The sequence below is a fragment of the Martes martes genome, assembly GCF_963455335.1.
Source record: "Martes martes genome assembly, chromosome: 15".
NCBI classification, from domain to species: domain Eukaryota; kingdom Metazoa; phylum Chordata; class Mammalia; order Carnivora; family Mustelidae; genus Martes; species Martes martes.
In genome coordinates this window covers 61806250-62043134 of record NC_137903.1, presented here as the reverse complement: position 1 = coordinate 62043134, position 236885 = coordinate 61806250, and the positions used below count along the sequence as shown (strand labels likewise).

General features: G+C 41.2%; 2 protein-coding genes across 2 annotated transcripts; both read left to right on the top strand.

Annotated features, from left to right (window-relative positions):
- Positions 1–4347: 4347 nt before the first annotated feature.
- On the top strand, positions 4348–148587 carry WDR64 (WD repeat domain 64; the record flags this gene model as incomplete). The annotated part of the gene is made up of 28 exons (XM_080825207.1): positions 4348–4492; positions 10176–10306; positions 30530–30632; positions 33496–33599; positions 37015–37044; positions 38283–38393; positions 41279–41493; positions 44787–44921; positions 66195–66274; positions 76676–76815; positions 91199–91325; positions 94302–94450; positions 96831–96954; positions 99313–99488; positions 107970–108143; positions 113618–113748; positions 116942–117043; positions 118076–118145; positions 119791–119827; positions 120595–120734; positions 122316–122421; positions 130845–130903; positions 135081–135190; positions 138043–138231; positions 140195–140300; positions 143375–143455; positions 144475–144588; positions 148504–148587. 28 exons carry the CDS (start codon positions 4348–4350, stop codon positions 148585–148587), a joined length of 3273 nt encoding a protein of 1090 aa, XP_080681333.1.
- Positions 148588–190815: 42228 nt separating this feature from the next.
- On the top strand, positions 190816–226330 carry EXO1 (exonuclease 1). The gene is made up of 15 exons (XM_080824002.1): positions 190816–190860; positions 191229–191450; positions 192775–192943; positions 195683–195802; positions 197948–198071; positions 199043–199180; positions 200330–200542; positions 201776–201963; positions 202670–202766; positions 207974–208199; positions 211874–212120; positions 216997–217558; positions 220327–220428; positions 222974–223167; positions 225210–226330. Exons 3-15 carry the CDS (start codon positions 192783–192785, stop codon positions 225349–225351), a joined length of 2514 nt encoding a protein of 837 aa, XP_080680128.1. The 5' UTR covers positions 190816–190860; positions 191229–191450; positions 192775–192782; the 3' UTR covers positions 225352–226330.
- The last annotated feature ends 10555 nt before the right edge of the window (positions 226331–236885 follow it).

Genomic DNA, 236885 nt, shown 5'->3' with positions numbered 1-236885 from the left:
TATGCTACATATATTTTACCACAACAAAAAAGTATGCACAAATTGTGCCTGCATCTAACAGAGAAGGAAAATAAAACAGATGTAACCAATTTGTTGAGCAAGATACTCAACATGTATAAGCTGAAAGTGACTTTATTCTAGCTCCCATTAGTCATTTCAAATGTCTTCTCTGCTCCTGTTCCTTAACTGTCTTTGGATGGCATTTTGTCAGGTCCCAAAGCCTTTCTGGTCACTTTCAATTAATATAAAGTCCTGAATATTGTAATACTGAAATGTTGAAACTCATGGAAAACTCACTTGTCAATCCTCCAAAACAGAGCCTGCTTCAGGCCTGGAGAACTTCAGGAGATAGGTGTGGAGGGGACAATAAATTCAGCTTCTCCCATTCCCTAAGTCTACTACCTTAGATGCTGCTCTGGGCCCCTCTGGGATTTCAAGCAAAAATCTTCCCTGATTGGTAAAGTTGTCACCTGATTTTGGTGCCCTCTGATTGTAGCAGATTTTAAGTGCTGTCATTTTCTCTTCTAGGGTGATTCATGGGTTCTTTTGAGGACCTGAGATCATGGAGATCTGTCTCTCACAAGTCCCTTGACAGGGCCAATGCCTTTGTCAGCTGGCTGCTTGCATCCCCCTCTGGGACCCTGGTTAGGGCCCCCAGACCCTGCAGGCAGCCTTCTCCAGTAGGGGGCCCTGATCATTTGGCATCCAGCCTTCTGGAAACGTATGCATCCTTGTCCCACCAAATTCTGAATGTGGACTGCGGTGGAGAACAGGCCAGGCCGTCTCTCCCCTCTGGTGCCCACTGGGTGGAAGGAAGTTGAGAAAAGTCAGGGCCCCTTGGCTACTCCCAAAATTCCAAGGAAGTGCTCATGAGTGCTCTCCTCAGTCTCCGAAGAAATTGCCTTCTTTTCAGTAGTTTGAACTACTACCTGCAGAACTGGTTTTTCCAGTGTCTCTGTACACCCTCCTGCATCAACTATGCAGCCCTGTCCTTTAGATTGGGGGAGTTCTTCAATTGTATTGTGGGGCCCCACCCAAGGCATCAGGGGATCCCTTTTAATATCCTCCTACATACACCAGAGCATTAAATCATCCCTCTCCCTGTATTCCAAGCAAGTCCTTTATAACGTACAAGGGGGTGGGGGTGAGGGGGAATGGAGATGGGTTTATCTGTCATTCTTGTGTGGGATCCCTGATAACCCCCAGCCTTCTGTGTAATTTGTGTGTAATCAGGCACATGTCACCTGACAGGGAACTTCCAGACCCTTGCTCAATGGAGTAAACTTCCAAGGACTGGGATGCTGGCTCTCTAACCTTGGTCCCTGGTGGGAAACCCTTACTGAAAAGTCTTGCCAAATATATCTGCACCTTTTCCTGCCTTCCAAAACATCTTTGAGGTGCCTGCGTGGCTCAGTGGGCTCAGCGTCTGCCTTTGGCTCAGGTCATGATCCCAGAGTCCTGGGATTGAGTCCTGCATAGGGCTTTTTGGTCCATGGAGAGCCTGTTTCTCCCTCTGCCCCTCCCCCTTCTGCTCCTCCTCCCACTCATGCTTGCACGCACTCTCTCTCTCTCTGACAAATAAGTGAAAGCTTTAAGAAATAAAATAAAGAATTTTAAATAAAGATTTAGTGAATGTAATTGAATTAAACAAAAAGAGAGAGAGAATCTGGCATGTCTAGTTCTGAACGTCAATTCTCCTAGTGCGTATAGCTCCTCGGATGTAGGACTCAGCTTTATCTATAAACTGTGTACCTGTCCACACTCCTCTTCCCCAAAATGCATACATTTCTTTAAAAATGAAACGTCATTTACAACCTCGCTCTTAAAAGCAGAGTGTGAGTGACCAAGGAGTTAGGACAGAGTGGACACTCGATTTCTTGAAAGAACTGTTTAGTGAAGTTATGATTTGTGTGTAATCAAGATAAATCAGAATTAATCAAAGAAGGGATGTTTGGGTGGGTCAGTCAGTTAAGCATCTGCCTTTGGCTCAGGCTGGGATCCAGTCCCAGGTCAGGCTCCTTGCTCAGCAGGGAACCTGCCTCTCCCCTGCCTCTGTCTGCTGCTCCCCCTCCTCATGTTCTCTCTCTTTCTCTGACAAATAAAATCTTAAAAAAAAAAAAAAAAGAACTAATCAATGAAGATATCACCCCTCTGGGGTGAAATGAGCATTCTCAGCTGATGCACGTAGCAGGGCACAAGAAGGGCATGACACCAGCTGACCAGCAAAGAATCTGGACCATGCTTACTCAGGCATTTTCAGGGTAAAAAGATGACACAAGAAAGGTGAAGACATAGATCGATTGATCAATAGATATAGATGGATAGATAACCACACCAACATCATTGTAGTGAAATTTTTATATGTTTTAGTGAAATTTTGGGACAAAAAGAACCTTTATAAGCTTCCTGAGTGTGTGCGTGTGTGTGTGGTGGCGGGGGGGGGGGGTGGGAGATAAAAACAAGTCATATACAAAGGATCAGGGGTAGAATAGTTTATGATTAGCAGCAGAAGCTGATTCAAAAAGACTTTATAACAACATGAGAAGAAAAAAGACAATGGAAGAATATCTTCATAATATTCAACAAAAGTGATTTCTAACCTAGAACTATAAACCCAACCAAATAGCACTCGAATGCAAGAGAAGATTAAGAATGTCTGCGAACCTGCAGGATATATCAAAAATTTATCTTCCAGGCACTCTTTCTGGATGTAAGCCACCAAAATGAGGGAATCACCCATGGGAAAGAAAGGCATAGGATATAAAAGTGAGGATAAGGGAATTCCCAAAATGATGGCAAAGGGGGTGGCACTGTGACAGGGGTGTCCTGTTGCACAGAAGTCATCTTTCCAGGCTGCAGCAATGTGACCCAAGAGACAGGAGTGCTATCAAGTTGCCTTCTTTTGCATCATCCTTTTATACCGGCTCAGGGAAACCATTTCACCTATTTTTTCATAGTTTTTTTTTTTAACTTTTATTTATTTTTTGTAACCTGTATGTCGGATATGGGGCTCAAACTCATGACCCAGAGATCAAGAGTCACATGCTCTTCCAACGGAGCCAGTAACATGCCCCATTAGAACAGTTTTAGAATTATAGAAAAACACAATATAGTGCAGGCGGTTCCCATATAATACCTTCTCACCCAGTTTCTCTTCTTATTAACATCTTACAGGAGTTTGGCTTATTTGTTACAACTCATGAGCCAATATTGATAATTTGCTATTGGTTTAAAGCCTATAGTTAATCATACTGCCTTATTCTCTACCTTATGTCTTTTTCTGTTCCAGCATCTCAACCAGGATATCACATTACATCGAGTCATTCAATCTCCTTAGGCTTTTCTTGGCTGTGATAGTTTCTCAAACATTCCTCATTTCTCATGGCTCTGATAGTTTGAGAAGTTCTGGTCAGTGGGTGGTTGTTGTTGTTTTTAGTTTTTATTATTGAAGTATATTTGACCTACAGTGTTATATTAGCTACAGGTGTACATCATGATGACTGGACAATTCTATACATCACTCAGGGCTCACCATAAATGTAGGACCATCGGTCACCATCTTACATCACGGCAATACCATTGACTATATTCCCTGTGCCGTATTCAACTAATGACATCTTGAAGAACTTTCTTCTCAATCAAAAACTACTCCTTGCCCATCTCCGCCTCACTTATTTTAACTGAACATCAATGGATAAAGGAAGAAGAAAAGTTTTTATTTCCTCCGACCTCTAAAAATATCTTTTTCAGGAATATAAATGACAAATGCTGAAGGACACTTTCATCTTTAGAAGTGTTTTTAGAATGAATGTCAAGTTGACTCTCCACAGCATCTTGAGGAAGGCAAATGGTTTGAGGTGGGAGGAGTTAGAGGGGAGAGAAAGTAATGCCCAATTTCCTTCCCTAGGGAAGGAAATCCATTCTACTTCCCTCCCAGGGGGTGCCCCCCCCCCACACATTCACTCAGTCACACACACATACACACTCATACACATACTCACACAGTTTGTGAGGAAAGAAAGCTCAGTGCCCTCCTTATAAAGGAAGGGGAGGTTACAGAGATATTATGATGCAATGAGGACCATATGAAAGACACTGGTAACATTATGAGGTCAGGATTTTTACTGAAATGCTTCCCTATAGGAAATGCATTAGACTGAGCCAGGCTAAGGTCCTAGTGGCGACTCTGGTTCCTACCCACAATATGAGATTTTAAGATCACAGGGATGCGACCCGGGACAAAACTTGAGACAGCAGGGAGGCACTGTGACAACTGGAAGTTGTTTCAAGTTGACAAATCTGTGCTCTTGCTTTCTGCACAGAAATAAAGAGATTCCCTGTGTCCCTATGGATACCAAGGAGCAAAAGCATTTAAACACTGAACTTCAGATTAGTAATTTTAGGACGGCCTTGAAGGGCTTTAAAAACTTGGTCGAGCAAGCAGCGGCCCAGAAAAGAGATGAAAGGGGAGGACTGCTCATCCAAAAAGAAGGTAAGGCCAGTGATTACGAGCAGTCGGGTCAGGTGTGTTGATGAGAACCGTGAAATGCTTTGAGCCATCCAAGAGAAGCACCATAGCTTAAGAGCCAAGACATCAAATGACTCTCTAAAGACCTAAGCAGTCCTGCGGAAAGCTTCGCTCACTTCTCTGAAACTTAGTTGGCTCAAATGTAAAATTAAGAGGTTGGATGAAGTGACCTCGAAGGGCTCTTCCATGGGATCTACACCCGATGGCTTGCGGGTTGACCTGGGACTCTCAGGAGTACACAGTGACCATTAGCAAGCCATGGAAACCACCCTGCTCTCTCTTTACTTAAGGGTATGGTGAGACCATAAAGAGTTTCATAAGCAGAGCAAAGTGTCTTTTCCGCAACTTTGCTTCACTGTCTCGGCCTCTCCCCGTATCTCTCGGCTGGAATGATTTCGAGCCTGCCGAGGTAAGCGGAATGAGGTAGGCAGTAGTCTGCCAAGAATATTAACAGCAGAAAAAATGACACAGAATGGTGCGTCAGCGCTCAAGGGGACAGCTTCAGGGTGTTGTGGATGGCACTGAGGACAGCAGTGACAAGTAAGGCTTACCAGCACAGTAAAAGACTAACAGAACAAAGCCTGCTGTTACAAGGACAAGAGCAGAGCCCCTATAACTGTGATGGGGTTCGCATAGCCAGTTTCTGACTGTCCCAGGCTGCACAGCCACAAAAGAATGGAATTGTTGACTTTGGATGATCAAACACAAGCTGGTATGATTTGAATAGTGGTCAGGAATTTATGAATCAGCTTTGAAAAAAAGAATTTATAAATCACCTTAATAAATATAATTTAATTGGTTCTCTTGACAATTCTAATAGGCAAATATTACTATTCATGCTATTACCCCCCCCCCATCCTATTTGTTAAAGGATGGCAGGTACAGGAAAATCATCTGCCCGAGTCACTCAAGCTCTATGTGTTAGAGCTAAGCCTCAGAGCTTCAAGATGGACTTTTTAGATGAGTGTGAACTTGGCTGGGCTTTCTAAACCACTACACAGAACTTTTATTTTTCCCCAGTCAGCCTGTTTACCCATCTCTGTAATTGATTTCCCAAACTTTACCACTTCTGTTGACGCCTCTCTGGATCTCAGCTCCTTTCAGCCATGGCTCCAGCATCATAAGGAAAAACAAGACCAAAAGACAAGAATTCCCTCAACCTCTCTTTCTTCCACTTCTGAATTTCCCCAAAGCAACACCTGTCATTTTGTCCATCTGTCCTCCTGTCCAAGGCTATCACTTTGCTGCAACAACTTCAAAATCTCCTTTTCACTGGCTTTGTTCTCTCAAACTAAAAATATTCCCAAACATCCTGACTTTGACTTTCTCTTCCCTGCAAGGTATCACTGCATGCCTTTCTTTGCTTCTCCACTTAATTTCCCCTCAGCATCAGCACTTAATTTTCAATCTACTCAAGTCTGACCTCTCTCATCACTTTGTTGAAAATGCTCCTACCGAGGTATCCCAGCACCTAATATGACTGCCAAGTTCAATTGTTTTCATTTTCCAGCATACCTGGCCCTTTCACTGCATTAGCTCACTCCTCTGCTTCCAGAAACTATCTCCTTCTGTGTCTCTCATCACACCTCTCTCTTATTCTTTTCTTTCTCATTCTTTCTTTGCCTCTTTTTTTTTTGAAGTCTTCCTGTGTTCTCTCTCAGCCTTAAAGCACTGATACCATCCACCTAGTCTCCTAAACTAGGTATCTTGTTATAACCTTTGACTATCTCGTGGAATCTTACTCCTGGGTTATTACAACAGGGGTTCAATATAATCATCTTCTTGCCAAGAGTTATTCCTTAATTTTTTTTAAATGCCACATCCCTGGCTTATTAACTCTGCTCTAAAGTCCATATATGTGAACTTGGCATTCGGGGCTATTCCCAGCCATGCCTCAATCTACCTTTCTCGTATCAGCTCCTGGAACTTTCCCTCCATGAACTTCCCGTCCTAAAATGAACTTTTCAGCATTTCCAAGCACCTCATACTCGTAATGACTCTGATTTTGTGTGTATCATTCCCTTAATGTAGAGTGTCTTTCCTCCTTTTGTTGTCCCCATAAATCTTGCTCATTTTTTTTAAAGATTTTATTTATTTATTTGACAGACAGAGATACAAGTAGGCAGCGAGGCAGGCAGAGAGAGGAGGAAGCAGGCTCCCCACTGAGCAGAGAGCCCGATGCGGGGCTTGATCCCAGGACCCTGGGATCATGACCTGAGCCGAAGGCAGAGGCCTTAACCCACTGAGCCACCCAGGCGCCCGTTCTTGCTCATTTTTTAAGACCAAATCAAATCTCACCTTTCTGTAAAACCTTTCCCCAAACAAAGCCACCCTTAGCACGGTTAATGCACTTTCTTGCCATCTTGAGAATTTCCCTTGACCTGCAGAAATTGATGTGTGTTCCTGCCCCTTCTCTCCACAGCACTTGCCCTGTGAGTGCTCTGAAGGTTTGTAACCCTGGGACTAGCCCAGTCTTGTGTCCAGGAAGTGCTCCTTAAATGTGCGCTAAGCAGGGGTGCCTGGGTGGCTCAGTTGTTTAAGCAGCCGACTCTTGATCTCAGGTCAGGTCTTGATCTCAGGGTCATGAATTCAACCTGGGCAAGGAGCCTATTTGAAAAAAAAAAAAGTGTGCTAAGCAAACAAGCTAATCTTGCTTTCACTTCAAGCTTGCAGTCACAAAGCCACATTGGAAAACTTCCCTCCTCTATAGTACATATGGGTATATATGTATATATGTGTATGAATAGGTATACATGTGTTGATACAGAACGAATATATTTCAATAGATATATAGTAATATATATTTTATAGAATATTATACTATAATATACTACAGCCCAATGTGTAGTAGGTATATTATATGTCTATTATATATAATATAGATTCAATAAGAACTAATTACTGCTAGATTTCCTTCTCTGACAGAGGGACTGATCTGAAAGACTGTGAAGGAGAAATATAATCTTAACTTTTCAGACTGTTAATGTTGGCATACCTTCATATTCGTTCTTAATACTGGAAAATAAGATCTGCTTCTCACTCTAGGCAGGAAGCTAAGAATCAGAATGTTTTGATGTCAAGGAATTCATCTGTGCTCTTTAATCTTTTTGTCAATGACCTGCTAGAATTAAAATCACCCCAGGAAAGAAAAGTTTCATCCTCCTCCTCTAACCACATTTACAATGAGATACATTTACATAGAGACACATTACACTCACCATGGTGTGAATTTAAAGAGGCTAATCTATTTAGATATCTCATAAGAATTTTAAATGTTGTGTAACCCAGAGGGAATGCTTTATTTTCCCCAAGAATCATGGTCCTTCCTCAGTTGTCTCTGCTTTGGTAAATAGCACCAGAATCTGCTGAGTTTGAAAACCAGAGACCTAATCGTGAATGTAGAACAGGATTTCTCAAGTTTGGCACTACTAACGTCTTTGTTCTGTGTATATGAATGTGGGCTGGGGGAGGGGTTATCCTGTGCATTGAAGGATGTTTAGGCATATCTCTGGTCTCTTCTAGGTGCTGTAGCATTCCCATCCCTAATTCTAACAAGCAAAATTGTCTGTAGACGATGTGCCAATGTCCCTGTAGGAGACAGAGGGGAAACCTCCCCTGGATGAGAACCACTGGTCTGGAATCCTGCCCGTCCTTCACTCATCACTCCTGCCCCCCAACAACTTCCAGTCCATTAGAAGTCTTTGCCATTCTACCTCCAACTGTATCTTTCCATCTCCAGTTCTACCTCTCAGTGCCTATATCACTTATCATCCAATGAAGGACATTTCCAGGAAAGAAAGGGGTTTTTATTAATAACTAAGTTTAGAAAATCAGCTCCATCATTCTGGCCACGCCTCCACTATCTGAAACCTGGACTAATGCACTAGCCTCTCTCTGGGTTCATAGCTGTCGCTCTTACCTCTTCCAGCAGCCACTATGCTTTGAGAAAAGGTTAAGGCAATACCTTACCAGCATGCTGAGAATAAAATACAAACTGCTGACTCCAGCCTGACCCTCCTTCTTGATAATCTCACGTGACAGTGATTTCCCTGTCCTCACTATACTCCCTACCCAGTGACCCTCCCAGAATATGCCAAACTCTGTCCAGACTCAGAGTCTTTTTGTTTGTTGGCTTCTGCCTGAAATGCTCTTGTCTAGCTTTACACATGGCTGACTCCTTTTTGTTTATCGGGTCTCAGCTTAATTTTTTTACCCATGTCCTTAGAGAGGCTTTCCTGAGGCCCATCGCTGCCCACCACCACTGATAGGTAATTCTATCACCTTGTCCTATTGGTTTCCTTCCTAGTATTTAGCTCGCTCTGTACCTTTGTACTTTATCCCTTTGTACTTTACACCTTTATACATTTACTTTGCTACTAAGGTGTGACATACAGGAGAGACTCCGGAACACGCCAATCTGAAGTATATAGCACAGTAGACGTGGATGTTGTAAACATATCTGCAGCTACCAGCCAGAGCCAGACAAAGAACCTTTCTAGCATCCCGGAGAGTCCCCTTACACACAGATAACCGCTCATCCAATGCCTAGCTCCAGTAATTAGTCTTGCCTGTCGCAATCGGTAAATATTTTGTTTCTTTACATGTGGATTTTATGTTCTCCCACTAGAATGTAAACTCCCTGAGGAAGGGAACTTGATTATTTAGTTTGTATCCCAGCGTCTAGTTTAGTTCTCACACTTAACAATAACGATGGCTTTTAGTGTCAAACTCCTTCTTATCCTTAGACTCAATAGTAGCTCCCAAGTGAATCACTAAATTTGGCAGAATCGAACTCAAGCATGGTGTATGTGTGTCCACATACTGTCAAAGAACCAATTAGGAATTGCTCTTTGCCTATCAACCGACAAATGAATTAACAAAATATGATCTATCCATTCAACGGAATATTGTTCAGCCATAAAAGAAATGAAGTTCTGATACCTGCTACAATGTGGATGAACCTTGAAAACATGCTAAGTGAAAAAAAGCAGATATAAAAGACCATATATTGTATGATTCCACTTATACAAATGTCTAGAATAGGCAAGTCCACAGAGACAGAGAGCAGATTGGTGGTTGTCAGGGGATGAGAAAAAGGTGGGGGAAAAGGGAGTGACTGCTTAGCAGATAAACGGTCTTCTTTGGGGATGATGAAAATGTTTTGTAACTAGATAAAGGTGATGGTTGCACAGAACTGTGAGTATACTAAATTTCATTGAACTGTTCATTTTAAAATGGTTAATTATGTTATGTGAATTTCACCTCAATAAAAGATTTTTTTAATCCTTCTAAAAAAAAAAATTTCTCTTTGCTCCCCTGTCTCTTCTATCTGAGATGAGCTCTTGCAGACACTCCTGATTGGTAAAACCTTTCATAATAGGAAAGAACTAATCCACTTTCTTCTCTTTGTATTCCTGAACAAAACTCCTCGTTGAAACGTAAACTGTGGAGGAAGGACTGAAGACCAAATTTTCTTCTAAGTAATATTTTAGTCAAGGACCGAGTTATGTTTCTAATGTAAAGAACCTTAAAATGAGGCATTATCTGGTTTTAATAGATTGAAATGAGGAAACTGATTAGAAGATAGGAAAAGGAGCTGAGTCCTTGGAGTTTGGTAACAATGTTCTTGCAATTTGTTACAATGCAGATGTAATCGATTATGACAAGTTTTATGAGGCTGTGCAGGAATTCTTCGGTCCAGAAGTGAAGAGTCAAGATGTGAAAAGCTTTTACAGGAAACTCTGCAACAACCCCGATGTACCTATCGACTGGTGTGAGGTAGCACTTTTCATGTTTATCCTAAGAAATCCAGGTATTGTTTCTCCTTGCTCAGAATAAATAATTTATCCAAGTGTGATTCCCACAGGAGTTAAGCCCACAGCGTGTATGTGGCATGTATGAATGCCATTAAAGACGTGACCACCGTCCCTAACTGAACGTGAGTGAGACAGAGGTTTAACTATATTATTAATGGCGAACTCTTGAATACTTTTAGACGGAGCTGCCAAGTGGAAGAAATACACATGCCATTAACAACAACCAATATGTTAAATGCCTTCATTACATTCTCAAGGAGAGATCTTCCTTTTCAATAGTTTCAAAGCATACAAATATCATGTAAGAGAAGAAAAAGACTATGGTTGACCACCTCTACCATTCCCTGTCTGTGCAGTTTTGTGTCCCTTCCACCATTGTCTGGTGTTCTTGGATGAACCATTGTCTGGTGTTCTTGGATGAACATAGAGAAGCATGTTTGGTTAAGTGATCTATGGAATATATATATATATGTCTACGGAAAAGGAGAAAGGAATGCCTCTGATCTTTGTTGAAATTCACAGAAGACTGCACTCTGTAGGTTTGTTTGTAAACCAGATTCTTCCTATTCTAAAAGGATTCGAGGTAACTTACAATTTAAAAAATTGCACACATGCTTATAAAGCAATGGAAGTAATATTAAAAATTTTCAGGCTCTTTCTCAAAAATCAGTAGATAGAGGGGCACCTGGGTGGCTCAGTCAGTTAATTGTCTGACTCTTGATTTCGGCTGAGGTCATGATCCTCCGGGTTGTGAGATCGAGCACTGTGTCGGGCTCTGCACTGAGCACAGAGCCCGCTTGAGATTCTCTTCCTTCCGCTCCCTCTGCCTCACCCCTGCTCAAAAAAAAATCAGTAGATACAGTAGACAAAATGAAAAGCAAAGATTGAAAGGATTTGCCTATCATTTTAAACAAGCTGGTAGATACGTATAAATAGAACTTTGGACCCAAATATGGGAAAGACACATCTTCCCAACTATATACACATCACAAAGCTGTGGTATAAAGGACATTTCAGTAAACTCCAATATAAGAGAACTAGGAATCAATAATAAAAGATTGCCCAAATCCCTGGGCGCCTGGGTGGCTCAGTGGGTTAAGCCGCTGCCTTCAGCTCAGGTCATGATCTCAGGGTCCTGGGATCGAGTCCCGCATCGGGCTCTCTGCTCAGCAGGGAGCCTGCTTCTCCCCCGCCGCCTTCTCTCTGCCTGCCTCTCTGCCTACTTGTGATCTCTCTCTGTCAAATAAATAAATAAAATCTAAAAAAAAAAAAAAAAAAAAAAAGATTGCCCAAATCCCTAAGAACTGACCAAATAAAAAAGGAGTTTTGGGGAAAAATTGTAAACAAAAAGCCTATTAAGCTTTTAAAGAATACATAATTCCTGCATTATATATAGTTTTGTACAACTTAAGAAAAGCCGATAAGTTATCCCACTCATTTTATGAGACTGTAATAACATGAACTGAACAGAGAAAAAATGCCAGGGAACGATAGGCCAGTATTGATGCTGAAATCCTAAGTAAAATTTTAACAAGTCAAATCCAGCAGTGCATTAAAAATCATTTCTGAGTAGAACTCATCCCAGAAAAGTAAGGGCAATGTAATATTAGAAAGTCCAGGAACATATTTCATTCAACATGTTAGAAGAGAAAAAAAAATAATACGATAATTTTAATTAGAAGTCAGCACGCTAAGGCCCACAGGCCAAACTGAACAGCCACGTGTTTTGCAAACAAGGTTTATCGGAACACAGAACACTCACCCATCTGTATACTCTGTGGCTGTGTCTGTGTTACAAGAACAGAAATGAATAATGTGACAGAGACTGAATGCTCTGTAAGTCAACAATATTTACTACCTGGCCCTTTTCAGGAAAAGTTTGCTGACTCCTGATCTTAAACTAACATAAAAATTTTTTTTGATAGAAATCCAGTAGCCATTCCCGTTTTTACAAAGAAAAAAAAAAATCTTAGCAGAATAAGAATGATGGACAATTTCCTGAATTTGGTAAAAGGTTGTGTTCTTTTTCTGGAGCTGCTGTAAAAAATGACCACTAATTCAGCAACTTTCTTCTCGGCTTTATTGACGTAGAACATTGTGTAAGTTTCGGTGTACAACCTATTAATTTGTACATTTCTCTATGTCAAAATGGCTACCTCCATAGGGTTAGCCGTCACCTCCATCGTGTCACATGATTACCGTTTCTTCTTTGTGGGGAGAACATTAAAGATCTACTCCATTGGCAACTTTGAAGTACATCATGAGGCATTCTTTTTTTCTTTTTTTTTTTTAACATTTTTTTAAAGAATCTTTATTTTTTTGTTAACATATAATGTATTATTAGCCCCAGGGGTACAGGTCTGTGAATCGTCACGTTTACACACTTCATAGCACATACCCTCCCAATGTCCATAACTCCACCACCCTCTCCCTACTCCCCTACACCCCAGCAACCCTCAGTTTGTTTTGTGAGATTAAGAGTCTCTTATGGTTTGTCGGGAGATCCCATCTTGTTTCATTTTTTTATTTATTCTTTCATCATGAGGCATTCTTTTTTTTTTTTTTAAAGATTTTGTTTATTTATTTGACAGAGAGAGATCACAAGTAGGCAGAGAGGCAGGCAGAGAGAGAGAGAGGGAAGCAGGCTCCCTGCTGAGCAGAGAGCCCGATGTGGGGCTCGATCCCAGGACCCTGAGATCATGACCTGAGCCGAAGGCAGCGGCTTAACCCACTGAGCCACCCAGGCGCCCCATCATCATGAGGCATTCTTAACCATAATTGCCATTCTGTACATTAGATCCCCAGAACACGTCCATCTTATAATTGGAAGTTTGAACTCTTTGAACAACATGTCCCCTTTTCCCTGATAACCACCATTCTAGTCTCTGTTCCTGTGAGTTCAGCTTCTTTTGATTCCTCATATAAGTGATATTATGTCTTTCTGTGTCTGACTTATTTTACTTAGCATAATGCTTACAAGGTCCACCTATGCTGTTGCAAACGGCAAGATTTCTTTCTAAACTTCGCAACTTCAGGAAACACATTTACTATCTCACCATTTCCATGGAGCAGGAGTCTAGACACAACTTAGCTGGGTCTTCTGCTCAAGGTCTCACAGGGCTGCAATCCTGTTATTCTCATTTGGAGACTCAACCAATGAAGAATCTTCTTCCAAGCTCATTCCAGGGGTTGGCAGAATGCATTTCCTTGTTGTGTATGACGAAGGGACTCAGCTTTTTACTGGCTGGAAGCTGGAGACTGGAAGGTGCCCTCATGTTCCCGAGGCGGTCTGCAGTTCTTTGCCTTATGAAACACTACACAGGCAGTTCACAACTTCGCTTCTTCAAGGCTTTCCCCACAGTCTCTGAAGACAGTCTTGTGTAATGTCATATAATCATGGGAGAAACAATCCAGCACATTTGCCTTATTCTTTTGATTAGAAGCAAGTCACAAGTTCTAGGCATACTCAAGGGATGAGGGTTCTGCAAAGGTGTCTCACTGTATGGGGAGGGAGGGGATTTACTTTAGGATGTGCTCTTCTAACCAGAAGTCTCTAGAAACCTCTTTAATCAAGGGTCATATTTAACGATAAAATACTAGAAACACTCTGGCGCCTGGGTGGCTCAGAGGGTTAAGCCTCTGCCTTCGGTTCAGGTCATGGTCCCAGGGTCCTGGGATCGAGTCCTGCATTGGGCTCTCTGCTCAGCGGGGAGCCTGCTTCCTCCTCTCTCTCTGCCTGCCTCTCTGCCTACTTGTGATCTCTGTCTGTCAAATACATAAATAAAATCTTTAAAAAAAATACTAGGAGCACTCTCATTAAAGTTAAGAGCAAGAAAAGGATGCCTATTATCTTTAGTACTCTTCAATACTTTACTGGAGATTGTAAGCAATGAAAAGACAAAAACAAACAAACAAATCAATAAGATTTATATATCAAAGACAATGAATCCTAAATGCCAAGCTTGCTTCTTTTTCTTTCCCTCCCTCCTTCTCTTCCTTCCTTCTTTCCTTTGTCCTTCTTTTCTTTTTTCTTTTCCATTCTTTTTTTAGAGCCTGTTTCGGTCGAGCTTGCCTTTAGAACCTTATATTCAATGGTCAACTTTCCAGTGTGTCTTGGGTTTTCAGCAGCAGATTTCTGAGAGTTGCAGTGCGGTTACCTGAATTCTATACAGTGATGACCTGTTTTTCTGGAACGATCATGAGTTAATGTTTGTGTTGCTAAAATTAGAAGGAATGTTAGTCATTTTGTCAGAATCCACTACATAGAATTTCAGAGTAACTAGTGGATATTACCAAAGGTAGAAACCCTGAGAAAAGGTTGGGCCGGGACCTGAAGAGGCCCCCTGATTAGAAGGCACGGGTAAAACGAGACAGCTGTATTGGTAAGACGGCCAGAGAATGACTGGGAAATGTTGGATTTATCCTTAATGAAGGTACAGCAGCATGAAATATCGAAGAAGCTTTGCTAGGAAAGCCCCTCATCGGAGATGGACCCCTTAGAAACTCTCGACTGCCGCACTGCCCGAAACATTTGCCCCTACCTACAGGAGGCTACTGAGGACTGGAAATGTAACTAGTCTCAATGGAGCTGTGCTATAATTATCAAACACACACTGGATTTCAAAAATGAAGGCGATGTAAAATGGCTCACTAGGAACCTTTTATATTGGTTACATACAGAAATTCTATTTTGGACATATCAGGTTAAAAATGTATTATTAAAGGGTGCCTGGGTGGCCCAGTCAGTTAAGCGTCTGCCTTCAGCTCAGGTCATGATCCCAGGGTCCTGGGATCCAGCCCAGCTTCGGGCTCTCTGCTCAATGGGGAGCCTGCTTCTCCCTCTGCCTGCTGCTCCCCCAGCTTGTGCTCTCTCTCTCTGACAAATAAATAAATAACATCTTTTTAATAAATACAATTAAATCAATTCACTCTTTCTACTTTTTGTTTTGTTTGTTTGTTTTTAAAGATTTTATTTATTTATTTGACAGATGGAGATCACAAGTAGGCAGAGAAGCAGGCAGAGAGAGAGGAGAAAGCAGGCTCCCTGCTGAGCAGAGAGCCCGATGTGGGGCTCAATCCCAGGACCCTGGGATCATGACCTGAGCCGAAGGCAGAGGCTTTAACCCACTCAGCCACCCAGGCGCCCCTCTTTTTACGTTTTTAATGTGGCTACTAGAAAAATTTAAAGTTATATATATGGCTCTCGTTATGTTTTTATTGGACAGCAGAGAAAATGTCAAAATAGACATAGAAGGAATTTGCCCTGATCAGCAAAGATGGAGTTTTGCTGGCAAACGACTGAAAGATGGACAGACCACGTCCCACAGAAAGAGTCCAACTTTGTTCTTTAGGAACAGTTCCAGAAAGAATAAGAAGACGTTTGGCATTGTTCTCTAAGAACACAAGCATAAGAGAAAAAAGTTTAATATAGTGTGTTTAAACATCAGAAGATCAAAGAAAATGATAACAATTAGCCACCATGATCAGAAATGCTCATTCTGAAGAATGTGATTTCAAATTCTTCACTCTCAACTAGTTCTACGAATAAGTCAGATGCACAAAATATCACTTTTTATTTGAGCACCATTATAAATAGAGGCCCGTACATCAAATATGTAAATGTTTTTAAATTAGAAGCTCAGTTAATTGTTAAATTAAGTCGGTTCTATCCTCCAGTTTAGACAAACATGCCTTAGTAATGCCTTGGGAGTCCAAGTGAGAATTTAAAATTCTAGTACTTTGTAGTTTCACATTGAAACAGGGAGACGAGGAGAGAGTTAGCCCCAGTCTGTGCTCCTAAAGAAGGAGTATGCACACACACACACACACACACACACACACACACATATGTATGTATATCAGATTATAGAAGATTCTCATCTTTTCAGGCAATTCTACTGCACAGTGCTGTTCTATGTGCATATATCCCAGGGCATGGATCTAAAAGCAAGTTAGAAGGGCAGAGGTGGCTGTTTTGTCTTTAACCCACTGATTCAATAAAATAGAAGACAAATACATATGATATCATCATATATGATATGTAGATATATAGATATATTAACAAAAGTCCTTAACCATCCAAAGATTAGCTTAAGAAACCCAATGAATAATAAGACAGTCAGAGTTTTGAGAAATCAAATGAATGATAAGACAGTGAGTAATTTTGTAGGAATACAGAAATAGCTGTCTTTTTCCCAAAGGTTGTAGGTGTACAAAATAAACATGTTTTTTCAAGGATCTAGGCTCAATCACACTGTGTAAATCCTTTGGATACTGTCCTATCTACTCATAACTTGAATTCTCTGTCACTAAACTTAGAGTAGCAATAATTTTGAGAATCACATATCCTCACTGTTCTCAATTTTTTAATGAACATTTCTCACATGCGATGGTTCATGTACTTGAATTTCTAATGTAATATTTCTGGATCACCAAAAATATGAAAATGAGTGTATAACAAGTGATTCATATCAACATCAAATAATTTATGCATTTCAAGAAATAACAGAAGTCTGTTGATGTTACATTACACACTTGGATTCAGAAAATCAATGCTCTAAAAATGTCCCAGGAGGCCAACAAGTGAGACATGGTCAATCCACTTACGTGAGAATCTGGGCTCCGTGTTCTCAGTTTTGAAGAGAGAGAATTATGTTACAAATGTTTTATTGTACGTAAACAGAACACTTCTTTGTCCATAAAATAAATGGATGAAGGAATGAGTAAAGAAAACCCAGATTATTTCATTATGCAGGTGAGGAATTAGAGCCCCATTCTTTTCCACATCAACTGCCTCTTTCTCCTTCTCCTTCCCTTTCTGGTTAGAACATCACAATTATCTTGCATTTGTCTTTTTTCGGACACCTCCTATGTTCTCATCTACTCTCCTCAACAGCCCCTCCCCACCATGTAGACTGAGGTGGGGGATGTTTTGCAATAACAAAGATGAGGGAAATGAAACACAGAAAGGTTAATTGACTTACCGAAAGCCACAGAGAAAATAGGTTTTGGTCCTGGAACTGAGACTTTCTCCTCTGTCTGCAGTAATTTCATATGACATTATTCTGTTATATCACCTGGGTTGTTCTCCTCATAAATCACATGCAAGTTTAATAGAAACACTTGTGAGCAGCCTCTGCACACTGTATATACATGAAGAAAAACGAGGTTTAAGAAAATATTGCAGGAAGCATCTCCTTCTATTGTTCTGTCATTTGCCTCACAAACTATCTGTGCCAACGCTCCTAAGAGGCATTTCTATTCCAAGCGCTGTGACCTAACCTTTCTAACCTTCATATCCATCACCTGTAAAATGGAAATTCAGGGCTGGGAGACTAACTTTGTTTCAGTATGGATTACCATTTAAAAAAAAAAATCAGCCATTGTTAACTGTATAGGTAAGAAGAACTGGGTTTATTCTTTTAAAGTCAGGCACGAATGTACAAAATTGATTCTTTTTTTAAAAGATTTTATTCATTAGAGAGAGAGAGCGAGCACAAGCAGAGTGGGGAGAGGGGCAGAGGGAGAAGGAGAAGCAGACTCCCCACTGAGCAGGGAGCCCAGTGTGGGGCTCAATCCCAGGATGCCAGGATCATGACCCAGAACACTTAAACAACTGAGCCACCCAGGTGCCCCAAAACTGATCTGATTACAAATCTCTTCATTTTAGCAATGCCATAAAAACTACTTTCTTTTTCTAGGTTTCAGATTCAAATGCACTTGGAAAAACGAACATTTATAGAATAATGAAACCTTGTAACTGAACTAAAACATCACCTAGACCTTCCTTTTTAATTTATAAGGAGAAGAATTAGATGTAAAGAGACCCAAGGAAATGTGATGGTATTAAATTTATAAAACTAGTCAGTGCTAATTTTGATACAGATACAATCCACTTTTCCTACAATACAATGTTAGTCTACATTTCCAGTGGGCAATTCATAAACACATTTTTTTCTAGGATCATACTCAAATTAATTTTTGAAAGAGGCACGCAACGCCACATGGGATGCCTGTAACTCTGTTCTCCCCAAAGTGATATTAAGTGAATTACTATAAATCTGAAACTATATCTGCTAACTTCAAAAGTATTTTTTTAAAGATTTTATTTATTCACTTGAGATAGAGAGAGAGCTAGACAGAGAGTGAGACACCATGAGCAGGGGGGAGAAGCAAGCTCCCCGCTGAGCAAGGAGCCTGATGCGGGGCTCGATCCCAGGACCCAGAGATCATGACCTGAGCCAAAGGCAGTCACTTAGCCAACTGAGCCACCCAGGCTCAAAAATATTTTTAAAATGCTCCAGGGTAGATTAAAAAATAGGTTGATACCTTGCAGGTTTTTATTTTCTTCTATCTGCTTTTTATTTCCTTTGAATGTTCTACATGTTCCTTATGTGATCTGGGAAAAAAAGTGTAGTTTAAAGATTTTATTTATTTATTTGTCATAGAGAGAGAAAGAGAGGGAGAACACAAGCAGGCAGAGCGGCAGGCAGAGGCAGAGAGAGAAGCAGGCTCCCACTGAGCAAGGAGCCTGATGTAGGACTTGATCCCAGGACCCTGGGATCCTGACCTGAGCCAAAGGCAGTGGCTTAACCAACTGAGCCACCCAGGCATCCCAAAAAGTGTAGTTTAATAAGTGAATCACTTAAAGCATGGAGCAAGTCCTTTAAATAACATAGTTAAAGAAAATTAATACTCTAATGCATTATTTATACTAGTTATAAAGTACTCCAGACATGTCACATGCACGACTCATCTGAAATTTAAATTGTTGAAAGAGAAATTTGACATCTTTGAGGCTATAGTTCATCATAGGAAATATGTTTTCTGCTCTTTAAAAACATTGATTGAAATATTTCCTTTCAAAACATAAAGCTTTAGCTGTCTTTCATGAAGGAGTTTATCTGGTATAAAGGCTCTCAAGTTTTTCCTCGGGAAATTAGTTTTTAGCATCCTTTGGAAATTATTTATGGTAAGCAGTGTAATATTGTGTTATTACAAATGAGAGTAGCAAAATTTGTCATTTCCATAAGAGCAGATGTCCTATGGGATGGCATGTGCCTGTAGATGTGACTATAAATTACATGTAGGACAGACTGCATGGAGAATGTGTTGTCTGGACAGGGAGCAGAGGACCCCAGTGGATAGCTTCGAACTAGCAAAAAGGATACCCGAGCCGTGCTTCCATACTGTCTCCTGCAAAACTGAGAATTATATTTACTCAAATGTTGACATCGATTGACTTCCTACCTAGTACTTGGAGCCATCTGGGTACTTTTTATTTATTTATTTATTTATTATATTAAAAAGTTAAAAAAATTTTATTATTAACATATAATGTATTATTTGTTTCAGGAGTATAGGTCTGTGATTCATCAGTCTTAAACAATTCACAGCACTCACCATAGCACACACCCTCCTCAATGTCCATCACCCAGACACCCTATCCCTATCCCCCCATCCCCCAGCAGCCATCATTTTGTTTCCTGGAGATGAAGAGTCTCTTATGGTTTGTCTCCCTCTCTGGTTTTTTTCTTGTTTCATTTTTCCCTCCCTTCCCCTATGATCCTCTGTCTTGTTTCTCAGATTCTTCCTATCAGTGAGATCATATAATTGTCCTTCTCTGATTGACTTATTTCACTTAGCATAATACCCTCTAGTTGCATCCATGTCATTGCAAATGGCAAGATTTAATTTTTTACGGCTGCATAATATTCCATTGTGTGTATACACATATATGTATATATATACACAGACATATATACATACACACATACATACACACATATATACATGTGTACATGTATATACATATATACACGTGTGTGTGTGTGTGTGTGTGTGTGTGTGTGTATACCCCACATCATCTTTATCCATTCATCTGTTGATGGACATCTAGGCTCTTTCCATAGTTTGGCTATTGTGGACATTGCTGCTACTAAGATTCTGGTGCACATGCCCCTTGAGATCACTACAGTTGTATCTTTAGGGTAAATCCAGTAGTACGATTGCTGGGTTGTAGGGTAGCTCTATTTTCAACTTTTTGAGGAACCTCCATACTGTTTTCCAGAGTGGATGTACCAGCTTGCCTTCTCACAAACAGTGTAGGGGTTCCCTTTCTATGCATCCTCACCAACATCTGTCATTTCATGACTGGTTAATTTTAACCATTCTGACTGGTGTGAGGTAGTACCTCACTGTGGTCTTGATATGTATTTCCCTGATGCCCAGTGATGCTGAGCACTTCTTCATGCGTCTGTGGGTCATTTGGATGTCTTCTTTGTGGACATGTCTGTTCATGTCTTCTGCCCATTTCTTTTTTGGATTATTTGTTCTTTGGGTGTTGAGTTTGATAAGTTCTTTATATATTTTGATTACTAGTCCTTTTATGATATGTTATTTGAAAATATCTTCTCCCATTCTTTCTGTTGTCTTTTGGTTTTGTTGACTGTTTCCTTTGTTGGGCAAACTATTTATCTTGATTAAGTCCCGGTAGTTCATTTTAACCCTTGCTTCCCTTGCCTTTGGTGATGTTTCTAGGAAGAAGTTGCTGCAGCTGAGTTCAAAGAGGTTGCTGCCTGTGTTCTCCCCTAGGATTTTGATGCATTCCTGTCTCACATTGAGGTCTTTCATCCATTTTGAGTCCATTTTTGTGTGTGGTGTAAGGAAATGGTCCAGTTTCATTTTTCTGCATGTGGCTGTCCAATTTTCCCAACACCATTTGTTGAAGAGGTTGTCTTTTTTCCATTGGCATTTTTTCCTGCTTTGTCAAAGATTAGTTGACTATAGAGTTGATGGTCCATTTCTGGGCTCTCTTATTCTGTTCCACTGATCTGTGTGTCTGTTTTTGTGCCAGTACCACGCTGTCTTGATGATTACAGCTTTGTAATAGAGCTTGAAGTCTGGAATTGTGATGCTGCCAGCATTGGTTTTCTTTTTCAACATTTCTCTGGCTGTTCCGGGTCTTTTCTGGTTCCATATAAATTTTAGGATTATTTGTTCCATTTCTTTGAAAAAAGTCATTGGTATTTTGATAGGGGTTGCATGAAATGTGTAGATTGCTCTAGGCAGCATAGAAATTTTCACAATATTGGGCGCCTGGGTGGCTCAGTTGGTTAAGCGACTGCCTTCAGCTCAGGTCATGATCCCAGAGTCCTGGGATCGAGTCCCACATCAGGCTCCCTGCTCCTTGGAGAGTCTGCTTCTCCCTCTGACTTTCTCCCCTCTCATGCTCTCTCTCACTGTCTCTCTCTCAAATAAATAAATAAAATCTTTAAAAAAAAAAAAAAAAAAAAAAAAAAAAGAAATTTTCACAATATTTGTTCTTCCAATCCATGAGCATGGAACATTTTTCCATTTCTTTGTGTCTTCCTCAATTTCTATCATGAGTATTCTATTTCTGAGTACAGAGTCTTTGCCTCTTTGATTAGATTTATTCCTAGGTATCTTATGGTTTTGGGTGCAATTGTAAATGGAATCAACTCCTTAATTTATCTTTCTTCTGTCTTATTGTTTCTGTATTGAGATGCAGCTGATTTCTGTGCATTGATTTTACATCCTGCCACTTTACTGAGTTCCTGTATGAGTTCTAGCAGTTTTGGAGTAGAGTCTTTGGGTTTCCCACATAAAGTACTATATGATCTGCAAAGAGTGAGAGTTTGACTTCTTCTTTGCTGATTCGGATGGCTTTTATTTCTTTTTGTTGTCTGATTGCTGAGCTAGGACTTCCAGTGCTATATTGAATAGGTGGTCATAGTGGACATCCCTGTCATGTTCCTGGCCTTAAGGGGAAAGCTCTTGGTTTTTCACCATTGAGAATGACATTCACTGTGGGTTTTTCATAGCTGGCTTTGATGATATTGAGGTATGTATCCTCTATCCCTCCACTGTGAAGTTTTGATCAAGGAAGCATGCTGTATTTTGTCAAATGCTTTTTCAGTGTACATTGAGAGTATCACATGGGTCATGTTCTTTCTTTTATTAATGTATTGTATCACATTGATTGATTTGCAAATATTGAACCAAACTTGCAGCCCAGGAATAAATCCCCTGGGTCATGGTGAATAATCCTTTTAATGTAGTGTTTGATCTTATTGGCTAGTATTTTGGTGAGAATTTTTGGATCCAAGCTCATCAGGGATATTGGTCTGTAATTCTCCTATTTGTAATTCTCCTTTGTCCAGTTTTGGGATCAAGGCAATGTTGGTCTCATAAAATGAGTTTGGCAGTTTTCCTTCTACTTCTGTCCTTTGGAACAGTTTCTGTACAATAGGTATTAATTCTTCTTTAAATGTTTGGAAGAATTCCCCCGGGAAGCCGGTCTTTTGGTACCAGTTGAGACCAGATTTGTGGCCCAGAATGTGATCTATTCTGGAGAATGTTCCATGTGCATTAGAGAAGAATGTGTATTCTGTTGCTTTGGAACAGAATATTCTGAATATATCTGTGATGTCCATCTGGATCCAGCATGTCATATAAAGCCTTTATTTCCTTGTTGATCTTTTGCTTAGATGATCTGTCCATTTCAGTGAGGGGAGTGTTAAATCCCCTACTATTATTATATTATTGTTGATATGTTTCCTTGATTTTGATTATTAATTGGTTTATATATTTGGTTACTCCAATGTTAGTGGCATAGATATTTAAAATTGTTAGATCTTCTTGTTGTACAGACCCTTTAAATATGATATAGTGTCCTTCCTCATCTCTTATGATAGTCTTTGGCTTAAAATCTAATTTGTCTGATATAAGGATAGTCAGCCCAGCTTTCTTTCGATGACTTAGCATGGTAAATGGTTTTCCACCCCCTCACTTTAAATCTGGAACTGTCTTTGGGTCTAAAATGAGTCTCTTGAAGACATCATACTGATGGGTCTTGTTTTTTTATCTGTTCTGATACCCTGTGTCTTTTGATTGGGGCATTTAGCCCTATTACATTCAGGATAATGACTGAAAGATATGAATTTAGTGTCATTGTATTGCCTGTAAGTTGACTGTTTCTGTATATTGTCTCTGTTCCTTCCTGGTATATGTTGCTTTTAGCCTCTCTCTTTTCTTGGAGGATCCCTTTCAATATTTTCCATAGGGCTGGTTTGGTGTTTGCAAATTCTTTTCATTTTTGTTTGTCCTGGAAGCTTTTTATTTCTCCTTCTATTTTCAATGACAACCTAGCTGGCTATAGTATTCTTGGCTGCATATTTTTCTCATTTAGTGCTCTGAATGTATCATGCCAGTCCTTTCTGGCCTGCCAGGTCTCTGTGGATAAGTCTGCTGCCAGACTAATATTTCTACTATTGTAGGTCACAGACATCTTGTCCTGAGCTGCTTTCAGGATTTTCTCTTTTTCTCTGAGACTTTTAAATTTTACTCTTAGATGACTGGGTGTTGACCTATTTTTATTGATTTTGAGGGTGGGTTCTCTGTGCCTCCTGGATTTTGATGCCTGTTTCCTTCCCCAAGTTAGGGAAGTTCTACACTATAATTTGCTCCAATATACCTTCTGCCTCCCTCTCTCTTTCTTCTTCTTCTGGGATCACAATTATTCTAATATTGTTTCATCTTATGGTATCACTTATTTCTTGAATTCTCCCCTTGTGATCCAGTAGTTGTTTGTCACTCTTTCTTTCAGCTTCTTTATTCTTCATCATTTAGTCTTCTATATCTCTCATTCTCTCTTCTGCCTCATTTATCCTAGCAGTAAGAGCCTCCATTTTTTATTGCACCTCCTTAATAGATTTTTTTATTTCAACTTGGTTAGATTTTAGTTCTCTAGTATCCAGAAGGGGATTCTCTAGTATCTTCCATGCTTTTTTCAAGCATGGCTAGTATCTTTATAATCATCATTTTGAACTCTAGTTCCAACATCCTACTAATGCCCATTATGTCCCTAGTGGTTGGTACTGCCTCTTGTTCTTTTTTCTGAGGTGAGCTTTTCCACTTTGTCATGTTGTCCAGAGAAGAACAGACGAATTTTTAGAACAAAATGCTAAAAGGGTAACAACAACTCCAGAAAAATATAAACATAAATATAAATGTAAGTGTAAATATATATATAGATCGATAGATACCTATATCTATATTTATCTATCTATCTATCTATATATCTCAAGGCAGGTGAATTTTAAGAGCCACACACTTGATTTGGGGTGTACTTTGGTCTGTTAGAAGAAACTGCCTCCCAAAATTTTAAAGAAAAATAAATATATATATACACAAAAATAAGGGTAAATATGATGGATGGAATATGCTATAAAGATGAAAAGTAAAAAGATTTTTAAAAAGGAATTGATAAGATAAGAGGTTGGGAAAAAGAAAAAATAAATAATTTTTTTAAAAGGAGAGAATATGATACTAGATTTAGGGTATATTTGGGTCTGTTAGAAGAAACTGTATCCCAAAACTTTAAGTAAAGAAATATATATATATATGTTAAATACAATGAAGGGATAGAATATGAGTATAAAATTAAAAAATTAGAAAAAAGATTTTTAAAAAGGTATTGTTAAAACAAGATTTGGTTAAAATAGGAAAGAGGAAAATTTTTTCAAAAATAAGAAAAAAAATGAAGAAAATTTTTAAAATTTGGCTTTGAAAGACTAAAGAATCATGGGGAGGGGGGAAGCCATGAATTCTATGACTGCCTTCCACTAGAACTGGAGTTCCGCAGTTCTCATTAATCAGTGAACTTGGTCTTGGCTGGACGTTCTTGCTCATCTTCTGCGGGAGGGGCCCGTTGCGTGATTCTCAAATGTCTTTGCCGGAGGTGGAACCGCACCGCCCTTGCCAGAGGCCGGGCCAAGCAATCTGCTCAGGTTCGCGCTCGGAGCTTTTGTTCCCTGAGCGCTTTCCATAGAGTTCCGGAGGAAGGGAATGAAAATGGCGGCCGCCCAGTCTCAGGCCGGAGGAGCAGAGAGCTCGGGGCCCCACTCCTCAGTGCCCCCTCAGAGAAAAGCAGTCAGTCCCTCCCATCTGCCTGATCTCTGGCCACGCTCCCAGCTCACCGGGCCTGTGACCGACCGTTTCTATCTCTGGAGTGTGGCCCCGTTTGGAGTCTCCCCAAACCCGGCAGATTCCTGCTGCGCTGTTTCTCCTGGAGCAGGAAGGTGAGTCTCCCTGGAGCTGCCACTTGCGGCATCCCTGCTCGAAGAGCTGTGGTTCGACTGCCTCAGATTACGATTTAAGGTAACCCCGAGCTGATAGCTCACTGCTCAGCTCCGTCTCTGCCTCCGGCTTCCCCGCTCCGACACCTGGGGGCTCTGCTACACTCAGACACCCCTGTTCTTCCTGTGACCCCACGGGACCTGAGACCACACTGTCCCTGCGAGGGCTCCACCCCTGCTTAGCCTCTGGAGCGACGTCCCTCCACGGAGCTGACTTCTAAACGTTCTGATTTCGTGTCCCGCTGCTCTGCGGCTTGCTGTTAAGTGGCTGATGGAGGCTCCCCCGCCTCCCCCACGGTCTCTCCCCATATACCGCCTCGGATTCACTTCTCCACAGGTCGTACCTTCCAGAAAGTGGTCACTTTTCTGTTCACAGAATTGCTACTGTTCTTTTCTTTGATCTCCTGTTGAGTTTGTAGGTGTTCAGAATGGTTTGGTAACTATCTTAGCTGAATTCCTTGGACCAGACGGAATTTAGGTCTCCTGCTCCGCCGCCATCTTGCTCCTCTGACCCATCCAGGTACTTTCTTATCTTCCTATTTACTAAGGAATCTAGTCATGATTTCCTCATTTGATTCTGACACCGAGGCGTGAGGTTGGGGTTATTATTTTTTACAGACACGGAAACTCAGACACAGAGAAATTAAGGAAGGGTCCTGAAGTCTTGTGACTAGTAGGTCTAGAACCTGGCTTTAGACCCAAGTGCCAGTCAAAAGAACCAATATAGCCTGTCAAAGGACCGGCTTCCACATCTGTTCTCAGACACTTAACAGATATGCTGTTCCTATGTCTGTAAGAATTACTGCAAAATTGCAGATTGAGTTAAATAACTATCTGTAAACTGCTTTCACAATATAAGTATTATAGATATGTAGAACATTATTTCACATTCAGTGATAATACATATGGTGTGCAGTTCTCTGACCCTGAGAAACCCTGGAATTCATTAGCACAGAAATTATCATCTTTAACATCACCATTTTACATTATTATATAAAAATGATGTCTCACTGTAGTCTGGAGTTAAATTGGTTGAAGTATTTGCCATGTTTTTGTTGTATTTTGTGCAAGGAATGTAAATCATACTGAACTGCACTTTAAAATGAGGATATGGGGACACCTGGGTGGCTCAGTTGGTTAAGCGGCTGCCTTCGGCTCAGGTCATGATCCCAGGGTCCTGGGATCGAGTCCCACATCGGGCTCCTTGCTCCGCAGGGAGCCTGCTTCTCCCTCTGCCACTCTGTCTGCCTATGCTTGCTCTCTCTCTCTCTCTCTCTCTCTGACAAATAAATAAATAAAATCTTAAAAAAAAAAAAGAGGATATGATAGGCGGAATTCTAAAGGTACCCCCTTCCAAGATGCCCATGCCCTGGTTATTCAATCACACACTAATTTAGCTACTGCTAAAAAAGGATTTTGTAGGTGCAATTAATGTTGCTAATCAGCTGAATTAAAGTAGGGATATTATCTGGGATTATCTGGGGGTGGCGGGGGGCAGTGTAATATTCGAAGGGCCATTGCTGATGTGAGACAGAGGACCCATGTCCTAAGACAGAAGAGAGACCTCTGGGCAGAGCCAGCAGGGAAACAGGGACGTCAGGCCAACAACCTGAATGAACTGAGAGTCAGTTCTTCCCCAAGTCTTCAATAAAGAACATGTCTCTGCTGACATCTGGATTCTAGCCCATCAAGACCCATGCTGGCCTTCTACAGACTGTGAGCTAATACATGGGTGCTGTTTTGAGTCACTATGTTTGCAGACCTTTGTTTCGGTAGCCACAGAGAACTAACATAGAGGGGAAATTGTCAAAGTTCAAGAAGAGTGTGTCTACTGTGACAACCACCAAAACCAAAATGTGGCTCTAAGAGGAATTCAAATTCCACAGGAGTGGGAGGAGTTACAACACTTGGAGCAGCAATGCTGAGACAGAAACGCAAGAAAGGGACTAAGGATTATTTTCTGTAATTGCTTTTGGCAGGTTTGTTGTATTTTTGTTTTTAAGATGTGCAAGATTTTTTTTTTTTTTAAAGTAGGCTCTATTCCCAGCATGGGGTTGAACTCACAACCCCAAGATCAAGAGTCATATGCTCCACCGACTGAACCAGCCAGGTGGCCCTAAAGATTTGAGCAGGCCAGAAGGAAGTCAAAAGAATGCTAGAGAGAGAGAAGTGATCATGGGGGGGTGGGGAGAAGAGGTGACAAGCTTGGAGGATGGCATCAAGGGGATGGGACTCAGAGAACAGGTGAAGAGATTAAGAAAGGAGAAACACATTTTCCTCTGCAAGGGAAATTTTCCTTCCTTCTGTAGGAAGAAAGGATGTTGGTTTTGTAACTAGGGTGACAAGAATGCCAAGGAGGCTCTTGTCTGGTGGCTTGCCCTGTCATCCGAAGAGGGAGGTGGGGTCAGCTGTTGAGAGTGACAAGGAGGTGGGTGCATGTATGGGACAGGAATGCCTCAGGTTTGACTCTATTGCTGGGCACCACCAACGGGATCGCCTAGGGAAGCATGGGTGGCGGGGGGCACCTGAATGATGGGGGGCCTCCAATGGGTGATTTTCTCAGAGGCTGATCAGCCACAGGGGCACAGGTATAAGACACACAGGTGGTCCTGTTACCCCGAGTGGGGGGTAGGGGGGCTGCTTGCCAGGACAGTGCAGCGGTGGGAAAGGAAGGACCATTGTGGGGATATGTGGCTGAGGCGACATGCCCCCAATTCTGAACTGGGTAAGAAAGGATGCACAGGCTACAGGGACCTGTTGGATTAGGAGGACAAGAAGCTGCATTTCCCTCCCAGTTCTGACTGGCTGGGTGGCCCTATAAACTTCTCTCAGCGACACTCCCCTACACCATCCACTCAGTGCAGCGCCTGCCCTACTAGCCTTTTTTTATGAGCAGAACCAGTTCCATCCCCAAGTGGACTGATGGTTTTAAAGCACTATCCCCAAAGAGAGGCCAGTTTTCTCATGAGTGATTGTGGTCTTGATATAATTTATTATTTTTTCCCTCTCTTCCATGCAGCCTTCTTAACCTAGGCTAATAATGATAGTCATAGCTAATATTTGTCTTAAACAATTCTTACGTGCCAAAGTGCAAAATGCTTTACACATGTCACCTCATTTAGACATCAGTTAGAAAAAAAAAAGAATCTTGTGCCTTTATTCTACTAATGAGGAAACTGAGGCATAAGGGGTTGAAGGTGTTATCCAAGTACTGAACGCCAAGTCATTGTAGAGCTGGAACTCAAACACTGGGCTGTCTGATTCCACAGTGCATGCTCTTTGCCAGAAGGCTACATCCGAGTTCAAATGACACAGTGCTAAGGTGCAGACCAGAGAGGCCTGGGAGGCTCAGCCGGTTAAGTGTCCAACTCTTGATCTCAGCTCAGGTCCTAATCTCGGGGTCATGAGTTGGAGCCCTGCATTGGGCTCCATGGAGCCTACTTAAAAAAGAAAAAAAAAAATCAAGTTGCAGACCAATTCATGACTATTAAAAGGATATTATACCAGTCAGTGAGGATGAGAAAACCACAGTGATGCAAAATTCCTGTCCATTCTAACAGAGGTCTACTGAAAGGCCTCTTTCTCTCTTCTCAATCCTTCCCCAAAGCACAAGATGCTAAATCCAGGTTTTGTGTGTATGGAAAAAGAGCCGTGATGTCTGAAAAGATAAAATTTGGCTGATGGAAAGAAGGAAAAACACAAGAAAGAATGTTTAGATAATCTCGGTCTTCCCACAGTGAAATCTAATTGTAGAAAGTGATTAGGGCAGTCCTTGTGAGGTCTGCATGTGAGGGAAAATAAAGGAGGAAGTAACACTATTTGTGACGCAGCTAATGAAGGGACATAGGTTAACATAAGTTGCTCAACTGCCAACTAGCATCAAAATAAGCCAATGTCATTTAAAAAAGCTAATACATGGCTGGTTTTGATTATTTTCCGTGGACTTGGTCTCTAGATCTTTTATACCAAAAGCGTGGCCCCTCATGAGAAGCTCATTAGAAATGCAGACTCTCTGGCCCCGCTCCAGACCAACTAAATCAGAATCTGCACTTTAAAAGGATTCCCAGTGGTTTGCACATAGGTTAATGTTCGATTCTCCACAGTTCATTCCTTCATTCACTGACAAGTGCTAACAAGTCTCACCTGTATGAGAAACAATTGTGTCCTTAATCTGTGAGAATTTTACTTCTGCTTATTCACAAGACAACTGAAGAACAGCTATCTTATTTTTCAAATTCCTTGGAATTACAGAATTTGACATTTATCTACAAATAAAGAATACTCTTCCTCCTTGGGATCCTCTCATAGAAATTAATTTTCATGCAGTGCCTAGAGAATAACATTTGGAACAGTTAAATAGAGAAACTACACTATCTCTTAAATGCCCAAACTCCCCTTAGTAGGGATAAAAAAAAAAACTTGCCCAGGAAGATTTATGGAAAATGGGTAGGAATGGCCAAATTCAATGTCAGGGTTTTCAGTGGGGACCCTGTCTGATGAAGGCTGATTTAATTGCCAAACAAAAATGTTAGCTCCTGGGGCACCTGGGTGGCTCAGTGGGTTAAAGCCTCTGCCTTCGGCTCAGGTCATGGTCTCAGGGTCCTGGGATTGAGCCCCGCATCGGGCTCTCTGCTCAAGCAGGGGGCCTGCTTCCTCCTCTCTCTCTGCCTGCCTCTCTGCCTACTTGTGATCTCTGTCTGTAAATGAATAAATAGAATCTTAAAAAAAAAAAATGTTAGCTCCTAAAAGAACTATGAGTCTGAGCAAAGACACCAGCCTGGTACACCGATTCATCCATCAGAAAGAAGAATCAGCAACTGTGAAGAAATCACGAGCCGTCAGCATAGGATGTGTTGAATATAATTAGCTGCCTTCTCTTGCTACGGGCAGTGCCCTGGCCTTCAGAAAGCAAGGTGTTGACCATTCATCCAAATTAAGCTTTAACTTCAACCAATATCAAACCTGTTACGTTACAACCAATTTTGAGATACTGCACATGTTTACATGCGTGTTGTTTGGCATTTTAGATCTTTGGATACTTCTCCTCTGAAGAAGATTCTCTTGCTTCCCAGATGGATGAAGAAAATTTGGTTTTCCTTATTTCCAGAAAACAGCGAGTTGTAATTTCAGGTGATATTTTTAATTTCCTTTCCAAATAAATACGGGTTTTAACATTTTCTCAAAAAAAATTGGGGAGCTGAAGACAAAAATTTTAACTGCAGTTGAGTTTGAAATACGATTTAGTGTCTCTTAAGGACACTAAATAAGGAATATGAGGGGAAACAATTCACATTTTTCTGGAGCGGTTCAGCGTTCTAGTTCAAGCTCTGTACAATGGCATCTCAATATTGCATGTCCAAGCACCAAATGGAATCACAATTCCTTTAAAATTTTCTTAAAATGAAATTTTCAAATTTTTAGTAATTAGAATTCCTTCCTACTCTTCCTTCCTTTGATTGTCATGTGGAAGTTTATCCCTGTATCTCTAAAACGGTGAACTTGGGCCAATCACAGAGGGAAGGGTTCAACGCAGGTCAAGAAGTCTCAAGAGCAAATAGCGTTTCTTTTTAAATTTGATCTGGGACCTCCTCCCTCTCCACTGTTCACTCTTCCAGGCTTCTTCCCTCCAGGGAAGAAGTCCGGGAGGAGGAAAGGCAAACCCCCAAATCGACCCCTGTCCCACATTTCATCCCAGATTCTGAGATGAAGCATGGAGTGTCGATCAGATCTGGTGTTCCTTAGAAAAGCCCCTAAACTTACTGCAGTCACTTGTAAACCAAGTCTACCCTTATGTTCCACCCTTCCTCAGCCCAACCCTTAGACCTCACCAGAGCCCAGCCTTAAGCCATGGGAATGATCGATCATCAAACAACAGAAGCTAGGGGTCTGTCCCTACTGCCACCATCCCTTAGCTGGGAAGGGGAGATGTGTTGCTGGCATCCTAAATTAGATGTTTGAAAGCATTTCCCTCAATGGCAGTTGGGTTCTGTAGTTCTATAAGGTCTGCTATGTGGGACAGGTACCTCTCTAAGTGCTGGGGACACAGCAGTGAGCAAAGGATCATAAATCTCTGACCTGGTGGAATTTACATTCTAATGGGGGGAGGCAGACAGAAAAAATCAAAGTAAAATATATAATGTGTCAGAATGGTGGTAGCGCTATAGAGAAAGCAGGTTGTGGAGAACAGTAAAGCAGGTGTGTGGGGAGAAGTTGGTTTGGAGATGGGAGCGTGGTGTTGGAATTTGAAGGGGGCGTGGGGGAGACCACCCCGAGCAGGGGCTGAGGGACCTGGGGGTGGGGGTGGGGGGGACGGGAGGGAGAAGGGCTGGGGGAGCAGGTGGGGGTGGGACAAGGATGCCGGAAAGCCCTGGAAGAGAGGGCAAGTGTGGGGTCAGGTGTATCGGCCTGAGGGTGGGGGAGCAAGGAGGGTAAGATACCTGCACAGAGGGGAGGCATGGTGTGAGGTACTCACAACGAAATTACGAGTACGATTACGGCTTCCGTGTTGAAAATAGCCCAGGTTGGGGGGAGCCAAAGGAGAGGGAGTGGTGGTAGCTTGGAACAGGACAGTGTTCTTAACTTTCCTTTCATTAGTTTTTCATTATATTATTTTCATGTTTGTTTCAGTATAAGGGTTCCTAAGGAGTCTTTTAGACATTTTTTCCCCTATTGCACCCTCTGCACCTCTCCCTGACTCCCTGACACTTTAATATGTCGGATGTACTATGTATCTGTTTATGTAAGTTTGTGTATCTGTGCTTTATACACAAAAAGAGCAAGACTCATTCACATCCCCCAAGAACCAGTCTGCACCCCCTTGAGGACCGTATTTTGTCTTTTGAGAACACATGAATTAGGCTGATAACCCTGGAGTATGAGATCCGTCCACTTGCTTTTCTGAAGAGCTTACAATTATGAAAACTGATCGTGCTGGAAAGAAGTCCCGTATAGGTAGTTTTATCAATTCAGCACATAGGCAAAAAACCAAGCAACCAAACAAACAAAAAACCATGAAGGAGTTGGGGGGGGGGGTGTGTTTCAAAACACACAAAAACAAACAAAAAATCTTTAATAACAATATTAACATGGTTTTATTCTCTTATGACCAAAAGCTCGAGATCATATTAGGCTTTTACTCTGTGTAAATTGTGATAGTGACTGTTCAAAGAAAGGATTCCTGAGAGATGTGGAAATCTCAAAATGGAATGATTCCAAAAGATGTTTGGAAAACATGTTCTCTGCAAACTATGTGGCAGGAGCATGAGTATATATACATTTCTCTAGGAATTCATGCACCACATTGATTTGGAAAGTGTCATAGATTCAGATTAGTATCCCCGGGGATGATGATAAAGCAATAAGATGTCCATCGACAGATGAATGGATAAAGAAGATGTGGTTCATATATACAATGGAATATTACTCAGCCATCAAAAAGGATGAATACTTACCATTGATATTGACTTGGATGGAACTGGAGGGTGTTTTGCTGAGTGAAATAAGTCAGTCAGAGAAAGACAATTATCATATGGTTTCACTCATATGTGGAATATAAAAAACAGCACAGAAGATCATAAGGGAAGGGCGGGAAAATGGGAAGGAAGAAACTCAAGGAGACAAACCATGAGAGACTCAACTCTAGGAAAAAAATTGAGGGTTGCTGGAGGGAAGGTGGGTGAGGGATGGGATAACTGGGTGATGGGCATGAAGGAGGGCACATGAGGTGATGGGCACCGGGTGTTATATGCAATTGATGAATTATTGAACTCTACATCTGAAACTGATGAGGTACTGTATGCTGGCTAATTGAGTTTAAATACAAAAATCAGTGCTAAGAAAAGCAACAGGTGCTGGGTTTTATGGTTTAATCTACTTTTTCAGCAAAAAAGCGAAAAGTTTCTTTGCTTACTCTTTTCTTTTAAAAACAAACCGAACAAATGAGTTTTAAGATCTTCACTGCTGGGAATTGAAATGCAGCTTATGTTGTTGGCAGGTAGTAGAAGACGGGATGTGATTAAATGCATTGTCAAGATCCCTCAGTTGGATTTACTAATCACAGCTTCTCAGAAAGGATTGATAACAGTCTTTAATAGCCAGGTAATCTGACAGTGTGGATTCCTCCCTCCTCCCTCTTCCCTTCCTCCTTTCGTTCATGTGTTCATTCGTTCTTTCCCTCCTCCGTCTCTGTCGTCTATGCGCTATGCATACTCATCAGCTGCAACAGCAAACGTAAACGTATTTCAGAGTTATTCCAAAAAATAAAGCCAGATGTTGCTAAAAAGAGGGGATTACTGAGCCCTGGAGCAGTTTTTGAGATTTTGGTAACTGCGTTTGGCAGTGTTCCTCAGGGAATCTTTTTTTTTTTTTTTTAAATATTTATTTATTTGCTCTAGAAAGAGAGCACGAATGGGAGGGACAGAGGGAAAGGGAGAGAAATCTCAAGCTGATTCTGTGCCGAGCATGAACCCAGACACAGGGCTTGATCCTACACCCCTGAGATCATGACCTGAGCTGAAACCAAGAGTTGGAAGCTTAACTGACTGAGCCACCCAAGCGTTCCTTAGGGAGTCTTACCAAACCATGTGGCATCAGCGTAATTATAGGATGATCCTGGATAACTTCTCGGAAAAAAATCAGAAAAACTCACAAGACAAGTGATTTTGTCAGAATCCTAACAAGTATAGAGGGTCCCATCAAGAACCTTGGACTTGGAGTTAAAAGGCGGCTCACATTCTGGCTCCTCTATTTTACCAGCTGGGCTGTTAAATAGGGAACTTAATGAGGCAACTTATCATGCCTCTTCTCACATTTATGAAACGACACCAGAACCAGTCCTTTCTCCCTCAGCGGGCTGTAGTGAAGGTAAATGACACAATGAACGTAGAAGTACTATATGAACGATAAATTCCCATGACCATGTAGGGCATAACTATTACTATCACTTGGTTCTAAATTTCTAAGTTTTGGGCTTCCACTTCCAAACCATGAGAGATTGTATTGGAAGGTGTAATGATATAGACCACACAGTATTTCACTAGGAAAATAAAAGGGAATATCAAAAAATAAATATCAAAGCAAATAATTCCAATGATGGGTTCATTTCAACTAGAGATAAGCTTTATACAAGTAAACTATATTTAAAATGATCATCAAATGATTATAATTTCAACAGGAATGTTTAACCCTTCAGGGATCAGGCTTCCTGGGCCCCGAGGAGGGGCGGTAGAAGGTTCCTGGTGTGGACACGGAGCCTGGCGTCCCTGCCCAGCTCGGACACTTGCCAGCTGTGTGTGTCTTACCTATGCATCTCCACGCCCTGGCTCCTTCATTCAGAACCGAGGCAGCTATGCTGCTGGAATTAATGCACACGAAGTGCTTACCTAGCATCACTGTGAGCACTCAGGAAATGCTGGTGGTTGCAATCACGGACAAACGGTGTGAAAACAGAACGCGTGGCCTCATCTAAACATGAAAACTTTCCTCGTTCTCCTTTCTCCTTGGAGCCTTACTTCCCTTCTCATTTTCTTACTTTCATTTCCTCAAAGATAGAACAAAGATGGAACATAAAGAAGAACACGAGAAGAAAAATAATGATCTTCATGATGAAATAGCTCAGGATTATGTGAAATAGGCGAGGTGGCATTTTCATATTCCACAGACCTCTCTCTCATGCATGCACGCACACACACTCATTCACCCATGCTTAGAGGTGTGTATGTGTATATTCACAAACACATCTGTGTCTTACAAAAACTACGCGGTTGGAGAGAAAAAAACGCTTAAAAATTACTTGAAGATTTGATACACCAGGGGCACCTGGGTGGCTCAGTGGGTTAAAGCTTCTGCCTTCGGCTCAGGTCACGATCTCAGGGTCCTGGGATCAAGCCCTGCATCGGGCTCTCTGCTCAGCGGGAAGCCTGCTTCCTCCTGTCTCTCTCTCTGCCTGCCTCTCTGCCTATTTGTGACCTGTCTGTCAAATAAATAAATAAAATCTTAAAAAAAAAAAGATTTGATACACCAGGAATAAATAGCATTTTGAATGTTGCGTGTCTTACATATAGGATGACACACTCTGTGAAAAGCTAATGTTAAGGTAGGTCACAGGAAAAATTTATTAAAAGGTAGTCATTAACAACACAAAATATAATAGGTTAATCCATAATTTAGGCTCTCTGTAAAGTACAGTACACACAATTAAGGATTTTCACGGTGTTCTCTAGAGGGCTTGGTGATAGACACTGTAAATGTCATTAACAAAAATTCTTGCAAAAAAGGCTAGGTTTTCAAAATTTAGAAGATATCCATAAGGATTATGTAACTTTTAAGGATGGTAAAAGAAACTGAAGCATGTGCTTTCCACTAAGGGTGGAAGTGGAGAAGTAGGAGAGGAAAACCACAGGAGTTCTGTTCTGGGCTCACCAATTTCCTGAGGGCACTTAATATTTCCCATCTGGAAAAACGTCCCTGGATGGAAAAGCATCTTTGAACTCTTCAGATGAGAGACAGTCTGAGATGACCATGACTAACAGTTTTAGGGATCTAATTTACGTTTCCCTCTTTTCACATAATTTATTCCTTCTGGACAGCCATTTTCTGTACTTTTCCCAAGACCACATGACCATGCAAAAGAAACTAGGTCATTCATAGACTTCAAATACTGACCTTGACCTTGGAAGCAATTAGCACACCCTAAGGGGAGAAGCGGCTGCTCAGGTACCTTACAACCCTGCGTGGAATAAATCTGCCTTCTCAACCTGCACGCTACCCAGGCGTGAGATTCATGCAGTAGATAACTTATCCAGTAAGAGAGGAAGCCCACTGGGTAGAATGTTCTCACGTCTCTCAGGATCCTGAGAGAGAACTTCCAAATGAAGCTGTATTTTTCCCCGCACAAGCTGTATTCATAGTGACCTAGTGAGCATCCTTTCAGACCACTCTTGCCGTTGCTGTTAGTATTATTTTGTATTCCCCCTTTTTGATATCCTATGTTGCTCTGAAAACTAAAGAATCTGAGGCAGTTTGCAAACAGGGAAAAAATCATTAGTACAGTGTACTCTAAGAGCACAGTTAACAGGCTTAAAGCAAGCCACAGAAGCACCAGCTGTGGGGCGCCTGGGTGGCTCCGTGGGTTAAGCATCTGCCTTCTGCTCAGGTCATGACCCCAGGGTCCTGGAATCGAGCCTTGGGTCTGGCTCCCCACTGAGTGGGGATCCTGCTTCTCCCTCTCCTCCCAGCTCCTGTTCTCTCTCACCATCTCTGTCTCTCTCTTTCAAATAAATAAAATCTTAAAAAAAGAAAAAAAAAAAAAAAGCACCGACCGTGTCCAAAGCCAGCAGGGAATCATTCCACAGAGCCAGGTTTTTGAGGGAAAGGAGAGAAGGAGGAAACTCACAGAAGGTGGAAATGACGAGTAAGATTAAACCGTGGAGATAATATGTTCTTTTAGAGCCAACCGTCTCAATTTTTATTAGAGTGCCAACTAGCTTTCATTCTTCTCCTCCTTTGTTTATAGATGAGAGTCCAGACCAGCACCAATGTTACGGTAAGTACAAGTTATAAACTTCTAATGAAGTCCGCTTTGGGACTGTGCTGACGGTTCCTCCATAACTAGTCACAATCTCAATGCAGGTCGAATAGGCTCTAAGAATAAGATGTCTTCATACTGTGAGTCTCTGACTTGGATCCACACTAAACCTTGAGCAGCCGCAGAGGACCCTCACCTCGCTTGCTGAAGTTAAATTTATTTCAGAGACGTGCTTGGAGACACGACTCCCTGGAAGCTTCCATTTAAAAGTCTCCCCAAGGTGTTCCTGAGCGCCCCCTATTGAGGAATTTTTTAAAAAAGCAAAAACAAAAAAACCCAACACTCTCCAAGTTGTGAGAACAAGGAAATGGCCGAGGGAAATAACTTGAAAACATCGTAAACTTGCAAATTGCAGAAAATATTTGAGTCCAATTTGGTAATTTACTTAATCCATATCGCTACTCGGAGAAGGGAACTTGCATTTGTAAAGCTGTGACGCGTTGCTCTCAGAGTCCCGCCATGGCTTTGTGAGAGGTGTGGGGACATGCTTGCCTTTCCGCCCCGCTTCCAGGCACTGAAGGCCCTGAACCACCCAGGAGGGCACCAGGCCACCTGGCAGACGAGTCTGCCTTCTCTCTAAGCCTCGGAGCCTTCGCTTCTAGGGCTGAAACAAAGGTTAGAATTCCTAACGTAGGCCTGAAATGCGTGCAGCAGTGTCGGGTGCACAGTGGGCCCTCGTAAACGGGGACTGTTGCCCTGGCCTCGTTGTGTGTCATTGACATGACCAATCCTACCCATGCCAGCTTGGTGACTTCAGGCAACGCAAAACAGACTCACCAGGCTCAACTCGGTTATTGACCGGATGGTCACTAAGGTCTTTTTTAGCTAAAAATTGTGTGCATGGGGACAGGGCCATAGAAGTGGCTTAATCTCAGTCTCCCCCACGGCCCCGTGGAGAGGTGTTCTCCCGACAGTGAAGAGTGCACAAAGATGCCTGCTCTGCTGGTGTCTCTTTGCCTCCAGGGAGCTGTAACGGGCATGTGCTCATTCCTCACTCTCCAGCTGACGGTGCTGAGAAACTCAAGGGAAGTGTCAAAGGGCGAAAGATGAGAGCCTCTTCTCCAGACATCAGAGAAGAGACATTGCAAGGCTCCCCTGCAAGGAGATGTAACTGACCTACTCTTTAGTAACCATGGCCTTGGGATAGACCAACACATATTACACCCGCCTCTCCCAATTCTGTATTTTCCCCTCAGGACACCTCCTGGATCACAGGATGTGATTACCTCTCGCAGCTGAAGAGAATCGTCGCCACTACTGAAAGGACCATCATTGTCTGGGATTATAAAGCTCAAGGCAGTGGCCAGGTACCGTGCCAAGAGGAACCCTCCAAGTCCTGAAGTTTTCTCTTCCACCCTGCGAGGATGTGAGCAGTCCGCTTCCTCTGCCCAGTGTCAGTTCCTCATCTGTAAAATGAGGGGGTTCAACTAATCCCGTCCATGATTAAACAAGTTCAGCATTAATATTCTGTGAGGCTCATTAAAAAGGAACCCTCTTTCCATTTAGTGCCTGTTTAATTAGGTGAAACTTGTTTTGTTTTTGAGAGAGAGAGAGAGAGAATTTCTTCCTTCTTTCATACCCTTCTCTGAATCCAGGTACTAACTTTTTGATTATGTTATCAAGTTCAGAGGCTTTTCCTTCCGTTTGGCTTCATTTAGTAAGAAAATTACTAAAAATCAAATGACTAATTCTGGCAAAATATCTAGTGGGGCAGATATCAGTGTTATTCCTTCAATAGCTGACATGTTACCACTAAAGTAATTTAGAATATTTAGTGAGCACTCGCAGACGTATAGAAGTCATGAACAGGTTCTCTGCACTCAAACAAAACTCAGTCTTGAAAAATGTCAGGAAAAGACATAAAATATAACATAATGGTACAGCAAACTATACAGTAAAAACAAACAAACAAACAAAAACAAGGGCACTAGGAGTTTATGGAGAGGCAAGATTGCACAAAAATGCCCTCAGGGGAGCACCTGGGTGGCTCAGTGGGTTAAAGCCTCTGCCTTCGGCTCAGGTCATGATCCCAGGGTCCTGGGATCGAGCCCCGCATCGGGCTCTCTGCTCAGCAGGGAGCCTGCTTCCCCCTCCCTCTCTGCCTGCCTCTCTGCCTACTTGTGATCTCTGTCAAGTAAATAAATAAATAAAATCTTAAAAATAAGTGCCCTCAGGAAGTGGCTGACTTTGAAGGGCGAGGAGGATTAAGAAGTAATTAGCCTTCCTCTGTGCCCTGCTTGTCCCTAGGCTCAGAGAAAAACCAAACTTATCATTCCTGTCCCCATTGTTGCAACCAGCCACTGAGGCCAGGATGACTTGAAAGAAGGCAGATTGTGGCCTCGTGTCCTTTATTACGTGATGTGTCACCGTCTCATGGTCTGCAGCCTCTTCTCTGTCCAGCTCTCTCCAGTTTTCACTCTCACTTTTCAGCCCCACGGAAGCCTCCAGTTCCTTGAGCCCGTCCTCTTCCACTCTCTGTCCCCTCCCTCCCCCTTCTTTGCCTTCCTGCCCGCACCAGCTGGCAGATCATCTGGGCTGAAGCCATCCCCACCTCCCACTCTCCCAAATCCTTTGAAACTCCAGTCCTGGTGAGATGTGACAGCCTGTCTCTGCGCCCTCATGGAGGCTCAGCCCTCCTGGAGAAAAAAAACCCGAAGCCACCACCGTTCAGCATCACTGTACATTCAGACTCATCTGAGGATTCACTGGTTTCTGTCAACGTCTTTCTTGTCCTTGCCAGATCACTTTCCCATCCCTGGCAATATTGCAAAAGGGCGTTATTGTCCTCAGGCCCTCTCCCTCTCAGCAGATGTACTTGTCCCTATTTTCCTGAGAAATTTGAGTCTAGGAGGCTTGTCCTCTTCCAAATTCGAGCTCTCCCACCCACAGCTTCAATGAGGACACCCTACCTCCTTTCTTCCTTCCTCTCTCTGGAGGCAAAATATCCTTGCATCCGCCATTCCCATTCCCTCCTGCCTCGTGCAGGGCCAAGCTCTTCCCATTTTACCTTTTTTGACATTCATCTGTCCTTCTGGGCTCCTCATGTCAGTTGCCTCTGAATCTTTTTCTGGACCAGTTCATGCCAGATCAAAGGTCACCGTCCCAGACCTGGGGACCTACAGTGGCCTCTCCAGTCACTCGTTATCATAGCACCCTTGTTTATTTCCCCAGAGCACTTCCCACGATCCGAATGAAATGCTTTTATACCTGCATTCCTGCACTGGAATGGTAGTTCCACCACGTCAGAAACTGCTCTTCTTTATCACCATATGCCCCATGCCTAGAACAGCTCTTGGCACATCGTAGGTGCTCTGTGATTATTTGTTGAATGACTGAATGATGCTCTAAATATGTTCAAATCTCACTCAATCTAGAGGAAACAAAACAAAAAAAAATTTTTTTAAAAAGATTTTATTTATGTATTTGAGAGAGAGAGAGAGAGAGAGAGAGCACAAGCAGGCAGAGAGGCAGGCAGAGGGAAACGGAAAAGCAGGCTTTCTGCTAAGCAGGGAGCCTGACATGGGGCTCGATCCCAGGACCCTGGGACCATGACCTGAGCTAAAGACAGACACTTAACCGACTGAGCCACCCAGGTGCCCCAAAACAAAAAAATTTTAAATACTTTTTTCTTCTATCTTAGGTAGAGACTGAATTCTGGGACAGCCAGCTTAGTACAGCTTAGTGACCCCAGCATAACAGCCCAGAACAGCTTGACAGATGCTTGCTGAATATTTCTGGACAAACTTGGATGTTAGGATATGTGTTTCCTGATAATTTCTTATGACATAATTGGGGTGTTAATACTTGATTTTCCTATTTTCCCATACAGTTTTACATCAGCGGTCTTATAACAGTCAAACCTCCTTATGCTTCCCATTAATATTGCTTTACAAATCCAAGAGAGGGACATTCATAGCAACCAAACAGAAAATCTCATTAATGTATTGAGCCTGAGGTACCTCACCTTTTTCCCCCAAAAGTACCCAAAGCACAATGTTGGGCTCACAGTGAATGTTCATTAACTTTTACTTGGTTAACTTTTTTTCTTTTTTCAAATTTCTTTAACACAATGCGAATATCTAAAATTAAAAATATCAGAAAGTAAGACTTTCATCAAATAATAGGGCAATGATTAATGTGTGGACATTTAGAGCAATGTAATAACTCACTGAAAGCATTCTTCTGCTTCTAGGAAAACTATTTTGTCATAAAGCCTATGGATCACTGCCTTCTTTGTGTGTGTGTCGTGTCTCTGCCCAACCAGCTCTGCAGAGACGACATCCTCTTGGGGGATGATGGTGGTTTTGTGAACAAATTCACAGTAAACAGTGATGACTTTGGACTAAAGCAGGCAAAATCCAAGAAAAAACTACAAAGCCAAGTCTTAGACTCAAAGAACTTTAAAAGGTAAGGGTATCACATGGGCAGTTCAATTTTTCTAATATAGACAGTGTTCAAGTATTTATATAGTGAACGGAATGTACCAGACCCTATGGCAGAGATCTGAAATACAAAGCCGAGCAAGAAACACTTCTTACCTCAAGGAACTTCCAGCATAACTGGGAAGAGAGAGAGGAAAATTAGCCACTGAAATTCCAATTGTAAGTGTTATTGACAATTAAAGTCTATAAGTACTTGAGCGAATTGAAGTGTGTAAGTTAAATGAAAAAAATCATGAAAAAACTGTAAAATATATATGACTATTTGCTAGCACTTGAATATGGAAAAAGATCCTCAGTGTAAAAGCAATGAATACAGAATTCAAAGAAAAAAATTGGGTAGATGTGAAAAAAATAAAAATTTCTGGACATTAGAAGATAACATTTTAAAAGTAAATAACAAACTGAAGGGGTGCCTGGGTGGCTCAGTCAGTTAAGCGTCTGACTTAATTTTGGCTCAGCTGATGATCTCACGGTCCTGATATCGAGCCCCACGTAAGGTTCCATGCCCAGCAATGGGTCTGCCTGAGGACTCTCTCTCTCCCTCTGCCCCTCTCCCCACTCACACTCTCTCTCTTTCTGTCTCTAAAATAAAGAAATCTTTAAAAAGTAAATAACAAACTGGGATAAATATACTAAATATGAGAAACAATGGGTTAATACTCTTAATAGTTTTGGCAGTTCAATTAGAAAATAATCATTCCCCAAGAAAAATGGGCAAAGACTGTGAACAGATAATTTATGCACAGGCACACATAGCGCAAAGAGTCAATAAACATTTCAAAGTGATCTTCAGGCAAAAATGCTAACAATTATCTCCAAATGATGGGATTCTAGGTGATTTTTTGTTGTCTTTATATTGGACCATCTTTTATATTTTTACAGTAAATACATATTGCTTTTATTAGCAGAGGAACAAAGAAGTACTCTTAATCAAAGAAGTACAACTTAAAATCAGATAAAATTTCTCATTTCCAACAATGAAAATGGGGTAAGGATTGAAAATGGGGTAGATTCTGTAAATGGGCAGTCTCACAGACTATCAGTGGTGGAAGTACGAGCTTGATCCCTCTCAGGAGAGCAGTCTGGGAGATGCATCGAGTGTCTTAATAAACCTTTCTACATTAGGACCCAAGATCCCCATGCATTTAAAAATATAAGTATGGTTATCACAGCATGTTTCTAATAGTAAAGTCTCTAGTGTCTGACAAAGGAGGAATAATTAATTTAAAAGATTAATCATTTAGATAAATAATTCAGATATTGTACACATGTATAACAAAATGTAATATAGTTTCCAAAAATATGTTTACATATTGTAAATATGTCCATATAAATATAATACATTTATATGTAAAATATATTTTTTTTGTCAGACACCTTTTTTGGTTGGATATTTAAAATACCAAGGGGCGCCTGGGTGGCTCAGTCATTAAGCATCTGCCTTTGGCTCAGGTCATGATCCCAGCCTCCTGGGATCGAGCCCCGCATCAGGCTTCCTGCTTGGCGGGAAGCCTGCTTCTCCCTCTCCACTCCCCCTGCTTCTGTTCCCTCTCTCTCTTGTCTCTATCAAATAAATAAAGTCTTTAAAAATAATAATAATAAAATAAAATAAAATAAAATAAAATACCAAGAGTGGGGGCACCTGGGTGGCTCAGTGGGTTAAGCCTCTGCCTTCCACTCAGGTCATGATCCCAGCGTCCTGGAGTCGAGCCCCACATCAGGCTCTCTGCTCAGTGGAAAGCCTGCTTCTCCCTCTCCCTCTGCCTGACGCTCCTCCTGCTTGTGCTCTCTTTCTGTCAAATAAAAAAAAAATAAAATAAAAAAGTTTTTAAGTACCAAAGGCATTCAGTAAATCATATTATAACCATATTAGGGAAAGCCATGCACTCCCATTTAATAATGTTTTGAAATATATTTAATGCATGGAAAATGTTCATGATATAATATTAAGTAAAAAATTTTAACTTTTCTATGTACCTAGTATACACTATTAAGTACTTCATTCCAATTACGACAGGCTCTTGAATAGAAGCTGAGCCATGAATTTTCTTTCTGAGATTTTTGTCACCCATCAGAAAATTCCATGGCCTCTTTCCCATCCCTGTTTCCATTAGCTGGATATATTCGAAATGAGATGGGGGATCTGAGGAATCTGGGTACAGCTAAATGAATGCTAATTTGCACTGGTTCTTTTGGGTGATTATTTACATGCAGATGATTTAATCATACAGAGATCTTCATGTACATGATTTAAATTATTCAAGACTGAAGTGTATAGATGGGCTGAGTGGTGAGGCGTGTTCTTATACCAATAGATTCTCAAACTAATAAAATGAAAAGTATTAAGGCCAAAGGGGTCATTAAACTCTGGAGCCATCATTAATGTTTTCCTGCAGTAGATATTCACATAATTCATTCATTTTAAATGGGTGGAGGCAAGGATCTGGGTAGAAAACACGGTACGCGAAATGTTGTACAAATTAAAGAAGGAAGTAGCCAGCACCAGAGTCCAAATTAAACACAGTCTGGCATAGAGGAAGAAATCTCTCTACTCTGTTTAGTCCCATATTGTCGAACATTCCTGCCTTGAGTTCTAAATACCTACTCCTCAACCCGAATCTCAGGAACTTGGGAACAAGAATTTTACCTTCGTCATCCTTATGTCCTTTTACCTGGGATACAGTAGGCACTCAATAAGTGTTGTGAATGAGGAAACAAATACACCATTAAACATGAGTAAAGATAACAACAGGAAGATGGTTTCCTCCAGGTTAAGACAAGAATTCTACCATGAATGTTCTGACCCCTAATGCTAAGCCTGTCACTGAAACGTCCTGTGCACTGATGGGCAAGGCTTTGCAGAGAGGGATACAACTGTCCCGGCCTCAGCTCCACCAGTGACCAAGGACTACAAATTTCCCCAGTTTTCTAGTTCTGAAAGTATTCATGGAAAATAATGAGCATGAATTGACTCATCCAAAACAAACTGAAACACAGTCCTTTTGGATGACCGGAATTTCTCAGTAAAGTGAGGATAATAGTGCCCGTATTAGACAGAGACACTTCTAGGTTATTCCTGTAATTCTGAATCTACAGCTCGCTATTTGATGTGATAAATACATTTTTATTTTTCCATTTTAAATATGCTAGATGTTAAATAGTTAAGCAGTTAAAAGTGGTGTCATGCACACGATGGCATTACATGTGCAAGCTTGTGTGTGTCTAACATAACCCCTCCCTCTTTTCTTCTCATTGCAGTGTTAAAAGGAAGCTGCATAATGACTGGGTGATGAAAATTAGATACATTACACCCCTAAGCTGCTTTGGATCCTGCTCCCTCGACAGTGTTCATTCACTGGTTTTGGAATCCTTGAAGAGACTTGAGGATAATTTGTAAGTACAATAGTTTGTATACATGAACTTTCTGCGACTTCAGACTTTTTACAACTACTAAGACCATGACAGCCCTGGAGCTTTCAAACTAGTTTTTAGAAATGTCAGGTGTTAATGATTCCATTTTTTGCCAAGATTAATTACCTTTTTAGGAAGTCATGGACGTTACTCATGCAAATTTGAATATGATGTGTCCTCCTAGCAAGAGTTTTGCTCATCTGTTGTTTATTGCCACAATCTATTGGAATAAATCAATACAGGTGCATCTATAACCATATTGTTATAGTTCTGTCGGTAAGACTCATTCTTACATGTCAGCCGGCTAACCTGTGAGTGTCTGTAGCACAAACATCAGGTTCCATGTGTAATAAAGACGTGAAATGGCTTTCTTATAGACAGGTACATTTGAAGAATATGTAGTCTTATTTTTAATATGGTTAAATATTTATTGATAACTATTAATATGTAATAATTATATAATATAACCATAACTATATAGTACCTATGTGTTAATAATTATATTTACATATGATAACTATAAAACAGATGCTATGCTTCAATTTTCAGTTTTAAAAATGCATTAAGTTATATACAACATGGATAGACCTCAAAACGTGATGCCAACTGACAGAAGCCAGACACAAAAGACTGTACATTCAGCGATCCCATTTATAGTGAATGTCCAGAAAAGGCAAATTTATAGAGATAGAAAGTAGATCAGTGGATGCCAGGAGGTGGTGGTAAGAGAAGGGATCTGAAGTAGAAACAGGGAAACTTTTGGGGATATTGAAATTGTTCCCAAACTTACTGTGGTGATTGTTATACAACCGTATAAATTTACTAAAAATAACTGAATTGTACATTTACAAGTCAGTGAATTTTGTGTTATATAAGTTATACCTCAACAAAACTGTGTTAAAAAATGCATAGAGACTTCTAGTTTCTAGTCTAGCATGTGGAGTTTGGAAGTCATCACTTGGCCCTAACAGCAGGTGAAAAAGATGAAACTAAAAAATCAACAGCTCTTCTTAAATCCTTTTTAAATCCTTAAAGAAGTGAAGTCACAGACCAAACTGCTGTCCTCAAATTGGAGAGACAGACAGGCATATACTAAGAATCACAACTTACCAGAGCAGAAATCCACAAACATATACCTCTGGGAAACCAATATACTGTGATAGGAAAACCTAAACTGTGATTGACAAATCACTGGGGGTTCAATATAGAAAAGTCTGGGGGTTAAAAACTCCAGGGACCTAGTTAAAGGGGTCCCCATACTTTTGTGAATATTACTTCCAGGAGCTCAACCAGTTTCCCACAGTGAATATTGGAAACTCCTCTCTTGCTTCTGATGGGGAAGAGGAAAATGCACCACATTCAAACACACCCAAACATTCTGTTCTTAACAAAGTCTGTCCTCAAGCAAAACCATCTTACCAGATCCTAAACTATTGGGGTTTTATCAAAGACTAAATGCCCTGGAAGAAGAAAATAACTCTAGCTTTCACATAGGAGAACTGAAATACCAAATCCAGTCCACTCTGGTCATCCTGACTCACCTAAGGGAAGGGAGGCTGCAAAACCATTGTGAAGTTCACAGTTCAGGGACATGGGCTCACCTAAAGACTGAGACCTAATCAAAGGACTGTAGACCACTTTCGTTTCATCCCACCCACCTTACAACCTCCTTATTAAACCTCTATTTGCCGCAGTTCCTTTTACACAATAGATTATGTCCTGCTATCAAAAAAAATGTGCAAGGCATACCAAAATGCAAAAACAGTTTGAAGATACAGAGCAAGCATCAAATTAAACTCAGATGTAGCAGAGATTTTGAAATCAGAAGACTAAGAAGGTAAAATTAACCATGAGTAATATGGTAAGGGCTCTAATGGATAAAGTAGACACCATGTCAAAACAAAACAAAAGAAAAAAAGATAGGTAATGTAAACAGAGGGTTAGAAATTTTAATAAAGAATCAAAAAGAAATGCTACAGATTAAAAAAAAAAAACCCAGAAATAAAGAATGCCTTTGCTTGGATCAAAAGTAGACTGACATGCATGTGGAAAGAATCTCTGGACTTCAGGATATGTCAATACTTGTTTCAAAAATGGTAAATAAAAAAAAAGGAGAAAGAAGACTGAAAAAAATAGAACAGAATATCCAAGAACTATGGAACAACTACAAGAGTTATATACATAATGGGAATAAAGAGAAAAAGGAAAAGAAGAAATATTTGAAGCAATGGTGACTGAGAATTTCCCCAAATTAATGTCAGATACAAAACCACATATTTATTAAGCTCAGAGGACACCACACAGGATAAATGCAAAAACAAAAATTATACTTGGGAATATCATATCCAAACTGTAGAAGATTAAAGATGAAGAAAAAATCTTGAAAGAAATCAGAGGGGAAAAAATTATATCCAACTTCTCTTTAGAAACCAAGCAAGGAAGACAAAAGTAAAATATTTAAAGTGTTGAGAGAAAAATTATGCCAAAACATTTTTTTCTGCAAAATTATCTTTTCAAAGTAAAGGATAGATAAAGACTTTTTCAGACGAAAAAATTTGAGTGAATTTGTTGTCAGTGGGCCTGCCATCCAAGAAATGTTAAAAGAAGTTCTTCAGAGAGAAGAAAAATAATGTAGCTCAGAAACTCAGATCCACATAAAAAAAGGAAGAGCATTACTGAAGAAATAAGTGAAAGCAAAATAAAAACATTTATTTTCTTACTCTTAATTGATCTAACAGAGAACAGTGTGTTCAAAATAATGCCAACAATGTGTTGAGATATATATGTGTATATATGATCAAGGAATATATAACAGTACTCACAGGGAAATTTATAACATTGGCTACATATACAGAAAAGAAGAAAGACATGGGGCCCCTTGGTGGCTTCAGTTGGTTAAGCATCTGCTTTCAGCTCAGGTCATGATCCCAGGGTTCTGGGATCGAGCCCTGTCTTGGGTTCCTTGCTCATCCCCCCAAGTTGGGCATGCTTGTTCTCTCCTCAAATAAGTAAATAAAATCTTTAAAAAGAAGAAGAAGGAGAAGGAGGAGAAGAAGAAGAAAAAGAAGAAGGGAGGAAGCTCTAAAATCAATAATCTAAGCTTCCATCTTTGGAAACAGAGAAAAAGAGAAATTGTACAAAATAAGCAGAGAAAAAATAATAAAAATTACAACAAAAATCAATAAAATTTTAAAAAGGAAATCAGTAGAGAAAATCGATAGAACCAAAAGCTGTTTCTTTGAAAAGATCAATAAAATCTATAAGCCTATAATACCCAGGCTAAGGAGAAAATAGAAGACACAAATTGTTACTAATTGTTACTATAAAGAAAGTAAAATCACCACAAACCCTATAGACATTAAAAAGATAAAGGAATATTAGGAGCAAGTGTATACCCACAAATTTTTTAAATGTATGAGTTATTTTCTCCTCTTACTTTTTTTTCCTTTTCTTTAAGTAGTCTCCATGCCCAGAGTGGAGCTCAACGCAGGGCTTGAACTCACAACCCTGAGATCAAGACCTGATCTGAGATCAAGAGTTAGATGCCTAACCAGCTGAACCACCCAGGTGTCCCTATGCCCACAAATTTGACAATCTAGGTGCAATGGACCAATTCCTTGAAAGATACAATTTGCCAAAACTCACACAAGAAGACAGGTAATCTAAGTAGGCCTATATTTGTTAATGAACTTGAATTAATAATAAAAAACCTTCTAAAACAAAAAGCATCAGGCCCAGATGGATTTAATGCTGAATTCTACCACACACTTAAGGAAGAAATGATACCAATTCTCTACAATCTGCTCCAGATAATAGAAGGAGAGGAAAACTTCCTTACCCATTCAATGAGGCCAGTATTACCCTAATACCAAACCAGATAAAGATATTATAAACAAAGAAAACTACAGACCAATATTTCTTTTGAGTATAGATGTAAAAATCCTCAACAAATAATAACAAATTAAATTTAATAAGATACAAAAAGAAGTATACACCATGACCAGATATGCAGAAAACTACAGACCAATATTTCTTTTGAATATAGATGCAAAAATCCTCAACACATTATAACAAATTGAATTTAATAAGAAATAAAAAGAAGTATATACCATGACCAGATATGCAGAAAACTATAGACCAATATTTCTTTTGAGTATAGATGCAAAAATTCTCAACAAATAATAACAAATTTCATAAGATATAAAAAGAAGTATACATCATGACCAGATACGCAAGACTGGTTCAACATTTGAAAATTATTTACTGTAATCCATCATATCAACAGCCCAAGAAGAAAAATCACATGATCACATGGTACAAAAAAGCATTTGACAAAATCTCTCTATTCATGATAAAAACTCTAAATCAAGACACAGACCTTATATTTTTCACACACACACATACACACACACACACACCTCAAAATGGATCATAGATGTAAATGTAAAACACAAAACTATAAAACTCCTAGAATAAAATCTAAATAGGAACTTTATAGATACAATACCAAAGCATAACCTATGAAAGGAATGGGTGATAAGCTAGACTTCGTTAACATTAAAAACTTAGGCTCTGCAAAGACACCGTCAAAAAAACAACAAAAGCCACAGACTAGGAGAAAATATTTGCAAAAGGCGTATCTGATAAAAGGACTCTTATCCAAAATATACCAAGAACTCTTAAAACTCAACAATAAGAAAACAAACAACCTAATTTTAAAAAACAGGTCAAAAGATCTGAAGAGACACCTCACCAAAGAAGGCATACAAATGTCAATAAGCACATGAAAAGACATTCCACATCATAAGACATTAGAAAAAGGCAAGCTGAAGCCACAAGAAATATGGCAAACCCATAGGTAACACCATACTCATTAAAAGCTAAAGCTTTTCCTCTAGGATCAGGAACAAGACAAAGATGTACACTTTTACCACTTTTATTTGACATCGTATTTGAAGTCCTATCCAAAGCAAGTAAGAAGAAAAAGAAATAAAAGGTATTCAAATTGGAGAGAAAGAAGTAAAACTGTCACTATTTCCAGATGACATGATATTACATATAGAAAGACCTGAAGACTCTAATAGAAAGCTGTTAAAACTATTAAATTAATTCAGTAAACTGCAGGACACAAAATCAAATACCCAAATATGCAAAATATATACAAACATACAGGAATTAGTTGTGTTCTACATAATGATAATGAACTATTGGAAAGAGAAATTAAGAAAATAATCCCATTTACAATTGCATCAAAAATAATACAAATTAGCTATGAATAAATTTCACCAAGGAGATGGAAGACTGAATACTGTAAGACATTAATGAAAGAAATTGAAGAAGATACATATAAATGGAAAAGATATTCCATGCTCATGGATTGGAGGAATTAATATTGTCACAATGTCCATACTACCCAAAGCAATGCACAGGTTCAATGCAATCCTTATCAAAATTCCAATGGTATTTTTTCACAGAAGTAGAAGAAACAATTCTAAAATTTGAACGGAACTGCAAACAGCCCCAAATAGGCAAAGCAGTCTTGAGAAAGAGTAACAAAGCTGGAGGCGTTATGCCGTCTGATTTCAAACTGTATTGCAAAATTATAGGAATCAAAATGGTATGGCATAGGTCTAAAAACAGACATATAGATCAATGGAACAGAATAGAAATCCCAGAAATAAACTCGCAATATACGATCCATTAATTACAACAAAGAAACCAAGAATACACAATGGGAAAGGACAGTGTCTTCAATAAATGGTGTTGGGAAAACCGGACAGCCACATGCAAATGAATAAAACTAGACCCCTATCTCACACCACACACAAAAATTAACTCAAAGTGGATTAAAGACTTGAACGTAAGAACTAAAGCTATAAAACTCCTAGTGTAAAACATAAGTGGGGAGATCCTTGACGTTGATCTTTGCTGTGGCGTTTTGAATCTGACATCAAAAGCAAAAGCAGCAAAGGTAAAAGTAAACAAGTGAGACTACATCAAAGTAGAAAGCTCTGTGGAGCAAAAGAAATCAGCAAAATGAAAAGACCACCTACTGAATGGGAGAAAATATTTGCAAACTATACATCTGATAAGGGGCTAATATCCAAGTGTGTGTGTGAGTGTGTGTGTGTGTGTGTGTGTAACTCATACTACTCCAAAGCAAAAAATTGAATTAAAAAATGGACAGAAGTTCTGAATAGAATTTTTTTTCAAAGAAAACATACAGATGGCCAAAAGATACATGAAAAGGTGTTCAACATCAGAGAAATGCAAATCAAAACCACAATGAGATGTCACCTCACACCTGTTGGAATGGCTAAAGTCATCAGCATTTTCATGGAACTGGAAGATATAATCCTAAAATTTGTATGGAACCAGAAAAGACCTCAAGTAGCCAAAGGAATGTTGAAAAAGAAAACCAGAGCTGCAGGCATCACAATTCTGGACTTCAAGTTCTATTACAAAGCTGTAATAATCAGACACTATGGTACTGGAACAAAAACAGACAAATAGATCAATGGAACAGAACAGAGACCCCAGAAATGGACCCTCAACTCTATGATCAGCTGATCTTCAGCAAAGCAGGAAAGAATTTAACCAATGGAAAAAAGACTGTGTCTTCAAAAATGATGTTGGGAAAATTGGACAATCACATGCAGAAGAATGAAACTGGACCATTTTCTTATACCATACACAAAAATAAACTCAAAATGGATGAAAAATCTCAGTATGAGACAGGAATGCATCAAAATCCTAGGGAAGAACAGGGGCAGCAACCTCCTTGACCTCGGCCACAGCAACTTCTTGCTACATATGTCTCCAAAGGCAAGGGAAACAAAAGCGAAAAGGTACTGTTGGGACTTCATGAAGACAAAAGCTTCTTTACAGTAAAGAAAATAGTCAACAAAACTAAAGGGCAATCTATGGGAATGGGAGAAGATATTTGAAAATGTCTTATCAGTTAAAGGGCTAGTATCCAAAGTCTATAAAGACTTATTGAACTCAACATCCATAAAACAAAAAATCCAATCAAGAAATGGGCAGAAAACATGAATAGACATTTCTCCCAAGAAGACATACAAATGGCCAACAGACACATGAAAAAATGTTCCACATCACTCAGCATCAGGGAAATACAAATCAAAACTGCAATGAGATACCACCTCACACCAGTCAGAATGGCTAAAATTAACAAGTCAGGAAACAACAAATGCTGGCAAGGATGCTGAGAAAGGGGAACCCTCTTGCACATTCTCACAAATGCAAACTGGTACAGCTTCTTTGGAAAACAGTATGAAGATTCCTCAAAGAGTTAAAAGTAGAGCTACCTTACAACCCAGCAATTGCACTACTAGGTATTTAACCAAAGGATAAAAACATAATGATTCAAAGGGGCCCATGCACCCCAATGTTTAAAGCAGCAATGTCCACAGTAACCAAATTGTGGAAAGAGCCCAGGTGTCCATCAACAGATGAATGGATAATGTGTCTACACACACACACACACACATATGCACGCATAAAGGAATATTACTCAACCATGAAAAAGAATGAAATCTTGCCATTTGAAATGACATGGAAGGAACTGGAGGGTATTATCTTAGCAAAATAAGTCAATGAAAGAAAGATAAATACCATACATTTTCACTCATATGTGGGATTTAAGAAACAGAACAGATGAACATAAGGGAAGGGAAGGAAAAATAAAACAAGATGAAAGTTGAAAGGAAGACAAACTATAAGAGACACTGAACTCTAGGAAGCAAACTGAGGGTTGATGGAAGGGAAGTGGGTGAGTGGAAGGAATAATTGGGTAATGGCCATTAGGAAAACAGTACAGAAGTTCCTCAAAAAATTAAAAATACAACCACCATATGATGCAGTGATTCCATTCCTGGGTATTTATCTGAAGAATATAAAACATGAATTCAAAAAGTTATATGGACCCCACGTTTATTACAGTATTATTTATAATAGCCAAAATATGGAAACAAAGTAAGTGTCCCTTGATGGATGAAAGGGTAAAGAAAATTGGTACATATGTAGAATGCCATATTATTCAGTCACAGAAAAAAGAATGAAATCTTGCCGTTTTTGACAACATGGATGAATCTGGAGGCTTATATCAAGTGAAATAAGCCAGACACAGAGAGACAAATCCTGAATGGTATCACTTACATGAGGGATCAAAAAAAATCAAGCTCACGAAAACTAAGAGTAGAAAAGTGGATGCCAGGTGTTTGGGTGTTGGGGAAATAGGGAAAAGTTGGAAAAATGTATAAACTTTCACTTATCTGAGGATCTAGTGTGTAACCTGGTGACTGTAGTAGATAACACTATATTGTACAACTGAAATTTACTAAGAGAGTAGAACTTAAATATTCTCAGAAGAAAGAAAGAAAGAAGGAAGGAAGGAGAAAGAGGAAATGGAAGGAAGGTAGGGAGGGAAGAAGGAAGGAAGGGAGGGAGGGAGGAAGGAAGGGAGGAAAAGAAGGGAAGGGAAAGAAGGAGGAAAGGAAAGAAAAAAAGAGGGGCATCTGAGTGGTTCAATCAGTTAAACGTTGGAGTCTTGATTTTGGCTCAGGTCATGATCTCAGGATCATGCTGAGATTTTCTCTCTCTCCCTCTACCCCTTCCCCACCCTCTCTCTCTCTCGAAATAAGAAAAAGAGAGGAAGAAAAAAAGAAAAAGGTAAATATGTGAGCTCGATGGAGGGGGAATCCTTTTCATGGTGTATTCATACACCAGATCCAAAAAACCGAAAAGATAATAACAGAACAAAACACTAAGGGTCAAACCTTAAAACTATAAAACCCCTCCTTGATGATTTAATTCCATTCTTTAAAATTCAATTTCCTTGATTGTAATTATTTTTTAATGAATTTCAGCCTTTCTATCTAAAGAGTTGGTGAGTTGCAATGACATTGCGGCTTGGCTGGAGGACTTGGGTTCAACTAAAAGGTGTCTGGGAAAAGTGATGAAGAGTCTGTTTGTCCTACTAACAACACACAAATGATAACTCCAAGATCCTTCCTATTGAGTTCTTCTTTTTTTTTAAGAGAGACAGAGGTGGAGAGAGTGTGTGCAAGCTGGGGGGGAGGGGCAGAAGGAGAGGGAGAGAAAGAATCCCAACCAGCAAGCAGGCTCCATGCCCAGTGTGGAGCCCCACACAGGGCTCGATCCCGACCCTGAGATCATGACCTGAGCCAAAAGCAAGAGGCAGTGGCTCAGCCGACTGAGCCACCCAGGCGCCCCTCTATTGAGTTTTTAAATGAAATTCACAAAAAGTGAGAGGAAAAGGGAGCCTCCACACATACAGAGCTAGAATTTCTTTAAATTCCAGGATTTTCAATTGAAGAAACAGACTATCAAAATAAGAAATTTTATGAAAGAAAAGAGTATCACATCTCTGAAATGACTGACTACCCTACATTTTCTTGAAAGTTGGAGTCTTCATGAAAGACACATATTTCCCCCTCATTTAGAAAAAGATAAAAATGTTTATCTTGATGTATAACATATTGCACTGAGAAAATGAAGTAAAAACTTTTCACAGCACATTGAAAACAGTTTCATTTCTTAACATCAGATCTGATTCCACAAACATCATTTCTATGGCATAATTAATTTTCATTTAGTTTCTATAACATAATTAACTACTAGTGATTATACTCTGGCATTTTAAAAGAGTGCATTTCTGAAACATTTAATTAAGAGATAGATGCAACTTAATTTCTAATTGATTTGTATTATGTTGGCAATTTATAATACATTCATACCTATAAGGAAGCTTTTGGGAAATGATATGAAATACGATATGCCCTGTGGCCCCTATGAAAGATGTATATTCTACTTCAACATCCAGAGAAAGGATTGTCATCTCCAAGATACACAAATCTACAGACATGATTTTACCAGCACAAATATTTCTGGTACATTCACCAGGGTAATTCTAACAGTCAATATGGTAACTGGAAAACTCTACATAGGTCATGTACTTCAGCCTTTAATCCAAAATTGTATCAGTAATTCAATGAACATTTTTAAAGATTTTTATTTATTTATTTGACAGAGGGAGACACAGAGAGAGAGAGGGAGCACAAGCAGGGGGAGTGGAAGAGGGAGAAGCAGGCTTCCCACAGAGCAGGGAGCCCAAGGTGGGGCTCAGTGCCAGGACCCTGGTTTCATGACCTGAGCCAAAGGCAGACGCTTAATGACTGAGCCACCCAGGTGCCCTGATTCAACAAATATTCACTGTCACTATGTGTTAAGCACCGTGGACAATACAATATATTTAAGGCTTAACCCCTGCCTTTAAGTACTTGAAATCTAAGTGGGAATACAAGAAATATAGCCATAATCCCAATGGCATGCTGGAGTCAGCTCATATCAGTTTATGAGAGCTGACTGCTAAGATTTCAAGAAATTTGACAAACTTATTGAATACTACCATGTAATTTTATGAACTCACAATTTCATTATATGAAAACCAAAAGCAATAAATACTCAAAACTCATCACTTTTTTTTTTTTTTACTACATTTTACTGTTAGGTATGTTCTTGAGGATTTTATGACCTTAGGGACATAGGACTATTACATAATGGTGTTCAACTGTGTAACTTTTCCCAGCCCCAAGTTCAGAGATGTCGTCTTGCTAGTTTGAAATTAGCCACCATAAGAATATTTATACCATGTAAAACAGCAAATGTTATAAACCAACGACCTCCCCCAGCCCCACTTCCCTGGCCCTTGCTCAATATTAAACATTTACTGGCACACAACTGGTCAGTAAGATAGGATAATTCACATTGCAAGCAGAGCGTGTTAAATTTCAGTTGAATGGCTTATGGTTATAAGCATCATAGGGGCTCAGATAAAGGAGTAATAAATGATAGTATTCTAGGAAGCCCTAGAGAGAAGAATAAGTCTTTTATAGAGGATTATGATAATAAATTTGGCAAGGATATTATTAAACAAGAAAGGTTACGGCAGCTAATAATGAGCATGTCAAGTCGGCTTCTGAATGAATTAAGTGGCTCATTTCTTCTTAAAGACTGTCTTCACATTGGTGTGTTTAGCTGTGTTTTGGCAATCTCAGATTGCAAAATAGAAGTCAACACATTGTTCTGAAGAAGACTGACAAGCATCTAGAAGTTTTGTCTTCAGGAAACCCACTATCCCTCTCTGGCCGCTGTGTCTTATATTTTTGGCTCTTAAAGGCTGTGACTCTCCCTCTGCCTTCTCAATGGCCTCAGTGAGGTCTCTAATCCTTCATCTCCCCCATTAGCTCCAATTTCATCGGCTCCCTCCTTGACTTCCTTCTCTCCCTCCCCACCTGGAGGCCAGACTCATCATCTGAGCCCATATCTCACCAACATTCTTCTGTGCTATGCATCCCCTCCTGCCATGCACCGATCAGCAGAATCCCAACCCTTCTGCTCAACAGAGCCCTTCGTCCCGCCTCCCAGACCTTTGTGTCCTCGTTTCTCCCTGTTTGGTCCCCTCAGACTATTCCCAGCTCCAGCTCTGCTTACTCTCCACAGATGTCCCGTCCTACGTGACCACAAAACCCTGAGGCCTTTAGAATAATTCCCAGCAGCCCAAATCTTTTGGAATCTTCTATATCCACACCTACCCTTGATCTTTTCTTTTTGTTTTAGAGGTTGAGACATCAAACATTTCATCATTGGCCTTGCATTTTTCTAAACTTCTTCTGCAGGATCTTGCTAATCTCTGTTTCTCCCACTCTCTCATTTCCACCTATAGTACCCAAGTCTCTCTTTTTTTTATTTTTTTATTTTATTTATTTTCAGCGTAACAGTATTCATTGTTTTTTCACCACACCCAGTGCTCCATGCAATTTGTGCCCTCCCTAATACCCACCACCTGGTTCCCCCAACCTCCCACCCCCCACCCCTTCAAAACCCTCAGGTTGTTTTTCAGAGTCCATAGTCTCTCATGGCTCTCTTCTAATGTGAATCATGTTTTGCTTAACATATAATCTCCTTTGAACTATTATACTATACCTCTTCCAGAAAAAGTACTCTTCATTCACTATCTCCACTACTTTGACATTACTTGTTCCCTCTATAATCCTCTCTCATATAACCTTTCCCCACCCTACTCTGTAGAAGAGACTCTCAAGTTGGCCAATGTCTGCATTGTATAACTGAGAGACACTGAACGTGTCAGATAGCTTCAGGACATTCAGCATTACTTATCTTACTCAGTAAAACTCTATTCTCTTATCTTTTGGGAAGCCAGAGTTTTCTCCTGGTATCTTACTATTCCTTTTCTTTATGACTCCTCTTTTTCATGTCTGCTGTTGAATGGGGTGTTCTCTAAAGTACTCTCCCTAGACGACTTTAATTCTCACTTTCTAGGCACTTGTTGGGTGATGTTCCTCTTCTCTAACCTACTAAGACCTATATGCTAATGAAACCAAGCTATTTTGGATTTTGGACTTAGTATACCTTCTCACCATCTCCACTTGGATATCTTATAGCCCCTCAGACTCATATGTTCATAACTGAACTTAACTCCCCCACTTCTCAATCTGTATATTTTATAGGATTTTTTATTTCTCTTGATCCATCAAATCATCCTAGGCAGAAATCTGGCAACCCCTCATGATTCCTTCCATAAACCACCAATCAACAAATTCGTCTGTATTCTCTTATGAACACTTGTTGAATCTGTCTTATCTTCTGTATCTCTATCCCCCTAGGCTATGATCTCCAACCAGTATCTTGCCTCAATTTTATTACTGCCAAAACTATTGTCTAGTAGTCTTCCAGTATTTTTATGAAGATGATATCCAACCATCTCAATAGCTTTCATGTTTCTCCATCCCCTACCATAGCACTTCCATAGTCTGGTCCTGCCAGCCTCTTCACGTTGTTCCCTTCACTGCCTTGTACTTAGGTTTCTTTAACTCCGAGCCTGTGGCTGCTCCCTGGATAACCCATGCTGGGAGTTTGTTAATGTTTGGTGCCTGAAATACTGTTCCCAATCTTCCTCTCCTTCTTTCCTTCAACCTCCATAATCTTTTTTTTTTTATTTTGGAAAAGAGGAAAAGTTTTTGTTTTTAATTTTTTTACAATTTCATTGAGGTGTAATTAACCCCATAATCCTTCAACGGTCAGATGATACCAACTCTAGGAAATTGTTCTAACTCTCTCTGAGTACCTCTTTTCCCAACTGGGTTAGGTATCTGTTTTGTGCCTCAGTCTCTTTATTTATCATTTTTTAATTATGCCTAAGGGTGTGTCTTTAGAAGACACCAAGCATGTTGAGAATTATTAATATACCCAACATTGTCTAACTAATTGTCTTAGGACTTGAGGAATTTGACCACTCTAGAAGAAGCTCTAGAGCCTGAGTATTTATTTGTTTAGCAAATACTTACTGATGAGTTGATACGTTTGAGACACTGTTCTATATGCTGGGAATTTAAAGATGAGTAAAACTAGGTCCTTGATCTTATGTCCCATAAGGGAGAAAACAAAGAGATTCCCACAGAGGATGATAAATGTCATGATATAGATATTAGAGAGGTATAAAGAGGAGCAGACGAGAGTTCTTAGAACATCTCACACAGGATTTTGAAGGGAGAAACATTGGAGACGGCTTCCTGAAGAAGGTGCCATGCGCGCTGAGTTTTGGAGATCCGGTAAGGGCCAGCCAGGCAAGCAATTCCATGAGAGTGGATAAAGAGCCACATGAAAGAGCTGGCATTTACAAAGGTATGGAAATGAAAAAGAAAAGAGTGAGTTCCAGAAACTCACTATAATTAGAGCACAGAAAGGGAGAAGGCTTGGGAAAGGTGAGGAGGGACAAGCCAAACATGAAAAAGTCTCCACAGCAGACTGAAGACCTGGAGTATTAACCTAAGAGCTACGTGAGCTGTTGAATTCTTTGGCCAGGAGAATGGTCAGTGAGGAGTTTTTCACAAACTGCCCTAGCAGTGAGAAGGAGAATGGGATGGGGAAGGAGGAGGCAGGTTGGGAAGGAGGAGATGACTGGGAAGATAGGGTAATAGTTCGGAAAGGAACTGACGAGAGCTGGAACTCAACTGGTAGAAGTGAGAATGGAGAGAGACCAGATCCATATATAATTTATAAGCATTGGCAACCTACTGGATGAGAGGAACAAAAAGAATCTAAGTTTCATTTTTTCGTTTGCAATGATATTTTTTGCATATGTATTATATACCAGAAACTGTTCCAAGAATTGATAAAATGGTACGCAAAAAAGACCAACTCTCTCCTCTCTTGGAGCACATATTCTAGTGGGAAAGACATAATCCAGTAAATGATACAAATTTAGGAAATGAAGTAGGGTTACAGGATAAAGTGATTGGAGGCATGTTTTTGATAGGATGGTCAAGAGAGAGTACTCTGGGGAGCTCACGTTTGAGCAAAGAGCCTTATGAGGTGAAGAGCCAAATCATGGAAGGTCCAGAGGAAGTCTGGGAGCCGCGGAAGGCTGCTGGGCTTCTGGCTGGGAGGGCTGTTTGCTTGGCTGTGCTGTTTACTAGGAGAGAATGTAAGTGAAGGAGTATGTTGACAAGGAAGCAAATGAATTCTAATGTCACTTCTGCCACTTGTTGGTTGAATGGTCTTGGGGATGTTACTTACCTGAACCTCAGTAACCTCGTTAATGAATGGGGATCATACTTTTTTTTTTTTTTTATCTCCCAGGACTTTTGCGTTGCTCAAACAAGCTGAGATGAGTGAAGGTCTCTTGAAAACTGTAAAATACCGTAACAGTTAAAAGGGTTATTATGTGCTTGTGGACATTTATGATCTTTCACAAAGAATTGATTTTTAAAGAACACTTTGATTTCTGTATGTTGTCAAAATCCAGAATAATGATGGTACTAGGGAAAAAGAAAGGAACTAATCTTTTCCTTGGGGAAAAGTTATGACAGGGCCCATATTCCCTTTTTTCCAAGCGTTAAGATCTTTTGATCGAGTGGTAGTTTTTGTGTTAGGTTTTAAATAAGATAGTAATCTTTTTGCTCTCATTTAGATTGCATACCTTCTTTTTGTGAGGGAAAATTTGTCCTTCAACTAGCAGGATCTAAGGCAAATCTAATTCCCTTTTTTCACCCCAGTGGAGTAACCTCAAGAGCAGGACTTAGTTGTTCACACTCTCCTTATTTTATTCCTTCTTTATGCTATATCCCAATCCATTTTCCTGTGCGCACACACACACACACACACACATACATACACATATTCACATGCACACACAAAGGCAACCATTCTGTTGGGTTTAATATACCTTTACTTATACATTTCCTTAAAAATATATATTTGTATGTATTTTTAGTTTATGTAATGGTATTACAGGGAATTTAAATTCCTACTCTGCCCCAGTGTTCCGCAGACTTGGTACTTAGTAGCTGTAAACACTTAGATTCGCTGGAAGGTTTTATTTTTCAGACTAGCCAGTACTTTCTCATCCATGCTCTGGAAAGTGTCTATTTTGCAAGAGTCAGGAGTTTGTCTCTGAGCCCAATTCTGAGCTTCCTAGTATTTACCATAACGCCTGGGACGTGGCTGATGATACATTCAGCCTGAGAGAGTCAGGATACGGAGGTAAAAATACTCAAGACAGCCTCAGCAAATGGTGATCATCGATCTATTCAGTCAGATTCTGGCTGAGCTTTTCAGCAGTTTCCTTGGGCCACTCTCGTAAATCTAGAAGCTATAGAGATTTCTCAAGTGATGCAGTATAATAACATTTTCCCGAAATGCCAGTACCGTTGGAGAGTCATCTCAAGAGAAGGACAGTCAGGTCCTCTTCATCTCTAGATTCAACATATCCCTATTTCTGCAATTTCCTATAATGAGTCTTAAGTTGAGCCAGATGAAACTGCAATTACACTAATACATGATTGGCCAGCTGTTAAAATGGGAGCCAGCACGGCTCCCAAAAAGGCAGGGAAAAAACTCCTCTCGAAAAAATTTCCATTTCAAACATGATTACCATTTTGGTTATAATTTTGTATGGTAATTTCACAAATGGAGTTTTGTACCAGCAAGAAAATGAACATCTGCAATTAATTATGCTGTGTAAAGGAGGCTGGCCTGTTGCAAGACAGACGTTGAACCTTTAACCCTTGGATAGCTCGACAGTTCCCCAGAGAGGAGCAGCTAACTACTCAGCATCACTTTCCTCAGTTACCCAATTCGGTAGCAGGTCATTATACGGGAAAGTGGATAGTGCCCCCCCCAGTCGGGTTGCAACAGGGCCAGGCAGAACTGGTCTCTGTCCTAGCACTCACGAGCTTTGGGACCACCAAACACCATGTGCACAATACCATTAGCTCTTCTCCATCTGTTTTCCCATCTTTAGATGGGAAGGAAGATACCTACCTTATGGTCTTATAAAAGGCACCTAAGTTACCTCGTGGAAAGTGCTGACTTAACGCCTGGCGCGTAGGACTCAGTAACTGTAAGTTCCTTTCTTTGTTCCCATCAGAGAGATACTGAAATGCATCAAAAAAAAAAAAAAAAAAAAGAATTTGAATCCTGAGAACAGGCGGAGTGACTGTAGAGCTGTCCTGGTTTGGGCTTCATGCTCCCGCATCTGGAGTAAGGGTCATAAAACCCCGTGGGCCAGCTCCAGCTGGCCACCTGTTTTTGTAACATCTGCACACCAAGAATGATTTTTCCATTTCCAAATTGCTGAACAAATCAGAAGAATAATACTTCATGCCCCCTGAAAATTATATGAAATTCAAATTTCTTTGCTTATAAAGTTGTATGGGAACAGGGCCACGCTTGCTCATTTATGTATTATTTATGGCTGTTTTCATGCTACAGTGGCAGAGTTGAGTGGCTGGGACAACAGAGCCTGTATGGCAAAGTCTGAAATATTCACTATTTGGCTCCTTAAAAAAAAGAGGCTGCCAACTGCTGATCTAGAGTTTTCTGTTGGACTCTCCCTTGTCCCTTGGGATTGGGCACAGTATGGCTCAGTGGCAGGTAATACTCAGAGTGTGGACCACTTAAAAAAATACCTCAGCGTGAGGCAATCTTACTTCACATCTCCTAGGAGAAAATAAAAATGCCTTCTTCCTCACTCCTTGCCTTGACTTTCACTAACTACCCCCACCTCCAAGGAGAGAAAAGATACTGGCTCAATAGCTACTCTTTATCAGTCAATGAATCCCCCCCAACCCCCGGTGCCTTCCTATCTGAGTACCATTTTACATTCAATGAACAACACCCCAGTTACCCCTCTAATTTCCATCTGACTAACTTCTTCCCTCCCTGATTTGCATTTATATGACAAGAGCAGGGAAGCTGAGGTGAAGGACAGGGTCATTCAGTTAGGGCCTTTTGATGGGAGACTGAGTTTTTATTTTTTTGAAAGAAATTGTCAGGAAATGTTTCCCTTTCCAAAGTGCTATTGTCTCAAGAGGACCAGGGAAAACTTCAGAGGGAACTTCCCAGAATCAGTACATTTCTATTCTCTGTGATTCTGGAAAGGGGCACTGTCAACCAGGTGTTCATTTCTTAAGGATATTCAAACAAATATTTGTTGGGAGCCTTCTATGCTCAAAGTACCATGGTGTCTACATTTTATTTTCTATGAAATGGACCATGTGGGCCTACCTTGTACATGAGACTGAGCCTGGTGCCATCCTGCCGTGTGTGGTGTTTACAGGGCTCACTGAGACACCCTGGCCAAGCGGGCAGCCCTACCCTCCCTCTCACCCACCACCTAATCCTTGAGGAGAGATGGTGTGGAAGACCTGGGCTCAAGTCTAGACATGAAATCAAATATTTCCCTGCATTTTGATATGAGTAGAAACATTCTTCACTCTTTAGATGTAGAATGCTTTAGAAATACCATAATAGATTTCTTACAAAGCATTTGATTTCTTAGAACACTCTGGTGTGTTTTGGTTAGAGTAAGATATACCTAGTAACAGAATAAAAAAGCAGCCATCCAAAGAAATGAAATCTTGCCATTTGCAACAACGTAGATGGAACTAGAAGGTATTATGCTGACTGAAATAGGTCAATCAGAGAAAGACAATTATCATATGATCTCCCTGATGTGGAGAGCTTAGGGGGTAGGGAAGGAAAAAATGAGACAAGATGGGATAGGGAGGGAGACAAACCATAAGAGACTCTTAATCTCACGAAACAAACTGAGGGTTGCTGCGGGAAGGGTATGGAGAGGGTGACTAGGTTATGGACATGGGGGAGGGCATGTGTTATGGTGAGTGCTGTGAAGTGTGTAAGCCTGACAATTCACAGACCTGTACCCCTGGGGCAAATAATACATTATATGTTAATAAAAATAATTAATTAAAAAATTATTAAAGAGATGTCAACACACAAAAAAAGCAATCTGTTCAAAAATATACAGTTGAATATGTATATAAAATAACTTTTTTGAGTTTTTTCATCAGTTGACATCAATTATAGCTTTAAAAGCTGAAATAGTTAAAAGTACAGTTCATTCATTTGTAATCCATCTAACTTTGTGGGCCAGAAAAATAAAGAGTATAATTCTATTGGGCAGGTATTTAAAACAACAACAACAACAAATTTAAATTCTAAGTATGTATAAGTTCCATTGCAGATGCTGAGAAATTGAGAAAATGATAGATTTTTTTTTTCATGATCAACTAACAGGATATTAAATAGTTCTTTTCCTGCTGTCTTGGGATTTCAGCTAATGCCCCATTTTCAAGAGAAGTCTGCTAAAACATCCTCAGAATTATTACAAGGTGGTCAGACCAGTCCCGTGACCCTTCTGCCATTGTCCATCCCCAGCAAAGAGGGGACAACTAGCAATTCCAAAATAATTGAAGAGAAGGTTCAAGGAACACAGCTGTGGGATTAATTGGGGAATGTTGGGGTGATTCATCTGTCTTCTCCGGGTGGAAAGTGGAGGTTGGAGAGAGAACTCCCCCTACCCCAAGCCAAGTGAGGACAGCTTCAGGAGAACCCATTCCATGAGCACCTGCTCCCGAAGAGCCACAAGGGGTGGGGGGAGAAGGCTGCTGGCTGGGCTACATTGTGACTTATGCAGCCCTGGGTCCTTAGCCTCCCACCATAATACTATTCAATATTCCACATGATTTTTTATATAACTTTAAATACTTCCATATTTTTTTCTGTTTTAGAAAAAAGTCAGTAGATTTTCGTGGTTTCTGGAAATTTTATTTTTTTTCTGATGTGAGAAAAAATGAAAACATTTATCATGACCTCAAACTTACATTTTCTTTCCTTCTGATTTTAAGAACAATTAGAGCATTTTTGTAGGACCCTGAAAGTACCATGAGCCCGAGGCACTGTGCCTTCTGTGTCTAATGGACACTTTCCTCCCTTGGACCAATGACAGTGGGAGGGGCTGCAGTCACAATGACACTGCTCCACGTGGCGAGCCGTGTGAGCTGTGTCCCGTGAGACACAGTAGGTATCTTAATAGAAGCTGTGCTAATGGGAGCTGGCCCAAGAGGCCTTGTTGTCGGTGCAAGGGGACACGGGAAGAGGCCATGTTTAGAGACAGAGGTAGAAGAAAATGGTGCCATTCCTGGTTTGTAGCCCCATTAAGCTCAGCTCAGTCCATGTACCCGTGACAGTTACAGAGTGTGTCATTGGCAAAACTCGAAACGAGTCCCCAGTCAGAACTGTCTACTTCTTCTCTAGGACATTTAAACATTTTCACAATTCTAAATTCTGACTTTAGATTTATGTTACTACATTGAGGCTTCTTTTCATGAGCTTTGAAAAAGAAAGAAAAGAATGAGGAAGTATTTTATGTACTGATTTGGAAAGATCTTCAAGATATAATATTAAGTGAAAAAACAAAGAATGGAAGGATATACACGGCCATGTGTGTTTAAAAGGAAAGGAAAGAACACGCAAGCCTCCGAGGCAAGAGGAGATGAAGGCCACTTGCTTTCCTTCCCTCCCACTCCCCCTGCCCCGTCCTGGCTTCAGGGTCTGCTTACCTCCTGGTCTGGGGCTCCTTCCAGGTGCCCCTTTCATAGAAGCATGTCTCCTCCTTTTCCCCATCTGGTCAGATGCAGTAACAGCTCTCAACTATTGCTAGCACCTGAGGGCAGTAGTAGTATTATTATCCCATTTAATAAGTTAGGATGCTGAGGCACTGGACAAAGCCAGGATTTAAACCTACACATTTTCACTCAAGCTCAGCTCTTCTAAGCCCAGCACAGAACTACTCACGGATACTAAGTTAACACCCAAAACCTATATACCAAAATTATATAATAGATGCTCTGGTTGTAGGGAAGATAACATGGTATCAGGAGATAGAAGACTCTACTCCATTAGTGAGGGCAGGACTATGGAGTCAAGGCAAGGCCCCTGTGAAAGGGAAGCGTTTGAGCTGACGCTCACAGGAGGACACTTGCTAGAGGGGCTGGCGTCTGGGGCCAGCACATCTTGGGCTAGTGTAGAATCTCCTGAGGAGAGAGAGAGCTCAGTGCAGCCAGAAGGGGGGCTGGCTCGAGCAGGACGGCTGGAGCACAGCATGAGGGGAGAGAGGAAGGCATGGGGCCGCCCAGGGCCACGCAGGCCAGGCAGGCCAGATGAAGGAGCTCGGCTCCTCTTGGAGCCTCAGGAAGCCCCTGGAGAGACATGCTGTGCTCTAACTCAGGTTTTAGGAAGACCACCATGGCTGAAGCATGACAGCAAGATTTGAGGTGGGAATGTAGACAGAAAGACGGACAACGGTGGAAGCTGAGAAGTTAGCACTTTGTTGCAGAAGGTCTGGTGGGAGGGGTCGGAGGCTTGAACCTAGACACTGTAATAAGAACCGGAAGAAGCGGTCAGATTTCAGGTATATTTTAGAAGTCCAATCAACAGGACTGGACAGCAGGTGGGATGTGGTTGGTGGGAGAAGAGGACATGTCCAAAGCTGTCCTGGCCTTGTGTACACCAAACGGACCCAACTTGCCATCCATTATCCTTTCTGGATTAAGAAGGATCGGTCTCTGGTCCCAGCCCCAGCGGGGAGGACCGGATTTCCTGTTAAGCAGAAACAGTACAGAGTACTGTGCTAATATCACCACACCATGGAATAAGTAGACTCTATCGGTCAGTGTGGATTTCATCATTTACTTATAATAGTTTCTGTGGTTACATAGATTTACAACCAGCTTAGAAATAAGCCTATTGAACACAACCTACATGTACATTAGAATTAGCTGGATATAGGGAATCGTAGAGGCTTTACATCTAATTTGTGTTTCCCAGGCCTGTCAGAGAGTTCTCCATGCCAAGAGGAGCCAACACTTTCTGTTACTGCACAAAAGCAAACGTGATTGTCACTGGAGGTAAGGGTTCGTGTTGTACAGAGATTCTCTACTTTGCCAACCGTGCTCTCCTTGATTAATATAATGACAGAGTGCTTCTCTTAGAATGACAGAGTTTTGCTCCTAGGGAGCCTTTTAGAGAGTTAAAAATTTTGCATAAATTTAAATCTGTCATTCTTTTTCTTTGTGCCTTCTGGATTGATGGCACACTTAGAAGTTTCTTCCCCGGCACTGGGATATGGGTTATAAATTCTTCTGTATCTTACTCTAACTTTTTTATTGCTTTATATTTTATGTTTGGATCTTTACTCTCTCTAGAAGTTATTTCAGCATGTGAGAGCATGAGATCCCAGCCTGGGGCCCCTGTGTGGGCTTTAGAGGAATTCTGGGGTCCCCTGTGGCCTAATGAAACTTGTGTGTCTATGTGCATTTTTCTGCAGAGATAGTCCAAAATGTTATCAAGTCCTCAATGGGGTTCATGTCCAAAAGGGTCAAGGGCCAATGTTTTAGAGTTAGCAGAGAAGAGGCCAAGGAGAGAGCCCTGAAGCATTCTAATGTTTAAGGGTCAAGGAGGATGGAACATAGGACACACGGTGGTCTGTGGAGAGTATGATATATGAAGCTCAGAGGGGAAGGTGGACGATGGAAACGTTCCTCAAGCCTCAGACTTGTCACCTATAACCCTGGGGTCCTAATACAGTAGGATGGCTTCGAGCCTGGGCTCTAGAGTCAGACCATCGGGGTGCAAATCTTGGTTGTCTTTCTAGCAAGTTGTGTGGCCTTGGGCAGGTCATTTAATCCATTTAAGTTTCAGTCTACTCTAAAGTGGGACTAGATAATAGTACCTACTCATAAGATTATTATAAGAATTAAGCAAATTTGAATGAAGTACTTAATGTATAATAAGTGCTCAATATATATTTGCTAATAATAATACTAACAATAACAAAAACACACATACTTCATATGGTGGTGCTTAAGATTCGTTGAGATAATGTATGCCTGGCACATAGTAGATTTTCAATAAATATTAATTCAATCCATCTACAACACATAGGCAAAGTCATGTTGACAAAAGTGTGGAGGTTTTGTTGGAATAAAATGAAACGGGAGGTTCCAGTCAGGAAGCTGTTGCAGGAGTCACAAGTGAAATGGTGAGGGTCTGATTATTGTTAGTGAAATGGAGTAAGAAAGGACAGAGCTAATCCCATGGGAAAGAAATCAGTCATAAAACCTGAAGCCGGAATGACATTGGGATTAATAAGAGGGATCAATCAGCTCCGAGTTTGTAAGGTGGGGAAAATGGAAGAGTAGCAACTGTATTGTTACCAGAGATCAGGAAGAGGGTGCTCATGTGGGAAAGAGAGCAAACACATCTCAAGTTTGAGCTTGAATGTCAAGTGGGATTAGACACCTGGGAGGACGCACCTTCTGGTGATGAAAAAAGACCCAGTTGGATATAAGGATCTAAGGCTGCTGGAATGAATAAGAAGAACTCCCAGGGACACGTCAAGATCAAAGTCACCTTCATCAAGGAGCATGTGGACTTGAAAGATATAAATGAGCAACGCAGAAACTCCAAGTAAACATCAAGAAATGGCCTATACTGGAGATCGAACATTAGAAAGGGAAAGAGCAAACACAATTTTTAAGAAAGCTCTGCCATCCAAAAGATCAACACATGTACCATTTGGAAAATGCTTTGAGCAAGAATATTTATTAACAAAAATGTTCGATGAGTAAGTGCTCCCGGCTCTTTCTATGTGACATTTCTTCAAATTCCTTCCCCCAGAACACACACAGCCACAACGTTTGGTTTTCTACCAAGACTAGCCTGCCTCGACCCTGAAATGCCAATATTGATAAGTACCATTGACCCTTGAACAACACAGTGGTCCAGAGTGCCAATCACTCCCCTCCTCCCCCACCACCACCACCAACAGTAGGAAGTCCACACGTAACTTTGAACTCCCACAAAACTTAACTACTAGTAGCCTACTGTTGACTGGAAACCTTACAGATAATGTAAACTTTGCATTCACACGTATTTTGTATGTTCTTTGTATTATATGTTGTATTCTTACAATAAAGTAACTAGAGAGCAGAAAATGTTAAGAAAGTCATAAGACAGGAAAATATGAATTTATAGTTCTGTAGTGTATTTATTTAAAAAAAAATCTGTGTATGAGTGGGTACGCACAGTTCAAACCCATGTTGTTCAAGGGCCAACTGTGTGAAGATAGCCACACTCTCACTTCACACCTGGCAATCTCCCCTGAGGACATAAATCTAAAACTTTTTTTTAGCAAATGCACAGTACTCATATTGTAATTTGTGCTCCACTTTGGCCCTTTGACAACACTTAATTAAAACTACCTTACGGTTCAAATATTATTTTTAACAAATTACATAGCAATCTACTGGAAAGCAAAACAAGTAAAAACAATGCTCTGAAAGTTAGAAGAGGTGGTTTTAGTCGTAGCCCGGTCTCTAACCAGCCGTATAATTTCAGCTCTCACGTAATCTCCTGTTGCTCACGTTCCGTATCTGGTAAAATGCGGAAGTTCGACTACAAGAATTCCAAGATCCCATGGAGCTTAAAGAAGCCTGATTCTGTTGTTTAAAGAAATTCCTGTTCATAGGGAGATAAATTAAAATGTCCTTTGGAAAATTTGGAACCCTCTCTGCCAATCAGGTATATTGTAACTTACTGGTACTCAGTGTATAGTCAGAGCTCTGTGCGCTCAGAAAAATGAGGCATTGATGGGCCACAGACTTCTAAATTTCAAGTAAGGACATCAAGGAAGGAAAGCAAAGCATATGGGTAAGAAGTCTGCAGAGTAGAATGTGGGGGTTATGGCTTGGACTGGGAGCAAGTTTCATGGCGCCTGGTAGTGATGATTCTAAGAATGAACATGGATCCAAGCCTTTGAGCTGTGCTAATTGAGGTTATCCTTTGAAGAGCTCAATGCCAAAGTCTAGAACTCATAAGGGAACAAATACTAAAATTACATGTTTAAAAAAAAAAAAGAAGTGGCATGCTTGTATTACACTTTCTGGATCCCTGCTGCCCTTTGCTGAGTTGATGACTGTCTTGGCTTCTTCCTTGTGAGGGAAACGGCCCTGACCACTCGAGAGGAAGAGGTGGGGTGCTCCAGGGATGAGAGGGAAAGAGCCCAGTGGTCCTCAGAGAGGAAACAGCAAAATCGCCCCAGAATCGAAGTGCGATGGATACTGCCCTCAGCGGGGCAGATCTTCAGTTCCATGACAGTCGTGGCCTTCTGTCCTCCTTCAACTCAAACCCTCCACAGGAATCCTCTGAGAAAGTAAAATGGTGCAGTTGAAGTGAAATCCCATTTCTAAAATCTGATTGTTCTGAAAAGACAAGCTGTCACATCAATCTTAACCAACTCCTTTGACCAGCCCTTTGTTCTCACACAAAATACTTCAAAATGTTAAGAATTGACCAGCTTTCATATAGTTTGTCATCTTAAGCATTTTAATCATTTCTGAGGGGAAAAAATGTGTTTGGTCCAGTTCTGGGACTCAAATCATTTTCGTGTTTACGGATTAAGATATTTGACCCTCATGAACCTCAACATTCATTATATTGTGAGATGGCCAGCTACAGCCTTGGAATCTTATTTTTCTAGCTCCTTTACCAAAACGAAACATTTAGCAGCGTGACTGACAAGCAACTGATACTTCTTGCCGTGCAAAAATTATTAAATGGTCACAGTTACGGAGCCTCTGTTGGTAGAAGATGCAATTCCTCAGTGACTAGAGACACATTTTCCTCAGGAGAATACTTTTGTTGATGAGTGACTCAGCCGAGCACGTTGCTAAATGTACCGTGTGGCCCAGCTGATGACTCAACACATACTATGAAAGCCACTTCGTGAGGCATAGCTGAATGTGTGAAATTTGCAGGGACGTTTGATGAGCTGGAGAAAACAAAGCCAAACCAGGACAAAGTACTTAACCCAAACAAAAACAAAACCAAATAAAATCGCAAACTTCCTGAGCATTTCTTTTTAGCTCATGGTTGTCTCTATCGGCCATTTTAAGAGTTAAACTCCTACTTTGGGCGGTTTGATGTAGACAAATGATTCTCTGCCATCCAAGATAATCTGGGGGCTCTGCATGCATCTGTTAATGTTTCATTCAATCAGCGTGTCTTGCACAACTGCTACAGACTAGGCGTCATGAATCATAGAGATCAGGTTGCATTTTAACCTTCAAGAATTCAAAATTTAGTGGTATGAATAGGGCATGTTAATACACAGCTGTGATAGCACGTGGTGCATGAGCAGATTCGTGGAACTGAATTCATGGGACACGTGGAACAGATTCATAATCATAATAACAACAACATGAATTAAACACGGTAGGCATTCAGAGCTTAGTATCACCTCCATTTCTGGTCATTCTGGCTCTAAAAAACCACCGCACAGATAACATGAGGATTCCACTGCTATCATCAGAAAGCAAGCCGAGCTGGAGGACCTCTGGTAGCCGACCGGAGGAGACCCCCGTGAGACGGGGCTTCCTTCCTAATGCACACTGGACAAGGCTCTTTGTTCGCCGCATTTCCCACACAGCAGTCTTCCGTTGTATCCTTCTTCCTGTGACGGGCAAGTTACAGATTTCCTTCTAAGGGTAGCCTGACCTCATCTTCCAGGAGTGATAAAGTCCAGTTCAGGGGCAGCCTGGCCCACTGCTTGGGGGCCCGAGGCTCACGCTCTGAACATACTGCAGCAAGGACGAGACTTCTTAGCCATTGCCAGCAAAAAGTCAACGCAAGCAAGATACTGCTTTAAGGGAATTATCTCATGACCTTTACAATTCCAGATTGCTCTGTATTCTCACTGTAGTAACCTCTCCCTCCACAGCACACGATCATAAAACTTCAGAGTGGGAAGGAATCTTGGGAGATCAAAACTATACAGATAAGAAAACTGAGGCCCCAGAAAAGAGAATAATTTGCCTCAACTCATCACCTGACATGTGACTAGGCAGCTGGGAGCTCCAGTCTGTTCTCTTTGCTCCCAGCCCCTGCTCCTCCCCCCTGGACCACCGGGACCGCTGTAACCTGGTTTCCACAGTCCCTCCCTCCCTTCCTTTTCTCTGTGCACTGAGCCAGCTCATGTCCTCCAGACTGAGACATTTGGATCCACTGACTCACCAGCTGAGATAAGAACTTGCTAAAGGAAAGAAAATCCTATCTTTATATGTGGTTTTATCGGAATCCTGGTTAACAAAAAGAAAGAGAGAAACGAAAATAAATGGAAAATAACAAAGGAACAAGGAATTAACCCCTAATGAACCATAATGTATTGTTTATAGTATTAAGTCCTACCTTCATATTTTTATTTTCTGTGACTACTTCCTTTCCCTCTATATCTGTTATGCTTGCCCTAGTGCTACCACTAGATTTCAAACTCTCCAGAGCAGGGCCCATGTTTCATACATCAGTGTATCAGTTCCTTGCTCTCTCCCCCCAAACATATAAAACATGTTGCAAATGGCAGGGACTTAGAAGAAGAACAGAGTAGAATTAGCTCATACTCCAGGAACCGCTCAGATTATCCATGGATGACCCCATTTAGTCTTACAGTGAGGTTATGACATAAGTTCTGGTCATCCCCATTATATATACAGGTAAAGAAACCCAGACACAGGAGGTGAGGTCACTTCTTTGAGCCATAAGGCTCGTGAGCTATAGAGTCCTGTTTCAAATCAAGGTAGACTTTCCCCAAATCAGCATTTTTTAAGCACTTCATGAGTCACTCTATTAGCCAACTCACTTACTTAGCAAACATGTATTATGTACTTGCTATTTGTCAAACACTACAGATGAGAAATATGAGCCTCACCAGATAATGGGTAAACAGACCTTTACACAAACCTCGATGGCTGGATAGAGCTCATGCCATAAACAAAATCTGAAGCAAACACCCTCAGAATGGGAAGAAGCAGCCTTAATGCCATCTGAGGCTGGGGACGGTGATCAGGAAGGAAGGGTTGGAACTAAGTCTGAAAGGGCATGTTTCGGTCTTCTGAAGAAAAAAAAAAGACTTTTAGTAGGGTCAGTATCTAGAATTTTTTTGTATCTTCAACATTAGCAAAATGTCAAGTGTACGGTAATTTCTCAAGATATTTTTCTTCTTGTTAATAAGGATAACGTGGAAGTTTTAAATTAAAAAATATCCTACTTAAAGAAAGAAACAAAGAAACAAGGAAATGAAACAAAGAAACAAAGAAAGAAAATATCCCACTTACTCATTGACAATAGTCCTTAAAATATCTTGGGTGCTGTCTTGGTCAGCTTAGGTTGCCGTAACAAAATACCATAGGCTGGGTGGTTTAAACAGCAGGAATTTATTTCTCACAGTTTTAGAGGTTGGAAGTCCAAGGTCAACGTGCCAGGATGTGGTCAATGTCTAGTGAGAGCCCTCTAGATGGCCTGCACATGGCTGTTTTCTTGCTCTCGGACAGAGAGTAAGCGAGCTCCCTGGTCTCTTCTTACAGGGACACTAATCCCATCATTAGGGCCCAACTCTCATAACTTCATTAAGTCTAATTATCTCCCAAAGGCCCCATTTCCAAATACCATCACATTAGGAGTCAAGGTTTCATCATTTGAATTTTGGAGAAGTAATTCTATCCACACCCGTTGCTGGAGAAATGGAAAGTAAGAGTGTGCTGTGCCCTGAGATTTTTCAGCCTACCTCTAGTAAGACTCCGGTCCCCAGGGACCTCTGGAATGAAACAGGAGTCAGGCGAACATTCAACGGAGGCTTATTTTTGTTTGGATACATGTTTTCCTTCTCTTGTGCCACTAGAGAGTTAAACCTCTGGGCCAGGATTCAGCATCCCAAGATTGAAGTTATGGGAGCTCAGTAAATATGTGAACTCCTACTGTGGGATACACGCTCGAGATGGTATAATAAGAAATAAGTTCTGCTTTTAAGTGGATGGTCCAGAAAATTGGGTCATTAATTATAAAAGATGCCAGGGGCAAGGGGCACGTAGGGAGGGGCTCTTGGTTTTAAAGACTATGAAGACATTCTGAAATAGTCTTGGAAGTACAGTCAGGCTACGATTTGAAGAATGGTTTGGGATACTCAAAGGGGAGAAAGAAAAAGGTTAAGAAAATACTCTCTTCCCTTTTTCCATGGAGCCGGACAACATGATCATGGAATTATGAAAATATCTGTGTCTATCACATTTCCCTGGGTTATGAATATCCAACTGGCAAGTCACCTAATTCTCCCACGTAACTGACTGGTTCTTTCAGTGTATGCAAGTATATTTTCATAAAAAGTCCAGTATATATCAGCAAGTCCATTATATGGGCTACAAAATATATGTTACCTGATTAACTAACACGACCACTTTGAATTTTAGATTTTGTTATACGTAAATTGTGAGTTTATAACTTAGGTTACCTATAAATGGTAACTTAGGCTGTAACGTTATTATTTAATCTTTTTTTCCTAGTGCCCTGAAAGTCCTGGGAAATAAATAAGATGCTCAAGAATGCACCAAATATTCCTACTGTGATACCATTTTCTGATACGTGATTCTGGACAAATCATATTTAAATCATTAAATTAAAAAATTAAATTAGTCATTTAATTAAAAAATTATTAAAATCATTTAATTAAAAAAAATTGGGGCACCTGGGTGGCTCAGTGGGTTAAGCCTCTGCCTTCAGCTTAGGTCATGATCTCAGGGTCCTGGGATCGAGCCCCACATCAGGCTCTCTGCTCAGCGGGGAGCCTGCTTCCCCCTCTCTCTCTGCCTGCCTCTCTGCCTACTTGTGATCTCTGTCAAATAAATAAATAAAATCTTTTAAAAATAAATAAATAATTAAAAAAAAAAACAATTAGACTATGACTATGCATTAGTTCAGGTAATGCTAGATGCTGTAACAAATAAACCCCAAGATGTGTAATGACTCAGACAAAATGGAAATGTATTTCTTGCTAGTCATGTAAAATCGAAATCAATTCTCTTAGTTTACTGGCTGAAAATCAATAATCTGAGCACATCTAACTATAAGGGAGCCTGGGAAATGTAGTCTAGCTATGTGCCCAACAAGAGACAGTTACAGGTGTGGTGAACAACTAGCCTGTCTTTACCATAAAGCTGGATGTGTGTGTGCATAAGCTAATAAAATTTTATTAAATTTTAATTTTACTACCACCAGAATTCTAATGGACCATGGGTATAGGATATGATAAAAAAAAAATCCACAGGAGGAGATACAATTAGCAGATATACACGGGAGAAAATACTCAGCAGCATCTGTCATATAAATTAAATAAAAACCAAGTTTCATTTTAGACATTAAAATAGCAAATATTTTAAAACATGATAATATCCATGTGCTGGCCAGAATCTGATGAAACTGGTATAATCATACATAGTTGATGGCCTTGGCATTTCGTACGATCATTTTGGAAAGCAACTTAACAATATGAGATTTTATCCCTGGTGTATATGCCCAGAAGGAAAAAAAACCCACATGAATAACTATTTATTGCAGTGTTGTTGAGTAAAGTGAAAAACTAGAATAAGCAGGAACATTTATTGATAGACAAATGGCAGGAAATTTAGATGTAGCAATTATGAAGGTATGGTCCTATGGTCTTCCATAAATGCAAAAAAAAAAAAAAAAGATGGGTGAGTATATTTTATTATTTTAATTATATTGGATATATAAAATTTGTATTCTAAAAAAGAGTACAAATTTCCAGTTAGAAGATGAGTGAGTTTTCGGGACATAATATACACGTAGGACTACAGTTAACAGTATTGTGTTTATAATTGAAAGTTATGAAGAGAGCAAATCTTACAAGTTCTCATGATAAGAAAAAATGGTAACCCTGAGGTGAGGCCCGTGTTAACTAACCTCACTTTGCAAGACATACTCATTCCATCCTTGTGCAGGGACAATGCTAATCTCTGCACCGTTCCAATTTTAGTATATGTGCTACCGAAATGAGCACTACACTTTTTCTTTAAGATTTTATTTATTTATTCATGGGGTGGGGGTAGGGCAGAAGCAAGCTCCCTGCGGAGCAAGGAGCCCAATGCAGGACTCTGTCCCAGGACCCTGGGATCACGACCTGCTTAACCAACTGAGCCCCCCCAGGTGCCCGCAAGCCCTATACATATACCAAATAATCATGTTGCACACCTTAAACTCACACAATGTTTTATATCAGTTATATTCCATAAACTGGGAAGAAAACAAAAGCGACCAGTCCTGCCAATGTCATATATAATAACAAAGTGACAAATCCATTCTACACAACTTTGATTTGGTCTGTCTCTCTCTCTCTGCTCAAAATAGGATGCTGTGATTTCTGGGTAAAAATAAGTTTTACGAAACAGCGATTTTTTTTTTTTTAGTATTTTGACAACATTGATATTATTAACGGGTATATCAAAGAGAAAAGTTAGTGATCTTTTTGTTGTTGAGACGTGGTGATTGAAATACCTGCTGAAAATAATTCAAAGTATTTAAATATGAATGGAAAAGTGCTTTTCTTTCCTCTGAAAATAAAAACTTATTTGTAAGAAAGAGGGGGAAGAATGAACAGTGATTAACTATAGGGAGTGGAAGTAGGGATTCAGAGGGAAAAGAAGACTTTTCTTTTTAAAGATTTTATTTATTTCTTTGACAGACAGAGATCACAAGGAGGCAGAGAGGCAGGCAGAGAGAGAGGAGGAAGCGGGCTCCCCGCCGAGCAGAGAGCCCGATGCGAGGCTCGATCCCAGGACCCTGAGATCATGATCTGAGCCAAAGGCAGAGGCTTTAACCCACTGAGCCACCCAGGCGCCCCAAAAAGAAGACATTTTTGGCAAAAATTATACCCTACCATATTGTGTTAATCTTTTACCGTGTATCCATATGATTTTAACAATTAAAAAAATAGTATGTATGCTATGGATGTAACTACAGGCAAATTATATATGCTTATGGATATGTGCTAGAAGGGAAGATGGAGACATTTGATTTGTTATAATGGTAGAGATTATGTGCAATTTTCCTCTTCCTCTGAATGTGAAAACAAAAGAACAGCTGTCTAAAATACTTAGGGAAGTAAATAAAGCATAAATAATACATTAATCCATGAATGAGTGGGAAAGTACTGAATCAAGAAAAGGACTCATAAAATATTTATAAGAATTCACATTTGTGTGTGTAAATACAATTATTCCCAAACAGCCTTGACAGGAGGAAGGGGTTCCAAAACAAGTCAATCCTAGAGGGCGTCCTGGAAGAAGCAGACTGTAATTTGATATTAGAAGGACGATAAGGTTATGACTGAGTGAGAGGGACTCTTTAAACTTTGACCAGCTGTGTCCCGGAGAAAACTAATAATCCCCCCATGTCGCCCTTTCCAGGAGATGACAAGGTGCTCCGTTTGTGGCACCCCAACATCAGCACCAAGCCGGTGGGGAAGCTCGTGGGGCACATGTTCAGCATCATGGAGATCGTAACAAATGAGAAAGATCAACACATCATCAGCCTCTCCTCAGCAAAGGTAACAGAAAACAACATAAACGAAATCAGCCGCATTTCCCCCTAAAATCAACTACTGGAAAAACTAGAACACATAGAGTTTTTGACTGAAATAGCTGCTATCACTGAGAAGAATATTGTCAGGAAGGAGACGGAAATGATGAGCCACCATTCGTGCCGGGTTTCTGCTGACGAGGGCGCAGGGAAGAACACATCTGAAGACACGCGTTCAGGAAGGAGGCGCTGGGAAGGAGCCAGTATGGCCCTCCCGTTGCAGACGGGACATTTTGGGCCAAGACAGAAAGCGCGAGGCTTCTGTCATAGTGGCTTTCATTAAACTGAGTTTAACATGTTCTAACCAATGTGCTCAAATAAGGGAAAAAAAAAAAAAAAACGTGTTACGAATATGTGATATGAGGAGACGGAATCATTGTATTTGCAAATAATGCGATTGTCTCCATGAAAAATTCAAAAAGATCGCCTTAAATTTTTAAATTTGAAGTACAGTTGACACACAAAATCAGCTTGAAATTTCAAGAGCAGATAAGTTAGTAACGTGGCTTGTGACAATAGCAATTTCTAAAAAATAAATTTCTGTGTAAGAGCAGTAACCATAGTGGTCAAAGAGCTAGCATTCACAAGAGCAAAAAAAGTGTGAAATACCTAGAAATAACCTTAACAAGCAATATTCACTATAATATTAAGATAACTCTGAAGTTTTTCTGATGTACTTTTATTTAAGAACATGAACAGAGGGACATGCTGTTTCCGCATCGGACTATGGTACCGTAAAAGGTATTCTCCATAAAATTAAGTTATTTTTAAAGCTGTATTTTTTATTTATTTTTATTTATTTGCTTTTAAAGATTTTGTTTATTTATTTGACAGAGAGATCACAAGTAGGCAGAGGCAGGTAGGGGGGCGGAAAGCAGGCTCTCCACTGAACAGAGAGCCTGATGCAGGGCTTGATCCCAGAACCCTGAGATCATGACCCGAGCCGAAGGCAGACGCTTAACCCACTGAGCCACCCAGGTGTCCCTAATGCTGTTACTTTTTAACGCTATTCATGATTATTTAAGTATCAGATTGCCAAGTTCAGTGTTAATGTAAAAATACTGACATGCAAGAATATCTTAGAAACTTTGGAAAATAGCATTATAAGCTGGCGTTTTTCTTTCCCTGTCAGATACTAACAGATATCCTAAAGCCGCAATAAATGAAACAGAGCAGTAATCAATGCAAAACTAGTTAAGACACATCCCTGAGGAAAGAGAAAAGGCAAGAATGAGTTCACATGTGTATGGGAGTTTTTACATAATAAAAGTAGCACTCCAAATATGTGGGCAATGATAGTTTGTTCATTAAATGTTGGGAAACATACAAGGAAAAAGTATGTAATCAGATGATCACTTCATAACAAACCACAAAATACATCCCATGTATATTAAAGATCTTAAATGTAAAATATAAAAACATAGAAGTTCTGGAATGTTCCAGAGAAAATATTCATATAGGTGAATATTCGTATAGCCTTAGAGTAATTCCTAAGCATAACACCTGTGGCTAAAGGAAAAATAAATATGACCTCATAGACATCCAAACTTTCTATGAATTATAATAATAATTAACATTTATTGGGGGCGCCTGGGTGGCTCAGTCCGTTAAACAACTGACTCTTGGTTTTGCTTCAGGTTATGATCTCAGGGTCCTGGATCCCTCTGCTTAGCTGGGTCCCAAGTCTGCTTGGGATTATCCCCTCTTCCCTCTCCCCCACTCACGCACACACATGCATGTTCTCTTTCTCTCTCTAAAATAAATCAGTAAAATCTTAAAAAAATAATTACCATTTATCAAATGTTCACCAAGTGCCACACACTGTGGCCCATATCTTACATACTCAAGCTCACTTGCTGCTAATAACAACCCTATAATTATCACAGTTTTGCATATGTAAAGGCAAATGAGACCTAAGTAACCTGCAGAAGGTCACATAGCTACCTGGTGGCTAAATGTAGCATCCATCATCAAAGAAAGAAAGAAAGAGAACAGAAGAAAAGAAAGAAAGAGAGAGAGGGAGGGAGGGAGGAAGCAGGAGAGAAAAGAGAAAGGGGAAAGAAAAGGGAGGAAGGAAGGAAAGAAAGAAAGAAAGGGAAAGGAGAAGAGGGGAGGGGAGAGGAGAGGAGAGCAGAGGAGGGGAGGAAGGGAAAGGAAGGGAAGGGAAGGGGAGGGGAGGGAGAAAAAAAAGAGTTTCTTCTTGTGATAAGGACTCTTAGGATCTACTCTCTTCTCACCTTCCCAGCACACCACACAGCCGGGTCAGCTGCAGTCACCGTGCTGTAGGTGACATCCCCAGGACTTGCTTATCTTGCACCTGGAAGTTTGTACCCTGTGAGTTCCTTCCTCTAATTCCCCCTCCCCTCCATTCCACAAGTTACGATGTATCCTTTCATGTAATCGAAATATGACTTTCAACATTATATAGATAAACAATAATGTGAAAATATCTAAACAATATATTATTTGAAATATCGTGAAACAGTATGTAAGAAACTAAGCCATTTTATTTTTTCTAAGATTTTTTTGGGGGGGGAGGGGCAGAGGAAGAGGGAAAGAAAGAATGTCAAGCAGACTCCCTGCTGAGAGCAGAGCCCGACGTGGGGCTCGATCTCACCACCTGGAGATCATGACCTGAGCCAAAATCAAGACTGGATGCTTGACCGGCTGAGCACTTCACTGCCCCCAGATTAACCCATTTTAAAATGTATCTTTGGGATCCTGTATTACCAGGGGAGATTAACAAGATGCTACTGATTACCCGAGTGCAAGATTGTGAATGGATTAATTTTTTTTTCTTTTTTGTGTTTTTTTTTCTTTTCTTTCTTTTCTTATCAATTTTTTGTAGTAAATAAGCATTGCTTTTATAACAAGGAAACGATTTTTAATTTTAATTAAACTACAAAGGAATTTTAATGGTACTGAAAAGACACTGAAGGTTTTGAGGCGCTTAAATTAAACCACATTATGAATTGAGACCTGGAGTCCCCTCTAGAGAAATGAAAGAAAACAAAGATATCTTTCTAGCAAACATTTAGGCCGCTCATGCCCAGAGGTGAACAGACACAGGACATCAGCTTTCCAATTTCTCGTAAACAGAGCGAGTTGTCTTAGCTTGGTGCTCATCCAAGCATCCCAGCAGCTCCACTTGGCAAATTACTTAATATCTTCCACACGGAAATGTATAAAATGTAGTTTTGCCTCCAGGGTTGTTATAAAGATTAAATGAGATCATTCATGACTTATTCAGAAAGCATTTATTTCTTGAGCATCTATTACATGACAGGGACTAATGGGCTCCAGAGGGGGAACACGGGATGAGGCAGAGAGAGAAGAATGAGGCAGAAGGCAGACACTTCACAGGAAGTTTCCATTCTAGGGGAAGAGAGAGATAAACAAAGCAGCAAATAAAGTGGAAGACAGCAAGGAAAGTATTAAAATGAACAGAAAACACAACCATGTGCGGTGACTGCAAATCACCTCCGAGGGCATGACAAGACCGCGGAAACCGGAATGACCAGAGGCACCAGTCCCACAAAGACCCAGGAAACAAGTCCGGGAGGCAGAAAGAACGGCAAAGGAGGCATGTGCATGTTTCGGCTGAAGCTGTCATCACTATTAGTATCATTAATTACAGCAAAATTAACAGATGTTTTTACACATCTAACATTTGTTCAGATTTCTTCATAAACAAGTTTTCATCATGTCAAGCTTTACTAAATCGCCAGCCGGTTACATGACTACTGTGCCCTTGGGTGAAGCCCTTAGAGCAAATTCCATCCTTCCTCCTGGTTCTGCAGACCCTCAGACCGGATATTTCTTACCTCTGCAGCTGCTACCCTTGTTTCTAGTCAAGAGCTCAGGTATTTCACCACCGTACCCCATCTCCTGCTCCCAGAGAGCTGACCAACGCCGACAGGTGCTGGGAGAAATAAAGACTTCCTTCCCCCTCCTTGACAAAAACCAATGGGAACCATGGCTGGCAACTTTCTCAAGCACAAGTCTAGATAGCAAAGATGATTTTTTCGTCTTTCTGCTGAGGAGAAACATATGCTTGCTTTGATGACTTCTAACAGATGGCAAATGGGTTAACAGTTGCTTTTTTGTTTTTTAATTTTCACTCTGGAAGTCAGCTTCACTAGGCTGGGAGTGTCCTCTAGAACAAGAAGCAATGTCCTGAAATCAGGAGCCAGGTGAATATTGTTGGAGCAAGCCACAGGGTTTGGCGACCTAGCCTGCAGACTGGCTGGACGCCATCGTATGGAAGACCATGTTGAAGACACTGTCCCAAGTGAAGATGATGCTATTGTCTCGCTCCCAGGAAGTATGGTTAAGAGAATGGCCTCGAAAGGTGGGCAGACCTAAGTTGCATTCTGACTCTGACTGTTACGGGCCATGACCTTGGATGAGTTATTTGAGATCACTGAGGAGGCTAACAGAACATCTTCCTCACAGGATTGATGTGAAGATGAAATGAGATTAGCAAGCGAGCACGCAACACAGTGCCTGGTGTGTAACGGGGCCTCGGTAAACATCAGCGGTTACCAGAAAGACAGGTGCTGTCCACTCTATAATCGGGGACGGGACTTACGTTGATCTGTCTGTGTTGGTATTGGACCTCCTTTGTGACCACACAGGTGTAGATTATGGGTGTGGTCTATGGCATGGGATGGGGGGAGGCTTTCCAAAGACCCATGCTTCCGACGATGCTACTCGTTTATTTATTTATTTCTCTCTATATATTTTTATTTAAATTCAAGTTAGCTAACATAGAGCATAGTACTGGTTTCAGGTGTAGAATTTAGTGACTCGTCATTTACATATAACACCGCATGCTCATCCCAACAAGTGCCCTCCTTCATCCCCATCACCCAGTTAGCCCATCCCCCATCCGCCTCCCCTCCAACAACCCTGTTTGTTCTCTGTATTCAAGAGTCTCTTAGAGGTGCCACTCAGTCATTTATATTCATCTCCTGCTGAGTACCTGTCCAGTCTACATGACAATTAAACACCATCTCTACTCTCTCAGAGCCCTCTTCACAAACTACCTTATCTTCTGCTGAGCTGAGAATGTCAATGTCGCTTCATTAATTTCCATCTTTTCCACCTCAAAATTTTTCTGTGTTTTTTTGTATTTTTTGCTACTTTCTCTTCTTTTCCTCCCGCCCAAGGACAAGCATTTCTCTTGCTTTCTGAATCAAATCCCTGCTCTCATTCTCCTAGTCAAATACTGCCCCATCCAGAACCTTCTTTCAACAGCCAGCATCTGTCTTCTTGTTATGCTCAACATCCCTATCTTCAAGGTTCCTTGAAAAGGACCATTTGGTTTTTACTTACCCTTTACAAAATTCCTGCTTATCTATATCTGAATTGGTTTTCCTCTTAGAATCCCCTTTTCCTGACTTCTGGTCTTCCTCCAGCTGTTAATGATATCAACTGTTTCCCACTGAACCTTGACCAGCTTCAAAGTTAACTTTAAAACTTCTGCTTCCCTAACGCCATTCACTGGCCAGTCTCCAAGTCTCTAAAACATCTCTCATATCTGGCACCTCATTCTTGTTCCCACACTATGATCTTAGTTTACACCCGCTGACGGGCTCCAAGTTGAAAGAGAAAGAGAGACTAGAAGGCACTCGTGGTCCTCCTACTTCAGTTTCTCTCATCTCCCCACCACCCAAATATTACACTGTCTCATGTCAATCACTCCCTTATCCACTTACAACCTTGTCAGTACCTTCTTACATATCTTCAGAGGCACCCCTTGTCTTGTAAATAAAATTCAAATTATCTTTTCTAGTGTTTAAGGTTCTCTATGGTCCTTCTAGTTTTGTTGCTACTTATTTGTCTTTGGATAGTCTAAACATCACCCAGCTCTTCCCCAAAGTCTTCATGCTTTCCTGCCTTTGTCTGCAATCACTTTCATCCCATACCGACCTAGCCATCCTTTAAATCTCAGTGAAATATCCCATCTCCAAGAAGACTTCACCAAGAGAAAAATGGAGTTCTTCTCTCTTTGGTGAATAAAAAATGTGGGTATTTGAAATAGACCAAGGGATAGGAAGAAAAACTGACCCTTTAAAATATATTTCCTTTAAGTTGTAAAAATCAGAACTATTTTCTGGCTTTGGCTCTTTATGCTTTCTTTCCCTATGGGATTATTGAAACCAAATTCCAGCTGTTTTTTTTTTTTTTCCTTACTTTTTGGATAACTGGAAGCATCCATGATTGAGAGCCTGATTTTACTACTCCCAGCATTTGCCACCTTCTGTCCTTGCATTGCTCTTGGGACGTTCCATTTTGGATAAACTGTGATTTGAAACATCCTCAAGAGGTAAAAGTTACTAGTCTCAGATCTTTCCTAAGAGTGACTATTAGAATTTTCTGGGGAAGGTCACTATATGATACGAACCTTCAGCTAATAAGTGACCAACTGTGGAGAGAACGTGCAAGCTAAGAGAAAGGGAGCGAGGGCACATGCTTTGGGATTCACACCCAACCTGAAGAATCTGAAACAAAAAAGTTAGCTTCTTGCTTATGTACAGGCCTTGTCCTCCTTCGGTCTGTAACCCCAGGACAGCTCACTGACCCTCTTCAAAAGAAGACCCTGTTGGTGGTTCTGAGCCACGGGAGCGGATATGCCTACAAAGACACTGGGGAGCCAGCCCGTACATGACGCTTCCTTCCGTCCGTGCCTGTCACTCTCTAGTTATATGATCTGGGACACTTTGCTGTCATTGCACATTTGCTTAAGGTGGGCCATGCTGTTTCTGGGTTTCGTCCTGTACGACTGTTTCCCCTTGGCCCCACCCCCACTCCCGTCAGCTTTCAGGACCCTCAGACCCCTTGAACAAATACACATACACCTTTGCACACACACATACATGTTCACTACAGTCTACCTAAAGTAATTATGCTTACTGGGTATGTTGTTGACATTAACTTTCATGTCTCAGTAAGTAGAACTCTTGAGGAAGCCTGACATGGTTCTTTGGGTGGAAATCTGGCTGTCTCTGAGCGATCCTACCAGGAATTTTGACTTCCTGCCCTCTTTTTTTTTTTTTTTTTAACACATTCTTCTCTTGTTTCTTTTTTTAAAGATTTTATTTATTTGACAGAGATCACAAGTAGGCAGAGAGGCAGGCAGAGAGAGAGGAAGGGAAGCAGGTTCCCCGCTGAGCAGAGAGCCCGATGCGGGGCTCGATCCCAGGACCCTGAGATCATGACCTGAGCCGAAGGCAGAGGCTTAACCCACTGAGCCACCCAGGCGCCCCGACTTCCTGCCCTCTTAATATGAATCAGTCCATACATGAGCCCCTGCTCAGTGCCTCACATTGGATCCTGCCCAGTGCCTGGACATCGTTTCATGTAATCTCTGCCCGAAAGGAGTTAAAAACCTCGTTGAGTAAATAAAGCAGAACTGCCAAAAATCTTTGATGGCAAAACCTAGTAATGACAAAAACATCAGGTTCAGCTCTCCTCGAGAACTGGAGCTAATTATGCAAGCTGGTTTTGCAACTCGGAATCAAGAAGGCATGAAATTGTAATCGCAGAAGGCAAGCTAGCAAAACTTAAAATGCTCACACCCTTTGACACAAAAATGCCACTTCTAGGAATTTATCAAATGGTTATGTTTAGACTACTGTACAAAAATTACATATAATTTTTGCATCACTATTACTTTGCTAAAAGAAAATAAAAAAAATAAGCCTACCTCCATCAGTTGGGGACTAATTAAAATAAATTATGGAGGATTCGTACAACAGAATACTATGCAGCCATTAGAAAGAATGAAGTAAATTTAAGTAGTTAAATGTGCCCTCATGTAGATGTAAGCTCTTTCTCTATGTGACCTCATTTAATATTTGTGACAACTGCATGAGATAGGTTCTGGTATAATCTCCCCTACAAATGTAAAAACTAAGGCTCAGAGATGTTTAGTAATTTGCCCAAGGTCACACAGCTGGTGAGTGGTGAAGGAGGATTCAGCTGAGCTTGTTGGTCTCCAGAGGCAGTATTAGCAACAGAGATTAATCTAGACGTAGAACTGGAGAGCCCAGAAGGAGAGGGGAGGTGGGAAAGGGGACTTTGGTTTTTGTATGGCTTGAAATTTCCTACTAAACACATCTAATAACTTGGTCGTTAAAAAGTTAATTTTTCAAAGGCATGCTGGCTGGCTTCCCTTCATTTCTGTTTGCCAGTTACCACACAGGAGAAATGTGAGAACCAGATAACCAAATTAACAGTTTTCATTCCACGTAGCAAAAAACTTTTTTCTTCTTGTTATTTGTAAGAGCTTAAAAAACACGTTTTTGCATTGAATTCCTACACAAGTAATGTTGAATGCCTACCATCTGTACCACTGTTATACATATCTATTTTCAAATTCTGAATGTGTCTATAATACTGTCTCGCCCTCAAAAGAGTCATAATCGCAGCTATCTTCAGGCTCTTCAACGCAAAGTCATCTAGCCTTAATCTGATTCATTTGGGGTCTAAAATCTAATTAACCTCTTGTAGTCATTGGGTAAAATTAGGAAGGCCAGCAAAATCCCAGCTTCCCTTGACAGATCAGAAATGCTGAATTCCCCATGCCCTTTCCACTATCTAAATGATACTGCAAATCTAAAGATTTCTGCCAATACAAGTTTTAGCACAGTGTTCAAACTTCTGCTCAAATAGCTCTTACAGTGCATGATAATTCCTTGTGTTGTATCCACGCTCCTGAGCAGACGAAGGTCTGTTCGAGAACAGCTGTAATAGTGCTTCTGCTGATCTGCTTCTGTAGCACCTAGCTCGGTGTTCCAGAATTACTTGCTGTATAAGGAATTGTGCATGCCATGTCAGTTTTGCACCTTTTTACAATCCTTTTTTATGTATCTCAGGCTAACTCCTGCTCATCAGATACTTTGCTCTAGGTCACTCTATAATAAAAAGCCCCCAAGATTTTAAAAAAAGAGTCCTTTATTTTTTTAAGGTTTTATTTATTTGAGAGAATACAGGAGCAGTGGGGAGCAGAGGGAGAGTGAGAAGCGGACTTCCCACTGAGCAGGGAGCCCGACATGGGACTCCATCCCAGGACCCTGAGATCATGACCCAAGCCAAAGAAAGGCAAATGCTTAACCAACTGAGCCACCCATGAGCCCCAAAAAGAGCACTTTATTAATGCATTTGGACAATAGTGATTGGTACTGAGTTTGCAAGAAAAGCCAGGAAACCTGGTTGAATCAAAACAGTCCTCTTACTCCTGGCGCAGATACACATAGAGTTTTCAAACTTTTTTGCTTCATCATTGTTTATTATCCCTCACAAAAAATCTTCAGGGGAGGGCTTTCTATTGTCCTTCTCTTTGATATTTAGTTTGGATAACTATCCTCAAAGCCTTACAGTGTTTCAGTTGAATTTTTCCCAATGTTAAAAAAAAATCCTTCCTCCTAACTCCTGTATTCCCAATTTATTTTGAAATCATTAGTTTTCTGCCACTAGGAGGTGACTATCTTTTGTAATTTCCATTTTACACATACATAATATTTAATTTATCATTTACAAATACTCCATTGTGCACACAGAGCTTCCTTAGCGGAAGTCACCTGTCCTTTCAGATTTTCTTTCTACAGCAACGCCATCTGTCTCACAAACGTCCCGCCCTTCCTAATCCCCGCCAGGCCTGACCTGGCTCCCCTCTGTCTCTCAGGCTTTGAAGCACCAACACGGACCACAGGAACACTGTCAACCCCTGAGGAAAATGAGTAGGGAGGAGGACTAGAATCAGCACAGCCTAATTCCTATCCCTACTCCCCTTTCCTCCAAAGTAGCTAACGTCTGAAGACCACCTAAAAACAAACAGAAAAAATTGTTTGCTGATGTCATCCCATTTATTAATTGATTTATCCAGTTACAGTGTGAGTTCTGACTGTCTATGCCGTGCTCCTCCGTAAGTTTGTACAAGGTCCTGGACCAAGACAGGGAATAAGCAAGCGAGCAGACCCAAATCCAGTTAAATAACCTATCGAACTAAAGAGAACACATAGATACTGGGGAAACAAGTAGCATATGGTTCCTCCCTCAAGGGAGTACAGTTTAGTGGAGAAGCCCCCCTAGCAAATCATCATATGACAATTGCTAATTGCTATTCGTGTAGACGGGTAGTATGGGCATCTGCAGGGGGGACATCTGAGTGAGAAGGATGACCAATGGAAGGTGTCCAAAGGAGAGGAGTTTTTGGATTTTTCAACTTAGAACGAGCACTATGTTTTTTTTTTTTTTTTTTTTTTTTTTCCCTTGTAAAAGTCTTTTTTTTTTATTTAAATTCAATTTGCCAACATATAGTACGTCATTGGTTTCAATGTAGTGTTCAATCATTTATCAGTTGTGAATAACACCCAGTACTCATCACATCACGTGCCCTCTTAATGCCCATTACCCAGTTACACCAGCTCCCCACCCACCTCCTGCAAATGTCTCTTTTTTTTTTTTTTTTTTTTTTTTTTTTTTTTTTTTAATTTTTTATTTATTTTCAGCGTAACAGTATTCATTGTTTTTTCACCACACCCAGTGCTCCATGCAATCTGTGCCCTCCCTAATACCCACCACCTGGTTCCCCCACCCTCCCACCTCGCCCCTTCAAAACCCTCAGGTTGTTTTTCAGAGTCCATAGTCTCTCATGGTTCACCTCCCCTTCCAATTTCCCTCAACTCCCTTCTCCTCTCCATCTACCCTTGTCCTCTATATTATTTGATATGCTCCACCAATAAGTGAAACCATATGATACTTGACTTTCTCTGTTTGACTTATTGCCATCAGTACATGTATAGATGTCCTTCAACTGTGGATAGTCTTATTTTGCATGTTTCAGTGTTCTCTGTGAATAAATCCTACTGATATTTCCTTCCTCCCCCTCAGCACCGTATTTTGAGATTAATCCACGTTTTTACATATAGGTCTAGTTCACTTGTTTTAACTGCTGCATGGGATTCTGTTGTAAGCACATGAAATATGTATCCAACTTGGCCAATGAACATTGGACTTGTCTCTACCCCTTGTGGCTTTGTGATTGTGGCTTTGCTTAAACAGAGATTTTTAATTCTAATTCAGTTAAATGAATCTATGTTTTATGGTTCATGCCTTTTGTGCTTATTGAAGACATCTTTTTCAGCTCAAGTTCATGAAGATAGCCTCCTCCCAGTTTTTGTGAAAATTAGTTTCTTTTACACATGTCTTTATGCTCCGTCTTCCATATCAGTAACCCTCCCCGACCTGGTCCCCTTGGGCAGCAGTCTAGAAACAGGTCTAATTCCTGAGTCAGAAGTAGTTTTGGTTTAGTTCCTGGTCAAAGGCAGTGTCCTTCTTGCTCACGGGACTCACAGCTTTCTGAGCACTGTAGCTCCAGATGGAAGTAAAGCCTTAGCTCCTCAGTCTCGCTGCCCTGAACTGGGGAGCTGCTCCAGGTTCTTCCATGGAGCTCTAGGAGCCTCTGGTCCCCTCTGCCTGGGACTGCTCTCTGCTGCCCCAGCCCGGTCACTTCCAGGGCACAGCCCCCTGAGGCAACCCCTCCTTCACTTCCTGTGTCTCTCTTGCTCGGATCTATTTATAGAGATATGTGTCTCGCTTTAAAGGCTGGCTCTTTCTTTTTGATTTCTCTTTTTTATATATTCTTCACTATTTCTCTGTGTCTGGAGAAGAAATGGCACATCAAGGTACAAAATTTTTGAGTCGTGACTCCTTAGTTCTCCTTATAACAGATTCTTGGAAAGGGTAGCAGTTCACTACACAGTGAGCGATGCTGAAAGGCAATTGTAGATGATAGGAAGAGTAGGTGGCATGCCCGGAGACCAGAATGAGAAGGGTTTGGGAAATGGGGAGCAGGTTGGTATGACTAGTAACAGAGATGACACGTGGGACCCAAGGACAGGTGCGGCAGATCTGCTAATCCATCAGTCACCCCTAAAAATCACATAAAACACCTAAAGCACCAAACACTGAAGAAGAGAGAAATAGGGAAAACGAAGTCAGTGCTACTCTACAGAAAACATTACAGATTTTAAAACCTGCTCCCATCAGTTCAGCGAAGAACAGAGTGCTGGTGTTGTATGTCTGCTCCAGAAATAAGAAACCTGAGGCTCCAGGAATCTAAGTGATGTGTAGAACTGACCCCTCTTCTGCCCTGTCCCTTGTTCTTTCCAGCAACCACCATTCCGAGCATAAACATACAGCAAAAAGCCTGCCAACCCTGAATGCATCTTAGCCAAAGCAATGCAATCAGAAACAGTTGGAGTTGAGGCAAATTTCCTTGGCGCTCCTCGATTCTACGTTCAGGTTTTTCTCCTGTTTGTCTCTCATCTGGACTCAAAACCTAAATTTATAAATAGTCCATACTGCTTACTTACCCTATGGCACAAAAGACGGATAAGTTTCAATAGCTACTACCCCAAATTTGCATTTTGATTAGAACAAAGGAAGTAACTCCCAACCGTACAGGTTCTGAGTAATACTGGCCCTCCAAGGATCCGCATTTGAGGCCAAACTCCTCACCAGTGCTCCCTAAATCACGTGACTTAGACATCGCTATGCGTCTACACAGAAGAATCAAACTGCCTTTGCAGCAGTGAGGTGTGAACTCATTTAACTCGATTACAAGGGTCTCAAACAAAAAGTTAGTATCTCCCTGTTAACAAAAGTACTCTTTTATGTTTAGTTCTACAATGGTCACTCATTTACTCAACAAATATTCCAATTTAATGGGTTAATGATGACTATTATAAAGTGAAAATATTATTTAAGGATGCATGCTAGAAAACATCACCTTGATCAAATCATGCTTCTTTCTGAAATTCAATCATGCTACAACTTGCTTACAAAAACCGAATAATGGAGAAGACTAAGATCGACCAGATATTTCAAGTGACCAAGGGTCAACTTGACTTACTTTTGCTGAATTTGTGTTTTATTGTTTTTCCTAGTCTAATAACCCAAGCTCTCTTTAAGTAATTAGAGAGTTTAAATAATCTCTTTCCCGACACTCTTACTATATCTAAGCCATGCCTAAAAACTACTTTCTGAATTTCTTAAATCCCTGGGCAGGAGGAGGGGGAAGCTCTTAGAAACCCCATTCAGTAAGATGTTCCATCATTTTTTTTTTTAAAGATTTTATTTATTTATTTATTTATTTTACTTATTTATGGAAAGAACACAATTGGGGGGAGGGACGGGGGAGAGGGAGATAGAATATCTCAAGCAGGCTCCAGTGTGAGTGCAGAGCCTGACACAGGGCTTGATCTCAGGACCCTGAGATCATGACCTGAGCCAAAATTAAGAGTCCAGTGCTCAACCAACTGAGCCACCCAGGTGCCCCAATGTTCCATCTTCTTATGTCGTAATAGAGCAATTTGAAACCCTCCACTTAAAATATGTCTTCTCTCTAATTTCCAATCTCTAGTGTAGAGAGAAGGGTGGCTTCATTTGAACTCTAAGTCATCAATCCTCCAAATTCTTAAAGAATAATAAATACCGGATTTCTCTGTAAGATAAAAAAAAATAATCCAGTTCCTTTAAGCAAATTTTTAATCACTGCTCTATTTTTCTTTGCTATTAACAATCATTGAACCAAGAACCAAATTGGAGTTTAGCAAAGGTGTGCTCATCAGATAAATCATAGTTGCTGCAAGTTTTTTTTTAACATCTTAATTTTATTTTATTTTTTTCAGTGTTCCAAGATTCCTTGTTTATGCACCACGCCCAGTGTTCCATGCAATACGTGCCCTCCTTAATACCCACCACCACGCTCACCCAACCCCCCACTCCCCTCCCCTCCAAAACTATCAGTTTGTTTCTCAGAGTCCACAGTGTCTCATGGTTCGTCTCCCCCTCTGATTTCCCCCAAATCACTTTTACTTTCCTTCTCCTAATGTCCTCCATGTTATTCCTTATGTTCCACAAGTAAGTGAAACCATGATAATTGATTTTCTCTGCTTGACTTATTTCATTCAGCATAATCTCCTCCAGTCCCATCCATATTGATAAAAAGTTGGGTATTCATCCTTTCAGATGGAGACATAATATTTCATTGTACATTTGGACCACATCTTTATCCATTCGTCTGTTGAAGGACATCTCATTTCTTTTCACAGTTTGGCTATTGTGGCCATTGCTGCTATGAACATTGGGGTGGAGATGGGCCTTCTTTTCACTACATCTGTATCTTTGGGGTAAACACCCAGTAGTGCAATTGCAGGGTCACAGGGTTTGCTGTAAGTTTTTAAGTGCATACTGTAGGCTTTGGAAATGCTTCACCTAAATAGCTTTGAGTGGGGAACATACGGTGTGAAAGTGGTGAACTGTGTTCTTTGTTCTCCCAGGTTTTCAGGGTGTGGGATGTACAGACTCTTTCGCTATTACAAGTGTTCCATGACAGCCACGGGGGACCAGGAGACATGCAGATTTATTCCATGGTATACGATTCCAATCATGGTATGCTTATCACAGGTGAGTGTGCCCAATTAACAGCAGGCAAAACTCCCATCTTGACTTCAAGCATTTTTTTAACTAACACTTGAGCACTAACTAGAAGAAAAATAGAAGCAGACGGGGAATGTGTTAACTGTGATTCATCACAGTAGATATTTCATTCAGTTCCACTCCTTCCTGTCTTTCCATGGCCGGGTAGATAAAATGTGCACCTGCGCTTCCTTGGTAAAACTAGGTCAGCGCTCTAAGTTCTTGAGCCTCCGAAGATGGCCTCGGGCAGAGCAAGAAGTGGGATGTGATGTGTTGCTGCATAAAAGGCAAAGCCAGCTGCATTCCAGCTCTTGGGAGCTGGAATATGAGCCGTCTCTGAGGGACTGCACCAGCATCCATGTCCCCTTTCTTCAGTGAGGCAGTTTGGCCCCATGCATTCTGGTACTGAGACAGTTAGAAGGTGCTGCCGTCCCCACCTGCCTTTGCATCTAGACCATAAAATGGAGAGAAAACAGAGTCCCAAATGACAGTTCCGCAGCGTGATGCCAACAGATTTGTTGCCTCCTTTATTTGTTGTCTCTTAAAAACACGCTTCCTAAAGACACAAAACGTTCTGCTAGGCATTTACATTAAACGCTGCTCACATGCATGCCTTCAGGCCTTAGAAGAAAAATGAATGCTATTACCAATACTTCCTCCTTCTGGAACACCAGCCCAGAATGCATTTCCTAAGCACTTTCCCACTGACCACCTGTTCTGAGTTCCTGTGGGATTAATTAGGGCGGGGAGCCATGTAGGAGACATGCATTTGAAATGGTTGGTGCTATCTCTGCTAGTGGAGAATATAATTATTTTTAACTCTGGGTTTGTTTGGGTTTTTTTCTGGATTAGGAGTGAACTAGCACTTCATGCTTGATAGATAATTTTACATCTTGTAAAACAGAACTTAATTCTAGGTGTAAGCACTCCTCTTCTATATTAGCTCTTCCAAAAATAACATGCTAATAACTGCAAGCAAATTTTCTCCTAGTATCCTTACTTGCATGTTTGATTAGTGGGCTCAGCATCTCCAACCCATTTATCACCAGAATAACTAAGGACTCAAGTATCAAGACAAAAGAAGAAGAAAAAGGAGGAGGAGGAAATCAAGATTGCTTCCCGGTTTTATGTAATTTTGCTAGTACTTTGCTTATAAAAATACACAGCTCTGTGTGTCACTTACATTGACTGCTGCCATCAACTTGACATCAGAATTACATGAAGCTTATCTCCCAGACTTGACTTCATGCTTTGATTCCAAAGAAGCCACTATAGTAACCTAAACCCCGATGACAGCAGCATCACATTCTGGAAATGCTTTGTAGAATATACCATTGTTACTGTCACTGTCCTTTGTATTATTCCTCTGTTACAACAACTCCTTTTTGGAAAGTTCTTTTACAAAGTGCTTTCATGTGCTTTGTTTCATTTGACCTGCACAACCCCCACAGAAAGTAGGAATTATTACTTATCCTAGTTTATAACTGACACACTGAATATTAAGCAGTTCAGATGACCAGTAGAAAAACACCAGGACTGGTGCACCTGGGTGGCTCAGTCAGTTAAGCATCCAACCCCTGATTTCGTCTCAAGTCATGATCTCGGGTGGTGAGGTCAAGTCCCAGGTCGAGTTCCATGCTCAGTGTGGACTCTACTTGAGAGTCTCTCTCTCTCCCTACCACTTCCCCTCCTTCTCCCCACCCCACCCGCCACAGGCTCGATCTCCTTCTAATAAATAAAACAACAACAAAAACCCACCAGGTTAAAAGGTAGAGCTGGGATTCAATCCCAAAGCATCCGGCTTCTGAAACCACATTCTTTCTCTGTAACTGCATTGTTTCCACAGCAGTGGTGAAAACATAGAGGATTACCACTAGTTCATAAGCATATCTAGCTGTGTTGGTGTGGGTTCTGAATAAAGCGAGTCACAATATAATGTTAAAAGCTCTACCAGGAAGCTCTGAGTGTTGGTCATCTGGCTACCATATTCCTCTCGTATTTCCATATTAGAATATTTGAACTGAGAAATATTACCAAAAAAAAACTTTTTAAGTCCTTCTCTACACACGAACAGATTTTAATCTTAAAATTTAAGCAGCTTTAGGAAAGGGCTTCGTTAACTCCTGGGGCGCCTTTTCCTACAGATAAGATTGGAAAATGGTGAGAAACCCAATACAAAGTGACCTTTGATAATTTAATCTCCACAACAATAAAACAGAGAAGTTTCATTTTGTCTGATCTTTAAAATGCTTTGGGATTCTTACTTACATTTCGAGACATTACACCAACACAGAATACATAGTTGGTTTTGAGAGTTAAATCACATTTGCCATTTGTAGTGTCTCTGTAAAACCAAACCAGCACCCTTAGGAAACCGCAAATGAGGTATATTTGCTCTCCACCTACTTCCCCACGTTGATTTGGAAATTGATCTTATTGAACATTGATGTTGCAAGCACTGGCCTGTAACCGTTCTCATTCATTATATTTAATAAGACTGTGTTTACAGAGTGCTTTATCAGTTGTTGGTCGGAAAAGGCTAACAATAAATTCCAATCACTAGAAGGAAGCTTACCTTCAGCAGAAAGCTGACCATTGCCGTGACTACTGGACACCAGATGGAGAGGCATGCGGCAGGCACTCTCAAGAAGGAAAAATATAGACTATAAAAAAAATAGAAAATTAGGGATCACTGAAAAGAGGATATCGATAAATCCAATGGCCTGCACTTGAAAATTAATGATGGCCTCAACAAATGCTTTTCTCTTGCTGAATAACATTTGCTTTTTTTGTCAAAAATGTTTTAGAGAAAATAAGTGTATCTTCACTTCATTAGATATCCTAGGAATCAATATTACTAACCTCGCCGATGGGTTGTTTCTAAACACGACTGTTTGGGTAAAATCCTTTGTGCTTCAGAACTTCTAATGTTGGGTGTTTGTGACAATCTTCTTTCTGTTCCAGGATCTAGTGTTATGGACATGTACCCTCTAACCAGGATGGTACAAGATACAAAACAGATCCCTCACACTCATGAACGAGAAATCAATGTCATGCTTTACAACAGATATTTTCACCAAGTACTTACTGTCTGTTCTGAATCCATCATTAAGGTGAGTGTATATTGGCTCTTCAGAAAGAAAAAGGCAAAGCAGAACGTTCTCTTTTGACAGGTAAGGCTTTGCGTGATTAAGTAAATGTAGTGGCCTGTGTGATGAGATCGACAGTATAGCTATTTTTAAACACTCACGAACACAAGAAAAACAAGTATTTTAAGCCAGCTCAGACTGCTTGCTATTAAGCTGCAGCCTCAATGAAATAAATAAAGCTAGTTTTTTACTATTGGAATAGGAATTTTAAAGGAAATATACCAAGGAAGGAGTACTAGGATGGATGATGGATGGATGGATGGATGGTGGATGGATGATGGATGGATGGTGGATGGATGGATGATGGATGGATGGCGGATGGATGGATGATGGATGGATGGTGGATGGATGGATGATGGATGGATGGCGGATGGATGGATGGTGGATGGATGGCGGATGGATGGATGATGGATGGTGGATGGATGATGGATGGATGGTGGATGGATGGATGATGGATGGATGGTGGATGGATGGATGATGGATGGCGGATGGATGGATGATGGATGGTGGATGAATAGATTAGATAGATATAGGTAGATTAGATAGATTGATAGATTTTTAAATCTGAGTTATAGGCAGAGGATAGGATAAAAAGGAAGGGAGAGGAATTTATAATGTTTACTATAACCCCTATAGATGCAGGATATGTGCCATGTGCCTTAAATCCATGATCTTATTTAATCATATTTAATCATACTGGTTCCATGTGGACAGATAAAGGGTTCCATTTAAAGATAAGGAAACAGGGACTCATGGAGGTCAAGCAACTCACCCCAGATTGCATAACTAGTAAGCATCATAGCTGGGGTGTGTACCCAGGTTGGCCTGATGTAGCTCCCTGTGTCTATTCCTGTGCATTCCACCTCCTGACACTACCGTGCTCCCCAGAGGCCGGGGTATGCAGCCATCCTAAGTGCGTCAGTAATTACAACCACTGAAGCCATCTAGCGGTGATGACCGGCAGTGTTTGCTTCAAAGGGCCATCCCTTTATTTCATGCTTGCCCTCCGAAAGGAGACATCTGGAGCAGTAGAGAGTGTCCTCTAGAGACCCCTTAAGTCTCTTCTCAATCCCGGACCCTCTGTGCTCATCTGCTGGAGATTTTCTCAGGCCAAAATCTGGGAGTTCAGTTCACGGTCACCTAGTTCTGATAAGCCTACAGAATAAAACCTACTCCGTTTTCATGAAATACTGACCTCTAGCAGGGACATGGTTTCCCTGTGAGGGGAGAAGCAGGAAACTCACATCTAGGTGAGTTTTCATACCCGATGGCTTGCTTGAAGAGAGATTATACTTCAGGCCAGAACATAGGTGACCTCTGAGACCCATTCATGCAGTGTCATTCATTTCTCTTCTCCTTTAAGGACCTTGTCTGCACTTGGATCACTCATAGGTTGAGAATGTGGGCTCTTGAGTCAGACTGGCCTCAGTCAGGTCAGTCAGGGGCCCTCGGTTGGCCTCCAGATGATTCCACAAGCTCCCTCTGGTCTTGCTCTCCCTCCCTGATCCCAGCTGCGATGACTATCTTTCAGCTCCCTGGAGGGGCAACGTGCCTTCTCATCTCTGGCCCTCTGCTTATGCTGCCTCGGCCCCACAGACCCGGAGGGTGAAGGTCTGTCCTGCCAGTGCAGTTTCATTACTCACGGACAGTCTGGTTTACATGTGAGCACAGCAGATCCACGAAGAAGGAGAGATTTAGACCGAAAGGCTAAAGGTCTAGAGCCTCGACTGTGTTTCCAAAGAGAGAGAATGATGTATCTTGACATGTTTCTCGATTTTATGATTATACCCAGCCTGATTATACAGACAGTCTTCTCTGAAGTCTCTCTCTCTCCCCGCCTCCCTCTAAGAGCGAGGCCCATGCCCCTCATCAGAACACTTCTTGAAAAGGTCAGTGAGCCCCCTCCTCAGGGTTCTCTCATTCTGCCCTGGGACTCCTGGCTAATTCGGATGAGTGTCAACAGGGAATAAATCCAGTTTGATTTTTGTTGTTGTTGTTGTTGGCTGTACTTGTAATGGTCACGTTGCTCTCTGGCTGCTAATCTTGCTTCATGCTCACAGCAGCAAAACTGGCGACTTCCTCCCCAGAAGGCTGCCCGGAATAGTCAGTCTGTCTCCATCGCCGAGGTACGCAGCAGACACGCTCGGGCATCCCAGGAACCACTCGACAGCACTGCATCTGTTAGAACTTTCTTCGGTCAAACCGGCAGTCAGGCCAGGATGTTGGAAAAGACTTTAGAAGAGCACAGCACCGATCTGGAGGCTGTTGTGAATACTGTAAAATTTTTGGAAGAGCCGAAGGGTATATGGATGACTTGATTTTTTGTTGTTGTTCTTTCCTACAGGTTTGGGAACTCGAGACTGGCCTCCAAATATACCAGATTTTAGACCCTCATGGCTTCAGTGTTGAGCTGACTTCGGCAGCTATTGATGAGACTGGATTTCTTTTTGCCACAGGGGCATACAACGGTCAGATCCCTAACCCAAATAGGGCCTCCCTGCTTTAGTGCCCGAGAATTTGTGCTAGGAGCTCATCTGCTGCGTGGGTTGGAGACAGAGAGAACACGAAGCAGGCTGGCATGTGTCAGCATGCCACAGAGACAGCTCTGCCTGGCTGAACAGCAGCAGACTCTGCTGTAATGGGCATCAAGGCCCGGCTGTCCATGCCTCCCGCTGCATTTATATCATGGCTTTAACGTTCACGGAAGTCTTTCACGCATATCTCATCCCATCCTTGGCAGGAATGGTGTTGCACGGACGCCTTTTGTCCTTTTAGTTTTGGGGACCGTCAGCTAAGGGATGGACGTTTACATTTAGGAGATTTGGGGACCAGACAAAACTCCAGCCAGCTTTGTTGTACAACACCCAGATTTCTACACGGGACTTAGGAGTCTCAGCTCCTTGGGGGCATGTCGGGCTCAGTGGTGTTATGTCACTTGCTGCTTCTCAAGCTATAGAGAACTGCGTAGAACTTTCTAGAACTAAGCACTCCGGCCTGCCTCCCTTTTCACCTCACCTTGCTCTGACCTCCCACGAAAGAACTACTTTACCTAGACGATATGACCCACTTGTATGCACTACTCATAGTTTATTTATTCTAGAGATGTATTTACTAAGAAATTCTTGCTTGGAAGCCAGTGGGTGGGATAAGTGAACATCCTGATGTGAAAGTCTGATTTTTCCAAGTGTGACAGATAACAGTACACACGAAATGAAATCATGAATGCTAAGTTGATGAGGTGTGAGTAAACGCAACTGTCGTGCATGCGGGACAGTTCTCCAGAAGGCAGTCTCAACTGCTCTATGAGCATGCTCGCCATACATATGAAAATCAGTTGTAATAGAAAGTCTGAGCAAAGTACACAGCTGTTATCAGGCATAAGCCTTAGCGATTCATCCAGATGACTAAGATAGTACTGTTTGCAGGCAAGAAAGTCCTAGTTCATTGTTAGTGTTAGGGTCTAGAATCTCTTCAAACATGCCCAGTTTGTTCTCCTCAGAGGTCATTGACAAAGATGCTGTGACATCCTAGAGCAGCCTGGAAAGTAGGATTCTCTGGCTCTCAGAGCACAAGCCAGCAGTGCCCCTCATTCCTCTCCACCTCCCACCCCCCACCTAAGCTAAGCAATAGCCCTCTGCCCTGTTAAATTTGACTGCCAAAGTCCTGAGGCAACGAGAAATCCGTGCTGTGACCCTGTGGTCCACATAATCAGGAATGAACGAGTACATTCCTTCTTTCCATTGTTTGTATGACTATGTTCCTCCAGACCATTAAGTCCTTGAGGGCGGGAACCACACCTGCTCATTTGGCATTTGTAGCTCCTCACAAAGTGCTGAGGACATAGGGAGAGTTTAGTCAGTGTTTAATGATGTTGGGAACAAACAAATGGTAGGAGTTGTGAGTGTTGCTGATAGAGAGAACCTGGCAGAAGGAAATAAAAACAACATAGTGAGAACATTATGGATGTCCAGCAGGAGTAGAGCTGGGGATAAGACATGGGGGCGGGGGTTGGGATTAGGGTCAAGCAAAGGGAAGAAAGTGCTGTGACGAGCAGTCCCCTAGATCCTAAACCTGAGGTGACCCCTGGAAAAGCCCATGTGAAGAGACTTCCTACATGGAGTGATGATCTAGAAATAGCCATTCAATAACCACGCCATTTATCACGCCTCCTGGCCTCTTCATCGAGCTCCCTGAAATCAAACGACCCAAGTTAAGTGCCAAGAAAGTAGGATTTCACATGTAAGAAGAAACTTAACACCCGTGTTGTATTTTCTTCCCATGTAACCGATAAAACAACTCAAAGCTTGATAGATTCCTACCTGCTAGAATTCTCTTAAAAGTTTTATCACCCAATAAGAACAACAGTCATCAAACACGTCAGCGCCTTAGGAAAAGTGATGTCACTGGATTGCGCTTTCACTATGAATGGCAATTATGGCTTGATATTAGACAAATGGAAAGATATTGGGGAGTGTTCAGCAACCTGGAGCGTTTGGGAGACTAAGGACAGAAAAGATGCCCTTCAGCCAGAAAGCTCAGGAGAGTCTGAGTGTGTCCAGAAAAATGCCACAGATTTCAACATATTGCTGTCCTGTTCATTTTTATCAGCCTGTGACAAATGAAGGCATACAGAAATGTATTTTGTGCACAGCGATGCTGAGGAGACTCACCGGTCACTCTGAGTCGGAAATAAATATACGATAAATTGTTGGCAGAACTCTTTCAATTAGATCGATTTTGTCTGAGATTAAAAAACAAAAACAAAACAAAAAACAAGCTTTCTATACATTATTTGTATCTACATAGTCTTTTTCCTGTGTGCTCAGGAACGATTAAGATCTGGGACTTCGGCAGCGGGCAGGAGATGAAAATGTTGCCGGAAGGGAAGGACTGGAAGGAGGAAGAGCACTGGCTGCGGCACCTGGTTTTCCTGAAAGCCCAGGAGAAACACCAGTACTTGATCCTCACCTTGGAGCGCGATGGGAAGATCAAAATGGTCCAGGTGAGCGGTGCCGGCTTTGTGTTTGGGCTCGACGCGCTCTTCCGTGAGAATCGGTGGAGTTACGGGAGGAGTCCCATCTCACTCTTCTCCAGCCAGTCAGCTGAGAATAGCAGCTCTCCACCGGTCTTCCTAGGAGGCTCTTAGTTAAGAGCATCCTTGCTCAGGTCCAAGCCAAGAGTGAAAAAGGACTAGCAGCTCAGGGGCAGCATCTCAGCTGCCCAGAGTTTGCTGAAGCAGAGTCAGGAACCTCTGCAGCAGGTACCAGAAAGGTGAAACTTACCCGCAGCTTTTGCCCCTGACATGGCTTCTCCCCTCATCTAGGGAGAATTCACGGGCAGAGCTGCCCCCCAGCAGGCTCCGTGCAAGGGGGCAGGGATTCCTCTCTGTCCTTAGAACCCATCATGCATTCAGGGACGCTCAAGCCAATTTTTCAGTTTGTCACCAAAATTGCTTTGTTTACTTTAAGGTTAATGATGCAATCTGCTCAGGGCCATTTCGGGAGGATTGAGGTAGGCTAATTTATTTTTTTTTCTGTGAGTCTGTTACCACCGAAGAATGCTAATGCCTACTTCATATTTAAGATGAAGGCCAGATCATTTATCCTGGCTACCGAGTGGATCTCTCTGCCTGGAGCTCAAGGACTCATTGACTTTATTATTCTCCTTCTGAAAGCTGAGAACAGAAAAAAAGAAAATCTTAAATTAGGTTAGCAATCATGAAATTTCAGCATTGATTAAGGTGACTGATGGTGCTACTGCTGGAAAAAAGGAGTGAAAAACATCCCTGATTCAACATACTCTCCCCGTGTTGTCTGAGCCACCCAAACAGCACCAGAGAAAGGAATTTCCCAGGAAAACTCTATAACACAACAATGGATTGACTTCCCTTCTTCAAGGGAGTACAACTGACCATCAGCATGCTTTTCCCAAGAGACCATGTCTATTACAAACACTCCCTTTTTTAACGACTGCAAAAAACAGCCTGGTGCTGCTCCCACATCAGAATTGGTTTTGGTTTTACTGCAGCATTTGTCACTTTGATTATTCTGGTTCTCCATGTCTCCGAAATCCATAGACGGAGCTTGATGAAGATGGAAAATCTCTCTTATTCATACTTCCATTCTTGCTCTGCCTGAGCAGGTACTCGTCAAGGATTGAGAGAATGAAGCAATTCTGGAAACCTTTTATAAAATATACAATAGTAAATGTTTGGGGAGGGTTTTTGTTGTTTTCTTTTTTAAGATTGTATTTATTTATTTGAGAGCAAGCAAGTGGGTGAGAGAGCACAGAGAGAGAGGGAGAAGCAGGCTCCCCGCTGAGCAGGGAACCCGATGCAGGGCTCGATCCCAGGACTCCAAGATCATGACCTGAGCCAAAGGCAGACGCTTAACCAACTGAGTCAGGCAGGTGCCCCAATGTTTGGAAAGTTTTAGGGAATTTTTGTTAATGTTAGAGGGAAGAGCTTTACAATAAGCGTAATGTTGAATGCACATTTACTTATCATTTATGGTTAATGTCTTATTATTATTACTTATTATTATTATTTGCCTATTAAAAATAAGATATGGTTTGGGGCACCTGGGTGGCTCACTGGGTTAAGCCTCTGCCTTCAGTTCAGATCATGATCTCAGGGTCCTGGGATTGAGCCCTGCATCAGGCTCTCTGCTCGGTGGGGAACCTGCTTCCCCCGCCTCTCTCTGCCTGCCTCTCTGCCTACTTGTGATCTCTCTCTCTCTCTCTCTCTCTCTGTCAAATAAATAAATAAATAATCCTAATAAGAAAATAAGATATGATTTGATTCACATACTTACTTTCTAGAGTACTGTTGACCCTTGAACAACATGGGTTTGAATGGCGTGGGTCTACTTATATGTAGATTTTTTACGGTACTATAAATGTACTTTTTCTTCCTTATGATTTTCCTAAAAACATTTTCTTTTCTCTAGTCTGCTTTGTTGTAAGAATACAGCTTGTAATACATATAACATACAAAATATGTGTCAGTCATCTGTTTATGGAGTCGGTAAGGCTTCCAGTCAACAGTTGGCTATTAATCGTTAAGTTTTGCGAGAGTCAAGATTTGTATGTGGATTTTCAACTAAGTGAGGCTTATCACTCCTAACATGTTGTTCAGTGAATTTACTTTCATTCATTCATTTTTTTTTTCAATGAGCATCTAGTAAGTTTGTCTCATGGACCAGAAAGATATCTTCCCTTTCACCATGGAACTTACAATTTAATATGAAGGACTGATATTGATCTACCTGTAACAAGTGTTATGAATACTTACACAAGTGCCACATGAATTTACTATGCTGGGCGGGACCCGGCCAAAACGGGAGTCGGGGAAGATTTCTTTTTCCACTGATTTTCAGTGAAATTCAACACCTCAAGAAACACTTTGTGTGCTTCACATTGCTAGAAGTTCTTCCAAATCCCAAGATTCAATGGAAAATAAGGTTTTTAGGAACTAGATTATTCAGACCCACCCTCCACTGGCAACAATGAAAAGTTCTGAGTAAAATATTCGCTGAATCTCTTAACGAGCACTAAAGAGTTGACAAGATTGGTGACTAAAGAGCAGACCAAAAATTTAGCATAAGTGGAGAATGAGAGAGGTAAGTGAGGAGCTAAAACACCATGGCTGTTTTTGTCCCGAGGGCATTTTCCAAAGCCAGAGAGGATTCAGTTTTGGAGACTCCTGCCTGATTGGGGGGGACAAGGATGTCCAGGCCCAGGGCCAGCCTAAGGCAAATAATTTAGTACCACATCCATAATATGCTGGGACCCAAAAGTTATACTTTCAGCATAAAAGTAAACCAGAAAGAAAGGAACCAGCCTCCAAAGGGCAAGGCAGGAAAAGCTGCCCTTACACAGAGCCAAACAGGAAAGAAGGGAGAAGAGTGGGAAAACAAAGCAAGATGAGACAAAGCCCTGTTCCTCAAACTGTGGCCACAAGTAGGAACTCATACATTTGCAGTCTAGATTGGCCGTGCTTAGGAGGTCAAAGAAATCTCAGCTATGAACTTGATTTAAGGTGGTCTAAAACTGGTAGTTTTGGCATGCACCTGGCAGAAACAAATATAAATCCATTCCGAAGAAAGGCACATTCCCTCAGACCAGTGTCAGGATAATTAAGTGCACAAGAAAACTAGACAAGAAGGTTTGGGCACAGAGATAAGTAAGTAGAACAACAGAACAAAAACAGGCCCATATACAATAGAAGTGTCATAGCAGATTTGTGTGGCGAGAATTTATTTTTCAATAAGAGGTTTTGGAGTAACTGGACATCCATATGGAAAAAACTGTAATTTTTTTTTCCTGTCTAAGACCATTCCTTGTGGATTAATGACTTCAAAATATCAATGGAAAGACAAAACAATACAGGGTTTAGCAGTCAATATAGGACATTGTCTTTATGAACTCAGGAGGAAAAGATATTGTAAATAAGACTCAAAAACCACTAATTATTTAAAAAATTGATATATTTGATTACACAAAACTAATAAATTTTCTTCATCAGAAGTCATCAGAATTAAAGTTACAAGACAAGAGTAGAGTTAAAGAAGAGATTTGCAACACATAATAACCAACCAGATTAGTATCCTGAGTTCTTGGGTAATAAATAAGGTGATTAGTTAAATAGAAAGTGAAAAAAGATAGGTGCTTCATAAAACAGCAAACCCAAATATCCAATAAACATATGCAAAGATACTAAACTTCATTAGTAATCAGAGAAATTCAAACTGGAATTACAAAAGATATACTACTCACAATGTTGCCGGTGAGCAGTCCAATGCTGATCTGATTATTTTTCCTCTATAACTTATTTCCTTTCTCTGCAAACTTCGCTGTTATCTTTGTCCCAGAAGCTTAAAGGCTCTGCCTGTGTGCATATGTTTTCTCATCAGTTCCACAGGAGACTTTTAATCTACAGTCTTGGACATTTCTTCCAGCTTAGGAACTGTTTTTGTATTATTATTTTTATTATTATATAATGTATTATATATATTTTTTGTATTATATTCTGTATTATTTGTTTATTAAGTATCCTTTCCACATCTGCTTTTTCAAATTCAGGAGCCCACACTCGTTGGATATTGGGTCTTCTGACTCTATCCTCTCAATTTCTTATATTTTTCTTTATGTTTTTCTTTTTAGTCATGCTATTTTGAAATATTTTTCTCTATTTCTAAGCTATTTGTGCCAATCTCGAAGAGAAATTAATTCTCCTTCACTTCACCAACCAAATTCGGATGTTTGAAGGCCACGTTCTGTTGTTTTGTTTCAATTTTGAACTTCCTTAAGGATGCTTCCGTTTTGCTCGAGTTAACACGCCACCAGCCATCCACGTCAGGGACCTGTTCTGCGTGTTTTGTCTGTAGTTCTTCTCTCCGGATACGAGCCCCTCTTAGCTACGTTTCTTGTTCTGCTCACTAGGATGTGGCTGCTAGAAAAACACAGGGGTGGCGATCCTGAGAGGGTGAGGTGTGCAGCCATGCTGTTCCTGAGAGGGGGTTTAAAGATGTTATTTATTTATTTATTGGACAGACAGAGATCACAAGTAGGCAGAGAGGCAGGCAGAGAGAGAGAGGGGGAAGCAGCTCCCCGCTGAGCAGAGAGCCCGATGCGGGACTCGATCCCAGGACCCTGGGATCATGACCTGAGCCAAAGGCAGAGGCTTAACCCACTGAGCCACCCACGTGTCCCAATGGGTGGTTTAGTTTAGAGTCCCCACAGCACCTCCGGCGGAGACCACAGGAGAAGCCTTCCTGCTTCCCATTGTCTCTCCCAATTTCAGTACAGAAGGCTCAGTCCAGCTGTTCAGCTACTCCTCAACTCCTTGGTGGCAAGGAGCACTAGGTCTGTGTCATACTTCCCATTGTCCCCTGGACCCACCTCCTTCCGGGTATTTAAGCATATTTACGGAATAATCACCACGTTCAGAGCTTACCCTCGGACTCTCTCCCACCCTGGTCCCCAGGCTTTTGTTCAGCCCGGAGGGTAACAATACCATAATAACTTTCTTTCCCCAAACTCCAACCCTCATTCTCTGTTTGCCTCCAGAGGCTGTTCCCAGAGGCAGAGCCGGGAGTGGAGTGCAGGAAAGATGAACCCAACCTCCATCGTCCCAGACTCGCATGGAACAAACAAATAAGCCAGAACTGCTTCAGTAGTCGCATTCTGTTACTGAGGAAACTGTTAATGTGTGATGAGTAAGGGGAAGTCCCCGTACGATTTACGTATTTCTTCTTAGTGTCTTCAGACCAGTCCGTAATGGCTTGAGCTATAATGTCTCTCTTGTACTTACATGCTTGGTTTTATTTTCCCAAGTCTTGGAAAGATGCTTGGGTCACTGTCAGGTCCTGTCACAAACGTCATGGCATGAACCTCTTCAGGCCTGACCTTCTGGCCACGTCAAGGGGAGGCAGATGATCAACTGCCTGGCCTGTCGGTGCAACGTCCTGACCAAAGAAAAGGACAATAATCGTCTCACAATCTCAGTTTTAAGGAGACAGAATTATATCCTGCCTGTATAAAAAATTTTTAGAAATTTGCCCCCAAACCCTTCTTAATAAAAACCATAGACTGGGGTGCTGGGGCTCTGTTAGGTGAACATCGGACTCATGATTTCGGCTCAGGTCATGATCTAGGGGTTATGAGATCAAGACCCACGATGGGCTCTGCCCTCAGCTGGGAGTCTGCTTGAGATTCTCTCTGCCCCTCCCCCCACTTAGGAGCACACAATCTCTCTCTCTCTAAAATAAATAAAAATCTTCCCAAAAAAGGCATAGATTGGTGAGATACTACTGTTGTAACATCATGAACAGAGTGGTGTGGGAGTTCAGAGATTTTGAGTAATCAACCCCAAAATAGTTCAAATTCTGAAGATCCACTTACTTCCTTTTAACTGCCCTTCCATCCACGTAACTTTATGTGTTTACTCCTGTAGCCCTATTTTGAGTCCCTTAAAGCAAAAGATCTTCCCTTCAAGGCAACTAATGTCATCCATGTTCATAGCATCATGCCAACTGCTATTTTCCTGGAGCACGAATTCCTGAAGGCCTGCCTGCCAATACCAACCTGAGATAAAAAGTTTCGCCACTTAGGGCTGAAATGAAAAAAATAAGGGCAATTTTTCATAAAGCTAATTTTACTTTTTAAATTTTAAAGTTTGTATCTGTGCTACTTGTTGGTATTAAATTATAGCCTTTCTTTTCATAAAAGGATGATAACGGAGTTTCCAGTTCCCTTCTCCCCCATGTCCTCTCTTGGTGAAATTAAATATTAGTAACTCCAAGTCAATAATTCAAAGTTTGTTTGTTTGTTTGTTTACTTTTACTGTCCCGTGGATTCAGAAAGATTGACGGCCATAGTGGCCATCAAGGAGGCACGTGAGCTTAACTGAGCTGTTACTCAGTATGTCAGTGTCTGACCACTTCCTGGACATTGCTGAACTTCCTTCTCTCCCAAAGTGGCACAAACTAACCCAAAAGGTAGGAGGACCATTGGCCAGTACTTTTCAATTAACATAGATATGAGATAACAGAGACCTTAGATCACCTAGGACCATTGGCCAGTACTTTTCAATTAACATAGATATGAGATAACAGAGACCTTAGATCACCTAGGACCATTGGCCAGTACTTTTCAATTAACATAGATATGAGATAACAGAGACCTTAGATCACCTAGATCACCTTAGATAACAGAGACCTTAGATCACCTCGAAAAATGAAAGAACTTTAATCCATCCACTCACTGAAGTCCTCATTCCACAGATAAGGAACCTTAATAAATAAGGAACCAAAAGCCCAAAGGGAAAGAAACGTTTTGCCCAGGCTCTCACTAGAACTGAGACTGGAAATGTGTTGTCTTCATGTAGAGACCAATATTCTCTCCACTTTACCCAGCTGCTCTCAACCTAAAAGACCTGTGCTCTACTAGCAATATCATAACCTTAAAATTTTGACTTTTATTCCCACACAAAAATTAAAAGTTTGAAAATTAATAGCATCTCGACAATAATAACCGGTTGGAAAACAGAATGATCACATTATGAGAGCAAACAAAAATATGCCTAAAATAAATTTAACAAAAATATGCAAAAATTTTGTGGAAAGAATTCCTAGAGAACATAAACAATCATCTGAAATTATGGGGAGATACACTATATTCACAAGACGAGATATTACAAAGATCTCTTTATTACATTTGATAAAATGCCTTAGAAAAACAACCAAAAGGTAAGTCACACACTGTGGAAAGAGGTAACGTACTGTGTCCCGGGTAAATGAGAAAGTATTAGAAAACAGAATTGCTAAAGAAATCCCTCAAATCCAGAAGAAACAACCCAAGAGGGAAATGGACAAAGGACAGGTAAGAAAACCCCAATGGCTCACAAACACATAAAAAATGTTCAACTCACTAACTTAGGAAAATGTGACTAATATAATCAATACATTTAAAATTTTATGTTTAAATATCTCATTTTGAACCCATCATAAGCAAAAACATCATCATTATCATCAGTTTAAACCAAGTGTTGGCAAGAATGTGAAGAAAGGAAAACTTACCTAGATCTCATGGGGGTGGAAATGGGTAACGCTACTTTGAAGAACCACGCGTAACATCTAGTCAAGCCAATAATCGCATATCTTACAACTTAATAACCCTGCTCCGGGCACATGCTGCAGAAGCTGTGGCACCTGTCCATAGAAAGAAGCAGTGAAAATTGGCAGCAACCTGAACACCGTAGTAGTAGAGGACTGGATGAGTAAATTGTACAGTGTATTTGTACAATCCTATAAAGGAGCTAAAAATAAATGAACTAGAGTTCCATGTAATAATTTGTATAAATCTCAAAAATATAATGTTAAGTGAAACGAGGGAGTTAAAGAAGAATTCATACAGTTTGATAACATTTATAAAAAGGTAAGAATCCTAAAAGCAGGGCGCCTGGGTGGCTCAGTTGGTTAAGCATCCGACTACTAATTTTGGCTCAGGTCAGGATCTCAGGGTTGTAGGATCGAGCCCCGTGTCAGGCTCTGTGCTGGGCATGGAACCTGCTTGAGATTCTCTCTCTCCCTGTCCTCTGCCCCTCCCCTCCTAAAAGAAAAAGGCTGAAAGCAATATCATTACATAGGTACCATGTACATGTATATACATATAATAATATATGATATATGCATATGTAGAATACATATGTAGAATATGTTTATGTAGAAATACTAAGATTTTCATAACTAACACTATATTCAGGTGGCCTCTGGGAAGGGATAAGAGACAGAAACTATATTAAAGAGGGCTAAACGGGGCTTAAGATTTGATCATGATAATTTGGTAATGATCTGTCCACCACCTTGATACCCAGGTGGTCAGTACATCATTATATTTTCTGTGTTTCTCTGTATCTTTAAAACAGCTCAAGATAAAATAATTAACTGATTTTTTTCATGTACTCACTGTATTTCTATTGAAGGGTAAGGAAGAGGATTTGTATCTCGTGGTGATCTGGGAGCTGCCCAATGTGGTGCCTTTGCTACAAGATGGGACTCACACTGTGCATCTGAAGCCATTTCCTAAACACAGGAGCATGCGTATTCCTTTCCCAGACGTCCAGCTGGTAGAGAAAAGCATCTCTCAACGTGTAAATGTAAGTTTCATTTCCTGATTTTTTTTTCCTTTCTATTATGGGAAATTACACAAAAGTAGAGAAAATAATGCATTGAACGTCTACGTACCAGCACTCAGCTTCAGAAATTAGGTGTGCGTGGCCAACTGTACTCCTTTTTATTCCTGCCACTTCCCATGACCACCACAAAAGAATTGTTTTGAAGCAAATCCCACACACTGTGCCATTTCATCCCTGAGTATTTCAGTATGTATCTCTACATGGTAATGACTCAAAAAAAGGCATGACACCATTACTTTTAAAGATTTTTTTTCTAAAATAATTTTTAAGACGTCCTTGATATCATCCCACCTGTTCAGATTTCCTAGATTGCCTCGTATTTTTTTAGAGTTTACAAGGGTCAAAACAAGGTCCATTCGTGGCATTTAGTGGAAAGTGTCTTAAATCTCCTTTAATCTATAAATATCTTTCCATTTCTCTCTTTCCCTTTATTTTATTTATTTATTCCCTTTATTGTTATTTATTGAAGATACTGGAGAGTTGGTGCCATAGTTTCACATTTCCTGTACTTTGCTGACTGCGTGCCCCTGGTGTAATTTAAGGAATTCTGTGTGTACTTCCTCTAACCTGACTTCATTGCATGAGCTTTGATTTTAGTTTAATGAGACTCTGTGGATGGTGTCATATAGTTCCACCAGGATTCACAAAATGACTGGTTATCTTTCTTTCAAAAAATAGGTAAATTAATTTAAAATCTGTAAGACTTTTTGTGAGGTATTTATATCCACTCAGTATGGCTGGAGCACGTCTTCACACCTGAGGGGTAAAGTGTGGGGCATGAAGAACAGAGAAATAAGGAAGCTGCCCTCTTTGTTCTCATAAAAATTAAAGTCGAGGGGTGTCTGGGTGGCCCAGTCATTAAGTGTCTGCCTTTCGGCTCAGGTCATGATCCCAGGGTCCTAGGATGGAACCCCGAGTCGGGCTCCCTGCTTAGCGGGAAGCCCTGCTTCTCCCTCTCCCACTCCCCCTGCTTGTGTTCCCTCTCTCACTGTGTCTCTCTCTGTCAGAGAAATAAAATCTTAAAAAAAAAAATTTACGTCGACTGATTTTTTTTTTGAGACTTTATCCACCATTTGCTGACTCTAATATGAGCTCATCCTTCTCATTTTTTACTAGATTAAGTGGTCAGAAATCAAAGAATGCACGAAACCACGAATTATAGAGGGAGCAATCAAAAAGTCTGGTTTTTTGCCCCTTTCATTAGCGAAACAAACGTACTTTAAGAGAGAATAATATAACTTGTTTCAAAGACTCTGCAACTATTTTTAAAAGATTTATATATTTCTTTTGGCCGGGGTGGGGGGCGGGGAGAGCAGGAGTGAGGGAAGGGGCAGAGGGAAAGAATCGAAAGCAGGCTCCCCGCTGAGCACCGAGCCCCCTGCGGGGCTTGATCTCTCAGCCCTGAGATCGTGACCTGAACTGAAACCAAGAGTCAGTCGCTTAACCAACTGAGCCACCCAGGCGACCCTGGAAACTATTATTTTATCATACTGTGGAGAGATAATGTATTATTTCCCCTCAAATTTAAACGTCAGTTTAGCACTGCAATTCCAACTCCATTCACAGTTAGTTTAAATCATAAGTAGGTTTCATTGTTTGCTAAAGGATTTGAAGTCAAAATATACAGTGACTGTGTCATGATAACATCATCTCATAATCGGGCCAGAGCTGGAAGAACAGAATGCATCTCCTTGAACCGTCATTCTAGCCCATTTCTTCCAAGTCTACACAACTGGAAACACTAGATTTGGTTCTATGTTCCTTGTTAAGAGCTAATAAGAACAGGACAATGATGAATGCACAGGGAGCCAGATCTGATACAGTTGGCAAGTTATTACATGGGTAATGCAAAATGCTTGCTTTGGGGCGGGCAGGGGGGATGGATCTGTAATAAATTACTGAAGTAATAAATGAAAAAATTGCCTTTAGGATTATAATAAAAATGTAAATTGTCTTGGAGCTTTGAGCCCTTATGTTTTGTATGTATCATAATTAGCATTTCTAGCAGTTCCTTTTTTGCAATGTATTTTTAAAATTACTATAAAATGGAAAGTCTGCAAGAAGTCACATAGTGGGAAAAAAATTGGGTTGTGCATGGAAATTCTCTTTCTCGAAAACTCTCTTGGATTTAGGAAGCACTGTGTTGTGAACACCGCTATGCAGCTTGCCTTGTTCTTAGCACCGGGAATGCAGAGATTACTGAGTTATGGGACCTGTTCTACTCCACTGGGGCACCCCAACAGAGAACTTGGGAGGATTAGGCCAGATAAGGGTCCCAAAAATCATTGCTGATTAGGTCGGAAAGAATTACCAAGGCTTAGCTCGGCCCAGATAGGAGGTTTCGTGGGGGAGCCGAGAAGACAAAGTGAATGCCAAGTGGAGGAGATAAAATGAAAAATGTCACAAAGGTGAGAAAGGGCCTGGCTGGTGGGGGGATAAGCAGAAGCATCTTGGTGTGGCTGAAGGAAGACAGGGAGTGAGGGAAAAGGGAGATGGACAGATAGGCTGGATCGTGCTCACGGTGTTAAAGCACTTGAGTCTCGTATAAGAAAGGAAAAGCCAGTGAGGGGCTGTAGATGGGAAATGGCACGATCAGGTTGGTGTTGTGGATACCGACTATGCCAGCGCTTGATGACAGTTTTGAAGGGGACAAGATGGCAGGAAGAAGATTCAGGCAATAATCCACTGTTGTAGTTGAAGGACACAAGGCCATAACAGTGAGGAGGGTGGAAGGAGAGGTTTCGAGCAATGTTTAGGGGGCAAAAGTAGTAGAACTCGGGCTTCGTTAGGGATTGATGTCATGCAGCTGAGAGAGGAGGGTCCTGAGAGAAAGGAGGGAGTCAGGACGGTGTGGAGCTAACTTGAGTGACTGGATTGGGACATGGGGCTACCAGGGAGCTATAGAATGGAATGAGATAATGTGCTTGAAGGAGGCAAGAAGTTACACATGCTAACTTTGAGATACCTGTGAAAGATTTCTGAGTAAGTATACAACCCTGAAGCTTATGGGAGGGGACTGACTAGATTATCAGGGCATCGAGATTGGGATGATGATTAAAACACAGGGGCCAAGATTGCCCAAAAAGAGTTGGAAAAAAGAAAAACAAATGGGATAGAGGTAAACCCTCAGCATATTCATATCTAACAGATTGGCAGAGTAAGAGGCTATCAAGCAGGAACAGAAAAGGAAAGGTCATACGGACACAAGCAAAATTAGGGTCTGGTGTCAAAAAAGGATGTCAAGAGAGTAAGAAGCTTCAGGAAGCAGAGAGCAATTGAAAGTGACAAGAATAATACACTTGGATCTTTTTTTAAAAATTTGAGTATAGGGGCGTCTGGGTGGCTCAGTGGGTTAAGCCTCTGCCTTCAGCTCAGGTCATGATCTCGGGGTCCTGGGATCGAGCCTCGCATCAGGCTCTCTGCTCAGCAGGGAGCCTGCTTCCCCCTCTGCCTCTGCCTGCCTCTCTGCCTACTTGTGATCTCTCTCTGTCAAATAAATAAAATCTTTAAAAAAAATAAAAAACAAATTTGAGTATAGCTGACACACAATGTTACATTAGTTTCAGTTGTACAACTTAGTAATTTTTTTTAAAGATTTTATTTATTTATTTATTTGAGGGAGACAGAGATAGTGACAGAGAGCACGATGGGGAGGAGAGGGAGAAGCAGGCTTCCCGCCGAGGAGGAAGCCCGACATGGGACTCCATCCCGGGACCCCAAGATCATGACCTGAGCCGAAGGCAGATGCCCAAACGACTGAGCCACCCAGGCACCCACAACTTAGTAATTTTAAGAGTTTATACATTATTCTCTGTTCACTGCAAGTGTAAATACCATCCGTCCTGATATGTCGCTATTACATCGACTCTATTCCTTGTACTGTGCCTTTTATGCCCATGACTTACTCCTTCTGTACCTGGAAGCCTGTGTCTCCCTCTTCCCAGCTCCCATTTTGCCCAGCTTCTCACCCCCTACCCCCTCTGGCAACCCTCAACTTGTTCTTTGTATTTATAGGATCAATTCCACTTCTGGTTTATTTGTTTTTTAGATTCTACTTCTAAGTGGAATCATACAGTATTTGTCTTTCTTGGTCTGACTTATTTCACTTAGCATAATACCCTCTAGATTCATGCATGTTTTTCTCAAATGGCACGATCTCGTCCTTTTTCAAATTTTAATTCCAGTAGAGTTCCAGTAGAGTTAACATACACTGTATTAGTTTCAGGTGTGCAATACAGTGAGTGGGTCAACACTTCCCTATGTCACCCCGTGTTCATCACGACAAGTGCACTCCTTAATCCCCACCACCTGTTTCATCCATCCCCCCACCCACCTGCCCTCTAGCAACCAGCAGTTTGTTCTCTAAGTTCAGAGTTTGTTGGGGCACCTGGGTGGCTCCGTCAGTTAAAAATCTGCCTTCAGGGGGTGCCTGGGTGGCTCAGTGGGTTAAAGCCTCTGCCTTCGGCTCAGGTCATGATCTCAGGGTCCTGAGATCGAGCCCTACATCAGGCTAACTGCTCCGCAGGGAGCCTGCTTCCTCCTCTCTCTCTCTGCCTAGTTGTGATTTCTCTCTGTCAAATAAATAAAATGAAAAAAAAAAGAATTTTAAAAAATCTGCCTTCAGTTCAGGTCATGATCCCAGGGTCCTGGAATCAAGCCCCGAGTCTGGCTCCCTGCTCAGTGGGAAGTCTGCATCTCCCTCCCACTCCCTCTCTGTGCTCTCTCTCGAATAAATCAATAGGATCTTTAATGGAAGGAAGGAAGGAAGGAAGGAAGGGAGGGAGGGAGGAAGGAGAAAAAAAGGAAAGAAAGAAAGAAAAAAGAAAGTGCTTAGTGATAAATAGAAAGTTTTCACAGGGACACTGTACTCTTGATCTCAGCTGAGGATCCTGGGATCGAGCCCTGCATTCAGGCTCTACACGCAACGGGGAGTCTGCTTGAGGATTCTCTCTGTCCCTCTCCCTCTGCCCCTCCCTCTGCTTGCGTGCTCCCTCTCTCTTTCTCTTAAATAAGTAACTGAATCTTAAAAGGTTTTCATTGTATACTATGGAGCAGAAGCCAAACAGTGAGTGAAAAGGAGGTTAATGAGGAGAATCATCCAATGCAGAAGATTTTCAAGAAGTCTGAAGGGAAGAGAAGGATGGCACGGTGATCTCGCCATCGGTTGGTCAAAGAAGAATAAGTCAAGGCTGAGAGGAAGGAGTCAGTAGATGGAAGAGAATATTTTGTTATTTTAATGAATTCAGCAAGTTAAAAAAATTTTAATGCAAAACATGCAATTTTACTAAATTTCATAGTAATTTATAGTAGTAACTTTAAGTAACTTAAAAAAATCGTAAGATATTTTGTTTTAATGGTAGAATAGCAAGGTGTACACATAACATTTGTACTGTGGTTAGATACTGGTCCACGTGTCTGTTTCCTTCCTTCTTCAGAGTCCTGACATCAGTACGGAAGTGAACTGCATTGATTTATTACAAGTAGAAGGATATAATTTGATTGCTGCTGGAACCTTAAATGGTGTGATTATCTTGTGGGATTTTATCAACTTTACTGTCAAAGAACTGTGAGTTGCTTTTTTTTCTTAAACAATATAAAAGTTGTACTGCAATAGAACCAAAGTAACATTCAATAACATTCAATACTTTTTTTAAAAAAAAAGCAATAAATAACAGTGGCAGACCAGTAATGATAACTCAAGAGAGGCTTTTCTGGAAGTTGCACTCACGAGATTTGCTCTGGATGTCCAAATCCCAGAATTATAGGAATAAGATGAACCTTAAGTATTCATAATACTCCCGAATGCCTTGACTTTTACTCTTCTCCCTCTAGTACACACTTTCATGTGGAATCTTGTCCAAATTTATAGCCTCAACAAAAAAAGTTAAAATATGTGTCTTAAACACTAATCTCCCTAGAGCTTTAAACACACATATCTGGCAATTACTATCTGGGTCACCGACAACACCCTTAAAACCCAAAACTTTGTCCCAGTCTACCCCTCCCCGGTGTATCTCCTCTTCCTGTATTCCCAGCGACATCACCATCTACTCAGTCACCAAAGTCAAATGGTAAGTGGCATTCTAGATGGGTTTTCAGTGCTAACAAGGGTGTGGCATATGCAATTAAATAAATCAATACCGGGGTGCCTGGGTGGCTAAGTGGGTTAAAGCCTCTGCCTTCGGCTCAGGTCATGATCCCAGGGTCCTGGGATCAAGCCCTGCATCAGGCTCTCTGCTCAGCGGGGAGCCTGCTTCCTCCTCTCTCTCTCCGCCTGCCTCTCTGCCTACTTGTGGTCTCTGCCTGTCAAATAAAATGAATAAAATCTTAAAAAAAAAAAAAAAACCAGTATCAATTAGATTTTCCCTGTACCCATGGCCAAAAGCTTTATCCACTCCCTGATATCCATTTCTTTTTATTTTCTTTCTGTCTGTCTTTCTTTCTTTTATTTTTTAGAGAGAGAGAGCATACACACATGAAATGGGGGAGGGGCAGAGAGAGAGGAGAGAGAAAATCTCAAGTCGACTCCCCACTGAGCTTGGCACTGGCCTTAGGGCTTCATCTCACAACCTCGAGATCATGATCTGAGATGAAATCAAGAGTCTGATGCTTAACTGAGCTCTTCAAGCACCCTCCCCAACCTCCACTATCCATTCCTAAATGTTCTGACCATCAGCTGTAAAGGAAATAACATAACATGGTATTTTTTTGCTATGGATGGGTCATAAATAATCAGCTCTCCCCAGTTGTCTAACTGTGCTGTAAGCAGCGACCATGCGTGACATTCCCTATGTCAAGGGAATTTGTAATATTGTACTTTGAAGCATAAGATGGTCAAGAACCTTAATGAATGAATAAAAACAAAACCAAGTCTATCTAAGTATTCAGAGGAAGAGAAGAGGCATAAGAGGGTGAAGAGCCTAAAAAAAGACAGGGAAAAGAGGAAAATGCAGAAGACACGTCTGCCCCTTGACTTACAATGTCTTATATACTCCTGATCCACTTGGACGCCACGCCTCTTTCCAGTCGAAGTCCGAGTCATTACTTTTGACCAACTTTTGAAGGGACATACTCCTTTCCTCTTTGGACCCTGGATGGATTCTCCGTTCAACCTTCCGTTGAATTAGCTCTTCCAGTAGACCCCTCCCTCTGTACCTCAGCCCCACCCGCACGAGGCCCCACCCTGGAATTCTTATCATCCTTCCATTCCTCCCTTTCACCAAACCTTGCTCTTCCTCACGATGGTGTACTTGGCCCTTGACACCCACACCAATATGCACTGTGCCGTTCTTTACCCTCTTAGTAAAGCAGTTCTACTACCACAGCATTAGGAGGGAAGCCCCCCGAGAATGTTCACACCTTGAAGGATGAGATGCTCCTTGTTGAAGGGGTAGGCATGTTGCCAAGAAAGGCACCCAAACCCAACACCCAGTCAGAGAAAAGTAACAGTACAGTGAGCCGTACATCATATTCCCTTCCCATGATAAGATGATCATACAAAAATAACTGATTTAGAATCACTTTAGTATTTTGCAGAACATCCAATTTAGTACAGAACTGTTGAATGTAGCTGGAGCCCAGCGTACAAAAGGCTCTAAAGTTGAAGGTGGTTTCCATATTGGTGGTGGAAGCCGTCTCTACCTCTACCTCCAATTTGCCTAAGATCCCTTCACCAGTCAGGAAAAATAGCCTTTCTCTTCCTGTTCAAAGGCTCATGCATTTTGGGGTTCAAACTGGAAATTGTTCTTGCTGATTACTAACCGTTCGGCTCACCCACACAACAGAAGAATCCAAAAAGTTCAAGCTCCACACATTATCAAGCTCACAGGCCTTTCTTCAGAGTTTGATTCACTCCCTAGGACCTTCCTCCATCACTCTTCAGTGCAAAGTGGCAGAGGTAATTCCCACTAAAGGAAAAGGAATGTTTTGCTGCAAGATATATTTTCAGTAAAGAAGGTTAAGGGTGACTTTAGGAGCCGATCATGAAGTACCACTCTAGGCAGCTGAGAGACCATCACTGTGCTCCCAGGAACCAGCCCAGAAAGGTGTATGGTTCGTGGGCAGCTGGGTCGGTGGGAAGTGAGCCATTAGAATAGGATTGTCCCTGAATTACCTGCTTGTCCCCTTCACTCAATTCTGTGCTCCCTGAGGTTAGTCGCCCTATTTTATTCAAATTTGTCCTTCCATTTACTCAAAGAGTAGAATTCTATTCTTAAAATTTTCTGACATTTTGAGGAGCTTATATATAAGCCCACTCTGACCTACAATTAGGGTGACTAGACCAGCTAACTGGGCTAACAAACATTTATTTCTTTGTTTTAAGATTTTTTATTTATTTACTTGACACAGAGAGATCACAAGTAGGCAGAGAGGCAGGCAGAGAGAGAGGGGGAAGCAGGCTCCTTGCTGAACAGAGAGCCCGATGTGGGGCTCAATCCCAGGACCCTGAGATCATGACCAGAGCTGAAGGCAGAGGCTTAACCTACTGAGCCACCCCGGCGCTCCTGTTTGTTTCTTTATTTATTTTTATTTTATTTCATTTTGGATTAAAAGACTTTTAAACAGCAAATGGTCATGGTGTTACACAGGGCCTCATTCAGGAAGACAGCTTCCAGCTCTATACCTTTGGGGTTTTCTCTCATGTTCCATGACAGCAACACTGTGGGAATTAATCAACTCATCATGGCATGTATCAAACGAGTGATGTGAGTTGCCTTAACTTGTAAGTGTTTATTTTGTGAATGTGTGTTTACTTCCAGGTACAGACCTGAAGATTGCTTCATTGTGGACCCTGATTTGGATCCCAAACGCTTTAGGATTAACAACATCCTGTTCCTCTTTCGAAACCCCGAATGTGCAAGGTAACTCGGTACCTACTGATGAAGAAATACTGCTCAGATGTATGTAGCGATGTCCAAAGAGTTCTGCTTATCCCAGCACGAGGAAGGTGCAACTGAGGGAGGACAAGTTGGGTGCCCTGCTTGGCTTAATCTTTCTTCCCCGTTGCTGTCTTTTGTAGGCGGGGGGTCCCCAGGGATCCGCTTTGCGGTGCGTTGTTCTAATCTCCCTTACCACGTCAGCCTCACACCAATCTCTGACACCAGTAGAGGAGACAGAAAATGCTCACCTGACCACACTGTGGCCAAAATCGAGTTCTACGAGCATGACGTGAGGCAGAAGGAAGCACTTGCCGGGCAAGTGACAGCCCCTGACAGCTGGTGTCACGGGACAGCTACTAAAACTGAGCCGTGTCCACCCCTTTCTGAGGGAACAGGGCCTTGTTTTCTCGTCTGTATATATGCTTGAGAGCTCTGATTTTCAGGCAACACGTAATAGTAAACATACCTCCTGGGAAGAAACGAAAAGCAGCAGTGAGCCCATGTATAGAAACTTCCCTGCCCCTGACTTGAAATTGCCTTATTCTGAGACTATTTTTGAAGATTTGTTCCATATCGACCCCAGGCCAGAACAGAGGCCCCTTTCCAGCCCATTCTAGCAGAGCACCGCCGAGAAGACCAGGCCAGGACTGAGTACCACGGAGCGGAAGTTAGCCAGGCTTCCCAGGCGCCTGCCTCCAGCCTACTTCCTGCCATTTCAGGGTCAGCTTCTGGGACTGAATCTAGCCTGAGCTTTGGGACAGGGCAGATTTTTATTCCCCAGACTTGAGCAACAATCAGTCTTAATTACCAAGGCTCCCCAACAGTGTCTAGCCACCAGACAAATGAACATTGTAACACAAGGTATCAGGTGTGACTTGTGTCTTAAGGAAGTGGCTCAGGACCCACAGATGATGAGAGAAGCAACCCACGGAAGTTAAAGCAGAGACGAGCACACTTTGCGTGTGATGGATTATCTTCACCTTCCCTCCTTGGGTTTCCTCCCTCTCTTTGTAGGAGATCGAGTCAGGATTCTGTGTGCTCTTCGTCCCAATGTGATTCTAGTAAAGGTCCACAGAGTAGCAAGGTAAGCAAGAAATAGAGTATATCTTCCTGTTACACTCAGCGTTGGTTCAGAAATGGTGATTGGTCCCATGTGAACCCCTCCTTTAACAGAAGGTCAAGGTGGGGAAATTCTGTGTGCACATGTGTGTGTAAAAACTCGTTTTCCTAAAAAACAATGTCTAAACTGTGCTCATCATTCATTCCCATGTTTGCAAGGCTTTCATATCTGCAAATCATCGTGTACTTCTAAATAAAATAAATTTTAAAAATAACTAAATAAAATAAATTACAGATGCTTTTACATTTCTTAAATCATAAAGCAATTCTAGGCAATCTCTTTTGCTAAAAAGTAAAACACATTTCACAGCACAACTTGTAACACGCTGGATTTCAAACTCTGTTCTCAGTCCCAGTTTTATAGCTTTTACACATTACATCTCTAGGAGGATTTTGTCTAAAGGAAACTTTTTACTGCAAAACTTGTTTTAGAACCATTAGTTTCGTGGAAAGAATAAACTTTCAAGGAAGTAAGAGTCAGACAGACGGAACACTTCAATCCAAGGGCTCCTTTTATTTTCTGACTAGTTTTAGAGACATCATCTAATCTGAGTTTCTGTTTCTTATCAGTAAAAAAGGAATAACAAAGCCTAACTCACCGGGTTGCCAACAGAACTGGAGATCACATACACCAAGAACTTGGCAGTGCATTACAGATGTGATTACTCCTATCATTATGCTCTACCTGAGCCATGAGAATGTTGTTACAGTTACCCTACTTGTGAACATGATGATCTCTGTGATACATTTTTTCAGAATTAATTCAAAACTAACTTTGAAATTAATGCTTAGAGCCATCAAAAGAAATCTTGCCATTTGCAACGAGGTGGATGGAACTAGAGGGTATTATGCTGAGCGAAATAAGTCAGTCAGAGAAAGACAATTATATGATCTTCCTGATATGAGGAATTTGAGAGGCAAGGCGGAGGGCTTGGGGGGTTGGGAAGGAACAAATTAAACAAGATGGGATCAGGAGGGAGATAAACCATAAGAGACCCTTAATCTCACAAAACAAACTGAGGGTTGCTGGGGGTTCTAGGGGGAGGGATAGGGTGGTTGGGTTATGGACATGGGGGAGGATATGTGCTATGGTGTGTGCTGTGAAGTGTAAACCTGGCGATTCACAGACCTCTACCCCTGCGGCTAATAATACATTTTATGTTAATAAAAATAATTTAAAAAAAAACTTTAACCCTAATGCTTAGAAATGTAAATTTAACAGAGAACAAACATGCTTGCCAGAAGGGAGGGGTGGGGAGATAGACAAAATGGGTGAAGGGGAGGAGGAGGCAGAGGGTTTCAGCTGTGGAATGAATAAGTCACAGGAAAAAAAAAGATACAGCATACAGAATAGAGTCAAATGGTATTAGAATGGCATTGTATGGGGACAGATGTGAGCATAGCGTAAGGTAAAGACTTGTCTAGTTGGGAGTTGTACACCTAAAACTGAAGCAACAATGTGACATAGTGTGTCAACTATACTCCAATTTTTAAAAACGAAAAAAAAAAAAAAAAGGAATGTGAATTCCCCTGAAAAATCTACTCACCCAATGTATCTCATTTCCTTACAATATCATGGAAATATTTTCTTGTTTTCTCCCCTAATTCAGGGAAGCAAACAGAGCATACATGACAATGAGGTTAAAGGTCAGTATGAAATCACCCCTCTTGTTTGTAACAATTCCTTTGCAACAGGGAGTTTAGGTTATAGAATACTCTTAATGAAGGTACAGTATATTCTTTTTTTTTTAAAACAGATTTTGCTAATTCATTTTAGAGGGAGAGAGAGCATGAGTTGGGGGAGAAGCAGAGGGAGAGGGACAAGCAGACTCCATGTTGAGCACAGAGCCCAACACGGGGCTCGATCCCAGAACCCTTGAGATCATGACCTGAGCCAAAGTCAAGAGTTGGACACTTAACCTACTGAGCCACACAGACACTCCTACAATGTATTCTTTTTGTGACTAAATGTTGAGGTGTAAGATTCTGTAGTCTAAGAGGTAGAATTTCCATTTTTAAATACTAATTCTAGATTTTTAAAAACCCAGTGCATTAACTGAACCTCTTAATCTTCAGCCCATTTCCTCAAACTTATACTTGATTCATAAGCCATTTTGGATGTGTAAGTCTTACCCTGGATGTATATTGACTTTTAGCTGTTATATACAGGGCAGAGGCTTTTGTAATAGGGTCAAAATAAACTTTTCAGGCTTTTCCAGTGATCCAGGATTCTGTTTATTAATGCTTTTTTGTCCTCTGCCCTGAGTGAAGTTTGCTGGGGTTGAGAAACATGTTCTAAGAAAAAAGAATCTGGTGGTTTACTATTTTCCTACCTGTCTCCTCTTTTATAGTCTATAAAATTTGCAATTCTAAGTATTGCAAACACCCACGGTAGCTCATTAACTTTTCTATAGGTGAGCAACCTGATGTCACAGCGGGACTGCAAAAGCCAGTGGACAAAAAACATCCTGCAGGCACCAATGTCATCGATACTCAGCCCCCTGTCATTGTCACCGCTCATGAGGATGGACACCTTCGCTTTTGGAAGCTGGAGGTGATGGGGCCCATTGCTTACCTTGAGCAGCAGAGAATGAGAGAGATAAGAAGTAGTACTCAACTAGAACTCTAAGGTTCTAGAGCACATCCACTTCTAGTATTTTTCAAGGTTCTAGAGCACATCCACTTCTAGTATTTTTCAACCTATTTTTCAAGGCTCTAGAGCACATCCACTTCTAGTATTTTTCAGCCAAATTGCTGGCTTTGCAGTCTGCTCCCTGAAAGTGCTATCCAAACTTTACAGTAGGCCATTTTGTAACTCAAGAGGTCAAAACTACTAAGTTAACTATTTCAAATCTTTCTTTTCTTTTTTTTTTTAAGGTTTTATTTTTAGGTCATCTTTACACCCAATGTGGGGCTCGAATTTATAACCCCAAAATCAAGAGTCACATCCTCTACGGACTGAACTGTCCAGGCACCCCTAATCTCTCTTTTCTTTAAATCGAGCTATGATTACACACCATTCAATATTTCATTGGACATGTAAATAATACTAGAGGATATTAATGATATAGTAAAAGAATATAAGAACACTCAAGTGTTTGAATATCTATAAATTTTTAGTTATCCAAGCTATTGGAAGAAGTTATTACATCGTACTCTGTGTCCTTAAGTATTTTACCATGAAAAAATAACTTTTATTTACCAGAAGGTTTTAAATGACTTGGAGCAGAGTGTCATGGAGTTTAAAGTTTGGAATATCAATAAAGACATAATGGAAGGAAGGATCTTGAGTAGACTTGGTGACAAGGAAATCATTAGAGAGGCTTGGGAAACCCAAGAAAGAGCAACTGTTTGGTATGGCGGAGGGTGGGACCCAGCATCACAGAACAGCACAGCTGTCTGCTGGGCAAAACTTCCAAGTCTATCAGTAGCTCGTAGCTTCTCAGTGGGAAACCCTTGGTTTGAAAATACGAACTATTAACAGCTTTCCCTGAGAGTATTGAAGTATTGGAGCAATGCCAAAATAAAAGAGAGAAACAGAAGAAAGATTAGATCCAAGTAAATCTCAGGAAATGAGTGGCAGGTGCAACTTCTTTCTTCCGAAGCATGGATGTTTATTCTCTAATATGGTGTCTGTGGAAGTCCTTCCTGGTGTTGACTTATCCTAAGAGCTGAAAAACAATCTCCTGAATTTGAATCTCTTACAATCCCGTTACCTTGTGCCAACATTCAACAATAGATATTTCTGGAAAGGCAAATGTAATAACATTACTGCTTGAAACAAGTGAAGTACACTTAAACCTGAAAAGAATGTTTGTTTAGAAGGAGAACGTGTACCCAGAAAAGAGGTCTGAGGAAGTGCATGGAAACAGTTTTAGGAAGCATAAGAATCACCCCCAAGTACAGCAGGGGTCTTTAATGATCAGAGTCTGTTGCTCTCAATTCATAGTTGTTACATCTTCATGAATATTTCATTTCAAGGAAGTAAGTCCCTACAGATAGTCTCAGTTAGTTTTTAATCACAAAGAAGAGAATCCTATTCCAGTAGTAGAGATAATTTTTAGATGGATTTTTTGTAGAGAAATTTAACTCCAATATTAACATTTTATAGAATTTATTATCCTACTTTATTCAGGGAAAACTGCTGAAAAATATGCTGCCTTTCACAAAACATTCTGCCATTTCTCTGACATCGCTGTGTACGGATTTGTGCAGTAGGATACTTCTGACCGCGAATGTGGGTAAGTCATACTCAGGGAGTCGGCACCAGGAAGCTCCCCAACCTGCATGACCAAGAGGTGGGGATAGGATAATGCATAGCTTTTATTGAGACAAAAGACTAAGAAGGATGCTTGAGACAAAAGACTAAGAAGGATGCTTCAGCATCCTTCAGTGAGAGAGTGTTAGGAATGGCTTGCTGGATAAATGGAACAATGAATGAGTGTCGTGACAGCCTAGTCCATTCCCAGCTGTTTATTTAAAGCAAGACATCCTATTTTTTTTTCCATCTTTAAATGGGGTACCTTTTTTTCCATCTTTAAATAGGACTAGACTACCTATTCCCTCACCTTCTACATGAGAAAAGTATAAAGTTTTCATTTTGAATCTTGGAAGAGTTATATTGCATTCATCCTCATTATTAGAGACAGTAATGGCATTAATGAGGAAAGGGATTATTTGTTCTCGATAGGGGACTTTTATATTGATTGTTACAACTCATAGAGTTGGTCTTGATCCTTTCATGTAACACAATTCTCTCTTTTTAAAAAAAGATTTTATTTATTTATTTAGAGAGAGTGTATGACAGCAGGAGAGAACAAGAGAGAATCTTTTTTTTTTTTAAGATTTTATTTATTTTTTGAAAGAGAGAGAGTGAGAGAGAGCATGAGAGGGGAGAAGGTCAGAGGGAGAAGCAGACTCCCCACGGAGCTTGGAGCCTGATGTGGGACTCGATCCTGGAACTCCAGGATCATGACCTGAGCCGAAAGCAGTCATCGAACCAACTGAACCACCCAGGTGCCACTATGATAGAGAATCTTAAGCACGCTCCACACTCAGTGCAGAGCCCACGCAGGGCACAGGACTCAATATCACAACCCTAAGATCATGACCTGAGAAGAAACCAAAAGTTGGACACTTAACCGACTGAGCTACCCTGGTGCCCCAACAATTCTCTTTTTCAATGCTGTATTTTCTTTCTTTAATTTTTTAAAATAAATCCTGAATTTTCTTTCTTTTCATCTCTCCCAACTTTGAAAGATTATGTGTGTGTGCATGCATTTTTAAATTTTACTAGTGTTTAATTTTAAGTTCTTTTAAAAAAAAAACAACCAACCAAACAAAAAAAAACCTATCCAGTTTGTTAGAGTTTGTACTGAAACAGCATCTTTTCAGTTAAACAAAAGCTTGGCCCACTTTCCCTTTCCCTTTGTTCTACACCCACTCCTTCATTTATCATTTGCCAATTTAGTAATCTTGAGATTTGCATACAAGATACTGCTGTTACATTAATATTTAAATTTTACATCTTCTCCTTAAAGAACATTGTTCTCATTTCAAAACCTATTTTACAAAAGTCTCAACAAACCAGTTTGTGGCACCAATTAGTTCAGTCTTCTGGAAATTACAGAGAATTTTTTTTTATATTTATATTCAGTATAACCAGTAACTTTACAATGTATGTTTAAAGTTATCTTTATTTTATCTGGTTTTATTGCTCACCATCTGTCCTATTATACTCCAATATCCTTATTCTTGAACTCTTTTATATATCCATCTCTATGGTTTCTATCATCATTTCTGTTTACAGCCACCCAGAAGAAAAATCTAAGGTCAAGCAAATTTATTCCTTTTAAAAAATATTTGCCTGCCTATTTTTGTACTAACCGTACCTACTACGGCATAAGTTTTTTCTACCAAAATACATAGAACTAAAATTTGACATTATCTACAGAATTCTCAGACCGCATCTCTGTCAGAGTTACTAATAGGGAACCCTTCATTATCACAAAGTCCTTCTACTTCTTGAGGTTTGTGTTTTTTGTTGTGATCTAGAAAACTACAGTGGGGTGGGTTTGGGATCCAATCAAGCTTCAGCTTTATTATAATTAAAGAAGACTTGTAGGTTATGACCTTAGGGTTCCTTTTTCTGTGCTACTGTAGATGTTAACAGAGATATGTAGTTTGCTGTCTAGTCACTGTTTTAAATCAGGAATCCTCGGACATTATTAGTTGTTGTTTTTTTGTTGTTAAATGGGCTATTTTTAAAATTTCAGCTTCAAGTTCACAGAAAAATTCAGTAGAAATTACAGAGAGTTCTCATACACATCCTGCCCTCACCCTCCCTAATACAGTCCCCCACCACTTTTTTTTTTTTAAGATTTATTTGTTTATTTATTTATTTGAAAGAGAGCTTGCATGCAGGGTCTAGGGGGGAAGGGGCAGAAAGAGAGGGGGAAAACGTCTCAAGCAGACTCCCTGATGAGCGTGGAGCCCAACCGAAGAGCTCAGTCGCAGCACCCTGAGATCAGACCTGAGCCGAAAGTAAGAGTGGGGCGCTCAATGGACTGCACCCCCAGGAGCCCCTGGCCGCCCCTACTTTCAATATCCTGCACGAGAGTGGTACGTTCGTTACGACTGCAGCATCTACAATGACATGTCAGTATCATCCAAAATGCATGGTTCACGCTGGGGTTCACTCTCGGCCATGTGTATTCTACGGGTTTTGACAAATGTCTGGTGACAAGCATCCACCATTCTAATACCTTAGAGCGTCGTTCAGCAAAAATCCCCTGCGTCCTTCCTTCCCTCCTCCCCAACTTCCGACAGTTATTGATCTTTTTATTGCCTCCACAGTTTTGCTTTTCACAGAAAATCATAGGGGAAATCACATAGTACACAGCCTTTTCAGACTTCTTTCATAGAAATAACCCATTTAGGTTTGCTCCATGTGTCCTCATGGCTTGACATCTCATTTAATTTTAGTGCCGACTAAGATTCCACTGTCTGGATGGACACAGTTGATTCATCCATTCACCCGCTGAAGGACATCTTGGTTACTTCTACATTTTGGCAATAATATACAAAGCTGCTATAGACATCTGTGGGTGTTTGTGTGGAAAACAGTTTTCAATGCCTTTGGGTATATACCAGGGAATACAGTGTTGGATCGTATAGTAAGAGCGTGTTTAATTTTGTGAGAAACTTCTGAACTCTCTTCCGAAACAGCCATGCCGTGTGGCTTTCCCACCAGAGATGAATGAGTGTTCCTGTCGCTTCACGTCCGTTTCAACATTTGGTGTCCTTGATGTTTTGGATTTGGCCATTTTAAAAGCCTTGTAACGGTATCTCCTTGTGGTTTTAACTTGCATTTCTCTACTGACATACAGTGGGGATTATCTTTTCATATATATTTTGCCATCTGTCTATTTTCTTGGTGAGGGGTCTGTGCAGATCTTTGGCAAATTTTTAAAATCAGGTTGTTTATTTTCTTACTGTTGACTTCTAAGAGTTTTGGTATATTTGGGATAAGAGTCCTTTATCAAATATGCCTTTCACAAATATTTTCCCCCAGTCTGTGGCTTGTCTTTCTGTTCTCTCAATAGCATCTTTTGCAGAGCAGAACTTTTCAATTTTTTAAAGATTTATTTATTTGAGAGACAGAGAGCACAGAAAAGGGGGTCAGACAGAGAGAATCTCCAGCAGACTCCCCACTGAGTGGGGAGACTGACTCGGGGTTTGATCCCAGGACCCTGAGATCATGACCTGAGCCAAAATCAAGAGTTGAACACTTAACGGACAGAGCTACCCAAGTGCCCCTGGAAGTTTTCAGTTTTAAAGAAGTCCAGCTTGTCAATGCTTTCGTTCATGGGCTGTGACTTTGCTGTTGTATCTAAAAAGTCATTGCCAAACCTAAGGTCATTTAGACTTTCTTCTAGTTCTATACTTATACATGTTACCCTTAGAGTTATTTTGAACTGGTTTGTTTATTTATGTGTGTGTTTGTGTGGGAAAGGTATAAGGTTTATATCTAAACTGAGACTTTATATCATGAATTGGTGTTGAATTTCATCAACTGCTTTGTCTGTATCTATTGATGTGATCATATGATTTTTCTTCGTTAGCCTGTTGATGTGGTGGATTACATTAGTTGATTTTTAAATGTTGCCCATTGTGTATAATTTTTTTTCTTTTTTTTTTTTTAGAGAGAGAGAGCCCAAGAAGGAATGGGGGGGGGAGGAGCAGAGGGAGAGAGAGAACCTCAAGCAGGCTGCATGCTCACCCAGTATGAAGCCCAACTCAGGGCTTGATCCCAGCATCATGACCTGAGCTAATACATCTTGGATTCAACTTGCTAATATTTTGTTGGGGTTTTTGCAACTATGTTCATAGGAACCATTAGTTTATAGTTTTCTTATGATATCTTGTCTTATTTTGGTATAAGTGCGTGCTGGCCACATTGAAGAAGTTAAGAAGTATTCCCTTTTGCTTCTATATTCTGGAAGGATTTGTAGAGAATTGTTAAGATTTCTTCCATAAATGTGTGCTGGATTCACCATTAAATCCATTTTGACCTAATGGGTTCTGCTTGGGAATGTTATTAATTACTTTAATTTCTTTAATAATATGGGCCTATTAAGATTATTTATTTCTTCTTGTGTAAGCTTTGGCAGGTTGTGTCTCTCAAATAATTGTTCTGTTTCATTTGGGTTATTAAGTCTGTAGGCATAGAATTCATAGTTTCCTTTATTATCCTCTTAATTCCCCTGAGATTTTTTTTCTTAGTCAGCCTGGCTGGAAGTTTATCAATTTTATTGATCTTTTTAAAGAACCAGCTTTTGGGGGGCACCTGGGTGTCTCAGGCATTAAGCATCTGCCTTTGGCTCAGATCATGATCCCAGGGTCCTGCCCCTCTCCTGCTGCTCTCTCACATGCTGTCCCTCTCTCTCTCTGTCAAATAAATAAATAAAATCTTTGGGGGGAAAAAAACAGCTTTTGGTTTCATTGTTTTTTTCTATTGGGCTCATCTTTTCAGTTTCATTGATATCTGCTCAGATTTTTATTATTTCTCTCCTTCTGCTTACTTTGGATTAATTTACTCTTTTTTAACCTACTCCTAAAATGGAAGCATGGATTATAGCTCTTTCTTTTTTTCTAACATGTGCATATAAATTGCCCTGTAAGCCCTGTTTCTGCTACTTGACTCAAATTTTGATGTCATATTTTCATTTTTATTTAGTTCAAAATATTTAAAGATTTCTCTTGAGTCTTTTTTTTTCTATGATCTATAATTTAGAAGTATGTTGTTTCATCTCTACTTATTCAGGGATTTTCCAGCTCTCTTTTTCTTATTGATTTCCAATTTATTCTATTGTAAACTGAGGGCATTCACTGTATGATTTCTATTATTTCAAATTTGTTAAGATGTAATTTATGGTCCAGAATGTGGTCTGTCTTGGTGAATGTTCCATGAGAGCTTGAGATTAATACATGTTGGATGCAGCAGTCTACAGGTATTAATTATATCTATTTGACTGACGGTGGTTTTTTTTTTTAAGATTTTATTTATTTATTTGACAGACAGAGATCATAAGTAGGCAGAGAGGCAGGCAGAGAGAGAGGGGGAAGCAGGCTCCCTGCTGAGCAGAGAGCCCGACGTGGGGCTCGATCCCAGGACCCTGAGATCATGACCTGAGCCGAAGGCAGAGGCTTTAACCCACTGAGCCGCCAAGGTGCCCACTGATGGATGGTGTTTTTGAGTTCAACTATGTCTTTACTGATTTTCTGCCTGCTGGATCTGTCCATTTCTCATGTCCTTTTCTCATAGAGGGGTGCTGAAGCTTCCAACAGTAAAAGGGCATTATCTGTTTCTCCTCTCAATTCTGTCAGTTTTCACCCCACCTGTCTTCAAACTGTAATGATAGGCATGTGCATGTTAAGGATTGAGGTCTTCTTGGAGAACTGACCGCTTTATCATTACATAATGCACCTGATCATTCCTGATAATTTCTCTTTCTCTGAAGCCTTCTCTGTTTGAAACGTAGTTGCTCTTGCTTTTTTTTGATTAGCATTAACATGGCAAACCCTTCTCTATCCCTTTACTTTTAATCTATAATGTGTCCTTACATATAAAGTGGATTTCCTGTAGACAACGTATAATTGGGTATTGTCTTGTAATCCATTCTGATAATCTCAGTCTAAGTGGCTTACTTAGACTGTTGACATCTAAAGTGATTATTGATATAGTGAATTAGTATCTATCATATTTCTTACTGTTTTCTATTTGTTACCCTTGTTTTTTTGTTCTTAGTTTTGTCTTTCACTCTCTTTCTGCCTTTCATGGGTTTAAAAAAAAAATTTGTATCTATTTTTTAGATAAAAATTTTTGTATCTAAATTTTTATTTCTTTTCAGTGTTCCAGAGTTCATTGTTCATGCACCACATCCAGTGCTCCATACAATACGTGCCCTCTACAATACCCAACACCAGGCTCACTCAACCCCCCACCCCTTTCCCCTCCAAAATCCTCAGTTAGTTCCTCAGAGTCCACAGTCTCTCATGGTTGGTCTCCCCCTCTGATTTCCCCCAACTCCCTTCTCCTCTCCATCTCCCCATATCCTCTGTGTTATTCCTGGTATAAACCATATGATGATTGACTCTCTTTGCTTGACTTATTTCATTCAGCATAATCTCCTCCAGTCCTGTCCATGTTGATACAAAAGTTGGGTATTCATCCTTTCTGATGGAGGCATAATACTCCATAGTATATATGGCCCATATCTTCCTTATCCATTTGTCCATTGAAGGGCATCTTGGTTCTTTCCACATTTTGGCGGCTGTGGCCATTGCTGCTATGAACATTGGGGTACAGATGACCTGTCTTTTCACTACATCTGTATCTTTGGGGCAAATACCCGGTAGTGCAATTGCATGGTCATAGGGTAGCTCTATTTTTAATTTCTTAAGGAATCTCCACACTGTTTTCCAAAGTGGCTGCACCAACTTGCATTCCCACCACCAGTGTAAGAGGGTTCCCCTATCTCCACATCCTCTCCAACACTTGTTATTTACTGTCTTGTTAATTTTGGCCATTCTAACTGGTGTAAGGTGGTATCTCAGTGTGGTTTTGATTTGAATCTCCCTGATGGCTAATGATGGGGAACATTTTTTCATGTGTGTTAGCCATTTGTATGTCTCCATTAAGTGAACATTTTATATCATCCCACTTTCTCTTAGCATAGCTTTTCTTCGCATATCAACTATAGATCTTTTTAAAAATTTCTGAGTGGTTTCCCTAGAGTTTGAAATAGACATTTACAACTAATGCATGTCTACTTTCAAACAACACTACACCACCTCAGTGGTAGTACAAGTACCTTATAATAACAAAGTATTCCTAGGTTCTCCTTCCCATCCCTTATGCCATAGCTGTTATTCAAGTATCTATACTTGTATTGTATCTATAAGATACAATCATCAAATATATTATTGCTGTTACTGCTTTAAGTACACTGCTGTTAGTTTTTAATTTATCTTCACTTATTCCTTTTATTATGCTCTCCTTTTCTTTATATAAATCTGAATTTCTTACCTATATCATTTTCCTTCTCTTTTAAGAACTTCAGGATTGCCTGGGTGGCTGAGTTGGTTAAGCTTCAGCCTTCGGCTCAGGTCATGATCCTAGGGTCCTGGGATGGAGTCCGGCATCAGGCTTCTTGCTCAGTGAGGACGCTGCTTCTCCCTCTGTTTGCTGTTCCCCCTGCTTGTGCTCTCTCTCTCTCTCTGACAAATAAATAAATAAAATCCTTAAAAAAGAACTCATAGTATTTTTAAAAAGAGTTATTTATTTATTTGAGAAAGACCATGCATGAGTTGGGGAGAGGGGCAGAAGGAAAGGGAGAAGCAGGCTCTCCCCTGAGCAGGGAGCCCATTATGGGACTTGATCCCAGGACCCTGGGATCACGACCCGAGCTAAAGGCAGACGCTTAACCGACTGAACCACCCAGGCATCCCAAGTACTTCTTTAGATATTTCTTGCAAGGCACGTCTACTAGCAACAAATTCTCTCAAGTTCTGTTTGTCTGGGAAAGTCTGTATTTCCCCTTCATTTTTAAAGGACAATTTCACAAGGTACAGAATTCTAGGGTGATGGTTTTTTCTCAACCCTTAAAAATTTCATTCCACTCTTCTTGCTTGCACACTTTCTGAGAAGTTAGATGTAATTCTTATATTGCTCCTTCATAAACAAGGTATTTTTTCCCTCTAGTTTCTTTCAAGACTTTTTTTCTTTCTGCAGTTTGAATATGCCTAGATGTCGTCCTTGTTGCTTTTTTAAATCTAGTTTTGTAACTATCATTTGGACTGTAGGATGATTCTCTTTAATGGTGCATTTATTTCTGTTTCGTCTACCCTGACATCTAGAAGAACTCTGAGTATCCACAGCAATAATACGTCATAATGAAGGTGCCGTGTATACTCAACAAAACAGGATTCCTACATATAAATATTGATATCAGTTTTTTCTTTCATTTCATTTCTGGTTTTTCAGATTGTGTTTTATTTACTGTTATAAATGCCTAAGTCAAATTAGTTTGGTGGTCTGGGTAGTATCTGCTTAGATAACATGATATCTAACTAACGATTCCAATGTTTACATTTCATACAGAAGGACATGTTATCCTTTGCAGTATTAGTTCCTTCCTGGATCCACCTCATGAAGAAAAGGTAAGAACTTTAGTCTTAGTTTAATTCATGAACCAGCACATACTAATGAACCATTTCTCTGTGCTAGATATGACAAAAGACAGAACAAGACATGACTCCCTATTCTTGAGTCATATATAATACTATCGAATCTTTTTTTTTTAAGATTTTACTTGTTTATTTGAGAGAGAGAGAATAAGAGAGAGCAAGCATGGGAGGGGGAAGGTCAGAGGGAGAAACAGACTCCCCGGTGAGCAGGGAGCCCCATGCGGGACTCGATCTCTGGACTCCTGGATCATGACCTGAGCTGAAGGCAGTCACTCAACCAACTGAGCCACCCAGGCACCCAATACTACTGGATCTTAAGGGTACTCTTATCTTGATGGGCACCAAGAAATGTACAGAATTGTTGAATCATTAAATGGCATACTTTAAACTAATATAACATTGTATGCTGATTATACTTAAAATAAAAACAGGACTGGAAGAGATTATGCTGAGTGAAATAAGTCAAACAGAGAAAGTCAAGTATCATATGGTTTCACTTATTGGTGGAGCATAACAAATAATATAGAGGACAAGGGTAGATGGAGAGGAGAAGGGAGTTGAGGGAAATTGGAAGGGGAGGTGAACCATGAGAGACTATGGACTCTGAAAAACAACCTGAGGGTTTTGAAGGGGCGGGGTGGGAGGGTGGGGGAACCAGGTGGTGGGTATTAGGGAGGGCACAGATTGCATGGAGCACTGGGTGTGGTGAAAAAACTATGAATACTGTTACGCTGAAAATAAATAAAAAATTGGAAAAAAAATAAAAAAAATAAAAATAAAAAATAAAAACAGAAACAAGAAACAAGCTCTGTGCCAAATAACAGTGGTTTAGTGGTGAAAAGAGAGGATGAATGAGTGAGGGAGCCCGCGTCACTGCTTTAGGTCACCTTCATGTTTTCACTTACTTGAGAGAATCGATGCAGAATCCCAGAGCTTAAAAGAGTTCACACATCGTCCAGTCCTCCATAGTCAGTTTCTATAGTTTACATATCTTCACAGAAGGAGATCCTGTAACTTTTCCTTACAAGTCTCGTCTAGTGTCCAACCATTATAAATAAGTCATGGGGATGAAAAGTACAGCATAGGGAATACAGTCAACAACGCTGTAATGACTTTTGAGGGTGACAGATGGTAGCCATGATTATCATGGTGAGGACTGTGTGATGTACAGAATTATCTAATCAGTGTGTTGTACACTTGTAACTAACATAACATTGTGTGTCAACTATACCTCAATTTCAGAGAAAGAAACTCTTCCTCACATCTAGGCTAAATCCTCCTTGTAATTCAAACATGTTTTATGCTCTTTTTAGTGTTAATGCAATGTAAATGTCACCAATCTTATTCATAACCATTTAAAGATGCATTTTTGTGCGAATGTGGCTATACAAATATAGCTACATATGTTATAAAGACTCAACACTAATTAAAGGTTGCAGCAATGAAACACTGTTTTACCCTAGGCTTATTTCCCTTTACGTTCGTATTTCAAATCCAAAAAGCAAGCAAATAGCAATTTTTTTGCTTTTGGATTATAGGCAGTGACATATGGTTACGTAGATGAGGATTGGATTCCTTGCAGAGTGTCACAGAATGGTTACTGTTTCAAACATTATTGCATTTGATCCATAGAATTTTCTTTTTGTTTCCAGGAATGAATTAGAGTTTTATAATGTTCAGATGTTTAGCTTTAGTATGATTATCTCCACTTGCCCAGGGGAAATCAGAGACTGGCTTGCCTAAGAGCACACAGACAGGTAGTGACTAAGCTGGGGCTAGAACCAGCCTTCTGATCCTCAAATCCAACATTCTTTCCTTATATATAACCCTCACTGCCATCAAATAGAAAACAATGTTCAAACTCACGAAGCACAGAGTTTTATTTATCAACAGCTATAAATGGCCTACAGTCAAGGCATGTTGTGAGAGGAACGAAAACAAATAACATTCTTGAGCCATGTATAGGTGGAAAGTTATCTGTTTTCTCTGAATTGCGATGATTATCATATTCCATAATTAATTTTAAGACATAAAAATATGACCCAAAGTCTATAGTTTTGTAAATGGACTTTCCATAAACTGGCAAACAAGACCTTTACATTTAGAGGAAAATCTTAAAAACAAAGCTGTAGCATAATATTGAATTACACTTCAAGCATTTTTAACCAACTTAAAAGCAAAGACTTTAATCACTTATTTGAAATTCTTCTATATTCAATCTTATTTCAACGTTTTCTGGATGTGGACAATGTATTTTTCCACTTCGTACATGACTGCCTATTTACAAATATACAACAGAGGGGCGCCTGGGTGGCTCAGTGGGTTAGGCTTCTGCCTTCCGCTCAGGTCATGATCTCAGGGTTCTGGGATCGAGCCCTGCATCAGGCTTTCTGCTCAGCAGAGATCTTCCTCCTTCCAGCCTGCTTCCTCCTCTCTCTCTGCCTGCCTCTCTGCCTACTTGTGATCTCTGTCAAATGAATAAATAAAATCTTTAAAACAAAACAAAACAAATATACAACAGAGTCTGGTTGTAGGAGGCCTCGCCTCTGCACAGACCAGTATGTACCATGAATGAAGCCAATTGCAGTTATAGATTACAACTACAACCAAAATCTAATAGGTCACTCTATACATAAAGTGTTAATTATTTTCTTTATCAATCATTCATAAATAATTAATAATTAATTAGAAATATATCTATATTTCTAATTAATAAATATATCTATATTTCTAATTAATTAATTTCTAATTATTATATTTCTAATTAATATATTTCTAATATATAGAAATATATCTATATTTCTAATTAATTAATCTAGAAATATATCTATATTTCTAATTAATAATTAACAATTAATTATTTAAAAGATGCTCCATGTAATATAAGTATTCTAAGAGATAGGATAGTCAAAATCTGCCCACCAAAAGAGAGATCATTCATATGATAATATACACAGGTCTACAGAAAAAAAAGTCTTTGAGCAGTGTTTTTCTAAGTACAGGTCGTAACCCACTTTAGGGTCATAAAGTCAATTTAAGAGTGGTGACTGTATTTTCATTAAAAAAAGGGAATGGAGTGGAATGAAATGCAGCAGAACAGACTAGACAACAGCCGTGTGCAGAGCACCGAGTTAGGTTAAGTATCTGTGTGTGAATGATACCGAAACGCGTTCAGAATGCACGTGCGAGTAATTTATCTGTTTACTGGATCATGAAGTAAATGTATTTCTTACTGTAGCTATGGCACATAGTAGAGAAAGACTCGCCTTAGAGACAAATCCCATCCCAAGGCCAAGAAAGAGCTCTTAGATGCCAAGATGTTCTTGACCAGCTATGAGATAAGAAGAAGTAGGAGATGGCAGATTTCCCCCTGGTTTTCTAAGAACAACTTGGGGGAGCTGAGTCAGAAAGCCAAGAAATGTAGGAGGAATTGTGTCTGGCCTTGGTGAGAATTTAAATGGGTAGGAGACTCGTAGGATAACTCCCAAGCTGCCAGAATTCTAGCCACACATCTAGGTAGATGACCAGAAAGAAGTCGTCTTGATCTGGGTTCATCGGAGAAAGAAAGGGAACATGCTCGAAGGAGACACTGCTGCAGAGACAGCTCCCCACTTGGCAAATCTAGTTCCCACAATCCGGGCCTGTTTAAGGGTTCTACACTTGAGGATAACACACAGCTTGAAGGAACATACCAATCAAAGAACTGAATAGCCAGGGCTATCTCTGGATAAAACTTGAGACTGGCAAGTTTTGCCAGCCTCCCCTTTGGTCCTTACCTTTCATCCCTGCTGGTTCCTGATTCCACTCTGCCTTGGCCTCCCCAACACCCCTCCTCCTAAGGCTTTTCCTTCATCTGCTCATCTTGTAATCCTCAACTGAAGGCACTGTTAATCCTCACTTGAATGAGAAATTGCTAAAGACATAAGATCTTTCCTCTCCCAGGGATATGTGCAGATGAGCAGACACCTAACCGTGGAGTCTCGGCATCTGAGCCAAGAAGAGCTCACAGGGAGAGGGACGACATCTTGTACAGACGTCCCCACCGTTCACTCATACGCTTAGCTCTTTAGTGGGTAATGGTTTTGCTCCAGATTGGATTTTGATCAGCGTATACTTATTGCAAGGGATATGTTTTATTGTTGCTCTCTAGAAACTGAAGCAGCTGCTTGTCTGGCGTGCTCATTCTTTAGAAATTATTCAAGTAATCTATATAGAAGACAAGCAATTGGTGCTTACGGCCTCCATCGATGGCTCAGTAAGGTATGGACCTTCATATTGTGAACTTAGGGTTTTGAGCATGAGAAGTCAAAATTTGGGTCTAAAGTTCAAGTATATATCGTGAATACACTCTTGACTGGGTAATTAAAATAAATAAATCCATGAACAAACAGTCGCACGCACAAAGGGCTTTGAAAAGATGGCCATGGTTTGGAATTCTTTTCCATGCCCAAGGAGATGAGATGCCCTGCTCATCAACACTAGAAGTATAACAAATACTTAATTAAAAGTGTTTTTTGGTGGACTCGTTTGGAAGAGTTAAGCAAGATGAGTATCTCAGAGAGATAGACCCACACCCAGGGAAGGCCACGGGAGACACAGGATCAAAAGTCACAAAGAAAATAGTAGCAAAGTGCAACTTGATGCTGAGAAAAATGGGAGGGAGCTAATGTTTTCACAGACAATGGGATTGATTTTGTAAAGTCTACTTGTTTTTCATCGCCTGGATAATGCTAAGGTTACACACACAAAATGCTGAACACACACACACACACACTCATTGACAAAGAGAAAGGAAACGTCACGACACTTTGTGAGACCAACTGCTGCATATCAGAATGCCTCCAAATCATGGTAATGAATTATCCTCTTGGGAGAATAAAGTCAGGAATGATCGAGAGAGGTAGAGAGACTTCAAAGTGTATTGGAGAGCTCAAACATAGTGAAGACAAAAGGAAGGAGTATCTGGCATTGTATAAAAGACCCTGTGTGAACCTGAGACTGATCTGGATCTTCCCCTTGAAAGAAATCAGCCACCAGCGGATTGTAAGTGAAGGACTGACATCATCTGATTTACATTTTTTAAAAAAAATAACATGTAGGGAATGGATTTCAGAGCAGCAAGGTGAGAGCGGAGAGAACAGTTTGAAGTCTGTGCTGACGGCAGTGGTCTGGACTGGGGCAGTCCCAACCGTGCCGCAGGGCAACAGTCTGGGTCCGAGAACTGTCTAGGAGGTAAAATGTGGGAGACAGAAACTTTAACTGAAAGGGGAGGTAAGCGACAGATGTCAAGAATATCTCCTGGCTTGTCCAACTCAGTGAATGTTGGTACCATTTGGGAAGAGAGGGGGCGCCCAAAGAGGAAGATATTTTGAGTGTGGAAGGGTGAAGTTCAACTTGTAGAAATGTTGAGTTAGAGGTGGGTCTGTGGGGTCAGGTCAGCCTGGGGCCCCATAGAGCTTTTCCTCAGCCAGAAAGGGAATCTGTTGTTTTATTCATAGGAAAAGTTAAGGACATGACATTTCATTATTATAGATGGTTTTCACGACTCTGTCCCTTGGGTCTCTGTTCCAGCTTATTTTCAGCTACCTGTCAGCAGAAGTGCTAATTAGGGATGGTAGCACAAGCACATACACACACACACACACACACACCCCACATGTCACATGTGCGCACAGTCCCGTTGTTAAAAAGCAGTCCCTGCTCAGACCAGTCACCCTTGGCACGGAGAAATCACTTTCAAGATTCCTTCAAGTGAAGATCTCCCTGGATACACAGTTCAGAAAAAGTATCTCTATGAATAGCTCTCTCGGAGATGGTTCTCTTTATAACTAAGCTCCGTCCTTTCGCAAACACTAGCTGCCGCTTTCTAGCAGGGTAGGCAATTTTAACACTAAATCTTTCTCGTCAAAGAGATGATGATTTTATACTTGGAAAAACTGTAATAAAGGCTTAGCTCTTGGACAGAGGCTAGAAGGGGTGAAGGTGTATCTGAGGCACAGGAAATCAGGCTGCGAGGCGGGACCGGTCATCTAGGAGAAGTCCACATGCAGGAGCAAATGCCACAAAACCAAGGAGAGCAGAAGCTGCTTCAGGTCTGGCCAAGAACACAGGGAGTTTAGAGTTGTCCTGAAGGTAGTCCTTACCCTCTAACTTCCATGCTGGAAGGGCTACTCCATTTCATTTCGGTCAAGGCTCTAGCAAGGGTACAGTGTTGATAGAGTGTTGGGGAATTCAAATATGTAGGGGATATCAAGTGTTTATGCTACATTCTTAGGATGCTGTCAGATGTGAGCAGTGCTGGCTGGATCCCTCTGCTGTCTTCTCCTCAATGGCTGCCCCCTTGACCTGGGAAACCACTTGGACTTTGTGGAATTACCCCTTAGCTCATTTAGCTTGTCCTTCTCATGGGTCATGATGACTGTGTCCATTGTTTGCTACTCTGAGGTTGAAATCAAGATATAAAGATCTTCCACATAGCATTTTGTTTTTCTTTGAGACCTGGAACATATACTCCTGCAAACGACCTTCTGTAGTACTTTAAAGCAAGTGGCCTTCTAGAGGGACCTCATGCACTGAACCAATGGAAAAATAATGCACACAGATGGGAGCCATTTCTTCGGCCATTTAAGAGCTCAGTCCTAAGAAATTAGTATAGTGTTTCCCTAATAGTAGGAGTTATGGACAGAGGTTGAGAGGATGTTGGTGAGAGGAAAAGAGTCCGTATGAAACCCATCCCACAAGTTCTCCTGATGTAGATACGGAGGTAAACAGCTGAGATGTAGCCCACTCAAAGGCCTAACTCAGCAAATACCCAGCCAGCATGGGTTCTGATCACCTTGAATGAGGAGGGTTATTCTAGGAAATATCTGTTCCTTGAATGGGTTTCATAAGTACAGACTCAAGTTGACGGTTCCTAAAATTGTTGTAGGTTAGAATTCTAACAAAAAATGGATGTGCTCTGCTTAGTTTCAGGTATGTAATAGGAAGAGTCCTAGAATCAAGCTCCGAATCCCTAATGCATCAGTGAAAAATCCATATAAATGACGCAATAAACAGAATAACTTCCACTGAATCCCAGTCACTTTCTCCTCTCTACCTTTGCCTCTCCTCAGGCTCTGGCATGCCTTCAGTGGTCATTACTGTGGGTATTTTGGACAGCGACGCATGTTCGAACTATCACAATCAAGTGATTTCATTTTGCCGTGTGATGTTAACGAATACCCGGTAGAAATAAAAGAAGAAAACAAGTTCACAGAGAAGAAGCAAAAATATGAATATCCTCTAGTATTTGACCGGCAAAAGTAAGACCATTGTTTTTGCTTTTTGTTTTGTGTTGTATTGTTTTTATTTATTTTTTTTAATATTTTATTTATTTATTTGACAGAGAGAGAGAGAGAGAGAGAGATCACAAGTAGGCAGAGAGGCAGGCAGAGGGGGAGGGAGAAGCAGGCTCCCTGCTGAGCAGAGAGCCTGATGCGGGGCTCGATCCCAGGACCCTGGGATCATGACCTGAGCCGAAGGCAGAGGTTTAACCCACTGAGCCACCCAGGCACCCCATGTTGTGTTGTTTTTAGATGAACAGACAAGAATTAAACTCTTATGCTACTGTGACACTGGGCTAGATGTAGAGAATTCAAAGGTGAACAGTCCGGGGCTTTTCAGTAATGTCACAGTCCAGGGGAGGGGAGAAATATGGAAACAAAAAACTACAATTCAATATAATGGTACTTCTAAGAAAATTTAATTCTTAAGATAATCACAGAGGAATAAGGGGATGTAACCAAACAAAGAGAATCAAAGAGGCAATTTTGGTATTCTTTGCTTAGTGGAATCCTATTTAAGGAAAAGCACTAATTAATGAAACACTATGATACATCATCAAGTTTTTCAAGACTTAGTAGTTCAGTGAGCCGACAAAGAAGACTTGGTGGGAAATAGAGCAAGGAAAGATTTTAGAGGTAAAATCACAATGGGCTCTTGGTATGGGCCAACATAAGGATTTTAAACTTTAGAGAAATCACAAAAGAATACACAAGAGAAAAAATCTGAAGAAAAGGATAGTGAGTTTGGTTTTGGACGGGTTTAAGTTTAAATGCTTGTGGGACATCCAAGTGGAGATATTTAATGAGCATGAAGACAGACCCACCTGGATGCCAAAAAGAAAGCCACAAGCAAGTTCTTGAGAAAAAAATAGGAGACATGAGGTGACAATCGTATAGATTACTTTGTAAGGAAGTCAGATAGCTCTAAATTTGAACAAGAGTTTGATTCATGGGCTTGATTGTGTCTCAGGGACGCAAGCATTACTTAAAGGCTTGGAGGAAGAGAACAATCCCCCAGGAGGAAATAGGGAGTTGGTGGAAGGTGTTTTGTGCTTTTGTAATATTCAGTTCTGGTTTTGAGTGATTGGATCTTTGTCATAACGGAAGAGATCAGTGCTCATTTGAGTTCTACATCAGCAAAGCCTGGTGGATAACCTCAGGGGACCAGACCTACCTGGACTGGCAACATGGAATAGATCAGCACTGGGAAAACTGACTAGATGAGCCCAAAGTGGGAAGAATCAGAGGAGATTATCTAAAATAAAGTCCTTTAGGAAAATCCCAAGTGGGTCAAAGCTGGAGAGACTCAGTGCCATCATCTAGTCCAACAGCTGGTAGAATAAAAAGGAAGTGAAACTAAGAGTCACAGTCCACATAGAATTTGGATTAAGACAGGACTGGATTAAGAAAAATCAGCAAGGACTCCAAGTGACTGCCAAACCCCGCTGAAGTTCTCAAGGCTAGCCAGCAAGAGCCCTGGAGAAGAAGTCTTGCCAAAATGTGAGAGGTGGTGTCATAGAGCCAAGACTCATCAAGATGTGGTAAAGTTCACCAAGCAAAGTTGGTCAATCTCCCTTGGGTAATTGCTGAGCCTTGACCACAACCATCTGTTTTAGTACTCAAAATTGTATATTTTAATTTGGTCATATACATCTCCTTCACTAACTCTGTGAGTTCCCTGAAGATTAAGACCATATTCTGCACATTTTTCTATACCTAGGTCTTAGCTTAATGCTTCGCACACTGTAGGCACGCCCAAGGTATTCGAGTGAGCAATAGGGAGTGGCTTAAGTGCAGTCATAGCATCATCAGGACCGGTGCCATGGGAGCCAGAGAACCGGGGACCCAAAGAAAGAAAGATGTAATGGATACTTGTTTAGTAGGCAGAGAATAAAAGATGTGGGTATGTGCTAAACAGTTTTCTTTGTATCTTTTTATGCAGATGGAAAAAAATGAGCTCAATGTCTTTGCTTTTCAAACGTATGCCTCCCAAGGCCTTTGAAGTGGATCATGACTTTAAGTTTTTCAAGTCTCTTTCTTCTCCCAAGGTAGCCATGAAACAAATGAACAAAAACATCCCAAACAAGAGAAAGCTCTTGGCTTTTGTTTTCCTGAATTTAGATCTCCCCAGTGTATTAGCTTTCTATTGCTGCTCTTACAAATCACTATGTGCCTGGTGGTTTAAACAACACAGACTAATTATCTTACAGTTCTGTGTGTCAAAGGTCTGACCTCGGTGTGCCTGGGCTAAAATTTAGAAGTTGCCGGAGCTCTGTTCCTTTTCTGGAGGCTCTAAGGGGAGAATCTCATTACTTTAGTTTGTGGCCCTCTTCCTTCGTCCTCAAGCCAAAAATATGGTTTCTCCCTGGCGGAGAAACCCTGGGGTCACAAGTCTCCAACGCAGTGGGAAATGTTCTCTGCTTTTAGGGATGCCTATGATTAGATTGGGCCCCCCTGGAAAATCCATCTCCAGGTTCCTGACCTTAATCACATCTGCAAAGTCCCTTTTCCCAAGTGAGGCCTTGTCGTCATCACAGGCTGGGGGCGGATGGGGTGTGGGCATCTTTGGTCGCCATGATTCTGCCTATCGCAGACTGACACGCATCAGTGCAGAATTAGGAGAGAAATGGGTCCTGTTATTCATTCTATTTCTGACATTCCTGAAGAGTGTATATAGCACGAGCTGATTTCTTCAAGACCTTCCACACAATAACCCAAACTTAACCTTTCTAAACATATCTCCCATTATTAACCTACTGTTGCCCTACCCTCTACAAATCAGGCTAGTTATTTCCTGAGCATTCCTGTCTTCTGTCCCTTAGTTCGCCTGAGCTGTCCTTGCCACATCCAAGCCTTTCTCTGCCTGTCATGTCCATCCGACGTTTGTAACTGACGAAGGATTGGTATCTAGAATACAAAAGAACTCCTAAGAAATCAATAAGAAAAAAAGACAGTCCAATTTAAAAAATGGTCAAATACTTGAATAGATCACAAAAGGAAAAAAAAAAAAACTGCCAGTAAGCACATGATGAAATGCTCAGCCTCATTGGTAAAAGGTGGAAATTCACATCAATAACATTAGGAGGTACCATTTTACACCCAGCAGATTGGCAAATATCAGGAAGTCTGAGTCTACCAAGGGCCAGTGTGCATTTGACACAATCAGAACACTAATCTGGTGGTGGAAGTTGTGTAAATTGCTCAAAGCACTTGGGAAAACAATTTAACATTAACCAGTAAAGTCGAAAATAGGTATAGCCTACTAGAGATATCTCCTAAAGAAACTCTCTTTTTTTTTTAATCTTTTTTTTTTTTTTTTTTAGAGAAAGAAATCACAAGTAGGCAGAGGGGCAGGCAGAGAGAGAGAGAGAAGCAGGATCCCCTCTGAGCAGCTGAGCAGAGAGCCTGATACGGGGCTCGATCCCAGGACCCTGAGATCATGACCTGAGCCGAAGGCAGAGGCTCAACCCACTGAGCCACCCAGGCGCCCCCTCTAAAGAAACTCTTAAACACGGGCTTAGGAGATGGGTACAAAGATGCTCAGAGCAGTATTCTGTAATAGCAAAAACCTGAAAGCAGCCTAAGTGCTCATGAACGGTGTAATCGGTACATAATTATAACACATTTGTAGATTAAGATACTATGGAGCGGTGAACATAAATGGACCAAATAACACTCTCCTATTTGGATAATAGTCTGACACATGCTACTGAATGAAACAGTGTGCTTAAGAACGTGTATGTAACAGTGGGGAGGGTATGTGCTATGGTGAGCGCTGTGAATGGTGTAAGACTGATGACTCACAGACCTGTGTCCCTGAAACCAATAATACACCATATGTTAATTTAAAATATACCTATGCGTAATTATCATTTATATAAAAGTCAAAAGAGGCAAAACTAAAAATATTGCTAAAAATCATAAAAGATAAAAGTATACAAATAAAAGCAAGACAATTAAAAATACAAAATTCAAGACAGTCATTACATTTAAGGGCAGATGAAAAGGACTGAGAACCTCAAAGCTGACGGTATTGTTTCAACATGTAAAACGGAGCAGTGGATCCATGGGTGTTCGTTCTATCATTATTCTTTTACACTATCAACTTCATATTTGATAAATACTTACTTTTTTCCAAATGAAACAATTTCCACAACCCCCACCTTTCTGTCCAGATGGCACTGGGCTGCTCCCAGAGGGCAGGAGCACGGACGGGAGAGGGACCAGGATGTGGAGTGTGACAGACTTAGGTTTAATCTTAGATAAATTATTGTATCTCTTTCCTCATTGGAAAGCCCTTCAAAGTGTTGTTGTGAGGATTAATTGAGAAAAAGATACACCTGTTACATCCCAGATACTCAACAAATGTTAATACCACATTCCCCGACAACCCTCATCTCTCCTGCTTTGTGTTTTCCAGCATATTCATTTCCCGTGTTCTCTAGTGAACCAGAATATTTGTCTACTTACTTTACTGCCTACCACTGAGTCCTAAGTTCTTTATGGCCAAAGACATAGGCATAGCACATAACAGATACAAAATTTTGTTGAATAGGATTGAAATAGCACAACCTAAAAATAAAGATTGGCATATACTTTTAATATCCTCTTCCAACTTGAAAATAAGAAACAATCTTCTAAAGTAATTTAACTGAAGCATTAAATACACTCGGGGAAATCTGGAGCAAAGTTTTAAAACTCTTTTAACAAGTGCCCCAAGGATCTCCTCCTTTGGACACCTTTGTCTTCTCAAATGGTTGGTAAAATAGCAAAACTTTAATGCTAAAGTTGAGTTAAAACACCTTTCTCTTAGGAATCTCTGATTTTTACCAGAATCTTGTTTTGCCCATTCATTTTCTTTTTCAATTGTATAAAATGTATTCATTTCCTTCTTTTTGATGTACCATTATCAGCAATAATAATACACCGATACTAAACCTTACATATGAGTAACACCGCGCTACGTATGTTGTTTCATTTGATCTTCATAAATAGTCAATAGAGGAAGAACTTGCCCAAGATCATTCAGTTAATAAGGAGCAGAGTCAGGATTTGAACCCAGGAATTTTGCTGCTGATGGAGTGTGCCCTCTGCATTAAACGTTCACTCCTGTGTTTTGCAGATTCGAAGACGTGCCTTGGAAGGATTCCTGACAGAAAACTGGGAGGCAGGGGTTGTTTTTGGTTCTCTGCCTATATACAGGGTAAGTTGGAGGTTTCGAGGACTAGGGTAGTTTAGAAAACAGTGGGGAATCTGACGTCTCATCCCTGACCCTGGGCTACCAAACAAGGCTGAAAAAAATCACATCGCCAAGCCAGCTGCTGCTCCTATGAGCATGCTGGGTCGGATCCCAAGGAAGTCTCTAGTTCTGTGTGTCCGTGGCCTTGATCCCTTGTCTCTGCCATTCCACACTGAACACCACAGGAAACTAGTTCAGACTCTATCCTGGTTCTTCATCACCTACGGCATAAAATTCAAACACTTTTAGCCCAGCCTACAAACCTTCCATAATCTGGCCTCTGCCTTTACTGTCTAACCTCCTTTTCTACCATTTCCCCCCACGTACCTCACTCTACAGCCAGGACACCCTACCGGCCTTTCCTGAAGCATCGTCGCTCTTCCCTCTTCTGTGACTTTGCCTGTGCCGTCTCCCTGCCCGGAATTTCTTCCTCCTTACTCACCCTTCCAGTTTCCACTCCAGATAATCTCTGTTAAATTAAAGAACTAATTCGATTGGGGCGCCTGGTTGGCTCAGTGGGTTAAAGCCTCTACCTTTAGCTCAGGTCATGATCTCAGGGTCCTGGGATCGAGCCCCGCATCGGGCTCTCTGCTTGGTGGGGAGCCTGCTTCCCCTCCTCTCCCTCTGCCTGCTTCTCTGCCTACTTGTGATCTCTGTCTGTCAAAAAATAAATCAATAAAAAAGAACTGATTTGACCAGGAATAATAAACTGAAGATAAAATCGTAATTAATTAATCTTAATTTATTATTTCTTAAAATGTTCTTTCTCCTTCCCAAGAGCGTGTTCATTATAACAGGAGCTAACACTTAAGCTATAGGTGATGATAAGGACAAATTGTCGGGAAGGACTAGTGGGCATCTGGGAAGGAGGGCATGTTTTAAAGCAGTTGGAACTTTTCCCCCCTATTCTCCACCCCTGAACTCACATTATAGAAGTAATTGCCTGAATTATGTCCTACTAACTCTTTACTTATGGCTTCTAGATACCAAGCCCCACCAGTCTGAGATTCCTTCCACTCATTGGTTCAGAAGCACAAAAGGAATCTGCAAACGGCGTTCCAGGGAAAAAGAAGGGAGGTCATGTTCAACATGATAAAGTGAGTACCCAGAATTCCAGAGTGCATCCCGTTTCTCTCTGGATTGTGAATTAATTGCTTTGTTCCCAGAGACACGCTGGGCCTAAAATTATCTCAGTTCATACCCTTGTCATGAATATTCCAGGATGCATGCATTTTAGCTTAGTGAGATGGAAATCATGAGTTTGCTGAATGGAGAGAAAAATCAAGTAGGACCTCTGAACCGGACGAGTGAAACATCTCCAGAGGTAATTTAAGACGTGGACTCACGGCCTACTTTTAAAAGCTAGGCCATGTGACATCACATCTCTGCGGGCTGTTTAACATCCTTGTACCCGCAGGATAGAGCCATGGTATCAGCAAGAGTCTGACTCGCCGGCCAAGTCAAGTTTTTTCATGTATTAAGAAGAGTAGCTAACATACAATGCTTTAGAGTTTACAGAGCATTTTTACAAGTGATTGCCTTCATGTTCACAATAATTGCAAAGGAAAAAACTGGGAAAGAGTGGAGCCTAACCAGAGGGTAAGTGACTTGCCAAGGAACCCACAAGAATGAAGTGGTAAGCTGAGATAGACTGTGACTCTCGATTTCCTGCTCATCCTATTAAACCGTGCAGCCTAGAAGGTTCAAATGTTGTCACTCTTCTAGTCATTCTAGGAAGCTGGTATGGGCCCAGCCGAACCTGCGGCCATTCATCCCATCGTTAAAATAGATCGAACCTTAAGAGGAGAAGATCTAACATATGGTACTTTTTAGAAGCCTCCGTCCCACGAAATCGGTTCTTACTGCCTATGTCTAACAGAATAACAGATAACAATCACAGCTACCACAACAAAAAGCTGCTTTATTTAATTATATAGAAAACTTGACCGTCATTCTGTCCTCAAGCACTTAATGACAGTATGAATGATTCCTCTTAATCCTCAACTCTATTAAGAATTTTTGGCAAAAGAACAGCTTTCTATAAAATAATATAATTTATTTTTAATTGTTTAAGTGATGGATGAAACACAGTAGTATAAATAATTCAAAACTAACAGATTGTCAAAAAAGTGTTTTGGGTTTTCTTTCTTTTTTTTTTTTTTTTGCCTGTATTTGCATTCTTATTTGTTTTGCCTCATTGGGTATTAAGTATACTTTACATTCTCTAAGTACAAACCAAGTGACAGAAAGAAGATGGCCATGTTTGTCTTAAATGCCAGGGGGAAGACAAAAATGGAATTAAAAATGAATCGTGGTTAATGTACATAATGAACAATGTGCACTGAGATAATCAGGAATTGATTGCAGTATGATTAGTTTTATCAAAGCATGAAATATAATAAATTATTTGCCCAAAAGCAAAGGAATTTTTTGTAGAGCTGTTGTTTTAATAGATGCTTAAACTCTGGGAACTCATTAACCACACAAGAAAGGCAAAGGAAGTAGACGTCTCCATTTGCTGACAGAAAAGGGACCACAAAACCATAATTAAAAATTCTCCTTCTGGTTTAATGAAGAGTTAAATGTAGTCAGGGATTAAAATCTCTCCATTAAAATGCTTCCAAAATAAAAACTAGGTCATATTCAGGAAAATTATGCACTTCGAAAGATAACAATAAATTCTGGAAACTGGTGTACATTAAAGGATCACTATGTCGACTGTCTGCAGTTGTAGGAACCTGTCCAGCCTAAGTGGGGAAATCGTGGGGCAAGCCAAATCTAGAAATATACATTAAATGCCTATTTTCATAAAAAGCACCTCCAGGAACCTGGGCATAAATTTACCTCAGAAAGTTTAGTGTTCAAATTCCAATTTTGTGAAGCACACATGTACAGAATACCTTGAAATCCCTACTCTGTGCCCTATACTGTGCTAGGCACCAAGAAGCCACTCATAAATCAAGGTGCTCACAGTATTCCTCTATACTCTATGCTTGGGAAAGCTCTCCAAGCAAGGAGTCCCAAAACAGGTCACTTAATCTTTGACATTATTTTTAAATAATAGAAATGCTGATTCCAACTGTTAATGTCTTTAAGGGGTTTGTGAATCGCTTTAGAATTAAACAAGTTACAAGGTATTAACCATAGTACAGGAAAATATACATACAGTTGACCCTTGGACAACACAGGTTTAAACTGTGAGGATCCCCTTATATGCAGATTTTTTCAAGAAATACAGCACAGTTCTTAGGTGTATTTTCCTGATGATTTTCTGAATAACATTTTCCTTTCTCCAGCTTACTTTATTGTAAGAATATGGCATCTATACTAATCAACTGTGCGTTACTGGTAAGGCTTTCAGTCAGCAGTAGGCTGTTGGTAGTGAAGTATGGGGGAGTCAAAAGTGATACATGGCCTTCCTGCTGTATGGGGGATTGCTTAAGGGTCAACTGTAGTTCCGTTTCAGTTTAAACGTGGGAAGAGAATGGAAGAACATGAACTTTGTGACGTGCTCCATTTACAAAACTGTGGAAACATAGCCGATAATAGAAAAATGATTATGTGAAAGGTGGTTTACAGGATAGCATATTCTAGTTTTTCGAAGAATAACAGAAAAACTCTCACAATTTTATTTCAGGTGCAAGGGGATATAAACTGTAACATTGACATTGCTGGTGAAAATGGCTAACATTTGTTTTTAAATTAGCGTCATGGGTACAAAACCAAACGTTCCGTATATACTCTCTCAATCAATCTTCATAACGTGGAGGTAGTTATGATTACCTCCCCATTTTATATTCAAGAACAATGAAGCATAAAAGATAAGTAATTTAAGATCCCCAGAGAAGTTAATCACAGAGCTGGGATCTGAGCACACCAGGTTGACTTCAGAGCCCAGACAGAGTCTACAAATAACACTGAAGGACTCTCTCTTCCCACCACTCTCTGTCCTCCCACCCAAGTTCATTTTTCTTCATCTCTACTGTTACTACCTGGCATTACGTTCTAGAAAAGCTCATTTATTTGTAATGATTCTTTCCCACTAGAAGGTAAGATCCACCAAGGCAGGTACTTTGACTTATTCTCGGCTGGAATTCCAGCGTTTAGAACAGACTGACACAGAGACGACACACACTCAAAACATCTGCTGAATGGAAGAATGAATGAGACCAAAGAAGGGGAGGAGGGTGCAGGAGGAAGTGAGGGAGAGTGAGCACAGAGAACTGATGAGAGAGACATGAGTGCATTTGGGAAATTGCATCAGTTGGTGGCAGGCTGATGTGGGGGCTGAGTTTCCCACCTTGTGTCTCAGAGGGAAAGAGCGGTCGGGTTACCTGTAAGTGATCAAGCCAAAGAGACCTTTAAGTGGTGGACTTTGGACCTTGGGGCTCATTCTCTCTTTTTCTTTACCTTGAACTCTCTGTATTTCTTCTCCCCTTTTTCATCTTTTCTTCTTCCCCATAATAGGCCATAAAATCAAATCCATGTATGCTATAAATTCTAGTTGAATATCATGGACAAAATTTCTGAATTTTTAGACTAAAGGAGCTTAACTTTTTATAGTTCTGTGTTCCAAAAATAACCAATTCAAAACTCATTTTCAGGTCTCATTTGTGGGATGATCAACATTATTGGCATTATCTTAATTTTATTTTCCTGTAAGTCAATGGATTCTGAAGATATTAACATAAAACATCTCTGTGCCTTACAACAACATAGCAAACTTCTCTAATTTGCTTTGTTTTAATCAAACTTTTATAGACTGGGCAGTTGAGTCCCAGCATCGATAACTGCCCAGTCAAGTAGTTCGCCTAAGGCTTCTGCTCTTCTATCACATCCTTCTGGAACTCCACATTTTTATCCTGGAGGCACACAGGATAGTTAAGTAAATAATGATACTTTCTTACTCAGAAGATTAAAATCCCTACAAAAATTGTGGTGCAACTTGACCCTGAAAAATTGTATTTGTCATATAATGCCAGTTACTAACTGCCATGCCCTTTATTTCACAGGTATCACGGAGGAAAAGTCTGAAAAGACATTTAGTCCCACAAATAAATCTGGCTTCTTCCTTCTTCCCATCCATCCCCAAGTGAAGAGAGGAAAGCTGGAAGTGGTTGCTGTGTCCAGAGCTGCACAAAGAATGGCAAGGTCTGAATGATACTCCAGTCTTTATTTCAGGATGAACGTGAGGGTCCACCAGACACAGTCACCCGTAGCTGTATCTTCGTGCCATCTTATCCGTGGAGAAGGTTACTCAAGGAACTCAGCTCTGAACAAGCAAGCCGCAAGCAGCCAGGTGTGCAGTTTCTTTCCTACATGGAAATCCACTTAACAGATAGGCAATGTTTCTTATTTACTATCAGTAAAATGACACACAGGGAAACAAAGAAAATTAGTAGCATTCGTAGGTCTAAAATTATACAGTTATCAATGACCAGCTTTTTGCCTCCCCTATCCCCAACCCTTGTTCACCCTAATTCATCACCAGAATTCTTATCCAAATATGTGCAGTTAAGAGGCAAGATGCTATGCATTATGCAGAGAAAATTATTAAAAAGAAAAATGTGCCAAGCAAGCCTCTAGCTCTTTTGTCTCCTTCATTTAGGGAAATGTCATGTGCAAGAAAATGTTCAGAGTTTCTTAGATAAAGTTAGAAGTTATTTACATATCCTCTAGGAATGACTCCAGATAAAAAGAATTTGAATGGCTATATGAGCTTTCTTTTATTAACTCTTTTATTAATTGATTTCAGTGATTTGGCCAAATGATTCATTTTACCAACGGGTATTCATGTATTTTTACTTTTTTTTTTTTTTTGGATTTTTGTATTTGTATGAAAGCATCTAAATTTGATCCACAGAAAATGAGCTTTTTGAAAGATAGATTAATTGATTGATCTGAGAGAGAGTAAGTAAGTGGGGCGGGGGGCAGAGGGAGAGACTCCTCAAGCAGACTCCCTGCTGAACCCCACACCAGGGGCGGGGTTCCATCTCGCCACCCTGAGATCATGACCTGAGGGAAACTAAAAGTAAGATGCTTAACAGACTGAGCCACCAGGTGCCCCAATAAATGAGATTTTTAAATAAGTCAAAGGCATGAGGAAAGTATCAGAATTGAAGCCTGCAGATTCACTGACCCAAGCCTCTTTGGGAAATGATTCAAATGATGAAAGTGATTCCCCATGTCAAGGGTTATATGCACCCAAAGCACCAGGACTCGGTAAGAAAAAAACAGGGGTCTCTTAGTGTTTGACTCTGCCTTTCCATTCAGAAAGGGTTCTATAATTCTTCAAATCCCAACAACTTTGGAAAAATAAATTTTTTATTCTCATAAACTTCATTTACATGTATTTTTACTTTTTTTCTAGGCAGGCGCTAATTTTTGGTGCTTGTAGGAACATGATCATTTCTCCTACTAATTTTCTTTTTCTTTTAACTTTCTACTTCATTTTTTTTTAAGATTTTATTTATTTATTTATTTGACAGATTGAGAGAGAGAAAGAGAGGGAACACAAGCAGGGGAGAAAGGTGGAGGGAGAAGTAAACTCCCCACTGAGCAGGGAGCCTGATATGGGACTCGATCCCAGGACCCCGAGATCATGACCTAAGCTGAAGGCAGACGCTTCACTGACTGAGCCACCCAGGCGCCCCTTCTTCATGTATTTTAATTACATAAGAAACTAAAGTTCCAAGAGAAAATATTGAACATTATGGTTTTTAATTGTTAAAAATAATTTGAATCGTTTACTCAAATGAAAGAAAAGACTCTAGAAAAACAGTATAGTTATAGAAAATTAGCACCTATCAATACCTAAGCAAACCAAAAGATCCCTTTTTAAAAATTGAGGTATAAATGACATATGTATGACATTTTATCAGTTTCAGGTGTACGATGTAATGATCTGATATTAATATTTACTGCAAAATGGTCACCATGATAAGTCTGGTTAACATCTGTCAACATACATAGTTATAAAATTTCTTTGTGTGTGTGTGTGTGATGGGGACATGTAAGATCTACTCTCTTAGCAACCTTCAAATATGCAATACAGTGTTATTAACTACAGTTGCCATGCTGTCCATTACATTAACAGGACTTACTTCTCTTACAACTAACCAGAGGTTTGTACCTTTCGACCCTACTTTATCCACCTTGCCCCGAAGATTTTTTTAAAGAATTCTAAAAGCAAGAAAGAAAACTTCCAAGTTTATGAAAATGATTCCATTTCCCTCCTTGTAATCTCATCGTAAAAAAAGGTCATTGTATCCCTAGGATTTCCTAAAATAAGACCATTCTGAATAGCCTGCCACATACTCAATCCCCTTAACATGGCACTCAAGACCGAAAATTTGCATTCCCTTCCTTTTTTGACTGAGGAATTATCTCAAACCTCTTTTAATACACATACATTTTCTTGAACTTAAGATTTAAAAAATATATTTCAACATTTCTGCACATTATATAATAAGTGATTTCATTTTAGTATGTTGCTGAAATGGCACTATAATTATAACAATATAATTTTTGTGACACATATATTTAAAAATTTTATCTCCCTTTTCATTTATCCAATGATGGGTTGATTAAGTTAATCATTTAAGAAAAGGTTACACTTGTTAATAAATTGAGAATATTTCATTACACCATGTTTGGTGTGGAACGCTTAAAATGTTTACTAAAATATAGGTAATGATTTCTGCTTCCCATAATGGTAGACAAGGTAATTTGGGCCAGTCACTCCCACTGAGGTTGACTAGAAAACGTGGACAAGTTATAAAAAGAAATGTTAATGAAGGCATCCGAATGCAAATAAGGTGGTAAAGCATGAACATGCCAGGTGCCCCTGGGAGACTGAGGCTCCGGTCGGTGGGCCCAGCTTTTGAGGACAATTTTCCCACATGCAAGCATGTGCTGCTTCCAGAACGGAAGAGTAGGAAGCTGAGAAGCTGAAGTGGTAATTAGGGCCAAGGGGACAGGGGATGGAATCCAGGCCTCATTGAGGGGTAAAGCCCTGTCAGTTCAGTTGAGACCCCAAAGAACTACATCCTAGAAATATGGGTGACACAAAGGTAGACAGATCTTTCCGGAGGACTGCAGTTCGCCGTCCAACTATTCCAACTCCTGAGATTGGACTGAGGTAGCTCTAATTTGGTAGATTCCCCCAGGAGCCTGCAGAAGCAAGAGTTAAATACTATGGGAAAAGATGACATCATTTCAGGCCTTCAATTATATCTTCATTATTCCAAATATATGTCTGACACACTATGAAAAAATGACTAGTTACACAAGACAAAACAAGAAAGAGAACTGACAGAAAAAGCAGGTAATAGAACAAACACACTTTACTATTTTTTTAATCTTTTTTTTTTTAAGATTTTATCTATTTATTTGACAGACAGAGATCACAAGTAGGCAGAGAGGCAGGCAGAGAGAGAGGGGGAAGCAGGCTTCCCGCTGAGCAGAGAGCCCAAGGTGGGGCTCGATCCCAGGACCCTGGGATCACGACCCAAGCCGAAGGCAGAGGCTTTAACCCACTGAGCCACCCAAGTGCCCCGAAACAAACACACTTTAAAATAATTGTGCTTGCTCTATTGGAGATAGAACATAAGGTTTAGAATTTCAGCAGAGAATTAGAATTTGTTGATAAGAATCAAATTGAAAATTCTAGACCCCCAAAATAGTTACCAATATTAAAAATTCAGTCAAAGGTTATAATGACAAAATAGGTCAACTGAAGAGAACATCGGTGAGTTGTAAAATAGGTGGTAGGTATATAGGTATTTGTTATGGAATTCTTTCAAATTCTCTGAAGATTTTCAAAAAATTTTTAAAGATTTTATTTATTTTTAGAGAGAGCACACACAAGCAGGGGGAGGGAGAAGTAGCCTCCCTGCTGAGCAAGGAGCCAGATGGGACACTCGATCCCAGGACCCTGTGATTGTGACCTGAGCCAAAGGTAGACACTTAACTGACTGAGCCACCCAGGCGCCCCTGAATGTGGCTAAAACAACTATTTAAAACAACTCTTGAGGGGCTCCTGGATGGCTCAGTGGGTTAAGCCTCTTGCCTTCAGATCAGGTCATGATCTCAGTGTCCTGAGCAGAGAGCCTGCTTCCTCCTCTCTCTCTGCCTGCCTCTCTGCCTACTTGTGATCTCTCTCTGTCAAATAAATAAATAAAACCTTAAAAAAAAAAAAAACTATTGAGTGGATTAAAACAACTATTTTATCCGCTCATGATTCTGTGGGTCAGTCATTTGGGCTGGACCCAGTTGAGAACTTCTGATCTCCTGGCTGGTGTCAGTCACTGCCAGTGAGTTGGCTGGATGGTCTAAGATGGCCTCCTCACACATCTCATGGTGAACCTCTCTCTGTATGTGGTCTCTCATTCCTGCTGAAGTTAGGCCAGAATTCTTCACCAGATAGTTTTAGGGTTTCAAGAGGATGAGAACAAAAGCTACAAGACATCTGGAAGCCTAGGTTGAAGATTCACAGAATGTCATTTCTGCTGCTTTTTATTAGCCAAATTCAGTTACAAGGCAAACCCAATTCCAGTGGAGGAGGGGGGAAGTGGTGATGAAGAAATACTACAAAGAGGCATGCATACAAAAGTGGGAAAAATTTGTGCCTATAATTTTTGTGATCTACTGCACCCACCAAATTGATCTTTAAATGTAACACCATCTTAATCCAAGTCTCTGCATTTAAATTAAAAAGTTTTAAATTGACAAGCTCTTCAAAACTTTAATTAAGAATATAAAGAGTCCAAAATGATATTGAAAAGGTCAAGAATAACCAATACTGTAAAGAATAATTCCTCTTGAAAGATCAGAGTACAGAATTGCTTGACTATATATTAAGACTTACTATAAAGCTATAGTAATTAAGACTGAGTGGTATTGGCACAAGAATAGACCAATAGATTGGAGGAAAGGGCACAGAAAGCAACCCTCACCTATCTAGATATTTGATTTATGTCATAGACCGCACAGTATTTAAATGTCTTTTCAATAAATGATCCTGGGAGACTTAGGAGAATTAGAATATTTCAAACATATGAGAAATGAACTCTACTTCATGCTATGCATAGAAATCAGTATCATGTGACAATCCTAAGAATGAAAAGCAAAATATAAAGTGATTTTAAAATTAAACAAAGGATAATTTGTTCACAAGCTGGGAACAGGGAAACTTTTTTTTTTTTTTAAGTAGGTCCCATGCCCAGATATTAGCCCAGCATGGCTCTTGAACCCATGACCCTGAGATCAAGACCTGAGCTGAGATCAAGAGTTGGATGCCTAACTGACAGAACCACCCAGGTGTCCCAATAATTCTTAAATAGTACACAAAGAAGTACCTGAATACAAAGAAAAAGTCTGGCGGATTGACCTATATCAAAATTTACAATTCCTGTTCACCAAAAACACTTTTAAGACAGTAAAACAGCAAGCCACAGAATGGCTGAGATTAGTATCACGTATAAGAAAAGACTTTCATCAAGAATATATGACGAGCACCAACAAATCAATAACAAAAACACAGATACTCCAGTAGAATAGGCAAGAGACACAAGCTGACATTTCGTAAAAGAGGATATCCAGATAGTCAATACATGTGTGAAAGGGTACTTGATCTCCCTAGTAATTAAGGTGATGCTAACCAAAACCACCTTCGATATCTCTATGCAAACCCCAGAAGGGCAAAAATTAAAAGAACTAACAATGCCAAGTATTGGCAAAGACAGGCAACATCAAGAACTCTTCCAAACTTCTAGTGGAAGCAGTGGAAGTCTAAATTGGTTCAGTCACTTTGGAAAACTTGGCATCTATTATCGTTGAACAAATGCACATTCCATGACTCAGAAATTCTACTCTCAGGTCTATATTCCCCACAGAAATATGCGTGCAAGTACCCCCAAAAGACATGTAAATGAGTGTCCAAAGCCCTGTTACTTACAATATCCCCATACTGGAAACAATCCAAATGTTTTTCATAGTGGAATGGATAAATAAATTTTTCATATGTACTCATATAATAGAACACAATAAAAATGAATAAACTATAGCTATACACAAAACAGGGATGAATCTCACAAATAATAATGTTGAGCAGAAGCCACACACAAATTTACATAAGGTATAGAAGTCCACTTGAATAAATCTAAAGACCAAAAACAAGAAAGAACTATATTGTTTTAGGTATGAATTATAGTTTGTAAATTAAAAAGAAAAAAAAATGCAAGGAAGTGGCTGCTATAAGAATCAAGATAGTTGGTTACCTTTTAGGCAGAGGGAAAGTGTAGTTATCGGGAGAGTATGGAGGGAATTTGTATTGGGTCAACTTAGCTTATCTGCACTACTTTTTCCAGAATTATCATTCTAAGTTAGCGTAGGCTGTCTGAACTCGAGCACAATATAGAAGGCAAAAGTGAAGCAGTAACCATATTTTTTTTTTTACGCACAAAAGGTGGTTCAGAGTACCAGGTGTGGTTGCGTTTAGTTCATATTGTCCCTGATTTCCTGGTTCACCTTGGTCCTACTGACAGAGGTGCACATGGGGCAGTCCTGCACTCCTACCACTACCCCAAACCTCCTTCAGCTTCTCCAACTCCTGGGCCAGACTGTCTGCTCTGCTGACTTCAGAACCAGAGGCAACAGCTGTATATAAACTCTTCACCCAGTGTCCACAGTTGTGTAAGGATAAATCCTATATTCTAGAGCAATCTTCATAATTTTCTGTAATGGAACCTCGATTGATTCCATAAGGTCATGAGAGAGGCTTCCTGGGTGCTGGGAACATTTTATTTTTTGACTTGTGGTGATAATGTGAGCTTTCCATCTATCTTTAGACCAATTTTCTATAGTTATGCTATATTTCACAAGAAAAGTTTAAAAAATAATTAAATTATATATTACAGCCAAAATAGACCAAAAATGCTGTCAGGACTTGTTTAGAATTATTGCACTTTACACATTAAAAAAATGGTTTCTTTTAATAATTGTTTCATTTCTAAATAATGAGCTATGAGAAAAGGGCTTGGGATGCTAATTACAGGTTCTCCTCTGAAAATAACACATTATCATAGGTGTGTATGGTCTTCTTTCTAACAAGAAGGAAGCCAAAATATTTATAATCACCACTAAGTTTTTTCTCCTTTAATTCCACTTTGAAATGCTGGAGGCATATTGATGTGCTATTTAAGAATGTTGATAAATGGACGTAATATGTGAATTTAGTTATGACCTTGAGGACATTTACTGAATTAAATGTTATTGTCCTCATTGCCTCATTGCATTTCAACATCAACATTTGTTATAATTCCTGCCTTCAACTGATATCCATTATGAGTATAAATTCAACAAAATATGAAAATGTTAAAAGCTTGTGAGATCCTTGCCAAACCAATATGACCTCCACAAAACATTACATGTCTATACTACATACACTCAGAAGCTCTTAAATCATCCTATTTTAAAGAAGAGAAATATATAAAGTATTAAACTGTTAACCTTTAAAAATAGGACACTGAGGGGGCCTGGGTGATTCAGTCGGTTGAGCGCCTGACTCTTGGTTTTGGCTCAGGTCACCATCTTGGGGTGGTGAGACCGAGCCCCACATCGGGCTCCCCACTCAGCATAGAGTCTGCTTGAGATTCTCTCTCCCTCTCTCCCTCTGTCCCTCCCACTTTTGTACTCTCTCTCTCAAATAAATAAATCTTTTTTAAAAATGGAAATTGAAATATAAAGTACTATTACTTTAATGACAGAACTCTCCAAGACACCGTTCACAACTCATGGGCATTCATTAACAACTTGAGAAATACCACACTGCCGGGTCAAGCCCCAAACTAAATATTCAGACTTATCTATGTACTACATTTTAGGCAATCCAAGCTACTCACCACTCCCCAGTGGGCTCTAAACTTTCCCTTATTTTCCTTTTCTCTTTCTCCTGGCCACCAAATACCTCCAGTTATTAAAACAGTACCATATTTCAAGGTTTAGGTAATTTTACCTCCTTCATAAATCCTTTCCCTGTGCTTGACCTCACCAGAAATGATATGCCTTCTCTCTGGCTTGCATAGTACTTTTTTCTCCCTGAACCTGCCTTGTAGTGTTAAACACATTCTAATTTGAATTCATTAACTGGGGTGCATATATGTATTTCCAGAATTTCATGATTTGGTAGAGTTCTGGGTCAGAGAGAGAGATTTGGGAATCAGGAACTTTAGTGTTAAGCACATCAGTAAGTGCTGAGAAGGTCAACCAGAGAAACTGTGTAAGATGAAAAGACAAGAGAACCAAAAACAGAATTCTAAAGAATATCAGTATTTTTTTTTAAAGATTTTATTTATTTATTTGAATCACTTCTTGGCCTTTTGGCTAAGATCAAGTGTAGTATTTATTTATTTGACAGGCAGAGATCACAAGTAGGCAGAGAGGCAGGCAGGTGGGGAGGAGGGGAAACAGGCTGTCCACTGAGCAGAGAGCCTAACATGGGACTCAATCCCAGGACCCTGAGATCATGACCTGAGCTGAAGGCAGAGGCTTAACTGACTGAGCCACACAGGTGCCCAGGAATATCAGTATTAAGAGGCAAAGAAAGACTTACTTAGAGAAGAAGTGTCGGAGGAGAATCAGAAGAGAACTGAACACACAGCAGCCAAGACTTTCAAGGAAGAAGTTATCAATGGTGTGAAATTTGGCAATGACTTCAAGGAAAATGATGGGAAGCCCTTTGTGTCAGCTGGTGATGTTTTTACTCAACTTCCTTGTGGTTCTGAGAATTTTGAAATATCTAGTCTATATCACTCTTCCAAAAACAATATATTTTTGGCTGTGAAAGTAGGGTGGCCAGATATAGAATTGTAGGAGGGAAGGGGCTTAAACATGTATAAAGACTTGAGTCAAAACATTTAAGAGAAAAACTGAAGATATCTGTGAAGATATCTGATCTGTGATCAGAGGTATCTGTGATATTTGTTGAAGGAAAATTTGCCTTAGACCAGAGGCGGTACTTATCCTCTGCTGTGATGGGAAACAATGAGTAGGTACAGAGATGAAACAGTAGTTGTCATGGGAGAAAAGTTAAGGAAGTTCCTGCCCATTTATCTCAGCTTCCCCCAAGAATAATGATAAAAACTAACATACATTTAATATTTATTATCTATCAGTCCCATGTTAAGCATTAGACATATATTTTCTCATTGAGTTCTTGTAATACAACAATGCTATTAGCATCTAAATTTACATAGGAGTAACATACAGATTCTAAGGGATACATGCACCCCGATGTTTACAGCTTTATCAACAATAGCCAAACAATGGAGAGAGCCCAAATGTCCATCAACTGATGAATGGATAAAGAAGATGTGGTGTATATATACACACATATATGTATACTACAGAATATTACTTAGCCATCAAAAAGAATGAAGTCTTGGCATTTGCAATGACATAAATGGAGCTCGAGTATATTATGCTAAGCAAAACAAGTCAGTCAGAGAAAGACAACTATCATATGACCTCACTCATGTGACCATATGAGGAGGGGAAAGGGAAAAAAAGGAGAGAGGCAAACAAGCTGTAAGAGACTCGAGGATAGAGAACAAACTTAGGGTTGATGGAGGGCTAGATGGGTGATGGGTATTAAGGAAGGAGCCTGCTATGATGAGCACTGCAAGTGATGAATCCCTGAATTCTACTCCAGAAATCAATATTGTACAGTATGTTTATTACCTAAAATTTAAATTAAAATAAATAGATTTTTTAAAAAGTAAGTTTATGTAGGAGAACACAGAGGCTTAGAGAAATTAATTTGCCCAAAGTCACATCTTCAGAAATGGAGGAGAATCAAATTTTGATTCCCAGGCCCAAATCATTAGCCAGTCAGAACCAGTAATGAAACTGAAGCAGGGGCCCTAGTGGGCGGTTGAAAAAGAATAAGAAAACTTGGATATTGATGAAGAACAGAAGAGAATGCCAGGTAGCATTGAAGGTCTAACTGAGTTGTCCAAAATATGAAATGGCAATGGTTCCAAACTACAGAGTCATGGGATCTTCTCTAAAGCTCTTGCAGAGATGGGAAGCTCTGTGGTCTGACGGGGGATTTAGAGAATGAACACAAAGCAAGGACAAGGGTCAAACGATTCAGTGAAATGGCAAGGTGGTATTTTATGGTGAACCACGGTATGGAGAGAACCACAGCTGGTCAAGAAGATGGTGAAGCTAGCAGAGTACCGATAACCCAGGGACAGCTTGTGGCCACGGACCACTTAATACCTTTAAAGCATATTGAAAAGTAGGAGTAACTAAGTTCATTGTAGGTTGTGGTCTGGTCAGGGTGGGTTAATGAAATTTTAGATTGTAGAAGCAGAACAAATCCAGATGCTGAAGTCTAGTGAAGTCTAGTGAAGAAAGTGGAGGAAAAGTTCATTAAAACTGAGATCAGGAAATTCAAACATTGTGCATTGAATACATTTCCAAGATATAAAAGACACCCAGGAAGATGGTGGAACTGAATTTGAATGAAAGGAGCTTGGGCCAGAAGTTCATTTTGTATGAAGGTAAAGGAAGAATGATTTTGAAAAAGAAAAGGGGTGTGGGGAGGGGCTAGAATGTGTCCTTGTCACCATCTGACCTTGGGCTGTACTAAGAGAATGGAGTTGTTTGCAACTGAATGGAGAAGCTGGCTGGCATGGTGGAAAGGACTAGCAAGTAGGGCAGGAGTATGGGGACAAGCCAGGAGAGAGGAAGCCCAAAACAGAACTAGGATAAAGGATAAATGAGGATAGGTGACCAGAATGGCAGGGATTTGGGGGGTGAAGATCAGCGGGAATGAGAGATAAGTAATATTGGTCAGTCTTGGGAGTCACACTGTAATACCTGTATGAAGATATTTCCATGATAGCTAAGTTTGGGGCAAGCCAAAAATTGTAGCTCCTGATGAACTCCCAATTTCTCTAAAGCTTAGATAGAGGAAATCAGGATAGTGAGAACCATTTTTCACATTACACATCTCTTCTTCGGATCTGGAGCAAATTCTACCCTTCTTTCCACTTTTCTGAATCTTAGCCACCCTTAAGACCTACACAACAACCAGCTCTCCCTGAAGTCTGTCTGTCTTCCTTGAACGAGGAACTCCTATTGTGTTTTCTATCATTCTTACACATCAGCCTCGATGACTCCAACACTAAACTCACTTTTCAGTAGTTATGGCCTCTTGGGACAATGAGATAGCTTTTTCAGTGAAACAAAGAGGAATGTGACAGCCAAAGATCTTATAAATTCATGCCCAACCAGACACCATGGGAGTGAAGGCATGGACCCAATTCCAGAATTCCGAACAGAGGTGACCTAAGAATGAGGGGCGGTCCCTCCCCCACCTTGCCACTTGCCCATTATCTAAAGATAAAATCGTCCCCAGTCTTCTCCTTGTTGACTCCGAGTTGTCACGTCACCCATTTCAAGATTCGATCAGTACCTGCTTCAGAGGGTTTGTGAGGATTAAGGGGGTTGATATTCGGGAAAGGCTCAGAGCCCCACCCACAGGAAGCATTATTTAAGTGTTTTCTATTATCATTATTCTTACTATTGCTTTTGTTATTATCACTATTATGCTCTCTCCCATCGTTGGTTAGAAAAACATAAAAACTGTATAGATCCTGCAAATAAACGAGGGCTGTTGTTCTCATGGACTCACTAGGGGAGCTTTTACAATACAAGACTGTGGGGGGAGAGGAAGAGTAGGAGAGACAGAACAATTCCCCCCAAGTGTGTCCACATTCCGACCCCCAGAATCTGTGACTATGTCACCTTCATGGCAAAAGGGACTTTGCAGACATGGTTATTTAGGGATTCTAGGATGGGGAGTTTACCCTAGATTATCTAGGTGAGCACGAAGTAACCACGAAAGTCCTTACACAAAGGAGGCAAGAGGGTGAAAATCAAATGAGATTTGACCACAAAAGATGAGGTTGCAATGATGTGCTTTGGCGATGGAGGCCCAGGAAGGCAGGCTGCTTCGGAAGCTGGAAAAGGCAGGAAAACAGACTCTCCCTGAAGCTTCTAGAACACAGTCCTGCTGACTCCTTTGATGTTAGCCTTGTGAGATCCACCTCAGGCGTTCGGGCTGCAGAACAGTAAGATAATGGATTTGTGTTGCTTTAAACCATTACAGCAGCAGAAAACAAGCCAATGAGGGAAAGGGGTTAAGAGCGAACACTTCAATCTGCTCGAGGGACCCAGGCCTTGTTCTTGCTGTGGTTGGCTTGGTCTTGGCTTCATCTCCCTCATGACTTCCCCTCACCTGCAGCCAGAGCTGAGAAGTACTGAACTGGGAGGTGGAGGACAAGGGGAAGGTTTCTGAGACTAAAGGAAGTGACTTTATCACAGACTTGATCCATCTAATGGCACCATGCAAGGTTACAGAATAAGGGCTATGACGCTCCGATGTCGGGCAAAATGAGAACGAAATATGAACCTGAGCAGTTCCAGACGTCGGGTGCTTCACTGTGCCCAAGAGTCTCCCAATTCCCACTGAAGCCCGCCTCAGCTCTCTGCCAATCACTATTATTTAATTAACTTATGCATTGTGTGTTTCAGTGGCTTTGTTCGTTCGCTTGTTTTCAGCCAAATTCAGCTGCAAACTTCCTGAGATTAGGGAAGTTTTGTACTTTTTAAAATCCAATTGAAATGGATCCTTGGACTCATTCATTGTGGAAGATACAATCTTGGCCATAAAATTCTGGCTATCTTTGCTCCGTAATATCTTGACACTCCATCTGCTCTCCGATTCAGCCCGGTTTTGACGCTGCGTGTGGCCAGGATATTTTGGGCAATGTCTTACCGCATTTAAGGATGACATAATTAGATTTATTTCAGTCTAGCAGATTTTACTGCCACCAAGCTGGGAACACCTCATAATAATTACCAATGTGATCATAATCACCAATGGCAATTTTTACATGAGGCAAAAAAAAAAAAAAAGTCTAAAATATATATACCCGAGTATCAAAAAGCAGGGTTGTATACCTTAGCTACCGTATCTGACGTAATAGGAAAATATTTTCCTCTCAAGGCCCTTCACTTCCTTCAGGTCTCTGCTCAAATGTCACCTTTAAAAAGTCCTTTTCGGAGGATTCTCATTGGCCACGGCACCTTCCCTCCTCGCGTCCTCCCCTCTGCTCTGGCTGTCTGTCTTCCTTCTGTTCTCTATAGCGCTTGGCACCCCATTGATAATATCCATTTGCTTGTTATTTTAGTATCTGTTACTCCTCCCCCTCCAACAATAGGGACTCCGGTAACATGACTTACTGTGTCCCCAAGCTCTAGAACAGTGCCAGCCTAGAGCAGGTACCCTGTAAGCACTTGTTGAATGTAGTGCGGAAAGCACAGGGCTTGGAATCAGGAGGTCACTGTTCTGAGTGCAGCTTGTGGGGACGCCTGGGTGGCTCAGTCGGTTAAGCGTCTGCCTTCCACTCAGGTCATGATCCCAGAGTCCTGGGATCCAGCCCTGCCTGAGCTCCCTGCTCAGTGCATAACCTGCTTCTTCCTCTTCCTCTGCCCTCCCCCCAGCTGGTGATCTCTCTCTCAAGTAAAGAAATAAAATCTTAAAAAAAAAAAAAAGAGGGTCCCGCTTGTGCCAATTCACAAGCTGTGTGACATCAGATAAATTAACCTCCCCGATCCTAGATCGTCTTCACTGGAAAGTAAGAGCGTTTGCTGTCCTGCTTACCTCTCCGTGTCTTAAGAACTATGGAATGATGGTCAGACCTCCTGTGCTTACTGTGCCTGGTGCTGGGGGGCCTCCCAGCAAGAGTCCACCCGTCCATATATGTGAAAGGCAATTCAAATACACATTTTGTCCCCCGTATCCTATCATTCTGTTTGAAAGCTGCCTACTTGGGTTACCTTATTTGTCAGTTCATTGAATTGCTTGTACTGAATGGTGCTTTGGCTTTCTTGGACCGAAATGGAGGGACACTGTGCTAAACAGCCAAATGGAAGTCTCTGTTGTACTCATCGCAGCCACACAGAGATGACACCAGCATCCCAGCTCACGCGGGGCCCTTCACCGAGACTCAGAGAGAGCGCTCTCTCGGGTCTCAGGATGAGGGAAGGCTGTGCTTTGTCCAGAGAACTCATCGGCCTTGATCTCAGAACACCAGAGTTCAGTAAGCGGACATCGTTTCTTCTCTGATGGCTTAGAACGTTTACAGCCAGATCTGTATCCTTCCCTAGCAACTCTTTTAGAACATGACTACGTCTTATTTACGTTCTTGCGCAGGGAGTCCTCTGGCCCAGATTGCCTAAGTAATTTATGGTAACCTTTTGTATGGTATGTATTTTTATAAATTAATTTAGCCCTTTCGTGAGATGAGGTCGAGAACAGATGAATTACATACACATATACACGCATTTTATAATTAAATGTTTAGAGAATTAAAAAAGCACGAAATTTGTTTCCAAATGTCTTTCTCAGACTCTAGCTCTCTTTTATGAATTGATTTTGTCCGTCTCTGTGATGTTCTGCTGGTGAGTAGTAAGTTCCTTCTCCCAAAGCTGACCGGTGGTTCATGAAGCACAACCAGAATAAAGCAGTCTACTTGCAAATCCAATGTCAGTGTTCAACGCTTGTGCAAATGAGGGTGCCTCCTCCCGAAATGGGACTCCCGAAACCTCTAGAACTGCAGAGAATACCTGAGATCCTGCCACATAAATAGGTATCCAGGGGAAAGAGAAAAGAAGTAAGAATTAAAACCCTTTCCTTTTTTCTTACTAAAATCATGACAAGCCAAAAACCAAAACCCAAAGCAAAGCCCACCAAAAACAGAACTTGGGGCATGAATGACATTTGTTGTAATTGATGAAGCCCTCTTTTTTGTTAACATGCTCCTCTTGGGCGCCTGGGTAGCTCAGTCAGTTAAGAGTCTGGCTTCGGCTCAGGTCATGTTCCCAGGATCCTGGGATTGAGCCCCTGTCTGGATCCCCGCTCAACGTAGAGCAATCTTTCTAGTTCTAGAAAGTCAGCCTACCATGCCATGTGGATTCCAAATGTAATTGTCTTCTACCTTCCTTTAAAGACTTCTTCCCCATTTCCCTGCACACTTGACTTCTACCGAAAGCAACCTCATTCACTACTTTGCTTTCTCTTCCCCTACCCCACATCTCTGCCAAAGGAGTAATTCAGTTCCTGCTTCTAAGTCACTTTTCATGGGTCAGGATACCTCTCACACTTTCCTCCAACTCCCATTCCACCCTCTATATTCTTTCAGCTGTCTTAAAAATTAGTAAATTGACCTTCCTAAGCATGGGAAATTAAAGAATATCCACCCTGCTAAATGTATGCGACCTGAGAAGATCCTGGAATTCCATTTTGATGTATATTAAAGATATGAAATGAATAACACCAGCATCGATGGCATTAGCTCTAACCCTACAGGATTCAATTTAATTTGCCTTGATTGACTCAGAAGCGTTATTATAATAATCCCTCTGGTATTATGCTACTCCTTAGTAATCACTGTTACTTAGTATGTTCCCACAGTCTGCCTTTACTTAGTAGCTCATGGCATCTATTTTTAAGATATTTCAAGAGTGATCTGTGATTTGTACGCTCTGCCTGGCACATAGCTGGCACTTGCTAATATTTGTTGTTTGATTTGAATTTCATGATTGCCATAACTAATTCCATTCCAATATGCCAGATGCTCTTCTTATTAGTACTGATTAGCAAAGCTGAATCATGAACCATTCCAGCATGACAAGTAAATTATATAGAAGTCACATAAGAGAAAAATGCAGACATTTCACTTGGGAAAAAAAAATGGACTTATATTTTTCCTTTCTCTGAGCTTTCACTTTACAACCTTATAAAGCTAAAAATTTGCCTGAGTTTCTGAAAATTGTGTCACTAAAAATGAAGAGATCAATTAACATGGTTCTTCCAGTTATATTCTCATGCAGACATTTCAATGGAGTTTTACTTAGGTGAAAGATGGGCCAGTGGTTTCTCAAACCTAGCCCACTGGCTGCATTACAATCCGCTGATAAATTAAAAAAAAAAAAAAAATACAGGTGTGCCCGGCTGGCTCAGTCCGAAGAACATGCGACTCTTTTTTTGTTTTTTTTTTTTTAAGATTTTATTTATTTATTTGAAGGACAGAGATCACAAGTAGGCAGAGAGGCAGGCAGAGAGAGAGGAGGAAGCAGGCTCCCTGTTGAGCAGAGAGCTCGACGCAAGGCTCGATCCCAGGACCCTGCGAACATGACCTGAGCTGAAGGCAAAGGCTTTAACCCACCGAGCCACCCAGGCGCCCTGAACATGTGACTCTTGATCTCGGGGTTGTGAGTTCGAGACCTATAAGCCCCACGTTATGTGAAGAGAATACTGAAAAATAAAATCTTTAAAGAACAAAGCAAAAACCAATACAGATTTCGGGCTTAATCCCCTAAAAACATTGACTTGGTTGTGTCTAATGTGGACTCAAGGCATTCTTATTATTTTAAGTATAACAAAGTGATTGTGATGTACAGACAGGTTTAGGTTGTTAAGACTAACTCAGAACATTACATAACTGATGATCACTTTCTAAATGAGTCAGCATACAGACAGCTTTAAAAACAGGAGGCATATGTCTTCTTCATTTTATTACCCACTGTGCCTAATGCAATGCCCTGCTCACTCTAGGAGCATCATTATTGCTTATAGACGGACTACAGTCAGAAATAACTGCTCAATCAGACCCTGTCCAATTCAGTTTTATTCTGTGTGAGACTGAGAAAAACATCTCTTTAGTAGTTTTAGACTTGTTTGAAATACAAGGTCAAGAAATATTCAGTCGACATAACTTCTCGTGGATACACCTAAAACCTCAAGAACTTTCTAACTTACCAGAAGGATGCTGAGGCAAACCTGCTGTGCATAGTTATAAGCATGGACTGAGTGTTGAGAAAGAAAAGGAAGGTGACCTGGAGGGCAAAGCTGGAGGGTGTTTCTGCAATGAAGCCTCATGGTCAGGACATCCGGGCACTAGGATGGAACCGATGGATCTGAGAATGTTCTACTGTGTTCTGGGGGGCTTCCGTATGAAGTCATCACAGTCAAAGCTAAGATTACGTAACTCTTTATGATGGGGTGAGATACTAAAACCAACTCTCGCCAAGAACTGGGGAGTGTTCTTCAGAGACATGCTTAGAATATTCAACAAAAGTGGTCTGCATTTTAATCTCAGGAATTCGGGTTATCTGTATAGATCACAGAAAACAAGAGGCAATCTTGTGCTTCCAGATTTTTTGCAGAATGATTCAGTTGAGTCTGTAAAGGCATATCTGCTGTTTCAGTCCTTTATTCAACAAAATGTTTCCTGAGCCCCTACTTTTGGCCAGAAAGTGTGCTAAAAATGGAAGAAACTATTCTAAGCATTGAAGATAAGCTCTTTCATTGCTAATCAACCACAGAAGGAACAGATGCATAAATAAATAATTATAATACATCAAGTGATAAAAGAGGAATCTAAAGGTATTACATTGTCACCAAGTACAGAGCAACCAACTGTCTGAGGGCCAGGGATCTACTGACTAAGGCAATGGGGACAGAGGGGAGAGAAGCCTGTAGTGTCTTGAGACACACCGTGGGAGATACCCAGTGTGTACTTTACAAGGGAAGTCTGGGAATGAAGACATGTATTTGAGAGCTGAGGCCATGGCATCAATAAGACTTATCACGGAGGTGGGGGGGGGCACCAAATGCAAAGAGAAAGGGGAAGTAGGTAAAGCAAAAAGGCAGAGACCACCAAGCATCTCCCCCATGAAAGGAGCAAGTGAGCCAAGAGGAAGTGAAAGAGCCTGGCGGTGAGCGGAGGCAGGAGTAGACGTCAAGGGGAGGAGAACCAGAAGGCAAAACGGCTCTACTGTTTGTCTACGAGGAAGGAGAGGGTTTCAGGAAGGAACGACCAGTCAACACCGTACATTTTCAAAGGTCAGAGAATTTAAGAGCTGAAAGTTGTGCTGTACGTTCTGAGAACTAAGATGAATTTGTAGACCTTCTAACGTGGAGAGGTGCAGGCAGAAGCAAGGTGTGTGTGGAGCAAGGTGGGGTGGGGAAGGCAGCAGAGAGAGCAGAGCGAGGGCCACCCCTTCCAGCTGCTTTCCTGGAAAGGGAGAGAAAGCAAGGGGACCACAGAGTGAGGGGCAAACAAGGTGGACAGAGTGGGTTCTTTTTCTCTTGTTTTTGTTTCGGTGGGGGAGGGGGATCAAGGTAGGTAGAGCTGCCATTCACATCACCGAAGGAACTGCTGGACAGAGATTATCCCAGAAACTCTGAGCACAGTGGGGAGACTACATGGGAACAAAGCAACCGGAAAGGAAGCCCCAGGTAGGACAGCCAGCAGAGAATCGGGTAGAGCTGGTTTCAATTGCTGATTGGCTCTTTTCCCAGCTGTGTGACAGGGCCCATTGTTCCACCTTTGCAGGATTTGGTTTTCTCACGTATTTCTTCAACCAGAATCCCCCGCAGAAGCTGGAGTGGAAGGTGCCCAGCATGGTAACAACCAGGTACAGGCATTCCCTCCCCTTCCTTTTGTCCTAAGCAAAAATCAAAAAAGGAGCATATACATGTATTTACATATACATATACATATACATATACATATACACGTATTTACATAACATGTATTTACTCTCCTTGAAATAAATATGTGCATGGCAACTGAAATTTACATAGGTACCTACCCAGAACCAGTAACTGTATTCAAACCAGTAATTCTAGATTTGAAAGTGTAATAATGGAAAACATAAACATTTCATATTTGGAAAACACAGGATACAGCAGAAATATATAATAGGCATTTTTAAGTTTGATGAGCAAATGAAATAATGTAACCATAACTACTACTACTTCTTCTTCTTCTTCTTTCTCCTTCTTCTTCCTTCCTCTTCCTTCCTCTTCTTCTCCCCTTCCTCCCCTTCCTCCCCCTTCCTCCCCCTTCCTCCTCCCCCCTCCCCCTCCCCCTCCCCCTTCCTCCTCCCCCCTCCCCCTCCCCCTCCCCCTCCTCCTCCTCCTCCTCCCCCTCCTTCTTCTTCTTCTTCTTCTTTTGTAACCATAACTTCTATACGGGCACAAGACAGAACCTGGAAAAGACAATTTGTTAATGCTTATCCTGGCCAGGAGAGCAGGATGCTGACTGACAGCCACAAATTCTATCCAAAAGAGAAAAGGTTGATTCATTTGGCTCTACTCGCCTGGGATTAAATAATTCTTGCTGATACATCCCAGCCTTTGCTTGGCAGAATGGTGTTCAAGGAGAGGTGTTGCTGGGGGTCGCCCTGAGTGGATTGTGGGTTTGCTCATGTAATCTGGAAAGTGGGTTCTGAGCCTAAGGACTATGACACGCAGACTTTGGGGTCTGGAATTTGAACCCCCATCAGTTTCCCCTACCCCAAAAGGAAGGACAGACATCTCATAACAACTGAGAATGCTCTCTTGGTCTGCAAAATCAACTGTTGAAATGATTCCCTGCCGGATGCTTCAGTCCAAGACAGGAAGGTCTCAGTCAAGTTACATGTTAATGGTGCAGGCAGTGAGCAGTTTCATCCCTCAAATCAATCCTTTCTGTAAACGTGTGCAGTGTTTGTCAACGCTGGTCTTCCAGTATCCAATCAAGCATAGCATTCCCGAATCCAGATCTCCAACCCTACCTACAGCTTGAGAAAACAACTGGCTCTATAGAGGCATTTGAGGGGCGCCCCGCTGGGTCATCCAATAAAAACATTGTTTCTGGGGGGCGCCTGGGTGGCTCAGTGGGTTTAGCCTCTGCCTTCGGCTCAGGTCATGATCTCGGGGTCCTGGGATCGAGCCCAGATCGGGCTCTCTGCTCGGCAGGGGGCCTGCTTCCTCCTCTCTCTCTCTGCCTGCCTCTCTGCCTACTTGTGATCTCTGTCTGTCAAATAAATAGATAAAATCTTAAAAAAAAAATAACCATTGTTTCTGGATGCTGAAATGTTCAAGCGGACCTGGGCCCTGACCGCCTTTCATCCTTCTCCATGAATACCTCCGGCAAGACGAGGTTGTCTGATAATCTGATACTTCAAAAGGCTGTAAAGGAAAGACACCGCACAAAAAGGTAGGTAGGGGAGGTAGGCAGGAGGCGTGCGCGCGCGTACACGTGAATGCTCTGTGTGCGTGTGCACGCGCGCGTGCGTGACGGCAGTACGTGCCTGCGGGCGCGCGCACGTGTGAGCGCCGCGGGTGCGCGTGCTGCGGCACGCGGAGGCAAGAGGCGACGAAAACCCGGGCGGAGCCTGGCCGCGCGGTGACAAGCCCTCAGGAGTGCGGGTTCGGAGGACAGGTCTGGAACCTTCCGGTCGACGCTCTCCCGACCGAGCCAGCCAGGCACCCCTGTGCCCCCCCCCTTTTAATTTACCTATTTATGAGCTTGCCTACCTGTATATTGCTCTTTGAGATACCAGGTTTTTTTAAAGATTTTATTTATTGTGTGACGGAGGGAGGGGTCAGGAGTCGGCACAGCGGCGGGCAGCGCGAGAGGGAGAGGGGGAAGCGGCGCCCCCCGAGCAGGGAGCGGGTCCGGCCGGCCCAGGCCGCGGGCATCGTCCCCCGAGCGGAAGGCGGGCGCTCAACCGACTGAGCCAGCCGGCGCCCGAGACACCCGTGCTTACGTGGACGTACGATGTGAGGTGAGGGACGGACGGGACGGAGTCTGCTCGACCGGTATCATGTGAAATCACCAGAGACGCCTGGGAAAATAGGAGATGAGCTCCAGGGGACTCACTGCCCCGCGGAGGCCGCAGACGGACTCGGACATGGGCACCACGTGCCCGCGGGATTAGGACGGCAGTCAGGACGGTACCCGAGGGGCACGGGAAACCTGCCGGTTCTGACGAACGGACGCCTGTACTTGGGGTGACAGCCATCATCTGGGCGGGGGGTGGGGTCAGACCGGAAGAAATACTTATTTTTAAGCTGAATGAAAGCCATTATCCAGTTTTTTTAAAAAGATTTTATTTATTTATTTGACAGACAGAGATCACAAGTAGGCGGAGAGGCAGGCAGAGAGAGAGAGGGGGGGAAACAGGCTCCCTGCTGAGCAGAGAGCCCAGTGTGGGGCTCGATCCCAGGACCCTGAGACCATGGACCTGAGCCGAAGGCAGAGGCTTAACCCACTGAGCCACCCAGGTGCCCCCATTATCCAATTTTTATAGGAAATGCACACCACGTTAAAGGCAGGTAGAGACCAATACATGCAGCGGTCACCAATATTTGGAAATAACAGAGGAAGGGACGTAAAAGGGGCCAACAAAAAGGATTCTTATTTATACAGCTAGTCCCCGTTTTATATTGTCGAAAGAGAGATGATTGCATGTGGCATCTAAGTCAAAATAAGTTTTAGTTTACAGCCCTATACCATCTGCACTACTTACTATTTTTATTATGGCAATATGTTTGAAAAAGCATTTGATTTTAAAAGAAATGTCATATCTACTTTTAGAATTATTTTCCTACATAAAAGGCTGTAGACTGCAAGAAAAGCTCAGAGGCATAGGTGGCTAAATAAGATTTTTCAATGAATAGAAATAAACTAAAAGTCCCTAACATTTCCTTAAAATGTCTTATGCTATCAGGACAAGTGGAACAAGTTAAGGCATTGCTCAGGCATACACACAATTTATTTATAGTATAATGACTCAGATTTGGTGCTTGGCTAGTAAATTCAATTTCTGCTTTTCTGTTCACTGCCTGGATATATTATTTTCCTGTCATACTGACTTAATCATTCATGAATAAAAGGAGATTAACATGTTGGGGAGAACAAAAATAAAGTTTCTGCTACAAGGATTTTTATTAGAACAATCTTAGGCAAAAATTATATGCTGAACCAATAGTTAAGGGGATTTCATTAATTTTGCTATTTATGTTCTTCTGAATATAATAGCAAAATGGTAGAAATGTTGTATACAATATTTGCAAAACCGGATCAGAAGTCAGAACAATAGAAAAAATATATATGCCTCCAGTTCACCTGTACAGGCGATAATCATGTGATTGTTCATCAAACATTACAGTAAATAGAATTCCTCTTCTTTTCAAAATGCCAGGCCAGTTCAGCCCAGACCCAGAATATGTTTTTGACCTGGGGTTCCAGGACTGTGTCTGGAGGTGAGTCACTGTCTGGATCTACTCCCATCTAAAGATCACACTCGCCACCCACACTTATCTTGAGTGGCACTGTATCCTCAAAGAAACTGTAAGTGCCTGCTCTTCCTAATTCACAGAACTAACTCGGACTTATTTCGTGGTAAAGAACTTAAGTTCTGAAATTAGCCCCCCACGTGTTAAGATCCAGGCTCCACACAAACATGCTTTGGGCCAAGTTCTTTGAAATCTCTATGTGAGAGTCCACCTGTCTCTAAAATGAATTTACAATAGTACAAACTTCACAGCGTTTTTATGCATATCAAATTACATGGTGCCTGTGAAACTGCTTACAAAATTTATATTACACATATATAGTGACTTAATGTATAAATTCTATGGATAGAGATGATGGATATAGATACGTGTGTGTGCATTTATGTGTTTTTCAGTTTCATTTCTCTTAGCATTCACCCCGCTTTGTTCTTATCTTGCCAGCCTTATATACAAAATGGCTTCTGATACTTCCCCATCCTTGTTCTCCTTCCGTGCTGCCCTTCGCCAAAATAAACACAAGCAATCTAACCAGAAGGAAAACAAACAAACAAAGCTCCCATCCTAGAAACTGTCTTGTTTTTTATCCATGCCCATCCTTCTGACATTTCCCCCATTGCTTGAAATAGGAAAAAGATAAATAAAAACAGCTCGGGTAATCGATAATGTGCTTGTCCTTCACCAATTCGAGTTCTGAGACTCTAGATCCTGGGATAGGAGCAGCTTCCGCTGATGGGAGCTCTTCAGAAGAGCATCTAAACCTGGGACTGAAGGGGCGCGGGGAGAGACAGGCAAATAGTCTTACGCGGGAAGTTTATTCCTGCCTGTGTTCTAATACCTTCCTGGGGCTTAATCACTGCTAGCGTGTCAGAAGTGAAGAAATGAAAAGAACAAGCAGAATGGATTAGGACCAACTGAATGGAAAGGGAGAGTTGGAGCTCAACCTACAGGCCTCCCAATTTTGTGTTCAGGCTACCCGGGCTCCGCGGAGCCACACCCTGCATGGTCACAGACCCCCTAGCAGAACAGGACCTACCACGAGCTGTTTTAAGCGGGGGGGGGGGGGGGGGGGGGGGGGGGGGGGGGGGCCTTCCGGCCGTTTTGTTTGCCTGTGGGCCTAAGCTCCGCAAGGAATCTAGGACTGAACGGTCTTTGGGCTAATGGTTGGTTCCAAAGTGAAAACAGCCCCACCGGTGCAGCTGGAAATAGGATCCTTCCTTCCCTCCAGCATCATTTACTACATCCGGAGGTCACTCACGCACGTGGGAGAGGATCCACAGACAGAGAAGCTGGGTGTCCTTGAGGGGCCTTTCTGAACGCTGCATGCCCAGCATTATCCAACTTCTCTTCCAGCCTTGCTGCTGGGGATGTGCTCCCTGGGTTCCTTCTCAGCCTCGCCAAGGAAAGACAGCTGCACGGATTCTGAAATCCATGGTATTGTGATACAATAACAAGTACTTACTTGGTTTTTATCCCTGTTCCAGCACCCAGTTTCCAAAATTCTTGCAATTTCCCAAGAGACCAGCCCTTTGGAAGTGCTTTTGTTATGCTAATTTGGAAGTTTCCAAGGCCACCTAAGGGTGGGGGGAGGGGCTGGTTACCAGTGGAACCTACCACGTGACTGAAAGTTGCCGCGTTCCGTCCCACCCCTGACTTTCAGTTGGAGACTGAGTTCAGTCACAGCGGCCGGTGATTTCATCAGTCACGCCTGTGTACTGCGGCTTCCATCAAGACCCTGAAGTCTGGGTTTCTGAGTGCTTCCAGGCTGGAAAACATGAGATCTGGGGAGAACGATTTGCTCAGAGAGGACGTGGGAGCGCCACGCCCCTTCCCCTCACCTTGCCTTGCGCATCTTTTGCACCTGGCTGTTTCTGAATTACATCCTATATCCTGAATCATGTCCTGGATTATACATTCAACAAACTGATTTTCTAGTAAACAAAACGTTTCCGAGTTCTGTGAGCCACTTTAGCAAATTAATGGAACCTGTTAAAAAAGAAAAAGTACAGGCCCAAAATGGTGTTGTTTAAGTCAGTAAATTAAGACTTAATATATAACTTAACTGGGGTTTCAACTCCTCCCTCCCTCCACCCTCCCACCCCCCACCCCCCACCCCCACTCCAGGAAGATAACCTTTAACCAGCCAAACTGGAATTTCCTAGTCAACACTAGTAGGTAATTTGACCCCTTCTAGTCTAGTCTAGGAAGGGGCATGCTTGCCTAAAACTACATTCCTTGCTAATAAATTCCTTTTTCTTGCCCCTCTCCGTCTTTGGAAAACGTCCATTTTGTACAGCTTCTTGGAACTTTCCTTTGCTTGTTAGATGGGATCCTGCCCAATTCATGAGTCACTGAATAAAGCCAATTTGATCTTCAAATCTACTTGGTTGAATTTCATTTTTTAACAAAACCAAGGAGGGGCTCATGGGAGCCACTGGTTTATAGTTGGTCAGAAGCACGGAATCTGGACCTGCAATTTGGCACCTGAAGTGGGGACATCTGAAGTCTTGGGCTGAGCCATCAGTCTGTGGGATTGGACACTCTCCAGGTAGCTAGTGTCAGAATAGAGTTGAATTATAGGACACCCACCTGGTGTTGGAGTATGGCTTGGTGTGGAATCAGAATCAGAACGGTTCAAATCAAGAGAAAGCGCTGCTGACCTAAAAGGGGTGCGGTAGAAAACTGGGAGGATCATAAAGCCAAAAACAAGATGGTGGCCTAATGACAGCATTTAACCCAAAATGGGATACTTACCATCTTCTTCGTAGTTTTTATGATTAAACCATGGAAATTAGGACTGGCCAATTCTTCCTGGAAGAGCTCCATCAGAGGATACTTTAAGGAACCAGGTGAAGGAGAAGCACCACCCCAACATGCGAGAAAGCTGTCACATGTTATCCGTGTCCTTTTCTCACCTTACTGGAGCTGGCAGGGAACCAGTGCTGCCAGGGATGGGACTTGGGCTAGAACTAGGTGAGAACTGCCTGAGGAAGCCAAAGACAGGAAAGCTTGGAAGAGTAAATAACCAACTGCCCCTGAGGGGTGGTGAGAACCCAGCTCAGTGGCAACAAATACCAACTAGGGACTTGAAGGCTGAGTGAACCAGAATTCAAAGATGGGGAGAGAGAGCCGGAACAAGGAAGGACCAAAGACAGCACAGGATGATTGCCAGGAAGGAGCCAAGCTCCCTTTCCAAGCAAACAACCTGCCAAAGGCTTTCAAGCCCAATGAAGCTTCAAGACCAGCTCAGCCACAGGAGGTAAGGCCGACAGATATGCAAGAATCAAAAACGGTTCCAATCAAACATCAAATTCAAAGGTTCTGTAAATATGCTATCTGAGGTTCACTTTAAATTGGGAGACGATCCTGCATGTACAGACAAAACAAATCTGGCCCTCCAAACAGAACGGTATAAAAAACTCTTTTTTCATTCAGGATACATCATTCTGAATGGAGATAACAATAGCTAAAAATTACACATATTCATGAAAAGTACCAGCTAATCTTGTTAGTGAGGAAGGAAACTTATCCTGTAATGCAAAATTTCCTCTCAGTTTACATCTACATAAAAATAAGAGAACATTGAAGAAAGGAGTCAGCTTCACGCAGCTTGAGAGCAAAATCGTACCATGTTGTTTCTTTTCCAACTTAAAATTTTGAAATAAAGGACGATTCTATCCTTAGAGCCTTAGGTCTTATTTTTACGGTTTTTGTTCCCAGTATCATCTGTTCTGTCACAGCAGCCCTGTGGAAGAGGAAGAGCAGAGTTACTGTGCATGTTGTACTGATGAAGAAAGTTAAGGCCCAGTGGGATGAAGGAACTTGTCCAAAACCCAACAACTTCAATAAGAGTCCCAGCATGGAGCCTCAGTCTGTTGGCTCCAAATTCAGGCCCCCTTTGCTGTACGGTGTTAACTTCACCCAGTTCCAGGGGTTGGTTCTAACTGTTGGTTTGGTGTCCCATCCTGGTATTTTGCCTCCTTGTTCAGTCTTTCCAGCCTTGACCATTAGGATCATTCCAAATGATGGAGTTGAGTTGGCCCTTGAGCAACACGAGTTTGAACTCTGTAGGTCCCACCTATACACAGAATTTGTTTTTTTGCTAAACGTAGTACCATTCTGTAAATGTATTTTCTCTTCCTTATGATTTTAATAACATTTTCTTCCCTCTAACTTAATTTATTGTAAGAATACAGCATATAACATATAGAACATACAAAATTAGTGTTGATTAACTGTTGATGTGATCAGTAAGGCTTCTGGTCAACTGTAGGCTGTTAGTAGTTCAGTTTTAGGAGAGTCAAAAGTTTTACATGAATTTTAAACTTCATGGAGGTTGGCACTCCCCATATTGTTCAGTGGTCAAGTGTATTCTGCACTTGATCTTAGCCAAAAGGCCAAGAAGCGATGGTCAAGTGTATTCTGGTATGCCGGAATATCATGCTATTTTTGAAAATCCAAGTATTTTCTGGTATTTTTCCAAGCATAGCATCATTATTTCAGTATTTCAAAAACCTAAATTCTGAATTATGTACATTATGAGATATATCCAGAGAGTTCTATACTGCATTTACATTTTATATTAAATAGAGATGACTTGGGGGCGCCCAGGTGGTTCAGTCAGTTAAGTGTCTGCCTTTGGCTCAGGTCATGATCCCAGGGTCCTGGGATGGAGCTCCTCGTCCAGCTCCCTGCTCAGTGGGGAGCCTCCTTCTACCTCTCCCTCTGCCCCCCGCCCTTGCTCTCAAATAAATAAAATCTTGTAAACAATAAACAGATTAAATAAGTAAATAAATAAATAGAGGTGACTTGCTAGAAAGCTTTCTTACTACATCACTTCGCTTCTAAAGCCTGTTCAAAGTACCCTTTGGTTGTATTAATTCCAATTTTCTAAATTACTAGTGAAGTGAGCATTTTTTGTTCTCAGAGCCTTTTATTTCCCAGAGCTAGTTTGGGCTGTTTCCAGAAGTCCCTGATGGAATTTGAACAGGGGTGAGGGGGAGCATCAGGACTTAGGAAGGGGCTGTGTGGAAAATGGAGTGGGAGGGAAGGCGTAGGGCGAGGAGGGGAAGAAAAGATGAGGAAGCTGTAGGTTAGTGCTCTTCCCTTTCTTTCCTGAGAGGACCGAACCCATTTTCTGAGAAACAGCTGATTCTCTTGTGGGATAATTTATTTTAACTTCTTCCCAGTTTACCTTTTCTAGAATATTTAGGCTGGAAGGACACAGGAACAAACAGTCCTTGGCTCTCTCTCACGTTCATCAGTTTCTGATGACAAAGTGTGGAAGATGATGGCATCATATAATTCTTTTTTTTATATATAAAATACTGTCAGTAAGACCAGCATTAGTGCCACCATTTTGGGATTATGGGATTATGAAAATGTCATTGTCATTTCTGTCCAATGCTGCAGTTACTAAGCCAGAGTACTGGAACATACCAGGCCAACTTCTGTGGCTCCTCTCGTGGCCTTGCCTCATGCCAGGGCACCCACCAATGCCATCATATCCAAACATCGGTGGCCCTAATCACAGCTCCCAATGCTTGGCAACTCTCATTTGGCTCCAGTGCTACAGAGCGAACACTGGTCCACTAGGAAGTCCTTCTACTGTGGGCAAAGCCAGGATTCTGGTATATCTGTCCTCATTCTCATTCAGGCTACCATCGGTTAAAGACTGGTGTATAAAATGCAATGAATTTTTGCCAGAACCACCCAAATTACCACTGATAAAGAATTGGTCCATTCACTTGTAGTACCTGCATACAGTGCATGATTATAAGTCATTAAAAGAGTGAGTTACCTCAAACTGGACTGTTAATGTGAAAAGCACAAGTCTGAGCAGATGAGCCCATTTGTGTCATGAAACATATAATCTCATTCATGTAATGGAAACTCCATAATCAGGTCTGTCTTCTGTTTCTCAGTCAAGTTGGTTATGTCTTTATAAAAAGAGGTCTGTAGAATTTACTGGACTGTCTGAGAATACTTAAATGCACATAAAATTTATTTAGCACACAAATAGAGTATCCAATTCCTTTAAAGTGTAAAAAAAAAAAAAAAAAAGGAGGCAAACCATGAATCGAATCCAAAATAATTTTTTGGCAGGGAGGAAGCAGGCTGCTAGCCAGGGCAGAGACACCAGCTTAAAGGAAGCCAACAAAGTCAGGAAGAGCCTGCAAAAGAGTGAGTAACTGCCCCATCCGAAAGCGGACTCTTCTCACAAGGGATGAGACGCTCAGTGTTCCCCTTCTGATAACAGCAAGAGGGCTGTCATCTTTTGCTAACAGTCCATTACGGAGTCTGAATCCGATGGTGCTCTCGCATCCTTTCTCTCCCCCTTCCTTTGATTAGGAGTCAGTGGGAATTCTTTTATCTCTGGCTGGGGAAAAGGAAGAAGCAGGTCAGGGTGATCACTGTCCATTAGTTTCAACTTTGTCACCAGAAAAGGAGACAGAGTTCCCCACTTTTCGGTAGCTATTGCTGTTGCGGGCTGAAGGACATGCCACGCAACCTGACTATGTTACTCACAGTATTAAGGAGAATTTGGCCTTAAAGTTCAAAGTAGGTGCCATAATATAACAGATTTGACAGATACTAATGTCCATTACTGTTCATGTTTATTATACATATTTGCTATTAGGTAGGCTTTCTAATTTTCTTAATCACTGCCAAGAGCTTACTCATTTTTTTTCCTGGGTAAATTCTCTCCCTCTCTCCCTCTCTCTCTCTCCACACCGCCTCCGCACCAATTATTTTAAGATAGACCTAACTTCTACTCTATATCCCAGATGTTTATTCCATCAGTAATGGTTCTATGTACAACAAAAAGTTACATAGTTTTACTTTTTTTTGTAGATTTTTACTTTGTTCTTTGGAAATGAAGACAATAAAATTGAAATGTATTGTTCTCACATGTTGTGTCTGTATACCTAGAAAACCCAAGAGGGTTAACTTAAAAGCCATTATAAACAAGAAGAAAATTCGGTAAGTTGTCTTAGGTACAAAATTATTGCAAAAAAATCAATAGTTTTCCAGTGAACAAACAACAACTAATAGATACCAGAAATATACAACAACAATTAAAATATTAACTTCTTAGGGATACATTTAAGAATAAACATGCAAGATCTATATTAAAATTTTTAACCCTATTTTAAAATGTCAATGAAAAATTTTCAGCCATGAGGTAGTTCAGTTCTTTGGGATATATTCCCAAAAGTAGGATTGCTAGATCATATAGAAGTTCTATCCTTAATTTTTTGAGGAAACTCCATACTGTTTTCCACAGTGGCTGCACTATTCTATGGAAAAGCATATAAGGTTCCAGTTTTTTCACACCCTTGCCAACATTTGTCCTTTTTTTGTTTTTTTTGGCAGTAGCCATCCAAACAGTGATGGTCTCATGATGGTTTAGATCTGCATTTCCCTGAAGATCAGTGATGTTGAGCCCCTTTTCATACACCTGCTGGCCATTTGTATGTCTTGATGGAGAAATGTCTATTTGAGTCCTTTGGCCATATTTTAATCAGGTTATTTGTTTTTTTCCTATTGAGTTATAAGAGATTCTTACATATTTGTTTATTAACCTCTTATCAGATAGATGGTTCACAAATATTTTCTCTCATCCCGTAGGACATATCTCGCTCTGTTGATTGTTTCCTTTGCTGTGAAGAAGCTTTTTAGTTTGTAGTCTCCATTGTTTATTTTGGTATTATTGCCTGTGCCTTTGGTGTCAACCAGAAAATAATTGTCAAGAAATCTTCCCTTTGTGTTTTCTTTAAGGAATTATATGGTATCAGGTCTTACATTTAAGTCTTTAATCCATTTTGAATTGATTTGGTGTATGGACCGCTTTGATTTTTTGCTTATAGAAATCCAATCTTACCAACACTATTTGTTGAGAGACTATCTTCTCACCATTGTGTGGTCTGACCTTCTTGTAGAAGATCCGTTGACTGTATATATGAGCATTTACCTCTGCACTCCCTATTCAGTTCCATTGATCTACATGTCTGTCTTCACCTCAGCACCATACTGTTTGAGTTACCATAGCTTTGTACTATATTTTCCAAATCAGAAAGTGTGAGACTTCCAGCTTTGTTCTTTTGTCTCAAAATTATTTTGGCTATTCAGTGTCTTACGGTTCCATATGAATTTTAGGGTTGTTCTTAATCCACATCTGTGAAAAGTACCATTGGGATTTTGATAGATTGCAATGAATCTGTAGATTTCTTTGGGTAGTTTGGACCTTTTAAGTATTAATTTTTCTAACACATGAACATGGGAAGTCTTTCCATGTATTTGTCTGCTTTAATTTCTTTCATCAGTGTTTTATATTTCTTCTTTTTTTTTTTTTAGTATAGTTGACACGCAAAGTTACATTAGTTTCAAGTGCACAAAGCAGTGATTCAACAAGCTTATACACTATGCTGCGTTCACCACAAGGTAGCTACCACCTGTCTCAGTACACCACTTTTACAATATCATTGACTGTAAAAGGCCTGTGTACTGTGCCTTTTATTCCCATGACTTACTCCTTCTGTAAGTGGAAGCCTCTCTCTCCTCCTTCCGTTCATGCATTTTGCCCAAACTCTCACCATCAGATTGTTCTCCATGTTTATAGGTTTGATTCTGCCTTTTCTTTGTTTATTCATTTGGTTTTTTCATCAGTGTGTTCTACTTAGTGTATCTCACCTCCTTGTTTATTCCTAAGTTTTTTGTTCTTTTTTATGCTATTGTAAATGGGACTGTGTTCTTAATTTCCCTTTGGAATAGTTTGTTGTTAGTGTGTATAAATGCAACCAACTTCTTCCGCCTTCTCTTCCTCCATTCCTCCGTTTGTGGATTTGTCTACTTCTGTGTCATAAACATGATTTAAGAATTTTAATGGGGCTCAGAGAGGAAGCAATTTTCAATGACTGCTTTAAGGTCAGCACGGATCTTTTGTACAGATTGCCTCACTTGAATTAAGACAACTGATTTATTTAGTTTGAGAATAGTTTTCCACTCGGTTATTTGTGTAGGAGCCTAGAGAATATGGAGGGCGGGAGAGCCCCACCTCCTGGCCTTTCAGAGCAAAGAGGGGGAGAAAAGTAGAAAAAGTCATTACCGCTGTTTCTTGTTACCTACCTCTTATTTACTAACAATTAATGTAGACTTTGAATAGAAGCTGGACCATTTTTATTTTTATTTTAAAACTAAAATTTTCTTCTGAGTTAATTTGTTAAAAAATTTAACTGCTTTATTTGTATTTTTTGGGTTTGGGGTTGGTTTGTTTGTTTCCAGTTAAAAAACCTCAGAATTCTTTTTATCTCTTTGGTAGCCTTTTCATTTTACTTAGACTCTTTTATATAATTTCCAGTCATTTAATTTAAGTGGAAATTACTTATTTTTACATAAGGCTTATTTTAACTACTCCCCCCCGCCCCAGAGAGAAAAGGATGAGTTTTAGGAAGGGACATCAGTTTCTTTCAAGTAAGTGTTGGCCCCTAGTGGATCAAAAGTGACAACACACGTTTTGAAACAACTGGCTGACGTTTTGGGAAGAAAGCAGTAGAACAGGTTGCTAGTGTGGAAGAGAAACAATTACTTTGCCAAATATCACAAATATATTAGATGAAATCACATAATACCATTAATAGAGCTGACTATCCACTAAATTTAAGACGAGTGTATAAAATAGCACGAACAAAATTAAACTGAAGGGAACACTGCTAACAAACATGATGTACAAGTGGAGTGAAACATGCAAGAGGCTCAGATAATATATATCTTTATATATCTATAAAGAACCCAAGTAAACCTGAAAACATTTAAAAACTACATAAAGTCTGTGATTAGTCAAGAGAAAACCCAGACCGAGATACTCAAATTCATTAGCAATCAGAGAAATGCACAGTAAAATAATAACTACTCTTTTTTTAAAAAGATTTTATTTATTTATTTGACAGACAGAGATCACAAGTGGGCAGAGAGGCAGGCAGAGAGAGGAGGGGAAGCAGGCTCCCTGCTGAGCAGAGAGCCCGACGTGGGGATCGATCCCAGTACCCTGGGTTGATGACCTGAGCCAAAGGCAGAGTCTTTAACCCACTGAGCCACCCAGGCGCCCCAATAATACCTACTCTTACCTGTTAAAGTGACCAGTAAGTATGGGAAGAACGTAGGGGTTTAGGAGTTTCTATGCACTGCTGGTGGGAATTGGAATAGCCGTCTGAGGAGCAGCGGGTGGTTAGTCACGTCCGGTAGCACCGAGCAGTTCCCCTCCTGCTGAGTATACCCATATCCACCCGTCATGTAGTACTCTGCAGCAGCTAGAAGTAAAGTACTAGATACACACAGAGCAACACAGGTGATCCTTAAAATTGTGCTAAGTAAATGTAATATTAATACCACTTGATTTATATCGATCTGAAATACATGCCTCCAATAGTACATATTTCACAACACATATGAATGAATACACCAGGAAGCTTGCCTCTGTCGGGTGTGGGGAGAGGCAATGAGATGGGATGAAAGGGAGCAATGTGCGTGAAAAAAGGAATATCATTACCTCAACTCTCTACATTTGAGGTCCAGCATCAATAAAAGAAAGACAAGAAAAAGAAAAGAAAACTTGAATAGTCTAGTAGGAAAAATAAGCAGAGGGCATCGTGAGTGAGCATACAAAATAAATGCAAAAAAAGGAAAAAGCACATAAGACTTGATGCTCAACTTCTTAGCAGTCAAATAAATAAAATGGAAAGGAAGAGTGTGATAACATCTTTCACCTCGCGCGCGGTAGAAATGTCTCTTAATGAAAATATCCTACATCGCTGGGGAAACATTAGAAGAGGCCCTTTAAAGAACTGGTGGTTTAAATTGCTAATCATTTGCAGAAGGGCAGTCCATACACATCAAGGACAATAAGATCAAGATAATCAAGTTCTGCAGTTCCTCTCCAAGGAATTTATTCCAAGGAGGTCGTGGGGTAAGAGGATAAAGATGTAACTACGTCCACCATCTACAAGGAAAGATAAAACCAAGCTAAATATCCAACAATAGGTAAACAATTCAATCATAAGGACTCATCCATGATGAAGAAATATATAATATGATATTTTCAAAAATACCGCACAGGAAAATGCTCATGAGATAATAAAATATGAGAAGAACTTGAGACTATATATACACATACATATATATATACAGTGCCAAAAAGACAGACTGTTAACAGTGGTTACCTCTGAATAGTCGGATTTCAGTCTTCCTGGGGACTTTTGTTGCCTTCTCCATCATTTCTGTGTTTACCTGGGGTCACTACAAAATATGCAGTACAATAATATGTATTTCTATTATAATGAGAAAATACACATTTATTTAAGAGGTACAAGGACATCTTGACTTGTCACGAACAGGTAATCTGAGGAAGGACGGGACATCTGGTCTAAGCAGAAATTCTACCCAAGGATGACAAAGTAATTGCCAGGAGCATTTCCGTAGCTGTTAATCTTTAGGAGCCAGATCGAAATACGAAATATACAGTTTGAGGGGGAGGGGGATGAGCAGGACTTGAGGTGCATTAGGACCCCTGCCGTTAACCACCAGCTCATCTAGAGGAGACGGGATGTGCCAAGTAAAACAGAGGGAGCAGATGGTCTGCGGTCCACTCACGGTCATGATCAAAAGGTCACCCAACCCGAGAAGATATGATGGATAAAGTCAGTGTCCTTTGACACTGGTGCTTTGAATCATTACAGTTTCCACTGAAAAGGGGTTTCTCGGGTGGTCTGATAACTTCTAGAAAGCTACTAGCAGCATTTCACCAGTATCACTTACAGAGAGACCTGAAAACTCGAAGTTTCAGAGAAAGTATTTATATCACTTGAAGAACTAATGAAGACAGGCGGATAAAGATACAATGGCATGGAGATCAGGGTATGATACCTGGGTTATGCCAACCCAGAAATGCTTTTGCCAAAAATATTTGTAGACTCTACACTGCTTTATAGGAATTTTGAAGCAGAAAACGTTAGTCCACGTCTAATGGAGACAGACTCCCAGTGGAATGAGCTGGGTTCACTATGACTGACACACTTCTTGAGCCAAGCCTCTGTAGCGGAGGATCTAGTCCCCAGTGGGCAGAAATACCTCAGCCTGGAGACCAGCTGTAGGTGGTGTGCATAGAAAAGGAACCCAACCCCTAAAGAATCACTGAGAGTCAATGAATTCAAATTTCCTTCTGCAGAGGTCATTGGGATCATCAGCTGTGGTGGTGGGCATGGTCCTACTGGAGCCTTCTCAGTAGCTTCTTCTCATGAAGGTACGAGGGCAGTGAGTACCTACCTCAGTGGGAAAGAGTGATCCCCGAAGGTAGGGCAGGAAAAAGCAAGGAGGCTGGGAGGGCACCAGTGTGGGGACAAGTCAGATACCCTTCTTTGTGTCTTTGTGGAAATTTGATCATCGAGAATCAGCAGAACAGAAATGAAAAATATATATCACCTAGACAGATACCCAAAGATTTATGAAGGCCTACATATTTTATAAAGTCACCACATTTTTTACTCCTGAAAACTAATCAAGCAGAGCAGTGGGGAGCTATAGCGTGTTCTGCTGAGGTGCTTTTGAAAGCTAAATAAAGCAAATGTTTGGAAAACAATGTTCTAGGAGAGACGATTCATTATACAGTAGGTAAAAAGAACTGAGGAAAGTTGTTCAAAACTCAGAGGAAAGGACAGTGCAAACTTCAGAGCTTTGAGTCCTCTGTTTGCAGAATGAATGGAAGTGAGCAGGAAGGAGAGCTTGGATGTAATGAACAAGTGATCCTGGAAATGTACACAGAGGTGAAGACTCAGAACTGATAAAGCAAGACCAGGGCTTAATGACATTTAGCTTCTTCAAATAAGACCCACTTCATTCTTCCCATCCCTCATTCCATAAATACCTAATAAATACTCTCCAGGCACCAGGCTCTACAAGGTTTAATAATATCATTGCCTCCCAGTGCTCTGACAGATTAACCTGGCACAAGTGTAGTAAGACCTTTTTGACAAGTGTGAGTAGGACCTTTCCCAACCCACCTGCTATACTGGACCCCCCTCCCTCTCCCCGCCTGGGCAGATTTAATGATTTTCACAGTACTCTGTTCCTACTGCCTATTGATTCTGTTCCTCTTGTGGCTCCCTTTTATTTTACAGAAAGATGTTCAGTGTTTTGGTCTATCTCCCCACTGGTCTCTAAGCACCGTGGGCACAGGGACAATACGTGTCCTTGCATTCGTACTCCTTAGCTAAGAGCGTGTCTTACACATCGTAAACACTCTGCAACTATCTGACAATATTCAGCTCTGCCAACAGGTCTTGATGCCTTGAACCTCAGTTTCTTAACTAGTGCCATGGATAGGACAGTTAGGCAAGAGTGCCGCAACAGTGCTTGACACAAGCAGGTGCGTGTGGTGACACAGGCCTCCTGAGCGCTCTAGCTCTCCTTCTCCTGGTAACATCAATTAATTTCTCTTTTGGAAGTCACCTTTTACCGCTCTAAGGTCATGTGATTTCAGTGATGCCGAGACGGCCTGCCTCTTCTCCCAACCCGGCTTTCTAGGCTTGGGCCTAACCGAAGCTGGGTAGATTAGAGCCAGTAAACCCTTGTCCTGGGCCTTTTGCTGAAGCAGTTGAGAAAAGGCTCCCTCGTCTCATGGAAGTTGCTAAGTGATTAGATACTAACTTTTAAGCTGCCAAGATTGCCCACACACGCAGCCTGCCTACAAACACTTCATGTCAAGTGTTGGTGATATCATTTGTTCTCTTAGTCCACCCCTGCTTAAATCCTACCCCTGAACTTTCCAGGTATAAGAGGGTGTACCACTTTGCCAGGGCTCCTGCAACAAAGAACCACATACCAAGTGGCTTAAACAATAGAAATCTATTTTCTCACAGTTCCGGAAGATAGAAGTCCAAGATCAAGGTGTTGGCAGGCTGGTTCCTTCTGAGGGCTGTGGGGGAGGGATGTGTCCAGGGCTCTCCCCCTGACTTGTAGACGGCCAGCTTCTCCAGTGTCTCTGACATTGTCTTCCCTCTATACACATCTCTGTATCCACACTCCCCTTTCCATGAGGACCTCAGTCACAGTGGTGAGACCCACTCTAATGACCTCATTTTAACTTAATTATCCCTGTAATAATCCCATCTCCAAATATGGTCACATTCTGAGGTACTGGGAGTTAGAGCTTCAATATCATCTTTTTCGAGGGGGATAGAATTCAACCCATAACAGAGGGAATAATATCCCCTTTTATAAGAGCTAGTTTAAGTTGGGTCTCTGTCATTTGTACCTAAAAGACTTCTGCACAGTGAATTTCAATTTCCATTCCTTGCCTAACTAAGTAGTCTTTTAGGTCTCAGCAGGTTTTCAGAAATGGGTGATAATATGCACAGGCACGATTTTTATTTCACCAATTCAGTTCCTTCTGAGGAGTTCTTGAGGGAAGGCTGAGGTTCAGATGAGTTGTGCAGGAGGGGACCTGGGCTCTCATTTTGATTCTTCCGTGATGAATGAAGTTGGCCAAATCAACTACGAAGAGAACAGCAATTCCGTTTTAAAGGGAAGTAGCATAATGCTGTAAAAAGCCATTAAGTTAAGGAGGAAAACGTCTTCTTAGATAAAATATTCTGACTCTACCATTTGTTCTATGCTATTATGTGAGCCCTTGAACGGAGCTAAAAACCTTCCTTTTTATGAAAATGACAAACCTGAACTCTGACTAAGTGACAGTGAAGACCAAATAAAAAATATGTGTGAAAGTTCTCGGCCCGGTATAGATCACTACACACTATTAAATGTTGTGGGCTTCTTTTTTTTCACTTAACCAATATTGAGACATTGTATTTGCTTTACATACAACATTTCACTTAATCTTCACAATCCTGTTAGATCTATTACCCACCCCAGCTTCAGATAAACTGAAAAATAAGGAGACGAGGACATTTTCCCTAAGGCAGCTGATTAATAGCTCACCGGAGGCGCAGACCAGTTGGGAATCCAGGTAATATAGGTCCCGAGCCTAAGCTCTTAACCAAGCGAGGCGTTACATAAGGAACAGCAGACGACAGCTACGGAGATAAAATATGCTTGTAGATGTACAAACGAACAATGGGAAAATTGGCCACAGATGTTTGGTAAAAATATTTATTAGATTTTAAATGGTGAGATTAAAGCCTGTGTTTATCCTCTGCTTCTGAAAATAGAATTGCTGGCTGAGTAAGTGCCCCGGAGGCTGAAAGACCAGTAAGTGGACACGAATTCATTATTCTTTCATTCTGAGAGCAGCTGCTTCGTGCACAGTCTGGCTCTCTCAACACAAGGACCACTCGTCCCCTCGTAATCAGCGTGACTCCTTTGTTCAAGCCCAGCCTCTCCCTCTTGCATTTCTCCTCACTAAGCAGGCTGGTACTGGTTGTTCTCCTCACTCCATTGATGTATTGACATCTGCTTCGTGTTTCAGGTTGAATTTCACTGAGTTTTTCAATGGCAGTGTCCCTTCGAGCTGTCTGGGGAAAGGGTGTCCTCCGTCAGCTCACCACCTTGGAACTATCATCCTGCCATCTTATTGTGAGCCGCAACTTCCCACTCAAGTCAAAAAAAGCCACATCTATTTTTACCTATGGTAGGGCTGATCCCGAGCTCACCAGGAAAGGGGATTGCATCTTCTCAACGTTGGTTTTTCTAATTAAAACAAAACAAAAACAAAAACTAGAAGCTTTGAGATGAGTGAATAACCTGGGGCGGTGAAGGTCTTCTGGGAGGGCTAGGTGGGGGTAACATATTATGTTTATTTTGGGATAATTGGCTTAGCATTTGTGCATCTTTCTGTGTATATTATACATTAATTAAAAAATACATAATAATGAATGGAAGAATTTGAGAAAGCAAAAACAAACGATTCTTCCCCATCCCCCCCCCCTCCGCCCCAGACAGTTCTGTCAAGACATTTTACCATAAGGGAAGCAGAGAGATAGGACAAAAGCTGAAGGGGTATTTTAAAGATGGGAGAAAATGACTGTTTGGGAAACTCCATTTACTCATATTTGCCACAAAGGAGAAACACCTGTCCTGTTATTTACTTAATAGGTTTTCTTTAAATTGACTCATTTTTTAACTTATTTTTTTAAAGCAAATTTCATAAGTATCACTTGCCATAACAGAAGTAACTAAAAATGCAATGAAAACAAATCATTCAATTAAAATAATTTAAAACAATTAAATAGAAGTAAAAATAAGTCAGATTGGGCTATAAAAACGGACACCTAAAAATAAATTCCTCAGTCAGAAAACTAGAGCCCTTGATGACCATTCTCTTCTGTTGCAGGACAGCAAGCTTCTTGTCTCGCAGAGTCAAAGAATGAACCTCACAGACACAAGAGTGAAGTGAAGTGAAAGTTCAGTAAGTGAAGGTAAGAACCGAAAGGAAAGAAAAAGCTCTGTAGCGTGAGAAGGGCCCCAAATGGGCTGCCACTGAGGGCTTTTAGTGGCATCTTACTGAGAACTGACTGGGAAGCTTGCGGCCTTGAGACTCTTCCGCCATCTTGGTTTGTTTCTTTAGCTCTTGTTTAGCTCTGTCTCAGCCTCTCCGGGAATAGTTTCCCAGTCCAGTCAGGGGAGTCAGGGGCCTCCTATCTCTCCTGTCTATCCCTTCACGTCTTGCCTACTCACGGGCAGGACCTGTAGGCAGAAAGTGTTATCAAGGAATGAGGAGTGACTCACTGCATACTTTTTAATTCGTGGGGGTTAGGGATGGGCAAGTCTCCACGGAAGCAAGGCTTTCAGGACCTTGAGGGGCCAGCTGCTACCAAGATAAGGTTCCTTTTAAACATGAAGGCCCTCAGGCACCCACGAGTTCCTTGAGGAAGGTCATACTCCAAGTGTTTCAAGATCTGTCTGTGGGCTGCAAGCTGGAAGGAGATTTTAATTTAAGTGACTTTTTTTTTTTTTTTTGCCTTTGTTTCCCGCATCAGTTCCATGTCTATATAACAACCACACTGTTGCTCATCCTCTTCACCCTTACACGGTAAGCATCCTGCTTCTCGCACATTCGTGTTGAGCTCAACAGAGAAGCGAAATGAAAACGCGGTTCCAACTTTATGGCAAAGAATGATGACCTTCCCAGCACCTCAGGCCAGGTCTCCATGGCATGGAAGGAAATTTGGTGCTGAGCAAAAGCCTCCCATCCTGCCAAGAAAAAGAACCCATTTCCACCTCTTTTCTTGGAAAATGCTCATTTTTGTCTAAGTGTGCCGGGGGGGGGGGGGACACATGCTCTTCAACTGTTGCTCTAACACCCTGCTTGAAACCAGACGAAGGTGGAGGGGCATCCCAGAGGGGCCCTGAATGATCACCCCTGTTCTGCATTTTAGAAAACTTGACTCCATAACCACAGAGGTAGTATTTTCCAAATTAAAAGTGGGAGTACATGACCTTTCAACAAATTAAAAATCAGAGCTGCCCAGAAAAATCTAGAATGCATGGTGCTGTACCTAAGACATTCATTTATTAGTCCACAAATTCTGACTTTTTTTTATCAGCACCAGAGCTAAACACCAGGAATATGAAAATTAGGATACTTAATCCTTGCCCCCAAGGTAAGGTTTCCAGATAAAAATACGGAATACCAAGTCAAATTTGAATTTCAGATAAACATGGATTTTTTTTTAGTATATGTCCCAAATATTGCCTAGACATACTAAAAATGTCTTTGGCTTGTTTGAAATTCTAATTTAACTGGGTCTGTATTTGCTAAATCTAGGGACAAAATCAATTAAAATAGAACATGAGATATGTCAGGGTGAAGGGGTCATTGTAGGGTGTTTGGGTGCGTTTAGGGAAAACTTCAAAAAACAGTGTTCAGCTAAGAACTTCGGGGCTGTACCACTCATTGCAGAATTTAACAACATACCACCATGATTTGTTCTTTGGCTTTTTAAAGGATACATGTTTTACCTGTATAATCAGAGCCTGAGTTGCTTGAGGACAGGGACCATTTCTTTGTGTTCCCCATACCACCTCATATGACAGGGACACCTAACACATGTCACTGCCTGATTTCACTCAAATTGTTCTATCCTCCCCAAAAGTCGAAAGATTCTGTTCAGTGAAATGTAACTGGTGTTTTCTAAAAGTTCCAGGCTTCAAATGCTGCAGCCGAGAATCCAGTCTGACACTTGGGAGTCAAATTAGCAGTAAAGGTATGGGCTGTTCGTAGCACAGCAACCTCCTGTGTTCACTTCATGATGGATTCCATGGAGCTGGGCATCTTTCCAAGGTCTGGGTTTCTTCCTAAGAACCCCAAGTGTGGCAGATTCTTGGTTGGACCACAGCTGGGCAGTCCAATGAGTATAAGAACAATTTTCTACAAACACGCCCCACCCACACTTAAGCTCCTCTTTCCCCTCCTGCGGTTCGGAACTGTCCCCCATTGAACCCTGTGGTCAGTTCCAAGCTGGCCCAGGGTGAGGTCTACCCATCGCCGTTGGAAGCACAAGGGAAGATAGCTCCACTAGCCTCAGCTCTAATGACCTGACCTGGGGAGGAGGCAGCCCTGTACCCACTGAGCACAGAACCCAAGATTGGCACCGTTCCAACAATTTCTAAGGTAAAATGGGTTTTGATAGATGTTAAACTAATCATGAAAAGACTTTAAAAGAAGCATGAGAGAAACGTACAGATCGTGAAATGGGGAGCATTTTTTTTTTTTTTTTTTAAACAACCTTCTTTCCCTTAGGCTCTTTAAGTTGAGTAGGAGTTACTAACATTCCTGCTCAACCCTGGGCCCAGAACACACTCCCTGGTCTGGTCTGAGGTTCTTCCCCAAATTTTTTATCACAATATCCTTAAGGGAAGAGGACAGATAGAAGGTCTAGAGCATCATGAGGACAGGAAGCCTCACCCCCGGGACCACCAGAGTCTGAAACGTCTTTCAAGTCTGTGCACCATAGGGCTCATTCTCATTATTTGGCTACAAAGCCTGCCCCCTCCGACCCCATTTAGGTCAAAGATGAATGAAGCTGGACGCTAGGTAAAGCGGTAAGGACAGTTTTAATCAGTGGTAACACTATTGCAACAGGGAACACCGGTCCTGCTCTTAACTGGTTTGTACTGAGGTGGGGCAGGGGGAGGGTTGTTTTAAAGAGGGAATGGCGGAGTGGCAGGAGCGGAATGAAGGCTCAGCAGATTCAAGGAGGTGAAAATGACAAAAAGAAGGGAGTGTCACCTGGGAGCGTGAACCATTGATTGTAGAAGACAGGCTCCTACCCTCCTGCAGACCCTGGGAGACGAGACCCTGCCATCGGGTGTTGGCTGGGACAAAGTAACTTCTGACGCAGCCTTGAGGTTCATCAGGCAGGCACGTTAAAGGTGGCCAAGGGCATCCTGGGGATGTGGCCTTGAGCTGTTGGGAACTACTTTAGTGTTTTTGTTCAAGCCTTTCTGGGCCAAAGATGAGGCCCCGCAGAGAGGAGGGCTCACGGCCCTGTGGGCAGAGTGGGGTCCAGGAGACTCTGTCACTTCCTAGCTGAATTCCTTACTAACCGCCCCTCTCTCCCCTCCCAAAGTCTCCGGGAAGGGTCCATAGAATATTGTAACTCAAGCCGTACCTTCTGTTTCCCTGCAGCCCGCCGCGCAGGGGTCTCTGGAGACCCTTGGGGTCAAGTGCACACCGCAGTGACTAAGGGACTAATTTGGGGCAGTGATCTTTCAGGTTGTTTTAAAAACCCACACAAACGCGCGATGGCGCTCCTTAAACCACCGCAGCCCTGACTTGAGGCCGCCTTCAGCGGAGAACTACAACTCCCAGCAGCCCCGGCGAGAGCGAAAATGACCAACTTCCGGGCGCCGTTTCCCGTGGGCCCGCTGCTCCAGCTCCGCCGGCGCCTTCCGAAGGCCGCGCGGTATCCAGGCAGGCGCGGCGGCGGGGGTCGCAGGGCCGCGGCCACCATGGCGTCCGGCGAGGAGCGGGGCTCGGGTCCCGGAAGCGGAGGTCGCGAGAAGCGGAGCCGGCGTCGCGGAGGGCGCTCTGGAGTCACTTCCGCTGGGGCGGGACCTCGGGCTCTCCCGCGCAAATTGAAAAGCCCTCGGTGCGCGGTTGCCAGCCGGCTCCCGGTGTGCCGCGCCGCCTGCCTCGGGCGCTCTGGCGCAGGTGAGCTGGGGGCGTCGGGAGCAGGTTTCGGACCCTGTGCTCACCTGCGCTGCAGCGGACGGGGAGAACCGTTCCCGGGAAGGGAGCGGAGCGGGCTGCGCGTGGTCCAGGGTGGCGTCCCCTCGGGACTCTGGTCGCCCGGGACCGGGAGGAGAGGGTCCGGCGGCGTCTTCCCGCCCTGGCCGCAGGATCCCGAGTCGCGCTGCAGGCCCGGCCAAGGCTGCCCCGGGCGCGGGGACGGTCCGCGGGCGCAGGCTCCCGCCCGCCGGACTCCTGCAGGGCAGCTGCCCAAGCTGGCAGCCCCGCTCTCACGTGCAGCGCCGACTCTTAAATGAGGAAAAGGGAATTTTCTTCTTGATGTCTTGCAGGCGAAAGGAAACCTGTCTCCTGGAATGGCCTTGCGGGCCCCTCGTGCACGGCCGGTGGACAGGAGTGAAGCGGGGAGGTCGCCGGTGTGGTGGTACCTAGCGTGCGGCGGGCGGGCGCCCTGAGATGAGGCCCGCCGTGTGGCCCCCGGTCGTTCCCACTCCGCTGAAGAGGAGACGTTTAGGCGAGCGTATTTACCTAGCTTAGAAGAGACGTTTCCCAAGGTGTGTACTACGTCAGTTTCCCTCCAAGGGGAAGGAAACTCTTTTTAGAGGCATTATCTGAGAGGTAGGAGGCTAATTGCCTTTGTCCGGCTGTGGCTTGAGAACACCTGCATCCGAATGACCTGCGGTATTTAAGAGTCAGAATCCCCCACCTGGCTCCACAACCTGGCGAATGCGCTGCTGTCCTAGAGCTAAGAGCTTTGATACAGTCTCCAGGTGAGGCTGACTTCTTACCCCGTTCTTTCTTGTCTCCGCCGCCCCCCCCCCCGCCCCGACTTAATGTTTGCTGGGAGGGGTTTACGTTACGAAATGCTAAGCAGCTGTTCAGCCCCATTGCTTTTTTTTTTTTTTTTTAAAGATTTTATTTATTTGTTTGACAGACAGAGATCACAAGTAGGCAGAGAGGCAGGCAGAGAGAGAGGAGAAAGCAGGCTCTCCACGGAGCATAGAGCCTGATGCGGGGTTCGATCCCAGGGTCCTGGGATCGTGACCTGAGCCGAAGGCAGAGGCTTTAACCCACTGAGCCACCCAGGGTCCCCCAGCCCCATTGCTTTTACTTTTTATCTTGAGGAGTGGGGCTGACCCTTGAACCACAGGGGTTAGAACTGTGAGGGTCTCCGGATTCGTGGATTTTTTTTCGACTAATGCAGTACAGTACTGTAAATGTATTTTCCTTGTGATTTTCTTAATGCCATTTTCTTCTTTCTCTGGCTTACTTTAAGAATACAGTGTATAATGCGCAAAACGTACAAAATATGTGTTAACCGAGTTTATGAAATTGGTAAGCTTCTGGCTATTAGTAGTTAAGTTTTGGGGGAGTCACAAATCATATGTGGATTTTCTGCTGGGTGGGGGTGGATGCATACAACCCCCCTCCTTGTTCAAAGGGTCAACAGTAGTGCTTCAGAAAGGTCTAAGCCAGCTCCAGAATTTCTTTAAAGAAGGGACTTCCGGGCTTCTTCCTGGCTAGAAGGAGGTAGATCTCAACAATGCCTTTCTGGAGAGACAGAGATTCCTGCGCTTTTAGCACTTGCTGTGTGCCTAGGCTTGGAATGCATGTCCCGATTCCAAGGGGGAAAGCACTTTGGAAAGAATAAACCTTTGTGGAACTGTCAAGTGACCTTAGCATAAGTACCGTGGACTGGAACTTCCAGGCAGAGAGGAGCCAAGTTAATGTATTGAAGAGCAGTGGTTCTCAAATATCAAGCAGAAACAGTTGCTGTATCCGTTTCTGAGCTCTTTTTCTTATTTTTCTAAAACTTTTGAGTAAATGTATTTTGCTCTAAATATTGCTGTTTTTCCTTTCTCGTCTCACATCACATAGTGGGCACTATGGGGATACACGGACTACTGCAGTTTATCAAAGAAGCTTCTGAACCCATCCACGTGAGGAAGTATAAAGGACAGGTAGTAGCTGTGGATACGTATTGCTGGCTTCACAAAGGAGCTATTGCTTGTGCTGAGAAACTAGCCAAAGGTGAACCTACTGATAAGTAAGTTGGGACCTTGTATTAATTCTTTGCCAACTAAGAATCAGACTTATATTGGGATCATTTTCATTCGATGCCTGGTTTATCAAGAAGTGAAACTGATAACATTGCCAAATCAGGAGTGACTTCATTCTGTGATGTAGTATCAAGACACCAAGAGACAAAAACCAAGAACTGTGTCTTTTATTTTTTTATTTTTTTAAGATTTTATTTATTCATTTGACAGATCACAAGTAGGCAGAGAGGCAGGCAGAGAGAGAGGAGGAAGCAGGCTTCCCACTGAGCAGAGAGCCCGATGCGGGGCTCGATCCTAGGACTCTGGGATCATGACCTGAGCTGAAGGCAGAGGCTTTAACCCACTGAGCCACCCAGGCGCCCCTGTGTCTTTTATTTTTTACCTAAGAAACTGAGCCCTGTTTGCAAAACAAAACAGTTGCTTCAAAGGGACAAGGTGTTCTGACTCCCCTTTACAGTACTTGGGGCCCAGAGTGGTGGGCCTTGCTGATATCCAGTCATAACTGCGACCTCATTTGAGGCTTGTTCCATGGACTAATATCTTCTCTATTTTTTTACATAGAAACATTAGAAAAAGAAGCAAGTATAATTTCAGAGCAGAGATTTCCCAGAGCTATGTGATCACTATTATGAATTTTCTTTTTTGCAATATGTAATTTATCTCCTAGAGGAAAGGTTCCCCGATCCTTAATGTGACTTACTTAATCACAATGCAAAATAGGTAAAATGTATTAATGCTGTTTGTTTCCTGGAGGAAAGAGGGAAAGGCTTTATTGAATGGTGAATGTTTTGGGCTTTCATTCTTCTCCAATTAATTTCACCAAAAGTGACCTGGACCAGACAGTACATGTGGGATCTGAAGGAGCCCGGGCCCTGCCGCCACTGCATCTGCTGGCTTCTTTTTTTTTTTTTTTTTTAAAGGCCATTTCTTTTCTGCCACTGAATTTGAGTAACTGCAGATAGCTGAAGACTGCAAGTTTTTCATTCTACCTGTAGTGTTTCTTTGAATAGCTCTTCACAGGGGAAGAACTTTCTCTAGTTTTTTGTAATCTTGAGTCTGAGATTTTTTACTAATTGGAAGAATTGTTCAAAATACAGAAAACATCCTTTATTAGAGATGTCATTGATGCATTCCCCAGACCTGCCCTGTAGTAATTTATTGAACTAAAAAGCTTCAGGACTTCCTACAAAGTACTGTGGACTTTAATTTTTTTTTTCCCTCACAGCAACTAATAAGTCACATTTGATACAGTTTACTTTTTCTTTCTTATCCACCTTTGGATGGGGATATTAACCAGAAAAGGTGAGAAAATTTTGGATAAGTGTATGATAAGCCATTATGACCATTATAAGGAACGAGGTAGACCTAATACGCTGACCTGGAAAGATTTCGGCAACAGGGGTCTGATGTTTGGATTCTGTCTGGTGAAAAAAATATGTGAATTTCCTTTGAGATTTATTATGGTTTTGTATTGGCTTTCCCCTGTTTTTTACATGATAGTAGGCCCAGAATTAGTACAAAGTCACTGTTCTATAGACCAGTTCGTGTCTGTTGCCACAGGTTTACAATAAAAAGAAGGACCACGTAATGAGTCTTGCATTAAGATGAGTGTATGTGCTTTAAAAGATTATCTTTTAATATTATGTCTATTTCTGTTCGTTAAAGTATCCTTTTCTTTATAAATGATGGAAGTTGTAATGTGGCTCTTTTTGTTAATTGCATTGCTGGAATAAAACGCGATACGGATCCTTGTTTGGATCCTAGACTGTTGGGGTGGTGGAGTGATGGAGCAATGTTGTGCTGGAGCCGGCTCATACGACTTTGCTGTATAACACCTTCTCTCAGCTCAGCATTTGGTGACCCCACGTTGGTGGTTTATTCACCATTGTAACATATTCGTGTCAAGGAAATTGACAAATGCTAGGGAACAGGCATCCCTTCCCCCAGAACTGGCTGTTAAACCTTTATCAGGACACTGCTGGTTATAAGAAATACCAGGACAATTGGACAAAGTTTAATATACACTGTACATTGGATGATATTTTATTGCTTTTAAGTACCTCAGGTGCGATAATGTATTGTTGGAAGAATCCGATATTTATTGTACCATTCTTTCAACTTTTCAGTAGACTGGAAATTTTTTGAAGCAAAAAAAAAAAAAAATATATATATATATATATACACACACATATATATATATATGGGGAAAAAGGCAAGATTTGGAAACACAAAATATCAGAACTGGAAGGGATGTCAAAGCCTTTTCATCTGCAGATAAGAAAAGTAGGATTTACAGTGTCAAAAAACTCACCAGCTGTCACAGACCATAGGATCCAAGGCAGGATTTGAACCCAAGTCTAAATTAGAGTTTTCATTTCCTGTGAAAGCATTTGCTTAAAAAAAAAAAAATAGTAAAAACCTTCTCTTTTCATAATCTGTCTCATCTGGTTTTAAAAAGAGCAAGAGTAGGGGTGCCTGGGGGGCTCAGTTGGTTAAGCGACTGCCTTAGGCTCAGGTCATGATCCCAGAGTTCTGGGATCCGAGTCCTGCATCGGGCTCCCAGCTCCATGGAGAGTCTGCTTCTCCCTCTGACCTCCCCTCTCATGCTCTCTCTCACTGTCTCTCAAATAAATAAATAAAAACTTTAACAAAAAAAGAAAAAGCAAGAGTATTACCTTACAAGATGCCATGCATGCACCTAAATGCATTTTTCTTTATTTTCATAGGTATGTAGGATTTTGTATGAAATTTGTAAATATGTTACTCTCTCATGGGATCAAGCCTATTCTTGTGTTTGATGGATGTACTTTACCTTCTAAAAAGGAAGTAGAAAACTCTAGAAGAGAGTAAGTTGATTCTCTATTCACTCTCTAATTGCGTTAAGGTATGATGCTGTAGTATGTATACCAATTGTTTTAAGTTTTAATTTGTTGAGGCTGCTTTATAGCCTAGTACTTGAACAAATTTCTTTAAATGTTTCATGTGTGCTGGAAAGGAATGTGTATTCTCCAGTTATTAAGAGGAAGATTGTATATCGTCCAGTCAGTCAAGCTTATTGATTATCGTGCTCAAATCTGTATCTTTCTGTTTTGTGTCATAAATTACCAAGAAAAGTATGTTAAAATTTGGTACTGGATTTGTCATTTACCTTATAGTTCTGTCCACTTTTTGTTTTGTTTATTTTGAAGCGATTTTATTGGTTGCATTCAAGTTTAGAATTAGTTACATTTTTGTGGTAACTGAAACAAAAAAGAGTAGTGACTCTTTTAATCTCTAGTTATGTTTTTTTTTCTCTAAAGTCTATTCTGTCTGATATTAGCATACCCGTAAGTTTTCTGTTTCTACTTTTTTTTTCTTTATTCACCTTTACTACATTCATACTACACTACTGTATTTTTATTTATTCAGCTTTACTGCATCATTGGTTTTTTAGGTTTGCCACTTAAAAAGAGCACATTACTCTGTGTGTGTGTGTGTGTGTGTGTGTGTGTGTGTGTGTGTGTGTGTGTTTTAAGATTTATTTGAGAGAACATGTGTACTTGAGTGGGGGGAGAGAAGCAGAGGGAGGCACAGCGAGAGAGGGAACACAAGCCGGGGGAGTGGGAGAGGGAGCAGCAGTCTTCCCGCTGAGCAGGAAGCCTTATAGTAGGCTTGATCCTAGGACCCTGGGATCATGACCTGAGCCAAAGGCAGACACTTAACCGAGCCACCCAGGCGCCCCTGGAGGCTCTGATTCTTAAAGCCAGAACTTTAAAAATTTCATTTACAAAGGTGTATCTGAAATTGTCTGAGCCCACATTCTATTACAAATATACAGTTCACTAAATATACTCTTAATAAAAAGTTAGTAGGTTTTAGGTTAGTTCTAAAAGGATGGGTGAGAGTCTCAAGCTAGTATAGCTAAGGGACTAACCCAAACCAGATCCCTTCTGGGTATCCCACACCACGTTCTTAATTCTAATTGCAGATTACTATTTTCTCTTGCTAAGCTCAAAAACAACAAAACAAAAAAACCCCAGTTACAACTGTATATCTCTGACCCATGAACTCTTTTTGTCTGTGTAGAATCAGCTTTCCCTGTGCCATTGAGAGAGGCACTTAAAGTCCTTTTCTCCAGGTCTCTTCCCGTCTGTGGAGCCCAGTCTAAAAGTGGAACTAGAGAATGTGCGTGTTTGTGTGTACACACACTTACTTAAAGATCAAAACCTCGTGGGTTCTGACTGATTCTTCTGGTTCAGACCCACGGCTGTGGTGCATCTTTATCTCCTTTCTTCCATACTGAGAACCTTATTTTCAAGGGCACAGGGGGGATGAAGTTACAGTATCTAATAATGACTCATTTGTCTTATCCCAAAATAAGTATTTTGTTACACTCAACAGTAGATTCAGAATAAAATACTGATACTACCATTACCAATACGATTATTGAAAACAGTTAAAATGTCTTTCTTCCTCTCTCTTTTCCTACTTTAAAATTTGTACTATATTGTCAGAATGTGTGCTGTCACTGTCTCCCTGTTTAACCGTATTTAGTATTGGTTCTACAGATTACCACATTCTTGATTGTTATAGACAGTTCTTATGCAGATGTTACTTTGGGTTTTTCTGAAATTAGTTCTAGTAGATCCCACAAGCTCACAGGAAGTATTTCTCAAGTTCTTCGTATGTTGATAACTGGACATCTTTATGCTTGAAAGTTCGTTTTGATGGTGTGAAAGCCTTGAGTCACATTTTCTTAAGTGTCTTAGTTACTCCATTTTCTTTTGACATAAAGCATTTCTGTGGAAGTCTGAGGATAAGCTTGTGTACGTGTGTATTATAAATCCCTTGTGTTCCTTTTACCTGTATGCCCAGAAGATGTGGGTTCATGTTCTCTGGGACCTGGTAAAGACTATCAGATGAATCACACTCCCGCCCAGGAAAATTTCTTGAATTACCCTTTTATTATGGTTTCTTGAGTCAGCCTCTTGATTTTTTTTTTCCCCTTGCAGAAGACGACAAGCCAATCTTCTTAAGGGAAAGCAGCTTCTTCGTGAGGGCAAAGTCTCAGAAGCCAGAGAATGTTTTACCCGTTCTGTCAATATCACACATGTGATGGCCCACAAAGTTATTAAAGTAAGCCAAATGAGAAAGCCAAAGTAGCATGGCTAAGTTCATCAAAACTAATTATGAGTCGTTTACTGATGGGGGAGCAAGAAAGCGAAGGGAGGGAGATTATTCTAGGCCTAACTTCAAGGAAGTGCCGATCTCAGGAGGAAGAGAGCAGCGTCTTTCCACAGAGCGGAGGAGTCCAACCGTCTCCAAGGGAGAGATCCTAAGGACTAAGGGATGCCCTCCCTTTTAGGTATTTGGGCTCGGTGGGCACCTTCTTCTGCAGAGATGGAAGGGATGGTTCTTGGAGGGCCAGTCTCACCCCGCTGCTGTGTAGTCGTCAACACTTACCACGTCCACTCCTGATGGCCATGGGATCTGTCAGACCAGCCTCAGTGGCTCAGGACCTCTCAGACCCCTCGTCTCCTCAGCCTTCTTCTGCGTGGAAGCTTCTTACCACCGTAGATCTTTGCGTGGCCGGCAGCCCCGGCCCTCAGGTCCCCTGTTTTAGGCCTCTGTTCAAATGGCTTAGTAAACATGGGGAAATAAATACAGTGATGTGTAGTTTTATCAAAACAGTGTAGTATAGACTTTTGTAGTCTGAAAAGAAAATGTTGTTTTTATGGGGAAAATATATTCAGAGCTCCAAACAAATGTCCTGTAAGCTTTCGGAGCATAGGCATCTTAAGATGCAAGCTTTCTACTGTTTGAAAGAATTAACTTTCTGGCTTGTAATTGTTTTTCTCCCTCTGAATATATAGCAGTATTTTCTCCTATTAATTGATTTTTTTTAAAAAGACGGCTATATGATTGTGGCATTGTGGCTGTATGATTAGTTCAATATATACTAGGCCTAGGAGTAGAAAAACTTAGGCCGAAGGAAATGATTTCTGAAAATAACACGAGCAAGTACATGTGGGCTGGTGACGAGATGGGAAGTTGTCGAGTGCTTTCTAGACGCTGTGCTGGAGATTGACTCCGACCTTCTCTGGCAGGCTGCTCGGTCCCAGGGAGTAGACTGTCTCGTGGCTCCGTACGAAGCAGATGCGCAGCTGGCCTATCTTAACAAAGCTGGTATTGTACAAGCTATAATCACAGAGGACTCTGACCTCCTCGCTTTCGGCTGTAAAAAGGTACTTGACTCCCAGCTACTATTTGCTGCTTTTCTGTGCAGTTGGCAGTGGTGTAAAGTGAGGAAATAAGGTTTTTCCTCTCCAGGAATCACTATTTTATTTAATACTTGCCGTTAATGTCTACTTACAATGCTAATAATTATTTTATTTAAAATGAAGGTTTTGCTGCTTGACATTTGTGTAATATGGACACTTTTTCAGAATAAGCCCTTAAGGTTAGAAGGTTTTGTTGTTGTTTTATCCAAGTTCTTCAGTAAAGAGTAGACTTTTTTTTCTTAAGATTTTTATTTATTTGCTTGACAGAGATCACAAGTAAGGCAGAGAGGCAGGCGGGGGGGTGGGGGGGGAAGCAGGCTCCCTGATGAGCAGAGAGCCTGAGGCAGGGCTTGATCCCAGGATCCTGAGATCATGACCTGAGCCGAAGGCAGAGGCTCAACCCACTGAGCCACCCAGGCACCCCAGGCTTATTCTTATTTTTGGTATAACTTATATGCTTTACATTTTTCAATTAGGTGAGTTAAATAACTTATCCAAACAGATGCTTTGCAGTTAGAATTATGTATAAAACTCTTTAATGGAAAATGTTATCGTGATATTGTAACGGGGAAATTAAGATACAAAACCACAAAATGATCTCATTTTTGTTACTGCCAATGTTGTTTATGTCATCTGTATATTTCATAGACGACTAGAAGGATCTGTCAAAGGGTTAATGCTGGGTGACAGAGAGAGATGAGAGATGTCAGGCAACTTCTGTTTTCTTCTTCCTGAATCTCCGTGTTCTCCGAATTTTCTACGATGAACATGTATTACTTTAAGGATAAGGAAAAGGGATTTTTGTATGAGTTGCTGTTTGATTGCCATGACAACCCTGGGTGTCAGTCGGAGGTACGAGCTGCAGAAAGGGCATTCTTTCTCCCAGAGTCAGAACAAGGGAGTCCCGGCAGGCGACCTTCTCTGTCGTCCTCTGTGCTTCAGTTTAGTTTATTTTCAGATTTCACACTAATTATCTGGCTTGCCTATCTCTCTTCTCTCCCTCAGTGCGATGATAAAGAACAGAAAAAAATTCTTATGAATATCACAGTGGATTAGATAATGAAACATTAAAATGAGCCTTATAGGTGTTAAAAATTTCCCTTCCTTTTGAAGGTGATTTTAAAAATGGATCAGTTTGGAAATGGACTAGAGATTGACCAGGCACGGCTAGGCATGTGCAAACAGCTTGGGGACGTGTTCACGGAGGAGAAATTCCGCTATATGTGCATTCTCTCCGGCTGTGACTACCTCTCCTCGCTGCGTGGGATCGGCTTAGCAAAGGCCTGCAAAGTGCTAAGACTAGCCAATAATCCAGACATCGTGAAGGTAAGAGTGAGTCACCCACTGTCCTGTTGAATTTCTGGAGCATTTTTTACATCAGAGGTGAACCCTTCAGAATATAAATTTTAAATATTTTCTCCTGTCAATAACCCATATTGTGTCATCAAAAGGACAAAATGACTAAAACACTAGAATTTTGTTTTTGGCAACTTTTTAAAATGAAGACCAATATCAAGAGATTTAAGAGCAAAATGTCCTACGTAGAATTAATGTTAAAATGTGTAGTCTTCTCATTTTTGTGCTATTCTCTGCAGTAGTGGTTCTCAAATTTTTTGGTATCGGGATCCCTTTGCACTCGAAGCTCTTGGTGGCAAAATTTTTGTTAAATGGGTTATAGCTGTTGATATTTACTGAATCAAATTCAAACATAAAATGTTGGCTATTTTAAAGCTAATAATAAATTCGTTACATGTTAGCATATGTAGTATATTTTAATGAAAAGTAGCCCTGTCTTCTGAAAAGGTGAAAATTATGACAGGAATTGCACATTTATGTGAATCTCTTTCACATGGCTCGATAGAAGACCGCTGGGTTTCTTCTCTACTTCCTCTGACGCAGTAGCACGTGTCCCATGTCCTCCGGAAAACTGAGGCTCCTGCGTCACCGCGCTGTCGCTTCTCTGATATCTTTACCTTCGAAAAGAAAAAAAAAACTAGCATATGTTGAAGAAGCTCATTTTGCCACGGAGCCGCTCTCTGCCCGGGTAATCCTCAGGAGAGGTGGCGGCAGAGCCTGGAAGGGAGCCGCGTGCACTGACCAGCGGTGGCTCCAGGGCCAGACTTCTGCTCTCCGGCTCTCCGCTTGAGTGTGTGAGGAAGTGTTTAAACCACTACCAGCTTTAATCATCCGTGACTCTAACCGAAGTTAGAATGTTGGCTTCATTTTTAATTCTCAGGTTTTGTATGTTTGTATTTTGCTTTTTGGATGAACGGGACTTTGAGGGATAGGAATGTGTCTTAATTTCACATCTGGGAATATAAACTGGGTGTGTAACTGACAGGTTCATCCTTTGGGTTAATTATAGAAAAATCAAGGAAAATGCTGTTACAGAGATAGTTTTTAGGGATATGAAATGGTAGAGGCTTTCAGTACAGATGTAATCAATAGATTTTGTGTCTCCTCAGCCTCCTCTAATGTGAACGACTTGATCTTGGTGACGCTGCATTCCCAATTCTGTATTTGCAGATAACTAGTAAATATTTTTACGTCCATTATTAGGTCATCAGGAAAATCGGACACTATCTTAAGATGAATATAATAGTACCAGAAGATTACATCAAAGGATTTATTCGAGCCAACAATACCTTCCTTTATCAGCTAGTTTTTGATCCCATCAAAAGGAAACTCCTCCCTCTGAATGCTTACGAAGACGACATTGATCCTGAAACACTAAGCTACGCTGGGCAGTATCCTTTCTGAACCAGAATAGTAGAATTGCACTTCCATATTTTTATGGTGATATTTTTAGTGAGGCATTCAATAAAAAGCCTACAAATTGTTATTGCCTTTTTTTTTAATATAGTGAAGCTTATGTTTTGTTCATTTTAGTTACCGTGCTGGTGAAAATTCAGAGCACCCTTTTTTTTATAAACCTGTGGCTCATCCATTATAATGTGCTCATTTCTTAGGATGCCTTGACAGAAACACACACGGAGTCAGTCGCTGAAGACACACATTCCAAAGGTGGCACTTCTTGGCCAGCAAGCTCCACTTCCCAGGAGGGCACTGCGGATGTGTGAGCACGCCAGTTGAGGATTCCCTAACTGTCTCCCTTGGAAGGAAGTCTGTGACTTGGGGCTTTGCTTCCAAAAATAGCCAGTCCCCGCAGTGACAATAGAATACACTTTTTTTTTTTTTTAATTTATTTATTTGACAGAGACACAGCAAGAGAGGGAACACAAGCAGGGAGAGTGGGAGAGGGAGAAGCAGGCTTCCCATTGAGCAGGGAGCCCAATGCAGGGCTCGATCCCAGACCCTGGGGCTATGACCTGAGCTGAAGGCAGTCGCTTAACCAACTGAGCCACACAGGCATCCCTAGAATACACTTTTCGATCTTATATGTTACTGTTCAGTTGTTAATAAAGGCATTTTTCCTTAATCTCACCAACCTAGGTATTTTGATGATTCCATAGCTCTTCAAATAGCCCTTGGAAATAAAGATATAAACACTTTTGAACAGATTGATGACTACAATCCAGACACTGCTATGGTAACATCTTAAGGACTGTTTTTTCTTTAAATGACTTCACCTTTATTTTATTTATTTTTATTTATTTATTTTGAAAGATTTTATTTATTTATTTGCCGGAGAGAGAGAGATCACGAATAGGCCAAGAGGCAGGCAGAGAGGGAGAAGCAGGCTCCCCGCTGAGCAGAGAGCCCGATGGCTGGGTCCCAGGACCCTGAGATCATGACCTGAGCCAGAGGCCACCCAGTGAGCCCACTGAGCCACCCAGGCACCCCATGACTTCACTTTTAAAGAGCACATTTTAGTTATGTCTCGGGAACTGTGACTGAAAGATTTTTAGTTAATTAGAGAGCATGAGCAGGGGGAGGAGCAGAGGGAGAGGGAAAAGCAGACTCCCTGCTGAGCAGGGAGCCTGATGCGGGGCTCGATCTTGGGACTCTTGAGATCATGACCCGAAGCTGAAGGCAGGTGCTTAACCAACTGAGCCTCTCTAGTGCCCAAGGAACTATGACTAAAGGCAAATCTTCATTTAGTATAAAGTAAGCATTTCTGTGTCCCAGAATGTGGAGTGTGTGTTTAAAACAACCTGATGCTAGAGAAATTATCTTTCTAAGAACATAGGTATATTGGTCAATTTCCTTAAATTAAGCAACCACATGGTCTATCACCAGGCCTTTAGACATGAACATTTTGTCTGAATCTACAAGCATTTGATGCCTTTCTTCTTGTCCCCCCCTTTCACCTCTGACATTTGGCGTAGTTGAAGGTTCAAACCTAGAAACACGGGACGTAAACGCTGTTTTCTTGCTCACTCACGAGCACTGCACAAATATTAGTGCACCGGCCCTGAGCTGTGTCTCTGAGCCCTTTCCTGTTCTGCTTTTTCCCAGGTGCATCTATCCCTCCTGACGCGCTCCCCCACCATTCTTTCCTTCCTCGGACTCTGCTCTTTTCTGCTCCTATGTATTCCTTAAGGAACTGCTGATGACTTTACCTTATTTATGCAGAGAACTTGCACCTCTTTAACCTGATCTCTAGTAACAGCCACATAGTTCTGAATGTTTCTTGGATCTGTACATAAGCGATTTCCTATAACTTTAAATCTGTCCACGGTCCAATCATTCCTGATCAGCTTTCCTTAGTGACGTTTCTCCTTTTCAGCACTTACTACTGCCTGAGTTGTGTTTCTGTAGTTTACTCTGAGATCCTTCCCAGCAGAATACAATTTTTATAAAGGCAAGGGCTTTGTGAACTTCACTGCTTTATTATGTTTGGCACGTCTATTTCTTGAAGGAGTGAATAGCAGTTACATGACCTCTGATTCTCCGACTAGAAAACTTGGAAACAAACTTGGGCTTCTCATTCCTTGCTAAGTCCTTTCGCTTCTTTTAGTTCTTCTGAGTGATGGTTTCTTCTTTCTCGTCACTCGAATTGGGTCATTTCTCCCTTTGCTCACTAGTTCAGTTCTTGACTGAGCATTTGTTAAGCACTATAACAAGCATAGGTTAGCTATTGCTCTGGAATAGAAAGAAAAATAAAATATAATTCTTTCTCAGGTGCTCATTGCCTAGGGGAGGGAGATGTGGTTATTTATATAGAAATGGAAATTTCTGTCATAGAGATGTATTCTAGGCTCCATGAAAAAAAGTGGGGATGGGGGGCATGTACATAACTTCACCTAAGGGAAGAATGCTTCATAGTAATAATAGCAAACATTTATTGGGCACTTACTACATTATAAATGCTGTTTTTTTTTTAAAGATTTTATTTATTTGAGAGAGAACATGCACAGGGCAAGGGGCAGAGGGACAAGCAGACTCCCCACTGAGTAGGGAGCACAATGCAGGGCTTCGTCCCAGGACCCTGAGGTCATGACCTGAGTCCAAGTCAGATACTCAACTGAGTGAGTCACCCAGGCGCCCCCATTCTCAGTGCTGTTCTCGGCAGCTTGCACACAGTCACTCATTTACTACTCAACAAGCCTGTGAGGTCAGCGCTATTATTTCCATTTTACAGAGGAGGAAATGAGAGAGGTTAGGTAACATGCCCAGATCACACATTTAATAAATAGGGGAGCTGTGATCCCAGGCCAAGCTCTCTCTCTGTCCTTGTAGGGAACCTGGTATCCTGGGTTTGCAAAGATCAGTGGGGATTTTCAGGATGAGATAGATGAGTGATTCCAGGCTGAAGCGATCAACGTGCACGGAGTAACGAGTAGCTGATTATGGCTGGCCCAAGAATGTCCCCGTGTTCACTATGTGAAGGAAGCAGAGTTCCTTGAGAAAGAAGACGAGGTGAGCCTGGAGAAGCTGGCCAGTGAGAAAGCAGTACCAGTTGAACGTTGAAAAGAAATCATTACCGTCATCTGAAACAAACCAGGCTAGCAAGAGAGCACAAATCCCTAAAGATCCTCGGAAAGAACCTTCTGTTCATCAGCTCAGATCATGGAAACCTTACACTCAGGTTGCTTTTTTCTCTTTTGTTTTCTCTTTCTAGCACTTCTCTCTTAATTAGGCGTTAGATTTCCTAGTCTTTGACTTTTTCTGTCTTATTCATGTCTGTCTGGTGTTTTCTCTGGGAAGTGTTTGCCTTCCACCTTTATACTCTCCAGCATAGTAGCCAGTAGCTACATGTGGCTATTTAAAATAATTCACATTGAATAATATTTAAATTTTATTTCTTCTGTTGCATTGGCCACCTTACGAGGGGCTAACCATATTGGGCAGTTCAGGACATTTCTGTCTTGCTGAAAATTCTGTTGAATTTTTTTCTACTATCATCTTCTTATCTAAGGTGCTTTCTTTAATTGTACTTTATAAAAGATTCTGTGTCATGGATTTCTCTGAGAATATCAATTACAATTTCCTGCACATGTTCTGTCTTTTGTATTCTCTGTTTGCTTTGAATTGGCTTTTTTTCAACTTGTTTTGGCCTTTTCTCTTTCGTGGTGAAGACTCTTCAACGTCTGAAGCTTCTTGTCTGGCTGTTCCTACTTGAGAGACGCTCCGAGCCACTGGAGATTTGTGTGAACAAGCCGGGCTTATAATCGTGGGCTTTACTCTTGGGTGATCTGGTTGCCAACAAGCTGGCTTGATTTTGTTTTCTCTGCACGGTTCCATTTTTCCAGAAAGGGGTCCTCCAGTTTCTACTTAGCACGGGTATACGCGGCAGTTTGCATTTTGAGAGGAGGTTCGCGAATGCGGGTTGGGGTGGGCCTTTTATTTGCTCTCTGTCTTTTTAGACAAATGGATTTTCCCATCTTCTGAGCTGCCTACTGTTTCTGGGTAGGTCAGGTGGAAGATAAGGGCCCAGAGGTCAAATAATCCTTGTCTTAGCCTCTCCCCCATGTGGGGCTTTCCTGGTACCCGGTGCCTTAAATCCCTGAACTTTTCTCACGATTGTGTAGGAGAGATTGATTCCCCTTTGGGACTCTTTTCTGCAGACACTTGGGCTTGACTCCCTGCTAAGTTCTTAAAATTTCTCTCTGTACCCTGTCTTTGCATGGTTTGGACCATACAGATACCTAATTTTACTGCAGATGGAATTTGTCTGCTTATTGTTTTTGGGAGATGGTAATCAAAGGAAGGGGACTGAAAAGTGTTTACTCTGCAATCTTCTTTACACATTTGACTTACTGCTATGATTATAATTTCATCAGGAATGATTCTTAAGTTAGCCCCTTTGCCTCAGAAACTCTGAAATAGTTGGTTGTGTTGAATATGTCTAGATATTAAGGAGAAAGTTATGGCTCACTAAGATGGCCATCCTTTTACAGAGAAATTTTTGTAGGAACCATTAATTGTACCAAACTAATTCTTTTTGTTTATCTAAAATTTAGTCTTCCCAGGCTGGTTTTCTACTTGCCTATTTTTTTTTTCCAGTAAAACCATCAGTGGAATCTAATGCCATGAGTTATTATGCTTAAGCTCTTTTTTATAAACTTTCACTCAAATATTCTAAATTACCTTCCTTGTTAATTCTCAGAGTATATCCTGAATAATATCACCTTGTTTTAATTTTTTTTTTTAATCCGTTCTTTAAGTGAGAGGCTTCGATTAAGATTCCAAGTGTAGGTGGGATTTTTGTTGAGTAGAATCATGCCCTAAGTACCAACATTTTTTATACCTTTGCTAATTTTTCCCATTGCCTCTCTGCCCTACTAGAATATCATTGATATCCTCTTAAGAGATCATTGTCATCCAAAATATGTTGTAATTTTGAATAACTTATATGAGCATTAAGAATGATTGCTTACCAGTGCTTACTGGCAATAACTAATTCTCAGAGAAGGTCTTATGCAAGACTCAGTGTCGATCCAACTAGTCTTCTGTTTGTTCATGTTGTCCACTAAAGATGGCACCAAATATGGGTCAAATAGAAACTAGAGTTTTAAATTAGATCATTTTAGGAGCGCCTGAGTGGCTTAGTCAGTCTGCCTTCCGCTCAGGTCACGCTTGGGTGTGTGCACTCACTCTGTCTCTCTCTCAAATAAGTAAAAAATCTTTAAGGGGCGCCTGGGTGGCTCAGTGGTTTAGGCCGCTGCCTTCGGCTCGGGTCATGATCTCGGGGTCCTGGGATCAAGTCCCGCGTCGGGCTCTCTGCTCGGCAGGGAGCCTGCTTCCCTCTCACTCTCTGTGCCTGCCTCTCTGTCTACTTGTGATCTCTCTCTGTCAAATAAATAAATAAAATCTTTAAAAAAAAATCTTTAAAAAATAAAAATAAATTAGATTGCTTTGGTTTAAATTCAATAAAGTTTTAGAGTTGGGATGGTTGCTTTTGCTTTAAATAAAATGTTTATGGTTTTGACCTTCAGGTGCTTTGTAAAGGGTGAGTGACTGTTTTGAGGCTTATTGCCAGATCCCTATTAAACTGGTGGCTATTGTGTCTTGAAATAATACTCACATTTTAAAAGTACTTTGTTCTGGCCATTTTTCTCCAAGTGTATTTTCATTTCTTGCACTGTTCATCTTTAGAACATTCACCTTTTATTTCTTAGAAATAAGCTAACAATTCACTTGACCTTCATTAGAAAAGAGACCCAGGAGTACAAGACACATTCAGTGGAAAAGTGTGTACCATCAAAGTAGAAAATGTTATTAGAGAAAAGACATTTCATCAGAAATTGCTCAAAAAAGTAAATTATTTACTTACAATTTATGTTGATAGAGAGGGAAGTGATTTGGCTGTATTCCTTCTTCAAGTAATCCCTTCCGTTTTTACTATTTTAGCCTGCCCAATCAAGAAGTCAGAGTTGGAATGACAAAACAGGTCAAAAGTCGTCTAATTTTAATAGCATTTGGCATAGGAATTATTGCCCTAGACTGGAGCTGGATGTTGTTTCAAATGCTACAAGATTGAAGGAGAATCCAAGTACTGTGGGCATTGAACAAGTGATCAGTATTAAAGGGTTAAATCTTCCAAGGAAGTCATCCATTGTGAAGAGACCAAGAAATGGTATGTATTTCTGCTTGCTGTACATATTTTGAAATATTAGTGAGTGTTGCTCACATTTAAGAAATCTTTGCCAAACCCAAGATCACTGAGGTGTTTTTTTTTTTTTTTTTCCTATAACTTCTGTAGTTTTAGCTCTTAGATTTAGGCCTTTGATTCATTTTAGATTAATTTCTTTTATATGGTGTGAGGTAAGGATCAAGGTTCACTTTTTTTGTATATGACAATCCAATTGTTCCACCATTTGTTAAAAGATTGTCCTCTCCCCTTTGAATAGCTTTGGCACGTTTGGTGACAATCAGTTGATCTTGACCACATATATGTGTGAGTCTGTTTTGGACTCTGTCATTCTGTATCATGGATCTCTTGCTATCTTTATTTTGCCAGAGCACGGTCTTAATTATCGTAGCTTTATAGTAAATCTTGGAATTAAATAAAATAAGTCTAAGTGTACTCTAAGTATGAGTTTGTTCTTTTTTTGCAAAGCTGTTTTGGCTACTCTCTGTTTTTCACGATTCCATACAAATTTTAGAATCAGCTTGTCAATTGAAAAAAAATAGTTTTTTGAGTTGTTGATGGGAATTTAGTTGAATCCATAGATAGTTTGGGAGAATTGACTTCTAAGATTGAGTTTGCTGATGTAAGTCTTCTCTCATTTTGTTCAGCAGTTCTGTGCAGTTTTTAGTGTTTACACACATGTAATGTCAAATTTATCCCCGTGTGTCAGATTTTTGCTGCTACTGCAAATGATATTTTAAGTTTTGATTTCTAATTATTCATTGCTAGAAACCCAGTTGACTCTTGAACAACAAGGCAGGTCCTCTTATATGAAATTTTTTTCGTAAATACATTTTCTCTTTATGATTTTCTTAATGATTTCTTTTCTCTAGATCACTTTGTTATAAGAATATGGTGTATGACTCATATAACATACAGAATATGTGTTCCTTGGCTGTCTCTGTTGTCAGTAAGTCTTGCGGTCGGCAGTAGGCCCTTAGTAGTTAAGTTTTTAGAGAGTCAAAAGTTACAGACACAGACTTCTAACTCTGAGGGGGTCAGCCCTGAACTCTCCTGTTGTTCAAAGGTCAACTGTGGGATTGATTTTTGTATTTTTAATGTCCTGTTTGGCAGCCTTGTAAATCCATGTGTTAGTTCATAGTGTTTCTTTCACAGACTCCACAGGATTTTGCAGTCAAGTCACCTGCAGATAGAGACAATTGTGCCTCCCCTTGTCCAGTCTAGATGCCACTTATTTGCTCGTTCTTTGTGTATTTGTTCATTTCCTCCCCTCCTCTTATTTCTTCTTCTTGTCTTCTGGAACCTCCAGTACAATGTTGAACAGAAGCTCTGCGTGTGGAATGCCAAGTGTTGGGGGAAGGTGTTTTATTTTTATCGCAGAAGATGTGTAGAAGTAGAAAGACTGGGGCGCCTGGGTGGCTCAGTTGTTAGGCGTCTGCCTTCAGCTCGGGTTGTGATCCCAGGGTCCTGGGCTAGAGCCCCATGCAGGGCTGACTGCTCCGCAGGAAGCCAGCTTCTCCCTCCCCCTCCCCCTGCTTGTGCTCCCTCTCTCGCTGTGTCTCTCTCTGTCAAATAGACAAAATCCTTTAAAAAAAAAAAAAAAGAAGAAGAAGTAAAGAGACTGTAATCTGGTTCCTTCTCTCTTCTTTCCCTCAGACATGAATGAATGAAAGTCTAACAACAAAACAAGCCCTTTGCAGATCTTCTAGTTTGTGCTTTTGTGTTTCAAATTTAGGTGTAGATTATTCATGTTTTGTCAAAATGTATTGATTCCTTATGAGCGTAAATCTTTCCCTGGTAATATCTCTGGATCTTTGTTTCATCTTCCGCAATGGGAACTGTACTGCCTATTCACAAACATTCGTATACACTGTGTGCAGTAACGTACCAAAGCGCCTGGTGCACAGCAAGTACACTGGCATGTTTGTTTCATCCCTTCTGTTCCCACGAGGATAAGCTGTTCATTTTACGTAGAGAGCTCATTATCTCTCAGTTCTTTATGTCACAGCCTGCTTTGTTATAACTGCCACCTATCAATGGCTTTTGTGCCCTGAGCTCACACGCAAACACAAAATAAAGCAGTAAGCTTTTTCCCTCTTTTATTTGACAGCCCTTCGTGGATTTAGAGATTGCCATTATGACTGTCCTGAATTTCTTTTCCAAGCTAAAAGTTGCTTACCTACCCTGGTTGTGGTTTGGGTACAATACAAGTTTTCGTAATGGTTTGACTGTTACAATGAGTGGTTGTTGAAATGCAGTCTTCTTCCCACAGAGCACAGTAAATATTTTAGGATTGGGTCACTATTTCAGCCTGCACCCCGAGACTATGCTGGTATTATTGCAAACTATGATAACTGTTGTTAACGGTCCTGTTATTTTGCTGGCATTAATGAGTTTATGATCAAAATCCACTAGTTGTTGTTGAGGCAGGTACGGTTATATTTTTAAACTTAAATGTAGATTAAATTATCTCTACTAATGTCATCAGTTCATTATAATCCATTGTTCTACCCTTCTTGAAAAAATCTTTGTGTTGTCTACTAATAGATGGCCATTATCTGTATCACCTGGAAATGAGAGAAGTATGGCTTCTGGTGTCTCAGAGCTATGACTAAAACGTGTTTGCTTATGTCACGTTTAAGATGCAGACGTCGAGCACACCTAGGCTAGATTCCAGACCGTTCGCACTGCAAGTCTCCTATGGTCGTTCTGGCGCTTTAGTTTGCTGCAATTCCACGAAACTAATATCCTGTTACTTTGCTCTGCCTTGTCCACTAGGATAATATAAGAGACACCAAAGTGTCCTGCTCCACATGGAAACCCACGGAATTCCCCCAGATAACTAGTCTGACAGCCTTACCACAGAAGGAAAATGCGGTTAGCGTGGTGGGGCTGCTTCTTGGAGAAACCTAGCTGAGGATCCCGCAATGTTTATGTTTTCTTCTTCCCTAAGGGCTCGCAATTCTCTGCATAATAAACAAATAAGACTTTTATAAACAAAATCAAATTTGTGTCTTCTTAAAAATCTGTATTTTTAAATTGAAGGGATCTTCTTCTTGTCTGTAGTATTTGGTATCCCAGCCATTTTACTGATCTCCTAGGGCAGTGAGCACTCACGCCCGCATGAGGAGGAGCTGGTCAGGCTGAAAATTAGTTGTAGTGGGACTGATTTCAAGCTGGGTAATGAGGGTCCGAACTGGAGCACAGACTACTTCACCACGTGACAGTCACATACACTTCCAAGGCCGTAATGTAGCAGTTGTGTCTATAAGTGGCTGCTGGTTGTATTGGAGCTTTTGAAAATTCAAACAGGAAATCATACATCGACATATAAATTGCCTTAAATTTTTTTTTAATCAAAATGAAGCCATTAGTATCAGAAGTGTATAGGCTTACAGAATTGATTGTATCCTGAAATTTTGGTTTCAATAATTTCACATTAAATCATACAAAGGATTGACATTAAATATTAACTAATCTGTGAAATTGTAAAACACAGCTAAGGGATTTGTTTTGTTCTTTTTGACTCATTCTCGTATCTCCTTTGGGCTGCATCATTAGTAAGACTTCGTCCTTGGGACAGTGAGGTGTGGACTATAACGTCAAGGCTGCATCTCCCCACGGAACAAGGATTTACAGACCATTTTGTTTTTATTTAGAAGGGCTGTCAGAAGACGACCTGTTGAGTCAGTATTCCCTTTCCTTGGCGAAGAAGACCAAGAGAAATAATTGTGAAGATCCTAAATCCTTGAACCCTTCGGAAATGCTCCTGCCCGACCTGACAAATGGAAGTACCGTTAGAAAAAACGGGAGCGCGGCACCTGCAACGAGGAATAAATTCGCGGCATTTTTACGGAGGAAAAATGAAGACAGTGGAGCCGTTGTGGTCCCAGGGACCAGAAGCAGGTGCGGTTCATCTACATGGTGTTGTGTCTGTTGGGTCACCTACTCTGTCGGTCCTCATTCCGGTTGTCTTACCGAAACGCCGAATCTGGGTTGTGTGTGTGGAGGCCGGCTTCAGCCGTGTCCTGTTTGTGTCACATGTCGTCCGAGTCCAGACCGAAATGCACCTCTGGTCTCTTGAACATCTCTTCATACTAAAGCGAAATAAGAATTGTAACTTCTAGTTCGCATGAGAAAAACTCTGTGGTTTCCAGGGTCCTCTGCTTTTTTGTTTCTACTGTTTTTTTTTTTTTTCTTTAAAGCTAAAAACAATTTGCCAGAATAGTTTTTTGGGTTTTTTTTTTTAAGCTTTATTTATTTTAGAGAGAGAGGGAGAAAATGTGAGTTGGGGGGAAGGGCAGAGGGAGGGGAAACGAGACTCCCAGGCAGACCCCCACTGAGCAGGGAGCCTGAGATCATGACCTGAGCTGACAACCAAGAGTCAAGAGGCTCCACCGATCGAGCCGCCCGGGCGCCCCCAGCATAGTCCTACAAATACACTCAAATACAGACGCTGAAGTTCTCATGTTAATTGAGAACCTAATACCATACTGGGCATTGGAAAGGTCAGGGGGACGGGACAGGTGTCAGGTGCCATTACAAAGATCGGAGCCTCGACCTTCCGTGTGGGCAGAGGCATGGAGCGTGGGGGCCGCTCCTGTTTCTACTCGGGCCGGAATGGACGTCTGCCAAAGGGCGCTGACGGACCAGAAATGGGCGGCCAGTTCGTGGAAGGTTTGTAAGCCAGGCCAAAGAACTTGTAGACTTTCGAGGTGAGAGGAGCTTTTTGGGGGGGTTTTAATCCGGGGAGGGGTGTGATTTGATTCCTGTCTGTGACAGACCGTTCCAAGTGTGCCGTGAAGGATGGCTTCTAGAAGGCCTAAAGGGGAGCAGGAAGATCAGTCCGGCTGTTCTGTAGTTCCTGTGAGTGGCGATGAGATTTCAGAGTCAGTGTAATGCAGGGCTCAGGAGTTGGGACCCTGGGGTCGGACCACCTGGATTTGAGTCCTGTCCTGTTCACTCATGAGATGTTTGACTCAGGCAGGGTAATTTGCGGGTGCTTCAGTTTCCTCTTTTTGAAAAATGGGGCCAACAGTTAGGACAACGTCCGGGCCATCGAAAGGATTACATTTTGACTACATAGATGTGCCTAAAACAGTACCTGACGGCTGGTCAACACGCAGGGAATAACTCTTCCTCTGTGGCCGGGATGGTGGGACCACACCGAGCGGCAGGAAGTTGCAGTGTCAGAAGTTACTTGGGCCTGACTTAGTGGCCCTAAGAGAAAGCTGATCAGCCCCCGCATTCCTCTGAAAGACTGAGAATGGGTGTGTTTTTCAACCAGGCTGTGGCCTGTCTAACTGTGACGGTGGGAGACGGTCGTGAAGGAACCAACCGTGGGTCATCCCGGCACCTCACTGTAGGTGGCGTTTCAGACCCGTCTCCCATCGGGCCTTAGCAAGGAAGCTCTCCCGTCCCGGTTAAATGATCATTCTGATTTGGCCTTTTCTAGTCCCTCTCGTCGAAGGTGCTTATTACCGGTGGAATGTTGAAAAAGGAGGCTGCAGTGATGGAGAAGAAGGCATGATACCTGATACGTGCCAGTTACTGCATTCTGGAAAGTTGGCTTTCCTCACTTGCAGAAATCCCTGGAACTTGCGTTTCATTTTTCCATGTGGATGAAAATAAAATTTCCCTTTTCTGTCCTCCGATGTCCAGCTCTTCTCTGAGGACAACTGATGAGGGCCATGTTTGCTTATGTCCACATGACTGGCCTGGTCACCACACAAGCTTGCTCTGGGATATCCGTGCAAAGCGGCTTGTGTCCACTCTCTATATTTTAGGTAGATGGGTCACTGATAAATTGTGAAGAGATCCTTGGAGAAATGCATTTTTTTCCTCCATCAGTTTCCTGTGAAATAATAATTCTAAGTTTTTGATGTAGAATTTTTATTTATTTTTTAAGATTAATTTTTTTATTTATTTTAAAGATTTTATTTATTTATTTGACAGAGAGACACAGTGACAGAGGGTATACGAGCAGGGGGTACTAGGAGAGGGAAAGCAGGCCTCCTGCCGAGCAGGGAGCCCGATGTGGGGCTCAGTCCCAGGATTCTGGGATCATGACCTGAGCCGAAGGCAGATGCCCAACAACTGAGCCACCCAGGTGCCCCAAAGACTTTTTATTTATTTACTTGACAGACACAGCAAGAGAGGGAACAGTGGCAGGGGGAGTGGAAGGGAGAAGCAGGCTTCCTGCTGAGCAGGGAGCCCGATGCCGGCCTGGATCTCAGGATCCTGGGATGATGACCCGAGCCGAAGGCAGCTGCTTAATGACTGAGCCACCCAGGCGCCCCCTGATGTAGAAGTTTCTGACCTGGTGGTATAGCAACATCTAGTAACTAGATATGATTAAATAAGTTTTTTAGCTAATTTATGAAGTTGTTTAATACACTCTCTTATTCCTCACGGCAAAATTATGAGATATTCAGGGTCACTATTATTTTCTCTATTTTGGGTTATGACCTTGAGTCTCTGAGAGATTAAACCACTTTCCCGGGGGGTGTGGTTAGTACCGGCAGCAGAGAGTTTCCTAGTCTTCCTCAGCGAGTTGGGTCGAAAGGAGCGAACGGTCTCGTCGGCCTGGATGTGAATTCTCACTGTGTTGCTGAATTAGTTGAGGGATCTTTACACCCCACTGAATTACCCTGAGCTTCTTTATAAAATATGAACGATCAGGTACCGGAGGCTCTTCTGGAGACTAGCGGAGATGTATCAAGCACCTGACACAGTGCCCCGTCCCTAATATATATATATGCGCGAATTTATCATCACCCGCTCTGTGACGTGATTTACATTTACTATTACCTGCCTCATTAATGTAAGGCAACAGGAGCTATTAAATACGCCCAAGGTTGTCTCCGTCCCATCTGCTTTTTTGGAAGTCTGCTTTAACTCTTCTTTAGCAAGTAGATACTTATCCTAGAACCATGCCGTTTTATCTTTTGAGACCTAGAAATAGAAATATCCATTAAGCAACACTGTCGGCTAATTGGGAATAAGTAGCCATGATGTGGGAAGGGGTTCTGGCTTTTTTAATTCTTTAATTTCTAGCTGAGTAATTTTATAACATTGGAAACTGTCACTATAACTTCTCTTACCCATGAAATCCTACTTGGAAAACTATTTGGATATCACGGGGCTTCTGATTTACTTAAAAATGAATTATGTGCTCGGATCTGGAAGCTTCTGTTTTGTGCTTAATGTGACTAGCCGTGGACCGCTTCCTTCCGGCCTGTACCCACACCTCAGCTGGGGATTTGATAAAGGATAGAGAGGATTTTTTTCTCTCCAGCATGTAGTAAATATTCTCTTTATCATTTTGGATTTGAACTAATGCTTATAAGGCGGTAAATTCTCTTTAGGTTTCATATTTATCTGATCATATATTCTGGGAATTTGCTTTTTTTTTTTTTTAAGATTTTATTTATTTGTCAGAAAGAGAGAGGGGGGCTGAGCACAAGTGGGGAGTGGCAGGCTCCCTTCTGAGCAAGGAGCCAATGCAAGACTCAATCCCAGGACTGTGGGATCATGACCTGATCTCAAGGCAGTCGATTAACTGACTGAGCCACTCAGGCGTCCCTGAAAATGTCTTTTTTTTTTTTTTTTTAAGATTTTATTTATTTGTCTGAAAGAGAGAGGGGGCCTGAGCACAAGCAGGGGGAGAGGCAGGCTCCCTTCTGAGCAAGGAGCCCAGTGCAAGACTCAATCCCAGGACCGTGGGATCATGACCTGAGCCGAAGGCAGACTCTTAACTGACTGAGCCACCCAGGCGCCCCTGAGAATTTCCTTTTTTTTTTTTTTTTAATTTTATTTATTTATTTGACAGACAAAGATCACAAGTAGGCAGAGAGGCAGACAGAGAGAGGAGGAAGCAGGCCCCCCGCTGAGCAGAGAGCCCGACGTGGGGCTCGATCCCAGGACCCCGGGATCATGACCCGAGCCGAAGGCAGAGGCCTTAACCCACTGAGCCACCCAGGTGCCCCGAGAATTTCCTTTTTAACCTCAAAATTCTCCAAGTACATCTTCTCCATAATGATTTGTTTTTTCTTTTATATTGGAGTGTTTATAAGTGATTTTTTAAAACTGCCACACTAAGTAATACCTCTTATTAATACAGAATTATAGATGTGAAAGTCATAACTCAGTATTTACACTAGTGTAAATTTACGAAGTATTTATTTTAAAAGCTGGTAGAGTACGTACCACTACAAGTTCCCAGATGATTTGCTACTAGGAAATAAGCTAAGATAAAGAATAAGTAGCTAATTTCTTTCATTTTGCTTTTACAAAGTAAGAGACGGTAGTTGTAAATTGTTCCCTCCTAAATTGTTCCCTCCGTTGCATATTTCTGTAACTCTTCAAATACTTGATTGTCAGCCATGTGTCAGCCACTAGTGTAGATGCTGTGGATGGTACCTGTCCTTGGGGAGCTTCTAGTCTGTCTGGAAGTTTATTAAATAAAGGTTAGAGGGGAAAGACCTATGTGACAATTAGGTATAGAAGAAATACGCAAGTTCCAAGTACACATATGTAGAGAGGACTGCTTTTAGGAAATCCTATCTACAAATTCATTGTGTAAATAAATTCCTAAATGTGTGAATGTTGGTATAACCGAAATTTAAGCTTTCAAGATCTGTTTTGTCTTTATTTATGAAATTATGTGTTTATGAGATTTTTCCTAAAGAATCTAGGCCAGTTTTCATTTTCTGAATCTTAATCACCTTTGTGAGGAAGCTCTAAAATATTTATAGGTTCTTTCTGTTGTTTTTTCTGGTAGGTTTTTTTGCAGTTCTCCGGATTCTGTCGACTGCGTATCGGTGGAAGCAAGCAGCGAGTGCCTGGAGGAAAGCGCCGTCCCGGAGGAGGAGGCGGCGGGAAGTGAGTCAGAGAGTGTAGACGGCCGGGCCCTGGCTGGCTCGGACGGAGCCCTTAGCTCGGGTGATCCGACGGCAGACAGTGGAGCTGGGACCACTGACAGGGAGTCGCAGTCTCCTGACACCAGCAGGTTCACCAGGACCATTTCACCACCCACTCTGGGGACACTGAGAAATTGTTTCAGTTGGTCTGGAAGTCTTAGGGACTTTTCACGAACTGCGAGTCCCTCTCCCAGCGCAGCGTTGCAGCAGTTCCGGAGGAGGACCGATCCCCCCACCGCTGCGCCTGGCCAGAGGGAAGTGTCCCCTGGGTCGCAGTTACAGTGCGATGGGTCGGGTGATGAAGCCCTTCCCTTACGGCCCGCGGGGTGCTCTCCGCAGTCTCGGGAAAGCGCAGAATCATCGCCACATGGTGTAAATGCGGCAAAACTTTCTCAGCCTTCTAGGAAGGATTCAGATTCAGAGGTAAGCCACGTTATAAAGCCTTCGTTTTCAAATCCGTGTGTAAGAGAAAGTAGGGTGTTAATCACATCATTGGAGAAGTGTTGCCTATGTTTTAGAAATAATTGGCTGTCTGAATTTTAGATTAGATCTTGCTGGTAGAAAGTTCACATTTTGTCCATCTTAAGGCCTTCTCTGGATGTTCCTATTTTAAACTCTTGCACGTTTACCCTCACCCTGTATTTCCGGAGTCACTCCGTGCTCCATGGATAGGTTATCTCAAGCTGTGTGCAGTTAAGACGTAAGCAGAATGACACACTGTAATAAATTTGGTATTTATTTAATTCCTTAATATACTGTCAAATTCAGATAACATTTGAAACCTTATAAGGAAATGGCCTTCTTAATGTGCTGGCGTTCATCTGAAGCTTTGGTATCAGAGATGTGTTTTCATTTACTCGTATTCTTGCTACACTTCCCCTTCTAACAAGACAAAATAATAATACATGTGACTTTGTTTCTTAAGTTAATAAAAGCGTCCTAGCCACGTTTTTTCTTATTTAAAAAATATCAAAACTTGAAGTAAGTTAAATCAAAACTCAAAGTAAGTTCCGCTCATAAGCCCCAGTTATGTTCTGTTTTAAAATGATAGTTTCCTTTTCACGTGAGTCCCCTCCGTCCCAGCGGTACATCGTACTTCCTTCTGTCCTCACCGGCTCCGATCACCAAGTTGTAAGACAGTCACAGGCACAGTGCTACTTGACAGAGTTCTGAGAATCCCGAACAGTGAAGAGTTTCTAATAAATCAGGATAGCTTGTGTTTATCAAAAGGAAAATATTTTATTCAAGTTCCCAAAGGAGACGTGAGTTGTACTGGACTCAAACTGAAGGAAAAAAGCTAACTTAAAACAAATAGTTTCCACCTGGGGAAAGCAGAAATCAGTTAATATTATGGAATCCAAAATCTCTTCCATGTAATGTTTGAGTTTTGAAGAGTCGGGCGGCTTTCGAGACTTGGGCTTTTCTTGCTCCTTCCCCTCACTTTGGCTTCAGTTCAGCCACACTGGTCCGGAAGCCCCTGTTTCTTTTTCATATAAGCCCCCGTTTTAATACCATCATTTTCATTCTGTGCTTCACACCCATGCGTGCCCCCACAGCTGCTGTGTCTTGAACATCTTTCCTAAAAACACCCCCAGCTGTTTGCAAGAATGCTCTCAGCTCTGCCGAGCTCTTTCCGTTGGTTCTTTTTCCTTTCCTGCCTCTTCCTTCACTTCATCAGCGTTTCGCCGTGTGTTGCCGAGAAGCCTTCCCGGCTCACAGGCTGTGGGCTGGGCTTCCCCGTTTCTGGCTTCCGGATAACCATTTTTTCTATCTCTCGCCACCAGATGTAGTAAACTGTTAGGATAAATAAATTGTTAATTCTCAAAGAATTAGAACACTAACAGGTAACATAAAATTATAAAGTCTTTCTCTGAGTCAGAAAATCTTTCAGAAAGCCACAAGACTATTGGGCTTCATTTTTAACAATAGTTTTTACTGGATGGCTCTTAAGAAAATATTTCTCTAGTGGAGCCTTCCATTGGTAGTTGACTATGAAAAGCAACAACCATAGATTCTGTGTGTATTGAGTCCATTGACCCTATTTGGGGTGGATTAATCTTGGGACCTTACTCATGACCTTTATTTTAAGAAATTTAACATCCTAAACTAACGTGTAGACTACACTTTAAAAAAAGAAAGAAAAAGAAATGATTTATCCCAGAGTCACCACAACTGTTAGCTATGAGCAAGGAATATTGGAGTTTCCTAAGGTTACAAACCAGTTAATGAAGTATTTTTCACTTTGGGGTTATTTTTAAGTGTATAATACGGCAAAGAATCTCAAGATAATTTTTTTAAAAAAATCCTCTTGAATGCAGAATGTAAAGGCTTCTGAATCTTCTTTCATTGTCCTTTTTTATGTGACTTTTGTGGGAAGCCAGATTATTCTATCTGTAGAAAAGCTCTATGTGATGGGATAGACAGAGGTGAGATCTCAAGGTCACTGGGAAAAGTAACTACATTTGGCACAGTATTACTCTGCTCCTTCAAAGCAGATCCCCCCCCCTTTTTTTTCTTTAATGTTGAACACGTTACACAATTAAAAGATGTGACCATACTGGCTCAACTTTTTGTCGCTAGTAATTTATAAAAACTGTCAACCAGGTTTGGTTAAACCAATAACATTACAGTGGGAGATTTGTCTTACTTGAGTCAGCATTTTGAGAGGCTCCTGAAAGGGTTTGGAAAGCCTCCAAATTTAAACAGAGCCTTTATTTTATACAATTTTTTAAAAAACTAAAAGGATCTTGCTTTAGCTACAGGAAACTTGAGGTAAGCTGATAAACACCATTTCCACTTAGATTCGTTTTATTTTCATCTACTTCATGTTTTGGGGTTTTTTAAGATTATTTATTTATTTATTTGACAGAGAGAGAGAGAGGGAGATCACAAGTAGGTAGAGAGGCAGGCAGAGAGGGGGAAGCAGGCTCCCTGCTGAGCAGAGAGCCCGATGCGGGGCTCGATCCCAGGACCCTGAGACCATGATCTGAGCCAAAGGCAGAGGCTTAACCCACTGAGCCACCCAGGTGCCCCTCATGTACTTCGTGTTTTATATTTTTCTGAGAAATTACACTTTTATTTATACTGATTTTCTTGTTTTATTTGTTTCACGTTTTGTTGAATATGGGTTCATTGTCATAAAGAATCCACCATCAAAATCTAATTTTTTTTTTTAATCTGGGGGAATCTAGGAATCTGACTGCAGTATGAAGTCACTTGATAATCAAGGTAATCCGAAATCCAAGCTACGTTTATCTCAGCTTTTGAAAAAAGACACACTTCTAAGAAACAAGGTAAAACAAATACTTAATTTTTTTGGTAAAGATTTTTATTTATTTATTTGTTATTATTTTATTTATTTATTTATTTATATTATTTTATTTGAGAGAGATCACAAATAGGCAGAGAGGCAGGCAGAGAGAGAGGAAGGCAAGCAGCCTCCCTGCTGAGCAGAGAGCCCGATTCGGCTCGATCCCAGAACCCCGGGATCATGACCTGAGCCGAAGGCAGAGGCTTTAACCCACTGAGCCACCCAGGTGCCCCTACTTAATTTTTTTTAATTTCAGAAACAGTGTATATTTATTACCAGAAACTGAGAAATATCAACAAAATTAAAAACTAAAATGCCTATATTTTTATTTACAGGAAAAACATCTACTTTCAATCCAGTTAGGGCCATGTTTATGCCTGATTGCAGGTGGTAAAGTTGTGAAACCCTTATCTTCTCCTGCGGTATAAAGATCTTTTTTCCATGTGCTTCTGCAGATTACTTCTAATGACTGAACAATATGCCATTGTATGAATTTAGCAAATTCCCATATGTTTGTCATTTACCCTAACATGTTTTACTGTAGCAGACACTACTGCATCCAAGATCTTGTGGCTAAGGATTTGCGTACCATTTTTGATGGTTTCATAGGGATGAATTCCGTGGACTGGTATTACTGGTCCATACGATTTAAAGCTTTGATATATGTTGCCGAAAGACCTTTTAGAAACTGTATATCCAAAAAGCCAGGTTTTTGTTGTTTTTTTAATAAAAAAATATATAAATATTTCCATTGACTATATAAGTGAAAGCTTACAAGTTAAAGCATATTTTATGTGTTATATTAAATGTTCTTGCCCATTAATATGAAAATGCTCATTTCTAACTCAAAAATGCACAAAAGACCAAGTACAAATGGTTGATTAATATATAAAAGCGTGTGTGGCCCTCATAACTAGTCAAATAATGCAAATTAAAATAATGAAATATAATTTCTTACCTCTCGGATTTTCAAAAAATATTCTTAATTGTACTCATTTTTATGAGTGTAGAGTGAGAAAATAATCTCAAATTAATTGTGTGTAAATTGCTCTGCCATTTCAGAAAAGCAATTTGAACAGGTTTGAATAATTCAACCCAGTCAGTGCATTCTAGAACTCGAGTCTAAGGAAATAATGAGAGTTTAAGTACATGAATACTTAATCCTGCATTGGTTACAATAGTGGAAAATTGCAAAAAGCCTAAATATCTAAAAATAAGGGAGTGAGTTATTAAATACATAATAGGTTTTAGCTCTTGGGTGCTGGGAGTACAGGTGAATTTTTTTCTTTGTTTTCTCATATTTTTCCATAGTGAACAGATTATTTTTCTAATAGCATAAGAACTTTTTTAAAATTTGAAAAGAGGTCCTCATCTCATACTACATAAATATAAATCCTAAATAAATTAAAGATTTAGATGCAGAATATGTAAATATAAGACTCTTTGAGTATAAAATCTTTGAGTATAAAAGGCCTTTTCAGACCTACACTGCCTTGGAAAGGTATCCATATTTTTAAGTAAAGAGGCAGAACAGGAAGCAGTATGTATGGCATGGTGTTTTTGCTTAAGTATTCACAGTACTCGTGCGCACTGTGTATGTTTATATAATCATAGTAAATAAAAAGTCGAGAAAGATACCAGAATTACTTGCAGTGACAGGTCTGGATATGTAGAAAGTACTTTCCCGAAAGAAGTTATGTCTAGACCTTAAACTGTCATCTCACTATTATTATCATTATTATTATTCTTGCTCTCAGAAGTTTTTGTCAGGGTTTTAACTGTCACTTCTGTTTTGGTGAAAACTCCCCAGATGCACCTTCCCTCATGCTCCCTAATATCATCTTTAATATCTAAAATGAAACTCACCTTTGTTGTTGTTGTTATACCTCAAACCAGTTCTTCTCAGAACATTTTTTATTTTCATCTGCTACCTAAGATTATATTCTTTGTCATTTAGTTTCAGTATCTTCGGGTCCTTTTTCTCTATGACTGCCGGCTCGATCCTTCTCCTGCAGGGGGTAAAGAAAAACACATCTGTGCCTATCTGAATTCTAATGCTTCTGTCTTTGTATTATTTCTCGCTCGCTCCTTTTCCCCCTCACCAGTACCCTAAGTCAAGATGGCATCTGTCATGTGTGACCGATCCCGTTCTTTATCCCTCACCTGGCAACTTCATCAGTTGGGAAGCCTTGTTGTATATGCCTCACCCTTAACTATCCTAAAGAACAATAACAAAACGCTGATGGCTCCGTATTTCCCACAGGATAAAAATCAACCCTGGGGTAGAGGAAGCGCGGTGTCGATAGACATCTGTTTGAACAACCTACTCAAAAAAAAATTCACTTCTACATGTGAAAAGAACTATCCAAGATACAGTATTAAATAGAATCAACACATATTAAGTGGGAAAAAAATTTATATATTGCTTGTTGGTTACTTTTCTATTTTAATGTGCAGAGAGTAATTTGAAATTAACTAAAGATCGTTGCTTGGACAGAACGGTATTAAAAGGGGCATTTACTCTTCAGGTTCCTGGGCTGTATAAATCTAGTTCTATGGACAGTCTTTCTACAACCAAGATCAAGCCTCTGGTTCCTGCCCGAGTCAGTGGGCTCAGCAAGAAGCCATCGAGCATCCAGAAGAGAAATCATCATAATGCAGAGAACAGGCCAGGACTGCAGATAAAAATCAATGAGCTCTGGAAAAATTTTGGATTTAAAAAGTGAGTTTCCTTTTTACTTATTCTAAGGATAAATTATTGTTTTTTTGTAATTTCTTTCACTTTTCCCCAATTCTTTCTGTTTTCATAGGAGTCGATTATGATTTCTCTTACCCTAAGAGAATTATTTTCCTCTATTCTCTTTAGCTGACTCTTTTAAGTATATTTAACTTCATTGTCTATGCCTTCATTTAGTGAAAAGATGGCAAACTAAAAATCCTCAGTTCTTGATCTATCTTTGGGGTCGATAGTTAAGTGACTTTTTCTGGCCTGAGTGTCTTGCCTGCCTTCCTTTTGAATCTCTCAGGATTGTAATGAGAATAAAGTTGTTTTAGATGTGAGGGTGGGAAGATAATGCTGTATCATATTTCTTGATTTAAAGCAATTTTTTCCCCTAAATCATCACATCTGAAATGGGGAAAATCACTGAGCATATGTGATGATGGTGCCAGATTTCTAATGTGTGGGGCAGACACTGTTTTAAAAGAGCTGACCCACTGTATATCTGCCTTCCTTGAGCCACACAGTACTTCCTTCTGTTAAATTATAAAATTAGTCTCAGAGTAGCTACAACTTATAATTTATTCTCCCGTTCTTCTCCATAGAGCAAATAAATATGCTAAGAATAGATGAAGGGAAGGTTACATGGGTGGTGGGATTAAACCTTATCTAATAGAAATGTTGTCACAATCAGATGAGATGGTAGGAGCAGAAACACTTTGTAGATAAGTGCTGGGCACAATTATTTATTTATTTATTTATTTGAGAGCGAGCGAGAGAGCGTGTGCATGGGAGAAGAGGCAGAGGGAGAAGCAGACTGCCTGCTGGGCAGGGAGCCTAATGCAAGGCTCGATCTCAGAACCCTGAGATCATGACCTGAGCCAAAGGGAGACTCTTCACCTACTGAGCCACCAGGCGCCCTCTTTGTTCATTTTAGAGAAGCCCTTTGCCGGATACCTAACTTTTAATAACCACGGGTTTTTGTTGGGTTGTTTTTTTTTGTTTTTTTTTTTGTTTTTTTTGTTTTTTTTTTTTTTTTGAGTGCCTCATGTTGTGTTTCCCATTTTGTTATACAGTACTAAGAAGTCGAGAAGGTTGAGGTTTAATTAAAATTAGTGATTTTTACTACTCCATCAAGAACTGTTTTTCTTTGTATGTTCCGTTAGCCACTGTTTGATGTAGTGTTCAGTGCTTCGTGAGTTACGGGTAACACCCAGCGCTCATCACAACACGTGCCCTCCCTACTACCCGTCACCCTGTGCATTGGCAAGTACCTGGCACTGGGGAACACAGCTGCTGCCAGTATTTATCGTGCGGTTTGGAGCTGGCGTCCTGATTCATGCCGAGTGCCAGTCGCTTTCATTCAGTTTTGCTTTCGGATCATCAGTACACATGTCAGCACAGTGGAAAAGGCAGATAAAGTCTAAATATTATTATGAAATAGTTTTAATCTTGTAAACTCCCTGAAAGGGGGTCTTGGGAGTTTTTCGTGGCCTGTGGGCCACACTTTGAGAGATGCTACTGAAGAGAAATCGTATTCCCAAATGCCTTTTAGAAAATAAGACTGACTTGGCTTTTTGTTGGCTAGAGATAGAATTACCTATGTTCTCTTCATAACAGGATGAATTTTTATAGACTTAAGCTCCTTTCAAGGCAAAAAATAAGTTGGAAGAGAGAGGAGTAAAAGATAGGGCTTAAACCTTCCTCGTGCTTCACTTGGGTTCGTGCTTAGCCAGACTTGAGAAGGGTGCGAAGGAGAGAGGAACTTGAGTTTCTTCATTGGAATCGTTCTGCCTTAGCCGGAACACATTTAGTAGTGGCCTTGCACCTGCCTTGAAAGGTGATTTAGGGAGCAGGAAGGGGAGCTAAGAAGCAAAACTCAAATTTTGTAGTGATACTCGGAGGAGACCCTGAACGTGTCATATATTAAATTAAGACAAACTGAAAGGTCTTATGTTCTTCATATACCTTTCTTTGGTCTAGGTAGATTATTCTCTAGTAGTTAGTACTCTAAAAACACCAATTCCTTTTATTATATTTTGCAGAGATTCTGAAAAGCTTCCTTCTTGTAAGAAGCCAGATCCCCTGTCGCCAGTCAAAGATAACATCCAGCTAACTCCAGAAGCAGAAGAGGATATATTTAACAAATCCGAATGCCTGCGTGTTCAGAGAGCAATATTCCAATAAGTGCAGGCAGCTGGGAGACTGTTGCCTGCAAGAGAATATCAATCGGAAGTGCTGTTTGGGAATCAGCGATTACCAGACTGAAAGATTAATTGTAGACACACGCGATTTTTTAAATAGAGTACATTTTATATATTAACTATGTAATTATTTCTTTTGTTTAGCTTTTTATATTTTCGTAAGAAGCTAAGTAGAGAAATTTTATTTTTGATGGGTTTTGGACGTTTTGAGGTTTTGGGGCAAGTCCTCTGGAATTTAGAAAAATCTGCTCTAAAGATGTCTGTCATGTTGTCACATGTAAGGATGGTAAATGAAAAGCCCACAATTCCGTAATCATTTTTATCCCGGAGGGCATCACTGCATTTCTCAAGCTTTAAATTTTACCCCCTGCCTTTCCTGTCTCTTTCAGCGTTGAACTGAAAATAAAGTTGCTGGCATGGGAGGGGTAGCTGGAAGGATTAAAGATCATTGCCCACCTGGACAGTGCTCTGTTACCCCTGAAGGTTTGCTTGGGTTATGGATTGACAGTGAAGGAAAACTGCTTTCAGTATCCTGTGAAAAGAACTACTTATATTGTTAATATTCTTAAACTTCAAAATAGCCTGGTTTTTCTACTATGTCTTTTTTAAAGTGTGGACTGAAAATCCCTTAACTAGAATCTTACATGTTGATGTAGGATCCTAAAGCGTCAGGGTCTGTGATGTGTACATCCTGCAAAGACATAGGCAGGTACCTGGAAGGAGAACCAGCCACGCAAGTGAATACTAGGGGAAAGTGGGAGATAAGGAAGGATGGACCTGGCAGGACACAAACGCGTGACCTGAGAGACAGAGGGTAAAGTAAGGGGATTCGGAGCGTTTTGATTTTTAAATAAGACGATAGAGGACTCTTGGATAAAGAATCAGAGTGGAACAAAAAACCTAAGTTATAAGAAACGGCATAAAAGTTGTAAAAGAATTAAAAACCAATCTGAAAAAGACCCAAAGAACATAAGCAAATTCGAGCTCTCTATGAATGTTTCCTGTTCTAGAACAAATTAAGAATGTGACTCAAACATTGTCTACAAATATTTCTCTCTTCGCCCACTTAAAATGCCACTTAAATGACAGAAAAGGAATAAAACCGTATAAATCCATAAAGGTTAACAGAGGAAGAGACAGCAGGCAAGGACACAGATGGGTCAGTGGTAAGCGGTTTAGCAAAGAAATGATCAGTTCTGCGGTGGTGGAAGCCAACAGGAAGCAGACGTTAAGATGGGCTTGGTAAATGGGGACATGCAGCTTCCTGCAAGCCAGACTCGAGCTGAGTCTGAAAATGGAACTGCTGAAAACCTCCAAAAATAGTACAGGAGGAGGGGAAGACGGCAACAAGGCCATAGTTTGCGTCTCTGAATCCCCACATAACAGCAACTGGATAACAAAGTCAAAAACCTGTGAGCAGCACTACCACAAATTTGGGTTACACTATCCGTAAATCGCAGAATATCCGTGGGTGAAGACAAGCCGCCGACAACCGTAAGTCCACAAGATGGAAAAGCAGCGGGAGGCCATAGGGCATCGACTGGACTCGGGAACAGAACGTTAGAATAATCATTAAAACACACAGCAGGTCCGGTTGGAGCTAGGAGAGGCTTTCTGGTTCCCGTGGTCGGTGAGTGCAAGGACGTCTGAAGGAACCGGCTGGCCCAGGCCGCGGGGGCTGTTGGAACTGATCTGCAGAGTTGGCCAAGGCTTCTGGGATGGGGTCTCCCAGAGAAGAGAAATTGGTGAGAAGAAGACCAAAATTGAGCAGGACAGGGGTAAAAGAAGCAAAGGAGCAGAGGTTGAAATACAAGTAGGAGGAGGAACAGGTGACCAAGAAATCTCAGCAAAATACTGTCTTTGGGCACTAAAAACAAGTGCTATTTGGGGCCCCTGGGGGGCTCAGCAGTTAACAGCTGACTCTTGATTTTCCCTCAGGCCATGATTTCAGGGTCCTGGGATCTGAGCCCCACTCAGCAGGGAGTCTGCTTGAGATTCTCCCTCTGCCTCTCCCCCCAACTCTCTAAATAAAATCTTTTTCTAAAAGATGTTTAAGAAGCTCCCATGAACTGTGCTTCCTTCTCAAAGAAAACTAATTTTACTTTTAAAAAAAAATCTTTTAGATCAATCTCTTAAGATGTTAACTTAAAAAGAGCAGAATAACATCTTTATAGGTAGTGAAAATCTATCAGAAAGGCCCACAGAGCAGGTGGGAAAACATTCCATTTGAGAATGTGGTAAAAGTTATTAACATGATACAGGATGTGAAGGAACTCGAGAACGAGGAAAACTTAAGGTGAACTCAGAATAAGCATTTCAGAAGTGAAAGCTAAACCAGAATGAATACAAGCAAATAAATACTATAGATAATGTCTTAAAAGATAGGAGGTAAAAAGTAGAACAAAGGGGGGGAGATAAGATTGGGAAGTAACAAATATTGAAGGTAGGTACAGGAGGTCCAATATACAGATAATAGTCTTTGAAGGGAAAATGATAATTTCAGAAAACATTACTAATTAAATTTTGAAACTTTGTTTTCTTAAACTGCACCTTTTTTTTTTTTTAACGTTTTACTTATTTAGAGAAGAGATAGTGCATAAGCAGGGGAAGGGGCAGAGGGGGAGAGAGGGAAAGAGAATCTCAAACCAACTCCGTGCTGAGTTTGGAGCCTGATGCAGGACCCACAACCCTGAGATTATGACCTGAACTGAAATCAGAAGTCGGATGCTTAGCTGACTGAGACACCCAGGCACCCCTTAAAGTGCTCTCTTGAATCGAAGATTATTGATCCAAAACATGCAACACCAAGATTAACAAAGTTAAAGAAGAAATCCTGGGGGTAGGCAAAGACAGCAAGTGACAAGGAGAAAGATGATCATCAGACTTCCACAATTATTCTTTTTTGCTTGAAGAAAATGGAGTAACATTTTGAACATACTCAAGGGAAAATGTAAGAATTGGGGGAACAGTGTTCCCTTAAACTGTTGAGGAATCGATCAGAAAATGAGCTCCATTAGAAAACCAAAGTAACTAGAGAAATGACACCATAAAGACCAGTGGTCAGCATTCAACATAGCCTGTACAATTAAAAATTAGCGTTATGAGAGAGTATGGTATACAATGCCTGTACGTCCAGATGACAGTACAACTGAAAAGAGGAAAGCAAATGCAGAAATGTTTGGCTTAACTGATGGTAGTCTAATAGTGTTGATTAGACTTGGGCATATAATGTGGGGTAGAATAAATGGACATTTATAGGATATTTTAATTCACCCCCAGTTTTATTGAGAACCAGGATTCTCGATGTGGGAAAGAGGAGGTTCAGATACGGGTTATTTTTTTTAAATCCCTGTAGTTATGAATTTGAATTGGAAGAAGTAGAAACTTAAGCATATATAAAATATGTGTGTGTATGTATATACTAATTATACATATATGCTAAACGTATACATGTTGAAGAGACCAAGGAAAAAATCCAGTACCAATAAGCATTACTCAGTTTGTAGTCTTAAAATACCATTTTTTAATCAAAGGAAACCAGAACATCTTGGCAAAAAAAATAGTCTGGCAGGAAATACAGAAGAAAAGCCTGGAATATCTTATTAAAACAAGCTATCACAGGCTTCTGTGTAATTTCATAAAGACGTAGGAGCCAACTTGAACAGGGCCAAACATGGCTAAATTTGATCTTGAAAAAGGATGATAATTGCAACTTATTGAAATGTATCATAAACATTAAAGACAATTGAAACTTTAAAGACAATCTCAAAAATAGGGAAATGGAGATATCAAGCATTATCCTGTCTTTCCTCTGGACTGTACCACTGGATAACCAAATAGCAGAAGAAGGGGCAGAGGAAACGCCTTTTTGGTGTTCCAATAGTGTAAAAGAAATGTGATTATATCACCATTTTACAACACCTAGTGAATTACTAGATTTAGACGTTGAACATCAGCTTCCATTACTATTCCGAAGACAGATGACAAACATGTTAATGCCACTTATCAGTGAAAGAACTCAGCACCCTGTATAGTCCTGCCAAGGGATGCCTCTGGGTCCAGCTGCCAAAACGCAGGAATGAAGAGAACAGAGGAACTTGTGGAGGAACGTAAATGTGCAATTAGCACAATCCAGACTGGGAAACCACAGGTTTATACCCTGGGATTTTTAACAGATGAATTGTAAGGAAAAGGATGAGGAGGGAAATTCCATATTTTTTCTTTAAATGGACAAAACTAAACTAGATGATTGAGGGAAGCACTCTGTTGATAAAATAGAGATAGATAAGTGATAACTCTAAAATTCAGGATAGTGGTTACTCTAGGGGCGGAGGAGGTCATTGATGTTTGGAAAAAGCACAGCGGGGGAATTCTGGGAGTGGCTGGCAGTTTTATTTGATGACTTGGGTATAATGTATAACAAGGTTTGTCCTATAATTACATAGTAGCTTATTAAGCTATCCATTATCATAAAGTGTTAGCCTTATAATAACTTAAGCTATTTAACTATTTGGCATGGTTTTCTGTTTGATAATTTTTTAGAAATAGTAACATCATACTGAACATGTAAGAGGCACCATTTTTTTAGTTTTTTTAAAAGATTTTATTTATTTGAGAGAGCAATACAGAGATAGCACAGGTGGGGAGAAGAAGGAGGCTCCCTGCTGAGCAGGGAGCCCCACATGGGGCTCCATCCCAGGACCCTGAGATCATGACCTGAGCTGAAGGCAGATGCTTAACTGACTGAGCCACCCAGGCGCCCCACCATTATTTTACTTTTATCATTGAAAGAAAAAATCTATTACGTTGACACTATCGACTTTAAGACACACTATTTTCAAAAATGTTATAAAGCAAACCTTAAAAAAGATGAAATGCAGCAATTAGACACCACCGATCTTGTCCATCACGCACAAAATCCAACAACTATCCTCACTTCCCAAAGACTTGAAGCTTCCTCTGGACAGTCAGCACCAGACCACCTCTGATATTGAAAGACCTGGAACACGGTGGAGGGAAAGATGGCACGTGGTTCCGGAAAGAAAGAATGACATGAGAATAAGCTAGAGTACGATCCCCCATCCCATCTCCCTTCTTAGCTCCCATTCTTGCTTCTCCTGCTGGGAATCCCAATAATATCGTGTTTGACTTTCAAAATTGTCCCACACCTCTTAACGTTGTTTTTACTTTCTACAACGTTTTTCTCTGTTTCTAATTTCAGTAATTCCTACAGACCATCTTCAAGTTTACCAGTTCTTTCCTTGGCTCTTCATTACTGCGTTTTTGTTTTTTGTTTCTAGCATTTCTGTTCTACTATTGTAGTATCCATCTCTCTAGTGACTTCCCCCATCTGCTCACGCATGTCACGCATTTCTCCCATAGAACACATAGGAGCCATAGTTATTTTAAATGCTCTTGTCTGGTATTTCCAACATCTGGGTCATCTCTGAGTCTGTCTGTATCTGGTGTGTTTGGCCATTTTCTTTTGCCCTGTGTGTGCGTGTGTGTGTGATAGTTTGACTGAATGCCACCTACATGGATACAGAATGTAATGATTGAAATAACGTCTGCCTGGAAGTGGGCATGCCTCTTCTACTACTAGTGGTTAGAGTGGGGTGTTGGTAAAGACGAGTCAGGAGTTTAACAGAATTGGGTCTGTTGTTACTATGATTATTGTAGGTGCACCACAAACTTCATTTTCCTCTAATGTTACCTGTGGTTGGGTGGTGCTCTGGTGCTCGGCTGTGTTGCTGTTTTCATCAGTGTTCACACTGTGTCCTGGATGTCAGCCTTCCTCATGCACCTGTGGCTCAGATGGGATCTCTCTCCACACCCTTACCCCCCTTCAGCTTATTTGGTGCTGTTATGATGACAAGGTGCAGCCTTGAGGGTAATGCTATTATTACATGTGACAATTCTATTAGGTTTTACAATCCACTGCATAATAAAAGCATTATCCTCCCTTGGTTCTCAACTCCAGCAAGATCCTGGCAATATGGTCAGTGTCTCATATCCCTCTTATTAAATGACTTCTCGCTATCAGCCACTGTACATTGTACAGGGATGAGTTTCTTTCTTTTTTAATATTTTATTTATTTCAGAGAGAGAACGCACAAGCAGGGGGAGTGAGAGAGGGGAAGCAGACTCCCCACTGAGTGGGAAGCCCTATGTGGGGCTCCATCCCAGGACCCCAAGTCCATGACCTGAGCCGAAGGCAGACACTTAACGACTGAGCCGCCCAAGTGCCCCAGGGATGACTTTCTAAACACAATCTGGTGTTTAACACTTGCTGACTTATGGTTTAGAGGAGGCAGAAGAATCATTGAAGAATTCCGGTTAAGAATCAGAAGACTCCCATCTGTAATTCTGACTCGCCTAAAATAAGTGACTTGGGGTAAACCACAGAACCTGTGTTGTCCTCTTTCTTCTCATGGGACATACATGAGGGGTTGACCTCTAAGTCAGAAATTGCAACTCCAAAGTTCTGTGAACAAAACAATAAATTGATTTAGAAGTAATCTTAAATTTAAAAATAACCTTCTAAATTCTGATCCACAAGAGGGCAGCCCCTCCACATGGCTTAATGTCTGAAGAGCCTGTGCAAACACCATTAAGACTATCTTAAAAATCCTCATGTGCAATGTTTTATCTTTACTTCTTTTAATTATTACAAACAGAGTACAAATATATTCTCACTTACAAAAATTCTAACATTACAGACTAGCTTCAAGTCTCTTTTGATGAGTACCCCCAGTCCTAATCCCCTCTCCCTGTTATCACGTCGGTGGTAATCTTTCATGATGTTTTGTTTTATGTGTTTTCTGAAAACATGATTTACACAACTAACTTTTAAAAATTCTCACATGATTTGAATATCTTTCCTGTTTAAAATCAATTAACTTATTTCTAATTCCTCTTCAACTCCATAAGATATAGATCATAATTTATTTGTTTCTTAATGACTTTTAGATTGTTTTTCTTTTCAGTATTCAAGCACTTCCTCAAATATTTCAAGCACTACATTTTGAAAAAAGTGAAGAACCTCACAAGATTTCATGGTAGTTAAGACTTCAAAGCTGATTTGTTAACCAAAGTGGGACTATATTAGTAGTTTTACTAGCCACAAAAATCTGTAGTCCATTTACAGAAAAGGGACTAAAAGGGAAAAGCACATAACGGTCTTCCTTGGAAGCATTAGGTTTACTCCATCCCCCCGTGTAAATCTTCCTGGGGTGCCATGCCTGTCAAGGAGGGCATTGGATACGTATTTGTTTTTCCTAGACTGGATTAGACCCAAGCAACTCATGGCCTCATTGATGCAGTGAACAGAAGCCAGAAAGGAATGGCCTAGTGTGGTCACCACAGTGCAGATGGGAGCTGGGTCTTGGTTACTTCTGTATCTTCTACAATGTTTATAGAAGGAAATGTTTGCTGGGAATAAACCAGTGTTATTCTTACATTGTATGTGCACAAGGAAAGTTAAATATAAACCTGCCTGACAATACTAACATAAAATGAGTTGCACATGCAACAAATATTCTTGCGGAAAAGGATCGGCCCCACTTTGGGACCTTTTTAGGATTTACAACCTGATGGCACTTGAATGGGATGTATGCGATGGAGATAGATAAAAGGCAGTGGGATTAGAGAGTGTGTTCCATGCAGGGACTTTGTGTGAGCAAAGCTTAGGGGAAGGGGGAGCACAGAGTATGTTTGCAGTAAGGAGACCAGCTGAACCAGATCAGAGACCTTGCACGGGGGGAGCCGGTTGGGGGTCTGGTAGGGGCTCAGACGGCAAAGGTCTTGATTGGAGTTTGGACTCGACCTCTGGGCAGTAAAGTCGGTGAAGGTTTCCTGAATGGCCAGTTTCTGTTCTGTCTCCATGCCTCGTTCTCAAGTTCCAGTGAGCAGTTACTGTGTGCGAGTGGGTAGGAAAGGGAAGGATGCGTGGGCCAAGAACTAGTAACTGAAATCCAGCTCCGGTCTGAATACCCGCTGCCAGCCCCCGGGTAACATTCTTCAATGCAGTCGCACTTGGGCTCTTACCTAGATTTGTGTGTCTGTTATTGTTACCTGTTTCCTCAGTAAGCTGTAAGCTCCGTGGAGACAGAAAGACCGGGTAACTCCGGTGACCGTTCTTCATCGACCCTCAGCACCTAGCACGGTGCCTGTAACAGGGCAAGACATTTTCTCAGAGTGAGTCAATGAATGAATGAAAGTAGATTGTTATGGAGTTGAAATGATTATTTCCATTATTTTTTTTTAAGATGTATTCATTTATTTTGAGAGAGAGAGAGAAGAGCACAAGCAGAAGCGGGGGAGAGAGAATCCCAAGCAGACTCCACACTCGGCACAAAACCCAACATGGGGTTTGATCTTACAACCCTGGAGTCACAACCTGAGCAGAAACCAAGAGTCTGACGCTCAGCTGACTGCACCAGCCCCAATTATTGGTGCCCCAATTATTTCCATTACTATAGAAGAGGAAACAGAAGCTCAGGGAAAGTAAGTCCTATGGTAGCCAGCCTCAAGATGGCCCCCGACGATCCCTGCCTCCGGGTAGTCACAGTCTTGCATTTTTTGCCCCAACTGTATAGGGGTCACCTGTGCAAACAACAACAGTGCAGGAATGCCGGTGTGTGACTTCTGAGGGTAAGGTCATAAAATACTGTATGACCTCACTTACATGTGGAATCTGAAAAAACCCAACTCAGAGGAACAGAGATTGGCGGTTGCCAGGAGCAGCAGGGTGGGAGCGATGAGAGACGGTGGTCAGAGGGAACGAGCTCCCAGTTATGAGGTGAGGAAGTTCCGGGGATCTAGCCGCACAGCATGGTGACTACAGTTAACACTACGGTATCATATAATTGAAAATTACCAAGAGAGTAGATCTCGAAAGTCGGTACCACACACCAAAAAATGGTAACTGTATGAGGCAATGAGCCTGTCAGCTTGACTGTGGTCATCACTCCACAATAAACAGTTATATCAAATCATTACATTGTACTCCTTAAACTTACATTTTAAACTTACAATGTTCCATGTCATATATAATTCAATAAAGCTGTGAGAAAACTAGACACTGTGACTCTCACCTTGTTTCCTTCTAGATCAGAGAAGCCAGGGGAGGCCAGCTGCCATGTTGTGAGGACAAACGCCATGATGATGTGGTCCCTGTGCCAGAGCACTGAGGACTTCTGCCAACAGCTGGCATCAGCTTTCTGGAGATGTGAGCAAGCCATCCTCTGGTCAGTCCTTTAGATGATGCAAGCCCTGGCCAGCATCTTGACTGCAACAGGGTGAGGCACCCCAAGACAGAACTACCCAGCTAAGCTGCTCCTGAATTCTTAACCCACGTAAATTGTGTGAGATAAGAAATGCTTATTGTTTTAAGCCAGTTAGTTTTAGGGTAATTTGTTATGCAGCTATAGCTAACCGATACAGCTCCCAAAGTTCTCATAACCAACCTTCTATGAAGCAGGTCACCTGGCTGGGGTCAGGCTGGGAAAATCCTTAAGGCGTGAGACCATCAGGTCATGGTGACTGACTGGCGCCGTACCCTTCTCCCAACCTCCACAACTCTAAAAATGGAGCTTTCTCAGGAGGCCAGAAGGCCAATGGCCAGATGTCTTTGGGAGTACACTGTAACAACTGTGACAAATGCAAGAGATGCAGAAAGCAAGAATTTGCTCAGGGGACCCACAAGTTCCAAATTGGTTCGGAATAAGCTATTGTATAAATCAATCAATAAATTTAACCAGTAAAGGAAGAAATAAATAGGGAGAAAGGAAGGAAGGAAAGAAGGTTGGGAGGAAGGAAGGGAGGAAGGAAGTAATAGAAACAAAAAGAAAAAAAGAATTTGCTTTGAAAAAGAAAAAAAAAATTGCTTAGGATCTTAGAAAGGGCTTGGAACCCCTACCCGTGGCTGATCTCAAGGTCTACCACGTTCTCCAACTGGGTTTCCAAATTGTTTTCCAGATCCATATTAGGGTTATTTTTCCCTTCCTACTTTCTTGTGTCTAAAGGATATTTTGAGGTCATGTTTTTTAATCCCCATGGATAAGACATAAACTCCTGCAAAGCTAACTCTGAAAGGAGACCAGGGATTATGGCCAGAGGTTGTGGGGACTGTCAGACAAGACCTTGAATCACTCACCTCAGAACCCAGAGGACCTAAAGGCAGCCTGTTCACCTTCACTCAGGGATGCATGGTTTCTAAAAAGACCATCTGTGATGTTTTGGGGGGGACTAGGGAAGGAATAGTCTTCACATCTGGAGGGATAATGAATTCATTTTCCATTTTTATCTGAACTCTGAAGGTTTGTACAATGTGAGGTATAGAAAGTCAGGGATAAGGAGACTACTAGAGGGCTGCGTCAGAAAATATTTCTGCACAGACCATAGGATTTCCTACCCCAAAGTTTTCTGCTTAAAAGTCAAGAATGGGACACATTATATCATAATGAAATGAGCATGGTTTTGTGTGATATAAACACAGGTTCCCATCTCACCAGCTGTGCAACCCAGAGCAGTCCATTTGAGCCTCTGGACTCTGATTCTCTTTTTAGAAGAAATAATGGAGAAAATATGGGTGGTGATTAGCAGAGTGTCAAACACACTTCACAAGTGTTCTTCCTTCCTATTCCAGCGAGGGATAATAGTGATGATGAAGAAGTCTGGGCCATTGATAAGCCACGTCTGGTGTCTGGACCGTCTTGTCTGTTTCATAGACCCTGTGTCACCTCTCTGAACCTCAGGCTCTTCATCAACAAATGGTGAAAACAGTAACTTACACTTCAGTGGTATTGCCAGTGTTTCAAGTCTCTCTGCGTGTATCAACTAATTCGCCTGATGCTCACAATCACACAAGGTAAACATCATCATTATTATTATTATTATTATTATTATTATTATTATTTTGTTTTGCACACAAGGTAACTGAGGTGGGGAGAGGGGTGTATCAGTTGGCCCAACACCACACAGCTAGTAGACGACAGATCCAGGATCCAAACCCAAGGGGTAGAACTCCCAGAGCCCCCACTCTTTTTATATGTGAAATATGAAAATGTAAAACCAATAAAGAACATAATAATTTCTGGGAAAATAACCAACAATCTCTTTGGTGGAGAAGAGTCATGCTTATAAGCCTAGGTAGGGTCAGATGGTTACTGTTCATCCGTGGAAGGTGAGTGGGCCCCAACAGTTACACTTTAGAGTCAGAAAAGGTTAAGAGCACGTGTATCTCTGCCCCTTGTTTTTTCCTCTGAACTCTTGGAAGCAAAAGACTTTGACAAGACATAGTTACGGGTTGTTTCCAAGTTAGACATGGACTATGATGTGGTAAAAATCAAGCTTTTATTATATTTCAGTTTTCTTTTCTTTTGTCTTTCTTTCTTCCCTTTTTTTTTTTTTTTAAGCACATGCATGACCCAGGGGAAGGGGCAGAGGGAGAGAGAGAGAGAGAGAGAGAGAACCCCAAGCAAGCTCCATGCTTAGCGCAGGGATCGATCTCACCAC

What these genes read in the sequence shown, in the direction of transcription:
- EXO1 (XM_080824002.1), top strand. Translation starts at nt 192,783, where the DNA reads ATGGGGATACACGGACTACTGCAGTTTATCAAAGAAGCTTCTGAACCC. An exon ending in GTAGAAAACTCTAGAAGAGA is followed by an intron (nt 195,803 to 197,947) that starts GTAAGTTGATTC and finishes TTCCCCTTGCAG; the next exon opens with AAGACGACAAGCCAATCTTC. An exon ending in TGGCCCACAAAGTTATTAAA is followed by an intron (nt 198,072 to 199,042) that starts GTAAGCCAAATG and finishes CTTCTCTGGCAG; the next exon opens with GCTGCTCGGTCCCAGGGAGT.